At 38.9% G+C, this 288,358-nt stretch overlaps 1 protein-coding gene and 2 long non-coding RNA genes across 3 annotated transcripts in view; 1 reads left to right on the forward strand and 2 right to left on the reverse strand.

Annotated features, from left to right (window-relative positions):
- Positions 1–2,077, reverse strand: part of LOC126817370 (uncharacterized) — a 13,247-nt gene extending 11,170 nt beyond the window's left edge. Inside the window, exon 1 of the mRNA XM_050544314.2 lies at positions 896–2,077. Within this exon, the coding sequence (XP_050400271.1) occupies positions 896–2,063 (1,168 nt within the window). The 5' untranslated portion in view covers positions 2,064–2,077. The remainder of the gene's footprint in view (positions 1–895) is intronic.
- Positions 2,078–22,555: 20,478 nt separating this feature from the next.
- On the reverse strand, positions 22,556–190,264 carry LOC126817414 (uncharacterized). The gene is made up of 5 exons (XR_007679002.2): positions 190,016–190,264; positions 180,388–181,497; positions 101,825–101,958; positions 24,009–24,231; positions 22,556–22,568 (listed from the first exon to the last, which is right to left on the reverse strand). It is a non-coding gene; the product is annotated as an uncharacterized LOC126817414 (long non-coding RNA).
- A 76,565-nt stretch (positions 190,265–266,829) lies between these two features.
- LOC126817410 (uncharacterized) lies at positions 266,830–270,824 on the forward strand. Its single transcript, XR_007678999.2, has 3 exons — positions 266,830–267,188; positions 267,896–268,006; positions 270,600–270,824. It is a non-coding gene; the product is annotated as an uncharacterized LOC126817410 (long non-coding RNA).
- Positions 270,825–288,358: the final 17,534 nt, after the last annotated feature.

Consider the following 288,358-nt stretch of genomic DNA (forward strand, 5'->3'; position numbering starts at 1 on the left):
TAAGCATTAGATAACGAGCTGGCTATTCTTGCTATAATAGTTCAAAAATAGATAATGCAAAATGAATATATTGAAAATTTCATTCAAATTACTTTATTGTGAGCTAAGTTATCAATGTTTGTAGTTTTGACCAGATGTGTGCATTGATTGTTTATTATCGTAACCACCGTACTGGTTGTTCAAGACTTAGCCTCGCTTCCCCATTTTTAAATGGGGTTTAACGTCCACTCGACACAAACTAGGCCATTTCGGGACTAACATATGGTTCAATTTTATTGCAATAATTCGTTAGCGCGTGGGGGTCTTTAGCTTTGGGAGAACCCGGAGAAAACCCACGAGAATGGACAGGCGACCCTAACCTTTGTCACGTACAAGCGGGGAATCGGAACCAGACCTTATGATCAAACACGTGTGCGTTAAACCATACGTCCACCCACCCCACAGATAAAGTTGAATAAAGTTTAGTTTTAAAATCAGAGACAGTTCTTGGCTTCTAATTTGCTTTCAATTTGTTTTCTCGAAACATTAATTTTGTAGGAGCCTCTTTGAAAGCTTCTCAAAGTTCGGCCCCCATTGTGCAGTGAAAAATACGTGGCAATTTGTTCCTGGAATTTAGTCTATTGTCATTATATCTATCAAAGGATGCGAAGAATTTTATTAATTATGAAATGTCAAATCGGGTCTTTTGGGCCCGTGACCGCTCTAAGCCGAGGCACAACCCACCCATGGTTGCGTGGAATCTGGCCTTAGCAAAGTTGTAGTAACCATCTATTTATAGGGAAGTCACCGCGGCTCAGTGCCGAAATCATATAACGAGATACCCCCCCCCCCCAAAAAAAAAAAAAAAATACAAAACAAAAGGCTAAACTAGTATGATCGAGGTTAGGAAAATTACCTGGGGCACGACTTGTCCATATATTTCCTTCTCCAGGTGACGAACGTGTCATTGCAGCTACAGCAGCAACAGGTTTCGAATGACCTCGTGGTGGGAGTAATGGTGCTCGAGGTGTTTCTTCGCAATTATCCGAATCGTCATGTACTTCTGCAAAGCGTAACTGTGCCTTTTTAGTGAACTCCACGTAGAGGGCCCTGTCCATCACCTTGGGACCCGTCGGGGTCTGAGTAAAATTCTTAGCCACAAAAAACTCATAATCTGAAGAATCCAAGTACATGGGATATTGGACAGAAATTTCACTCAAATCAGGATTACTCAAAGGAAGAACGAAAACAGTCCTTTTAACAAATTTACCTTCGTTCATATTCGTGTCCAAACGTTTATAGTGTCCTACCAATATCCGTTCTGTGTGAATACTCTTCAACATCATTTTACCCTCATATGAATCCAGATTGCCGAAAGCTTCCACAATATCATGCGATACGACCTCCTTAGAAAGTGTTTCTGTAAACTGCACAATTTGTGGTAATGGAAACCTTTTAAAAACTTCTTGTAAAGTGTATTCCTCATCATCTCTCAAGACTTGAAAACTTCCCGAAACAGTTGACGGAATATAAATGATATCTTTTCCATGATGTAAACATTTTAAATATTCCATCAAACTTGAATCCCGTTTTTGTTTTTTTGGTTTACGCCAACCGATAGTTTCCAAGACATCTCCTTTGGCTAATATAACCATTTTGGAACTCTCCTCGTCGCGGTATTTTACTGTTTCCAAAACTTCTAAATATCTTGGAAAGTCTGTCAATGCATCTGCTATGCTTTTGTATGTATAGTAAGTCCCATGTTTTGGCATAACTCTCACCAAACCTTTGTATGTAACGGGTATACTCAACGAATCGTAGCAGTTAGCCAAAGTGTATCTCCCCATTAATCCACTTCCTGGTTTGTCCCAACCCGTCCATTTCACAAATTGACACGCAACCTTCCCTATATGTTCACAGGAGTCGATTTTCATCAGATCCCCGAGTGAAAAAGAACTGATGTCATCCCCACTGTCGAATCCCTCGCAGACACGCACCACACATGGAAGGCTGACCTTATCGGCTACTTCTTGTAACGATGTCGTTTCCTCGGACCAGTCTATGTCGTCTAGACTCGCGGCCATTATTGTTTAGTTGTGTTATGATATGCAACATGTAAAATACACTATATAAATATTTCGTCACGTGATTATTATTCATGATAGCATTTATATATTGTAACGTGGTGAAAACGTCGCGTGCAATTGTTACGGTACAATGTTCACCGGTTATAATTAGCTAACGGAATTTAAAATTTTATCCCCGTTAAAATGAAATGAAATGAAATGGGGTTTAACGTCCTAATGTTCTGCTCCTAACCTGGGCTAATGAAGACGGGAATACGCCATACAGTGTGCTATGAGGGAAATTTTGCCCGGGCAGCGGCGCTACTGCCTACTCTTATATCGAGATCCAACTGCCAAGGGATCTTTTACGTGCACGCCAATGTGTACACGGGAATTCCCCGTTAAAGGTCTTATTTTGACTAAATGATGTAACAACGATTAATTTCCGCTTCTTAATATTCGTCTCTCAGTAGATTTACTTACTGAATTTAATTTCAGTTTTCACCTAAACTAAACTTTTGTGTGAAATAATATTTTTTGATGTAGATGGAATTCACAAAGCAGAAGGGGCGATGGGGTGGGGTGGGGCAATAACGGGTGTGCGATATTGTAAGGTCGGTTTTGATTCCTGGGCCCTGTTTCTCAAAATTTTAACTAAAGATAAAATCCAGATTTTAGTAGATACTTCAAATTTGATTGGCTAAGCACTAAAATCAATCATATATTAACCAATCAAATCACTAAAATTTGGATTTTATCTTTGTTAAAATTTCGTGAAACAGGCCCCAGGACTGTTTATGTCTATCGCCCCCGAATAAGTAATAAACAACCACGATGTTTTTCCTTTTCTGTTTTATTATTCAAGTAACTTTCAATGTTCCTATTTTATTAAATTAGTTTATGTCAATATTCTAACCGCCACTTATTAAACTACATGAGGGGGGGGGGGGAGGATGGCTGAATGGTTAGCGTGTGCGCGCTGTATCATAAGGTCTGTCATTGAGTTAACTGGCGTGGTTTCGAATCCCCGGTTGTATGTGACAAGGAGTAGGGTCGCCTGTCCAACCTCGTGGGTTTTCTCCGGGTCCTCCCACTGCTAAAGACCCCTACGCGCAAGCGAATTATTGAAATAAAATTAAACCATATGTTAGTCCCGAAATGACCTAGTTTGTGTCGAATGGACGTTAAACCCCATCTCTCTCTCTCTCTCTCTCTTAAACTACAGGAGCCACGGTGGCTAAGTGAGTAACACGCGGGTTCGATCCCGGTGTTGGCCGAGAAAGTTCATATGATTTTCCGGCATGGTACACCCTTGTTAGTGGTGCAGGACGGAGGGCCCGGAATAGACAGCTGTCTAGTCGTTCGGATGGGACTAAAACCCAAGATCCCGTGTACACATTGGCGTGCACGTAAAAAATACTGGCAGTTGGAATTCAATATAAGAGTAGGCCGTAGCACCGCTGTCCAGGCAAAATTCCCCTCATAGCATACTGTTTGGCGTATGCCCGTCTTGATAAGCCCATAGTCGGACTCGGAGCAGAACAGTAGGACGTAAAACCCCATTTATTAAGCTACATTTAGAGCTACAATTCCCCAACCTCACGACGAAATCAATCAAAGTGTATGACAATTATAATAAGTTATTGTAGTCACGTTATAAAATTTGATATAACTTAACCTACCTACAAAGGTTATATATATATATATAGTCAACATATAAAATGTCATGTCAAATCGAAGGTGTTACATTGTATTGTAGCTAATTTATACTGACAGATATGTACAGCTAGTTTATATTCATTATTTAGATATATATTGACATATATTCTCACGGCGGGGGGGGGGGGGTATTCAATGTCGTATTCTTGTTTTATTGTTACAGGTATTAACGAGAGAGAGAGAGAGAGAGAGAGAGAGAGAGAAAGGATTTAACGTCCACTCGACACAAACTAGGTATTAACGAACTAGGTTATTTCGGGATTAACACATGGTTTAATTTTATTTCAATAATTCGCTTGCGCGTAGGGGTCTTTAGCAATGGGGGGAAATCGGAAGACCCGGAGAAAACCCACGAGGTTGGGCAGGCGACCCTACTCCTTGTCACGTAAAACCGGGGAATCGAAACCAGGCCAATTGACTCAATGATAGACCTCCAGGAAGCACGATTGGGATAGACTAAATAAAAATCCAAAGGGGAAGACCTATACTGCACGTGAACTTAAAGGTCACATTGGGATAGACTGAATAAAAATCCAAAGGGGTAGACCTATACTGCACGTGGACATAAAGGTCAGATTGGTATAGACAGAATAAAAGTCCAAAGGAGTATAATGTAATTTAATAATGAAAAGGTTTAGATAAACGAAATTATACACAATTACAAATAATACCATGTATAAATAAACAAATATAACCTACTCACATTATGTACAAATAATTATAACATAAATATATACAGTCTTAAAACAAATAATTTATCTCACGGTTTTATTACAAAAATAGTTTCAATATACAGAAAATAAACAATATGTAAATACGATGAAATAATTAATTAAGTGATTAATTAATTACCTAGTAAAAAAAAAAGTTTTGAAAACTTATTTAATTTTCATTGGATATCCAATGACTATATATATAAAAAAAACAAAAAAAAAAACACTTTTGAAAACTTATTTTATTTTCGTTGGATATCCAATGACTATAAATAGTTACTGGGTTATTCCCTTTCGTACTAGATTCTTTGTTGGGGATACCCGATTGAACGTTCCGGGATTAAATTCTCTCAACTCCAAAAATAATGTCAGTCGAGTGGAAAATGGGAATTTCAGAGTACAACGCGTGTGCCGACTGCGTGAAAAATATCTCAACCAATCATGACAGCTGAAACATAATTGTTACTTAAAATACGTCACGATTCTACTCACACCACCTCAGCTGTTGGGACTGTCACATGGCTGAATTCACTTGATTACAATTCTGTCAATTCGGGACGTTCCGGGCTGACAATCGAGCATCACCGATGAGTATTTTTACTCTCACGCCCTATATAGAAATTTTATGTTCTTCATAATTGGTTTCCTGGTGGCATAATAAAGTGTTGAATTCGGTTGATCTAGTATGTTAGTTCAATTACTAATGGCGGGAGACGTATACAATTAAACGTTAGCTCCTAAATATCAAGTGAAGTATGTTTGCTTACTTATTACTGACCAAAGTTTCCATCAGCAATATCTTAAAATTAGTTCTACCTATGGATTTAAAACTGTTTTCACATAGATGTCAGATTTAATTAAATCTATACAAATGCTATACAAAATGCATATTTAGAAACATAATTATTTAAATACCAAAACTGTTGAACATTCAAGTTAATAGCGCCGTGCAAATAACAAAATACAAATGATAAAGTAGGCTAATTTATACTATGGTCTCTAACCATCCAATGCTATACTTTAAAGGGACAATAACACTCTTGCTGGCTTGACAGCTCCAGAAAATAAATTATTGCCTTATTCTAAGTATTAGAGGTTTATGTCTCCTACCTGTTGTGTAAATTATCCATTACATCCTATTTTACTTGTCCAGAGGGTTCGAAAATATTTTTAAATCCAAGTCACATTTGAAAAGGTTTACGTTAGGCTTTTTAAATCATTTAGTTGAATTCTTCCAATTTTTTTAAATTAGGTGTATTAATTGAAATATTGTAAAATAGTACAATTTGTTGACTAGAATAAAGCTTGGGACATATTATTCAGTTACAACAAGAGTGGTATTGAGCCTTTAAGAACGTTGTGTACGGCTTTGTACAAACAAATTTATGTGTCCGGACGTTTCGGCTATAGGTTAGGGTTATTCTGTGACCGAAACGTACTACATGCATTCCAATCTGTTTCAAAGAGAATTACGAGTCTTCTCTAATATCTCTGTAAAAGATGACTGCCTTTAACACGTGCCGTCACCGCACGCGGCGTCAATCATTGGCTGAATGACGCGTGCATTGTTTACATAAGACGTTACTGCTTCGGGCAGAATGCTGCCTTTTAGTCATTTTAATACCCATTTACATTAAATTGGTAATAATTTTTACCTACAAATACGTCAAACATCTTTATTTATTTTTCTAATACATCAAAAAATGTTTTAGAATTTAATTTGTGGGTGGAAAAAAGTTAATATTTGAGACTCATTAAGTCGCATTGATGTCATCCTTATCAGTGATTGTAGCGGCCTAGCGAATATTCACTGCTGATCAGTGTGTATTCATTCATCCATATATAAGTGAAACATCTATAGAGCTATATAGTTTTAAAGGATACAATATTTGTGACCGATTTTTAATTTTAATGACACCCCAGTGGCGTACTGGCGATAATTGTATCTTTATTTCATTACCTGGCTAAAGTTAAATAAATACAAAATAATATATTCCAAAGCAACTAACAAATCTGACTATCCATCACTGAAGTTATAACTTTTAGGGGATACTCGATGAACGTTCCGGAATTAAATTCTCTCAATTCCAAGAATAGTGTCAATTGAGTGAAAAGGAGAATTTCTGAGTACAACGCGTGTGTCGACTGCATAAAAATATCTCAACCAATCATGACAACTAAAACATTTGTTACCTAAAATACGTCACGATTCTACTCAAACCATCTCAGCTGTTGGGAACTGGCAGAACTGTGACATGGCTGAATTCATATCACAAGATTGCAATTCTGTCAATTCGGAACGTTCCGGACTGACTATCGAGCTGCCCCCATAAACTACGAGATGCACATAATTAAAATTGATGTTTTCAAGGAATTAAACAAACATCGTACACACATTGTACTCTTAGTGAATTCATTCTTAGCTATTAAATGATTTCTAAGGTAAAGGCTAAAAGCCAAGAACCATTGCAGATTTCGTCATAGGTCACGAGATGTAAAGATGGTTAGAGCGCGTGAATGTTGACGAGATTGACGGTTAACCCTAATTACGTCTGGTGACCTTTGACGAAATCTGCAATGGTTCTTGTCTTTTAGACCTAACCTAATTTCTATAGTTATCTGGAATATGGTATTGTTGAAAATCGAAAATATTTATTTTCTTAAAGGACAATATTGGTGTCAGTCATTGTTACATATGTAATAGGACTGGTTAAACACGTTCCAAATATAATTTTTTATACAGAGATCATTGCTACTGTAGATGTGTAAAGAACATTTGAAGAAACGGGAAGTGACGTCAAAAATGACAAACAGTTATATAGAATGATAACTCGTGTTTGTCTATCGTAGCAATGATCTCTGTGTTAAACTTATATTTGGAACGTGTTTAACCATATGTACCACATATGTAATACTGACTGACACCAATATTGTCCTTTAATGAATAGAATCCGTTGATTTATTGGGAATAAGGCCCCTACGATTACAGGTCACCTGTACATTGACATAGATATTTACATGAAATATAAAATTTACAACATTGATACCATATTAAGATGTGTCTGTGTTTTGCATATAATGATTTAACATAAAGATAGGTTGCCAGACTACCAGCGCAAGATTAACCATGTTGTGGGCCCTAGGGCCACGTGACAAGAACATAATTTGAAGTCAGTCAGTAATAAGTAACGGGGAGATCTTGATACAGAGAGTCATATTCACGAAGGCCGAAGCGTTACAACATAGTAACCGACCGGAGTCGATTTTTGATGAACGTCTAACACTGCAAGGACCATACGAGATTCAATGAGAGAGAGAAGAGAGAGAGAGGGAGAGAGAGAGAGATGGGGTTTAACGTCCACTCGACACAACTAGGTCATTTCGGGACTAACATATGGTTTAATTTTATCTCAATAATTCGCTTGCGCATAGGGGTCTTTAGCAGTGGGAGGAAACCGGAGGACCCGGAGAAAACCCACGAGGTTGGACAGGCGACCCTACTCCTTGTCACGTACAACCGGGGATGAGATTCAATGAAGAAATCAGACTATTTCATGCGATCATGTTGCATGGAGTAATTATACAGCTAACTACAATTTACGTACGTCAATCTAAGCGAAATTTCCCTATAACACTGCAGGCAACGAACATACACCGACAGCAGCTAAATCGCCCCGGTAATCCACAAAAAAAAGGTTATGGCTTTGTAATTCGAAAGCAAAATATTTATAATGTATAATGTCAATGACGCTTTGACAATGTTTTATGTTATAATGCAGGGCAATAACTCATTAAGGTACTTTTGTAATATTTGAAAAGATCATATAAATTTCGAGCAGATGTAATCAGTTCAAGTTGCCACATAAACTCTTATCATAACTTTTGTTGATTCTTGGTTGTTATTGTTAAAACCCAATTAATGTGGCAATTTGAACCCACATGTTCGGAAATTTGATTTTATTTTGTGTAGTTAATACATTTAAAGAGCCACGTTATTAATGCGCTACGTTATATTGCTGGCTTTTATTGGCTAGCAATTCTTCCACCTAAGCAGCAGTTAAAACAAAAATAAGCGATATACTCTAGGTGGAAGCGGACGATATCCTCCATTGAAAAGAAGAAGAGTTTACTGCATAAGCTACACTTAGTACGAATTGTGACTGCATGATCGAGACTAAACACGTGTAGTAACACGTGTAGAACTTCCATTATGGGGTTATGCCCCACTCGGTATCCCCAGTGGTATCATTCTACTCAAAATTATCTGCCCTTGAAAATTGTGCTATTTTCATCGACCAATCAAAAAATTCGCGAGTGGTCTAAGGGAAATAACTCGTATTTTATTGTACCTAACATCGCCGAATCGGTGTTGCAAATTTGTCAAAATATTTTAGGCCATCGTTTTGTGGGCATGTCACTTCTTAGACATTAAATTTCTTGCAACCCTTCTCATTGCGTACAAACTGCTTTATTGTGGTGAACGTAAACCACATATATCTTTGACGTAAACAGTGACGCTAAGACTTGCATGTAAACTGTTTTTTGGTTGGTTTGTAGAAAGAACCTATGATCAAGGGGAGATAATTTGAAATTATATCATATGTAATATAACCATAATACAAATATTTAATGAAAATGCAAAATATACACTTAAGAACTTTGGGAATAAAACTAAATGTATCCTTAATAAGAAAATCTATGCCTGGATAAACATATATACTATTCATCAAGTCCAGATTATCACTGAGTATTTACAACACGAACAAATATTATTCGTCTATTTTAAGTTAAACGAGTCACAGAAATCCTTTCACAGCCTTTTTGTATCGACAAACTGACAAACCCGAACGGACACCTCGTCCTAACTCCCAAAACTCTTCCTGTCAGAAAAATCGTTCGTATAAGAAAACACGTCATTTCCTTCCCACTGTTATCTTCATTCTCGTCGCTCAGCCAAGAAGGCACGTAATACAGCACCAGATCGTGTCACCATAGAGACACTAATGACGTAACGTTACTAGGAAACCATTATTAACAACATGACGTATGCAGTAACTAAGAACCGACACTTGTGAGGAAAGGTGTCATAGTTAATAGAAGTAGTAGTATACAGTCAATGTTGTAAATATTTACACCACTAGAGGCCGCCGTCTGTTTACCATTATCACCTGTACCTGAAACAAGGTACATATTAGTCCTATATATTACCATCCAATAATCTTCGCTTGGCAGTTTATAAATATATATTTTGTATAACAGATTTTAAAACAAGGCCTTTAATAGTATAAAAATAATCATCTTCAATAGAACTTAGAAGGCTTATTCTAGCTTTAAATCCGTACATCTTATCAAGGCCTTCATGTAATTCCCTGGATATTTCAGCACTAATTTCGATTGGATACTGACCCAGTCTGAGAGCCTATCAGATTCCTCGATCATCGCGAATACCAAGTCTCGAGTTTTCCAGCTAAAATGTCTACCTGTGATAATCGAGTTGCAAAGTTCAAGGTTTGTTCAATGTCAGGATTTCCGTGGAGGTCACTATATTTGATTTGAGCCTGTTTGTGTCCCAATCTCTGATTGGACGCTACTGTTCACGTGTGTGCAGTAAATGAAAATAACGTAACCATAAGTTCGGGAAGTGTAAAGTAATCCAGTAACGTCCAGGTGTTGCAAAACTCGCAGTCGCTGCTTCAGGAACATGGAAAATAATATAGGCTACTTGGTAACATTAGTAGTCCAAAATATTATGACCCAATAATTTTCGCTTGGCGGTTTATAAATATATTTTATGTATAATTTCAATAATAAAATGGATTAAGCCTTAAAACGATTTTAAAACATGGCCTTTAGTATAAAAATAATATACTTTGTATTTTTTTCTCAGGATAATGAACGAAAATGTCAATCTCGATCCTAGATAGATACCTTTACCCTTCGTTTATGTCTGGTAAAACTCGCCGGCCATTAATCAGCGTGAAATCCGTTCCTAAGCTCTGCCCAATGTCTTCCGATTGGTAGGATTTGTTAGAATGAAATGCTGCCGATTTTTCAACAATTAGGCATCGTTTCGTCGCATGAGTTACATATTAATGATCCTTGGAACGTTTTCCACATCTTGACATCAAAAGATCATTCGAAAACCGCCGATTTGGTGATTTACCGGGAACTATTATTAGCGCACAATGTGAGTGATTCGGGTAAATATGTGAAATGTCTAAAGAAACGCGAGTTTGAGCCGCCATCTTGGATCTTTGTGAAGCAACCGACGGAAGGATACATCACGTGACATTCAAAATGGCCGGCGAGTTTTACTAGCGATAAACAAGGGGTAAACTTATCTCTGAGTTCGAGAGGGTGAGGTTGGCAACATGCTGAGAAAAAAATCAGCCTGAAATATTATTAAACATTTCCGTTTAGTTTAAATTCTAAAAAAACAAAAAAACAAATTTCCTTACCACGTTTCCTAGGATCTGTTTCAGCTGCAAATAAAATAAATAACAAACGGATATTAATATAAATTGTAAAAGATGTCCGAAACGGATCCGCCATGTAACATAAGCAACTATTATACAAAGATAGGTTGCCAGGATATGACGCATATAACAGATAAGTCATGCGAGCAGTCCATGCAGGTTATCACCTGTCTGCGATACCACCTGGATGGATGCGAACGTTAAAAAAACCTGTTCCACACAAATCTTCAGCTGATTAAGGAAATGAAGTGAAAATGAAATGGGGTTTAACGTCCTACTGTTCTGCTCCTAAACTGGGCTAATGAAGACGGGCATACGCCATACAGTGTGCTATGAGGCAAATTTTGCCCGGGCATTGGCACTACGGCCTACTCTTATATCGAATTCCAACTGCCAAGGGATCTTTTACGTACACGGGACCTCGGTTTTTCGTCCCATCCGAACGACTAGACAGCTGTCCTTGTCAGACCCACCGTCCTGCATCCCTGACAAGGGGAAACCACGCCGGAAAATCTGGATGAACTTTCTCGGCCAATGCATGGATCGAACACCCGACCTCCAGGCTAGCAAACCACTTTGCCACGTGATCCCCAGCTGATCAAGGAAATGAACTATTCTGCTCTGACTGGGCTAATGAAGGCAGCATACACCATAGTGTGCTATGAGGGAAATTTTGCCTGGGCAGCGACACTATGACCTACTCTTATATCGAATTCCAACTGCCAAGGGATCTTTGACGTGCACGCCAATGTGTACACGGGACCTCGGCTTTCGTCCCATCCGAACGACTAGACAGCTGTCCTTGTCAAGCTCTACGTCTTGCACCACTGACAAGGGAAAACCACCGTGGCTCCCGGCTGATTAAGGAAAATAACAGAAATTCATTAACATTCTTCGGTTCAGCAGATCGGATGATAACAGATGTCACGAGAAAGTTACCAAAATTCTACAAAGTGAACAAGGGCAATAACGCTGAAAGTAAATAATGGAATTGTTCAAATTCAATATGCTTCTTTGTTTCACTAATGTACACTGGAGCATAAACAGAGATAGATAGAAATGGGGCTTAACGTCCACTCGACACAAACTAGGTCGTTTCGTGACTAACATATGGTTCAATTTTATTTTAATAATTCGCTTGTGCGTAGAGGTCGTTAGCAATGGTGGGGGTGGGGGCGCTGGGGACCCGGAGAAAACCCACAAGGTTCGACAGGTGACCTTACTCCTTGTCACGTACAACCGGGGAATCGAAACCACGCCTGCTGACCCAATCACAGAGCATAAAGAAACCAAGGGCTTTAATTATAAAAATTCAATAGATTTCTTCATCTCAATAATACGAGCACTGGCAGACAACAAGGACGTTTGTGTATATACTAAAGTAAACGGGGAATTCACATTTCAATAAAGATTAATTAGTAGCGTCCCATGCCGCTATAATCAATGTATCACAAACTAGATCTCTCAATTGCAAATTGCTTAGAAAATCGTTTCACGAATCATTCATAATTTCTTTGTCTATATACAAACCAGACTGTATTAAAAGCACCTGTTTAGTATACATCGAATCAATGTAAAACTAATGGACTAGTTAAAACGATATATTATATAACTACAATAGGATATAATCGATGAATACAATTGAAAGAGACGTACCAACTAAGACAGAGACAGGTAATTTGTCTATTTTATTCTGAGACGATCGACAGATGTATGTCCCGGCATGTCTGATATCGCTATGATCCACAATAAGCTCACTGATAAGCGACCGATCGGGTAAATGTCTATATTTAGTTATTACAATGTCTTTATATTTATGAGCTTCTATAATTTCCCCTTCTAAAAACCAGTCAATCTCCTCGGGGATATGGTGACCGCCTGTAGCATTGCAGATCAGATGAATTTTCTGTCCCTGTTCCACGAATTCACTTCCGTATAAATGTACATCTGAAATATAGTTGAAAATAAGAATTATACAGTAGAATATTTCGGAGTGCTCTTTATATCAAAAAGGAAAAGCTCATTTTGGGCCACCAAATTGTACAATATTTTTTTCAAAGCCAAAGCATACAATACTTATTATGATCCTCAGCTATAATCGTTGCCAAATGACTTCCGGTCATTCATTAAAATCAAATAAATCTGGACATTTTAAACTATAATACACGTTTATAAACACATATTAAAATAGTTACCACGTTGCCGTGTCAGAACTTCAAAAGTTCTAGAACGAAATGAAATAAAATGAAATTGAGTTTAACGTCCCACTGTTCTGCTCCTACTGGGCTAATGAAGACGGGCATACGCCATACAGTGTGCTATGAGGGAAATTTTACCCGGAGAGCAGCACTATGCAGAGGGCCTGACAAGGACAGCTGTGTAGTCGTTCGGATGGGACGAACACCGAGGTCCCGTGTACACATTGGTATTCATGTATAAGATCCCTTGACAGTTAATATTCGAAATAAAAATAGGCTGTAGTGCCGCTGTCCGGGCAACAATTCCCTCATAGCACACTGTATGGCGTATGCCCGTCTTCATTAACTCAGTTAGGAGAATAACAGTAGGACGTTAATCCCTATTTCATTTCATTTCTATATCGAATTGCAACTGTCAAGGGATCAATATAAACACGGCACCTCGGTTTGTTGTACCAGCCGAACGACTAGACAGCTGTCCTTGTCAGGCCCTTGGTTTGTCGTGCCATCCGAACGACTAGACAGCTATCATTGTTAGACCCTTCATCTCCTGTACCACTGACAAGGGGGTCTTAGAACGAGTTTCGGTCATTGATTTCAAATGGTACAGAGACTGAGTAGGATGCATTAATACCTTCAAATTTATCTGCACATTTTAAACTATAGAACACTATTTTACAACCAGTGAAAAGCGATTTGAATTACATGTAGGTCTACTGATACTAACGTACTAAACAGTCAAGCGCGCTCAAACATATATTGCCAGGGGGTTAGGCGCCATAAAAAAAAATCAGCAATTACCCCCAGTTAGGTCGCAAAGTAGTTAATAAGTATAGCATTATGTACTTTTAAAATGTCTCAGTTGAATAATGATTTGTAGGCCTCATTTTGGTTTGATTGAATGTGTAGGAGACTCCAGAAAACCGGCCAATTTTCGCGGAAAAAAATCGGCCCATTTGCCTATCTGGGCTACCCCCCCCCCCAGTACCCAAGAATATCACAGGGACAATTGACAAGAAGCTTGGCATACTAAAACAGACATATCAATCGGTCTGTAAATATGTCAATCTATTAAAACATACTACTTGTGCTTATTAAATGTATAATACATCTAATTTTTAAAAAAAAATAGAACATGTACATGCATTTGTATCTTATTGCCATTTGCTATAAAAAATGCTACATCTCCATAGCAAACTCATCTTTGTTAAGTCTTACATCAAAGTGATGCACTGTGTGAAATATGGCTAATAGTTCAAACTCAATTAATTTAATTATCCTTTTGTAAAAATGTAGATTAACACGAACAGCAACAACACAAATAAATAATTTTAATAAAAGTGCTACACTTTATTAAAGATACTTTCCCAGAAAAGTATTTATCGGGTGGTTCTTTCCACTATATGAAACGTATAGACACCCAATCTTACTAGAAAAATACTGGATTACCCGAAAAACGCCCATGGGGCAAGCACTGGCGGAATTGTCAAATTATCACTAACTGGTAACCCGACTGTTATCTGCCAGCTTATTGTGTGCCAGCTTAAGTGAGGGAGCGGTTGTCTTTTCTTGATCAAATGGTTAGGCGGTTTTGGGAACACTGAGGAGTGTAAACGTACAAAAGACTCTGCAAATAAACGGCGGAAAAATAAGTTGACAGAAATAATTAAGAAATTACTTAGGCCTCAATATGTATGGTAATTGTACAGTAAGTAATGATAAATACATTCAGAAAAATGGACCCCTCCCCCCACAATGAAGCTAAGTTGACAGACATTGCGTCTAACAACAGATTACTTATAGCTATAGCTATCCCCGGCGAATACAAAGTTTTGAGAGGGCAGTGAAGCAACTTTTTGATAGAGTGGTTACTTTGAATATGTTTTTAGTCCAAATATATCATCAAATCACAAAGTTTGTACGCGGGAATGTATCTTTAAACCAATATTATTTATGTCTATTCGTTTGTACGGGGGAATGTGTCTTTAACTTATTTCTAACACAGTTTGATTTTAATCCGGAGGTTTTAAATGGGCGCACTAACGTGATGCACTGTGTGATATACGGTTTAGGGTTCAATTTAAATTAAATTGTGTCTAATTGCATGTTGTCACGTGAACTAGGAATAAAATGAGGTCAGTGACATGATGCACTGTATAAAATACGGTTTATTAATCACATATCTAGGCAACAATAAATGTAACACGAGGAGAGAGAGAGAGAGGGAGACTAGTCCTTGTCACGTACAAGAGGGGAATCGAAACCACGCCACTAGACTCAATGAGAGAAAGAGAGAGGAGCGAGAGAGAGAGAGAGAGAGAGAGAGAGAGAGAGAGAGAGGGGGGGGGCTTTAACGTCCAATCGACACAAACTAGGTCATTTCGGGACTAACATATGGTTCAATTTTATTTCTATAATTCGCTTGCGTGTAGGGCTCTTTAGCAGTGGGAGGAAACCGGAGAAAATCCACAAGATTGGACAGGCGACCCCACTGTTTGTCACGTACAACCGTGGAATCAAAATCACGCCAGTTGACTCAATGCCAGAGCTTAAGATACAAAGCGCACGGGCTAACCATTCGGCTATCCAACCCCGCACACAGTGGATTGTAATCTCAGTCTTTAATAAGACTATACCAGCGTAATGACCTGTCTAAAATAGGTTTATGGTTCAGTTTTCATTGATCTAAATGGCCTTTGACTAAAATACATTAATTTGATACCTCTACAGTGAGTAAGCGGTGCTTTTAAAGACATTAAACGGTACATCGTGAACTAAATAGTGACGTGTAATAGTGATATCACGTGATAAGACTTACTGGAAGATGAAGAATATGTATGAAGATGGCCAAAGTCAGTTTTTCCTGTAATAACTGTAATGAAAAAAAAAACTAATTTTCGACACAGTTCGACATTAAGACACTTGACCAATCAAGTAATTAGTAGCCCAGAGACATCCACGCTTGGGGTATATCAGGCTTTAAAAGAGAGGGCACGCTCGAGTTCCTGTTTTAACTTGTTTTTATTATGACAGAGGGAGAAGATGACCCACCGTTTTTATTATGACAAAGGGAGAAGATGACCCGCCCTATCTGTTCACGACAGCGATAATTATAAGGGTGTTTTAAGGTGACTTTTTGATATACAAGGACTTTCTTTTTTATTTTGTGTTTTTGCCAATTTTCTTCCTTTTAAGTGTAAATAATTTAATTAAAGATACATTATGTAAGATTTACATAAAGAGCTAGCCATTCTTGCTATAATAGTTCGAAAATAGATAATGTAAAATTAATGAAAATTTCATTCAAATTACTCTATTGCGAGCGAAGATATTAGCCTTTGAAGGTTTGACAAGACGTTTGCAATAATTTGAACCACCGTACTGGTTGTTCGAAGCTAAATCTCGCTCCTCCGTTTTTAGCTTGAATCAAAATATGGCTGAACTGTTCTATTTAATATCGGAGAAATCCGATGCCATCGGGAGTTGATTATGGCCTGGATAAGTTAATTAATGTCTAATTAATAATTTAGAAAACATTTCTGACCTAAAGAACGACCCGCAATAGGCAGATTTAGCTCTTGCATAATGTATCAACCTGTCCATATTATCATATTTGTTGTATTGGACAACAAACAACAAACAACAACAGCAGGGCACGTTTATTTTTGTCAGACGTCTTTCCGAGACCATGTGGAGATTTGGTTTGTTCCCATGCCAGTCGGGTTTTGAGAGAGAGAGAGAGAAAGAGAGAGAGAGAGAGAGATACACCATGTAGAGTTCATAGAGACTATAGCTTATATTATGTAATATAATAGTTGTTGTTAACTTTGTATTCGTGATGTATTCTGCTATGTAAGCACGTATTTGGAACAGCAAGGTTTTCATGAGTTTTAGAATTAAAAGAATTAACACAACGTAAAGTCAACGATTTTAAAAGCTGTGACACAGGATCAGTTGTGTTACACGTTTTCGTTGGTGCCGTATCGCAAGATAGTTCTACAAGACCCATACGTTCAAGCGTAGTATTATCATAAAGTTGTACCATGTAATATTCCTGAAATGACCAAGTTTGTGTCGAGAAGACGTTTTTTTTTGCAAAAACGTTTAGTTATCTCTTGTTATATGGATAATGGACACAGGCAGAATTAATGTAATTGAAGTTTTCCTCTGCATAACTATTTGTGTTGACTGTGTGTGTAAAATCTAAGACGATTGTATCAAATTATGTTAGTTGCAAGACTTTTGTTAATATTCATGATTTTGAGGCGGAAGAAACAGGAAGTTAACAAATATGAATTATGTAAATCACCTAGAAGATTGATGTCACGGCCCATAAACACCTTAAATAAATCGAAACGCTCAACCCCCTTCACTATTGTTATCAGATGGTTGCGACATCTTGGACTGCAACTTGTTGTTGTGATAGGCTAATAAAAGTCAAGGATTTAAACGGGGGCGAGACTAGTCTCATTCGAGGCAACACTAAACACCTTAAATCGAAACGCTCAACTCCCTTCACTATTGTTATCAGATGGTGGCGACATCTTGGACCGTGACTCGTTGTTGTCATGGATTTAACAGGGGCGAGACTAGTCTGGACACAGATCACCAAATATTCCTACGCCAAAGGGCCAAAGCTATTTTTAGTCTTCCTCTCCCTTTTCCTTTTTCCCCCTTTTGCATGGCGATTTTTGTTGACTTTTTGGTGTAGAATCGAGGAAAAGGGTTTGAAAATACATTTTCTGCCAGGTTTTGGTGAATATTCATAATTTTGATGCGGAAGGATACAAGAGTTGAGAGGTTGGTTAGGTTGAAATGTAGGGCCTGAAATTGCATGTTTACTTGTCTCTACTTCCAGCTTGTGTATCTCAAGTTTTTCATGAAGAACCTCATACGTGCTTTTGGGCAAGTGGTTGCCACATGTTGCTCCATCTGTGGTAGAAAGCGTTCTACCCAACGAAAATTTGGGAAAAAGTTAGAGCCGGTCTAAGATACGAGAATTAACATTGGAATCAATGGGGAAATCTTTAGTGATCTGTGTCCGTCTCATTCGAGACAATAATTCAGAGTTATCTCCCGTTCTATAGATATTGTTTAGAAATAACATAATTATTTCGTACAACGAGAAGATTCATCTTTTTGTATAGGAGAAAGCTAGAATCAGTCGCTAAGCTGAGACAAGATAAACCCAAATGGCAGAAACAAAAGGTGAAGGAATGCACACGAATGTAAGAATCAAGGTCATGTCTTTCACTCAGGGTTTCATTTTCGTCATGGCGAGGACTTTTCAGGAGAAAGATATTATTATATATATAAGCCACAATATAAAGTTCATAATTCCACCCTAAAGCAATCGGATTAAAACACAGATCCTATTTCGTTTCGTTTTTTATGGTTCAAAATTTCGTTTTATTTGTCTTTACTACACTAGGATCCGGAAAAGTTGTTATATAACCTGTGTTCTGGGTGATGTGAGGGATTAGCCAATGAAACCGTCTGTTGCGGCCACTTCGTGGCGTGGGATGCACGGAACGGGATAAACCACTAGAAACGTCAACGCTAAACAATGCCTGACGTCATGGGGTCGAAAGCCGCTGGTATGACCTGACGGGTCCTTCCACTACAACCGTCAGATCTTCATGTAGTGTAGGCCATCGGAAGTATAAAAAAACCCAATCTAATTAAAATATAGATCTATATTTCGTTTCGTTTTTTATAATTTCGATGGCCTACACTACAGGTAGATCTAACAAGTTATAGTGGAAGTTCACGTTCTATGACGTCAGGTACCAAGCAAGCGACATTTGACCCGATTACGTCAGTCATTCGAGTAACCAATAAGCGACCGCCATGTATTTTTTATCTACTTTTGCTTTGTTTTGATTTCTATTGCCGCTAATGTCTACCCACAGTTCCGCGCAAAAAGGGTCAAACGCTCGATTCGACGGACCATTTGATTGGCTGACCCCTCATTTCAAGCAGGACACGAGTTAAATAACAACTCTTCCAGATCCTAGTGTAGTAAAGACAAGTAAAACGAAATTTTGAACTATAAAATCGAAACGAAATATTATCTGTGTTTGAATCAGATTGAAAAAAAAACGAAACGAAATATAGATCTGTATTTGAATCAGATTGTATGTAAAGTTATTTGATGAGTTCACACAGCTAAAAATACTGTTGTATCCTTTCAGAAAAGGTCTCTCATCCCCATGAGCAGATGTTTCTACATGCAGACTACCACCATCAATTGAAATTACTGTCATGGCTTTAAATAATAAGGAATGCACGCGTTAAAGGAATTTCTGATTTTGTTCAACCGTATTTCACCAAGAAACAAAGCAAATCGATGTAGTGCTCCGTTTGTGAAGCAGATTTAATTAGCAAGACAAAACACAGCATCGCCTAGAGAATTAACTTATTAACCTAAAATTATACGTCTGGATGTCTGTCCTCGCGGAACAACACAAATTAGCGATGAAAATGGATGAACTGAGCTACTAGAATAAAAAGGGAAAACGTCCACAGTAAACTGATAATTAGTGGTACAAACGCTAGATCGGGGGATGTCAAACCATGGTTTATAGCTAATATACACTGTGCATTTTGTCCTGCTTCAAACAAAGTCGTTTTTCCATTGTATACGGTATTTGGGTACAATGTCCATTTGTTTTGCCTTTTATTTGCTTAGAAATATTGAGTTTGGACGCACGCGATCAGTGTAGTTTTATCACATTTTTTTTTGATTTAAACAAAACTAAGTCATATTTTTAGTGTGTATACTTTCTTTTGGACATTAGTATATTATTGAAATACATCATTCGATCACAGCGCCGTAACTAGGCCAGAGCAACGAGGGGTGTGGGAAGTGTTCTTAAATTGACGGACAATGTATAGGCTATCAATTGTTTCTATGGTCACGGGGGGTGGGGGGACCTTTTGCAGGGCCTCTTCGACCATCTTTCTAAATTCGACTGAATTGGGTTTAAATGGATCTGCTTACTTATGTCACCCGGAAATATGTTCCGTCGCGAGAATATTAGACGAATACGATTGTAATGGGTTGGTTTTAAATACGTATAATGCCAGGGTTGCCACTATCACGATTCGAGCTATGATTGAAATTGGTTTTAATTGTGGGGTAATCCTATCAGGTCTTATCATTGAGGCCAGTCGTAGCAATCGTGTTGATCGTTTCCAAACGTATCTGCACGTACCAGATCGTGATACTTTTTTTCGAAAAAAATAAATACAAGTTCCAGTCAGTTGTTCATAACGAAATGTAATGAAATGGGGTTTAACGTCCTACTGTTCTGCGCCAACAGGGCTAATGAAGACGGGCATTATTAGGTACAATCCTATCGTAACTTATCACACGACAGTGGGAACCTGGCATACGTACGTCTTTAAAACCAGAAATATACTGGCAAATTGCAGGAAAATCCGGGCCCCGAATTCACAAAGCATTCCCAGACTTAAGTTAAGAATTTACCCAACTTTCTTTCACTATTTATGAGAAATATCTTTGATCCAGAAGCACAAAAATTTGCACATAGTTTCTTATTGATGTATTTGATACATTAAAACAACAAAGGTTTTATAAAGGGCTATGTTTTAGTTAAAATAAGGCGAACAATTTTGAGTAAATTCTTAACTTAAGTCTGAGAATGTTTTGTGAACTTGGGGCCAGAATCTCTCAATGTCACACAACATGCACTGTGATCAAGAGTTTTTCAAGTTTAGATACGATATAGCTATTAGGAAAACAACTGGCCAGATACTGAAATCACCGCTTCAATTTAATTTGTATCCTTATTCATTGTATGTGAGGGGGGGGGGGGGGCTGAGTGGGTAAGACGCTGGCTCGGTAGTCTGGGCGACTTTCGGATGTAGACTATTGTTGCGACTACAGTGTGAACTATCCCGACCATGCTCTATCGTATGGTATGGCTGGTCACGACCACAGGTTGAACTATAGTACGAAAATCCGTCCAACCGAAGGTCGCCCTGAAGGTCGGGTGTTCGATCCCTGCATTGACCGAGAAAGTTCTTCCAGATTTTCCGGCGTGGTTCCTCCTTGTTAAGTGATGCAGAACGGGGGTCCTGACAAGGACAGCTGTCTAGTCGTTCGGATGGAACGAAAAACCGAGGTCCCGAGTGCACATTGGCGTGCACGTAAAAGACCCCTTGACAGGTGAACTTCAATATAAGAGTAGGCCGTAGTGCCGCTGTCCGGCAAAATTGCCCTCATAGCACACCGTATGGCGTATGCCCGTCTTCATTTAGTCCAGTTGGGAGCAGAACAGTTGGACTTTAAACCCCATTTCATTTCATTTCGTTGTATGTGGCACAAAATTACAGATTTTCTGTCCAAGTCTTTGGGTTTTCCAATCTAATCGTTCACCAATTCTACTACTCTAGTCAACTGAAAGAAAACCCACTCACAATACGTGGACCTTTGCTGGTTGCCAAGTATGCAGTTAAGGGGAGAGAGAGATAGATGGGTTTTAACGTCCACTCGACACAAACTAGGTCATTTCGGGACTAACATGGTTTAATTTTATTTCAATAATTCGCATGCGCGTAGATGTCTTTAGCAATGGGAGGAAACCGGAGGACCCGAAGAAGAAGACCCACGAGGTTACTCCTTGTCACGCACAACCGGGGATTCAAACTGCGGCAGTTGACTCAACGAAAGGCCTTATGATACAGCGCGAACGTGCTAACCATTCGGTCATCCAACCTCCCATGCAGTTGAGGATTAAGTTCTAAATTTGTTCCGCGGAAGCACCACAAAGCACCAAAGTTAAAAAATGAAACAGCTTTCGTTATCTCTGGGTTTAACGTGGGTATAAAAGAGTGAATCTGTTTCATGTTCACACTTCCTTCCTGACTAATTTGTCTCTTTGAAGCAGTAAAGAAAGGTTATGTGAGTAAAAGAGAGTCTAGGGAATTTGTATATTTGATATATTCGGAGCAATACTGATCTCTAGATTTAACTTCCCATGGGTAACGAACTTATCAAAAATTAAATCAAATGAAATGGGGTTTAACGTCCTACTGTTCTGTGCCAACTGGGCTAATGAAGACGGGCATACGCCATACAGTGTGCTATGAGGAAAATTTTTCCTGGGCAGCGGCGCCATGGCCTACTCGTAAATCGAATTCCAACTGCCAAGGGATCTTTTTCGTTCACGCCAATGTATACACTGGACCCAAGCCTTTTCGTCCCATCCGAACGACTAGACAGCTGCCCTTGTCAGGCCTTCCATCCTGCACCACTGACAAGGGGAAACCACTTCGGGAAATCCCGATGAACACACGACCACCTGGCTAGCGAACCAGCGTCCTACCCATTCAGCCACCGTGGCTCCCAAAGAAGTTATCATTACTTACCCGGTTCCGTTATCGGTGAACCTGAAACCACAAAACAAAGAAAAGAAATGTATTAAAGATACATTATGGGAGATTAGATAAAAGAGCTGCCAGTTCTCGCTATAATAGTTAAAAGCTAGATAATGTAAATGGAATTTGCTGAAAATTTCAGTCAAATTGATCCAATCTGAACCGAGAATTTCGCGATTGAATTTTCGGCCTAGCCTCGATCATCATTACTAAAGTCGGTACGATAAAAACATAGTCTCGATTATCCATTTCATGATTTAATCATGAATGGAAGTTGAGCAGCAAATCGGATCCTAAATCCAGTAAATATCGCAGACTAGCGATGACATCGAGGTTTGATTATGGTCTGGATAAGTTAATTAATGTCTAATTAATCATTTAGATAACATTTCAGGCCTAACCAAAGACCTCCAATAGGCAGATGTAGCACTTGCATAACAATGACATCATTATTAATGTGACGTCATAATGTATGTTTAAATTACAATGACATCATTATTAATGTGACGTCATAATGTATGTTTAAGGAAATATCAATATAATTCACTGGTGCTGACACGATGGAGGACGAACTAGATGAAATACGGGGGGAGTAAATTGTCCTGGCGTTGTTTCGAAAGAAAATAAGAGGTAGGTGGATGAAGTTTATTTTTAAAAAAAAGAGACTTATTTAATGCTTTACGTCAGTGGTTCGTCTAGGGGTGGTAAAATATAGCATTTTGTCCACATGCCTTCCAAGTAATTTCGATTTGGGATGTTCGAATCCATTAACTCAACCATGGAACTAAATTGGTCCACGGTACAATAGGTTTGTTGAGACCGGGGGCTTAACGTCCGGTTTCACCTTGGATGATATCGGAAACAAAGTGCAACGAGTTCGTTAGTTCTCGGAGCTTAACGTCTGCTTTAATCGAGGGCGATATCGCAGTTGGGATCGGGTTGGCCAATTATACTGATTTTCCAAGCAGTTTATATAGACACATCGTACCTTGAAGAGAGAGATAGAGAGAGAGATGATGGGGTTTAACGTCCACTTGACACACACTAGGCCATTTCGGGACTAACATATGGTTTATTTTGTTTTTATTTCAATAATTCGCTTGCGCGTAGGGTCTTTACCAGTGGGAGGAAACCGGAGTACCCACAAGGTTAGACAGTCGACCTTACTCCTTGTCGCATACAACCGGGAAATTGAAACCACGCCAGTTGACTCAATGACAGACCTCATGATACACTGCGCACGTGCTAACCATTCGGCCATCCAATCCCCTTTCATACCTTGAAAATGAAACTCTAGCATACTGAGAATTAGAAAATGCATATAATAAAGTTATCTTGTCATTCGTTGTTGTGGGTTCTGTCTTCCAATCAATGTTGTCGGCCAAAATGGATTAAGTTTCCTGATGTATGTGTATGGAAATGTCTTTAATAAAAAAAACAAAACACGCTTACCAACAACCTGTAAGTAGACTCGTCTAGAATGACCTGCAATAGCAGTAGTTTGACATTCATACTCCCCAGCTAAATCTTGTGTGACTCGTTTGATATAAAGATTCCACACGGTGATGTCCATGTCCAATTTCTCCTCGTGTTGCACAACAAAATTATCACTCTGTACCCAAGTCTGTGTTCCAATTGTTAAAAACTTTTCCCTTTCAACTTGTCGCCAAACAACCTGAAACAAAAAGCAGAAAAGTCATCTTTAAACTGAATTCGATTTACCAAAACAATCTCATATTGTCAACTCGACACAAACCAGGTCATATCGGGACTAACATATGGTTCAATTTTATTTCAATAATTCGCTTGCGCGTAGGGGTCTTTACCAGTGGGAGGAAACCGGAGTACCCACAAGGTTAGACAGTCGACCTTACTCCTTGTCGCGTACAACCGGGAAATCGAAACCACGCCAGTTGACGATTCGACGACATTCCTTATGATACATCGCGCACGCGCTAACTATTCGACCACCTCCGACCCCCACCCTGAACGTCAATAAAACGACAAAATGTTCAAACATGTTTCCGGATGTTTCAGTTCAAAGTATAGAGACGTTCGGACATGGTGGACAGAATTGTTTAAAAAGATGCATTCCCACGAAAGTATTTATAAAGTTGTTATTTCCAATGAAAGTATATAATGACCACTTTGGTATTATATGGAAAGTATTAATACTCAATCTTAGTAGAAAAATATTGGATTCCCTGTAAGCACCCATGGGTCGAGCACAGGACAAAATGTAAGGATATCACTAACTAACAAACTGTTGACTTGTTGTCATTTCGAATGACGTAAGAAGCACCTCGTATGTGCTGATCAAATAGCTAGCTGCAACTTAATGTAGGCAGGCCCTGTGATTAAACGGTGGAAAAGGAAGTTGGCAGAGGATAATTCAAGAATTTACTTAGAATTCGATATATTTTTGGTAAATGGAAAGCGATTAATAACAAATAAAAGCCGGAAATGGACCCCCCCCCCCTAAATCAAGTCCCGTGGCAAGAAATGTTGCTTAAAATAGATTTGTACAACTCGATATATTCCCTGGTGATTAAAATGTTTTGAGAGTAGATTTGAGGCCAAATTGTGATAGATGAATTAGTTTGAATATGTTTTTAATCCAAGTATATTATCAAATCACATAGTTTGTTCGTGGAAAGGCATCTTTAACATAGGAAGAAGTCGATCAAATACATGTACCTAGTTCTTTCTTCATTGTGTGACTGTCTCGTGTATGTTATGAACAACTTGCTGGACGGAGGGCCTGACAAGGACAGTTGTCTAGTCATTCGGATATGACGAAAAACCAATATCCCGTGTATACTTTGTAAAGGATCCCTTGGCAGTTGAAATTCGATATAAGATAAGGCCATAGTTCCGCTGCCCGAGCAAATTGGCCCTCATAGCACACTGTATGGCGTATACCCGTCTTCATTAACCCAGTATAGGAGCAGAACAGTAGGACGTTAAACCCCATTTCATTACATTTCGTTATGAACAACTGACTGGAACTTGTATTTATTTTTTTCGAAAAAACAGTATCACAGCTGGGCATCAAATAATGTGCACGAGGTTGAGATAAAGATCTCCACGTATAATTATCCAGGTTGTTTTGGAGGCTAAAATAGAAACGTAGAAACGATTTTAATGAAGTTGACTCACGATACCACAAAATATGAATGAATCTATTGTCTCTAGCTTAATTGTTTATAGCACAAATGTGTTCAATAATACATTTACAAAAAATACAGGTTTTTATTTTATGATCAGTAGTGGAATACCGCGTTTTATCAGTGAAATAAAAGTGTTATTCCACTGGCTAATTGTTTTTACCTAAAATGATTGTAAAATCATGAAATAAATAGAAAATTTGTCGTTTTAGAGTGAATAACATATTTTATTTCATCTCTAAGCAAGAAAACGTTTATATTTTCATTCATGCTTCGCATTCGTGAAAATATAAGTTTTCTTGCTTCTCGATGAAATAAAATATGTTATTCACTCTAAAACGACAAATATCCTCTATTTATGGAATATCGAATAGGTTTAACGTAGTGGACGGTCAACATTTGATGGTATCAGTACTTGGCAATACTGTATAAAATCATAAATATTTGCTGAAAGAAGTTAGTATACTGAATCGATCTGATTAAAATACAGATCTATATTTCGTTTCCTTTTTTTTTACTTTCGATGGCCTACACTACATGAAGATCTGACCGTTTGTAGCGATAGGTCGCGTCAGAGGTCATACGAGTGGCTTTTGACCCTATGACGTCAGACATTTGATTACCCACAGTTCCGTGCAAAACACGCCTAAAGCTCACCGTAACAGACCGTTTCATTGGCTAATTTCTCACACCATTCAGAACACGTCAATGATAAGAATTCTTCCAGATCCTAGTGTAGTAAAGACAAGTAAAACGACATTTTGAACTATAAAAAACGAAACGAAATAGGACCTGTGTTTGAATCAGATTGTGTACTGAATGTGTTAGGTAACACAACATTATGTGAAAATATACCATTTCATTCAATCCTGTATATAATACATTCAATCCTGCGAAGATTACATTTGAAATGTCTCCATAATTTGGACAAAGGACATTCTTATGTTGTTTATCAAAATTAAACTATGTCTAAATTTTGTGCAACATCACACCACATACAGTAAAGTAGAACTAGGAGCTGCAAGACATCCGCCTACCAAATACGTAAACCTTAAAAGACGAACTTCGGTCTGAATAGATTATTCAATGATGGTCGACACGGAGATACCAAACCATTTACTGTGTCCTGGTGACTAATGATCGCGGAATTTCCATTGAACTCCTATATCCGTTTAACCCATCTTGTGTCAACGATAAATAAATGGAAAAATATATGTTAAAAGTTAAGATTTATTACCAATATCCAGAACCATTTTATTTTATATAAAGCGAACTGTTTATCCTAGTACTACAGATGGCTAGATTAATTTATAAACATAGATTGCTCGTTAAGACAGATGACGAATAATCTCATGGGAAAAACTTCAGTTTGTTTACAACCCATCTGCCTATAAAAGTTGATGGTCACATCACTATCAGGCTATCTTTGACATTCCGGAGCCACGATGGCGAAGTGGGTAAGACGCTGGCTCGCTACCAGCCGGGAGACCGGTGGTCGTTCCCTCGATAGGCCGAGAAAGTCCATCGGGTTTTCCGACGTGGTTCCCCTTGTCAGTGGTGCAGGACGGAAAACCGAGAATGGTAATATCGTATTTTGAGACATAAGGATGGTAATAAGAATGATAATATCGTATTCTAGGGCATATTATAAGAATAATAATATTGTATTTTGAGACATAAGCATGATATAATATCGTATTCTGGGACATATTATAAGAATGATAATACAATATTTTGAGACACAACAGTATCCAAATATCTAGTCTTTGCAATATAAAGTTTTCTACACCATAACAATACGGCCATTAGAAATAAAATAACTTCGCCAGCTTGTACTGATTATCTGTGCTGTAAATCAGCGAGCAGCGAAACAAAAGAAGAAGGATAAAAAACACAAGTCTAGGTATTTCTTGAATGCATAAAGTTGCAGCAATGTGTATTCTTGATCCGTTGCCAAGCTCTTAAAGGCGAGATCTGTCTTAATCTTGACGCGAGTAATTCACGTCACCTCCAAGTAAAATATGTTGGAGTGATGAAGAGCGTAATGATTGAAGGCGATGAAAGAAAGGGGAGGGAACCATTATAGAAGCTATTATGAAAAATTATTTTCTGATGGTGAAAAATCAACACACGTGTCAAGGCTTCTGGCTGTAATAATAGTGTACGCTATAAAGGGGGCGTCCTTTGCACTTTTAGTAATTAAAAAATTCGTATTCTTATTTACTTTTCTTTATTCTATTCAAACTTTAATATCTTGCTGGTTTTATTTTTGTTTATATTTTCTTGATCTCTTGATGTGACGGGTTGGATGGCCGAATGGTTAGCAGGTGCACACTGTATCATACGGCATGTCATTGAGGCAACTGGCGGGGTTTCGATTCCCCGGTTGTACGTGACAAAGAGTAAGGTCGCCTGTCCAACCTCGTGGGTTTCTTCCGGTTTCCTCCCACTGCTAAAGACCCCTACGCGTAAGCGAATTAGTGAAATAAAATTGAACCATGTGTTAGTCCCGAAATGACCTAGTTTGTGTCGAGTGGACGTTAAACCCCATTTCTCTCTCTCTTGATGTGTGTGCTTTTTGTATTATCCTTTATTTCATTACTCTCTTCTCCCTCCTTGGTTTCTTTTGATTTTTCGATCACTTTCCATTCAGTGCAAACCCCATTTTAATTCATTTCTATTTAGACCAGGGACGTCAAACATGCGGCCCGCGGCCAGATCCGGCCCGCCAAGGGTTTTAATTAGGCCCGTGGCAATAGTTTCAACAAACTGACATGTCGATAATTTTTAGAAAAAAGCGGGGGAAATCATTTATTATTGTTTTCCGGTTTCAGTAAGACTCTGACTTCTGTACTGTATGTCATAGATATCTAGGGTTGTATGTAATACAAAATAACGTTGTGTTCAATATTATATCATGGCAATTTGAAAACCAGTCTAAAAATTGTAAAATGTAAAGATTTTAGTCAAATAAATCAATTAAAAAAAATTAACTTGATATTTTTGTATATTTCCGGCCCACTTGCTGTAAAATTTTAGTTGATGTGGCCCTTGAATCGAAATGAGTTTGACACCCATGAATCGAAATGAGTTTGACACCCTGATTTAAACGTTTCTGTAGTCTGAGTCTAAAGCTTGTTTTCCACTAGGCGAATTTTTTCGCCGCGAGCAATCGCGCTTGTATTTCCCACTACACAAGCGATTGTTTCGATCATTCCTTGTTTCATAGCAGAATTGGCGCGAAAGGTTTCCTTCCTGAACTTCCACAATGGCTGCTGCTTTTAATCTGAGATATTTACTCTCATTTCCTGTTCATCATTAAGGGTTGCTATGCTAGCCAGATCAGAAAGATTCAAATTTCCATTCTTCATCATTTGGTTTAGGAGAAAAATGTTCAGTTCAATTTTATTTCAATAAATTGCTTGCAAGTAGGGGCCTTTAGTAGTGGGAATGATCCGGAGGACTCAGAGAAAACCCACGAGATTGGAGACAGACGACCCTACTCGTTGGCTCAATGACAGACCTTCTGATCCAACGCGCACCCGTTAACTATTCGGCCATCAAATACAGAACTACAGAAAGATCTCATACAGTAGGACGTTAAACGCCATTTCATCTCATTTCATTTCTTTCATCGGTGAAGTCTATACGAAGGTTACGCTTCGGTAATTGCCCAATTACATTAATACCAACACAGTAGTACATCGTTATATTTTCGATTGATTACCAAACTCCGTTTACATCTGGTGCTATATCTGTATAAGGCGTGTTCAGTACTGCGTGTAATATGATTAGTTGATTCCAGGTTAACATTTCATCAAAACGTTTAAAGTAGGAAGTTAAACTCCATCTCATTTCACCTGATTGCATTTCAAAACGCTTCATACAGAAAAGTCCATCAAATCGTCTGAATGCTTTCATTATCCAGCGACGATTGACACATTAAAAATCCAACAACACCATTTGAAAGCTTTGATTATCAAGCCAAAAAGAACGCGGAAAATAGATGTGTAACATAAACACTTGTGTTTTTGTAAATGGCCAGTGGTTCGCAACCTGTTTTAGCCAACGGCACACATTGGAACACATGAAAAAATAGCGACACACCTGGCTAAATATATATGAAATATATTTGAATTTTGCAAAAAAAAAACCAAGGCAAGTCATAGGAGACATACAACCGTAGACACAGACTAGTCATAGACACATAGAATGACTGAAACTAAATAAAGAAAAACACAGCTATGAACTAACTTTATTGCAGTGTTTCGAATTTCATCAGTCAAATAGCTAGCTTCTTTAGTGAGGGATTTTCTGGCGTTCAAAATTTTGCGGCACACTTAGGAAGATCTCGTGTACCGCGGCACATTGGTTGAGAACACTATTGTAAGCCATTAATATTTCTCGGCACTTCGGTGTTTTCAACAAAATGCTAGGGTGACATTATCACGATTCGAGCTACGATTGAAATCGTGGAGTAATCGTGGTGATCCTATCAGGTCTTATCATATATTGATGTCGGTTGTAGCACAATCATGTTGATCGTATCGAAACGTATCTGAACGTATCTCCACGTACTAGATCGTGGACTCCTATCGTAACGCATCGCACGACAATGGGAACCTAGCCTCACGTAAGAACAATCCTAGCCCAGGAGTACAGACGGGCTATCGGCTGGTGTATGTCTTAAATGCCTTCAAACGTAAACCACAAAATAAGCCAGTACACCCCCTGGAGCTCACAACCTCCCGTACGGGCAGTCTAAGGACATTTTTTGTTTAGAAAACCCGGCCACCGGAGGTCGAGAAATTCTGTAAAATAGAAAACATTTTGGTGCATTCTGACATATCCTCCACTCCCCTCCAGGCCGGTTTAATCTGAGGGCCGGGGGCCTAATTCGATACTCAGCAAAGAAATGATCGCACCGCCAAGCCAGGCCGCACTGGGCGGCCTAGCCATCTCTTTCCTGAATAGCTTATTAGTAGGTTTTCAGAAAAGGTGATTTCTTGATTGATGATTTTCATGCCAATGCAATGACTGCATTCTCGTTCAGTAGTGGATTCGACAGTAACAGTGTATAGAAAACGATTGACTCGGACTCGGGGCCCTTTCCCTTGGCCAGAAGGGCCCTTTTGTTAGACGTGGGACCCTTTGGTCTGCCTTTAGGGCCCTCCCTAACTAGGGTATATTTTCATTTTTCTCATCAGTTTTAGTATTTTTCTCTCGTTTTATTTTTTCAACTTCTTTGATTTTTTTCGCGAGGAGGCTGGCGCCTCCAGCGCCTCCGCTATAAAACACTTTTGCTCTAATGAAGGTCAAGGACACTACTATTGTGCCGTCAACTGGTCCATTAATATGACCTTTGAGTGTTAATTTGCCGAAACCTCGAATAAACCGAATACAAATATTTTAATTAGCTCGTGCCTATATGTGATTGTGCTTATATGTGATTGTCTATATGCGGAAGGGGATGTAAAATATTTGTTGGTTTTTTTTACCGATGAGCTCAGTAACATTGAATCCCCTGTCGAGAAACAAGGTAATTAAATAGTAATCACGAATATTAACACAATCACACAATACACAAACATCTTTATAATTTCACGCATCTTTTCGAAAAGTACCTAAACACCTTTTATCCATGGTAAATTCACCATTCTGTATTACATAAATACTTTACCACACATGGGTAGAGTGTGCTAAACCGCAATCTTCAAATGAACATCTTTTCTCATTAACATAGTAATTATGTCGGTAAATTACAGAATTAAAATCCATCTGTATGTAATGTACGTGCATTTATCACCGTTTAAATATTTCGTCATCCACTTGAAGACTCCCCTCTTTACTCGAGATGTTTTAAGTTCAAAACACTTCACTATAAAAATATATTACAAAGCTGAAGATACAATCATACATTAAAGGAGGTAGGTCTCTAACTCAATATCATCCAAAGTATTCGACACTGAAACACGATTTATTTGTCAATTTAAATCAACATTTATGTTGTGATCTTACCAGGAAAAGATGGACTTCTGGTATCCATTATTGAAGACGAAATAAACATTTTACCATTGGTACACGAATCGTGTACCATAATGCGTTTCAATGCCATTTGTAACAAGGGACTCGACATATTCCACAAGTCATGTCAAACGCTTCCACCGAAGGTGATATCGCAGACAAGTTGTCTTATTTTTCATTTTTATCATCTTAGCGCGCACACAGAGTTCTTTCCTGTGGGAGGAAACCGGAGTACCCAGAGAAAACCCACGAGGTTGAGAGGGCGCCCCTATCTCCAAGCCACAACCGCAAGCCAGAGGTGACCGGCCAGTTAGACACTCTAGACCACTAGGACATCCCTCTAGTAGGAGTCTCCACCACCCCGCCCCTTGGACCCCCTTTGCTTATATTTTTTTATTCGCCCACAGATAGTATTATAACTGCTCAAACGTCGAACGTTTGCTTTGCTATTCTCAGAGGTTGTTTCCTAATGGATTTTATAATTTGTTTGTGGTGTCTGACCATTTGTGTGGAATATTGATCTTATTCTTCCCAAAAAAACAAAAATAACCCATTGTAGAGTGCATAATGGATGACGTCGCAAATAATGACGTATCGATTGATGATCAACTTTCGCGCTCTTTTTAATCTAGGGGACAATAATCGATTCTACCATACTCTCTGTCTTCCAGTCAACCTGATTTTTCAAACAATGCATTCCTGTAGGATATTTGAAGCTTTGTATGACATAATGACATCAACGTGTCAAATCGAACACTTAAGATATTCCGTGACATTTCGTTCTTTTCTCTTGCTATCAGCACACAGTGAATAACAACAAATTTCGTGTTAAGTCTCAAATGCCAAGATGGCGCGGTCACTGGCATTTTTAACTTCTGCACAATCCAATTAACTTTCTAACTTCTGCACAATCCAATTAACCTTTTTGTCATCGAATATATTAAATTAATAAAACTAATTAACTCCATTTATGTCACCCCCCCAGGCCTTATATACAAAACCTAAAACATTTTTAGAATTGTGACCTTTTATTGGTCAAGAGCTGAGATTTGAAGTTTCAACCAATGCAATGTCTACATCATTAAAATATTTTAGCTTTTAAGTTTTTGTGAATTACGTCCCTGGTATTAAGCCCCACAGGGATCAATAGTGGATTAAAATAAGTCCGTCATCACCGCCATCTTGGAATTAACTTTCCGCAATTGTCCAAGGAATAAGCATGCCAAGTTTCATGTCGATTGTACATGGATAAGCGTAGTCGTAGGTTTGTTTCTCCGACGTCATAGGGTCAAAAGCCGCCCCAATGACCTCTTACGCGACCTATCGCTACATCCGGTCAGATCTTCATGTGGTGTAGGCCATCGAAAGTATAAAAAAAGGAAACGAAATATAGATCTGTATTTTAATCTGATTGTAGATCCAAGAGCAACAACACGATGAACAGGGGTTGGGGAACAATTCCTGGTCCAGAGATGTATTTCATAATATCCTTGAACTATCACTGATGTAGAGTTTGTCATGGCTATGTGTAGTTCGGTAACAAAAAATACAGACCCGTAAAATAAACAAGATGGCTACATAACTATATATAAGGACCCACGGTGGCTAAGTGGGTAAGACGCTGGTTCGCTGGCCTGGAGGTCGATTGTTCGATCCCTGCATTGACCTAGAAAGTTCATCGGGAATTTCCGACGTGGTTTCCCCTTTTCAGTGGTACAGGACGAAGGGCCTGACAAGAACTGTCTAGTCGTTCGGATGGGACGAAAAAGCCAAGCCCGTGTATACATTGGCATGTATGTAAAAGATCCCTTGGCAGTTGGAATTCGATATAAGAGTAGACCATACACGGGCAAAATTTCCCTCATATCACACTGTATGGCGTATGCCCGTCTCAATTAGTCCATTCGGAACAGAACAGTAGGACGTCAAATCCCATTCATTTCATCTTTATCTGAAAACAACTTTTATGTAATTTTTTCTCCATGCCCACTTCCTCCCATTTTAATGAAACATACTTATAATTAATAATGAAAGGATAAATTTAAACTTTTAGACTAGATCTTTTTCTCAAATTTAGCTACATGCTGGAGAAAGCTGATATTTACAGACAAAACCCCATAGAGTGATTACTTATCTTTTTGTCTAATTATAAACATTAATTCTAAACACATTTATCACAGCCAGTCGGAAAATATCAATCTGCCAATCTCTCCTGATGAGATAAATACCATATTTATGACGAAACATGGAATATTCAATATTTATTTGGCAGCTTCCATACAATCGTATTCTTTAACGAAAAACTGTGAACAGTGATTTTACGCTCACGCAAATATTTTAGAGAGAGAGAGAGAGAGAGAGAGAGAGAGAGAGGGGGGCTTTAACGTCCACTCGACACAAACTAGGTCATTTCGGATCTAACATATGGTTCAATTTGATTTCAATATTTCGCTTGCGCCTAGGGTTTTTTAGCAGTGGAAGGAAACCGGAGAACCCGGAGAAAACCCACGAGGTTGGACAGCCGACCCTACTCCTTGTCACGTGCAACCGGGGAATCGAAACAACGCCAGTTGACTCAATGACTGACCTTATGATACTGCGCACACGTGTAACTATTCGGCCATCCACATCCCCCCACCCCATAATTATTTTAGCGTTTGACAAAAAACAACAATTATTATGAAATATGTGAAATATTTAACTTTCTGACGTTTTTCCATATAAGCACGGGAGGGGTGTTTGTGTGTGTGTGTGTGGGGGGGGGGGGGGGTAGCGCGTTTGCGTTGTATCATTAGGTCTGTCATTGAATCAACTGACGGGGTTTCGATTTCCCGGTTGTACGTGACAAGAAATTACTGTCGCCTGTCCAACCTCTTGGGTTTTCTCCCACTGCTTAAGACTTCATTTTATTTGCGTACATAAATACAGAAAGGGCGATAATCGACAACGAGAAATCAGTATGGCGCATTGTTGACAAATTGTTGGTCATGATAAATCAGGTTGCAATCTGATTCAAATACAGATCTATATTTCGTTTCGTTTTTTTTTTACTTTTGATGGCCTACACTACATGAAGATCTGACAAGTTGTAGCGATAGGTCACGTCAGGGGTCATATGCGACTGGCTTTTGACCATATGACGTCAGACATTTGATTAACCAATCAGCATCGATGTTTCTAATGCATTACCCACAGTTCCGTGCAAAACACGCCTAATGTTCGCCGTAACAGACCGTTTCATTGTCTAATCCCTAACACCATCCAGAACACGTCAATGATAACAACTCTTCCAGATATTATTGTTGTAAAAACAAGTAAAGCGAAGTTTTTAACTATAAAAAAACGAAACGAAATAGGATCTGTGTTTTAATCAGATTGAATCAGGCTGCTGACGACGAATAATCGTTGATATAAGCAGATATTTAACTTATCAGCATTTCCTTCTGATCAGCCTTTAAAAATAAATAGTCTATTATAATATATAATCGTTTACCAGACGGGTTGGATGGCCAAGTGGTCAGGAAAAACCTTTTTTGTTCAGTTCTAAAGTTCTAAGAATGTCTTGTTTGAAAATATATTTCATCATGCTATGATAATTAGTGTTTATAACACAGCCATTTAATCTGTATGTTTGGGTCATGGTTTCAATCAGTCGTCGTTTCATGATACGTAAGATATGCCAGTTACTGATATTATCACGGAAAGAAAATGTGGCTTCTGCAGACAACGGGATTAAACTAGAGACCACAGTGGCCCATTATATCATTACGAATTTCTGCCTGGTGTTGGTCTTTCTTTAGGATTGAAATGTTATCTAAATTATTAATTAGATATCTATTAACATGAAAATACCTTAATCAACTCTCGATGGCATCGCTAGCCTGTGATATTTACTGGATTAGAACCCAGTCTGCTGCTTGTGATTAAATTAAAAAATGGATAATCGAGACTGTTTTATATCGTATCGAGTTTAGTAATGATGACCGAGGCTAGGTCCAAAATTCAGTCGTAAATACACGGTTCAGGATGGATCAATTTGACTAATTCCCTTTACATTATCTAGGTTTTAACTATAATAGTGAGAACTACCAGCTCTTTATCTAATCTTCCATAATGTATCTTTAAAGGAGTTAGGCGGGCAAAGACGCTGTTTTGGAAAAATGTTTTGACGTAGGCCCATCTTCATTAACCGGGTTAGTTCAGAAAAGTGGGACCTAGAAATGAACACATGTAGGTCGCAACCTATAAAGCAATGTAATGTAAATATATATAAATTGATTCACATTCAATCGTTTCTGTCTTTACTCTAATTTTTAATCAGTTCGGCGAAATACGCGAATAGTGTAAATTGAGTGGCAGTCTTTGGCGTCTGGTCATTCCAGTCTACACCAGTATTATTCTCCTACATGAAATATGTTTAGCCTCGTCCATCGAGTGGCTACAATACAAATGGCGCTCGAAAGCATTCTGGCAGACGATTCGTGGGCAATTATAAAATATTCACTTTGTCTTAAATATTGGATGTCTGAAGCCCGACGTTTTACGGTAAGATAAGAACATCAATGTTGATTTAAACTGACCAATAAGTCGTGGTTTCAATAAAACTTGCCTTGTAAATCGGATCATGGCAGCTCCGCGAGTGGAGCGATAACTCAACGGGGCGGGGGAATAACTCCTACCGCAATGGTTGAAAAGCTCCGAACTCTTGAGTCTTGTAAACATACACACTGTGTGCGCATGTCAAGTCAATCGCATGCTAACTTTTGACCCTAGACCGTTCGAAAGTAATTATGGACTGTTGCACGACAATATATGACCATATTTCAATACGTTAATAATCCAGTGACAGTTGAAAATCGAAATAAGACACAAACTTTCCCCCATAGCACAATGAATGGGTAATGTCAGTCTTCATTAACGCGGATTGTAGGGAAATGTAAGGCGTTATACTCCATTTCATTTCACTTATTGTGAATTAAGAAACAAAATATATTCTGTCAGTTTGATTAGCAAATTACCGAAGTAGAATTACTTAAACATTAACAAATATGAGTAAAGTAACATCGTTCAATTTAAAATAAATCTAGACATTTAATACCGACTAATTACAGACGAATGGTTTGTAATAACTAGATTTGTAAAAGATTACTTTGTGGTTCTGGAACAGCCAGTTCTAAAATGCCGCCCAATAAAGGATGAAAATGCCACTAAAAGCAAATTAATGTAGTTATATAAAAAGTGTTCTTTTTGTAATTCAAGCTTTTTATTGAATTGTAACTTCCTTCTCGACAGTTTGTTCTTTTTGCGTGTTGTCTGTTTAGGTGAGATGTTTTGTTGATTGCTCGGGGCAGGAGAATCATTGGACGGTTTCAGCGCGGAGATTCATTGTAAACGGTATAACACCCAGAGTTAAGAAAACTAGGTTTTGTTGATTAATGATGAAATATTTGAAAAGGTTAAATATGTTTATATTGTAGTTGGTATTTACATAAACTGTCATGGCTACCTGTACATCATTTCTTACTTAGCGATACTAAAAGGGTAGACCCAGGGCTATATATAGGTAAAAGTCCCGTTTTATGACTGGGTACAAAGAATGGCCATTTCGTACTAAGCGGTAGAACCAGAGACATATATAGATATATTATATGACCGGAGACAAAGAATCGCCATTTTGTCAAATCTTAGAGCCATGCAATTACGGATTATGACCCAGTTCTTCTGACTCACTATATCTTCCGTTTGTTGCACAACTATCATTCCGTTTGCACAACTATCATTCCGTTTGCACAACTATCATTACGTTTCATTACGTTTTCACAACTATCATTCCGTCTGCAGAACTATCATTCCGTTTGTAGAACTATCATTCCGTTTGCAAGACTTATCATTCCATCTCTCCCCCCCCCCCCTCCTCTCCCCCCCCCCCCTCTCTCGATAACTTAGAGGTCCCGTGTACAATCGCTACAAAGTCTTCATCGGGATTTTCAGGGGCGGTTTCCCATTGTCAGTCGTGCAGGACAGAGGCCCTGGCAGGGGCAGATTTCCAGTTGTTCGAATGGGACGAAAACCTAAGTCACGTGTACATATTGGCGTGCACGTAAAAAAGATCCCTTGACAGTTGGAATTCGATATAAGAGTAGGCCATAGTGCTGCTGTCCGGGAAAAATTTCCCTCATAGCACACTGTATGGCGTATACCCGTCTTTATTATCCAAGTCGGAGCAGAACAGTAGGACGTTAACCCCATTTCATTTCCTTTACAAATACAGAGATTAGATATTCGTGAATACTGCCCTGGTATGTAACAGTCATGTTGATAATTATCATATAATTTACTAATGAATCCACACCGGAGTTAATAAGTGTTTACTGCTCTTACCAAATTACAGGCTACTATCTACAGAACATCAGATTAAGTTGTACACATCTAGACGAGCTTTACTAATCAGAGAAGACGTGGAAATCTAGAAATGCTAGCTATTTCTTGTAACATTTTACCGCACCGACGAATTAATAGGTGCAAATTTGTAAGTTTTTTTTAGAGTGCATGTGTACATAATCTCTAACAATTGCAGCACAGTTCAGATCGGTGCATACCAATTTAGAAACATCAGTTTGTTAACAGTGTAGGGTATTGTTCTTGTAAAAAAACTGCTTTATAGTAAGTTATTTAGTTTGGCACAAGGTTAGTTTATAAAAGTGTAATTAGCGACATTTGGGTTTGCAATAGTATTATAGCATATAAAAATATTCCATAGAATTGACATTTGTTAATTCGGGAGCAAATAGCAATAGTCAGTTACAAAACGTTTGAATATAATAGTTTTGAATAAAAGTATATTTGATGTGTGAATGGTTACAGCGTGTGATAAAGAGTATAAATAATTTGATAAAGAGTATAAAGAACTTGATAAAGAGTATAAAGAATTTGACTCTAAAGAATTTAACTATAAAGAGTATAAAGAATTTGACTATAAAGAGTATAAAGAATTTGACTATAAAAATTTGACTATAAAGAGTATAAAGAATTTGACTATAAAGAGTATAAAGAATTGGACTATAAAGAGTATAAAGAATTTGAGATTATAAAGAATTTGACGTTTCTGGTCAATACCAAATGTTTCGATCATCAATCAAAATTGTGAAAGTTTTAGAGATTCAATATCTCCAATTTATATAACGTATAATATTCTATTTAAACAAGGTCAGCTGTCTAGTCGTTCGATTGGGACAAAAAACACGTCCCGTTTATATATTGGCGTGCACGTAAAAAATCCCTTGGCAGTTGGAATTCGATATAAGAGTAGGCCATAGTGCGGCTGTCCGGGCAAAATATCCCCTATAGCACACTGTATGGCTTCTGCCCGTCTTCATTAGCCCAGTCAGAGCCGAACAGTAGGACGTCAAACCCCATTTTATTTTATTGTGGACATCTGTCTTAAACAGATGTTTAATTAATTGATTGACTTTCAGTTTATATTGATCACTGAATATTATCTATTATCGAAACATGGCGAAGTAAGATTTTTTTCAGAATGAAAAAAGAGGAATATGTAACTTGTCTATCCAACACTATATATGATACTAAACTACGTTACCATAGAAACATGAACATATAGCATTGATTTATACATATAGATATTTCAACAAAAAAAATTAAAATAATAATAATAATAATAATAATAATAACTAGATCTGCATAGCAGATATCAAAGCTTTCATATAAACTTCAAAAGGGGTTATTAGAATCTATGAATCAACAACCACTCTGACGGAAGATATTCTCTGGGCTAAAAAATCTTTTTTCTCTCAGCTACGAGAGATACGTAGAATTAAACCGGCCCAGAGCCGACCGTGTTGATACGAAGTCGCTTATTTGACATTGACACATAACTGAAGGTGAATAGGCCTACCCGTCCAGTTAATACAATGGGCAATCTCACATCGGTCCACTAAAGAGAGGCACATGCTAGTCGCCCCCTACTTCCCCAAGACATTTAGTCCAAACCTTGACTCTCATACATATAAACCATTTGGTACTACATGTACATGTATTTCGTACTTATATCATATTAAACCCCTCGGCCGCCATGTTGAATCACACAGTATTTAACGTTCTATATCCTAACATCTTTATGAAATCAACGACAAATCTAAACTTGGGCACTCCAACCATTTTTATTTTTACATCATTCAGTTTTTTTTAAATAAGTAATTCTATCACAAATTATAGTGAAGACTGGACCACTAAACTAGTTACCCATCAGTTTTTCTTTGTGTTAATGCGTTCTACATTTTCAAAGCAATGATTCTTATGATGTGCGAGCCGCCATGACACCGGCGGATATTATAACTTCGATAGGCGAGAAACTTCAGGTAGCAGTTGGGTTTCATCAAATCATATAATTATGCGGTACGGCTTCACCTTTATTTCAATGGGAATTGGTTTATTATATGTGCAGTGCAGTTTTAGGTCAGTTTATGTGTAAATTAAGGGAGCTATACATAGGCCAGTAACCTTTTTGTAGTCATTTGACTAAAAAAGACTTGCGGAAAGGAACTCCGTAGGACAAGCCACTACTGTGGCAGGAGTAAGGCGGAAGACATCAGTAGTGGAACCATTTCTAAGTTAATCCCGAAGTGCGTTGCTATTGTAAGAATATATAAAATCGGGTTTCCGTTCCGCTTTTTTTTTGCTGTAGTTTGAGTAATGAGTTAGAGCGTATATTTTGTAGTCAAAAAATCATTGCAAATAGAAGACCTCATCCCCACCACCACCAACCTGTAATACACTAGCTAGCTTGTGTATTTCCATATTCCATTTCCGAGAGATAGATAGAGAACACGCGAAATATAAAGTGATTTTTCTTACAATCAGGGACAATAATTCATGAAGTTATGCGCAAATATCGAAAGGAACCATATCTTTGGGTTATAAACATGCATGTCAAGTTTCATCAAAATCTTTCACTGTGAAAAACCGGGGCTAAGTCATCTGAAATCAAACAAATTTTACAATGTAGGTAGTGAAAACAAAATGTTATGTTAAGCGTTGTTCGAGGGTGGGGTGGGTGCATAAAATTCCAAATGCAAAAGGTTATTTTTCGTGCACGCCAATATGCACACAGGATTTCGATTTTTCGTCCTACCTAAAAAACTGCACGCAAAGTTAGTTGTCGGGCCTTCGGTCAAGAACCACAGACAAAGGGAGAGAACGGGGACCTCTGTTTTGCATACCATCCAAGCGACTAGGCACTAATCCTTGTACCATGGACGAGGGGACGGGCGTTTTTCGTCCCATCGAAACGACTAGACACAGATCCTTGCTAGGCCTTCCATACTTCACCACTGCCAACGGGGAACCACTTTGACCTCGGGTTTTCGTACCATCCAAACGACTAGACACTAATCCTTGCAAGGCCTTCCGTTCTGCAGCAAATGAGCCACGCTGGCCTCGTTTTGTCGTAACATACAAACGACTAGACAATGTTTCATAATTTAGTCATGTTCGCGTGGGTGGGTTGGCAGCAGAATTGATATGTACATGATAGTGACACGAGGAGGGGGGGGGGGAGCGGGGTGTACACAAATCACACAAATCAGAGCTTTGTAATACACGCATATACTTGATATACTAAATACACAAATGGCTGAATTTCGAGACATTTCTGGCACTCTTTTATCACATAATGAGAACACTGCATTAATTTCTATATATCAATAAAATATGCCTCAGACCCATTGTTTATTTTTAAATTTGAATTAGACTCGTAACAAAATATATTTTCTGGCAACAAATAGCATATAAATAAAACTAGATTTACTTTCTGATTATTTTTTTTAAATGAAATCATTCCAGGGCTTTTATTGACATTTCAGAAAATGTAGAGTTGGTCCCATGCACTTGAGGCCAAGGTCCTTGAAGTTGTACAGCTGCACCCGGTGACCGATATTTATTTAACGGGGAATAAGTGATAATTCATATTATAACAGTAAATAATTAAAATATCCCATAGGGATTATAATAATATGTATATCATGTAGGTGTGCATGTAGGTTAAAATTGTGACCTCTGTAAATAGGCCCGTTCCTTGCATTAGTGCTAAAATTGAGAGAGCGAAATGGGGTTGATCGACCACTCGACACAAACTAGGTCATTTCGGGACTAACGTATGGTTCAATTTTATTTCAATAATTCGCTTGCGCGTAGGGGTCTAGCAGTGGGGGGAAACCGGGTGATCCTGAAAAAATACACAGGTTGGACGGGCGACCTACTCCTTGTCACGTACGGAAAGATACCCCAGCAGTCAAAATAGGTCAAAATAGGCGATTTCGGTTTCTAGTGTCGATGCATCGTTACGGTCAGTTTAAAAAATTGTCTTTTAAGGATAATGTGTATAGTACCAATACCTATCACATACGGAAGAGGCGATAAAATCTCTTTGCATTTCCAATTTCAAAATTAATTAAAACCAATATTAAATTCCGAAAATCGTTTTTTTGCTAAAACTCTTTTCTTTTTAATGTGATCAAAATGGGGGTAAAGCACAGAGTCAGGGGTGGTAATGGGCGTATTGTGTCCTAATTTCATGGTTTTCGGACAATCGGTGCCGGTGTCACGGCGAAATTCCACTTTTTTCCCCTCATGGAAGCCGTAAATTGACGCAAGGAGTAGGGTCGCCTGTCCAACCTTGTGGGTTTTCTCCGGGTCCTCCGGTTTCCTCCCACTGCTAAAGACCCCTACGCGCAAGCGAATTATTGAAATAAAATTAAACCATATGTTGGTCCCGAAATGACCTAGTTTGTGTCGAGTGGACGTTAAACCCCATTTCTCTCTCTCTCTCTCTCTCTCTCTCTCTCTCTCTCCGTAAATTGACTTGAGGCCAGTGTCCTTTAAGTTGTACAGCGGCACCAGGTGACCGATATTTATTTAACGGGGAATAAGTGATAATTCAGATTATAGCAGTAAATAATTAAAATATTTCATAGGGATTATAATAATATATCATGTCTGGGTATTACAGGGTTAAAACCAATATTAAATTCCGAAAATCGTTTTTTTGCTAAAACTCTTTTTTTTTAATGGGATCAAAATGGGGGTAAAGCACAGAGTCCGGGGTGGTAATGGGCGTATTGTGTCCAAATTTCATGGTTTTCGGACAATCGGTGCCGGTGTCACGGCGAAATTCCACTTTTTTCCCCTCATGGAAGCCGTAAATTGACGCAAGGAGTAGGGTCGCCTGTCCAACCTTGTGGGTTTTCTCCGGGTCCTCCGGTTTCCTCCCACTGCTAAAGACCCCTACGCGCAAGCGAATTATTGAAATAAAATTAAACCATATGTTGGTCCCGAAATGACCTAGTTTGTGTCGAGTGGACGTTAAACCCCATTTCTCTCTCTCTCTCTCTCTCTCTCTCTCTCTCTCTCCGTAAATTGACTTGAGGCCAGTGTCCTTTAAGTTGTACAGCGGCACCAGGTGACCGATATTTATTTAACGGGGAATAAGTGATAATTCAGATTATAGCAGTAAATAATTAAAATATTTCATAGGGATTATAATAATATATCATGTCTGGGTATTACAGGGTTAAAACCAATATTAAATTCCGAAAATCGTTTTTTTGCTAAAACTCTTTTTTTTTAATGGGATCAAAATGGGGGTAAAGCACAGAGTCCGGGGTGGTAATGGGCGTATTGTGTCCAAATTTCATGGTTTTCGGACAATCGGTGCCGGTGTCACGGCGAAATTCCACTTTTTTCCCCTCATGGAAGCCGTAAATTGACGCAAGGAGTAGGGTCGCCTGTCCAACCTTGTGGGTTTTCTCCGGGTCCTCCGGTTTCCTCCCACTGCTAAAGACCCCTACGCGCAAGCGAATTATTGAAATAAAATTAAACCATATGTTGGTCCCGAAATGACCTAGTTTGTGTCGAGTGGACGTTAAACCCCATTTCTCTCTCTCTCTCTCTCTCTCTCTCTCTCTCCGTAAATTGACTTGAGGCCAGTGTCCTTTAAGTTGTACAGCGGCACCAGGTGACCGATATTTATTTAACGGGGAATAAGTGATAATTCAGATTATAGCAGTAAATAATTAAAATATTTCATAGGGATTATAATAATATATCATGTCTGGGTATTACAGGGTTAAAACCAATATTAAATTCCGAAAATCGTTTTTTTGCTAAAACTCTTTTTTTTTAATGGGATCAAAATGGGGGTAAAGCACAGAGTCCGGGGTGGTAATGGGCGTATTGTGTCCAAATTTCATGGTTTTCGGACAATCGGTGCCGGTGTCACGGCGAAATTCCACTTTTTTCCCCTCATGGAAGCCGTAAATTGACTTAGAAAAAAAACGACGAAAGGCAGGTGACAAGAACAAACGACTTGAACGAATGCAGGTATCACCTTGAAATTTTCAGGGTACCTAGGTACCAACGTGAAAAGTTGCTCGCCGGAATTTAGTACTCATGGTACCTTTGGTTTCAGCGTAGCGCATGCGCGAAGTCAAATCCAGCTAAACTCGAAAACAACCTTGTCGGCACGGAAAACATCAAAGGAGAAATTCGAATAAAAAATGATACAATGATTTCACACAACAGGCCAGCTATTAGCCTCTCGATTGACAAGAGTTTCATCGCCCTCCATTCATTATAACCAATGTCATCGTGCCCTAAAGAATCAACAAATCAGCTTGCGTATCTCTGCTTACCCTAGGCAAAAAATGCTCATCTTTGAACTCAATCATGACATTGACCTAGTGAACGCCTACACCAAGTTTGAACATTCTAGCTTAATTAGAAGGAGAGTTCTTGTGTTCCAAAGTCCCGGCCCTTCAAATTGCTTCTATTTTTCATTTTCAATTCAAAATGGTGACCATCACGTGACCGAAATCAAAATTCTGATCCGATAGATTTTTAGGTATTCCTTCCAGGATTCCGAAAATATGACGCCCGAGTCTGTAAGTAAAATAGCAAAAAAGCCTTTTTGATTTTTCACGTTTAAAGATGGTGGCACTTCCGGTTCGATCGACAAACTCCATATTTTGTGTACGAATCAGTAATTACTTGTCTAGTATCAAATTTTTTTTTTAGGTCATTCTGACCTATATTTCGACGATTTTTTTGAAAACTTTGATCCTTAATTTCACCAAGGGGAGATAATTTAGAAAATTTCCAAGGACATCATTGAAGTCGCATTGGCAAGATCTACTAACATTCTAAATTTCACGAAAATCGCACAACTATTAAAGAAGTTGTCAAATTGGTAATAACTTCCAGTTCGAAATGACAGCGACGAATTTTCGAAATGAAAAAATCCGAAATTGCAGATTTGAAGTAAATGTTTCAAGATACTCAAAGAAAAAAGAATTAGTAAAATAGGTCAAATAGTCACAGAGTTACAGCATTGTAGGTCAAATGCATTCCTTCGTAAAATTCGGTGATTTCGGATTCGTAAAACGTTTTGAAAATATATTTAATCAACAGCCACCACCAATTTTTGGGGGGATAGGTAAAAGTTTCAGAACGATCCTATGGTTAGATTCTGAGAAATCCGATTTGTGGACAAAACACAAAAAAAAAATAACAATAATAATCTTAACAGAAACAATAAGCTTTCATATGTAATATGAAAGCTTAAAAATACAAATTATGGATAACAATTACTATGATTTATTACACTGTGACGTTTAACAAGATTTCAAGCATATTTATTTATAGTATTTGTGTGTATATGCTTGATAACGACCTGTGAAATCTTGTTAAAACGTCGCAGTGAAATAAACCATAGTAATTGTTATCCATAAATAGTGTGTTATTTGATTGTGCCCCTATCCCTAAACCCCATTTCAAAGAATATGTTTCAATCATCAGTATGGCCACCCAATTCACCGGGAACACAGACAGATCGAATTATAATATTTTACATGGACTAGATCTCTTTTATTTGGGTGAAAAATATAATTGTCGATTTTTTTGATTTTATGGGTTGATTTGTCTTGTGGGACTGGGATGACATCTGATTTTGTACGTGACAAAGAATAAGTTAGTTCCGAAATGACCTAGTCTGTGTCGAGTTATGAGCGTTAACACACATACACGCACTCTCTCTCTCTCTTTCTCTCTCTTAGCTTTAAGCAAGATATTATCCTTCTCATTAATTAGTTTGGTTTAACCATTAATGGGATTGATCAGTTTGTTTTAACCAGCTATCAATTTATATTTACATATACCGTCTATTGACCAACCCAAATAATCACAGCCAATAGATAAGAAACGCTCCAATTTATTCCACTAGGTGACCACTGACCTTCAGGCGATAGAATAACCAACTGACCAATTTGTTTATTGACCAATTGTCTGTCTCTGGTAGATAAATCGGTGTGATATTGTTGAAGATGTGGTGAATAGTTTTGATTTGATTTAGATCAAGTTGTCAATGTTTACAATCAAACAAACCAGTAATAGTCCTGGTAACTCAAGTCTGATTACAGAAGATGGCTCCGTTATTTTGATTGGGTGAGAAGAAGTACGAGCAAGGTTGTCGGGTAATATTTAACTACTCTACTGGTATCATTTATCGGATTACAAAACCAGATTTAATAAAAGTACGGGAGTGGCTTATATTAATGAAGTCCGTGGTGGCTGAGTATTTAAAGTACTGACCCGGTAAACTGGAGGTCCCGGGTTTGATCCTGGTGTTGGCCACGAAATTTCCTCGGGATTTTTCTAGGCGGTTTCCCCTTGCCAGTGGTGCAAGATGGGGGTCTGGTGGCAAGAACAACGTCTCGTCGTTTGTCAGGGCAAAATTTCCCCCATTTTATTCATTCTGTTCGTTTCGTTTGTTATTTTTTACTTCAACCATAGTGACGTCATATTGTTCAATCTCCACTAGCAGTAGGTTTTATTAACGTCAAGAGTGTGGTTAGATTTTCTCATTGCTTGCGTTTTATCATTAGGTGGTGCAAAAAAGTAGGACGCTAAGCCCCATTTCATTCATTCCCTTCGTTTCGTTTTAGTTTTAGTTCGTTTTGCTTCAACCATAGTGACGCCATTGGTTGAATTTGTATGGCCACAGATCACTAAACATTTGCCCATTGACTTTAATGTTAATTCTCGTCTCTTAGACCGGCTCTTACTTTTACCCAAATTTTCGTTGGGTAGAACGCTTTCTACCACAGATGGAGCAACATGTGGCAGTCTCTTGCCCAAAAGCACGTATGAGGTTCACCATGGAAATCTTGTGATACACAAGCTGGAAGTAGAGACAAGAAAACATGCAATTTTGGACCCTACATTTCAACCTAACCAACCTCTCAACTCTTGTATCCTTCCGCCTCAAAATCATGAATATTCACCAAAACCTGGTAGAAAATGTATTTTCAAACCCTTTTCTACACCAAAAAGTCAACAAAAATCGCCATGCAAAAGGGGAAAAAGGGAAAGGGAGGGAAAGACTAAAAATAACTTTTGCCCTACATTCGTGGGTGACGGCGTAGAAATATTTGGTGAGCTGTGTCCGTATGGTTGTCAACCGCACCAAGACTTTAGTGGAAGTAGCTACAGATGACCAGTCCAGTGATATAAGTACGGCATGACTTCACTAGCAGCCGTAGTCCCGAAATGACCTAGTTTGTGTCGAGTGGACGTTAAACCCCATTTCTCTCTCTCTCTCACTAGCAGCCGTACAGTGAAATGTTATACTTATAAGTTAATTATTAACCCAACAACTTCACCCCTCAACGTTGATCATGATTGCATGAAAAAAAGCCATTAATCTTTTATAGAAACTCGTCTGAACAATTTGACCTGTCTTCTAATTTCAACATTTCCCCTTAATGAATTGTCTGGAACAAATATAGCTGATACAATATTGTAGTCCTACCATCAGTACCATTGGTTAAACCAAGACATGGTAGATGATAATTCATTTTATTACCGAAGGAGAGGGCTAACGTCGTGGGCATCAATGATACAGGTTATTTGTGACGTAAAAGGAGGGGGGGGGGGTCCACCCAATACAAACTAGATCATTTCGGTAGTAAGATATGGTTCAATTGTATTTCAATAATTCGCTTCCGCGTAGGGTTCTACCCCCATAGCACACCGTATGGCGTATGCCTGTCTTCATTATCCAAGTCGGCGGAGCAGAACAGTAGGGCGTTAAACTTCATTTCATCCAGAGAAGCTTTGTGATGCTGTTAATTAGAACTCATGTAGAGATCGTGTGAACACTAAGTAAGAAAGGTTGTTAAGCTGAGTGAAATTAGTTCATCTAAATATCATATTATAATTATAAACATATTTTACTTCAATAAATATTTAATCAACAGAAAATTTGTTTTTACAGTTTTTTTTTCATTTTTTAACGAATACCTAATCACAAAGAACTATGAGTAAAGAAATGGCTGATTGGAACCATTGGGGGTTATCATGCCTTAGGCTATAACAGGATACAACGAGATATACAAAAAAGCGCGACCGATGTTAGCAGAGGCGAAATTCAATAAAAGTTTGTAATAAAAATATCTTTCTTTTTTTTTTAAAAAGAGCTGTTTTGACACTGGTTTGCTCTTAGCGGTTCGGTTTATCTTTAATTACTTTTTTTTTACATAAAGGGAAGCTTAATTTTAGTAATCATAACAAGAATATCATTTTGCCATCCCATTGTTATTCGACCTTGAAGGTAATTGGGAATCACGGAGTATGCCGTTGGCTTACTAACCAGGATATCACGGGTTCGATCCCAGTGTTGGTCGAGAAAGTTTCTCGCGATCTTCTGGTACAGTGCCCTTATTCACGTGATCCCCCGGTGATCCTATCTGGGCCCTTATTCACGAAAACTTAAACTAAGTTACAACCGAAATTTTAAGAAATATTGCAACTTCATTGGATATATGCAAATTGATTTTACTGGTCAGGCAATCGAATTGCAGTATTTCTTAAAATTTCGATTGTATCATAGTTTAAATTTTCGTGAATAAGGGCCCAGAAAGGCCGTTTAGTCGGATTTGACAAAAACATTGCGTACGTGGGCGTTCACGTAAAATAATCCTCTCTTGACTGCTGCAGTCGGATGAAGGGTAAATACATTACATGGCGTATGCCCTTCTACATTGGACCCTTTGGTGAAGAAAAGTTGGTGGTTAATCTCGATTTGATAATTAATGCGAGAGAGAGAGAGAGAGAGAGAGAGAGAGAGAGAGTAACGTCCACTCGACACAAACTAGGTCATTTCGTGATTGATTTCAATAACCCACGAGGTTGGACAGGCGACCCTAATCCTTGTCACGTACAAGCAGATAATCGAAACCACGCCACTTACCTCAATGACAGATCGTATGATCCAAATGCCCACGCGTTATTCCCCCCCCCCATGTGATTGGTACCAAGAGTCTTAAACTTAAAGATACATTATGGGAGATTTTTATAGAGAGTTGGCCATTCTTGCTATAACAGTTCAAAAGTAGATGACGAAAGAAGAATATATTGAAAAATTCAGTCAAATTACTTTATTCTGAACATAGTTATCATCGTTGTAATATTTGCCTAGAAATGGTAGCGAATTGTGTCTACACCTTCGGTGATCGTTTGATTGACAGGCGTTAACTCCACCTACATATCTCGATTATCAAGTAAAGTTTTCAATGGCATACGGAAACGCTTTACAGCGGCCTCGCTAAGTACACTCTATCATTTAGCCTCGATCTAACAGACGTATTTTCATCAGGTTACCCCTTATCTGATTTAATCAATTAGTGAAATCCTATTTAAATCCGAGCTGTAGCCGAGCCATCCGTGGGTCTACAGAGTTGATTTTGGTCTTGTTGTTTAAATAAAGATCTAATTTATAATTTCTATAACATCTGAAGCCTAAATTAAGACTTGCAATAATCAGATTTAGCTCTTGCATAATGCATGTTTAACCGAGAAATTTTACTTTTGGCCGGATAATCCCATGTGGAATTGGTTTATCCTTAAAAAGGTCATATTAATGAAATAAGTGCTAATCCCATTTCATAAAGGCACTGAATGTGATTGCTCTCAAGGTTCTTAAACTTAACCGATAAATTTAACTTTTGGCCTGATAAACCCCACGTGGAATTGGTTTATCCTTAAAAACGTCATAATAATAAAAATGGGACGTTAATCCCCATTTCATAAAGACAATAAATGCGATTGTTACCACGGTTACGCCCAACAATCCCATGTGGAATTGGTTTATCCTAAAAAAAACCAAAAAACATTTACAATAACCAGACATCAATGATTAATTTGATCATATCTTTTTTTGAAATCCTATAAATACAAGACACTGAGAGCAATTATCCCTGGAATTAAACGGATCTATACCAAGACAATAAAAGTTAATTCGGATCAATCCAAATGTAACGAGTTTATAATCTTATTCTAAAAAACAGTAAAACATCTTAAAGAACAAACCATTAATACTTAAAGATACATTATGTAAGATTTAGATAAAAAGCTAGCCATTCTTGCTATAATAGTTCGAATATAGATAATGTAAAATCAATAATTTGAAAATTTCATTCCAATTACTCTATTCGTAGCTAAGTCTCGCTCCTCCATTTTTAGCTTAAATCAAAATATGACTGAACTGTTCTAATCTATTTAATATTGGAGAAATCCGATGCCATCGAGAGTTGATTATGACCTAGATAAGTTAATAAATGTCTAATTAATAATTTAGAAAACATTTCAGGCCTAAAGAAAGACCTGCAATAGGTAGATTTAGCTCTTGCATAATGTATGTTTAATTAAATTTTAATGAATCAATTTGTATACATTTATCGTGGAATATGCCGTGAATAATTGGATATTGTTTTGTTTGGAAATTACGTTTGCTCTATTTATTACACGTAATAAACCACGATGACCGAGTTCGGTTATACTATTTTTATTAATTGAATCAGGCTGTTTATATATTTCATATTTATCTCTACATGACAAATGTCCAACACACCCTGCCATTATTGACGAAGTTATCACACACGAGTCAAAAACATTTGGTATCGATGTCGTTAATGTCTTCAAATTCGCTGTGTTAACGCAAATTGCTTGTTATGTTGAAACAAACAAAGTTTCAGCAACGTTGAATGATTATTTTAATAGTTATCGGCCTTGTGTCAAAACCACGTGATAAGATAAATGACGTGTAGTTAAATGATACAGCTGTATCACCCATTCGGCAAACCTCGACAGATTCTACGCATCTAATCTCGGCTGTATGACGAATTCCGCCATATTGGAACTATTTTAAAGGTCCCGGATGAAAAATGGCTGCGCCCATGGAGATTTCTGTGGAGAGTGTATTATATCAACAAACGTCAAGCTTGCCATTGGGTTTGGGGAATTACCAGGAAATTATATCAAACCAGCAGCCTTGAGACAATATCTCTGCTCGTTTAGTTATATACACTCGACAAAAGACGCCATTTTGGGACTTTTTTGTAAAAGCGGCACGTTTTCCTGTTAAAGTAAACCGGTAGCCGCATCGCAAATGTATGGGCGTAGGTACATATCAATTACTATCATACATCCGAGGTTAGATGTAGGGTACCGGAATCTGCCGAGGTTTGCCGAGTGCTGTATCACCCTATTTATGAAAGGGAATCAGATCTTATACAAAGACTGTATTGTGAAATATTTTAATCAATCTGAATAAATCACAGATCCTATTTCCTTTCGTTTTTTATAGTTCAAAATTTCATTTCACTTGTCTTTACTACACTAGGATCTGTTATATAACCCGAGTTCTAGATGATGTGAGGGATTAGCCAATGAAACGGTCTGTTAAGGCGAAAGCTGCTCGTATGATCTCTGACACAACCTTCCACTACAGCCGGCGAGATCTTCATGTAGTGTAGGCCATCAAAAGTATACCCCCCCCCCCAAAAAAAAAAACAACAAAAAACAACAAAAGAAAAAACCTCCAAAAAACGCGAAACGACATATAGATCTGTATTATAATCAGATTGGATTTTAATAGGCTCGTAAGGTAAAATATAAAAAAAAATTAGATTGTCAAACCTCGTGGGTTTTCTTCGAGTCTTCCAGTTTCCCCCCCAACTGCTAAAGATCCCTACGCGCAAGCGAATTATTGAAATAAACATTGAACCCTATATGAGTCCCGAAATGATCTAGTTTGTGTCGAGTGGACTTAACCCCCCCCCCCCTCTCTCTCTCTCTCTTTGACTCACTAATGCAGTGATTCTCAACCAGTGTGCCGCTAAATCTTCATAAGTGTGCCGCGAAATTTTGAACGGCACACCAAGAAAATTTCTCACTAAAGAAGCTAGCTATTTGACTGATGAAATTCGAAACACTGCAATAAAGTAAGTTCATAGCCGTGTTTTTCTTTATTTAGTTGGAGTGATTTTATGTGTCTATGACTAGTCTGTGCCTACGGTTGTTTGCCGTCTATGACTTGACATGTTTTTATTTTGCAAAATTCAAATATTTTTCACATATATTTAGCCAGGTGTGTCGCTTTTTTTTCACGTGTTCCAAGGTGTGCCGTTGGCAAAAAAAGGTTAAGAACCACTGCACTAATGTAATGGATTATAAATGTACAGTATTCATGAGATATTGTGGACGACGGACGGACAGGCACAAAGGTAATAAACGACCAAAATTACAATGTGTATACATAAATTCAAATAATGAACAAAGCCCATAGAAGCATTAAACAAAGATAACCCCGTGTTATTCACAGAATTCTGTAAACTAGACAGACACACGTGGAATTAACGAACGTGGATTTATTTATGGTAGTCGACTAGGAATAGACATTAAGACTTTATTTATAAAGTGGTGACGGATATAAAGCAGAGTATGGCTATGGTTTATATTACTGTGTGTTATTGGCGGTTTAATCTTCCCCTGAACAAATTTACATGTAAAATATGTTAGTTATTTGCACCAAGCACAACTAGCACTGATGTAACCACTACGTCAGTGCAATAGATCAAACATACATTATGCAAGAGCTAAATCTGCCTATTGCTGGTCTTTCTTTGGGCCTGAAATGTTATCTAAATTATTAATTATACATTTATTAACAAAACAAGACCATAATTGACCCTCGATGGCATCGCTAGCCTGCGATGTTTATTGGATTAGGTGTCGATTTGCTGTTCGACTTCCATTCATAATTTAATTATTAAATGTTTTATATCCTACCGACTTTAGTAATGATGATCGAGGCTAGGCGGAAAATTCAATCGATAAAATCTCGGTTCATAGTGGATCAATTTGACCGAAATTTTCAGCAAATTTCCTTTACATTATCTAGTTTTTAACTATTATAGTGAGAATTGCCAGCTCTTTAACTAATCTCCCATAATGTATCTTTAAAGGAGCTAAGTCTCTTAATTCAATATTGTCCATAATATTCGAAATTAAAAACACAAATTAGAATTCAATATTGGTCCATTTCTATCCATATTGGTGTTGTTATGTTGCCGTGACAGTTGCCGTGACAATGTGGGACCCTAATATCCAATATGGTACACGAGTCGTGTAACATATTGTTTCGGGCGCAAAATCAATGAACAAAGAAAAACATACCCTAAATTACAATGCGACAGTAAATAGTGATGGCTGATTCACAAATGATGAAATAATAATATTTTTTAAAAAAAAAAACGTTTAGAACGGACAAAGAAAGTCGTAAACGACCGTCGTTCAGTTTGGACTGTTCACGTATTTCACCGAACATAATTGATTAGAAATTACAATTTAAAAGAAAATGAATATAAATCACTTTATTTATACTTTAATTACATTAGTGTGTGTTTTTAGACCCATTTTTGTACCCCCACCTCCCCCCAAAAAAAGAGCCACGCGCCCTTTAAATAAAATGAAATGGGGGTTTAACGTTCAACTTTTCTGCACCGACTGCGAGAGAGAGAGATAGAGATAGAGAGAGAGAGAGAGAGAGAGAGAGAGAGAGAGAGAGAGCGAAATGGGGTTTACATCCACTCGACACAAACTAGGTCATTTCGGGACTAACATATGTTTTTTTTTAAATTTTATTTCAATAATTCGCTTGCGCGTAGGCGTCTTTAGAAGTGGGAGGAAACCGGAGTACCCGGAGAAAACCCACGAGGTTGGACAAGCGACCCTTCTCCTTGTCACGTACAACCGGGGATTCGAAACCACGCGAGTTGACTCAATGACAGGCCGTATGATACAGCATGCACGTGATAACCATTCGGCCATCCAACCATCCTGCACCGACTGCAATATATATAACTAAGGCTGAACCTGGAAACACTAATGAAAATTTAAGTATGCCACTGAAGTCGTGGTGGAAGCTGTTTTTGACATATAAATATTATATATTACAATATTAGCTGTCTTCTCCTGGTAGCCATCATTAAAGCATGTTATTCCCTTAGTTCCTAAAGGGTATTAAATTATATAGAGAATCTCCTACGAGTCTTTTGTGATATATATATAAAAAAAAATCAACACAGGTCGATAAAGTTAAAAAAAACCCAAGGCTTTGACGAGATTTCTTTTACTTTATCGACGAGTGTTGATATTTTTTGATATCAAAAAAGACGAGTAGGAGATTTTATTTATCACCCAATCCTTTCTTACATGCACAAATAAATAAGTATAATTCTTTGCTGTATATTTCACTTTTACTGAACCTGATTACATTACGGCGTAGTGATACATCATTTTTTGTCAGCAATTCAACCATTACAAAGTCCTTTATATTAACCCAGTTTTTCCATCAAGGTCAATTAAATAAAAATAATTCATTTTTAATAAAAAAAAAGAAGTTATTTTTAATAAAACATGAACTGTTCTTTGAAAATACAAAAAAGTAGTTCCTTTTTAACTGAACAATCGAATTCATTTGAGTAGATTATGAAATTATCACACAAGCGATATCTCCTGTAGAATGTATTATTGGGCGATAAAAACATTAGTTTTATTGTGATGATGGTTTTGATGGGTTTTAAAGTGACTACATTTTTAAAACTTTCCTGGAGAATTAGTTTGGTACAAAACAATTTAAAGGGCAAGCCCCCCCCCCCCCCCGCCCCCGTCCCCGGAAAAAAGAAAGATGAATTATCCTAAACCTAATTAATGATAAAAAGGAGATGATGTAAATGGAATATGCTGAAAATTTCAGTCAAATTGCTCCAATCGTAACCGAGAAAACCTTATTTTAAAGTATCTGTAGCCTCGAATGTCATTGTTAGAGCTGTCGGGATAATTATCAAAGTCTCGATTATCAATTTGTTGCGTTTAATCATCAACGGACGTTGAACAGCAGTTCGGATCAAATCCAATGAAAATCGGAGAGTTGATTACGGTCTGGATAAGTTAATTAATGTCTAATTAATAATTTAGAAAAAACATTTCAGGCCTAAAGAAAGTCCTGCAATTGGTAGATTTACCTGTTGCATAATGTATGTTTAATACGCATGACAAATAATACACGAATACAGACATGGATAGATGTGCCAGAAAATGATCTATACTTCATATTACATAAGAGTAGGCCATGCCATAGTGCCGCTGCCTGGGCAAAATTGCCCTCATAGCACACTGTATGGCGTATGCCCGTCTTCATTAACCCAGTCGGAGCAGAACAGTGGGACGTTAAACCCCATTTCATTTAATTTCATTTCATATATGCCGAATAAATTGTTTCAATGGCATTTAGTAATTGAACTGGAATATACAGGTCACAATACTATGGACTACCATTACTGCGACGTTTCGACTAGGCTTCTCTAGTCATTAGGGGATCACGGTGGCTAAGTGGGTAAGACGCTGGCTCGCATTGACCGAGAAACAGTTCGTCAAGGTTTTCCGGCGTGGTTCTCCCTTGTCAGTGATGCGGACGGAGGGCCTGACAAGGACAGCTGTCTAGTCGTTCGGATGGGACGAAAAACCGAGGTCCCGTGTACACATTGGCATGCACGTTAAAAACCCCTGGACAGTTGGAATTCGATATAAGAATAGTCCGTAGTGCCGCTGCCTGAGCAAATTGTCCCTCATAGCACACTGTATGCCTGTCTTCATTAGCACATTTCGGAGCAAAACAGTAGCACGTGAAACCCCATTTCATTTCATTTCATTTTTCTAGTCATTAAGTAATTGTATTCTATAGAATTGTGACCTGGCCCCGAGATCACAAAACATTCTCAGACTTACGTTAAGAATTTACTCAAAATTGTTCGTCTTATTTTAACTAAAATATAGGTCTTTATAAAACTTTGGTTGCTTTAATAATGCATCAAATACGTCAATAAGAAACTATGTGCAGTGACTGAAAGTTGGGTAAATTCTTAACTTAAGTCTGAGAATGCTTTGTGAACTACGGCGTGATTTCAGATAATAAAAGATTCCTCTCTGAAACATAGTTTAGATTAATGCATTGTGCATTTGTCAAGGGTACATCCAACACGCCACATGGTTCAGTTAATTTTTTATTACCTCACCACATTGCGTGCCTTCATGCATCTAAGTTACATATATGGATTAACATCAAAGACTTTATTTGATTACCTGTCAGGTAAATTACCTGGAGTGTATAGCCATCCTCTATGTACTGGTTTATTTATCTTTACGTAAATTAATCGAGGGAAGAGGAGGATCATCAATTTTCTAAGGTTGACTGGTCGACTCCATATCAACGTACTCATCAAATCTCGTGCCATTGAAAATTCCGCGGAATCTTTTTAGTAGCTTTGGTTATCCAGAAACTGGATTGACTGTCCAGTCAAAGTCAGTAATGCGCTTGTGATTGGTCGACTCTATATCAATCTACCAACCAAAGCCCTGTTTACTTAACATTCCGCGGAATCATTTCAGTAGCCGTTATTATCCAGAACTTAGATTGGCTGTCCAGTCAAAGTCAAAGGTACTATTATGTAGTAATCATAGGCATTGCGCGCGCGTCCTCGGGAGTCTTTAGAGATTGAAATGTGAAGGGGAGCGGGGATTGTTGTCAGTTCCTCGGGAGTCTTTGGGGACTGAAATGTGAAGGGGAGTGGGGGGGGGGGAGGGGAGGGGGTTGTCAATTTCTCGGGAGTCTTAAATGATAACCTATTTGAACGGTGTTAAAATTACATTATGTAAGATTTAGATACAGAGCTGGACGTTCTTGCTACTATAGTTTAAAAAAAAAAAGATAATGTATAAGGAATATATTGAAAATTGTATTCAAATTCCTTTATTCGGAGCCGAGCTACGACTGTTTGAAGATGTACAGTAGCCTAGATCTTTAATTATCGTAGCAACGCTACTTGCCAATCACGGATGTCTCGATTATCCATTTTATCGTAAAATTTAAATCTCGCGCCTTTTTAATCCATTTAAATCCCAGCCATCCGATTTCTAGCGAGTAGATTGTAGGCTTGTCAATTGAATAAATGTCTAAATAAAGATTTATAACATTTGGAGCCAAAATAAAAAAAACCTGCAATAGGCAGATTTAACTCTTGCATAATGCATCTTCAGGCTTGCCATATTACTAAATGTCTAAATAATAGTCTATATAACATTGAATCCCCGGTTGTACGTGACAAGGAGTAGGGTCGCCTGTCCAACCTCGTGGGTTTTCTCCGGGTCCTCCGGTTTCCTCCCAATAAAATTGAAATAAAAATAAACCATATGTTAGTCCCGAAATGACCTAGTTTGTGTCGAGTGGACGTGAAACTCCATCTCTCTCTCTCTCTCTCTCTCTCTCTCTCTCTCTCTCTCTCTGTATATATATATATAGAAAAAAATAATAAAGTTTAAAAATGCCTAAAGAAAGTATATACTATCGTTTAATTGTATAGGCAATTCTTTAGGCATTTATAACCTTTATTATTTTTTTTTCTATATTAACACTACTACGGGTTAACTTCATACATCTATTGATATATATATATATATATATATATATATATATATATAACATTTGAAGCCAAACTAAAGACCTGCAATGGATAGAATTATCTCTTACATAATACATCTTTAAGTTGTGGACAGCTGTATAGTCCTTCGGATGAGACGAAAAACCGAGGTCCCGTGTATACATTAGAATACACGTAAAAGATCCCTTGGCAGTTGGAATTCGATATAAGAGTAGGCGATAGTGCCGCTGCCCGGGCAAAATTTCCCTCATAGCTCACTGTATGGCGTATGCCCGTCTTCATTAGCCCAGCATAGGAGCAGAACAGTAGGACGTTAAACCCCATTTCATTTCATATAACTTTAATAATGATGGTCTAACTTCGATATTTTATTAAATCAAATCCATATTGTATTTTCGTCAGATATTTATCTTGCTCAAAATTGATGTTGGTGACATTTTCTCTCAAGATATAAAACAGCAGATGAAGCACCACGAACCCACAAAAAAACCTTTAATATAAATATTGGTGCAGACTGGATATAAATGAAGGGTAATATCACTCTCCGGCTTTGTAATTTATCTCGAACATCAAGTGTATGTAGACAATCCAACGCCGACTTTTCATATTAAGATATTTTTCAAGTGTTATTAATCCTTTCAAATTTAATATGGGAAGGCGACTAACAGACCTAAGCGAATCTAAAAAGTTTAATAAATAAATATGGTGTTACAGCCGTTTTGTAAATGATCAGTTATACAGAGTCTTCGTATATAGATTAGACTTTCTATTGCATTTATACCAGATGTTACAGAGGACATTCGAGATGTACCTTTACACTTGGGTATCACGGTGGCTAAGTGGGTAAGTCGCTGGCTCGCTAGCCTGAATGTCAGGTGTTCGATTCCTGCATTGGCCGAGAAAATTCATCCCGATGTTCCGGCAAAGTTCCCCCTTGTCAGTGATGCAGGACAGCTTTATAGTCGTTCGGATGGGACGAAAAACCGAAGCCCCGTGTTCACATTGGCGTGCACATAAAAGATCAATTGACAGTTGAAATTCGATATAAGAGTAGGTCTTAGCGCCGCTATCCGGGCAAAATTTCCCTCATAGCACACTGTATATGGCGTATGCCCGTCTTCATTAGCACAGTTTGGAGCAGAACAGTAGAACGTTAAACCCCATTTCCTTTCACATTTACACTTTTAATTTAAGTGACCTCTATTTTACTGAGTGAGTTCAATGAAAAGGGAATACCACATGTTTGGTTTCATATACCTTTGACATCGTACAGTACCAGGGAGACGAATTGTTTGGTCCAGACGGCAGCGATGTCGCCGAGTCTTCTCTCAACTCCCAGATGTGTGTTTTTGGCTAATCTGATCTCCCTATACCATGCCTGAGAAAGTAGGGTCGTGCATGCATAGTCTCGAAGAATCCTCTCGAATGATCAGAAGCCTGCACACAGTCATAGACTACCTGGAAACTGTTATAGACATGTAATCTGCGAAATACCGTACATTTAAAACCAGGGTAAGAAAATATCAACCGTAATACGTCCATTTTATCTTAGTTTAACACCCCATTATCCAAACAAAATTAAGATTTAATCAATATATTATAAACCCCTATCGGGTGTTGGATGGCCGAATGGTTAGCACATGCGCGTTGTGTCATAAGGTTTGTCATTGAGTCAACTGGCGTGGTTTCGATTCCCCGGTTGTACGTGACAAGGAGTAGGGTCGCCTGTCCACCCTTGTGGGTTTTCTCCGAGCCCTCCTGTTTCCCCACACTGCTAAAGACCCCTACGCGTAAGCGAATTATTGAAATAAAATCGAAGCATATGTTTGTCCCGAAATTACCTAGTTAAACCCCGTCTCTCTCTCTCTCTCTCTCTCTCTCTAAAGCCCTACCCCTATTAAGTGTGCCAGTATATATGCCATTCGTGGGTTTGAGCAAATAACACTTTGCTTTAAGTACATTTTTATATCCCGCATTCTATATGTGACTAAAATATTTTTAATCTCGATCTTCTAGGTCTCGGGTCTTTCAGACGTGTCCGTTTCATATGAATAATTCGCAGAACTTTCTTTATGTTCATTTTTATATCCCAGATTCTATATGTGACTACAGTGCCTTAGAAACGGTTTTCTTCATTATTAACGCGCTTTATAAATGACGATATTATTATTATTACAATATTTTTAATCTTAATATTCTAGGATTCGGGTCATCCAGACGTGTCCGTTTCATATAAATAAATAAAGAATGCCGTAAAATCTGACACGGACTGTTAGTCTGGAATGTAATTGTGGGCAATATCAGGATTTTATTGGAAGGATTAAGACGAATCTTAAAGTTCTTGTCGCCGTTCCATATGATTAGACACTTTCCGTCATACATCATAAAGTCTGACAGTTTGATTCTCTGTTCTAGTTTTAACAGGAGTAGAAACGCCGAAGAAGGATCTGAATGAAAACTGGCCGTTCAGAGGCAAATTGTGAATGTCGGTAAAGAATCAATAATTGGCGAACCGGATAAACCCTTTATAGTATATCTGGATTAAAATACAGATCTATATTTCCTTTCGTTATTTTATACTTTCAATAGCCTACACTATATGAAGGTCGCGTCAGAGGTGATACAACGTCAGATGTTTTTTTTAACCAATCAGCGTTACTGTTTCTAGTTCCGTGCACCTCACGCTATAAACTCGCCGTAACAGACTGTTACATTGGCTTATCCCTCACGTGGGTTATACAACAATTCTTCCAGATCCCAGTGTAGTAAAAGACAAATAAAACGAAATTTTGAACTATTAAAAAAGAAACGAAATAGGATCTGTGTTTGAATCCGTCTGTATTAGTGGCGGTGTGAAATGTATAAATTATGAGAGAGATTGTTGGTTTTGTTATAAATAGTGTAAGACAATTTTCTCGACCGTTGGTCATTCTTTCTTTAAAATCTAATCTTACTCTCTCACCAACAGCCAAAACAATTAACTGACAGCCGGTCTTTAAAATCTAATCTTACTCGATCACCAACAGCCAAAACAATTAATTGAACAGCCGGTCAGCCAAAACAATTAACTGAACAGCCGGTCTTTAAAATCTAATCATACTCGATCACCAACAGCCAAAACAATTAATTGAACAGCCGGTCTTTGCTTAAAAAATCAGGTCTGTCTCAGATGTTGATTTTAAGACAAGACTTCCTGACACCAATCAGACGAAATAGCTGGATATTCTGGGGGAGCCGCGATAACTCAGTAAATATGGCCCTGGCTCACTCAACAAGAAATGAAATGAAATCGGGTTTAAGGTCCTACTGTTCTGCCCCGATTGGGCTAATGAAGACGGACATACACCATAGTGGGCTTACTCTTATATCGAATGGATCTTTTACGTGCACGCCAATGTGTACACGGGACCTCGGTTTTTCGTACCATCAAAACGACTAGACAGTTGTCCTTGTTGGGCCCTCTGTTCTGCACCACCGACAAGGGGAAACCACACCGGAAAATCACGATGAGCTTTATCGGACAACACCGGGAACGAGTGCAGCGTCTTACTCACTTAGCCGCAGTGGCTCCAACTAAACAGGAGGTCAATGATTCGATCCCTATTTTGGCCGAGATAGCGCATCTGAGTTGCGCTTGTCGCAGGTACAAGACGAAGGACCTGACGAGTAAAAGTGTCTTAATTGTTCGTGTGGGCCAAAGAACCGGAATCAACTGCCGTTTGTGTCGTATCCATAACAGTTGTAATTCAATTCTAGAATCCATTATTAGTTGTAATTCATTTCTAGAATCCATTATTAGTTGTAATTCATTTCTAGAATCCATTATTAGTTGTAATTCATTAGTCATCATTATTTCTAGAATACATTATTAGTTGTAATTTATTAGTCATCACCATTTCTCGAATCCATTATTAGTTGTAATTTATTAGTCGTTATTATTTCTCGAAAACATTATAAGTTGTAATTCATTAGTCATCATTTTTTCTAGAATCCATTATTAGTTGAAAACCATTGATCATTATCATTTTGTATCTTTGTATTTATGCGTGATCGTTTATCAACTATATTCAAACTTTCTTCTCAAGTCAGCATTGATGAAGATTGCAAGACAACAAGCCATTAAACATTTATAGACTGTTGTCTGAACAATTTCTCATATCAATTCATATCAACCCTTCTCCATAATGAATTGTCTGAGATAAATATAGCTGAGACTATACGGTAGCTACGATATATAATGGCATCACTGGCGGGTGTTATACCCAAAGGATTAAGGTACATCGCAAGACATCAAAGATAGAAGTAATGAACTTATTAAAAATTAATTTGACAAGAGTGTTTTATTAAGAGCTTTCATAGAACTGTCTTTCAACACCGGATTCATAAAATAGAATCAAGGTAATGCAACAACTAATGACGCTTGCATTTCATCATTAGCCCAGTAGGAGCAAAACAGTAGGACGCAAAACCCAATTTCGTTTTATTTCTATTCAGACCCGGACACCCGGTTTTTATTAGACCAGTCGGAGCAAAACAGAAGACGCTAAACCCCATTTCATTTTATTTCATTACCGGTTGTTACAAAAAAGTTGGGGGTTGGGTGGCCGAACGGTTAGCACGTACGTGCTGTATCATACGGCCTGTCATTGAGTCAACTGGCGTGGTTTCGAATCCCCGGTTGTACGTGACAAGGAGTAGGGTCGCTTGTCCAACCTCGTGGGTTTTCTCTGGGTCCTCCGGTTTCCTCCCACTGCTAAAGACCCCTACGCGCAAGCGAATTAATGAAATAAAATGAAACCATATTATTATGTTAGTCCAGAAATGACCTAGTTTGTGTCCAGTGGACGTTAAACCCCATTTCTCTCTCTCGTTACAAAAAAGTAAGACGCTAAACGTATGTGACATCGAAACCAAGCCACTTTACTCCAAGACAGACCTTGTGTTCAAAAGCGCAAGTGATAGAACATCCCACTCTGTCCTCGCACTTCCTGTATTCCCTACAAACAATTAGGAATCGTAAATCGTAATTGGACTATAATAATCAGGCGTATATCCAGCAAGTTGAGCGGCGGGGTGTCCAAAAGTTAAGACAACGTCAAGATTGGCGTGTTAGGTCGGGGGGGGGGGGTAACTATTGACAAATACAAAAGCTTTGAGACAATATTTCTGCCCAATAAGGTGCATACCTGAATATTGCCATGAATGTAGGATACAGGCTAGCGTCTAATAATATTTCGAAGAGAGTAATAATACAGTGTTTGAACAAGAAACTTGTCCCAAAGCGTCACTTTTCCAAATGACGGCATATCATAATTCCAAGATGGCTGCAATGACGTCATATCACAATTCCCAGATGGTTGCGTTGACGTCATGCTCGGTTGCTAGGTCCAATGGTACTATTTGATTTATCAATAATATCATACGTGTGTATACTGCTATTGTTCAAGTTGTCAGTAAAATGGGTTTTAAACGACCTCGTTATATAAACATAAATTTATTCTAGATGGATTAAAACTCACAGGCTAATTACATTTCAAAATATAAAAAGAAAAATTATTTATTTGGCCATGTAGAGACGAAATAAGAAGATCATTTAGGCTTTTAAAAAAAAAAGGTTGTTCTTTAAATATCTGTCGATCTGTCGTTTTTTGTCTGTTCGGGATTTCCGGCTTCACCAATTTCTATCCGGGCAATGACATAAACCGAGTAAATAGACGTACGTAACTAACGTACGAAAATTAAATGGTAGCTGGCTTTTTTTTTCGCACGTATACAGTGAATGGCCATTTTGCTCAGTAATCCCAGCCAGAATTTGGCTATTTTTTTAAAATTGCGTTAAAGTTTTAAATTTTTGTTTAGAACTGAAATAAATTAACTTTTAGTCAATCCCCACGCTAAAACCATTAACAGAATTGATTGTGTATATCTGAAATAGACACGACCGAAGCACAAAATAGTGCCAATATGCCGACGTCAAATCTAGAGTTGTAGCTGATATTATTTTTGTGAAAAATCATTGGAAGAAGCGATAAGACTTCTGTACGGATTATACAGTCCTAAAGGCTGCAAGAAGGCTATAGTTTACAATGTAACAATGTGTCTTGTAATGTTGATAATGATCATAAATGACGTAATGATGGTGTCTACATTTGTTTGTTGATGTGACCTCATGACCTGTGACGTTTAGATAACGTCATATGGATATCATGGCTATTCACTGTGTCAGAGTCACTTCTCTGCAGGTAGGGTGAGTCTGTCGTTCAGATTGGTAAATAGATAGTGCATTGTATTATAAACGTATTAGAGAAACGAGAAAGCAGGCCTGCTCCAGAGTTCATACAGCATTTTCAGACTTAAAAATACATTATGGAAGATTAGATAAAGCGCAGGCAGTTCTCACTATTATAGACAAAAACTAGATAATGTAAATGGAATATGCTGAAAATTTCAGTCAAATTGCTTTACTCTAAGCCGGGAAAACATTATTTTAAAATCTCTGTGGCCTCGATTATCATCGTTAACGCTGTCACGATAATTAACAAAGTCTTGATAATTCATTTTTTCGTTTAATCATCAACGTTCGTTGAACAGCAGATCGGATTCAAATCCAAAGAAATTCGGACACATACGATGGTATCAAGAGTCCATTATGTTAATAAATGTGTAATTAATAGTTTATATAACATTTCTGGTCTGAAGAAAGACGACCTTCAGTCTTTTCTGTTTTTACAGTAATTTCTAATCAGTTATGTTCGGCGAAATACGCGAAGAGTGGCAATTTGGATGGCAGTCTTTGGCGTCTGGTTATTCCAGTCTACTCAGGTAGTCTTCCCATGTGGGGTATTTTTAGCCTCGTTCATTCAGTCACTTCATTACAAATGGCACTCGAACGCATTCTGGCATGCGATTCGTGTACTAAGTTTAAAGTGTTCATTGTGTCTTAAATATTGCAAACCAGTAGCCCATCTTTTCACGGTGAGATCAATGTTGATTTAAGTTGAACAATGAGAGAGAGAGAGAGAGAGAGAGAGGAGACGAGGTTTAACGTCCCCTCGACACAAACTACGTCATTTCTGGACCAACCTGGTTCTTTTTTTTTTAATAATTCGCTTGGTGTCTTTAACAGTGGGAGGAAACCGGAGGAACCAGAGAAAACCCTCGAGGTTGGATAGGCGACCCTACTCTTTGTCACGTACAACCGGGGAATCGAAACCACGCCAGTGCACGTGCACGCGCTAATCATTCGGCCATCCCCTCCCCCCACCCCCCCCCCCCCCCCAAAAAAAAGGTTGACCAATAAGACGTGTTTGCAATGTCGTAGATTGTGGATGATAACGAATTAAAGACTTCGCTACTTTAAAATCAAAATTTCAGATCAATTTTCCCAAAATAACCATCCCAGTGATAGAACTTTGACAAATCGAACTTTCCATCAAGATGAAAAAAAAAAAATGGCCTTTTCAAGATTCAATGTTTATTTTGGGGAATCTTAAACAAATTCGTCCGATTCATGTCAGAAGCTTCTATGTGAAAGTCAAGTCTAGATATCAAACAAGATCTTAGAATTCCACTGATATTTATCAAACGCTTTCTCGTCAATTACCTTATTGAAGATTTTGATTAAGTAAAATCAGAAATCGCAGGCAAATTGACCAAAAATGTCAAGATGGTTTCTAAATCTGTAAGGAAGCCAACAAGTGTTCTCAAATGAAATGAAATGAAATGAAATGGGGTTTAACGTCCTACTGTTCTACTCCGAAATGGGCTAAGGAAGACGGACATACGCCATACAGTGTGCTATGAGGGACATTTGGCCCGGACAGCGGTACTACGGCCTACTCTTATATCGAATTCCAACTGTCAAGGGATTTTTTACGTGCACGCCAATGTGTACACGGTACCTCGTTTTATCGTCCCACCCGAACGACTAGACAGCTGTTATTGTCAGGTCCTCCGTCCTGCATCACTGACAAGGGGGGACCACGCCGGAAAATCTGGATGAACTTTCTCGGCCAATGCAGGGATTGAACACCCGACCTCCAGGCTAGCGAGCCAGCGTCTTAGCCACCGTGATATTGACACGATGGTAAATTTATAATACATATTCAGGTCAAAGATATATCGATCTTTCCTAAAAAATTGATAAAAATCCAATTTAAGTCTGGACGCACCGTCTTTATTATGATTCGTCATCTGCGAATATAAAACATTTTCTCATCTTAAATCTATAGCATAGAATCAGACTGTCAAACTTCACGATGTGTAATGAGACCTCCATCAGTGTCTAATCATATGGAAAGGCGACAAGCATTTTAAGTTGAGCATTAATCCTTTCACTAACCTCGCCACATTCACCCAAATAATATCCCACATTGAAAAAAAAACTAAGGGTATAATTTCTACCTCGAGTGTTAGTTTTTACGGCTAAGTTCCGTTGTGTTATTACGGAATGTTCCACGATTTAATCATATGAAACGGATTGGTCTGAAAGGACTGGGGAACTAGACGATCATGATTAAAAATATTGATGTTACAGAATATGGAAAATAAAAATGACATTTGTATGCTGGTTACATGGCATTGCCACAACCCGTAATAGATTCCTTCAAACCAACCAGCGAATGTAATAAATATTGGCATACTTAGGCGATCGGCAAGTATGGTATAATTAGAAATGAACTGAAATGGGGTTTAACGTCCTACTGTTCTGCTCCTAATGAAAACGAACATACAATGTGCAATGAGGGGAATTTTGCCCGGGCCTCCTCTTATATCGAATTCATACTGCCAAGGGATCTTTTACGTGTATGCCAATGTATACACGGGACCTCGGGTTTTCGAACGATTAGACATCTGTCCTTGTCAGGCCCTCCGTCCTACAATCAGGATGAACTTTCTCAGCCAATGCAGGGATCGAACACGCGATCTCCAGGCTAGCGAGCCAGCATCTTACCCACTTAGCCACCGTGGCTCCCTGGTATAATTAGGCCCGGGTCCCTAGAGAATTGGTGTCCTCACATAATTTGGGGCCCATTGTAGTCTTGATTGATGGTCCTGAATTTGTAAGCAAAATAGTCTCTGAAGGATTGGTACCCAGGATATACTCTAGAAAGCACCATTTACAGTTAGGTTTTCAATGTTTCATACGTCCGTTTAGGGAATGGGTGGGGGTAGGGTAATCGCCCCTTGATCAACCCTAGAGTGGCGGCCTGCGCTAGTCCATCGCTGGCACACGTCGAAACACAATGCGATGAAAGATTCGTGATATCCAATAATATATGTACGTTATACTGAATCAATTGCTCGGTCACTCTTCAGTCAAGTAGCAAAATAATCGAGATCGACATTAGCTTTCTTTGGAAGTCAATTAGTATTTTCTTTTATTCATTTGTCATTCTCCCATGACACCCGGTGGATCACGGTGGCTAAGTGGGTAAGACGCTGGCTCGCTAGCCTGGAGGTCGCGTGTTCGATCCCTGCATTGGCCGAGAAAGTTCATCCAGATTTTCCGGCGTGGTTCCCCCTTGTCAGTGATGCAGGACGGAGGAGCTGACAAGGAAAGCTGTCTAGTCGTTCGGATGGGACGAAATACCGAGGGTCCCGTGTACACACTGGCGTGCACGTAAAAGATCCCTTGACAGTTGGAATTCGATATAAGAGTAGGCCGTAGTGCCGCTGTCCGGGCAAAATTTCCCTCATAGCACCCTGTATGGCGTATACCCGTCTTCATTAGCCAAGTCGGTGCAGAACAGTAGGACGTTAAACCCCATTTCATTTCATTTCATTCTCCAATGACAACCATTTGCACCGCGATACTTGTTGCCTTCTACTTTTCTTTTCTATCAGTGAGTCGATATGAAATGGTTAAAATAAATAGGTGGATTATTTTGTCTTACACAGATTTAGGGTTACATAAAACAGACGCCACAAATGGATCTACAAATTATCAACCTATGTGATGAAGACTTGAACATACAGCATGGATTTACTTAAACAATTCCAGAAATTGTACATGGCACAGGCTCACGGAACCAGGGCCGTAACTAGCTCAGAGCAACGAGGGGGTGGGAAGTGTTCTCAGGGGTGCTGTAAAATTGACGGACAATGTATATCTATTGTTTTTATGGTCGACAATTTTTTCGCGGGGGGTGGGTGGGGCTGCACGGAACTTATTTAATTGCAGTACGACTGACCTTTCTTAGTTATAAACTTTAAATGACATTGATGCAATATTACGAAAGTCGTCTAATATCTCTTCAAAAGGTGATTTGGGTTCATTTCATACATCAGTTCCTCAAGCGCCCAACTTTACATTATTCACCAACTTAATGAGTAATGCAGTGTGCAGATCGGTGAAGCGACATTACACAACTTGTCAATGTATTATTTAACTTGTTCATTACGTAACAAAGAACTTCTATTTTTGATGTCTAGGAATTCCTTGGCGTATAAAATGCTTCATTTAGTAGCTTAACCAATGCTACTGATGGTGGGCTACAATATTGTATCAGTTATTTTTCTTCCAGACAATTCATTAACGGGAAGTGTTGATATGAGAAGACAGGTCAAATTGTTCAGACGAGTTTCTATAAAAGATTAATGGCTTTTTTCATGCAATCATGATCAACGATGACTGGTGAAGAACGTCTGAATATGTTAGGTAAATAATTACTTATAGGAACAAACAAACGGTTGCCATGCAAGATAGGCTGACATTTTGCAGTAGATGGACAGAGAATTGGGAATAGGGCTCATCCTCTCCTTGTCCCAATGCTCCACATCGTTATATTAAAGGGACAATAACACTCTTGCTGGCTTTACAGCTCCGGAAAATAAAAAATAGCCTTATTCTAAGTACTAGATATGTTAGTGTCCTACCTGTTGTGTAAATTATCCATTAAATCCTAATTTACTTGTCCAAAGGGTTCAAAAATATTTTAAAATCCAAGTCACAGTTGAAAAGGTTTACGTTAGGCTTTTCAAATCATGTAGCTGAATTTTTCCAATTTTTTAAATTAGGTGTGTTAAGATGAAATTTGTATCGTCAATTAATTGGAATATTGTAAAATAGTACAATTTGTTTACCAGAATAAAGATTGGGACATATTATTCAGTTACAACAGCCGAAACATTTTAATAACGTCACGATTCTACTCACACCACCTCCGTTGTTGGGACTGACAGAACTGTGACAGAACTAAATTCCGCGTTACTCGATTGCAATTCTGTCAATTCGGGACGTTCTAGACTGTGAATCGAGCATCCCCTATGTTGTTTATATTCGGTTAGTGCTAAATGATAAGGCCAGTTTAATTTGTCGCCATAGGTCACGAGATGTAAACGTAAACAGGGCTAGCGCTAATCCCAACCCTAACCCTAGCCCCAATGCTTACCCTAACCTATACAATCTCGCCAACAATCACGTGCCCTAACCTTACTTACATCTCAAAGACCTTGACAAAAATTGAGCTGGCCTTAACAAATAGATCTAGCCTTTCTATTACTTTAACCATTCTACTCAATGAAGAAACGAAACACCAGGGCCCGATTCCTAGAAAATTCTTAAGCACGTTCTTGTGCTTAGATCTTAAGTAGACTTTGCATTTAAGTAAACTTATCTTATTTTGTGTTCCCAGAAAATACTTAAGAACGTTCTTGTACCTAGATTTTAAGTAGACTTCAGTGTAAGCACAAGGACGTCATTATGTGTTCCAAGAAGAAACTTAATCGTTCTTAAACATTGTCAATCTAAGTCCCAAGCAAGGTTGGGGGTTGGATGGCTGAATTGAGTCGACTGGCGTGGTTTCGAATCCCCGGTTGTACGTGACAAGGAGTAGGGTCGCCTGTCCAACCTCGTGGAGTCTCTACGGGTCCTCCGGTTTCCTCCCACTGCTAAAGACCCCTATGCGCAAGCGAATTATTGAAATAAAATAAAACAATATGTTAGTCCCGAAATGACCTAGTTTGTGTGGACGTTAAACATCATTTCTCTCTCTCCCAAGCAAGGTATACGGCTTGCTTACTAACCTTAAGTCTGTTTCTGCCTCAAAAAAGATGACTGACCGTAGAGTTATTCGATGGCATTTCCTACATCTTTTGATACCAAAGAGACAATTAAAAAATAGAGAAAATCTTTTAGAAACATATTCTCGAGAAGAATGCTATAGTAAATTTCGCTTCTACTCTGAAACCATTTTATTTATTGACAAATTTGTAAACAACACAAACACACGGGCTACTTTAAGATCAGGCGTTCTCACAATTATTCCGTCTGTTTTTTTTTTTTTTAGCTTACGGCACATTTTATATGTGTATAGGGGACATGTCAAATTCATATAAATCGACCAATTGCCGGGAAGTTAATGTCATTGATCTACATGTATTTATAACTCTATGCAGTCGACCAATTTATGACGTAATTCGCATACCAAAATTGTTATTATGACGTAAGATAAGAGGGCATCGTGGTCTCAGTTTACCAGTCACAATGTGCTTAGACTCGTACTTCACTTGTGCTTACGTAAAAACGGTCTTGAGAATTTTCTAGAGACGGTATTTTATAAAGTTTTTTTTAACTGTGTGCTTACTTTAAGAATGTTCTAGGAACCGGCAACAGGTTGTAGTTTCAGGAATTTAATGGGGATTGTATAAATATAAGTACACAGATAAAATTCCTATAAAATAGGAGTTTATAATAAAACTGATTATTTTAATATGGATTAAATATAAACACAGCAATACAAGACGAGTGATCTGAATGTGCTGTTCTTTGTCAAAAGCTTAGATTGTATGTGAGGTTTGACAGAGAAGCTGAAGTTATGATTAGTTTAGTGAGTTTAAAGTGAGTACAGATTAGACTTGCTATTGAAAAGAGATCTCTGACCAGCTTAAAGGTATAACTTTAAAGTAACAATCCCACAAAGTTTTTAAAGGGGAAATACCATATATAACAATACATACTAATATACACTACTATATTTATTTTAGATATTCAACTTTCACGATATTGTAGTTTGCTAGGGAATCCCCCCCCCCGTCTTCATCAGCCCAGTCGGAGTAGAGCAACATAACGTTAAACCCCATTTTATTTCATTTGCAAGCGCCGTTATCAGGGAAACTTTTCGCTCATATTGATTCCCAGGTTGTACATGACATGGAGTAGGATTGTCTGTCCACCCTCGTGGGTTTTCTCCGGGTCCTCCGGTTTCCTCCCACTGCTAAAGACCCCTACGCGCAAGCGAATTATGTAAATAAAATTAAACCATATGTTAGTCCCGAAATGACCTAGTTTGTGTCGAGTGGAAGTTAAACCCCATTTCTCTCTCTATCCCTCTTATCATTCAAGATAAGTGAAGACACAATCCCCGACCCATTCTCACAAAAGAAGAATTTTGTCCGCCATACTTGAAACAAATCAGTCTTCTACTAATTCTACCGGGATTTTGTGATGTGTTCAGCATGGAACCCGTTCTGGAGTGGGAACCCAGGGGATTATTTGTTCTGAAGTTGTATTTTATTTACCTTTGGGACCACACCATATCAGCTGAAAAAGGAATTTAACGTTGTCCGTCATATTTGAAATAATGTACTAAAACCAGAAGCCAGGGGATATTTTTGTTCTGAAGGGCACTTTAAAGTTTGACATAGCAACGTGAACATATGTAGCGAAGATTAACTTTGTCCGCAAAAATTTAAAATAAATCGACCTTTTCCGAGATTTCGGGGGCATACAGCCTCTAAACCCAGGGGATGTGCAACTTAAGAATTCCCATTCTAATCATCGGCCATCATGGTGCCTCCGTTAGTGCCAATGTTGTCCGCGAGTTTAGGAACAACGGTCAGCTAGCTCCCCTACTTCATTGTTAGAACAGTATGATAATATGTGTACTTGTTTTCCATCAAGAAATAACCGGAATATATCATACTAGCAGGATACCCGGCTTCGCTCGGGGGTCATAACTCCGAAACCGGAAGTGGTAGACTAACGCCACCTGGCCTATGTTACTTCCCGGTCCGAGCTACCCCTATACCCCAAATTTCAGACTCGGGGCAGACCTAGTGTAGCCGCCGACCCCGAACAGACAGACAGACAAACAGACAAACGACAGTCACAAATATTAGTATAGATTTTCTATTCATAACAAAACACAACACCAGGTATATATGGATATATCTACTTCTCTATTATTTAATAACCACGTTTGGTAACACCTATAGGTCACGTTTTCAAGTTAATGATAAATATCCATCTAGTCAGCCTATTTATACATATTTTAGCTTACACCAACTTAATTAATAATCAGAAGAAACCATAATATTTTCTGACTATTCTCTACACGCATTTCCTTGTCTCTAGATAGATTTTCTCATCTAAGTAGACCTCTATCCCCACCTTATCGAATCAGGCTAGATGACCAGATTATTGTGGTACCTTATCTACAAAAAACACTGTGATTAAAGATAGAATTATTGAAGTCTCTCATGCAATATACTAATCTTACGTTTTATGTAAGCAGTATATACATTAAAGTACTACTGGATATAAGTATATACGAAGAAAGGACTGATTTTCTCGCGTGGCAGTTGAACATCGGTTCGCCACCCCATTAATGTGTTTGGTAGAACATGCGGAGTAACTGCGGCCGGCGAGTATGGTACTGGTTCATAAAGCAGTGGACACATTAGCCGAATCGTTCGGCCGAATCAAACGGCGCCGAATTTTATTCGGCCGAATGGGTGGACACACTAGCCGAATGCTTCGCCCGATTCAACCTGTCGATTGCATCACCTTTCACGTCACATGATTAAACATGGCGGCGTCTATGTCTTCAATCTATCACGTGATTGGCTAATGAATTCTATATTCGGCCGAATGCTTCGGCGAAGCGGACACACCAGGCGAATATTATTCGGCCGAATATATCAAACCTGTTTGATTCGGGCGAATAAATTCGGCCGAATGACAGTGGACACACTAGGCGAATTTCGACTCCGATTGATTCGGCCGAACGATTCGGCAGAATTATTCGGCTAGTGTGTCCAAGAAGACCCTTGTCTACAAACATAGTGATGTGCCGTATATTTGAAACGTGATTACGAAATTCTCTGAATGGTATGTCTGATTTAATCACTCAAATCTGATTGGTCAGTTCGATTTAACTACTTTCGATTTACCGACCCAAATAATTCTAACAAATAATCTCACTTATTCCATTATTTAACCAGCTATCAATTTATATTTACATATACCGTCTATTAACCAACCCAAATAAGGTCATCGGGAATTATCAGACAATTTTTCCTTTGTCAGTGTTGCAGACCAAACAGCATGGCGAGAACAGACGTCGGGTGAAATAAAAACCCGATGTAGTAGGGCGTTCCAAGTTCACCGACAATTAGAAATCGACGAATCGTGATAGTGGGAACCTAGCATTAGCGCCGATGCTCAATGCGTCTACTAAGGCTCTGGTAGTTTGATTATCTTGAACTCACCATAATGGCCTTGGTCATGCGATGACGCTACATGTTGGTTTATTTAACTTTATGCAAGAGCAAAATCTGCCAATTGCAGGACTTTCTTTAGGCCTTAAATGTTATATAAATTATTAATTAGACATTAATTAACTTATCCAGACCATAATCAACTCTCTATGCCATTGCTAGCCTGTGATATTTACTTGATAAGGATCCGATTTGCTGCTCAACTTTCATTCATGATTAAATTAGTAATGATGACCCAGACTAGGCCGAAATTCAATCGCTAAATTCTCGATTCAGAGTGGATCAATTTCACTGAAATTTTCGGTAAATTCCCTTTACATTATCTAGTTTTTAACTATAGTAGCTCTTTACCTAATCTCCCATAATGTATCTTTAATAAAATAAAATAGCTCTGTTCCACACTTGTTAGACAACATTTTGCTCATTATAACTGACAGTCTCTATACAAAAAAGGTACCAACAACCTTAACACATAGACAGGACAAACCGTCGTTTCGTATAGCGTTGGGGCCACAGCTCAGTCTGTTTTCAAATTTGTCATGGAACTGTGGCCTTACTTCAATGTATCTTTCACGGATTTAACCGAGCTTTATAAAAACGGGTTTTAATCAGTGTCATTGATCTTCGATGATTACTTGGAATAAAACAAGATTGACCTTTGCGTGTTTAATTATTGTTTGCCAACACCAATGTCGTATTTTTGCACGCTGCTACGGTTATTATGTACTTATAGCACTTTTTCTGTCCTTTTGTTTTCCTTTTTATTTCTGATAACAGGGGACTGGATGGCTGAATGGTTAGCGCGTGCGGGTTGTATGCTAAGGTCTGTCATTGAGTCAACTGGCGTGGTTTCGATTCCCCGGTTGTACGTGAAAAAGAGTAGGCTCGCCTGTCCAACATCGTGGGTTTTCTCCGGGCCCTCCGGTTTCCTCCCACTACTAAAGACCCCTGCGCGCAAGCGAATTATTGAAATAAAATGAAACCATATGTTAGTCTCGAAATGACCTAGTTTGGGTCGAGTGACGAAACGAAGAGAATGAATGAAATGGATTTAACGACCTACCTTTCTGCACCGGCTAATAATAAAACGCAACCAATGAGAAAAGGTAACCACAATTTTGGCGGTAAAACCCACTGCTAGTGGAGAGTGGCGGTATGACGTCACTATACTAAGGTCGAAACAAAACAACCAAAACGAAACGAAGAGAATAAATGAAATGGGGTTTAACGTCCTGTTTTTCTGCACCGGCTATTGATAAAACGCAATCAATGAGAAAAAGTAACCACACTCTTGACGTTAAAACCCACTACTAGTGGAGAGTGGCGGTATGACGTCAGTATGGTTGAAGCAAAACCACCAAAACGAAACGAAGAGAATGCATGAAATGGGGTTTAACGCCCTACTTTTCTGCTAATGATAAAACGCAACCAATGAGAAAATCTAACCACAATCTTGACAGTAAAACCCACTACTAGTGGAGATTGACAATATGACGTCACTATGGTTCAAGTAAAAAATAACAAACGAAACGAACAGGATGAATAAATTGGGGGAAATTTTGCCCTGACAGCAATGGAATTCCAGCTGTCTTTTACGTGCACGTCAATGTGTACAAGGGACCTCAGTCTTTCGCCCCATCCGAACGACGAAACGCTGTCCTTGCCACCAGACACCCCGTCTTGCACCACTGACAAGGGGAAACCGCGTCGGATAATCCCGAGAAAATTTCGTGGTCAACACAACGATCGAACCCAGCACCTCCAGGTTACCGGGTCAGTATTTTAATCACTGAGCCACCACGCCCCTCATAAATATAAGCCACCCCCGTACTTTTATTAAATCTGGTTTTGTAATACGATAAATGATACCCGAAAAGTAGTTAAATATTACCCGACAACCTTACTCGTACGTCTTCTCATCCAATCAAAATAACGCAGCCATCTTCTGTAATCAGACTTGAGTTACCAAGACTATTACTGGTATGTTTGATTGTAAACATTGACAACTTGATCTAAATCAAATCAAAACTATTGACCACATTTTCAACAATATCACAGCGATTTATCTACTAGAGACAGACAATTGGTCAATAAACTAATTGGTCAGTTGGTTATTCTATCGCCTGAAGGTCAGTGGTCACCTAGTGAGATTGTTTCTTATCTGTTGGCTGTGATTATTTGGGTTGGTCAATACGCGGTATATGTAAATATACATTGATAGCTGGTTAAATAATGGAATAAGTGAGATTATTTGTTATAATTATTTGGGTCGGTAAATCGAAAGTAGTTTAATCGAACTGACCAATCAGATTTGAGTGATTAAATCAGACGTACCATTCAGAGAATTTCGTAATCACATTTCAAATATACGGCACGTCACTGTGTTTGTAGACAATGGTCTTCTTGATGTTAAGCTTATACCGAGCTTACGACTGGCAAGTACCAAGAACACAACCGGGTCAATATGAGTGCGTCTAAATTAGTATTTAGTCGCAGATAAATTTACCTTGTGAATCGGAAATGGTAGCAGACAGTTCATCCAGTCTGATTAAAACACAGATCCTATTTCGTTTCGTTTTTATAGTTCAAAATTTCGTTTTACTCGTCTTTACTACACTAGGATCTGGAAGAGTTGTTATCATTGACGTGTTTTGGGTGGTGTGAGGGATTGGCCAATGAAACGGTCTGTTACGGCGAGCTTTGGGCGTGTTTTGCACGGAACTGTGGGTAATCCACTAGTAACATCAATGCTGATTGGTTAATCAAATGTCTGACGTCATAGGGTCAAAAGCCGCTCGTATGACCTCTGCCGCGACCTATTGCTACAACCGGTCAGGTCTTCATTTAGAGTAGGCCATCGAAAGTATAAAAAAAACCGAAACGAAATATAGATACAGTTCATCTGAATTCAGACAGGAGTTCATGTATAACATTCAGGTTTTAGCACAGGCCGAGCGAGCCAATGAGAACTGGTTTACAGGTCACGTGATGCAAATTCGCAACGGGTGAAAAGATTACAATTTTGAAGGATCATGTGATTTTCATGTGGCTTCAGTCGACGATATTCGTCGGCCGTACAACTGGCAATGCCAGCGGGCTCAAGATTCACGCCAATTAATTGTTTCTTCAGTTTGAGCAGTTTTTACATATCTCTGACACACTTGGCAAACCTCGGCCGATTCCAGTACTCTACATCTAGCCTCGGCTGTATGACGGTAAGTGATATGTACCTACACCTATACAACTGCGATACGGTACCGGTTTCCTTATTATGTAAACTTGCCGCTTTTAGAGAGAAGTTCTCACAATTGCGTCGTTCGAAGCGTGTGTAGAATTTTCAGTGCAAACTTGTCCTTGTCTAAAGAAAGGAGAACAGCTTCAGACTTTGAAATCTTTGTACAAATCGGATGGCCGAATGGTTAGCACGTGCGCGCTGTATCATAAGGCCTGTCATCGAGTCAACTGGCGTGGTTTCGAATCCCCGGTTTCCTCCCATGGCTAAAGACCCCTACGCGCAAACGTATTATTGAAATAAAATTAAACCATATGTTAGTCCCGAAATGAAATAATTTGTGTCGAATGGACGTTAAATCCCATTTCTCTCGCGCTCCCGTCTTCATTCGCCCCTTCGGAGCAAAACAGTTGGACGCAAAACCCCATTTCATTTTATTTCTATTCAGACCCCGTCTTCATTGTCCCAGTCGGAGCAAACCCCCCTCTCTCTCTCTCTCTCTCTCTCTCTCTCTCTTCAATAGCCCATAGCCCAGGTTGGAGCAAACCAGTAGGACCTTAAACCCCATTTCATTTCATCTCTCTCTCTCTCTCAATTCGAGACGTTCTCTATCCAGCATCTCTATAATGACGGCTTTCGAATGATAAAGTATATCGACTTAGACTGTTGAACTTTACATTTAATATATCCAATCAGCTTATTTAAACCACAGTATTATTATATATACTATAAGATTAACTGGTCAGATAAATAATAATAGTTCAATAAATTCACATAAAATAATGGTAGATATCACAGGGTCTCGTGTAATAAAAATAGTTAACATCGCACCACGAGACAGCCATGGTTTACAGGCCCATAATAGATAACTTCATTTCACATTTAGATAACTTTATCGGTTATTTTCTGGGTCATTGGTGTGTAATACTAACGTTGGTTATTGGTATTAACTACATAAAAAAATAAATTTCACGCCATCTGGGATATAAATATTGGTCGATAATCTAATCGCGGAGAAATCAGCGGTGCTGCTGCCGTAACTGGATTTCTAAAATTGGTTTCTTTGGGCACGTGATTGTCTTATTAACTAGATAGATTACTTAAAAGTACAATCGAGTTCTTAACTGAAAGAGCTCAGGGGAAGAACGGTCAAAGTCACTTTTTTTCAACGAACCCCAATTAATGGCGCCATCTGGTAGCAAATTGTATAATTTTTTTGTGGAACAATCAATTTCAGGTAAAAACGAGCGGAGTCCCATCGAACCAAGGCCCTTCTGAAATAGCCTCCCGGACAAATACGTCCATAGTACCCTTAATTTGGCTGAAATGTGGAAGTCAGTTGGTGTACTGGTAATTATGATACGTATTAAACATCATTTTGAAGTTGTAATTAAACCTACTCGTTGTTCTGTTCGTGTCAAGCATTCTCGTCCAAAACGTGACTTAGATCGTTCTTCCCCTGGACTCTTCAACTGTTAGTCGGAAACATCAATCCTACCAGTGGATTACTTTAAAGTACAGTCCATTTCAAAACTGTTAGTCTGCAATCTAATTAAAATACAGATGTATATTTCGTTTCGTTTTTTTATACTTTCGATAGCCTACACTACAAGTAAAACGAAATTTTAAACTATAAAAACGAAACGAAATAGGATCTGTGTTTTAATCAGATTGGTTAGTCTGAACGGGGAAAAAATGTACTTATTGCAAAGAAATCATATATTTCCAGACACGTCTACGGAAGCTTTTATCATGGAGAAGGGGTACGTAACCCCTAAAGAAGCTAATGTTCTCTCGTTGTTACGAGGCCATTTATAGTCTCTAATTCCAGTCTTTTTTATGGTTTGGTACACGGCGTTCTCTAGAGATTTGGTACTGATATACTTCAGAAAGCACTATTTGCAGGGACCTCTAGCGGTCAGTCTGTACCTGCACCCCCCCCCCCTTTTTTGAAAATCTACAAATTTTATTAAAGCCGCCACAAATGTAGTTCCTGTTAGTTATAGCCTCCCCCCTCCCTCCTGACCAGAATTGACGAATAGGGGATTAATGAACATTTCCTACATATTTGTTTATGTATTAATGTAATATCATTTGGTAGGGGGTCATGGTGGCTAAGTAGGTAAGACGCTGGTTCGCTAGCCTGGAGGTCGGGTGTTTGATCCCTGCATTGGCCGAGAAAGTTCATCCAGTTTTTCCGGCCTTGTCCCCCCTTATCAGTGATGCAGGACGGAGGACATGACAAGGCAAGCTGTCTAGTCATTCGGATGAGACGAAAAACCGAGGTCGCGTGTACACATTGGCGTACACGTAAAGGATCCCTTGACAGTTGGAATTCGATATAAGAGTAGGCCGTAGTGCCAATGTCAGGACAAAATTTCCCTCATAGCACACTGTATGGCGTATGCCTGTCTTCATTAGCCCAGTCGGAGCAGAAAAGTAGGACGTTAAACATCATTTCATTTCATTTTCATTTTGATATCATTTGGTTTTCTATAGACATCACACTAGTCGATTTAATGAAAAACCGAGGTCCCTTATACATCATTGGCAGCATGTTAAAGATTCCCCGACAGAAATCGAATTAAGACTAGGCCGTAGCGTCGTTGTCTTCATTAGCCCGGTTGGTCCGAAAATAAAACGTTAAATCCCATTTCATTTTCAAAAATGGAATCGTCTTTTGACCAAGATAGGAAAAAAATCCACAATATGGCACAAATAAAGTGAAATACATCGCCAATCTCATTAAAACACAGACCCTATTTCGTTTCGTTTTTTTTTTTAAATTCAATATTTTGGTTTTACTTGTCTTTACTACACTATGATCTGGAAGAGTTGTTACATTACCCGCGTTTTGGATGATGTGAGAGATTAGCCAATATAACGGTTTGTTTCGACGAATTTTTAGCATGAGTTACACGGAACTGTGGGTAACCCACTCGAAACATCAACGCTGATTGGTTAATCAAATGTCTGACGTCACAGGGCAAAAATCCGCTGGTATGACTCCTGACGCGACCGTCCACGACAACTGGTCAAATGTATGTAGTAAAGTATAAAAATAATAAAATTTGATAGATTGTCTGTTAAAACTGTAATCACCACCATGTGGTGAACATACTTGTGTGTTGAATCATATAAGAATCATATAAATCCCATAAACTCGGTTATTCACCAACCCATCCATTTATGTCAGACATAGTTTACGAGGGTTTATGACCATAAAACTAGATTCTAATCTCTTGTTAGTTTGATCTTTAACTTTAATTAATAATAACCAGAGTCTTCTCTAATAAATTTTTGATTGTTCCAATAACTTATACCATTGATCTTTAATTGATAATTACCAGCCTCCTCTCGGGCAAATTGATGGGGGGGGGGGCTAGTAATCTAGAGTGTCACGCGTCGACCTCTAGCGTATAGCTGGCCGGTCACCTCTGACTTGCGGTTGTGGTTTCGATCTCTGGTGTGAGCGTATGCTAGTTCGTAGACCAGCCGCAAGAAACCGGATGAAAACTTTGTATATGCTGGAGCAAATGTCGCCCCGGTCAGTCTGTGATCTTCTACGGTGCACGGGTTTACTAATATTTACCGAGTAGACTGTCCGTAACAACACTTTAAACCACTAGGCCATCCCAACCCCAACGGCCCAAGGAGGGTGTGAAATAGCTTTATTTAACGCCCGCTTCCACCGAAGTGATATCGCAGACAAGGGCTCAAGGAGGTTTCTTGGGGTTAATATAAATACTAACCGGAAATGCGTTTGCTCAGCCTACTCCATTTTGTCGTTTTATAAGTGATGGATAATAATCATTTCTTATCTTGACCATAAATATGTATGTTCGTGTTCTTTTTGATATTGAGATTTTTATGACATCCATGGGACGATCTGATATATATACCTTAAACCATTTTGATTGGTCAATAATCGTGAATGTTCTTATGTTAGACGAGGCTTCCATAGTCATTTATTGTCCGAGGTTACTACATTCGGCTTGGGGGGAGGGGGGCGAATGGTTACCGCATGCGCGCTGTATCATAAGGTCTCTCATTGAGACAACTTGTTTGGTTTCGATTCCCGTGACAAGTAGCAGGGTCGCCTGTCCATTCTTGTGGGTTTTCTCCACTTAAAGATACATTATGGGAGATAAGATAAAGAGATGGCAGTTCTCGCTATAATAGTTAAAAACTAGATAGTGTAAAGGTAATTTGCTGAAAATTTCAGTCAAATTGATCCACTATGAGCCGAGAAAGAAGCCGGTGAAATGTTTGCATAGTCTCGGTTATCATTACTAAAATCATTAATATAAACAGCATAGTCTCGATTATCCACTTTTTCTGATTTAATTATCTTTGCCCGTTAGCGGCATATAGGAATCTAATCCAGACTACATCGAAGGCTAGCCTTGACATCGAGAGTTTATTATGGTCTGGATAAGTTAATTAATGTCTAATTGATAATTTAGATAACATTTCAGGCCTAAAGAAAGACTTGTAATAAGCAGATTTTGCTCTTGCATAATGCATGTTTAAATAAAATTGAACCATATGTTACTAACGAAATGACCTGGTTTGTGTCGAGTGAACGTTCAATCTCATTTCTATCTCTTACTCTACATTCGGCATTTTGAATGATGATGTCATAGCATCGTCAAGGACATGGATGACGATGTATATATACATTGTAATGCCCATGATTGGCTAAAGTAGGTTTTCTATCACTGGAGGTGGTTTTTCATAGCATAGTCCTAAAATGGCGACCTACGATAGCCTTGAATAGTTGGCATAACTTTGCTATCAATGAAGATGGTTTGTTGCTAGACCTTTAAGAATTATCTCGTACTTGATGAACTATAAAAACATACAAACATACTTCCGGCATATTAAATATAAAGATGCTATTTAAAAGTTTATAATTGTTCTGATAAATATGCAACTTTAATCGCTGTTATTTCAAGACAGGAATTTCAAATCAAGCAGAAAAAAAAATATCCAAGTAGCTGAACTTGAAAGCCAGTAAAGCCAGGCGGAAAATTGAATCCATTTCTGTCAAAGAAAAACCGACGAGCCAATTATATTCCAGAAAGGAAAATCATGTTTTATAAGAGGTATGGAAGAAATACTAGAATAAATCGACATTAATTCTTTGTTTTATTGGATTGGGTCATGTTTTTTCTCTTGTAGCTGCACCAAAGATGAATGTAAAACGTCAGGACAGTGGAGAATAACACGACATCCCATAAACTAGAGGAGACAGAATCTATTCGTTTTTTGTTTCTAGTTTCCTGATTGGCCTTGTTTTTTTGTGGATCAATCGAAGACTTTGTTTTACTGACACCGATGAATTTTAAGCAATATATTTGTTCACTGGAATTAAATCTAATAATACAAATCTGATATTGGAAGTATATGGCATGTATTTGATTGAAAATCACTCCAGGAAATGTTTATCACCATGACATGTAAATGACCCCCTAATCAAAGGTGTTGAGTTTGGTATTTGAATGTTATTTTGCTGCATATTCTGTATATATTTGCCTACTATTCACATATTCTGTATATATTTGCCTACTATTCACATATTCCTGTATATATTTGCCCACAATTCACATATTTGTATCATTTGCTTGATAAAGATGAGAGTATGCTCGTCGAAACGTCGCTTAGTAATAAATCCAGTAATTGTGTATCCGTGAAATTGTACTTTGTGTAAATATGTTTAATTACTAAATGCCAATCAAAGAAGAAGATACCACCCCTTGCTAGGACGGAATTCGTATTGGGGGACGAGAAGGGGGAAGTGGGGGGAGGGGCAGAATAACGTGTCAAAATGTAAATTTGCTAATTATTGGAAACGTCCTCACTCATGCTCGGTGCTAACTTATACGGTGGGGCGGAAAACGGCTGCTTGGTGTACTACACCGATAACAAGTAGTTCGAAAATACTACTTTCATAACGTGTTCACGTTTTGATTAACAGCTTAGGTATGTGGGGAAGCAAAGACCACTCAGGACGGCATTAGCTCTAGCTACGTCACTAGAGCTTGTATTTTTACCATCTAAAATAAATTTCAATGAAATATGTTTGATGCGATAGAACAATAATGTACGTAATAAATCACCAGGGGTAAAACAGATGATGAAATGAAATGGGATTTAAGTTCTTACTTTTCTGCACCGACTGGGATAATAAAGACGAATGTACGCCATACAGTCAAATTTCTGACGTCATAGGGTCAAAAGCCGTTCGCACGACCCCTGACGCGACCTTCCAGTACAACCGGTCAGATCTTCAGGTAGTGTAGGCCATCGGTAGTATAAAAAAACGAAACGAAATATAGACCCGGGGCCTGTTTCACGAAATATTAACTAAAGATAAAATTCAAATTTTAGTACATACACTTCAATTTTGATTGGCTAAGCACTAAAATCAATCTAATATTATCCAATCAAATTACTAAAATTTGGATTTTATCCTAATTAAAATTTCGTAAAACAGGCCCCTGTATTTTAATCAGAATGCCATTCAGTGTACTATACTGGGAATGTTTCCGGGACAGCGGTGGTCTACGGTTGTATCGAATTCCAACTGTTTCGTTACATGTACACCTCTACGTGTACAGGGATCTCGGGTTTTCGTCCCCAGACCACCCGCCCTGCACTTCTCACAAGGTGAAACTATGTTGAAAAATCCAGGGAAGAACTTTCTAGACCAACATCGGGATCGAACCCCGGACCAACAGGTTAGTGAGCCACCGCGGATCCCAACGAGATGATGAACCAAAAGTCCAAATTTAGTAAATAGTAACTTTCTAAAAAGGGAACTATGGAGACAATAGTAGCCTACATATATCATAGTGAAATAGTATAATGTGTTTGGGGTTGGGATGGCCTAGTGGTCTAGAATATCGCGCTTCGACCTCTAGCTGACTGGTCACCTCTGGCTTGCGGTTGCAGTTGTGGTTTTAATGCTTGGTGTCATTGTATGTGGCTTGGAGATAGGGGCGCCTTCCCGAACCTCGTGGGTTTACTCCGGGCAAGCTGCTTTCATCTCACACCAGTAACCGCACCAAAATCACATTAACAGAACAAGCGAATTAACAGAAAATAAAACGAAATGAAATGAAATGAAATGAAATGGGGTTTAACGTCCTACTGTTCTGCTCCTATACTCCGCTAATGAAGAGGGACATACGCCATACAGTGTGCTATGAGGGAAATTTTGCCCGGGCAGCGGTACTATGGCCTAATCTTATATCGAATTCTAACTGCCAAGGGATCTTTTAAGTGCACGCAAATGTATACAAGAGCCCTCGGTCTTTCGTCCCATCCGAACGACTAGACAGCAGCTCTTGTCAGGCCCTCCGTCCTGCACCACTGACAAGGGGAAACCACGTCGGAAAATCCCGATGAACTTCCTCGGCCAACGCAGATAGAAAGTAAAACGACAGGAGATGAAATTAGTTTCATACATAGCCTATACAACGCGATAATCGTGACAAGAAAGTCTTTTAAGTGCATATTTAAAGATACATTATGGGGGATTCGATAACGAGTTAGCAGTTATCACTATAATAGTTAAAACTAGATAATGTAAAGGCAATTTGCTGAAACTTTCATTCAAATTGATCCACTAAGAACCGCGAACTAAGCGATTGAAACTTCCGCCTAGCCGCGATCATCTTTACTAAAGTCAGTACGCACGATAAACAGCATAGTCTCGATTATCCATTTAATCGTTAAATCGTGAAGGAAAGTTATGCAGTGAATCGGCTCATAATCCCCTAAAGATCGCAGGCTAGCGATGTCATCTAATCGTTAAATCGGCTTACAATCCACTAAAGTTGGCAGGCTACCGATGCCATCTAGAGTTGATTATGGTCTGGATAGGTTAATTAATGTCTAATGAATAATTTAGATAACATTTCAGACCTAAAGAAAGACCTGCAATAGGCAGATTTAGCTCTTGCATAATGTATGTTTAAGTTCCGACGGTCTCAGTAATTTGGATATTAATAATTTACCTCTAGCATGTAAGGATTATAACGCTCTGAGTAATATATATCCAATAAGCTAGAACCGTTGGGGATATCATGTTCGTCATAAGACTCAACATACAATTTCGGTTTGGGTCAACATTACGTAACAAATCCACTTAGTATGGCTGTGTTTGTCAGTATCGGTAGTTTCTTTAATTTCTATCTGTCAGAGCAGATGGAAACTAAATATTTATCATAACTACAGTCAAATGGCAGTTTGACCAGTCATACGATACGGGGAATATGTCGCAATAACATTCAATCCTTCACCAAAACGATCTCAAAACGCCTTGATCAGTGGATGGATTCCTGAAATGAAATGGGGTTTAACGTAGTACTGTTTTGCCCTGGCTGGGCTAATGAAGACGGGCATACGCCATACAGTGTGCTATGAGGGAAATTTTGCCCGGGCAGCGGCACAATGGCCTACTCATATATCGAATATCGAATTCCAACTGCCAAGGGATCATTTACGTGCACGCCAATGTATACACGAATCCTCGGTTTTTCATACCATCCGAACGACTAGACACCTGTACTTGTCCTGCACCACTGAACTTTCTCGGCCGAAGCAGGAATCGAACACGCGACCTCCAGGTTAGCGAGCCAGTGTTTCACCCACTTTGCCACCGTGGCCCCCCGATGGATTCCTGGTAAGCTCTAGGGCGATTGGCGGTGTAAAATGTAACAACTATTAACCCTAGATTAGTAAGTCCGGCTTAACTAGGTGTTTGGTCATTATTAACATGTTATTGAGTTACATATCCCTAGACTGTGAGCTCATATGATCCAGTGAGTGGTATAGTCCAATATAATGAACGTATAGGTAAACCTTATACCTCTAGGGGAATATATAGTACCAAATAGCCGATACGAACGGCGTAATCTCTACTCTAGGTAGTTCACAATGCAATCAAGTCATTCTATCGCGTTAATTATTAAAGATCACCATCTCCTGGGACTGACACTGCTTCTTCGTCAATGTGGTACATTTGTATCTTATCTGATTAAGAAATCGAGACTATGACATTTAGCTTTGGATATTCAATACAAATATTGTCTATCTATAATTGATAGACTCGATCGAAATGTGCCTTCAAGCCCTATTAGGGTAATGAGTATTTGGCTAATATAATAAGTTTATGGTGTGATGCTCTCTTTCGCATATATACTATTCAAAAAAAGTAGGGGATATTTGATTTTTAAGTGTTATTAAAGTCACCTAATGAAACTGACGAAGAAACAAATGACAAAATGAAATGAAGTTCACATTCATCGATTTATTCCAAATGATCGTTAGACTAAGTAAGGCACAGACTGACCATTATAAGGGTACAATGATACCCGGGGTCAAACAGCAAAGTTACCACAGCATCACAACCAAGTCAGTAACGGGTAAATCCTCCTCTGTTTGCCAAACAAGCATTGATCCGACGTGGCATATTCCTAATGAGACGTCTAAGGTCATTTTGGTCCAGATTGTCCCATTCCTGTTGCAACGCAGCAGCAAGTTCTTGGACATTGGCAGGACGTTGTTGACGTTGACGTAACCTCTGTCCAAGCATGTCCCAGACATGCTCGATGGGGGAGAGGTCGGGACTCAGTGCTGGCCAAGGTAATGTGGTGATGCTCTGTTGTTGGAGGTAACCTGTAACGATCCTGGCCCTGTGACATCTTGCGTTGTCATCCTGGAAGATGAAACGGCGGCCATGACGTCGTGCAAACCGCACAACATGGACTGCCAAGATGTTGTCCCGGTAGTACTGGCCTGTAACACGCCCTGCAACAACATGTAAAGCCGTTCTTCCAGCAACAGTGATGCCCCCCCACACCATAACAGAACCACCCCCAAATCGATCATGTCTGATGACGTTAACGTCTTGGAAGCGCTCGTTTCGACGACGCCACACCCTCCTACGTCTGTCCAAAAAATCAACAGTGAACCTTGACTCATCTGAAAACATCACATTGCTCCAGCGTCGATTATCCCAGTGTTGACGATCCCTACACCAACGACGTCTTGCCTGAATGTGATGATCTCTCAAACAAGGGATCACGCGAGGACGTCGGGCGCGAAGGTGACCCCTATGCAGTCGATTCCGAATCGTCTGGCCACTCACTCTCACACCAGTGTCTGTTTGAAGACGAGCGCTGATCTGATTTGCTGTGATGACACGATTTCTCAAGGCCAAGGTACGGATAAATCGATCCTGGGCTTGAGTTGTCGCCCTTGGTCGACCTGAGCGTGGTCTGTCCTGAACAGATTGTGTATCACGGTATTTGGACCATAGCCTGCTTATGACAGACTGAGAAACATTCATCGTCCGCGCCACAACCGCCTGTGTTGTGCCGATCTGTAGCATGCCAAGGGCACGTAACCTTTCATTTTGGGTAAGCCGACGCATATCAAAATTTGTTTTCTGGTCACTAAAACAATTAAACTGATGTTTCCACCCTGGAATTCAATGCCACAATGACTGTAACATTCAAAGTCAGAGTCGTGCAAATCTTGGGTTGGACCCCCATGATGATCCCAAGCATCACCTGCATTCCATGCGGTAGCTATTGGTGCGTTTGGGCGTCACATGTAACTGGAAATGTTTCTTCTGTTAGGTTCTATAATGACTTTTTTCGTAGTCATTTGCATATTTTAGTATTATGCCCCCAAAATCAAATATCCCCTACTTTTTTTGAATAGTATAGAATAGAATATGATAGATTTAACTGAACGGGGACAATAATGGTGACTAAAGGCATCTATACGGTTGCACTCGGCAAACCTCGGCAGGCTCCGGTACACTACCATATTCCTGAAGCAATGTCCTGAGATATCCCTCTCTGGCTATTGCTGGATTGACTTATGATACTTGAGATTTTGAGCGAGTGTGTCTATTCTTCCTGTTCCCCTAAGTACAGCAACATGACAGCCCTTCGTTTAATGTCGGATCTTCCCTAAAACTTTGGACAGTGATTTAAGGTATTAAAAACGGCGAATGTATTGTTCGTCTCCAAGCAGTATTGTTTACATTGTAGCCGTTTTGATAGCCTCGTTTGTCACACAATTAGTCTTTATACCATATTCTGCTATGTACTGGTGAATTGGGCGTAATAAATTTCGTGAGTCATGACGTAACGTTATGTAAACATATCTGGAACTCTATTTAAACCCGAATGATATTGTAACGCAGTTAGGTATTGGTTGTTAATCGGACTATTGACCCGTCATAATTTGGAACAGAAATTTGCTTTCATTACAGCAATGTTTGAGTGGGATTAGGTCTAATCAAACGAAACACTACGAGGAGTATGGTACCCTACATCTAACCTCGGCTGTATGACGGTAAGTGATATGTGGCTACATCCATACAACTGTGATACGGCTACCGGTTTACTTATTAGGACAACTTGCCCTTTTAGTATGAAGTTCTCAAAATGGCGTCATTGGAACTTTGTCCTTTGTTTAAAGAAAATCGGATAAACTTGAAAGTACAAACAAACAATATATAGTTTCTTTAGAACACCCTTCACGTGCGTCTTCATGGGTGCTGCCATTTTTAATTTAGTTACTTAAAAACCACGTAAGATCAAAAATCTAAATTACATGTATGTATAGCCCATGGTTACTATATCAACTTTACGGCAACTTCTCACCAATCTGATTAAAATTAAGTCGGCTGTTAACGTTTAAGTGTCCGACACGCCAAAACGCTTTTCAATTTTTCAATTACGACCTTAATCCGGTTGATTGGCTGGTGACGTCACAGGCACTACACATAGGATATACATTATCTATACAATATCTCACCGTCTGTACAATATAGCACTATCAATACACACGGCAAGTTGACAAGCGTCTGTTGACGGTCCAATTACCACGTGACTGGCCTAATCATAATCACCGAATTATCGTCTTTCATTTGTGATTGGGGGGATCACGTGGCTAAGTGGGTAAGGCGCTGGCTCGCTAGTCTGGAGGTCTGGTGTTCGATCCCTGCATTGGCCGAGAAAGTTCATCTCGATTTTCCGGCGTGGTTTCCCCTTGTCAGTGATGCAGAACGGAGGGCCTGACAAGGACAGCTGCCTAGTCGTTCGGATGGGACGAAAAACCGAGGCCCCGTGTACACATTGGCGTGCACGTAAAAGATCCCTTGGCAGTTGGAATTCGATATAAGAGTAGGCCGTAGCGCCGCTGCCCGGGCAAAATTTCCCTCATAGCACACTGTATGGCGTATGCCCGTCTTCAATTAGCACAGGTTAGGTGCAGAAGAGTAGGACGTTAAACCCCATTTCATTTCATTTGTGATTGGAATATTTTAGAGTGAATTTCAAATGCCGTAGATCCATTTAAGCTGCCTTTGTTTCAATAGGCCACGTGTCAAATGAAGATGACTCAAGAAATTAGCACATTTAAAGGTAATTTGGATAACCCCGTAGTACTTGATATACCAAACGTACAGAAATACAAATGGCGCCAGTCATTTGTCGATATATTCATTATTAGCTATATATAATAATAATAACCATTTCTATACATAAAGAACAAATTTTATCGTAACTCAATTTGAAATTTACAGTGAATATGCATAACATGTACAATAGATCGCCCTCATTTCTCAGCCAATCAACGCTGGGAATCTTATTACCATTTACGGTTACATGTACTACGGGTGGAGCAAATGAGGTTAAACTTCGGCACGAAAATTGCACGGGATCATACGTGGAGTTCCTGGTGCCGTTTGGTGAGCGATTAAACTGTCAATGCAATTGTAAAATACTTTTATTAAAAAGAAGATAAACGATTGTTGTTTAAACGCCAATCAACAAATAATACGAGGCTACTTGATTACAAAAACACTGGTGAGCAATAATTATTGGGTAAATAATAATTTTAAACAACTGATGAGTAAAATCTAATCTTTAAGTGGCATTTAGCGATTGGAAAACACATTAATAGAACACAATTTTTATGGGAAACAATCACTGGTTTATTCTAAAAGCACCTATGGCCTTTTTCTGGACTGTTTAATTTATTAGGCTATTAACTTCATTTGTCATTTCCTTTTTGAGCGTTCACATACTATTAGTATGTATGTAATAGTAAGTTAAATGGTCCCCCCCCCCTTTATCACCCCATTTATTACAATATGTTTCCAACCTATGGCTTTTTTCTGGACTGTTTAACTTATTAGGCTATTAACTTCATTTGTCATTTCTTTTTTGAGCTTTCACACTCTTAATTTTTTCATTGTCATAACCACTTGCTCATCTACCATACATATTATCACCTATCTTGTTTATTTAGCCTTCTGTTAATGGACTATGCAATGCCTACATTAATTTATTATAAGTGTTATCCATATCTTAGTAAATGGTTTCATCCCTATTACCTCATTGAAACAACATAACAGCATCCAACGGCTCCCTTTGATGGTCTTCATAATTAGCTAAATGTTTTCCATGTGTTGTTGATTGTCTAATTAACTACCCTACTTATCCTATGTCTAATTTGTTTATTCCTTTATCTTTATTGTTATTGTTATTTTATCTTATTATATGGTTTCACCATGTCCACTCTTATATATTCATCTGAAGTTTATGAAATGTCATTGTGCTTGATAACGATAAGAGGATACTTGTCGAAACGTCGTGCTTTTAGAATAAACCAGTGATTGTTTCCCATAAAAATTGTGTTCTATTAATGTGTTTTCCAATCGCTAAATGCCACTTAAAGATTATGTACAACGTCAATATGGGGATGTGGCAGTTAAGTGTGTTCGTCAGATCAGTAAACTTGAAGATAAATATATAAGAGTGAGTCATTATTTAACTTTTCTCATGAGATGCAGAGACGGTGACATTGTGCCACAAGGGTTAAAACTAAAGGGTCCAGTAAATTCCAATGCAGCCGATAAAATACTTCTACAAGCCAGTAAATCCCTAATACGTGAAAGAATACAGCATCATAGGAACACCAAATACCGACTATTGGGACAAATAGAAGAGTTACACCAGGAACTCAACAACCTAGTTACAAACGAAGACTTTATCTCCATCCGCAAGGCGCAGACCTCCGCCAACCAGGCCATTGAAGGGAGTATTAAACAACGTCATCAGAAAAAGTTTGATGAGCTCATAAAGAGTAAACCTACTACCAAGAAATTAGACACAACCCAACTCAAGACAGATTTTCTTACCAAGACAGTAGTTAATCTTAGCAGCAAAGAACTGACAGATGATCAAATCAACTTACTTTCAAAGGGTTTAAAGTTTGCACCATCCTGGGCACCCAGTAAACATGATGTTTTCATCGCCAACATAGAGAAAGGTTTATGTCAACTAGCCCCAGGCGGTAAAGTAGAGTTCCTTCGCCACCAGATAGCTAACCTAATAATGAAATCAACTACTAAGAAGAACTGCTACAACATTTCCAAAGGTGAAACCAGGGCTATACAAGAACTGAAGGAAGACAAGTCCATAGTAATTATACCAGCCGATAAAGGAAAATCCACTGTAATCATGAACTCTGATGACTACAACTCCACTGTTGACCAACTACTTAAAGACACTACTACCTATAGAAAGATACGAAAACATCCAACAACAACATTAGAAAAACATTTAAATGACAAATTAAAAGAACTGTGCAACTCTCTACAGATAACCAAAGATCTTTCCTACCAATTAAAACCTAACCACCCACGTCCTCCATACGCCCGAGCCACTATCAAAACGCATAAGAACCCAATTAAGGCTAGATTATTAGTTTGTTCTAGGGACTCTGTTTTTTACAATGTTGCCAAACACCTATCTAAGCTTCTCGCCCACTTAGGAACATCCTCTACCTCCTTCATCCAAGACTCTGGTAGATTTTGCAGGATAATAAGAGAAATAAGCCGCCCTGGAAGAATAGTGTCATACGATGTAGTAGATCTTTTCACCAATGTACCTCGTCAAGAAGCTATTGAAGCTCTCCGCTCCAGAATCAACGACCTCGAAGTCCCCCTGGAAACAAAATTATCCACAGATAGCATCCTTGAATTGACCACCATGTGCCTTGATTCCACATAATTTACCTGGGGAGATGACCTTTACAAGCAAGTCAGGGGCTTACCGATGGGCAGCCCCCTTTCACCTTTCTGAAATTTTTATGACTCAATTTGAAGAACGTGCCCTTAGTACCTCACCCGTTACTCCTATTACATGGCTGCGCAAGGTTGATGATACTTTTGTGGTTCTGGATGAAAATGATGAACAAATGTCTCTTTTAGATCACCTCAATAAACAGCACCCCAGTATCAAATTCACCATTGAGACCGAGATAGATGACACTCTACCATTTTTAGATGTACAAGTTGTTAAGGTAAATAATCAATTAAAAACCAAAATATATCGAAAACCAACTCACACTGATCAGTACATTAATTTCAACTCAAGCCACCCCCACTACATCAAAAGAGCTCTGATATCCACCCTAGCACGAAGAGCCATTAGCATTTGTGAACCTGAATACCTGCAGGGAGAATTGGAACATCTACGCCATGTATTTTGCAACTTGAACCATTACCCTCCATCACTAGTCAATAAGCAAATTAATGAAATATCCAAAAACATCAACAGAAGTCAACAAAAGACACCAAAAGAGATGATTAGAGTAACCTTGCCATTTCACGGCAACCTAACATATCAAGTGAGTAATTTACTTAAGAAGTACAACATCGACACTACTTTCTCTGTTCCCACAACCTTGAAACAGATACTTAAAGCTAATGGCAAACAAAAACCAACCCTACCTGTTCAGCCTAAAGGAGTTGTATACAAAGTCCACTTGATAAGCGAATATCAGAACACCGGTCCAAAACTGCCACCAACAACTCGGCCGTAGCGGAGCACTTACAGAACCACCCGCAGCACAAAGTCGATTGGAATGGGGTGCAGATATTAACAACCAACCAACTGAATAGAAAAACAAGGAAAATCCTAGAAGCGATTAACATTAGGCGCTATTCACCCCAACTAAACAGGGACGCGGGGCTGCATATTTCAAGGGCATACGATCAGGTCATCAAAATGAACAATTCAACTTAAGTTACAACCCATTAATCACAAACTTTAACTGTTTAGTTAGTCTGAGAGAATTGGCAGTGTGTACTTGCTTTCTTACTATTAGTATGTATGTATTAGTAAGTTAAATGGTCCCCCCCCCCTTTATCACCCCATTTATTACAATATGTTTCCAACCTATGGCCTTTTTCTGGACTGTTTAATTTATTAGGCTATTAACTTCATTTGTCATTTCCTTTTTGAGCGTTCACATACTATTAGTATGTATGTAATAGTAAGTTAAATGCCCCCCCCTCCCTTTATCACCCCATTTATTACAATATGTTTCCAACCTATGGCTTTTTTCTGGACTGTTTAACTTATTAGGCTATTAACTTCATTTGTCATTTCTTTTTTGAGCTTTCACACTCTTAATTTTTTCATTGTCATAACCACTTGCTCATCTACCATACATATTATCACCTATCTTGTTTATTTAGCCTTCTGTTAATGGACTATGCAATGCCTACATTAATTTATTATAAGTGTTATCCATATCTTAGTAAATGGTTTCATCCCTATTACCTCATTGAAACAACATAACAGCATCCGACGGCTCCCTTTGATGGTCTTCATAATTAGCTAAATGTTTTCCATTTGTTGTTGATTGTCTAATTAACTACCCTACTTATCCTATGTCTAATTTGTTTATTCCTTTATCTTTATTGTTATTTTATCTTATTATATGGTTTCACCATGTCCACTCTTATATATTCATCTGAAGTTTATGAAATGTCATTGTGCTTGTTAGAATAAACCAGTGATTGTTTCCCATAAAAATTGTGTTCGATTAATGAGTAAAACTTAATGGTTTTATACAATTAATGTGTGGGTGTACGATTCTACCATTAGTTCGTTCATGAGGTATTATGCACACGTTCCACTTAGAGTGATGTCTTTGATCTGGCCGGCGTAAAAAAAGATAATTACCTAATCAACATTCTTAATCCAACTAACACTCACTGCTAACACCGACGTGTCAATTAATTTATAACCCATGCCTGTATAACTTTTATAGTCGGATTGATTAATTAATGACAAATATTAACGACACTACACTTTATGTGGAAAAGCGAAGTGCTCGCAGTAAAAAACACATAGCTGGACCGGTTTATTATTTACATATTAAAAGTATTCGTCCAATAAGTTCCATATTGTAACAAATTAATTAAGAGTTCAAGACTTCAAAGTTTAAAAGTTGAAGGCAATCTAAATTGGATCTTAAATTAAAATGAATTACAAAACGAATTATTCCGTAGTCAATTGTTTTATTTAATTAAGAACTAAGGGAGATTAAGGATTTAGTCAGGCGTTAATGAGTATACACGCCGGCTGTATATAGGTAATTAAGGAATAAATATTCCGAATATGCATTCGGTCACTGTGACGTCACTGGCGTCTGAGGGGATTAAGAGTGTTTTCGATAATTGGCAAAGTCGTTTTCACGGGAGGTCCATTTTTACGACTTTGAGTGAAGATAACTGAATTAATTTCAATCAGATTGGTGTGAACTTGCCGTAAAGTTGATATAGTAACCATTGGCTACACATATCCAAAAGTTCCCAAACCCATCTTATGTGCACTTTAAAAGTAGTTCCAGTGTCTGCCGAGGATTGCCGAATGACACGGTTGGTGTTTACACATTTTCCTGTTGTAGTAATTAATCCAGACAAGACCTTAGAAGTATATTTGTTTCAGTATTTCAAACCCACCCAGTTAATCTCTCTCTCTCCCTCTCTCTCTCCCTCTCTTTAAGACCCTGCACAACTTTCAAAAATGAATTAGAAAACCAAAACCATAAAAAACCCACCATCGGGGTACAAATAGATAAGAAACATTTAGAAGATGAAATAACTGAAAGAACACAGACTCAAAATACAAACATGTTTTATAAAAACAAAGTTCATCTATGATTAACAAAAACTGGACAGATTCCCAAATACCATCATCTCAAAACCCAAATACTCTACAAAAGCTTTAAAAAAGCTCAATTATGTAAACAAACTCGACGAAAAAGACACCGAATTTAAATAGAAACACTGATAGGGCGGGTTACAGAAGTAAAACAGAATTTCCTGAAAATTATTGATCTTTTCAACTCGGTGTCTAACTTATTAAAAAATGCGCTCTACATTCATTAAAACTTTGTATGTTTACCATTTACCATTTAGTTTGTCCCTTTAAAGGGACTGTCCCAATTTAAACATAGTCTCAAAACTAAAGGTCCGAGTACGTATACAATTTTAGCGCCAAAATATAGAGGAATGGTGTATTTACCTTGTCTTAAAATTCAAGCTTCAAATATTGGGTCGTTTGGACGTGAACGTCAAAAATGGTTATCCGGACACGTAACCCTTTTAAGATTTCGGATCAATTTTTTTCGTTGGGTGACCTAATAAACGATTCCCGTTCCTTTACAGGACTATACAGTGACTAACCCATGTGCTGTATTTGACAACGAAAGGAACATTTCACCTACACATTATTTTAATAAAATAAAAGTCTGGTTTTATCTAGACACCGCATAATACAGCGGTCTCCATTTCCAGATGAAAACTGACGGGTTTAAATTGTTTGAAAACAAAGTTCATCTATGATTAACAAAAACTGGACAGATTCCCAAATACCATCATCTCAAAACCCAAATACTCTACAAAAGCTTTAAAAAAGCTCAATTATGTAAACAAACTCGACGAAAAAGACACCGAATTTAAATAGAAACACTGATAGGGCGGGTTAGAGAAGTGTAAAAACAGGATTTCCTGAAAATTATTGATCTTTTCAAGTCGGTGTCTAACTTATTAAACAATGCGGTCTACATTCATTAAAACTTTGTGTGTTTACCATTTACCATTTAGTTTGTCCCTTTAAAGGGACTATCCCAATTTAAACATAGTCTCAAAACTAAAGGTCCGAGTACGTACAAAATTTAAGCGCCACAATATAGAGGAATGGTGTATTTACCTTTTCTTAAAATTTCAGCTTCAAATATTGAGTTGTTTGGACGTGAACGTCAAAAATGGTTATCCGGACACGTAACCCTTTTAAGATTTCGGGTCAATTTCTTTCGTTGGGTGACCTAATAAACGATTCCCGTTCCTTTACAGGTCTATACAGTGACTAACCCATGTGCTGTATTGGACAACGAAAGGAACATTTCACCTACACATTATTTTAATAAAATAAAAGTCTGGTTTTATCTAGACACCGCATAATACAGCTTTTGACACCGGTCTCCATTTCCAGATGAAAACTGACCGGTTTAAATTGTTTGAAAACGTATCACAAATATTGAGTTAGTTGCTCGGCCCTTAGGTAGAGGCTTTTAAGGGATTTTAACAGAAAATTAAGCAGTTTTATTCTCCAACATATTATCGGGATTGGCCCTTTAAAAAGGTTAGGACAACGCCAGATCCAATATTTGTTTTCAAACGTCGACATCCGGCCATCACGCAACCAATAGTGAAAATCTATAGACAAATTAAAACAAATTGTAGACGGAAAGATGTTTTGAAATCATCTAAATTGGAGCTGAGCTCCTTTGCCAAATTTCCGTATCTAGTATTCTTAAACGATTATGCTTCTTTTTGTTTTGACCAGATCGTAAAGCTAAAGGAAAATCTGTGATTTTTGACAAATAGGATAGACCGGATCAACTGAAGTAATTGGTTATAATATAAGACGATGTAGCTGTCTAGTGGGAAATATGACAAGAGAAGCTCCATAATTGTTTCAATCTATCAAAACGATTCCATCAAATTTATATACACAAAAAAGAGAGAGAGAAATGGGTTTAACGTCCACTCGACACAAACTAGGTCATTTCGGGACTAACATATGGTTTAATTTTATTTACATTATTCGCTTGCGCGTAGGGGTCTTTAGCAGTGGGAGGAAACCGGAGGACCCGGAGAAAACCCACGAGGTTGGACAGGCGACCCTACTCCTTGCCACGTACAACCGGGGATTCGAAACCACGCCAGTCGACTCAATGACAGACTTTATGATACAGCGCGCGCACGCTAACCATTCAGCCATCCAACCCCCCTTATATACACAATGTTTTGTGTTCTTTCTACAATTTTATAGATTACTTTGGATATGTGAGTAAGACGCTGGCTTGCTCCAGTTATTCGCCGAGTTGGGTCACGGTGGGTAAGTGGGTAAGACGCTGGCCCGCTAGCCTGGAGGTCGGGTGTTCGATCCCTGCATTGGCCGAGAAAGTCCATCCAGATTTTCCGGCGTGGTTCCCCCTTGTCAGTGATGCAGCTGTCTAAACGTTCGGATGGGACGAAATACCGAGGTCCCGTGTACACATTGGCGTGCACGTAAAAGATGCCTTGACAGTTGGAATTCGATATAAGAGTAGGTCGTAGTGTCGTAGTGCCGCTGTCCGGGCAAAATTTCCCTCATAGCACACTGTATGTAAGCCCGTCTTCATTAGCCCAGTTCGGAACAGAACAGTAGGATGTTAAACCCCATTTCATTTCATTTCATTTCTGTTCGTCGAGTAAGTTTATCGGAATATTCCGGTGTTGTTCCCACTGTCAGTGGTGCATGACGGGGGGTCTGACAAGGATAACTGTCTAGTCGTTCGGATTGGACGAAAAACTGACGTCCCACATACACTTTGACAGATGGAATGCGATATAAGAGTAGGCCGATACACCGCTGTCCGGGGACGTTAAACCCCATTTCATTTCATTACATTTGAGGAATTAATTACTACGACATCGGCTTCTGTCTATCCACACAAGCAAACTGAGATAGCCACTTAATCAGCCATTTTATGGTTGATATAGTTGTTTTAGATTTCATCTTCCAGTCCTTTGCTTTATAAATTGAATTATTCTCACCGATCCCCTTTAAAGGAGCTAAATCGCTAATATTTGGGACCTAGAAATTGACAAAAATGGGTCGCGACGCATATAATAATGTAATATGAATGTATATAAACTGATTTACATTCAATCGTTTCTGTTTTTACTGTAATTTCTAATCAGTTATATTCGGCAAAACACGCCAGAAGTCTCAATTGAATGCCAATCTTTAGCGTCTGGTTATGCCAGTCTACACTGATGATATTTATTACGCATGCTCTCCAGATAAGGATATAGCGTCACCATTTGACATGACTTGTGGGTCTAGCCGCGTTCTTTGAGTCCCTTGTTCCAAATGGCGCTGAAACGCATTATGGTACACGATTCGTGTACCAATGGTAAAATGTTTATTTTGTCTTAAATATTGGATATCAGAAGCCCATCTTTTCCCTGTAAGATCACAGGACCAATGTTGATTTAAATTGACAAATGATTCGTGTTTTCAATGTCGAAGATTTTTGATGATATTGAGTTAGAGACTTAGCTACTTTAAATTGCAATGACAATGAAACTCGACTTCTAGTATAATCAGATTAAACGAAACTTCATAAATCAATAATTGCCAAGAACTCAATTTTATCTCAAATAAATCACAACCTTTAAACGGTTTTAACTGGCAGTTTTACATTTTCTACCCTTCTTGTTTTTCTTGTTTTTTTAAAGGTTATCTGCTTCATTCCCTCTATATCTAGCAAACGTCAATCCAAGAGTCGCCGGATAAAAAAAAACCCATAATAACCAAACAAACATCTCTTCCAAAACAACTTTGATTTCATATTGAAATAAAATGAACTCGTTAAAAAAGTTGGATCTGCTTCCCGATTCTGGTTCAATATAATAAAACATGCCACTGCATTTAAAAGTTTTGACAAAAAAAAATATTACAGAAAAAGTAATAAAACTTGAATAATATTTAGAGAATAAAGGAGATTTAAATCGTCTTCAACATAATGTATAAATGAAATCGATTTTTTTAAAGCACTTTAAAGTTTAAATTATAGATTTTTTCTAGAAGACATCTTTAAGGTTGTCAGTCAGAGTTTAGTATTACCCGTGACGAATCCACTTCGGAAATATCATATTTCACAAAGGAATTGGTAAAAACATATTTCTATGTTTTCGAGCTGTTATAAAGTTTGGACTAGGTATGTGGATACTTGCTTAATGGCGTAGTACGTAACTGGCTTCCCCCATAGGCTAGGTCTGATACTAAACGTACCGTTCCAAGCTGACCTTGTGAAATAGATTTGTTTGGCGAAAACATGATACATGAAAGAGAGAGAGAGAACATGATACAAAAGAGATAGAGAGAGGGGGGGGGGCGTTTAACGTCCTCTCGTCACAAACTAGGTCATTTCGGGACTAACATATTATGGTTATTAACATATTATTTTATTTCAATAATTCGCTTACGTGTGGGGGGTTGGATGGCTGAATAGTTAGCGTGCGCGCTGTATCATAAAGTCTGTCATTGAGTCGACTGTCGTGGTTTCTAATCCCCGGTTGTACGTGACAAGGAGTAGGGTCGCCTGTCCAGCCTCGTGGGTTTTCCCCGGGTCCTCCGGTTTCCTCCCACTGCTAAAGACCCTATGCGCAAGTGAATTATTGAAATAAAAAATTAAACCATATGTTAGTCCCGAAATGATCTAGTTTGTGTCGAGTGGACGTTAAACCCCATTTCTCTCTCTCGCTTACGCGTAGGGGTCTTTAGCAGTGGGAGGAAACCAGAGGCAACCCACGAGGTTGGACAGGCGACCCTACTCCTTGTGACGTACAACCGATGAATGGAAACCACGTCCACTCGTCACAAACTAGGTCATTTCGAGACTAACATATTTCAATTTTATTTCAATAATTCGCTTAAGTGTAGGGGTCTTTAGCAGTGGGAGGAAACCGGAGACAACCCACGAGGTTGGACAGACAAAATAACAAAAGTTAAGCAATAACAATTAACTCTGGTAAATCATAGGTATGTTTAATAGCACGGGAGACCACACCACACACAATTACACAAGACAAACCTACGGACAGGCGACATAACAAAAGTTAAACAATAACAATTAACTCTGGTAAGTAATAGGTATGTTTAATAGCACGGGAGACCACACCACACACAATTACACAAGACAAACCTACGGACAGGACACACAATATACATACACATCACAAACAACAAACGCACAATCAGATCAAGTTAATTAATCTGGAGACTAGCCAACCTCATGGGTTTTCTCCGGGCCCTCTTGTTTCCTCCCACTGTTAAAGACCCAAACGCGCAAGCGAATTATTGAAATAAAGTTGAACGGTGTGTTAGTCTCTCTCTCTCTCTCTCTCTCCCTCGCTCTGTCTCTCACTCTCTCTCTCTCTCTCTCTCTCCGGAGTCTAGCCGTAAGCATTCACTGCCCTGTACTATCCAAGGCCTATAGTGATACAGGCTTCATTCAAAATACAGGTAAACAAATAGTGAAAAATGTGTAGTGAGTAAACAGGAGCGAAACCCGAAACACCAGAACATTCTACAGTACGGAGGGCTAAAAACTCCACTCTAATACTAAGTGCAGGGGGGCTGCACCACTCACAATTACACAAAACAAAACTACGGGCAAGACACAATACGCAGACATCACAAACAAACGTACATATCAGATAGAGTGAATAGTACAGTGCGCGGTACAATCCATGGCCTGTAGTGATTCAGACTTCACGGACAAGACACAATACGCAGATTTTACTCAAAATGAAAAACAAACCAACAATATGAGAGAATAGTCAGCCTTGTTTATTTTTTTATCTACGAAGGCTAGGTTTCCAAAATGTCTAACAGTAATCTTATATTTCAGACTGACTTCTTGGTGATCCAGACCTGTTTCACAAACGGGCAATCCAGTGCAAAAGGTAAAAAAAAACAAAAAAAAAAACCCCAATGAACTTTGTGGAATATAGAGTGGATTTTTTTAAACTAGAAGCGCTGGCCTTGTGTATTTTCAGATCTATGAAGGCAATGGGAATGTTCGATTGAATGTTCTGGAATTGAATGCTGTCAAAACCAAAAATTGTGCGGATGCTCGATTGAACGTTCCGGAATTGAATTCTGTCAAATCCAAAATAGTGACAATCGAGAGAAAATGGGATTTGGTGGTAGAACGCATGCGCTGACTGCATGAGAAAATGGGGGTGCTCGATTGTCAGACCGGAACGTTCCGAATTCCACGCCACTCGATCGCAATTCCGTCAATTCGGAACGATCCGGCATGATAATGTGTTAATGGGGGTACTCGATTGAACGTTCCGGAATTGAATTCCTTCAATCCCAAAGATAGTGACAATCGAGTGAAAAGGTGGATTTCGGGCTACAACGCATGCGTCGACAGAATAGGTTAATATCTTAACCAACAATGCAGCCGAAACCTTTTAATTACGTCACGATTCTACTCACACCACCTCCGTTGTCGGGACTGACAGAACTGTGACAGAACTAAATTCCGCGTTACTAGATTGCAATTCTGTCAATTCGGGACATTCTGGACTGTGAATCGAGCATCCCCATAGTAACCCCATATGTCAGACAGACGTCTTGTTGACCGCGACTTGTTTGACAAATACACCATAAAATGCTAAATGTAAACAATAATAAACAACTTTATGGAACATAGTGGGTATGTTTAAGACAGAAGCGTGTGTCGTGTATATTTGTCTGACCTGTGCTTGATTGTTATTTTGTTTGGTGCGATCGTTCTGCATGCACTTTTTCTGGTGCAACTCTTCTGCACCCCTTCACTTATTATTGTATTAATGTAAATGGGGTTTAACGCCTCGTCGACACGTGATTTAGTGCATAGGCTAGTTCTAAACGAGTGTCTCCACCTAGCGAGAGAGATAGAGATGGGGTTTAACATCAACTCGACAAAAACTAGGTTATTTCGGGACTAACATATGATTCAGTTTTATTTTAATAATTCGCTTGCGTTTAGGGGCCTGTAGCAGTGGGGGGGGGGACCAGAGGACCCGGAGAAAACCCACGAGGTTGGACAGGCGACCCTACTCCTTGTCACGTACGTACTACCGGGGATTCGAAACCACGCCAGTTGACTCAATGACAGGCCTTACGATACAACACGCGCGCGAGAAATAAGAGGGATATAAATCTGTTTAAAATCGTACCCATCAGATGACATCGAGAGTTGTCATGTTAATTAATGTCTAATTAATAATTTAGATAACATATCAGGCCTACAGAAAGACCTGCAATAGGCAGATTTAGCTCTTGCAAAATGCATGTTTAATAGCTCGGTAGGTGCAAAAATGTCGGACGTTAAACCCCACTTCATGTCATGTGTTTGTAAAATGTAAAACTTGTCTTACCCGTTTAGTACCCAGATGTTTTTTTAGAGCAGGGTAAAATATAAAAGGTGTCTTACCCGTTTAGTGCCCAGATGTTGTATAGAGCAGGGTAAGATGACACTGTCACCTGGCCGTACTGTAAAGTTGGTTGGTGTACTGACGAAACGTGGCGGGGGAACGTTAGAGTAAGGCGAGTCAGGATCACTGCTTTCTGTAACAAAACCAAAAACAACGTTATAACAACAAAATAAGCTGCTGGATCTAGCCTATAAACAGCCATTACAGATATTGATATTTCGTTTCAAAGTATTTTCAATTCGGTTTTATGATCTGGGGCCTATTTCACGCATTTTTTAACAAAGATAAAATCCAAATTTTAGTAATTTGATTGGATAATATTAGATTGATTTTAGTGCTTAGCCAATCAGAATTGAACTATTTACTAAAATTTAGATTTTATCTTTAGTTAAGATTTCGAGAAACTGGGCCCTGACTTTTATTACAGGAATTTTATTGATCACGTTATCACGACAAGGAATTTGCCTTTGGGGCAATTGTGTGATTTTCCGACCAGATATAGGCGACTCTGTACCGATGATTGTGTATGTGTTACTAACACAGACAATAGCTCAATCTGGTTAAAACACAGATCTTATTTCGTTTCGCTTTTTTATAGTTCAAAATTTCGTTTTACTTGTCTTTACTACACTAGGATCTGAAAGAGTTGTTATATAGCACGCGTTCTGGATGATGTGACGGATTAGCCAATGAAACGATCTGTTACGGCGAATGTATGACCTCATAGGGTCAAAACCGATCGTATGACCTCTGACGCGACCTCCCACTGCAACTGGTCAGATGTAGTAGAGGCCATCGATAGTATAAAAAGACGAAACGAATTATAGACCTGTATTATAATCAGTGGCTGATAAGGACGACAAAAAACCCAATCAATTTAACAGGTATCAATTTAACAGGTATTTTATAGACTGGGTGCCATGTCTCCACTGTACCGGTTTTATTACAGCTGACGAGAAGTGGGGTATCGTACAGTGAACAGGGTGTGCATACTATTTCCATACCCCCTGATACCATGTACAATATATTTAATAGACAACGCTATCATCTACATAATACATCAGGTCCGTAGCTACCGGAGGGGGGGGGGCACTGTCTCGTGACTTTATAGGGCGCCCATACTGATATGGGGTCGTTGGCTAGCTATGGGCCTGTACATGGAGTATAAACAGATACGAATTATAAAGTTAATGTAAACAAATTGTCCTTAAAATTAATCTGTCTATTGAAAGTCTTTCTTTTGGTCTCAAACTATTAATTAGACATTTATTAACATGGCAAGACCATATTCAACGTTCTTCATCATCGAATGGATGTGATTTTCAGAGGGTTGAAACGCGATCTTCATTGAATAATTCAGTTTACAAAAAGACAATCGAGACTTTGTTGATTATCGTAACAATGCTAGTTGTCAATCGAGACTATATTGTGCAACCTATAAACTATAAAGACTAATAACTACAGCACGAACAACCAACTGTTTGTATAAATATTACAGAATGCATCTTTAAATAGCACGTTACCTTAGTAACTGTGTTTATTATCGTAACAACAATGGCAATGACTACACTGTTCTTGAAACGACCATGCTCCGCCCCTAATGAAGTAATAGCGAGAACTGTTAGCTCTTTATCTAAATCTTACATAATGTACCTTTAAATATACATTATCCAAGAGCTAAATCTGCCTATTGCAGATCTTTCTTTAGGCCTAAAATGTTATCTAAATTATTAATTAGACATTAATTAACTCTCGATGGAATCGGATTTCTCCGATATTAAATAGGTTAGAACAGTTCAGCCATATTTTGATTTAAGCTAAAAATGGAGGAGCGAGACTTAGATTCGAACAACCAGTACGGTGGTTGAAATTATTGCACACGTCTTGTCAAACCTTCAAAGGTTAATATCTTCGCTTGCAATAAAGTAATTTGAATGAAATTTTCAAATTATTCATTTTACATTATCTATTTTCGAACTATTATAGCAAGAATGGCAATCTCTTTATCTAAATCTTACATAATGTATCTTTAAGTCTACCGTTTAGTGCTTTATTCGTTATGGTATTCTAATTAGAAATAAAGAGCAGAAAACTTTAGGTCATTAAGAAAAAGTAGGCCTATTTATTGTCGTTATATAACATTCAATGAATGAGTACTCATTGTTGTTATCCTATTATAAAACAATCGTCAAATAATCAATTTTCATGAGACATTTCATTTTAGATATGGAGGAAATATAGTGATCATTACACTCTGCCTTGTGTACAACATTAACCGAGTGGTCTATGGTATTTAAGTGTAGTTTAATGGTCGAGTACGAAACATTAAGTAATATATTGGATAGCACGAGGGCTATATCTATATATTACGCACAAGATCATTAAAGCTCAATACCACTCTTATTGTAACTGAAGAATATGTCCCAATCTTTATTCTGGTCAACAAATTGTACTATTTTACAATATCCCAATTAATTCATCTTAACACACCTAATTTAAAAAATTGGAAAAATTCAACTAAATGATTTAAAAAGCCTAACGTAAAGCTTTTCAAATGTGACTTGGATTTAAAAATATTTTTGAACCCTCTGGACAAGTAAAATAGGATTTAATGGATAATTTACACAACAGGTAGGACACTAACACATTTAGTACTTAGAATAAGGCTATTATTTATTTTCTGGAGCTGTCAAGCTAGCAAGAGTGTTATTGTCCCTTTAAACAACTTAAAATACAGACACTATCCAGCAAGTGCATTTCAATGAAATACGCCACACGGGTCCTATATTTTAACTAGTATAAATAATGTACGCTTGGCACATTGCCCGTACATTATTTGAAATAATGGTACGCCAACATCAAAGGATGACGTCACATATAATTCGGGTTATATCTGAACCACAGACACAAGTTCATTCTCTAGCTGAAAGGGGCATTATGAGACATTAGATAAAGAATTGACTGTTGTCGCTTTAATAGTTTAAAAATAGATAACGTAAATAGAATATGCTGAAAATGTCAGTCAAATTGCTCCACTCGGAGCCGAGGTATTAGTAACAGGGAATGCTTACCCCCTAATGGGGGGTTGGATGGCTGAATGGTTAGCGCGCTGTATCATAAAGTCGGTCACTGAGTCGACTGGCGTGGTTTCGAATCCCCGGTTGTACGTGACAAGGAGTAGGGTCGCCTGTTCAACCTCGTGGGTTTTCTCCGGGTCCTCCGATTTCCTCCCACTGCTAAAGACCGCTACGCGCAAGCGAATTATGTAAATAAAATCAAACCATATGTTAGTCCCGAAATGACCTAGTTTGTGTCGAGTGGACGTTAAACCCCATTTCTCTCTCCCTCTCTATTTAGTCGCTTACCCCTAATAGTCTCATAGGGCGTGACAGGTGAAAGAGAGAGAGAGAGAGAGAGAGAGAGAGAGAGAGAGATGGGGTTTAACCTCCCCTTGTTAGTGGTACAGGACGGAGGGGCTGGCAAAGACAGCTGTCTAGTCGTTCGGATGGGACGAAAAACCGAGGTCCCGTTTACAAATTGCGTGCACGCAAAAGATCACTTGGCCATAGTATCGCTGCCCGAGTACAATTTCCCTCATAGCACAATGTATGGCGTATGCCCGTCTTCATTAGCCCATTCGGGGCAGAACAGTAGGAAGTTAAAATCAATTTCATTTCACTATTGGGGGGTTGGATGGCCGAATGGTTAGCATGCGTGCGCTGTATCATACGGTCTGTCATTGAGTCAACTGGCGGGGTTTCGATTCCCCGGTTGTACGTGACAAGGAGTAGGGTCACCTGTCCAACCTCGTGGGTTTTCTCCGGGTCCTCCGGTTTCCTCCCACAGCTAAAGACCCCTACGCGCAAGTGAAATATAGAAATAAAATTAAACCATGTGTTAGTCCCGAAATGACCTAGTTTGTGTCGTGTGGACGTGAAACCCAATTTCATTTCACTATTTATTCTGTTCAGCGTAATGTCCCTTTACGGTTTGTATATGAAAATGGTGGGCATATGACACCAAATATATTATTATAAATCCATTTGACGCTATTAAAAGGCGTTTACTGCTTCATGATTAATGGCATGATTAGCAGAATAATCGACATTTAGACATGGAATTAATTCAAACATAACGCCATTTTACCACATTAAGATGAAACAAACCATTCTAGGTTTACAATAAAAATATTAAATGAACTGAAACTAGGTGTAATTAGCACCCTACATTCCTGCACGGTTAATGACGGCGGCCATACATCATACAGTGTGGGCGGGGGGGGGGGGGGCGGAGGGGTAGAAATAGACCTGAATATATAATCTAAGATTCATAGGAATTGGGTGATGTAAATGACCACACATTGAGGAGAGAGAGAGAGAGAGAGAGAGAGAGAGAGAGAGAGAGGATGTTTAACGTCCACTCGATACAAACATCTATGGTTCAATTTTATTTCAATAATTTGCTTGCGCGTGGGGGTCTTTGGCAGCGGGAGTGAACTGGGGGACACGGAGAAAACCCACGAGGTTGGACAGACAACCCCTCCCTCTGTCACGACAGTTGACTCAATGACGGGCCTTATGATACAATACGCACGCGCTAACCATTCGCCCCCCCCCCCTTGTAATTCGAACTGATGCGTTGTTACAGTCATTTGGACAAGCGTATACGATTACACCCATGTGAATTTCTGTTCAAAACTAATTTTAAAACAAATAGCACTTAGTTCCTCTGCGTCAAAATGACATTTTTCAGATCTTATAATGTACATGCAGTGCCGGATTACGATCGGCTGCTGTTAATTATCGGGGGCGTGTCCAGGGATTTGAGCAGCTGGTGGGGGGTGGGGCAAGGTGGAGACAACGTCTGCTGCTTATTATCAGGGACGTGTCCAGGAATTTGAACAGCGGGGGAGTCCAAGCTAGAGACAACGTCTGCTGTTTATTATCAGGGGCGTGTCCAGGAATTTGAACAGCGGGGGAGTCCAAGGTGGAGACAACGTCTGCGGTTTATTATCAGGGGCGTGTCCAGGAATTTGAACAGCGGGGGAATCCAAGTTGTAGACAGCGTCAAGTTGTAGACAGCGTTAGGCTGGGCAGGCGGGGGGAGGGGGGAGCTTTGAGACAACATATCTGCTTATTTAGGTGCATACATGTATAGAATTACAGTGGAGTGAGCCCACCCATCCTTATCTATCTAGTCTATGTAGGCTTCCACACAAACAGGTTTAAAACCACAGAATTGGCAATTGGTTAAAACCAGTCGATATCCTGTCTACGTCAATTCAGCTAATTGTCACGAAAGTCACAAGTATGGTTTCTCTTTTTACCCGACTAATCAGCTTCTTGGTCAACAAAAATGTTAAAGTTGTAAAAACATGGTGTACCATTTTTTTTAGACGGTTAACAAATTTATGAAATTAGACTCGCTGTGTGACTAGTTGTCAGGAGATAAACAAACGTAATTGTCTGGTATATTGATTTGACTAGAAAACATTTAATAACTAAAAAGAAATATGACCCGTAGCGACGGCGTTCATAGCGCGCTGTTAAAGGCGGTGATAGCGCGATGAAAAGTGCGTCGATAGCGCGATGTACAAGTCAGCCATAGCGCGATGTAAAAGGCAGCCATAGCGCATTGTACAAGGCAGTCATAGAGCGATGTAAAACGCAGTCATGGCGCGATAAAAAGAACGATCATAGCCCGATGTAAACGGCGGCCATAGCGCGATGAAAAGGGCGGTCATACCGCGACGTAAACGGCGGTCATAGCGCGATGAAAAAGGAAAAATAGACAAAGTGTCCATAGCGCAATACAAAAACAAAAACAGAAAGCTAGGACCCATAACGCACAATACTAGATCTTTGTACGATCTGAGAAATATCTTTTTCTAGGGTTAGGTTTAGGGTTCGGGTTAAACGTACAAATTGAAGCTGTAACAGTGCATGATCAGGCGTTCTAGAAAGCGTAAGTTTATCCAATTGTGTAAGTTTCTAACAAAAGATTTGTATATTTAATGACTCTACTTATCTTGTTGGACACAAAGGAAATTAGTATTTGTGGTTACATAAACGTTACTCCGTAACACTAAAAAAAGAAAATACACGGTATTAGTTCCTTTGCTTTTTAAAAAAATCGCAAATGTTCTCTTGTGCCACCATTATAACGTTATAGCAGGATTAAAGGATATTTGTTAATGGTGAAATTGATATAAAGCTCAAAGAAACGAAATACACAATTATCTAATTAAAGCCAGATGTATCAACTAGACTACAAACAGTTAAATCCTGTATAGGTTTCATATACCAGCTAATCACACGTAAAATTATCTCCCTTTAATGCTAATTATCAAATGGTGGCGCTGTTCCTCCATGTTTTTATAAGGATGGGATTTCAATGAGAACTTTTTGTATTTAGATAAATACATAGCATGAATTCTCTGAAGTTTTTCAGCTGCTCTCGGCGACAAGCATTGCTACATTCTTTGGAATTGAAAATAGACCCGTTCATTAAATCTGGAATACAATAAATTCTTATTGACAAAAAAACATAGCATAACTACAGTAAGACCCCTTTATTAAGACCGACAGTGGGACTGTTATAAATTGGTCTTATGAGTGGGACTAGTATAGATTTTATATATTTATTAAGGCGATTAGAAAATTATATCCAGGAATCTGTACCTACACATTGAATATATCGACGTATACATTAAACATACATTATGCAAGAGCTAAATCTGTCTATTGCAGGTCTTTCTTTAGGCATGAAATGTTATCTAAATTATTAATTAGACATTTATTAACATGACAAAACCATAATCAGCTCTCGATGCCATCTCTAGCCAGTGATATTTAACGTATTGGAATATATTTTGGGAAGGATTATTAAACAATATTAAATGGATAATCGAGACTTTGTTTTTATCGTACCGACTTTTGTATTGATGATCGAGGCTAGGCCTGAAATTAAAAAGCAAAAACAGAGCTAGCGCTAATCCCAATCCTAACTCTAACGTATAATCTCGTCAGCAACCACGTGCCCTAACCTTATTTACAGAGAGAGAGAAATGGAGTTTAACGTCCACTCGACACAAACTAGGTCATTTCGGGACTAACATATGTTTTTTAATTTTATTTCAATAATTCGCTTGCGCGTAGGGGTCTTTAGCAGTGGGAGGAAACCGGAGGACCCGGAGAAAACCCACGAGGTTGGACAGGCGACCCTTCTCCTTGTCACGTACAACCGGTGATTCGAAACAACGCCCGTTGACTCAATGACGATCTTCTGATACAGCACGCACGTGCTAACCATTCGACCATCCAACCCCCACCTTATTTACATCTCAGCGACGAAAATTGAGCTGGCTTTAACAAATAGATTTAGCCCGTCATACAGCTGATGCTGGATGTAGAGTACCGGAATATGCCGAGGATTGCCGAGTGGGTTTGTCCCCTGGGTTTCTGGTTGTTCACGTGTCGTGCTGTTCTGCTACAAATACTATAAGAATCTATTGATTTTTCTAGAATTTTTATGATCTTTATTTAATAACTTCCCAGTACGCTATGGTGCATGATATGTCATAAAAAAAACTTCAAAATATGGTCTGACCTGACAAACAGAAATGAATTTACTGGTCTCGAGCGGAAGACCGGATGAAGCCAGGATGAGAAAGCAGAAATAAATAACACAGCCCAATAATTCCAAGTGTAAATTCATTGCTTGGTTTTATAGTGTTGTGTATTGCCGTATAAATCTAGCTACCGTGAAATAAACACAGTTCGCTTGTTAATATATTTCCCTTTTTACAGACGATCCACGATAAATGAAGAGAGTTTAGACCTACATCTATCAGGTCGGGACGAATAAAACAAGATATTTAGCAATATTTTAGTCCGAAACGTCCTGAATTCCAGACACGTGTTTGTTCAATTGATTGCCTGTAATTTAAATTTTAAAATGTCTAAAATCACCCTCATTATTTATTCTTTACTATTAAATATGGGGATCACGGTGGCTAAGTGAGTAAGACGCTGGCTCGATAGCCTGGAGGTCGGGTGTTCGATCCCTGCATTGGCCGAAAAAGTTCATCCAGATTATCGTGCAAGTAAAAGATCCCTTGACAGTTGGAATTCGATATAAGAGTAGGCCGTAGTGCCGCTGTCCGGACAAAATTCCCCTTATAGGACACTCTCATCCCTCTCTCTCTTATAGCGCGCAGGGTCTTTGATTCACAGGATGAAGTTTGGTTTTACAGCGAGTATGTTCCTTATGTTATAAGGTATGTGCTGAACTGTTCTATAGCTAAGGTCTTTCGCCCTACTTTATGTCCCCAGGAAATACTCAATCAATATTTATGTTATGGCTGCTCGATTTCAGGTTTTTTTTTTAAATCAATAGTCATATAATAAATTCTCCCCATTTCATGCAGGCCAATAAACACATATAGATGTTAATAAAAACGCAGTCTTTTCTAAGAAAACAATTGGTTCAAAAACTATTTCAACGGAGAAAGAGAAAGAGAGAGAGAGAGAGAGAGAGAGAGAGAGAGAGGGAGAGATGGGGTTTAACGTCCACTCGACACAGACTAGGTCATTTCGGGACTAACATATGAATAATGGCCGAATGGTTCGCATGCGCGCGCTGTATCATTAAGTCTGTCATTGAGTCGACTGGCGTGGTTTCGAATCCCCGGTTGTACGTGACAAGGAGTAGGGTCGCCTGTCCAACCTCATGGGTTTTCTCCGGGTCCTCCGGTTTCCCCCCACTGCTAAAGACCCCTACGCGCAAGCGAATTATTGAAATAAAATTAAATCATATGTTAGTCCCGAAATGACCTAGTCTGTGTCGAGTGGACGTTAAATCCCATTTCTCTCTCGCTCTCTCTCTTCCTGACAGGTTTTTTGTCCGCTTTTATGTAGGGTGATATCGCAGACCAGCATTTAATTCCTGGTTATTTTGTCAGTGATACAGGACAGAGGGTCTGACATGTACACATTGACGGACACGTAAAAGATCCCTTGGCAGTTGGAATTCAATATAAGAGTATCCCGTAGCGCCGCTGTCAGGGCAAAATTTCCCTCATAGCACACTGTATGGCCTATGTCAGTCTTAGGGGATAGGGTGGCCGAATGGTTAGGGCGTGCGCGTTGGATTATAATGCCTTTCATTGGGTCAAGTGGCCTGTCTAATCTCGTGGGTTAACTCCTGGTTCTCCTGTTTTCTCCCACAGCTAAAGACCCCTACGCGCAAGTCAATTATTGAAATAAAATGAAACCATATGTTAGTCCTGAAATGACCTAGTTTGTGCCGAGTGGACGTTAAACCCCATTTCTCTCTCTCTATCTCTCTCATTTCTCTTTGTCTATTGCCAACAACGTTTAACTTTTATTTGTTAGTATTTTAGAACGAATCCACGGCACCCGTGACTTTAACACACACACTCTCTCTCTCTCTCTCTCTCCCTCTCTCTCGCCCTCTCTCATTTCTCTTTGTCTATTGCCAACAACATTTAACTTTTATTTGTTAGTATTTTAGAACGAATCCACGGCACCCGTGACTTTATCACACACACTCTCTCTCTCTCTCTCTCTCTCTCTCTGTCTCTCCCCTCTCTCTCTCTCTCTCTCTCTCTCTCTCTCTCGTCTTACTGAATAAAACCATTATGAATTTGTCAGAGTAAACAAACCATGAATGTGAGGTATGAATATTATGAATATGTTAAAACATTTCTGTTAAATATATGAAATGTGTTAAGGTAATATGCAATTAGTTTATTGCATTATTTAAAGTGTTTGGCAGTAGGTATATTATTATAACATGTTGACGAGGTTAACAGATTCCCCGAGTATAATTTTACCAATGCCACCTTAATTTGAATTGTTACTGGTTGTAATATATTTAGATAAACAAAATTACACATAATGTTTAGCTAGGTGTGGATTTTGAAATACGTAATGGTAATTCCACATAATATTTAGCCAACTAGCTGTAGATATTCAAATACGTAATGGTAATTCCACATAATATTTAACCAACTAACTATGGATTTTGAAATACGTAATGGTATTTCCACATAATATTTAACCAACTAACTATGGATTTTGAAATACGTAATGGTTAATCCACATAATATTTAACCAACTAACTATGGATTTTGAAATACGTAATGGTAATTCCACATAATATTTAGCTAGCTGTGGATTTTGAAATACGTAATGGTAATTCCACATAATATTTAGCTAGCTGTGGATATTGAAATAAGTGGGTAATTCCACATAATATTTAGCTAGCTGTGAATTTTGAAATACGTAATGGTAATTCCACATAATGTTTAACCAACTATGGATTTTGAAATACGTAATGGTATGTTTACTGTTTTAGAACATCGGATATCACTTCTCGTTCTTTTGTTCTTGTTTTGCAACCCAAACACTCGATAGTCAAATAACTGACATAAGTAATGTTGCTTTGGGAGTATTTAAACTTTCCTTGTCTAGTCGTTCGGATGGGACGGAAAACCGAGTCTCTTGTACACATTGGCATGCACGTAAAAGATCCCTTGGCAGTTGGAATTCTATATAAGAGTAGGCCGTAGCGCCGCTGTTGGGGCAAAATTTCCATCATAGCACACTGTATGGCGTATGCATGTTTTCATTTGACCAGCTGGAGCAGAACAGTAGAACGTTAAACTCTATTTTATTTCATTTCGCTTTCCTTGTCAACACCGCAGGCGCCATCCATGACAACTGCGAAACAACTTTAAAGTGGAAGTCTAACGATTTTCAACAAGATTCCCATAAATCTTTAATATTTCCCCTCTGTAACACAAACAAAAACGTTTTTGTAGGCGAGAAATTAATTTTTTTTATATTTAAACTGGAAGTGATGTAATTGGTTCAACACGCCCGCTGGTGTTTATAGTAAGCTTACAGAATTGGCCGATGTTTAGCGCTGTATTATGTTAACACATCGTCGTTTGGATGCAAGTCAGATCAATGGGACTGTTTATTGGGTTATTATAAATATGACATCCTACTCCAGGGGTCAATCCCCTATATTTCAACCCCACCCCACCCCTCCAGTGTCCTACAATCAACCATCCCCCATGTAACGATAATCAAAAATGTCCATACGGTTCTAAAGGTTAAAGCGAATATCAAGATAATGTTTAAAGCGGTATATCAATGTCCATCAATCAATCAGTCTTTAGCCCGTCAATTTATCTTTTAATACAAGTCAAATATGGTTTGTACATAAATGATATTAACCTATCACTTACTCAATATAAAAACACTGTCGTCACAGAAGCACTGGTCTGTTCGAATCTACATCATTTCGGTTATCCAGCCATTACATATTCTGGCTTAATTTGTGAGACAGTATTCCCGCGGATTAAAGATGGATCAACAACAAATAGAATATAATTAACTGGAACAAATTGAAAGTAGCCTGAAACACTTTGACATTTTATACAGAATTTATAAACAAGCCGCGTATCCATTAGCTCATTAGCGTGGGACAAGAAAGCGCCAACCAGTGGATTAAATACCAGATCCTCCTGGAATACTCCAAGTCCCTTAACTCATTTACCAAATAACCTATAATAACATTTGGTTTTTTGGCTGGTTACTATCTTATTTCACAAATTAAACAGCGAAAAAATCCCCTAAAGATAGGTTGCCAGGCAACGAAACACACGCCCACAGCAGCTAAATCGTCCGGGCAGTCAACAAGTGGTGTTGCATATTTTTACTTTTTTCGATAATGAAAGAGAAAGAGAGAGAAATGGGGTTTAACGTCCACTCGACACAAACTAGGTCATTTCGGGACTAATATATGGTTCAATTTTATTTCCATAATTCGCTTGCGCGTAGGGGTCTTTAGCAGTGGGAGGAAACCGGAGGACCCGGAGAAAACCCACGAGGTTGGACAGGCGACCCTACTCCTTGTCACGTACAACCGGGGAATCGAAACCCCGCCAGTTGACTCAATGACAAACCGTATGATACAGCGCGCGCGTGCTAACTATTCAGCCATCCAACCCCCCTCGATAATGAAACATTTATATAATACACTAAAATCTGATTAAGAGCAACAACTCATGAAGTAATTATCAGAAAACCATTAGAATTTGTTTGGTTTTTATAAATTTCTGCCCCATGCTAACGTTTAGTATACGAAATATTTAATATCATGGATTTAGCTGTTCAAGACATAAAAATTCATTGAAAATCAATATATGTACTTGTTTGTTTCATGACCTTAAACTCTGTGTATCAATCTGAAGTCAATCAGATGATAACTTTAGCCTTTAGAGCGTCACAAGATTTTTTAAAATGATCAAGGGCCATAACTTTGGCAGTAATTATCGTAAATCGCTGAAAATCAATAGGCCTTTTCGTCTCATGGTAAAACACTGTATACAAATTTATCGGATATTAACTTTAGCCGCTAGAGCGTACACAAGCATATGTGGACGCCGGACAGACAGACCGACGGATGGGGCGACGACAATATACGACCTCATTTCAATGTGGGCGTATAAAAACTGAAGTACAGCAGGAAAAAGTGCAATTTATTTTATCAACTATTTCTGTTTTGTAGCCTCCAGGTTGTTTTTTTTTATTTCATCTGTTGATTCCCCAGGCGAATAAAATGGTTTATCACTAGATGGATTTGTAATGGAATGGGCGAAAAATTTGTCCATCCTGTTAATCGTTAGGGTTTAATGAAAAGCTGATTCAGGAGTTTTCATAGACCACAACAAATGACTCGTTAGCTTCTTGAAATATAATTTAACCTGGTAATGGTCGATGCATTCTCGCTCCCCACTTCAATTTCGCGTTATACTCAGGAAAATTACTATCCAAGGAACAAACAACCAACGCCATTAAAAGCGATTTGGTGGCCTGTTAAAAGTGAATTCGATTGAAGGTTAGAGTTTTATTGTATTTTGATTAGGCATTCTATTTGATAAAATGCATTTAAATGGCTTAATGCCGTGCATCACAGCCATTGTTATGAATAATGAATCCCAACATTGGTTTTAAATTGTTTTTACGACAACAATGTGTAAAACGTTCAAAGAACTGATGGGTACATTCATGAGAAAATAAATGTATTGAAAAAAGAGAAAAGCTTTTTATTTCACACGTGATAATTCTGATTGTTATTAAACTAATCAGTCATCAATGCACTAACCCATTGCAATTTACCAACTTTTACGTAAACCTATTATGCAAATGGGTGGGCTGAATCCTGAATATGTTAACTCTTGCTTGAATTAAAGAGACCACAAGGACCATACTCGCTGTAAAACCAACCTTCATCCCGTGAATCAAAGACCCGGTATGCTATAAAAGAGAGAGAGAGAGCGAGAGGGAGAAAAAAAGAGGGAGAGATAGAGAGAGAGAGAGAGAGTTAAAACAAGTTTAGTTGAAGTCACAGGTGCCGTGGATTCGTTCTAAAATACTAACAAATAAAAGTTAAACGTTGTTGGCAATAGTCAAAGAGAAATTTTGGAGAGTTGAGAGAGAGAGAGAGAGAGAGAGAGAGAGATGGTTTAACGTCCACTCGACACAAACTAGGTCATTTCGAGACTAACATCGTTCAATTTTATTTCAATAATTCGACCAGGAGAAAAGCAACGAGGTTGGACAAGCGACCCTACTCCTCGTCATGTACAACCGGGGATTCGAAACCACGCCAGTTGACTAAATGACAGGCCTTGTGATACAGCGCGCACGTGCTAACGATTCGACCATCCAACCCCCGAGAGACGAAGAGAGAGAGAGAGAGAGAGAGAGAGAGACACACACACACACACACACACACAAACTAGGTCATTTTCGAGACTAACATCGTTCAATTTTATTTCAATAATTCGCTTACGCTTAGGCGTCTTTAGCAGTGGGAGGAAATCGGAGGAACCGGAGAAACCCATCGAGGTTGTACAGGCCTCATGATACAGCGCGCACGTGCTAACCATTCGGCCATCCACCACCCTAAAGCGATTACCGATTCTTTCTTTCCTAAAGTGTCTTACAATATAATCGACACGAGTAACGTTATCCATGCTAAAAAACAAAACTGCAGGCATTAATTCTTTTGGTTGGCATCGCCAGTAATTACTTAACCCTACCGAATGATATCTGGATATACACATTTAAACCTACTACAGAGAGAACGTCATCCATGCCTGGATAGAAATAAGGATTTTACTGCAGGTTGGTTGCTTGCTTTGAAGTCTGATCAAAAGCGGTTTATTTTCTATAACTAAATGTACGGGTTGTGGTTAGTATCAGAAGTTAGCCGACATCACAAGAAATGGATAAGAGGGATTCAATACACAATTTTATCAAGAAACAAACGTCGGCATGCAACCATTAAGATTTAACAACTTTGTAGCTGTAAAAATCTTACAGCAATAATGACGAGAAAATGGGTTTTAAAATCAGCAGAGAATAATCCTATTACACGCCGTAGTTTCGTCAATTTGCTGTCTGTGAGCTTAGCACCATTGATTAAAGAGGTACGGGTGTTTTTATAATTAAATGTAACGTATTAAACGTAAATGTGATGATAGACTAATTTAAAATCTATTTTTCAAACAGGATTTAAAAAGTGAAAGCGAAAGTCCAACTAAATCTGTGAACGAAATTACCATTTGCGAGTATAAAAGTTCAACAGAGAGAGAGAGAGAGATATAGAGAGAGGGAGAGAGAGAGAGAAATGGGGTTTAACGTCCACTCGATACAGACTAGACCATTTAGGGACTAACATATGGTTTAATTTTATTTTTTAATAATTCGCTTGCGCGTAGGAATCTTTAGCTGTGGGAGGACCCGGGGAAAACCCACGAGGTAGGACAGGCGAGCCTACTCCTTGTCACGTACAACCGGGGATTCGAAACCACACCCGTTGACTCAATGACAGGCCTTATGATACAACGCACACGTGCTAACTATTCGGCCATCCAACCCCCCGTTTAGCTAAAGTGCCCCGTGCGTCATACCACAGCTAGTAGTCTGTGGTGACGGTGTCTCTACGTTAATAACTGATCCATTAAAACCATAATGAACTGAAATTTCGTAATATTATTAAGTTACAAGTATATTATATAGTGTCTGTTTTCCAAGTTTTAAGTTCTAAACACGTCCATAATCAGCTGTAGATATAATAAAGATGTCTGTCTTTAAGCTCGTGTGAGTAATATATCAACTCTAATTGTATTTATCATCGATTCCACCCATCCTGGTCTTCCGATCTTAGTAACTTCTATAGGTTCCGTGTAGCCTAATCCTCCAGACAATATCAACAATTATTATTTGAACTCTTAACTTCATTATTACATATATCACCTGGCTCAAGTGCAGCATCGCCCACTAACCGATTATCTTATGTAAATCACCCAGACAAGATAATAAATGGACGGACTTTCCTTTGATTGGTATGTGCTCAAGACAAAACTTAGAGAAACATTATCACTCTCCCTAACAAGTCAAGTAAAATGAAAATGTGTTCAAAGGAGCTAAATCTCTATTCTTTGGCATCTAGAAATTGATACAAATGCGTCGCAACGCATATAATAATGTAATATGAATGTAGGTAAACTGATTTACATTCAGTCGTTACTGTTTTTACTGTAATTTATAATCAGTTAAGTCGCTTCATTAAAAATGGCGCTCGAAAGCATTCTGGTACGCGATTCGTGTGCCAATTTTAAAATGTTGATTTTGTCTTAAATATTGAATATCAGAAGCCCATATTTTTACGGTAACATAACAACAGAAGTCGACCAATAAGGCTTGTTTGCAATGTCGAAGACTGTGGATGATATTGAGTTAAAGACTTGTCTTCATTAACGCCCACCTTTTCGTACCGACTTGAGTACTGATGACCGGGGCTAGGATGAAAAATCAATCGCTAATATCTCGGTTTAGAGTGGAGCAGTTTTCAGGAAATTACCTTTACATCATCTATATTTTAAGTGTCGGAGCAGAACAGTAGGACGTTAAACCCCATTTCATTTCATGTCTTTATCAGAATCTTCCATAATGTGTCTTTAATAAAGAGTAAATAATCTTATTGAAGTTTTGTTTGCGATATTACCACTGTGGAAGCCGCGGTTACACCACCAGTTAATATATATACTGTACTCGACACAAACTAGGTCATTTCGGGACTAACATAGGGTTCAATTTTATTTCAATAATTCGCTTGCGCGTAGTAGGGGTCTTTAGCAGTAGGAAGAAACCAGAGGACCCAGAGAAACCCACGAGGTTGGACAGGCGACCCTACTTCCTTGTCACGTATAACCAGGGAACAGAAACTACACCACGTGATTCAATGACAGATCTTGTGATTTCATGCGCACGCGTTAAACCACTAGTCCACACCCAAACCCCGTTATATGTAATGGCCATATTTAATGTGTATACGAAGCAACAAAAATGTATTTTTAGCGTATGTGACTCATCCTTTAAACCGTTTAACACAAAATTTTAAAATAGTTTTCATTTTCATGAATGAAAAATTTCCTCGTTTAATCATTAGCTGTCATTTGTAACTAATTGGTGTATAACTTTCACTGGAATGTAATTATCGCAATTTGCATAAAATTATATTACACACAGCCGGGAATTCTTGGAATCTTTTCAAAAGTTTATTTAATTTACAAGAAATAAAGGAAGTAAATGAAGCTTCTTTAAAAGTTATAAACACGTATACAAAGTCGGTTCAAATTGCGAACTCTAAGTACCAACTATCGTTGGAATTAGCTGTGGTAAGTTCATCTATCAAAACACAATTTAATTTTACATACGAACATATTTTCAAGTACTTAAACAAGGATTATGTAAGAGCTAAATTCCCCTCATAGCATATGTATGGTGTAATCCCGTCTTTATTCGTCCAGTTCGGAGCAGAACGTCAAACCTCATTTCATTTATATAGTGAAGTATTTTATACGCTATATGTTTTAGTATTTATCTAGTGCCCTTACCATGACATGACGTCCATTAACGAAGACAAATCCTGATGTAAAAATATTGACTCATGTACATCATATTTGAGCAAGAAGAATAATAGCTGTCTATATGTTGATAATTAAATAAGTAAGAGATCGTATTCCATGTATGGATGTAGGAGACCTTGGGGAAAAAACTGAGTTATCGCATGAACAAAATGGTAAGCCAGCTGGAACTGTTAATTATGGAAGACCAGACAGATCTTTATTCGGTGTTCTTAGTCCTTAAGAGCTGTTTGGTCTTCCATAGTTAATTGCCGGACTATTTTTGTACTGTGAGTCCATAAAGCTGTTATGAAACGGCGAAGATAATGTTTAGTCTTTCTCATCCAGTCATACGAAAAGCAAAACCGAATATTTTGTATAGCCTTTAAATGTGTTCGAAATTTGCAATCAGAAATTTTTGTTGTTCCTTTTGATACATTTGAAAACAAACGTCTGTCAAGAACTATGACGGAGCAACTGACAACGTGTGTAGGTGGCGACAATATAGTCGGCGTATATAGAGGTGCTGTGTATTTTATTTGTCTAATGGGGAGAGAGAGAGAGAGAGAGAGAGAGAGAGAGATGGGACCAAAAACCGAGGTCCCGTGTACACATTGGCGTGCCGTAAAAGAACCCTTGACAGTTGGAATTCGATATAAGAGTAGACCGTAGTGCCGTTGTCCTGGCAAAATTTCCCTCATAGCAAACTGTATGGCGTATGCCCGTCTTCTTTAGCTCAGTAGGAGCAGAACAGTAGGACGTTAAACCCCATTTCATTTCATTTATATACATTTGATTGCTCTTTAAAACAAAACGACACGGGTTATATTAATTACTTCTGGTACGTCCTGATAGAGCTTTTGGTAATCGACAAGATGGCGTCACCGTTTCACATGACTTGTGGAATGTGTCTAGCCTCGTCCGTCGAGTCTCTTGTTACAAATGGCACTGAAACGCATTATGGTACACGCTTCGTCTACCAATGGTAAAAAATTTTTTTGTCTTAAATATTGGATATTAGAAGCCCATCGTTTTCCGGTAGGATCACAACATCAATGTTGACTTAAATTGACAAATAAATCGTGTTTTCAATGTCGAAGACTTTGGATGATATTGGGTTAGAGACTTAGCTACTTTAATGTGACCAGCAGACCTTTCAACGGTTATTGTGCAGGACGCACGTGTTATAATACCACATTTAAATGTCGGTGTTTAAAACTAAACGATATCGCTCTCGATATAAGTGGGGCTAAATCTATTTGTTAAGGCCAGCTCAATTTTTGTCAAGGTTGCGAAGATGTAAATAAGGTTAAGGCACGTGATTGTGTTGGCGAGATTGTAGGTTAGGGTTGGGGTAAGCATTGGGTCTAGTTCCAGGGTTATGGTTCGGATTAATGCTATCCCTGTTTACATCTCGTAACATATGGCGAAAAATTGAGCTGGCCTTACAATTTGGCACTAACCATATAATTGGACGTAAGACCCCACGAATGAACGAATAAGTAAGTCATAACTACTAAAACAAATTAACTTGTCTGGTTTCCAAACACACGTTGCCAAAATGCACTAATATTGTATTTATCCAACATTGGATAGTCTGAGATTGGTGAGGTGAGAAGGATTTAATCCTCAATGGCTGCTGGTACCTGATGTTTACATCACTGAACGCAGCTGGTAAGTGCGATAACTCTTGTTGGAAGCTTAATTATCTGTACACGACATAAAACAGCACGTGAGATGGGTGTCGCCACAGAATTCACGCAATTATTTCTAGTAATTGGATAAACAATTGTATCTGTCATTTTTGACAATGTATCGTGCATCTGGTCTCATCAAAATACCAATTTGACCTTTGGTGTGATTATGTTAACACATTCTTACGTAAATACTTGTTGTAGAATAGCGTTTAAAGAGAAACGGGCTACACGACCAGGCCACCCTGAGACTGTCGTGTGGTATTTACACATCTGGGTCCTGTTTCACGAAATTTTAACTAAGATAAAATCCAAATTTTAGTAATTTGATTGGATAATATTAGATTGATTTTAGTGCTTAGCCAATCAAAATCGAAGTATCTGCTAAAATTTGGATTTTATCTTTAGTTAAAATTTCGAGAAACAGGGTCCTGGACGCCACGATGACTGAGTGATTGTGACGTTGGCTCACTAATCAGGAGTGCCATGGATTCGAGCCCTCAGAGCCGCATGCCAATCAACTTCAATAGAAGGCTTGATCCGCACATCTTATCAAGGCCTTCACGTAATACCCTGCATATTTCGGCACGAATTTCGATTGCGTATTCACTCAGGTTATCAGCCTGTCATCGCGAATATCAGGTCTCGCGCTTTACAGCTAATATGTCTACCTGTGATAATCGAGTTGCAAAGTTCAAATTTCGTTCAATGTCAAGGTTTCCGTGGAGGTCGCTAAAGTTGATTTGATCGTCTTAGTGTCAAAACTTCTGATTGGACGCTACTGTTCACGTGTCTGTAGATAACATAGTTATAAGTTCGGGAATTGTGAAGTAATCTAGCAACGTCCAGATGTTGTAAAACTCGCAGTCGTTGCTTCAGGAACATGCACATATATGATTTGGACAGGAAATTAAGGCGTTAAATCCGAGGTAAATATTATTGTGTAAATACCAGCTATATAAAAGTTTTTAAAAGGAATTGCTTTGACTGACCACTGTAACTAAAAGACAATATTTACATTGACAACCAGACTATGCTGACCAATAACAATCAGTGCAATGCCTTGTCTAGGTTGGTAGTAATTGTTACAATGCTCCTGGGAGTTTACTGCACTTGGACCAATTAAAATATCTGAGACACAAGACAGGTTAAATGAAATGAAATGAAATGGGGTTTAACGTCCTACTGTTCTGCTCCTACTGAGCTAAAGAAGAGGGCATACGCCATACAGTGTGCTATGAGGGAAATTTCGCCCGGACGTATGAAATTTAAGCGCCAAAATATCGAGGAATGGTGTATTTACCTTCTTGTCTCAAAATGTCAACTCAAAATATTGAGTCGTTTGGACGTAAACCCCAAAAAAGGTTTTCCGGACATTTCGGGTCCATGTTTTCGTTGGGTGACCTGATAATCTATTGCCGTTTGTTTAGAAGTCTATACAGTGCATGAACCACGTGCTGTACTTGATACGAAAGGTAAATTTCACCTTTATTCTCCAAAATATAATCGACATCTTCCCTTTAACTAAATTAACTAACATATTCTTTATCTAAATTAGTTCAACACCCATTTTATCGTTTCTATGTGACACCGGAAGTTCATTGTTTAACATTTGCACACAGAACGTGCCGTATAATATGTTATTGGTTGCGACTATGTGTAGGAGATTCCTATTAATTTCTAAACACGGTCTGTAATATCTGAAATCATTATATTATTGACTGGAACATATGTCCTGGCAAAATAGCCGAGTCAGAGGAAAGGGAACTGGCACAAAATTGGTCTGGATAAAAAGGATAAATCTAATAATTCTGCACATGGCTACAGCTACCGGCAGCTACCGACTTGTACCTATCCTTTATCATTGCTTTCGGGGGGGTTGGATGGCCGAATGGTTAGCACGTGCGCGCTGTCATTGAGTCAACTGGCGTGGTTTCGAATCCCCGGTTGTACGTGACAAGGAGTGGGGTCGCCTGTCCAACCTCGTGGGTTTTCTCCGGGTCCTCCGGTTTCCTCCACTGCTAAAGGCCCCTACGCGCAAGCGAAGTATGACTAACACATGGTTCAACTTTATTACAATAATCATTTCGTCTTAAAATGAGATAATTATAATGCTGTTATAGTATACAGATATTACGTTCAGATCTTTAGTCATACATGTCTTGTCACATCGCTCCGAAAAGACTTTTTCCTGCACAGTTCATTCATATTATAATTATTTAAATATTTAATGGTTTTCAAGATCTCTTATTCAACTTTTATATAGTTAGAGTCGAAACATTAATTGTGGTTTCCTGCAATGTTATGTTCAGACCAAGTTTAGAAACTAAGAGGATTAAAAGTTAATCCGTTAGGGTATATATGGGAGTGAGTCCCGACTCTCTTTACTCACTCACACTGTATATACCAGCACCCGAAATAAACGTCAGTTGTTCTTAAAAGTATTATTTTCCTCTAGGTAAGTCTTAACTACACTATGTCTATTTTGATATTTTAATTGTCTTATTGTAATATTTTAATTGTCTTATATTTTATGTATATTACTTTATATTGAGGAGCAAATAGAATAGCCTCTAATACTGAGCATACAATGTTGGTACATTTGAAAGACCACATAATTAGAGTATGCGTTAATAATGAAATCTTTGTTTCGTTAATAATATCCACGAGCGTATTGGGTGACATATAAACGATGTATAATGTTCCAAGTAGAACTCTACATCTCACCCAGCTCTAATGGATTATATAGATTACAATCAATAATTAATTATGTAAATATTCTGCAAGTATTACACGCACGCATGCATGCTTCATATAAAGGACATTGCATGCACATGCGCTACGTATGGTATCCTTAACGTTCACTTTTTTACATAAAGTACGTTAGCTTTATTACATAAAGCATATATATATATAATGATATATCAGTCGACATTTTATATTTCTTATTGTTATGTATTTTGTATTTTCTTTATTCATTATTATGCATTTAATATTATTATAACACTCACTCACATTGTATATACCAGCACCCGAAATAAACGTCAGTGTTCTTAATAGTATTATTTTCCTCTAGTTTGTAGACGCTCCAGTACCACGGTCACCCCCTAACGACAAAGCCTCGTCGTATATTTAGTATTGCTGTGGGACAAGGGTTTCCAGTTGCGCATTATCGGAAGACGCCCCTAGGCTATATAATCTTCCCGAGGCGCATTATTTCCAACGGATTATCACGGTATCCTCGAGTAAGGACGAAAGATAATCGGAGATAAGGAAAGAACCCGTTCCCAATGCAACTAGCAACAAGCAAAATTATGATTAACATCAGATGTCCTCTTCGTTTCGTGTTATGTTTAATTTATTAGGACTAAGACTAATAATTGATTCCCCTCACTACGAATGTGGTGCCTCTACGTCTACGCAATTCCCCCTTTCTGACTCCATTAATACACGGTAGTTTAAAAATGAGATACACAAACGAAACGAAACGAAATTACAATGTAATTTCAATTAGTTTGACATGCAGTAAACATCAGAAACAGTGTCAAATTTTGACACTTTGTACACTATTTATTATTTTTTATAATAATTGTTTTCTTTTTCTTGATTACTCGCAAGTTTTCTTCGTGATTGCAAACATATATTTACGTATATAAAAGCTGTTTTTTTCCAAAGATAAACGAAAAATAAACTTTATTCTAAAGTTTGATACTTTGTTTATTAATAAAAACAGTTTTCTTGTTCTTAATAACTCGCAGCATTATATTATTTTTTTATTTCTTTTAAAGCTGAATTAAAGATACATTATGGGAGATTCGATAACGAGTTGGCAGTTCTCACTATAATAGTTTAAAAACTAGATAATGTAAAGGCAATTTGCTGAAAATTTCAGTCAAATTGATCCTCTCTCAACCGAGAATTAAGCGATTGAAATATCGTCCTAGCCTCGATCATCATTACCAAAGTCGGGACAACAAAAATCATAGTCTCGATTATCTATTTAATCGTTAAATCGAGAAGGAAAGTCATGCAGCAAATCGGATCATAATCCAACAATTATCGCAGGATAGCGCTGACATCGAGAGCTGATTATGTTCTGGATACGTTAATTAATATCTAATTAATAGTTTATTTATTTAATCAGGCTTTTAACTGACTCTGTATAAAATCGTTAACATGTCCATAATCTTGTTTATGTATGATTTACATTGCCACTTTGTAAAGTGCTCCTGAACATGTTATATGAAAGGGTGCACTATAAATATGCTGTAATAATAATAATAATAATAATTTCAGGCCTAAAGAAAGACCTGCAATAGGCAGATGTAGCTCTTGTATAATGCATGTTTAAGTAAGAAATAAATCTGTCTATTGCAGGTCTTCTTGCTATAGCTTTAAATGTTATATACAGAGTGACACCCCCCCCCCCCCCCACACACACACACACACAAATTAAAAAAGAAACAGAATCCATAACATTTTTATTAAATCCCACAATTTACTGGACTTAATATTAGTCTGTGTACGATCATTCCCCAAAGTTTCATTTATCTTGGTGGCTTTGCATAAAACTCATGTTCTTTCCAAAATATGCTCCAATTGGAGACAAACTTGCATAAGTCGCGCAAAATTCTCAATTACTCGAACACATTATTCTTTGGGGATTTCCCAGACTTTTGCCGTGATTTTTCGCCTTCTATTAACCAATCGTTTGAGGGTTGTTCTGATACACATTACCCTTGAGATAATCAGGGAAATCCCCAAAGAGGAATGTGTTCGGGTAAATGACAATTTTGTGCGACGTATGCAAGTTTGGCTACAACTCCGCGGAGGTCATTTCGAGTATATTTTGGATAGAAAATGACTTTTATACAAAACCACCAAGATAACTGAAACTTTATGGAATGATCGTACACAGACTTAAGTTTAAACCCAGCACATACTGGACCTTTGTAGGATTTAATAAAACTTTTATGGGTTCTGATTTTTCTTTCTATTTTGGGGGGTGTGGGGGAGGGGGTCCCCCATTACATGGTAATTTAAACACTTATCCACATGCCAAGTCTATAATTTAACTATCTAGGTCATCGTATTGTAAATTTGGATATTTTGATTTTAATCCATTCAATTTTCATGAACTATTATAACAAGAACGACCAGTTCTTTATCTAAATTTTACATAATGCATCTTTAATTATACTCGAGCAACATTAAATTATATTTCTCTTAAGGGCATTCTTCAACTGATATGTACTCTAACTGAGTGTGTGTGTGTGTTTATGTGTATTGGGATGGGGTGGGGTGGATGGCCGAATGGTTAGCGCGTGCTTGCTGTATCGTTAGGTCTGTCATTGAGTCAACTGGCCTGGTTTCGAGTCCCCGTTTGTCGCTTGTCCAACCTCGTGGGTTTCCCCCGGGTCCTTTGGTTTACTCCCACTGCTAACGATCCTTACGCGCAAGAGAATTATTGAAATAAAATTGAGCCATACGTTAGTCCCGAAATGTCCTAGTTTGTGTCGATTAGACGTTATACCCCATATCTCTCCCCCTCTCTCTATCTCCCCCCCCCCGCCTTTCTCTCTCTAACTGAATGCAGTTATTATGTAAGTATTTTGTACAATGCACAAGCATATATAATTTATTACCTGAAGTTAAATGTAATTAAGACATATGTTGTTTGTTTATTGTAGGTAAGAGATAAGTTAACATCGAGTCTGTTATTAAATGCATGAACAATATTCTAAATAACAGTTTGGGTGGTAATATAATATGGCATGGAAGCGTTTTTTCTGGATTTGTATTTAGTTATGTCAGAGAGAGAGAGAAAAAAACACGTAACTGTAGATGACGCCTACATGTAAGCAATCACACGTGCGTGTAGGTTTTCTTCTAAGATAAATTCTTTAACTGACACACTTTCATTCATTCATGACAAAACGTTTTTAAAGCCACAGGGAGATGATTTAAAAGTAAATTAAATTACGCGGGTGTCTCGGCAACCGCGATTAAAAATGACAGTATGATGTATGACTTACATTAAAATGCAGGTATGATTTACACTGACTAAGATAAATTTAATTACCTTGCCAGACGTTCTGACTGTGTTTACATTTGTCTTGAATCTTTTAGTAGTCAGTATTTTCACATTTTAAATCCAATAATACCATATTGTTTTCAGAATTATAATAATCATAATATTGAACAGATGTGAGATAAATACGCCTAGGGTAAATTTTCCAAATGTTTCAATTACCACATATTCCTGAAGCAATGGCCCGAGAAATCCCCCTCTGGCCATTGCTGGATTGACTTCTGATACTTGAGCTTTTGAGGGAGTGTGTCTATTCTTCCCGTTCAATCAAATCTATCCCAAGTACAGCAACACGACAGCCCTTCGTTTAATCTGGGTCTTCTCTAAAACTATGGACAGTGATTTAAGGTATTAAAAACGGTGAAAGTATGTTCATCTGCAAACAGTATTGTTTACATTGGTTTCGATTTGATAGCCTCGTTTGTCACGCAATAGTTTTCCTGCAATATTCTGCTATGCACTAGTTAATTAGGCATAATAAAATCGTGAGTCATGACGTAACGTTATGTAAACATATCTGGTCCAATTTGGAGCTCTGGGGCCTGTTTCACGAAATTTTAACAAAGATAAAATCCAAATTTTAGTAATTTGATTGGATAATATTAGATTGATTTTAGTGCTTAGCCAATCAAAATTGAAGTATCTACTAAAATTTGGATTTTATCTTTAGTTAAGATTCCGTGAAACAAGCCCCAGTTTTAAGCGTAATGCTTTTGTAACGCAGTTAGCTATTGGTTGTTCAGCGGACCATTGACTAGTGATACTTTGGAACAGAAATTTGCTTTCGTTAAAGCAGTGTTTAGTGGGATTAGGTATAATCAAATGAAACACTGCGAGGAGTATGCAATTACCAATGCCCTGTCATGGCGGCTTTGTGTGTATGACCGTGTTGCCCTAACCAGTAGTCGTTCAGATGGGACGAAAAACCGAAGGCCCGTGTAAACATTAGCGTGCACATAAAAGATCCCTTGACAGTTAGAATTCGATATAAGAGTAGACCATAGTGCCGCTGTCCGGGCAAAATTTCCCTCATAGCACACTGTATGACATATGCTCGTCTTCATTAGCCCAGTCGGAGCAGAACAGTGAGAAGTTAAACCTCATTTCATTTTCAATTGCCTTCATTGGTGCCATTTCATTTCATTTGTAACGGAAAGTAAAGTGAAAGTAGATAAATAAAGTATTATGTTGCATTCCATTATTTTTTCACGAACTCACCAAATGAATATAATCCTAAGGTCTAAGCTCTAGGATCAAGCTATGTTGTGTTAATGTAATCAATGAACTAGATAATATAACCATTTTTTCTTATATTTTGCATGGATGCCGGTTACTAACCTTGGCCTTAAAGTGTCTCTCGAGGCCCTCTCGTCTTCATCATCAAATTATTGAAGTCTCAAAGGAGATATCAATTTCCCAATAAATTCAGTTTCAGCTCACTGCCATTAAAGAATATTGAATTTAAAGTTGTGTTTTATCATCGGCTGTATCATACAGTTTCTTGTTAAACTGAGACATCAGATCCGACGGTTGTTTATTGATATTTACCGGTATATTTTTTTATACTAGGTACACATAGATGAGATGAAATGAAATGGGGTTTAACGTTCTATCTTTCTTAACCTACTAAGCTAATGAAGACGGGGGGAGTTGGATGGCTGAATGGTTAGCACGTGCGCGCACTATCATAAAGCCTGTCATTGAGTCAACTGGCGTGGTTTCGAATCCCCGGTTGTACGTGACAAGGAGTAGGGTCGCTTGTCCAACCTCGTGGGTTTTCTCCAGGTCCTCCGGTTTCCTCCCACTGCTAAAGACCCCTACGGACAAGCGAATTATTGAAATAAAATTAAACCATATGTTAATCCCGAAATGACCTAGTTTGTGTCCAGTGGGCGTTAAACCCCGTCTCTCTCTCTCTCTCCCTCTCTCCCTCTCTCTCTCTCTCTTATGAAGATGGCATGGCATACGCCATATAGTGTGCTATGAGGGAAATTTTGCCGGGACAGCGGCGCTACGGCCTACATGTATGTCGAATTTCAACTGTCAAGGGTTCTTTTACATGCACACCTCGGTTTTTCGTCCCATCCGAACGACTGTACGTTATCACTTGCCATTTCAATCTTAACGCGAGTCGTGATAGTGGGCACCTAGAATAAGCATAGTAATATTCAATACTCAACAAACCAATCGGATTAAAATACACATCTATATTTCCTTTCGTTATTTTTTTATGCTTTCGATGGCCTACACTACATGAAGATCTGACAGGTTGTAGCAATAGGTCACGTCAGAGGTCATACGAGCGGCTTTTGACCTATGACGTCAGACATTTGATTAACCAATCAGCATTGATGTTACTAGTGGATTACTCACAGTTCTGTACAAAACACACCTAAAGCTCGCCGTTACAGACCGTTTCATTGGCTAATTCCCTACACCATTCAGAACACGTCAATGATAACAACTCTTCCAGATCCTAGTGTAGTAAAGACAAGTAAACTTAATTTTGAACTATAAAAACGAAACGAAATGGGATCTGTGTTTTAATCAGATTGTCAACAAACAAGAAAAATATACCCCCCCCCCCTCCTCCCTAAAAAAAAACAAAAAAAAACCCCTACATCATATCGAAGGTTTAAGCTAATAATAATAATAATAAGGTTGCTGAGAAGGTGTTCTATAGTTGAGTTACAAAAAAACTGCAAAATTAATTTTTGGCTAACATAAACAGTAGATCTATACGTCGTAACTTGTGATTTTGTTACAAGTTAACCAAGAAACCAAGTTAAAATATCACACCTGGTGTTCTGTATGTAGGTGAGATGGGGGCTACAGGGGCAACATTTGTAACATAACGATTTACTTTATACTTAAAGCCGTGTTTGACATGCCAAGCTGTTGTACCGCCACTGCTTCTGTGATTGACAGGCGACCAATTTAGAATCCTTTGGGTACAGAGGAAGTTCAGTAAAAGGTCAATATATATATTTACGAGAGCTTTATATCCCCAGATAATTTATAATACAAGTCAGTTATTATAACATGTAAAACACGATAAGTTGGTGTCTATTTGCCCCGAGGTTACTTCCAGTGATCGTTTTGGCAGCAATCTGAACAGGCCCGCAGGCCTGTGAAAATTTTTTCGACCATATAAATAAATAGATATACATTGTCCGTTAATATGTCAGCACCCCTGAGAACACTTCCCGCCCCGCCCCCTTTGTTGCTCTGAGCTAGTTACACCCTGAATCTGAGTGGTTCATTCTACTAGGAGTTAACCCATTACATTTGGGAATAAATCTTAAACCCTCCCAGAGATGTTGGTCGGGAGGAATCAGGAACAGTATAGTCAAGTCTCATTACCGTGCGACTATTACGACCCCGGGGTTACAAAAGGGCCATGATTCTTACTAAAGATACACGCTTGGTGATTGTAGTAGACATCGTATTGTAGTTCTATAAGCATTAATGCTGTCCAGCCAAGGCGAATAACTCATCCTTTTTACACATGGCCGCTTCCCACAGCAATAAACTACTGAGCGGTCAAGGTAAAGCCGCCTAAAGACGAGATAAACACCAAGATGTATAGATATCATAGATTATGGAACGTGACAGTAGGTCAGATATAGGCTGCCATTTCTCATCTGCTGGAATATGGCGGATCAAAAGGGTTGCAACAACAACTATAGGTTCAGTGGTAGGACCAAAGGGTTAAAACCGATTGAATGCTTCTAGACGAGAGAATCAGTTGACCTCGAGGTCATTATCTACATGCAACGGATAATAAATAGAGCCCGTCTGATGACGTTGACGGTGTCTTAATTAATAAATTATTACGACCCGATGACTTCATACAGCGAATTATTGAATGAATAAACTAGATTTTCAATAGACAATATATGGCCGACTCTCGACCTTATATCACTTAATTTTCAACCTAAGCTGATCAGTTCGTCCCATTTATCATATTTCTCTTCCGTTATTGGCATCTTATTGGGATTTCATGGCTCGGTTTCAGCCATCTATTTCCCCCTGTGTTAATCAAAACGACATCCATTCCAGTTTGTTAAAGGGATCGTCTTGGTATCATTTTCTAATCACCATTAAATAAAAGCATACCCACAGTTGTGTCAACAGTTCCATGTGTAAATATCTAAATGACGTCAGTAAAGAGAGAGAGAGAGAGAGAAATGGGGTTTAACGTCCACTCGACACAAACTAGGTCATTTCGGGACTAACATATGGTTTAATTTTATTTCAATAATTCGCTTGCGCGTAGGGGTCTTTAGCAGTGGGAGGAAACCGGAGGCCCTGGAGAAAACCCACGAGGTTGGATAGGCGACCCTACTCCTTGTCACGTACAACTGGGGATTCAATACCACGCCAGTTGACTCAATGACAGGCCGTATGATACAGCACGCACGTGCTAACCATTCGGCCATCCACCCCCCCCCCCCCCATAACGTCAGTAAAAGATAACACTAGCAAAGTCGCTGGTCAAGTCGAGTTTTAAATATAAAAGAACAATATTTTTTTTTTAGATATTTAACTTTCAAAACATTTCTAACAAAACAACCGGAAGTTGTTTCGGTATATGATAATATGTTTTTTCCTGGAAACTAAGAATAGCCTGTCTCAAAAACTACATTTGTTTTAAATTTATATTTTCCCTAGACCGGGTGCCTAAATACGTAATCATTGATTGTTAAAAATGTTTCAAGCTACCGAAAGAAATGTATTTGGTTTATTGGCATCTTTGCAGCTAAAAATATTAGTTTTACATCTTAAAATATTAGTTTTACACCTACAAATATATGTTTTACACCTTCAAATATTAGTTATCTTATAATAACGCCATTGCGAATACGGCCGTCATAAGAAATGCTATAATCAAATTAAATACCACTTAGCACTTAGGTAGGTTTAATCAATATTACAAGTGGCATGACCTGCCTCGTGTAATAACATGTTAAAGCGACGGTGGTAAGGTAGTGTTTTCACTTTCAATATGGAATTACGGGGTTTAGTTATTTTTTTGTCTGGAGGTATATAACCCATCAACAGCTTTAACGGGACATGACACAACACAAATTTTTTTAGAAACTAAGGCAGTATATGAAAAATTAAAACAATATTAAATATAATCCCTTTAAATTCAGCCTTCATCGGTTGAGTTAAATTAAATATAAACCCTTTAAATTCAGCATCCATCCGTTTAGTTAAATATAATCCCTTTAAATTCAGAACTCATCGGCTGAGTTAAATTACATATAAACCCTTTTAAATTTAGCCTTCATATGTTAAGTTAAGATAAATATAATCCCTTTAAGTTTAGCACTCATCGGTTGAGTTAAATTAAATATAAACCCTTTAAATTCAACCCTCATCGATTGAGTTAAATTAAATATAAACCCTTTAAATTCAGCACTTGTCGGTTGAGTTAAATTAAATATAATCCCTTTAAATTTGAGTTAAATTAAATATAATCCCTTTAAAGTTGAGTTAAATTAAATATAATCCCTTTAAATTTGAGTTAAATTAAATATAATCCCTTTAAATTCAACACTTATTGGTTGGGTTAAATTAAATATAAGCCTTTAATTTCAGCACTCGTCGGTTGAGTTAAATTAAATATAATCTCTTTTAATTCAACCCTCATAGGTTGAGTTAAATTAAATATAACCCCTTTAAATTCAGTCCACATCTGTTGAGTTAAATATAACCCATTTAAATTCAGCACTCGTCGGTTGAGTTAAATTAAATATAATCCCTTTAAATTTGAGTTAAATTAAATATAATCCCTTTAAATCCAGCACTCGTCGGTTGAGTTAAATTAAATATAATCCCTTTAAATTCAACCCCCATCTGTTGAGTTAAATTAAATATAATCCCTTTAAATTCAGTACACATTGGTTGAGTTAAATTTAATCTATATTAAAACTGTCATTAGGTCTGGTATCGACTCAATGTTGATGAATAGCATCATTTATCAATTTCTTCAGTTCAAATCGTTCCGTCGTTTGTCAACCTGAAATATGTGAATTATGTAGAAATGTGCATACGGGATAAATAAATACACGAATTCTCCTAGGCGTTAAATTTAAATTCTATTTAATATGGAAGTATGGCCAATTGATTTATTAGTTTTCTTCTTATTGGTATTTTTTTTCATCAAAAAGTAATATCTTGCTCGGCTTTATAAACACATAAAATAATATTAACGGAAATTGCATAAAAGACAAACACCTCTTCGATTTTTAGTTGGAGACGTGGACTGGGACTCAAAGAGAAACTTTTAAATTTCGAAATATTGTAAATACTGATCACCGTTTTGGGTAGAATCCCCGGTTGCAAGGAGTAGGGTCGTCTGTCTAACCTTGTGGGTTTCCTCCCACTACTAAAGACCCCTACGCGCAAGCGAATTATTGAAATAAAATTAAACCATATGTTAGTCCCGAAATGACCTAGTTTGTGTCGAGTGAACGTTAAACCCCATCTCTCTCTCTCTCTCTCTCTCTCTCTCTCTCTCTCTCTCCGTTTTGGGTAAGATACAGGGTATGATCTATTTCATCAAGATTTGGTCAAAGGTCACGAGATGTAAAAAGGGCTAGCGCTAACCCCAACCCTAACTCTAACCCAAAGTCTCGTCAACAATCACGTGTCCTGACCTTATTTACATCTCAGCGACCTTGGTTAAATTTGGAGGCGACCTTAACAAATAGATCTACCCAAGATACAGTCGACTAGTTATAAGAATCCCTAGTCCTAACCACGGTATAGTGAAAAAACTCATTTTTAGAAAATCCAATCCTTAGTAGGAAACACCCTAATGTGGTTCTCACCCGAGAGCCTCAAATTTATTATTTTTTCTTCAGAAACCAAAATACCAGAATACCACAAGTGCCATGGAAGGAAGACCATCAGCGCCACTAACACCAATTTTGTATATTAATCTAATGTATTGCTTGTATTTCTTAATAAAACCAGGAAATATCACGAACCAAATTTACATCATCCTAGGTCAGTGCTTATATGGAGACTTGGCCTCTCCCCTAAATTCTTAAACCTAACCTACAATCAGAGACCTTGATTATATCTGGAGGTAGCCTTAAGATACAGATCTTCCCAAGATACAGTCGTGTAATCTAGACTGGGTTAAAGTGGAGCCACTCTCTATCGTCTCGTGTATTTTGCCTCTTGAGGTCAATCAATGGTTGTTGTTGTAGCTCCCTAGCTCCTGAAATTAGCTACGCCACTGGTAACATAAAATCATAGTTATTGCTTTGGAGTGAAGAAGCTATTGAACAAAAATCACTTGCTTCAAAAACTGAGAAACTAGATTATAAATGGACAAGAAAAAAATTGCAATTAGTACTGCACTAAAAATCTTTTATAAATGAGCCGACAGGGGCACGATCTGTGAGAAGATGCCTGGAGCAGTAAGTTCTGATTGAACATTTAAATGGAACAAAATAGTTGATTAGATCAATTTTCAGTGTCTGGTGAATGTAATTAGACAAAAAATATAAATTATGGTGAAATCTCACCAAATACTGAAGTCAATAAGATCTGAAGTGTCTGATTACACGGTCGTCTAACATCATTTCGTTTTCTCTCTCTTTTTCTGGAAATTCTATAAAACGTTCTTAGTAGCACTGTACCGTTTATTCTATAGTTCTTTTAACTTCTCTATAATACATTCAACGGAGCCACGGTAGCTATAGGGGGGTGGGGGTAGATGACCGAATGGTTAGCACGTGCGTGCTGTATCACACGGCCTGTCATTGAGTCAACTGGTGTGGTTTCGAATCCCCGGTTGTACGTGACAAGGAGTAGGGTCGCCTGTCCAACCTCTTGGGTTTTTTCCGGGACCTCCGGTTTCCTCCCACTGCTAAAGACCCCTACGCGCAAGCGAATTATTGAAATAAAAATTAAACCATATGTTAGTCCCAAGATGACTTAGTTTGTGTCGAGTGGACGTTAATTTCTATCTCTCTCGCCTAAGTGGGTAAGACGCTGGCTCGCTAGTCTGGAGATCACGGGTTCGCTGCCGGCGTTGGCCGAGAAAGTTCATCGGGATATTCCGGCGTATTTCCCCTTGTCAGTGGTGCAGGACAGAGGGCTTGACAAGGACAGCTGTCTAGTCGTTAGGATGGGACGAAACACGAGGTCCTGTGTACACATTGACGTGCACGTTAAAGATCCTTGGCAGTTGTAATTCGATATAAGAGTATTTCTCACATAGCAAATTGTATGGTGTATACAGTAGGACATCAAACCTCATTTCATTTCATTTCATCAAAATATCCCCAATAGCACACTGTATGACGTATGCCCGTCTTCATATATTTATATATACAACATAGATCAAAAGTGCACGATAGAGTTACAAGATCTGAATAATATACTAGTGAAAGCGTCAATGTGGTATCTCAGGGGTGGGTTGTGGACGCGTATACGCAGTAATTAACGTCGTTATACGTCTTTGAAACAACAGGGGGTTGGAAAGCCGAATGGTAAACCCGCCCACGTTGTATCATAATGTCTGTCATTGAGTCAATTGGCGTAGTTCCGATTCCCCGATTGTACGTGACAAGGTGTAGGGTCGCCTGTCCAACCTCGTGGGTTTTCTCTGGATCCTCCGGTTTCCTTGCACTGCTAAAGACCCCTACGCGAAGGCGAATTATTGAAATAAATTTGAACCATGTGTAAGTCGCGAAATGACCTAGTTTATGTCGAGTGGACGTTAAACCCCATCTCTCTCTCTCTCTCTCTCTCTCTCTCTCTCTCTCTCTCTCTCAGAATTTTTGAGTACACAACATAAAGGGCGATCATCGCCTATTACAGGTGAGGTGCAATCGGATTAAAACACAGATCCTATTTCGTTTCGTTTTTTATAGTTCAAAATTTCGTTTTACTTGTCTTTACTACACTTGGATCTGGAAGAGTTGTTATATAACAGGCGTTTTACTTGATGTGAGGAATTAGCCAATGAAACAGTCTGTTACGGCGAGTTCTTGGCCTTTTTAAGCACGGAACTGTGGGTAAACCACTAGAAACGACAACGCTGATTGATTAATCAATATCTGACGTCATAGGGTCAAAAGCCGCTCGTTTGAACCCTGACGTGAACCCACACTATAACTTGTAAGATCTTCATGTAGTGTAGGCCATCGACAGTATAAAAACCGAAACGAAATATGGACGAAATGGGGTTTAACGCCCACTCGACACAAACTAGGTCATTTCGGGACTAACACATGGTTCAATTTTAATTCAATATTTCGCATGCGCGTGGCTTTCTTTAGCAGTGGGAGGAAATCGGGGCACCCGGAGAAAACCTACAAGGTTGGATAGGCGACCCTACTCCTTGTCTCGTACAACCGGGGAATCGAAATGATGCCAGTTAATCACTCAATGACAGACATTATGATACAACGCACACTTGCTAACTATTCGGCCATCCAAATTTGATTAGTATATATAGTCTTTGGATAAAGCAGTTGTTCTACAACTTTTATTTACTTAAAATACGTCACGCCACCTAAGCTATCGGGACTGGCAGAACTGTCACAGGACTGAATTCCGTATCACTTGATTGCAATTCTGTTAATTCGGGACGTTCCGGAAGGCAATCGAGCAACCCCCCCCCCCCCCATGGCTCTCTGACATCTACATTTACTATGTTCAGTCAGATTCTCATTCGGCCACCCACCCCCCTACCTTATTTTAACACACGCCAGAGGTTTATCATCAGCGCTTTAATAGCAGTTGCAAATGTGGTGTTTTAAAAGAATTTATTAAACGTACAACTAAATCTGTTGATTCTCGACAAAACTACAGCAGTTGTTGCTGAGATCGGATTTCTTTTTACAGCCGGCTTAACAAGTTATATTTTAAAACAAACCCAGGAAAATCAACATCTAAATGTCTCTATCAAAACTTTTCAATCTTGTAACATTTGTCTAAAGGCAGAATATCGTGTACGGTCTGTTATCATGCGAGGAAGTATTTAAAGGAATTCTGCTTTGATTGAGAATTTTTGTCATTCCTGCTTAATTGCTGTGTTTAACATATACAATGTTTATATAAAGAAAATGAGGGGAAGGTCTTATTTTTTTTTAAAGCAAACAACATTTTTATCTATTTTTGGGGGGTTTGATGGCTGAATGGTTAGCGTGCGCGCGCTGTATCATTAAGTCTGTCATTGAGTCGACTGGCGTGGTTTCGAATCCCCGGTTGTACGAGACAAGGAGTAGGGTGGCCTGTCCAACCTCGTGGGTTTTCTGTGGGTCCTCCGGTTTCCTCCCACTGCTAAAGACCCCTATGCGCAAGCGAATTATTGAAATAAAATTAAACCATATTATGTTAGTCCCGAAATGACCTAGTTTGTGTCGAGTGGACGTTAAACCCCATTTCTCTCTCTCTCTCTCTCTCTCTTTATCTATTTTGAAAAAGTGGCGTTTAACGATTTAAAAATACATTATGGGAGATTAGATAAAGAGTTGACTGTTCTCGCTATAATAGTTAAAAACTAGATAACGTAAATAGAATATGTTGTAAAAATTTCAATCAAATCCCTCGACTCTGAATCGAAATATTAGCCTTTGAATTAAATTTTTAAATGGCGAACCGTTTTAATGTAGTTAAAATCTCGAGTATCCGATGCCATCTAGAGTTGATTATGGTCTTGTTTTGTTAATAAATGTCTAATTAATAATTTATATAACATTTCAGGCCTAAAGAAAGACCTGCAATAGGCAGATTTAGCTCTTGCATAATGTATGTTTAACAGTTTATATAACATTTCAGGCCTAAAGAAAGACCCGCAATTGGCAGATTTAGCTCTAGCATAATGTATGTTTAAGGAATTACTGGTGTAAAAGTGTCGTCAACTGGGCAGTGTATGCATTTTGGTTCTAGAAAGCAAAAGTTGTCGTGTATTATGTGTGTTTCTAATTAACAGAAATACACCAAATTAACCGAAATACAACTAATTAACAAAAGTACAACCAATTAACCGAAATACAACCAATTAACAGAAATACAACATCCTAACTATCTGCCATACTGACAGGAATTCCGCCAACAACAGTTCAATCTAATTACTAAGTTTAATTGCCAGGAAACGAAATATAGGCCGTTAGTTAAGTCGTTCGAGCAGTCAACAAATCTTACCGCGTTGTCAATCTTGTGGTAAAAAAAGGCAAATTTGTTATACTGTATTATCATCTTTGATAATAACTCTATTATAAGTAATTATCTAAAATTACTTCTATTTTTATTAATCGGAATATGGCGATTATATCAATAAATCTGCCAAAGGGAAGAACAAATGATCCTTTTCCGGTAAGTGTCTGATTTGAGATATATTTAAAAATATATTTCCTTTCAAACAGAAAAAAGACATACATCTAACCTAATTTTTATTGAGCCCTGTGCTATATCATCTGAGTGTTCTCGATAGATGAATATACCAATTTTTATTGAGCCCTGTGCTATATCATCTGAGTGTTCTCTATAGATGAATATACCAATTTTTATTGAGCCCTGTGCTATATCATCTGAGTGTTCTGGATAGATGAATATACCAATTTTTATTGAGCTCTGTTCTATATCATCTGAGTGTTCTCGATAGATAAGTATACCAATTATTATGTCAGACCAATTTGTTCACATCTTTATCATTCATAGTTTAAAAATAGGAAATTAAAAGTAATAAAGCGAACCTGTCGTTTTAAACAGAGGAGCAGGTCCGTCAGTTTTATATAATAAAGTAAACAATTTCTCGGGTTCATCATTCAGTGTTTAAATATAAGAAATTAAAGTGAATCTGTCATTTTTAAAAAGAGAAGCACGTCCGTCAGTTTTATATAATATAGTACGCAATTTCTCGAGTTCCCGACGTTATAGATACATCAATTATCTTTCTATGATATAATATCATCTGTTTCTAATCTTATATACATGGGTTAATGAAGGCGGGCATACAGTGTGCTATAAGGGCTTTTTTGCCCGGGCAGCGACAATATGGCCTACTCTTATTTCGAATTCCAACTGCCATGGGATCTTTTACGTGCACGCCAATGTATACACGGTACCTCACGACGAGACATCTGTCCTTGTCAGGCCTCCGTCCTACATCAGTGACAAGGGGGGGAACCACGCCGGAAAATACCGATGAACATTCTCGGCCAATGCAGGCATCGAACACGCGACTTCCAAACTAGCGAGCCAGCGTTTTACCCATGGTTGCAATTGGATGATAAGTAGACGGCAAAATAACTGTCTAGGTTTAACGTCATTTCGGGACTAACATATGGTTAAATTGTATTTCAATACTTCGCTTACGCGTAGGGGACTTTGGCAGTGGGAGGAAACCGGAGGACTCGGGAGGAACCCACGTGGTTTGACAGGCGACCCTACTCCTTGTCACGTACAAGCGGGGAATCGAAACCACTCCACTTGACTATAACAGTCAACAGACCTTATGAACAACGCGCACGCGTTAACCATTCGGCCACTCAGCCCCTCCAAAGAATAGTAGTACGCTACATTCAATTTCTTTGTATGCCCATAGATGTGTAGACTTTGATAACGTCTGTTGCAAGAATAACGGCGAATAGGTTCAGTCAGAATCGACCGTCTTCCAAAATCATCCATTCCTATTGTTTGTTATAAATATGTGTGCGGGGGTACTAATGTTTGTTTTATTGTCAACTAGATTATGTAGATTCGTAGATTAATATACAATAACTGTTATAGTCGCTTTAGATGTAGACTATTTTATGGTAGTCGTGGGGTAGAACCATAAAAAAACACAAGAGTCGATGGGAGCTGGAGATTAAAACAATAAAAGGTTTTCATTGTAGTGTTTACATTACAGACAACCATAATTATAGGTTACAAAGAGATTTGTGTTGTTTTATATCATGGGTGTGCGATCAGATGACTAATAGCACTCCAATAAAATCTTGTGATTTTGTTTCTGAAGCCGAAATGAAATTGTGTTTAACGTCCTACTTTTCTACTGGGCTAATGAAGACGGGCATACGCCGTACAGTGTGCTATGATGGAGAATTTACCCAGACAGCGAAGTTTACGCCCACTCTTCGGCGAATTCCAACTGTCAAGGGTTCTTTTACGTGCACACCAACGTATACACAGGACCTAGATTTGTCTGGGACCAACGCCCCGCACAACAGACAATAAGAAACCGCACTGATAAATCTCCAACACGCACCTTTCTCGGCCAATCCCTTTCACAGAACTCTGGAACCGCATGGTCAGTGTACTCACTGATGCACCGTGGCTCCAATTCATCCAAACAAACCGTCACACAATTAAACATTGTATGTGATTACATAAATATTGGGGGGTGATGTGACTAACTTTATGTCCACTCGACACGAACTAGGTCATTTCGGGACTAACACATGGTTCATTTTTATTTCAATAATGGATCACGTACTAAGTGGGTAAGACGCTGGCTCGCTAGCCTGGAGGTCGGGTGTTCGATCCCTGCATTGGCCGAGAAAATTCATCCAGATTTTCCGGCGTGGTTCTCCCTTGTCAGTAATGCAAGACGGAGGGGCTGACAAGGAAAGCTGTCTAGTCGTTCGGATGGGCCGAAAAACCGAGGTACCGTGTACACATTGGCGTGCACGTAAAAGATCCCTTGGCAGTTGGAATTCGATATAAGAGTAGGCCGTAGTGCCGCTGTCCGGGCAAAATTTCCCTCATAGCACACTGTATGGCGTATGCCCGTCTTCATTAGCCCAGTTCGGAGCAGAACAGTAGGACGTTAAACCCCATTTCATTTCATTTACTTCAAAAACGAGGTTGGACAGGCGACTCTACTCCTTGTCACGTACAACCGGGGAATCGAAACCGCGCCAGTTGACTCAATGGCAGACCGTATGATACAGCGCGCGCACGCTAACCATTCAGCCATCCACCCCCACCCCCCACCCCCCAGCAAGTTGGGGGCGGGGTTGGATGGCCGAATCCCCGGTTGTACGTGACAAGGAGTAGGGTCGCCTGTCCAACCTCATGGGTTTTCTCCGGGTCCTCCGATTTCCTCCAACTGCTAAAGACCCCTACGCGCAAGCGAATTATGTAAATAAAATTAAACCATATGTTAGTCCCGAAATGACCTAGTTTGTGTCGAGTGGACGTTAAACCCCATTTCTCTCTCTCTCCCCCAACTTGCTGAGAAGAAGCTAGTGTGGTATTGTATATAGTACACGGAAATGTCTGCGTAGACTAGGGTATCAACACAGAATATGTTAACTAGTTTTTAAGACCCTGGATATTAGTATACGTATACTTGTGTAATTAGAGTTACAAATCGAATTCGTTGGAAATCAAGGCAATTACCTTGCTTCTATCATGTCCCTCTTGTTTTCAAAATATTGATGTTTTATCGATTGGTCTTGTCTGTTTAATTACGTCTCGAATTAAAAGGCTGAACTAGTCGAGCAATCAATGTCCCAAGTGTAAGCCTCTTATCAACAAAAAGTCAATCAAATCACCTCCTTTTTTATTTTGTCTGGACTCAACGTTGGTTTAATCCGGCAAATTATTCTGGCTTTTAATTCCTGGCTCTCCTTACCGATTCTTAACCTAACCGCCAGCTATTATTCCGTACTCTTATTAACACCCGACTAAACCCATATATATGTTTTCGCCCTAAGATTATTCAACCGTTTTAGCTGATGACGAGCCACTTGAATTTTACGGCGACTAGCTGAACAGAAAGACGAGTTTCTGTTGTGGGTTTTTATTAAAGATTTTACGTCGGCTTACTCAATGGAATGATAGGCCACAAGGTCCGAGTTTTATGGTGTTTAATTTAACGGAGTGGCAATCTATTGACATGTCTAAGATCTTGGTTAGTCAAGGATTACTTTGTTCAATGAATATTGTTGTCATAAACGCCGAGAAAGGTATACCCATGCCTTCGCTAGCTGGCATCATGTCCTCTCTGACATCATCCAGCTCAGTCGTCCGGCAGTCCACAAACGTTATCGCATATTTATTATTTTGAACAAGAGTAATAATCCGAATTAATCAAAATCTTGTTGGCATCTCGCTCATCATTTGTAAACATTTCTATCAATCAGGTGAGAGCTCGCACCCCTAGAGTGTTCACAATATTTTAAAAAGTGAGATCAAGGGCCATAACTCTGATAGTAATTAACGGACGTTAGTGATACTTAAGAGATTTCTGTTCTGCGTCCCATTAACACACACGCACACACTGTCTATAGAGAGAGAATTGGGGTTCCACGTCCACTCGACACAACTAGGTCATTTTAGGACTAACATATGGTTCAATTTTATTTCAATTATTCGCTTGCGCGTAAGAATCTTTAGCAATGGGAGGAAACCGGAGGACTCGGAGAAAAACCACGAGGTTGGACAGACGACCCTACTCCTTGTCACGTACAACCGGGGAATTGAAACCACACACTGTGTATACATTTTAAGTGAATCTAGAGCCTTTTGTTGCACTTTTGTATTCGTAAAAAAAACCTGTTAATACTTTGATATGGGTTCGATTCCTTTGACAATGTTCTTTGGTATAGTCGGGGGGGGGGGGGCGAATGGTTAGCGCATGTGCGTTGTATCATAAGGTCTGTCAATGAGAGATCTAACGTGGTTTCGATTCCCCGGTTGTACTTGACAAGGAGTAGGATCGCCTGTCTAACCTCGTGGGTTTTCTCCGGGTCCTCTGGTTTCCCCCCACCGCTAAACACCCCAACGCGCAAGCGAATTATTGAAATACAATTGAACCGAACCATCTGTTAGTCCCGAAATAACATAATTTGTGTCGAGTGGACGTTAAACCCCATTTCTCTCTCTCTATCTCTTTGGTATAGTCAACATGTTTTAAGACCAGTAGGTAATTTTAGTCTTTAAGTGGGGGGAAATCTGTCGTGATAGAAGGAATTAAGCAGTCGGTTTATACTCCCGGTTCCGTGATGATAGGAATCAATGAACTGGCCGAAGATTTGACCGCCGGCTTTATCCAAAATCAGTTAATAAATTCCATGAATACCGTCTCGGGACTACAAAATGGAAAGTGTGTCTCCATTGTCTGCGATATCACCCTAGGTGGAAGTGGCCATTAACGAACCAGTGTCCTCAAACATCAGACGTCCGGACACCAATAAGTGAAATGAAAAGTGGTCACTCGGTAAACCGCGGCAGATTCGGGTACCCTGCATCTAGCCTCGGCTGTATGACAGTAAGTGATATGAACCTACGCCCAGACAACTGTGATGCGGCTATCGGTTTACTTATTAGAAAAACTGTAGCTTTTAGAAAGAAGTTCTAAAAAAATGGCATCGTTCGTAGAGTGTGTTTTTAATGCAAAGTTCTTCTTTGTTTAAAGAAAATTGGATAAACTTGAAAGAAAAACAGCTCCAGACATTGACAAATTTGTATGATAAAACCCTCTTCACTTTTCGTCTTTATGGGGGCTTCTATTTTGAGAACTTGAAAGTAGTTCCAATGGCGGAATTCGTCCGGCAGCCGAGGCTAGATGTAAGGTACTGGAGTCTGCTGAGGTTTGCCGAGTGGAAAAGTGGTTTGATGTCCTACTTTATGTAATGCCTCAATCGGACACAAATTAGTTTTTCCACCACGTGCAGTGAGCTGACTAGCCGTCCTTCAGTACGCATTACGGATAAGGAAATTTGCTGTGACGCCACAAGAACACGCAGATTGATGATGTATCCGCCCCACTAACTGTATACGTACTGGTGCGAAACCTCTCTATTATGTACAGGCGTGGATCTCAGTATTTCGTACCATACGAACGACTAAACGATTGTGCTTGGTAGTATTTTCGTCATTTTTGAACAAGAAGACACTTGACCGGACAAGGAACTTTGTCGGCCAATACTGCGGTAGAAGAAATTAGAGATCTAGCGTCATATACACTGAACCACCTTGGCCCCATACCAATAAATATTATATACAAACGTAACGGGTTCCGAGTTCACAAAGCATTCTCAAACTTAAGGCAGGACACTACCTAAGAATTTTACATTGATAACAGAAACTTGCCATTTAGTGTAATATTAGTATATGATGTCCAAAATCAGATTTGATAATTTGAGCGCAAAATGTTTATTTGTTGTCATGGAAATGGTGGCCATATTGGATTTTTTTATATATTCACGGTGGCTAGGTTAGGAAATCAAAATCTTCAACAATTTTATTGAAACAAACTATTTGTGATTTGGAATAACATATATAGGCATTAAAGAGTGCAATAAGGCATAAATGTTACTATTTGAATGTTAATAAAGAACATTATGCATCCCACATAAAACAAGTGGGTGTGGCCGAACACACCACTAAAAGGATTTTGTACAATAAAATGTCCAAATGTATAACAAACACTTTGAAAATCACCTTATTGCAAACAGAAGCTATAGCACTAATCGTATTCCAAAGATGAGACCATTATCTCTCATAGATTTTGAGAATTTGATTTTCTAAGACCTGATATGGGTGAAAAATTGAGTACGGAAAAAAGCAAGTTAAAAGTTAAAAATTTGATTTACCTATACAAATGACTAAATATTTAACACTATATAATATAAAGGCTGGACACGACTTGAAAAATCAACAAATTTTAACTATTTTGGCCAATTTTAGCTGATATCAAAATTTGACAGATCAATCTATACAGAGTGTTTTATAAGGTAGTGTCCTGCCTTAAGTTAAGAATTTACTCAACTTTCAATCACTATTTAAGAGAACTATCTTTGATCCAGAAACACAAAACTTTGCACATAGTTTCTTAGTGATGTATTTGATATAAGCCTTTGCCTGTTGTTCAATCCATTTCAGTTTATTGAATAAAATATTGTTTAAACTAATTGATACATTAAAACAACAAAAGTTGTATAAAGGCCTATATTTTAGCTAAAATAAGGCGAACAATTTTGAGTAATTTCTTAACTTAAGTCTGAGAATTCTTTGTGAAGTCGGGGTCAGGACTCTTGAAATCTGAGCTGTGAACGCAGAAACACCAATGTCTAGGCTCATTTTTTTGTCATCGCACGTGCAACAATAGGCAGTTTACCAGAAGCTATTTTCAAAATGGTCTAACCAATCTGGCCTAAACGTTACCTTATTCGTTTCATATTCAAATCAGTGCATCAAGATATAAGAGAGAGAGAGAGAGAGATGGGGTTTAACGTCCACTCGACACAAACTAGGTCATTTCGGGACTAACATATGGTTTAATTTTATTTACATAATTCGCTTGCGCGTAGGGGTCTTTAGCAGTGGGACAAAACCGGAGGACCCGGAGAAAACCTACGAGGTTGGACAGGCGACCCTACTCCTTGCCACGTACAACCGGGGATTCGAAACTACACCAGTTGACTCAATGACAGACTTTATGATACGCTAACCATTCAGCCATCCAACTCCCCCGCATCAAGATATGGTTACCGTTTTAAGGTTAATGGTAATGATAACGACACCCGTAACGGAAATAGCTTACTGTTCCGTTTATTGGAGCTAATCGGGCGTTACACCTTTGGATATTGTTACCATTGGCGTGGGCACGCGCGCCACGTGATGAATTTGAATTGACAAACAATTTGTAATACTGCCGATAAAAATGCTACATTGTTCAAAGGTTTACAGATTTTAGCTAAGCCGAATCTTTGTATTTCTTCTTGTTTTAAAACTTAGAATACCAGTTGATATCAGAGCCACGGTGGCTCGGTGCTTTAGGCGCTGGTTAGCCAACATGGAGATGAAGGTGTTTGCCGAGAAAGATATTTGCCATGATACGGAAAAGTAAGGTCCATCCGTCTACTTCCGACGTGGTTTCCCCTTGTCAGTGGTGCAGAACTGAGGGCCTGAGAAGGACAGCCGTCTAGTCCTTCGGATGAGACGAAAAACCGAAGTCCCGTGTATACATTGAAATGCACGTAAAAGATCTCTTGGCAGTTGGAATTCGATATAAGAGTAGGCGATAGTGCCGCTGCCCGGGCAAAATTTCCCTCATAGCACACTGTATGGCGTATGCCCGTCTTCATTAGCCCAGTATAGGAGCAGAACAGTAGGACGTTAAACCCCATTTCATTTCATTTCATTTCCATCCGTCTACTCATTGTCATGCAAGTAAAAGAACACGTAAGATGCAATGGTGGTTGGCGGAAAATACGTTAAATTGACCCCATAGCACAATGCGGAGGGTTGGATGACCGAATGGTTAGCACGTGCGCGCTGTATCATAAGGTCTTTCATTGTGTAAAATGGCGTGGTTTCGATTCCCCGGTTGTACGTGACAAGGAGTAGGGTCGCCTGTCCAACCTCGTGGGTTTTCTCCGGGTCCTCCGGTTTCTTCCCACTGCTAAAAACCCCTACGCACAAGCGAATTATTGAAATAAAATTGAATCATATGTAAGTCCTGAAATGACCTAGTTTGTGTCGAATGAACATTCCCCCCCCCCCTCTCTCTCTCTCTCTCTCTCCATAGCACAATGCATAACATACTACATTTATTTTCTTAATTGGCGCAGAAACAAATGGGACTTTAAAAACCGTTCATTTGGAAACAAATAAGGCGTCAACACACCTACCACATTAAACCCATCTCTCTCTCTCTCTCGCTCTCTCTCTCTCTCTCCATAGCACAATGCATGACATAATAAATTTATTTTCTTAACTAGTGCAGAAACAAATGACACTTTAAAAACCATTCATTTGGAAACAAATAAGACGCCAACACACCTACCACTGTTGGCAGCGATCATTCGAGAAAGCAATCCCATGGACAATGTGTAACGGTAAGTACTTGTGTGCGTGTTTAAAGTTAAGCGATGTCTGTCAACATCGATAGAGAAAGTGAAAACAAACGACTCAAATTTAATTCTACGGTTAGGGAAATAGGATTGCTTTTTATATTATGCAAAGTAGTATAAATCAATTCATCAAATCACATGAATGTTCGGGTCGATTCGTAACTTGGGTCTGTAAAGTAGAAGATGACTACAAGCTATGACATGGCGAGATTTAAATAAATATTGTTAAAAGCCTTAAAGACTGGGATGAATCGTGACTGAAATAGTAAATAGTTCTCGAGTGAAGTTGTCTATACAGACGATAAGCGATTGTGGAAGAGTCTTACAGAAGATCGCTTGGTTATGCAATATGGTTAAAGAGGCGGTCTATATGGCTAAATCTATTTGTTAAGGCCGGGTCAGTGTTTGTCAAGGTCGGTGAGATTTAAATGATGGTTAGGGCATGTAATTGTTGGCGAGATTGTAGGTTATGTTTAAGAATTTGGGGGAGAGGTTAAGTCTCCACATAAGCACTGACCTAGGGTGATGTAAATTTGGTTCGTGATATTTCCTAGTTTTATAAACAAGCTTTACAAAGGTGATTGACTGGCTTTTTGGTGTTGATGGCGCTGATGGTCTTCCTTGGATGGTGCTTCTGGTATATTTGTTTCTGACGAAAAATTAAGCTGGCCTTATCATTTAGCACTAACCGTCATACATTTCCACTATATCGTGCACCGAGCTTCTGCTCGGAGATTACCTGATAGCTTCGTCAGACTGTGAATCCGCTGTGGCCCTTTGTGTCCGGTACAACTTCGACTGCACACCCTGTGTTTATATTGACAGATTCATTTCAATTCGATCGTTTTGTTATAAGATGAAGATTATATTGGTTACAAAGTGCTCACTATAATGAAATGAAATGAATGGGGTTTAACGTCCTAATGTTCTGCTCTGACTGGGCTAATGAAGACGGCAATACGCCATACAGTGTGCTATGGGGGAAAATGTGCCCGGGCAGCTGCACTATGTCCTACTCTTATATCGAATTCCAACTGCCAAGGGATATTTTACTTGCACGACAATGTATACACGGGAACTCGTTCTCTTTATGCCATCCGAACGACTAGACAGCTGTCCGGACGATCCGCTGACAGTTGGAAATCGAATTAGCCTCGTTGCTGGAAAAAGTAAGGCATTATAAAATCTTATTTTCTACAACGCATGTTTCATTTCCTAAAACTATCTGTGGACACCCTGCGTTTGTGTGTGAGTTAGTTGTATTTTACGTCGGCTTCCACCGAGGTTATATCGCAGACAAAGGGGCTCCCTGTTTTTAGTATTCCTTTAAATACTGGTCGTTTATAGGACGTATTTCACCTCTAAATAATACTCGCTTATCGGATGTATTTTACCTTTAAGACAAGACCATACGTGAAGTAGTTAGCAATAAGATCAGTGTGTCCATCATGTTAATAATACAAGTGGGAGAATGGCCAGACATGGGTAATATTTCATTATCAACAATGGCTTCATTTCCTAATCAAAGATTATATATTTACATCAACACTGTACACCACAAAGACCGTAATTACAGATAAATATAGGGAAACCTAGAATCAACCTTCCTTAATCTCTTTATTGTCAAGTTATGAAACATTTGGAAGTATTCCCGAGAACATGATGACTCAGTAACTACATATTCCTGAAGCAATGGCCCGAGAAATCCCTCTCTGGCTATTGCTGGATTGGCTTCTGATACTTGAGCTTTTGAGGGAGTGTGTCTATCCTTCCCGTTCAATCAAATCTATCCCAAGTACAACAACATGACAGTCCTTCGTTTAATATGGGTCTTCCCTAAAACTTTGGACAGTGATTTTAGGCTATTAAAAACGGTGAAAGTATTGTTCGCCTCCAAACAGTATTGTGTACAGTGTATTCGTTTTGATAGCCTCGTTTGTCACACAATTAGTTTTTCGTCAATATTCTGCTATGCACTGGTTAATTGGGCATAATAAAATCGTGAGTCATGACGTAACGTTATGTAAACATATTTGGTCAACTTTGGAACTCTGTTTAAAGCGTAATGATATTGTTACGCAGTTAGCTATTGGTTGTTAATCGGATTATTGACCAGTTATAATTTGGAACAGATATTTGCTTCCTTTACAGCAGTGTTAAGTGGGATTAGGTATAATCAAAATGAAACACTGCGAGGCGTATGCAGTAACTATGGCGTTCACACACTAACTAGGGAATTACAGATTAGAACCTGAATTCTCCGAGAAAGTTCCTCGGAATATGCCTGCTTGTCTCCTTGTCAGTGGTGCAGAACGGAGGGTCATAGTTTGGTCTTAGCACGTAAAAGAATCTTTGACAGTTTGAATTCGATGTAAGGTAGGTAGAAAGGCCATTGTCCGGTGAAACATTATGTCAAAGCAGACTTCATTCCGCATGTCCTCCATTAGCCCGTGAAACGTTTGGTGTTAAACCACAATCCACTCTCGAAGACTATGCAGAGATATTCGTTACCGAGGTATTATCTGGCTTTGGAATGAACCAACACATTTTATTGTTTAGATCAGTGATTTTCAACTAGTGGGCTGCGGCACACAGGTGTACCGCGAGATCTTCCTAAGTGTGCCGTGACACTAAGAAAATGTGAAAAACCAATGATCCTAATTGAGTATTCACTGGTGTCTACTGAAAAAGCTGTGTTTTTCTTTATTTAGTTTAGTTTGGGCTATTCTATGTGTGTATGACTAGTCTCTGTCTACGGTTGTATGCCGTCTGATTTATCATGTTTTTATTTTGCAAAATTCAAATACTTTCATATATATTTAACCAGGTGTGCGCATGTCTTCCAAGATGTGCTGTTGGCAGGTAAAGGTTGAGAACCACTGGTTTAGATCTATTTGATAAGGCCAACTTCAAATTTGGTCAAAGGTCACTACATGAAAACAGTGCTAGCGCTAATTCCAACTCTAACCCTGAAGCTGGCCTACCTTTACCCTATCCCTAATCTACAATCTTTCTAACAATCACGCGCCCTTACCTTATTTAAATCTTAGCGACCTTGACGAAAATTGAGCTGGCCTTAACAAATAGATTTAGCCCATTTTACTCACTATTTGTTCGTACTCCGCGGTTAATTGTGGAATCACGTGCATGAAAAGAATGTTTATTGGTCAATAATTAATGTCAGTATTTGTTAAGACTGTCCACTGTAAGGTTTATTCACTGTTTAGTAAAAAGTTTTACAATTTTCATACAATCAAAGCCTTGTTTACCTTAAAGGACCTAAGTCCGTAACTCAAAATCCTCCAAAATCTTCGACATCGAAAACACGAATTATTGGTCAATTTAAATCAACATTGATGATGTAAACTTACCGGGAAAAGATGAGCTTCTGATATCCGATATTTAAGATAAAATAATTTTTTTAACAATGGTACACGAATCGTGTATCATAATGCGCTTCAGCCCCAGTTGTATTGAGAGACTCGAGGGACGAGGCTAGACACATTGCACCAAATCAAATGGAGTTATGTAGACTAGAATAACTAGACGCTAGAAATTTGCACTCGATTGAGATTGCTGACTTATTTCGCCGAACATAACTGATTTGAAATTGGAGTAAAGACGGAAACCATTAAATGTAAATGTACATTCATATTACAGTATTATATGCGTTGCGACCCACTTTTGTGAATTTCTAGGTCCCAGATGTTAGCGATTTAGCTCCTTTAAAACCGACGAGCGTGGCATGGGGAATTCATTCAACAACATTGTATTGAGATCCCATTATTCGATTGAAATTAAACATACATTATGACGTCATACTAATAATGACGTCATTGTAATAATCATATTAAACATACATTATGCAAGAGCTAAATCTGCATATTGCAGGTCTTTCTTTAGGCCTGAAATGTTATCTAAATTATTAATTAGACATTTATTAACATGACAAGACCATATTCAACTCTCGATATTTAGTAGATTGGAACACTTCAGCCATATTTTAATTTAATTTTAAGCTGGTGAAGCGAGGCTAAGCTCCGAACAACCAGTACGCTGGTGTAATTAGATGCACACTTCGTGTTAAACCTTGAAAAGCTAATATCTTCGCTCACAATAGAGTAATTTGAATGAAATTTTCAAATTATTCATTTTACAATATCTTTTTTCGAACTATTATAATGTATAATCTTATATAATGTATCTTTAAATCACGCATGATTTAACTGGCGTGGTTTCGAATCCCCGGTTGTACGTGACAAGGAGTAGGATCGCCTGTCTAACCTCGTGGGTTTTCTCCGGGTCCTCCGGTTTCCTCCCACTGCTAAAGACCCCTACGCGCAAGCGAATTATTGAAATAAAATTAAACCATATGTTAGTCCCGAAATGACCTAGTTTGTGTCGAGTGGACGTTAAACCCCATTTCTCTCTCTCTCTCTCTCTCTCTCTCTCTCACACACACGTGATCTATCGTGAGAAATATTTCAAGTAAATGTAATATTTATCGTTCGGTTATCTTATATTTTTCACCACTATTTTTACGCTGCATGAGATATTTAAAGAAGCGAGTAATATGATATTAGTTTATGTACTCTGATGTCTGTAAAATTAGCCTCAAGCTAATATTCTACTTGATGCCTCCTTTGATAAAAATTGACCTTGTCTGGTCATTCAATTTTATTATCAGTTGCGATATGGAATTGATTAAGTCGAAACCAATCAATACGATGTTTACTATTAATTTCATCTAGAACACGCGATACCACACCACGGTGGCTAAGTGGGTAAGACGCTGGCTCGCTAGCCTGGAGGTCGGAGGTTCGATCCCGAGAAAGTTCATCCAGATTTTCCGGCGTGGTTCCCCCTTGTCAGTGATGCAGGATGGGGGGTCTGACAAGGACAGCTGTCTAGTAGTTCGGATTTGGCGAAAAACCGAGGTACCGTGTACACATTGACGTGCACGTAAAAGATCCCTCGTCAGTTGGAATTCGATATAAGAGTAGGCCGTAGTGCCGCTGTCCGGGCAAAATTTCTCTCATAGCACACTGTTTTCATTAGCCCAGTTCGGAGCAGAACAATAGGACGTTAAACCTCACTTCATTTCGTTTCATTTCACCACTTTATCAATAGGATGTGTACTACTAATATCATCTAGAACACGCGGTACCACTTTATCAATACGATGTGTACGATGTGGATCACCTGATGCTATTTTCTTTTTGGAGTTTATATATTGTTATATATTTGTGTAATTATATACGTTGACAGGTGTGAGCTACGGTGTCTCAATGAATAAGACGCTGGCTCACTACACAGGACCAGGAGCGGGTCCTGGAATTGTTGCAGCAGAGTGTTTGTCAGGTTCCCGGTAAGGAAATTTAACAGTTGACAAGTTTCCAAAGTACGTAGGTATACATACAACACACTGAACGTTTTAAAGAGGGGAATCCAACACCCCATTTGACGTCAATTTAAATGCCCATCCCACCCCTCAATCTGATGATAAAGGACAAAACACACGACTCATAGACAGTGATCTTTTACATTTTTTATGTAGCTGAGCGGAGGGGGTGGGGGCGTACAATTCCGGTCTCGAGATCAGCGATGCCTGGAAATTGATTGGCTTCGAAAAGGTACACATAGGCGTTATTTCGACAGCATCGCTGGTTGCATAAACATTGCCGGCTGAAATTTTGCCCGGACAGCGGCACTACGGTTGTAAGTGACAAGGAATAGAGTTGCCTGTCCAACCTCGTGGGTTTTCTCTGGGTCCCCCGGTTTCCTCCCACGGCTAAAGACCCCTACGCGCAAGCGAAGTATTGAAAGAAATTTGAACCATATGTTAGTCCCGAAATGACCTGGTTTGTGTCCAATGAACGTTAAACACCATTTCTCTCTCCTTCTCTCTGCATTTCTAGTCTGTGAAATAAGTATGGGATTCGCGGTTTTGTCGACGATGACCTGACCAGCTTACATGGGAAAGCATTAATCGATTATCGATTTGATATACATTCCAATTAGAGTCAATCCTATTTGAGAAATTAGCCGAATATCAAATGATACTAAATAACTTCAATCCATAATTACTCGCCTAGTTCTAATCTTCTCATCATGGCTGACCAAATCTCCACCAGTAATCAGAAATCAAATAGCAAGTGGACAAAACAGTCGCTAGAATTTTCCAATCAAGGATAATTATACCTCATCTTGGAATCTATATCAAATTTTACTTTATTGCTATAATTGCTGTATGGTTTGTTCATTTGTTGGTTATAACCTGTGTCTATTCACTCTGGTTCGAGTTTATCTGGAGAGTAATAAGAGATATTGCCTATTGCATCTTGTAATTTCTAATTAAGGTTATACGTGTCTAATTCATTTATTCCAGCTCAAAACACGTAACGTTTCTGAGATGTCCAACTCCAAAAAAAACTATTTATTCTCATTTAATTTTCTCCTGGTAATAGCTCATGTCAGAGATTTCCAATGCCTTGTCTAAGTTGTCTTACTGTTTCTAATTAAGCTGGGGGGGGGGGGGCGAATGGTTAGCACGTCCGCGCTGTATCATAAGGCCTGTCATTGAGTCAACTGGCGTGGTGTTTGATTCCCTGGTTGTACGTGACAAGTATTAGGTCGCCTGTCCAACCTCGTGGGTTTTCTCTGGGTCCTCCGGTTTCCTAACACTGCTAAAGACCCCTTGAAATAAAATTAGACCATGTTAGTCCCGAAATGACCTAGTTTGTGTCGAGTGGACGTTAAACCCATCTCTCTCTCTCTCTCTCATTAAGCTTATTCTAATGAAATGGGGTTTAACGCCTTACTTTTCAGCACCAACCGGGATATTGAAGACAGACATGTGCCATGCAGTGTGCTATGAAGGAATTTTGGCGTTTCCTCTCGTAATTCATCGAATTATCGAATTACAACTTTTATCAAAGGTTATTTGACGTGCACGCCAATGAATATACGGGTAGACCCCGGTTTTACGTGCCATCCGCAAAACTAGGCGTAGTCGTGTTTCCTCCCTTAATACTTCAAATTACAACTTTTATTCAGGGTTCTTTTACGTGCAACGCCATCGAGCATACGGGTAGATGCCGGTTTTACATACCATCCACAAAACTAGACACTGTCGTGTTTCCTCCCACAATTCTTCAAATTACAACTTTTATCCAACGCCATCTAGTATCCACAAAACTAGACGCCCGTTCTTGCCATACCTTCTATCCTATTCTACAAGGTGGAAAATCCCAAAATCGTCCTCGGCTGGTTAATGACCTAGCACCACAATCGCTGAACCACTTTGACTCCGTTATCCTAATACTAAGCTGCATGTGACAATGAGTCCTATCCGTGCAAGTCACCAATCAGCCTTTCATTATACTAATAAAGATTGAACAAGCAGGGGATCACGTGGCTAAGTGGGTAAGACGCTGGCTCGCTAGCCTGGAGGTCGGGTGTTCGATCCCTGCATTGGCCGAGAAAGTTCATCAAGATTTTCCAGCGTGGTTTACCCTTGTCAGTGGTGCAGGACGGAGGGCCTGACAAGGACAGCTGTCTAGTCATTCAGATGGGACAAAAAACCGAGGTCCCGTGTACACATTGGCGTGCACGTAAAAGATCCCTTGGCAGATGGAATTCGATATAAGAGTAGACCGTAGTGCCGCTGCCCGGGCAAAATTTCCCTCATAGCACACTGTATGGCGTATGCCCGTCTTCATTAGCCCAGTTTAGGAGCAGAACAGTAGGACGTTAAACCCCATTTCATTTCATTTCATGTCCGATCTATCACAAAACAAATAACAAGTTCCCAGTAATTTATGTTTTTATATCGAACCATTTGTTTTACGTAATTGAGATATATGTGCTTGCCAAACCTTTGGTGTCTAATTTGAGATAAATCGTATCTACAAATAACTTTAAGACAGTTCGTGTTCTTGAAAGTCTGAATACCTGCATCACTCTTTGAAGTTTGGTAGCGGTGGGGTGGATGGCCGAATGGTAAGCGTGTTGAATCATAAGATCTGGCGTGATTTCGATTCCCCGGTTGTACGTGACAAGGAGTAAGGTTTCCTCCCACTGCTAAAGATCACAACGGTGGCTGAGTGGGCAAGCCGTTATCATATAATAATGTTGTTTATAACTGCGCATTTAGTATATATAAATGGCCGGGAAAGTTCATCGGGATTTTCCGGTGTGGTTTCCCCTTGTCAGTGATGCAGGACGGAAAGGATCTCTTGGCAGATGGAATTCGATATAAGAGTAGGCCATAGTGCCGCTGCCCGGGCAAGACTTCACTCATAGCCTTTTGTATGGCGTAGTCCCGTCTTTATTAGTCCAGTCTGAGCAGAACAGTAGGACGTTAAACCCCATTACATTTCATTTCATTTTCATATCAAAGCCTAATATCTACTAACTGGTCTATATTTCAATATATTCTCTAAAATATATTATTTGATTACATCACTTTACGCCTTTTAATGTGATATTTACTCCATTTGTGGCGTCCATTATACAATATTATACAAACTGATATCAACACCTACCATCAATTTTACAGTCTAGGTATTATAAAAAACATGTTTTACGTGAAACAGATGATATAATTTAATCAATAACGTACTGTTGAATGTGGATAGGCTGATACAGCGTATTTTAAACATATAGCTGCCATAGTCATATAACTTACAAATGATACGCTTCGAACAGTCAGTGCAATAACGTACTGCTGAATGTGGACAAGCTGATACAGCGTATTTTAAACGTATAGCTACCATAGTCATAACTTACAAATCAACACTTCAAATAGTCGGGGGTGGGAGAACGGCTAAATGTATCATAAGGTCTGTCATTGAGTCAACTGGCATAGTTTCCATTGCTCGGTTGTATGTGACAATACGTAGGATCGCCTGTCCAACCTCGTGGGATTTCTCCGGGTCGTCCGATTTCCTCCAACTGCTAAAGACCACTATACACGCTGGCGAATTATTGAAATAGAATTCAACCATAAGTTAGTCCCGAAATGACCTAGTTTGTGTGGAGTAGACGTTAAACCCCAAATCACACACACACACACACACTCTCTCTCTCTCTCTCTCTCTCTCTCTCAAATCGTCAGTGATATGAAGAAGACATTAGGATGAAGCCAAATATGCAAATTACTTCAGTAATCTTTCTAAGGAAGTGACTTGGAAGTGTAACACTTCAACAACATGTTATCCGCACTTCTATGCTCACTTCAACCGAGTGTTTATAGGGTGTTCTTTGCTCATTTCAACCGTGTACTTATAGGGTGTTCTTGCTCACTTTAACCAAGTGCTTATAGGGTGTTTATGCACACTTTAACCGAAATCACTTAATTTCTCACTTCAACCGAGTGTTTACAGGGCGTTTTTACCACTTCTTGCACACTTCACGAGTGTTTTTATCATTTCTTGCACAGGAGTTATGCACACCCCTTTTCTCACATCCACCGAGTTCTTCTACGCGCACACCAACGACTGCACGGGGCTAGACGTCGTTCCTACTTCATATACGACCGCCAAGGGGAAACCACTCTGAAAACCTTCATCGCTATGGCTGGAACCTGCTGGTTAGTGGTCCAGCGCCTGGCTCCCTAGGCATGATTAGAAGATATTTCAACGTGGGCGTAGTCGTTTATACAGTTGTCGCAAGTACTGTCCAATTAGATTAGACGAACAAGATGTAAATGTATTTTATTTATTTATGGAAAAAAAATGACATAATCATCTGAAGAAAAAAAACACCCTTAGAGAGACTCGAGTTAAAAATAATGAAATTATCCACTCTGGATACCTAAACGAAAATACAATAATGGCTTTTACTTTCTCCTCCATGGCTATAACATCCATCGTCTTGTTTCACCAACAGATTGTTCTGGATAATAAGAATTTATGTTTTGCCGTTCTTCTCGGGGAACACATTTCGTTTATATTTACACGAATTGGTCATAAATTGAATTACTGAGTCTTAGTCACGACAAACAGCCCGAAACCTTGCTATCAATATCTCTCTTCACAGATTTGATTATTTAATAACATTTTCGACCAGGAACTGAACCACCGCATATTTTCTTGGGGGAAAAAAATAAAAACATTATACTGTTCAATATCCTTTTACATGTGGCGTTGTAGTGTTCTAGATTGCTTAATGTAAACTAGATTTATTTAAAGAACATTAATTTCCTCATTAACATTCAGATCTCAGAATAAATCGATCAATTAAAACATATAAACTTAATTTAAATGTCGTTTAAGGGAAAATGTTATCTGCTAAGTTAGATTTGTAAATCATTGCTGAATGCTGGTAAGGCGATTAACCGGTAATGGCTTGTAGTCTTTAGTTTGAATCTAAAGGCATGTAGATGCGCATTTACGATAAATTGATTGGAAATTAATGATTTAAATTGTTCCTCATATATATATACATAGACATATATCGGTCAAAAATTCAAATCCCATCGAGAGCAAGGGGATTTAACGTCCACTCGACACGAACTAGGTCATTTCGGGACTAACACATGGTTCAATTTTTATTTCAATAATTCGCTTGCGCGTAGGGGTCTTTAGCAGTGGGAGGAAACCGAAAGACCCGGAGATAACCCACGAGGTTGGACAGGTGACCATACTTCTTGTCACGTACAACCGGGGGATCGAAACCCCGCCGGTTGACTCAATGACAGACCATATGATACAGCGCGCACGTGCTAACCAATTGCCCCCACCCCACATCGATGGCAAACTGAATACATCTTAGTGTGGATTGCCAAAAATGGAAATGAACATCAGCACTCACGATTACCCTAAATACGAAATGATTAATAGCTCGTTTGTTTAAGAAGATCTTCGATGCCTCCCTCTGCCCCCCCCCACCTCTCTCTCTCTCTCTCTCTCCCTCAGAAAAACGGAAGCGGTATCCCAACTCTTAATTTTCTGATAACGGTATAAGGAAAGTCCACCTGTTCCGATGACGACGATTGATTATGAGATAGAAGAGAAAGAACTGAATGACCACAATATGAACTCTGTGTCTCATGGTGTCTAAATACTGGTGTTGACACTTTCATCATCTTTGATCATAGTGGTCAAGCTGAACATGACGTGTACTTGAGGCACTCCGATTACCATCATTCATCTTCTATATACTGAGATATTTATTATTTTGGTAAAGGGAGAGAGAGAAATGGGGTTTAACGTCCACTCGACACAAACTAGGTCATTTCGGGACTAACATTTGGTTTAATTTTATTTCAATAATTCGCTTGCGCGTACGGGTCTTTAGCAGTGGGGGAAACCAGAGAACCCGGCGACAACCCACGAGGTTGGGCAGGCGACCCTACTCCTTTTCACGTACAACCGGGGATTCGAAACTACACCAGTTGACTCAATGACAGGCCTTATCATACAGCGCGCACGTGTTAACCATTCGGCCATCCAATCCCCCTATTATGGTAAATATTTATTATATTATTATAGGCGGGTTGGATAACCGAATGGTTAGCGCGTGCGCGTTGTATCACAAGCTATGCCATCGAGTCAACTGCCGAGGTTTTGATTCCCCGGTTGTACGTGACAATGAGTAGGGTCGTCTGTTCAACCTCGTGGGTATTCTCCGGGTCCTCCGGTTTCCTTCGCAGTGCTAAACACCCCTATGTGCACACGAGTTATTGAGATAAAATTGAACCATATGTTAGTTCCGAAATGACATAGTTTGTGTGGAGTGAACGTTACCCCCTCTCGCCCTCCCCCCTCTCTCTCTCTCCCTCTCTCTATCTCCCCTCTCTCTCTCTCTCTCTCCCTCTCTCTCTCTCTCTCCCTCCATCTCTCACTTATGGTCTTTATTATTGTTTGTGAGTTATTGAAATAAAATTGAAACATATGTTAGTCATGAAATGACATAGTTTGTGTGGAGTGGACGTTACCCCCCCCCCCCCCCCGCCCCTCCCCCCCACCCCTCTCTCTCTCTCTGGTCTTTATTATGGTTTGTGAGTTACCTTTAAAGGGACAATAACACTCTTGCTGGCTTGAAAGCTCCAGAAAATGAATAATATCTCTCTCTAAGTACTAGATGTTTAAGTGTCCTACCTGTTGTGTAAATTATCCATTACATCCTATTTTACTTGTGCCGAGGGTTCGAAAATATTTTTAAATCGAAGTTTCATTTGAAAAGGTTTACGTTAGACGTTTCAAACCATTATGTTGAATTTTTGAAAAATTTTAAATAAGGTGTGTTAAGATGAAATTTGTATCATCAATTAATTGAAATATTGTAAAAAAGTACAATTTGTTGACCAGAATAAAGATTGGGACATATTATTCAGTTACAAGAAGAGTGGTATTGAGCCTTTAAACCGTCCTATGAGAGAAATGGAGTTTAATGCCCACTCGACACAAACTAGATCATTTTGGGACTATTGTTGTTGTTGTTGTTAGTGTTTAACGTCCGCTTCCACCCAAGGTGATATCGCAGACAAGTTGTCTTATTGTCATTTTTATTATATTAGCGCATGCGCAGGGATGAGAAGGCGACCCTATCTCCAAGCCACATACGCTCACACAAGGGATCAAAACCACAACCCAGAGGGGACCGGCTAGCTAGAGGTCGAGGTGCGACTCTCTAGACCACTAGGACATCACAACCCCCTTTTTGGACTAACATATAGTTGAATTTTATATCTGTAATTCGCTATCGCGTGTGAGTCTTTAGCAGTGGCGGGGAGACTCGCAGGACCCGGAGAAACCCAACGAGGTTGGACAGGTACCCCCCACTACTCCTTGCCACGTACACCCGGGGAAACAAGGCCACTTGACTCAATGCCGGGCCTTATGATCCAAAGCGCACGCGTTAAACCATTCGGCCACCCAACTCTGAAGAACATGTTGGTTAGATCGCTTTAAATATGATCCGATATACTGGTCTGGTAACAAATATGAGTTTAAACAACTAACCAAGCTTACGGGGAGCTTTGTGACGCGCCAAAAAACTACAAACGTGTTCACACGCAATCATTCAATTATATCAATCGACCCATGCTGCCACAATGGATGTATTGAGTGCAAAGCCGTGGGTTACCCGACCACAGTCGCAGTCGGTTTGCAGTTACAAATAAACGAAATATCTACGATATGTTGACAAACTTTCATAAAAAATATATTTAAAGGTTTATGAGTAATGAAATGAAATGAAATGGGGTTTAACGTCCTACTGTTTTGCTCCGAACTGGGCTAATGAAGACGGGCATACACCATACAGGGAAATTTTGCCCGAACAGCGGCACTAAGGCCTACTCTTATATCAAATTCCAACTCTCAAGGGATCTTTTACGTGCACGCGAATGTGTACACGGGACCTCGGTTTTTCGTCCCACCAGAACGACTAGACAGCTACCATTGTGTCAGGCCCCTCCTGCATCACTGACAAGGGAGAACCACGCCAGAAAATCTGTATGAACAGGGATCGAACACGCGACCTCCAGGCGAATGGAATGGAATGAAGTGGGGTTTAACGTCCTATGTTTCTCTGTACCAAACCTGAGTAACGAGGACACTGTGAACACATTGGCGTGCACGTAAAAGATCCCTTGACAGTTGGAATTCGATATAAGATTAGGCCGTAGTGCCGCTGTCCGGGCAAAATTTCCCTCATAGCACACTGTATGGCGTATGCCCGTCTTCACTAGCCCAGTATAGGAGCAGAACAGTAGGACATTAAAACCCATTTCATTTCATTTCATTTCATTTCACCATTTTGATAATCTCGAATTAGCCTAATTGTAATGACCGACATTAAAATCCCCTATTTTCTTTCTGATACTAACAGGGAATGGTCCAACTGCAGCTGTGTGAGTGCACTGAGAACAAAGTTGAACTCCATTGAAAACAATAGATATTAATGTATAATGACCTATTTCTCTCTGTTATCAGTTGATTACAGATCTATGGTGTTTAGTATTTATGTGCACCTGGTGAAGCGTGAATAATAATTTATTCGTTACTTATCTTATTATATTCAATGAATTTAATGGTGTATAGCTATAGATAAACTGCACATAGCAGTCAGCCAGGATTAAACGTCCGCTTACACCTACAGACAAGAGAGAGAGAGAGAGGGAGAGAGAGAGAGAGATGGGGTTTAACGTCCACTCGACACAAACTAAGTCATTTCCGTACTAGACTAACATATGGTTTTAATTTTCTTTCAATAATTCGCTTGTGCGTAGGGGTCTTTAGCAGTGGGGGGAAACCGGATGACCCGGAGAAAACCCACGAGGTTGGACAGGCGACCCTACTCCTTGTCACGTACAACCGGGATTCGAAACCACGCCAGTCGACTCAATGACAGACTTTATGATACAGCGCGCACATGCTAACCATTCGGCCATCCATCCCCCCACCCCCAACAGACAAGAATATGGAATCAATAGAGATTTATGTTTTGTAGTTAGACATATGGTGTGGTTGGAGTCGCGTTGGCCAAGTGAATATGAACAGCAATATACACTCAACACAAACTAGGTCATTTCGGGACTAACACACGGTTCAATTTTATTCCAATAATTCGCTTGCGCGGAGGGGTCTTTAGCAGTGGGAGGAAACCGTAGTACCCGGAGAAAACACACGAGGTTGGACAGGCGACCACACTCACGTACAACCGGGAAATCGAATGACAGAACTTCTGATCAAATTATTAATTCTGTGTCACGTACAATCGGGTAGTCGAAACCACGCCACTTGACTGAATTACAGACTCTCTAATTCAACGCGCAGTGTGTGGTTCTGGCCATACTCCTCGCAGTGTGTTGTTTGATTATGCCTAATCACACTAAACACTGCTTTAACGAAGGCAAATTTCTGTTCCAAATTATAACTGGTCAATAGTATAATAACGAGTTACAGTAATCAAAAGATGAAATAACAAAAATCAGTAATTTTGTGGTATTAAGGTCTATTAAAATACATATGTGACGTCATCCTTTGATGTTGGCGTACCATTATTTCAAATTATGGTACGGACAATGTGCCAAGTGTACATTATTTATACTAGTTGAAATATTAGACCCTCGTGACGTATTTCATTGAAATGCACGACGTGCCTGATAGTGTCTGTATTTTAAGCTGTTTAATAGTGAAATTACGTAATATATAAATATAGCACTTGGTCCAATAACAATATACTACTTAATGTCTTGCACTCGGCCATTAAACTACACGTAATGGTCGAATCTTTCCAATATTGTACAGATCAAAGTTTGCCTTGTTGCTGATGTAGGACACAATCTTATTAAAACACAGATCCTATTTCGTTTCGTTTTTTATAGTTCAAAATTTCGTTTTACTTGTCTTTACTATACTTCATGTAGTGTAGGCCATCGAAAGTATAAAAAAAAAACGAAACGCTATATAGATAAGTATTTTAACCAGATTGATGTAGGACACATATATTTTCATATTTAGTACCGAGTCATAAATATACACCAATGTTTCTAACACAGTTGTGTTTCCAGTGGTTCCAGGAATTAAATTAATGTTGTTCTTGTTGCCAATGGTTATGTTCTCTGTTTCATCATCATTTAATTTTAAATAGCTACATATATACGAAACTATGGCTTGATGTTGAATAGCGTGACTGTGAACATTATTAAAGATGTATATTAAGTCTCGATCAATACGGGTCACAGCTTGTTGGCACAAAATACACACTTCATAATACGCTACTCAAAAACACATTTCTACAACAGTTCAAAACACTCTAGCAAATAAATAGAATAAAAATACACAATACAAATATTGACAATTGTTTCCAATTATATCTTTTTATTCGTATTAATTCTCTTGGCGACGACATAATCAGCTGCCGATCGAGTTATAAGGTCGTTCCAATCCAACAGCTGATTGTTGAGCTTGGTGTGGTGGTACTATTGGTTCAGCGTGAGTAACCACGGGCTTTGGTAACCAATGCATGAATTTAATTAGAGTAACGCATAATTTCATTAAGGTTTTTTTTTGCGAGAGAAGGAAACGAGGGAATTACATGATGTTACAAGAAAAAGAAACTATTGGGACCATCGTGGAATTGCTACTAGAGTCAGGGTGAAAAGATGGTTATGATGAATTTAGATTGGACGCGTCCCCAAGGATGACTTGAAATGAAACATCGTTATTGTCCGCACCATGGCAATCGTTGATATATAAGTATAGGTGATACATTTTGCACATGCCAAAAAGGGTTTACATGTAGAAATGATCAAAACGATGGATAATAGAGACAAATGGGGTTTAACGTCCACTCGACACAAACTAGGTCATTTCGAGACCAACTTATGGTTCAATTTTATTTCAATAATTTGCTTGCGCGTTGGGGACTTTGGCAGTGGGAAGAAACCACAAGGTTGGACAGTTGACCAAATCCTTGTCACGTCAACCGAGGAATCGAAACCACGTCAGTTGACTCAATGACAGACCTTATGAAAAAAAATAGTGGATACACATGCGGGTCAAAGATCAATGGCCAGGCAACCGACAAAAGAATCTCGAACTGTCAGGCAACCGACAAGGGAATCTCGAACTGTCAGGCAACCGACAAGGTTAATCTTGAACTGTCAGGCAACCGACCAGGGAATCTCGATCTATAAGTCAACTGACCAAGGATTTCTTTTTGTTGTGAAACTATTTAGATAAGATCACTTCACATGTCATAGTTCATAGATCATGATGACTAATTGTGCTAAAACTGTAACCAACAAACAAATTCACGTGAGACAACTGATCCGAGATTTCATATCTGTCAAAATAACCTTATTAGGGCCTTCAGGGCTTACAATTCCGGCGAATAATGCTAATTCAGTTTCATAAAAGCGATCAAGCATCGGATAACCAACCTTGGAGGTGTGCATCACTTATCAAAGAGAAGGTTTTTGTTCTAAATATTTTATAATAAAATAGATCTAAGATATGGGTCCAATTATAATCATGAAGATAGGAACCAAATGGAACCACAATTCAAAGGTTACTGATGACTAATAAAGCTGAAATGACTCAAACAAGGGCTAGCAAAGCCACAACAAAGACAACAAACAAGTTGCAATCGCAAACCACACAAAATCCAAAGTTCCAAGTGAATCCAAATGCATTTCCCCATTTCATTTTTCGTGGTCGTGGTCGTGGTATACTCGCGTCTTAGAACAGACAGTAAAGCGCATTTGCCCAGAAACACGTAACACTGCGACAAAAGCACAAACTACCAAACTTGTCCGAATGTCCAGATGAATACTATGTGAACCGGTCACATTATATCTGTCTCTCCCAGTAATATCATTGTATTAGATGTGACGGAAGGAGTAAGCCTACACTGCATCGTGAACGATACTCGTCATAGCTTGAATATCTGTCTCTCCCAGTAATAGCATTGTATTGGATGTGACGGAAGAAGTAAGCCTGCACTGCATCGTGAACGATACTCGTCATAGCTTGAATATCTGTCTCTCTCAGTAATATCATTGTATTAGATGTGACGGAAGGAGAAAGCCTACACTGCATCGTGAACGATACTCGTCATAGCTTGAATGTAGTCCATACTAGTCTGACTGTTTGGCTATCATGTGGATGAATATTCTGGAGAAAGTCGCCCCTTCACCGAATTAACAAATACTAATCTCTTCCTTGAGCAATTGGTCATATCACAATAAATTTAGGCCAGTCGTTGGAGTACCTCTGGGCGATAATCATTAGACGTGTATTCACTGTTCATTATACATCTTCAATTGATAAAGCCAAGTAACTAACAGCTTTGAATGCAACAATATGTCATGTATGTTCACCATTGCGTAATGTTTGTAATTTGAGGATCCACGGTGGCCAAGTGGGTAAAACGCTGGCTTGCTAGCCTGGAGGTCGGATGTTCGATCCCTGCATTGGCCGAGAAAGGTCACCCAGATTTTCCGGTGTGGTTCTTCCTTGTCAGTGATGCAGGACGGAGAGCCTGACAAGGACAGCTGTCTAGTCATTCGGATGAGTCGAAAAACCGAGGTCCCGTGTAAAAGATCCCTTGACAGTTGGAATTCGATATAAGAGTAGGCCGCTGTGCCGCTGTCCGGGCAAAATTTCCCTCATAGCTCTCTGTATGGCGTATACCCGTCTTCATTAGCCCAGTTCGGAGCAAAACAGTAGGACGTTAAACCCCATTTCATATCATTTCGTTTGTAATTCGAAGATTAAAATCTACCCCAGTTTTAAATCCGTCAAATTTCTTGGTTTACGACATGTTTAGATCATTCCGATTATACTCATCTTTATTATAACCTCCAAAGAGCTCGACTTGTCAAAATTATCTGATAAAAATATTGAAAGGGGTTAACCTTTCCGTATTTCTTCTATATAGGCTGTTGCGTCATGTTCATGGCTGATTTCCAATTCCTGGACCCGAGTTCACAAAGCATTTTCAGACTTAAGTTAAGAATTCACTCAACTATCAATCACTGTTTATGAGAAATATCTTTGATCCAGAAACACAAAACTTTCCACATACTGTAATTTCTTATTGATGTATTTGATACATTAAAACAACAAAAGTTTCATAAGGGGCTATATCTTAACTTAAGTCTGAGAATGCTTTGTGAACTCGGTAATTGGAAATCAGAAATGAACATGACGCAACAGCCTATATAGAAGAAATACAGTCCTCCTGCCGCCTGAATATTCACCCAAACCCGACACATCTTTGTTACTAGACTTGAATAATCACCATGGAATGACATAGACCAGCTCAATTTTACGTCATAGGTCACGAGATGTAAACAGGGCTAGCGCTAATCCCAAGCCTAACCCTAATTTTCATCATCCTAGGTCAGCGCTCATGTGGAGACTTAACCTCTCCACCAGATTCTAAAACCTAACCCGAATGCTTATCCTAACCCTAATCTACAATCTCGCCAACAATCACGTGTCCTAACCTTATTTACATCTCAACGACTTTGACAAAAATTGAGCTGGCCTTAACAAATAGATTTAGCTAGTGGCAGAGTTGTCTAAATGGTAGAATATACTAGTAGATGATATGACCTGCTATCTATGGAACATAGATCCCGGACACGACTTGTAAATGGAGAGAGAGAGAGAGTTTAACGTCCACTCGACACAAACTAGGTCATTTCGGGACTAACATAGGGTTCAATTTTATTTCATGAATTCGCTTACGCGTATAGGGATCTTTAGCAGTGGGAGGAAATCGGAGGAACCGTAGAAAACCCACGAGGTTGGACAGGCGACCCTACTCCTTGTCACGTACAACCGGCGAATGGACACCACGCCAATTGTTTCAATGACAGACCTTATGATGCAGCGCGCACGCGCTAACCATTCGGCCATCCAACTCTCCATGTAAATCCCCTGTGCGCAAGTAAATAGCTAAAATACAAATATATGTATATAAGTTCGGCGTAGACTTGGTTACAGTGGTGTGCCGCTGTTTTTGTTGTTAATGCAGTAGATTGAGGCTGCCAGCCCCTAAAACGTGTCCCGTCGGGCATACCTCCTCCCCTACGCTTCCCACCCTACCCCTCTCCTGATTAGTATAGAGGGAACGTTACACACATACACGCTCTCTCTCTCCCTCTCTCCCCCCCTCTATCTCTCCATGGAGTTGACATGCTACTACAGGATCTGTTTCAGGAAATGTATCTTAATCAATTACAATATTTGCTTTCAAACATAATATACAGACAAATTTGAAACCTCCCGAGAATAACATTTTCTAGACAGCATGCGAACAGTTAATTTCTCTGGGGCAATATTATGTCTATAAGCCGGATCAACGGACGTGAAACCTACGGTGCTAGGTCACTGTATACTAACATATGCTAGGGCAGTTTAAAGTAGCTAAGTCTCTAACTCAATATCATCCAAAGTCTTCCACATTGACGACATGAATTATTTGTCAATTTAAAGATACATTATGTAAGATTTAGATAAAGAGCTAGACATTCTTGCTATAATAGTTCGAAAATAGATAAAGTAAAATGAATAATTTGACAATTTCATTCAAATTACTCTATTGCGAGCGAAGATATTAGCCTTTGAAGGCTTGACAAGACATGTGCAATAATTTCACCCACCGTACTGGTTGTTCGGAGCTAAGTCTCGCCTCTCCATTTTTAGCTTAAATCAAAATATGGCTGAACTGTTCTAATCTATTTAATATCGGAGAAATCCGATGCCATCGAGAGTTGATTATGGCCTGGATAAGTTAATTAATGCCTAATTAATAATTTCGAAATCATTTCAAGCCTAAAGAAAGACCTGGAATATGCAGATTTAGCTCTTGCATAATGTATGTTTAAATCAACATTGATGTTGTGTTCTGACCGGGAAAAGATGGGCCTGTGATTTCCAATATTTAAGACAAAATAAACATGTTATGGTTAAGACAAATGTTCAGAAGAAATGTCATCGATTTAACATTGAAGTCAATGAGGAAGGAATTAGTAGTCTGAGCCCAGCTGACATTCATTTTAAGGGATGATCATTTGTTATGTGGACTAACGAAGAGTAAATAGGTCCTAATTGATGTATATATTTATACGGGATGAAAACTTGTTTTACCGTGAACTCAGGGACGTGGTGACCCATGATTTTGCTTGACGAAAAAGATCCGTCCGAGCCCCCCAAAAAGCAATATTTAAAGTTTTCATCCCGAATATATATATCAATTAGGACATTTCTTCGGAACATTTGTCTTAACCACGACATGTCACAATAATCTGATACCAATATTGAAGAGCGTTGACCGTTTCGATTTTCTTTTCTTGGCCTGGTCAAAGGAATATACAGGCAGTGGCGTCATGTTAGTGAGTAATTTCCCAAATTCGTATCGGATCCTTCCGCTTCAAAATCATTAAAAACCGGGCAGAAAACGGAAAATCAAACATTTTTCTTCGATTCTAGAGCAAGGATTCAATATGAAAAAATGAGGGTGGGGTGGAAATAGAAAGAATTTCTAGAAATACTATCTTGAAATCAAAGGAAACCATTACTGGTCTTAGCTCACCTGTAGCTCAATTAAACATACATTATATGGGAGATTAGATACAGAGTTAACAGTTCGTTCTCGCTGTAATAGTTAAAAACAGCGTGTGCGCTGTATCATAAGGTCTGTCATTGAGTCAACTGGCGTGGTTTCGATTCCCCGATTGTACATGACAAGGAGTAGGGTCGCCGGTCCAACCTCGTGGGTTTTCTCGGCTAAATACCCCTACATGGAAGCGAATTATTGAAATAAAATTGAACCATGCGTTAGTCCCAAAATGACCTATTTTGTGTCGAGTGGACGTTAAACCCCATTCCCTCTCTCTTGGGTTAAAAATATGTCTACAGAAATTTTTATTGACCAAAATTACGTTTCCTTTTTACATTTACTTTAGCATTAGCCGATTAATAAATGTATTCAGATCACTCAAGTATGTAATATACAGTTTCTTTCAATTTCACGGAATTTGAAAGGAATTCTAATGTCATTTTCCTTCCACCAGGATGTCTCGTATAAAGGAGATCGTTATAAAATTAGAGTCGATTGAATGATTCGAGATTAGAACCAGCCACCTAGAGTCGCGGTTTCAATATGTCCTGATGGTCACAAGTGGAGGATTTTAGCCCGTAATTTGTCGATTTTGTCTACCATGGTGTGGGAAGTTATGTTAAGGGTAGACGAATATAGATCTAGTACGGAACTAGACGTATCATACACCATTAGGCTCATTAACAAGTTCAGATGATGGAACGGTTAGTTTCTGGGATGGGGTCTTAGTTTCCTAAAGCACTTTTATGTGGAGATGGCGTAAAGAGAGAGAGAGAAATGGGGTTTAACGTCCACTCGACACAAACTAGGTCATTTCGGGACTAACACATGGTTCAATTTACAGGTTCAGATGATGGAACGGTTCGTTTACCGCAGCTGGTATGGGGTCTTGGTTTCCTAATGTACTTTTATGGCGTAAAAAATTGAACATTAGATATTCGAAGATGGGGGAATCGGGTTCAACGTCTGCTCAACAGTAACTAGTTCAACATGTTGTGGCACAGGGTGTGGCACAGGGAGCCGCCCCCCCACCCACCCTCACGCCATAATATTTAGTCTTGTTTTATTTCGGTTTATTTTCACAAAAATACCGCTTCTATATTTTTAGAACGATGGGAACCGCTGTCAGGATCAGTGGGAAATATAGAGTGCGGGGCGGGGGCGGGTATGAGTCCCCTCTCCCCCTACTGCCATTTTCTTACACAATAAACAAAGTTCTTGAGTTCTTGTACTTTTTCACCGATCAAATATCAGTTCTCAGAACACTGTGGCACCGCTAAGGCTCAATTTGCTTCTTATAATGTCTAAAGTCCCATGCTTAACCCAATTCAATATGTTGTAACCTCAAAAATTGGGGGGGTTGGGTGGCCGAATGGTTAGCACGTGCGTGCTGTATCATAAGGCCTGTCATTGAGTCAATTGGCGTGGTTTCGAATCCCCAGTTGTACGTGACAAGGAGGAGGGTCGCCTGTCCAACCTCGTTGGTTTTCTACGGGTCCTCCGGTTTCCTCCCACTGCTAAAGACCCCTACGCGCAAGCGAATTATTGAAATAAAATTAAACCACATGTTAGTCCCGAAATGACCTAGTTTGTGTCGAGTGGACGTTAAACCCCATTTTCTCTCTCTCTCTCTGTAACCCCGAAATAGTTTCTAAAATCTAAAAAAAAAACTCGGAACATATTCATACAATTTTCTCATTCCCACTGGTGTGGAAGCTTTAATATTTTTACGGGGATCACGTGGCTAAGTGGGTAAGACGCTGGCTCGCTAGCCTGGAGGTCGGGTGTTCGATCCCTGCATTGGTCGAGAAAGTTCATCCTGATTTTCCGGCGTGGTTCCCCCTTGTCAGTGATGCAGGACGGAGGGCCTGACAAGGACAACCGTCTAGTCATTCGGATGAGACGTGTATACATTGGAATGCACGTAAAAGATCCCTTGGCAGTTGGAATTCGATATAAGAGTAGGCGATAGTGCCGCTGCCCGGGCACAATTGCCCTCATAGCACACTGTATGGCGTATGCCCGTCTTCATTAGCCGAGGTTAGGAGCAGAACAGTAGGACGTTAAACCCCATTTCATTTCATTTAATATTTTTACGCAGTGACAAATTAATCTTATCGACGTCTTCACTGATTAGAAAAGACTCGAGTTCAGACGACTAGATTAACTCGTGGCCACGTTTAGTCGTTCTAGACACACCGATCAACCACAGTTTAAAACTAAAAAAAATTGAAAGGCAGCTTTCCATTTATTCATTACCAGCTTGAAATCCCTAGAACTGAAGGTTACATCATGGCGGTGAAACATACGCCATATTCTTAAATCGCCATCTCACGGGAAATTAAACTGAGTCTCCTTTCACTGTCTTTATAACACCTTTTAGTATTCTCAACTAATACACATTGGCTTCATCATAACAACGTGTAGCACATCCTAATGGACAAATTTGTTACTAAAATAAAAACAAACACAATAGCTTGAAGAATGTGGAGATTCTTTTCTACTTTTGTTTTCAGTCAAGGCCAGTGACATTTTCAGTTTAAACCAAACCCGATGAGACTCAACGGAACAGAAAATAACTACGCAAATGATTTTAAGAAAGACTGGTGTCAGGATTATCCCAATTTACACCTATGTCACTGAAGACAATCACGCCTCAAAACGACTGACTATCCCAATTTACACCTATGTCACTGAAGACAATCACGCCTCCAAAAGAATGATTAACCCAATTGAAGAAAACACGCCTCAAAGAGAAAGATTAACCCAATTGAAGAAAAACACGCCCCAGAAAGAATGATTAACCCAATTGAAGAAAAGCCCACCTCAAAAAGAATGATTAACCCAATTAAAGAATGATTAACCCAATTGAAGACAAACCCGCCCCAAAAAGAATGATTAACCAAACTGAATACAAACTCATCTCAAACAGACTCATTATCCTAAATACACCTATGTCATTAAAGACAAAACATACCTCAAATAGACTAGTTACTCAATTCTCAGCTCGCGTTATTGAAGACAAACATGGGCTTAAAACGAGTAAATTTCCATTATTTTTAAAAAACATTATAGACAAATATTTATTGAAGGATATCTGAAAAATATTTTCTGTCATAATTTAATTACTAAAGATCAGAGATTCAAATATTATGCTCAAATATACAAGAAAGTGACGACGGCCTATATAAGTAGAGAATGTGTATTGAAAGGTGAATCAGGGCACGAAGAGTTAATCATGGCTTTTTATGAATGGGTGTAAAAATCTTTCTTAAATCGTTCCTGGGGGGGGGGGGGGAAGGGCCAAATGGCTAGCGCTTGCGCGTTGCATCATAAGGTATGTCACTGAGTCAAGTGGCGTGGTTTCGATTCCCAGATTGAACGTGACAAGGACAAGCAATACGGTCGCCTGTCCATCCTCATGGGTTTTCTTCGGGTCCTCCGGTTTCCCCCACTACTAAAGACCCCCACGCGCAAGCAAATGATTGAAATAAAATTAAAACCATATGTTAGTCCCGAAATGACCTAGTTTGTGTCGAGTGGACGTTAAACCCCATCTCTCTCTCTCTCTCTCTCTCTCTCTCTCTCTTGCATACTGTATGTTTAATCATGGCTGTTTATAAATGGCTGTAAAAATGTATCTTAAATCCTTCCTAGGACAAACATTAATCATTTGGGTCACAACGCGTTCCTTTTCGAATTTATCGACGGTTTATTGTCTATTTGTCAATGTTAGAATTACCATTATAACAACCAACTTGAAGACTGACATGTCTGGTATTCTAATAATTCAAGCCTGGTTAAATGGACAACAAAGCCATTCTAAATACGAACAAGGAATTGTTTATCTCCTAAATAGATCCGACAGTTTAAGATAAGTGAATATTTTTATGTCATTGACGTCAGTACATCAAGAATAATGTAGCCATTGGCCCGAAAGGTACGTCCAACGCTGGACGTTCGGTCATTGCTGACGTACAAATCGAAATATCTATCTCGATAAATATTGACTTTTGTACTGACTTGTGTGTATCACAATATATTGGGTTTTGTACTCACTTGTGCATCTCGGGGGGTTGGAAGGCCGAATGGTTAGCATGTGCACGCTGTATCACAAGGCCTGTCACTAAGTCAACTGGCGTGGTTTCGAATCCGCGGTTGTACGCGACAAGGAGTAGGGTCACCTGTCCAACTTCGTGGGTTTTTTCCGGGTCCTCCGGTTTCTTCCCACAGATAAAGACCCCTGTATCCAATTTACACGTGTCCATAGTTTGTATTACCGTTGCGAATCATTATTGGAGATTTTAATTCAGATATCCCTACTTATTTATGTATTTGTTGCTTTGAATTAAAAAGATATGAGGAGATTGTGTTACACCACGCTGTGAATGTAGTCGTAATCTTGTGTAAGAATGCATGAATCTATAGGTAATAGGATTATAAGGGTACAATATTATATGGGGGCTATAATACGGTATTCACACTTAATGCGATTATCAGAGGCGAAAAAACACGATTGTTGAATCACTGTTTTCAAATTGTATTACACACAAAAAAATCAAAACAATCTTGAGTTTAGCAACGTACATTTAAGGCAATCTCTCTCTTTCTAGAACATCTTGAAAGTTCAAATAGTGAACATTTTTTGATAGTGTAAGCTCTACGGCCACAATAGAGCCTGAGGCTAAAACATTTTTCATACTTAAATTGGACGATAGAAACAAAACCCCTATTAGATACCATCTTCAGCTTGAAACATCATTGCTTGGTAAAGAATAAGAATGCCTGAAAGTCGCTCAGGAATAGAGAGAAGTGTGGTTTAACGTCCACTCGACACAAACTAGATCATTTCGGGACTAAAATATGATTCAATTTTATTTCAATAATTCGCTTGCGCGTAGGAGTCTATATCAGTAGGAGGAAACCGGAGGACCCGGAGAAAACAAACAAAAATTGGACAGGCAACCCTACTCCTTGTCTCTTACAACCGGGGAATCGAAATCACGTCAGTTGATCCAGTAATAAGCATTCCATAGAATATTGACCTGTATATAGCTTAAAACGTATGGACAGACACGAATTATCCGTCATAAAATTAATATAAAGAGATATGATCCTTGGATGGCCATAATTTTGAAATTCAATAGGCTTCTTCATTTCGCTAATATGAACAATGCATATCGATATCATACAGATTGGATGGTGACACAAGGGCGATAACTGTAGATGTATTGAATGGAAATTGATGACGTTCTCTAAGCTCCCTCGCTTCACAAATCGTAAACGACATAATGCGATATCACTTCGGTGGAAGCGGACGTTAAATAAAGCTATTTCACACACTGATAATAGAAGTAGATTGTAGACTGTTTTTATTGTAGACTCTAGGTTGTACGAAACTGTGAACAAATGACGGACGGAGGCGACGGCAATATACGACATTTCACCAAACCAGACTAAGTAAAAATAAATAAATAAATTAATTGTCTGATTTGAAATCATTGTTATTCTTTATATTTTCATGCAACAACAGATTTCTATGTCAATGTGATATGTTTTTTATCCTTTTATTCGTCAAACACATGTGACCATCATACAGTCGATACTATGAACATAATTTTGACGGGTGTATGTTATATAGAACAGTTATACAAGGCGATCAATTTCATTACCATTTCAAGATGTGTATTTGTGTAAGGCTTATTGCATGAACAAAGCAATAAAATATTAGATTTCAAAACGGGGGTCGCTAGCCTGGAGGTCGGGTGTTCGATCCCTGCATTGGCCGAGAAAGTTCATCCAGATCTTCCGGCGTGGTTCCCTCTTGTCAGTAATGCAGGACGGAGGGCCTGACAAGGACAGCTGTCTAGTCGTTCGGATGGAACGAAAACCGATGTCCCGTGTACACATTGGCGTGCACGTTAAATATCCCTTGACAGTTGGAATTCGATATAAGAGTAGGCCGTAGTGCCGCTTCCCGGGCAAAATTCAAACAAGTATGGCGTTGGTCCGCTAACCATGAGTGGGGGGGGGGGGGTAGGATGGCCGAATGGTTAGCACGTGCGTGCTGCGCTGTATCATACAGTCTGTCATTGAGTCAACTGCCAAGGGATCTTTAACGTACACAACCCTACGTTGCCCCTTGCCAGGCCCTCTACACCACTAATATTTCCAACTGCCAAGGGCTCGTTTACGCCAATGTGTATACTGGACCTCGATTTTCCGTCCCATCCGAACGACTACACGTCGCCCGTTACCTCTATCGGAAACCAAGCTGAAAATGTCCCGGTCAATGCAGGGATCGAACATGGGTCATTCTGAATAGCGAGAGAAGTACTTTATGTTGAAACCCATTTTATTTCTGGTAGGTGATGATCTTCAAAGTGTTGCTTTAAATAAAGAAAGAGAGAGAGAGAGAGAGAGAAATGGGGTTTAACGTCCACTCGTCACAAACTAGGTCATTTCGGGACTAACATATGGTTTAATTTTATTTCAATAATTCGCTTGCGCGTAGGGGTCTTTAGCAGTGGGATGAAACCGGAGGACCCGGAGAAAACCCACGAGGTTGGACAGGCGACCCTACTCCTTGTCACGTACAACCGGGGATTCGAAACCACGCCAGTCGACTCAATGACAGACATTATGATACAGCGCACGCACGCTAACCATTCAGCCATCCACACCCCCACACCCCTGCTTTAAATAAAAATGCCAATATACCGTTTAAGTTTTGTCATAATTCATTCTAACGAAGCCCGCGTTTCATTGTTAACTGTTTGATTAAGGCATGTTGAACATTCAAACTCACTGATTATGAGCGAAGTGCAATGTATTAATTCTAACAAGATCATTAATGGCCACCATACTTCAAAAATACAAAGTGTCGACGCATCACTTGTGACGTCATGGAGATAGTCTAATATAGTTTAATTAAGTATACATGCGCGAGAGCAGAATAAACAAAACAAATGAAGACATTAATTAGCGAGAAGGTTTTTTTCTGAGCTTTAGATCAACATGTTCTATTTAGAACGGAATTCTCTGATACATCGCCGACATAACTTCTTATACTAGGAATAACATACATGCATAGTCTTGATTAACAAGTGATTTGTTTGAGACTCAGAGACGATCATGTACGACGTATTAGAACAGGTTATCCAGTCCCTCTATACAACCATACTCATCCGCGAATAATATGGTATAATATGTATACACAATTCGCGATGTTGGACAGGCGATAAAAATGAACGCGCCTATATTAAGGCGTAACCATTGGACTGCACATAGGCTTAATGAGAATAAGCATTTAACATCGAACTTTGTAGATTGTTTAGTAATTGGTCTGGAAATATGCCTAATTAAGCGGGCATTATCCAGTCCTAAATCTGTTATCGTGAACTGTTCGGCCCGCATAATGTCCGAAATAAATTCACCCACGTGTAATATTACCGGAATTTACCGAAGAATGCCGATTTCTTGGTAAACTCCTGAGACATCCTGGGAACCTGGATCATTTAAATATATTAGAAGAACGGTCCAAGGGGTATAATTATGTTCGAATGCTATCTGGGGTCTTAGTGACCAAGACCACGGAACTCCATTACACAGAATACAAAGTTTGTATTTACACGGTACGTTTGGTTAACTGAGCGACCCGGCCTACCTTAATATAAAATAACTGTAAATCGTGTATCTTGTTTCAATGGCAATTAGTAATTGAACAGGGGCCTGTTTCCCGACATTTTAACTAAGAAAAAATCAAAATTTTAGTAATTTGATTGGATAATATTAAATTGATTTTAGTCCTTAGCCAATCAAAATTGAAGTATCTACTAAAATTTGGATTTTATCTTTAGTTAAAATTTCGTGAAACAGGCCCCTGGATTATACAGGCCACATTTCTATGGAATACAATTACTGCTTATTACTGAGCGACGTTTTGACTAGGCTTCTCTATAAAGAAGATAGTCATTATCAAGCAATGATAAAATATGAAAATATATCAAGACAATATATACATGTACACAACAATACTTAGTTAATGCTGACCAACTAGAGATACCCTTTGGTCAGCAATAACTAAGTAATATATAAGCATTAATTCTATTCCATAGAATTGTGACCTGTATAATCCCGGTATTATTATAGCCATTTATATTTATGGGGATATGTGGGATATATAATCCCCACATACATTTATTTTTTAATATTTCAATTAATTTTTGAATAATTCAATTTATTTTAATGATCTTAAAGTATGTAACTGAAACTAAATGAAGAGGGTAATAGGTTTAACTATCACTCGACAATAACCATTTCGAGACAATTACTGGCAAACGATAGTGCACAAAAAATACATTATTTATATAATGCAAAACAATTTATTTTTTTTTAATTTAAAATTTGTAAACAAAATTCGTACAAAATGATATTAATTTTTTTTTTTGCAGTGGTAAGGCGTATGTTTTCCACATTATTGCATTCTAAGATTGTTGACAGACCGCATCAGTGATTGAATGAATGAAAGAAATGGTGTTTAGCGTCCTACTGTTCTACCCCGAGTGTGCTATGAAGGACATTATCCCCGGACAGCGGCGCTATGGACTATTTTTATATCGAATTCCAACTGCCAAGGCTTCTCTTACGTGAACAACTCTACGTTGTCTCTTGCCAGGCCCTCTGTCCTGCACTACCGGGATCGAACATCCGACCTCCCGGCTAGCGAGCCAACGTCTTACTCACTGAGTCACCGTACCCCCCTCCCTGCCCCCCAAATATAAATACAAACATCACAGAAGGATCAAGCACTCTCTCATCGCCCGAATCCCCTTAGACAATAATATTTTGCCCTTTATATTTAAAGATGTTAAAAACAAAAACAACTAAACAAAGAGATTTGTCGATTATAACGTTAGATGTGGCCGAATTTTCGTCGAATTGTTTTTTTTTATCCACGCTTGAGTGGTTAGCGACTTAATGATATTTTAAACTTATTATACTGTAAATTATAAATACATACATATGTGACAGTACATGTTTTCTATAGAAATATGTAATAAAACTTAAGTCACCGTAAACATCGGGGCTAAAATTGGATATTAAAATCACAATAAAAATTTTTTTTTAGTAATCTCCGTACAGTTTGTAACATGTGTTTGTTTATCTATTGTGAGTCACATTCTCTATTCATACATGTAGAAAACATGTCGACGGAGAATATCGTATTATTCTATTTCATTAAACTCTTATATAGAATAAACAATTTCAAACATATTATGTGCAATTGCGGAAATAAAGGATGTTGTATTTGTTATGTTTTTGGCAAGAAATTTTATTGTAAAAAAATGAATATAATAATAGATATCCTTTTAAATGACTATTTTAAAGCTAAAATTTCATATTTTTAAGTTATATTTTTAAAATTTATTAAAATAAAGCCTTAAAATAGATGGTATCCATAAACCGCCCTACCTTGTTAAAGAATAATCCTATTAATCCTATAATTCACTATTGCCAGTTGAGAAATTTTTAAGGGTGGGAAATAATGCCCATGATCGTATAATAGTGAGTTGATAACCTACTGAGCAAAAGACATAGAAATAATTATGTTTTGACTTTCTTAGAAAATATGAAATTCTCGCTTTAAAACACAATAAAACATTGATAATACCTATGTAAAAAAAGAACAAAATTATTTACTATACACATTTAAAGCTGAAACGCAATTTCGTCATTAGCAATGACATTAAAAAATACCATTTGAAAGATAGATGCTAATCTAATTTAAAGGGAAAATGGTGATGCTTCTCATGGCTTATGTAAAGCTATACAGAGAGTCTCGTTCATTACAAATGGCGCTCGAAAGCATTCGGGCACACGATTCGTGTGTCAATTTTAAAATGTTGATTTGGTCTTAAATATTGGATATCAGAAATCCATCTTTTCACGGTAAGATAATAAGATCAATGTTGATTTAAAGAGACCAATAAGTCATGTTTACAATGTTGAAGACTGTGGATGATATTGAGTTAGAGACTTGCCTCCTTTAAACCCCATTTCATTTCATTTCATTTCCACACACATCGTTTCAAATTATTTGGACAGTTCTCTTACCTTACTAATTATGTTGTCTTTTTGTGACATTGAGCTTAGCTCCCACTTCAATTATTGCTAGAGGCATTATATCGCGCTCTCATCAAGAAAATGTAATTAAATTTAAATAGTGCCACATTCTAAATAATCATTGACTCATCGGCCAATTATCGACAACCCAAGCATTAGATTAACAGCAGTGGGGGTTTTTTTTGGGTTTTTTTAAAAAAAAAAAAAGTTCGTTGTACTTGTAAACCACTTGTAAATTAATCGTTAAACTGTCAGAAAAGTTCAGAAGTTGATTGGCGTAAAAACGAAGTCCTCCAAAGTACAAATTAAACGCCTCTTTAGATCAAATTAATGACGGATAACTAGCACCATGAGTGTTGCGTCGGTGTTTAGGTTCACACCTCGATTATTGAAATCTTTTTAATGACGGTATTTTGGACAAATACAATCTGCACGAATTACTGTTTAATATAGAAAGAGGGATGGGAATAATAAGTTTGTATTAAACTCTATTGCTAATTGCGTTAGTAGATAAAGTGGAGCTTTTAGTGCCACATTAAAGGCATCGATTATCGATTTATAAATTATGGAAAATCGATAATTGCTTGATCTATCTATCTTCTATATATATATATTTGTGACTGTCGTTTGTCTGTCTGTCTGTCTGTCTGTTCGGGGTTGGCGACAACACTAGGTCTGCCCCGAGTCTGAAATTTGGGGTATAGGGGTAGCTCGGACCGGGGAGTAACATAGGCCAGGTGGCGTTAGTCTACCACTTCCGGTTTCGGAGTTATGACCCCCCGAGCGAAGCCGGGTATATGATAGATATTCACAATTTATACAATCATAGCACTCATGCTTTAGAACACTGATTCTCAACCAGTGTGCCGCGAGAACTTCCTAAGGGTGCCGTGAGAACTTCCTAAGTGTGCCGCGAAATTTTGAACGGCACACTAAATGCGAAAAACCAATGATCCTAATTGAGTATTCACTGGTGTCTACTGATAAAGTTTATAGCTTTGTTTTTCTTTATTTAGTTTGAGTCATTCTATGTGTCTATGACTAGTCTCCGTCTACGGTTGTATGTCGTCTGACTTACCATGTTTTTATTTTGCAATATTCAAATATTTTTCATATATATTTAGCCAGGTATGCCGCTATGTGTTCCAAGGTGTTCCGTTGGCAAAAAAATGTTGAGAACCACTGCTCTAGAACAATGCACGGGCTTTTTGTTCGTTCCATAAAAGGGGGCGGGGGCGGGGGCGAATGGTCAACGCGTACGCTTTTGATCATAAGGTCTGTCAACGAGGCTAAAGACCTACGCGCCCGCGAATTATTGAAATAAAATTGAACCATAAGTTAGTCCTGAAATGACCTAGTCTGTGTCCAGAGGACGTTAATATAATAGTTCAACCATAGATAATGGAAAATGAATTACTTTATTCTGGGCGTTATTTGAAGATGTAGCAATGCACTGAAATGAACATGAAATTGGGTTTTACGTCCTACTGGTCTGCCCCAACTGGGCTAATGAAGATAGGCACACAGTGTGCTATGAGGGAAATTTTGACCGGGCAGTGGCACTATAACTTTTTTTTATATCGAAATCCAACTGCCAATGAAAATATGAGACCTCGGTTTTTCGCACCATCCGAAGGACTATTAAAGATGTAGCATAGATCGTTAATTATAGTAACAACGGTAAATGTCAGCCGAAACTAAGTCTCTTTTATCCATTGGTTCGTTAAATGTTTAAATCTTGCTAGTGTTCAAATCTATTTAAATATTGGTCATCCGATGATCTAGAGAGTAGATTATATGTTTGCCATGTGAATAAATGTATAAATAATAATTTAAATAACATTTGAAGTCAAACAAAAGACTTGCAATAGGCGGATTGAGCTCTTACATAACGTATTTGTAATATCCATTCTTTAAATTTGCCTATTGCAGGTCTTTCTTTGGACCTGAAATGTTCGCTAGCCTGCGATATTTAGCGAATCGGAATACATTGTGGGAAGGATACTTTAACGTAAAAAAGAATAATCGAGACTTTGTTTTTTATCGTACCGACTTTAGTAATGATGATCGAGGCTAGCCTAAAATTCAAAAGCTAATATCTCGGTTCAGAGTGGAGCAAATTAGACTGAAATGTTCAGCATGTTCTACTGTATTTACGTTATGTATATTTAAACTATTATAGCGAGAACTGTCAACTCTTTATCTAATCTCCCATAATGTCCCTTTATATCAAAGAAAAATTAAATTAAATTTCTATGTAGTAAAGACGACTTAACTGAATGAGGTCGAATGGTTAGCACGTGTGCGCTGTATCATAAGGTCTGTCATTGAGTCAACTGGCGCGGTTTTGATTCTCCGGTTGTACGTGACAAGGCGTAGGGTCACCTGTTTAACCTCGTGGGTTTTCTCCGGTCTCCCGGTTTCCTCTCACTGCTAAAGAACCCTACGCGCAAGCGAATTATTGAAATAAAATTGGACCATATGTTAGTCCCGAAATGACCTAATTTGTGTCGAGTGAACGTTAAACCCCATCTCTCTCTCTCTCTCTCTCTCTCTCTCTCTCTCTCTCTCTCTCTCATTTCTCAACATCAGGTATGGTTAGGAAATGGATTGCAATATCTCGGGGCGATGAACACCACCACCCGTGTCATCCCCCCCCCTCTCTCTCTCTCTCTCTCACCTGTATAGTTTGTATGTAATAAAGACAACTTACCTGTAAAGTACATTATGTGTAGTAGGATATATGTATATAGAACAATACGGATCATATTACAGCCTTACATCAGGGGAGATTCATATATAAAATATCCAACAAAATTAAACACATTATCCCATCCTCATAGAAAATAATCCAATACTTGATTTACATAAAACAAACGTCAATTCCACAGCCAAAAACTATCATAGTCTCATTCTACTACACCACTGAATTGATTTTAATGGATTTTATTAATAAATAAATTATTTGTTAATATGAAGGCGGTTCAGAAAAAATCGACAGTTGAACAGACTTCCACTTTAGAAGTGTGATCGGAATTGGTGTGACGTAAACGGTATCTAACTTGCGTCAACGAACACAGTCATTTCCTCTATGTAGAAAATAATCCAAACGTTAGCGATCACAAAACGTATATTGTTAATAATAAGCACAATGTACCATTATCTATAAGCTAGCAATTGACTATATAGCAGTCGTTGGGTAAAATTGACTATCAATCGTTCGGTAAAATTGGAACTTATTATCACCACCCCGAGTCTGATACAGTTCTGGACCCTCTCTTTTCTACGATTTTTATTCAACTGTTGCAATTCCCTTATTTTTATTCTGTACACAGAACACCGTATTATAGACTGATTTCACTTGTCGGAATCACACGGAGAACAAACCACAGTTTCAATAGAACACAAGTGTCTTATAGTAATTAAAACGTCTATTACACTTCCAGAAACCAGTGCGAGACTATTCAGAACTGATAGAAGCAATCCGGTGGAATTGACCACATGTAGTAAACAGTTGGTCAACACGAACTAACAAACGATATTTAATCAATTTCATCGTAATCTCGTCTCACGGACATTTCTTACTCATGTGTGGTGCCTTTACTGATATTAGCCTCCTGGGTCCAGTCACAAACAGCCCACAATTATCAGATTGACAAAACCCTTTTAAAAACTAAACTTCCATCAACTACACGTTACAAGATTAAAGTGACACGAATATGTAAGTGAATTGTCGATTAGGATTCCAGCTTTTGTCTGGTATGGTGAGTTGTAGCTTCTGTATTCACATCTGACTATACCAGTATTAAGACTGTTCGTTCAACTGAAATATAAAATACACCAGTTGTTAAAGAGACATTATGCGGGTATTTAAAGGAGCTAAATCGCTAATATTTTGGACCTAGAAATTGACACAAATGGGTCGCAACGCATATAATAATGTAATATGAATGTATATAAAATGATTTACATTCAATAGTATCCGTTTTTACTCTAATTTCAAAGCAGGTATGTTCGGCGACATACGCCAAAAGTCTCAGTCGAATGACAATCTCTAGCGTCAGGGTTATTCCAGTCTACACAGATAGTATTTACTGCGATTGCTCTCTAGATAAGAATATGACTTCACCGTTTGACATGACTTATATAATTTGTCTAGCCTCGTTCTGCAAGTCCCTTGTTACAAATGGCGTTGAAACGCATTATGGTCTACGATTCGTGTACCAATGGTAAAATGTTTATTTTATCTTGAAAATTGGATATCAGAAGGCCATCTTTTCCCAGCAAGATCACAACATCATTGTTGATTTAAATTGACAAATAACTCGTGTTTTCAATGTCGAAATCTTTGGATGATATTGAGTTAGGGACTTATAATTATTCACTTATTTTTAATTGTTTGTGTTTTTCTGAGTATGATGTCTTGTCCGTGTATTTGTTTTTGTGTAAAGTGTGTGTGGTGCAGTCCCCTTGCACTTACTATTTAAATAAAAATAATACCAACAGAAATTTTAAATAACAATTTTTTTCCTAATCAAGTTTATTTTGTGGGGGAAAATAAAAATCTCCACAATAATGTCGCTTCAAGCGTTGTCAACAGAAATTTTAAGTATCAAAATATTTGTTAACCATTGTTTGTAGTTTTGACAAGATGCGTGCATTGTTGTAACCAGGGCACTGGTATAATCGGGACTTAGCCTCGCTTTCCCATTTTTAGATTAAATTTTTAAATGGCCGGCGAACCGTTCTAAACTAGTTAAAATCTCGAGTATCCGATGCCATCGAGAGTCGATTATGGTCTTGTTTTGTTAATAAATGTCTAATTAATAGTTTATATAACATTTCAGGCCTAAAGAAAAACCTGCAATAGGCAGATTTAGCTCTTACATAATGTTTCAGGGCGCTAAACCTGTAATTCAAATATTTTCCATAATATTTGAAATTAAAAACACAAATTAGAATTCAATATTGGTCCATTTCAATCAACAGTGATGTTGTTATCTTGCTGTGAAACTATTGCATCCTAATATCCAATATTTAAGACACTATTAATATTTTATAATCAATACACGAGTCGTGTATACTATAGTTTCGGGTGGCAATTTGTAATGAACAAAGAAAAAAATATCCTACAAGGCAATGCGGAAGTAATTAGTAATGGGTGGTTCAAAAACGACAAAATAATAATTTAAAGAAAAACGTTTAGAATGCACTAAGCAGGCGGAAACGACTGCCGTTCAATTTGAACTGTTCACGTATTTCACCCAACATAATCGATTATGAATTACAATAAGAATTTAACTTGAATATAAATCAGTAATTTACATTGATAAACATTACTATTAAAGTAGCTAAGTCTCTAACTCAATATCACCTAAAGAATTCGACATTGAAAGCACGAATTATTTGTCAATTTAAATCAGCATTGATGTTGTAATCTTACCGGGAAAAGATGGGCTTCTGATACCCAATATTTAAAACAAAATAAACATTTTACCATTGGTACACGAATCTTGTACCATAAGTCGTTTCAGCGCAATTTGTAACAAGAGACTTGAACAACGAGGTTAGACATATTCCACAAGTCATGTCAAACGGTGACGTCATATTCTTATCTGGAGAGCATGCACAATAATACTATCGATGTAGACTGGAATATACAGAAGCTAGAGATTGCCATTCGATTGAGACTGCTGGCGTTTTTCGCCGAATATAAATGATTTGAAATTAGAGTAAAAACTGAAACGATTGAATGTAAATCAGTTTATACACATTCATTATTATATGCGTTGCCACCCAATTGTGTCAATTTCTAGGTCCCAATTATGTGCTTCTAGTACCATTTTCAACTATTTTAAGATTTCCAAACAATCGAGTCACACGCCCTTTAACATGTGTACAACAACCTTAAAAAAGGTAGATAACACACAACCTGTCCTTTATTTAAAATCTCAGAGATATCAGAAAAAACTCTTCGATTTGTCTCTTGTGAATTTCATGGTTCCATGGTTTCATGATTTTTACGGGTACTTGATTTTGTGTCTATAGAAAAGAAGAAAATATCAATATGCGAGTTTAAAAATACATTTACTATTGTTGGTTGTTAGATACGCTGGAATGACGAGATGCATTAGAACTGAATAATTACATAATTCCAATAAAATAATATGACACTCATTCAATATCACCTATGGTAGCGACTTATCGTATAAATTTTACAGGGTATATTTAACAAACATTATGCAAGAGGTAAATCTGCCTATTGCAGGTCTTTCTTTAGGCCTAAAATGTTATATAAATTATTAATTAGACATTTATTAACAAAACATAAGCATAATCGACTCTCGATGGCATCGGATACTCGAGATTTTAACTAGATTAAAACGGTTCGCCATTTAAAAATTTAATTTAAAAATGGGAAATCGAAGCTAAGTCCCGATTATACCAGTGCCCTTGTTACCACTGTGCACACATCTTGTCAAAACTACAAACAATGATAACTTGGCTGAGAATGAAGTAATTTGAATGAAATTTTCAATATTTTCTTTTTTTTTTATCATCTATTTTTGAATTATTATAGCAAGAATGACCAACTCTTTTTTAATAGTAAGCTTACCCTGCCTGGCGCCACACCCATACATTCAACTTATGTATCTTTAATTACAATTGTATAATTACAATTTGCCTCGTGTCGAAGAGGGAAATTTTTGTATTAACGGAAGTCGATGGCCGAATGGTTAGCGTCTGCGCGCTGCATCATAAGGTCTGTCATTGAGTCAAGTGGCTTAGTTTCGATTCCCCTGTTGTACGTGACAAGGAATAGGGTCGTCTGTCCAACCTCGTTTGTTTTCTTCGCGCTAACCATTCGCCCCCCACCCAGTTTTATAAAGGGACTTTTATTACATAAGACTGCACACATTCTAAATTAGGAAAGAAATTTAAATATAATTTTGTATTATTTCCAGAAGAAGAAACCCGATACAATTATAGGACCACGGAATCTCGTTTAATTTCCAAACACAAATAAAACTCGGATACTAATGAGATCTTTATGACTTCCGTGTTGGAATTATATCCTTATACACACGTGTTGCCAATGAACGTATTGTTTAAATTCATAGAATTATGGCACAGCGAGTGGTCGATTTTTCTTTATGCATGTTAAAGAGTTCACTTAGTGCGCGTATTTGAGATAATCCATACGGATTTAAAAACTGAAAAAGGCATAGAATAGTTAATAAAAAAGAGACGTGAATGATGTATTATACAGACGTTCCGATGGATTGCTCAGTGCGTATTTTATCCTTAATATTAATCAATACGGATAAACACATTCAAGCATGAAAAAGCTGATTTCAATATTCAGAGAAGATTTAATGACGGTCCCTTTAATGTCGCAGGGGGGGGGGGGTCTTGATGCGTGCGCGTTGGATCAGAAGGTCTGTCATTGCGTCAAGTGGCGTGGTTTCGATCCCACGGTTGTAAGTGGCAAGGAGTACGGTGGCCTGTCCAACTTCTTGGATTTTCTCCGTGGGCTCCTTTTTCCTTTCACTGCTAAAGGCCCCTACGCGCATCCAGTTTGTGTTGAGGAGACGTTAAACCCATCTCTCTCTCTCTTCAATGTCGAATCTTTAAGTTTCATTTCGTTATCGTTATGTTAGTACCTTTTATTTATTTTTATCTTTTTTTCATGTAGATGCCTTTATATATTTCTTTGTATAAATATTTTAAACTAACAATGGTAGCTCAGTTGGAACAACGCATTTAAACAAGAAACAGCGAAAAGTTGGACTTCTCATTATTTGGATTGTAATTTCAAACAGACTGGATAATTGGGTAATCAAACGCAGCGATTGTCAAGTGATACCAGACTTAGAAAGGAAGTTAATTGATGGCCATGAATGAGAACCGGATTAGCTGGGGAATAAAAACGATTAATAAAGTTAATGCTGTAATTAGGATTTCAAAACGAAACCCAGTTAGTTTAACATAAAAGTCGTTGTTCGGCTTGTTTGGGTTTTGTTCCAACCTCGTGTGTTTTCTCCGGGTCCTCCGGTTTCCTCCTACTGCTAAAGACCCATACCCGCAAGCGAATTGTTGAAATAAAATTACAGTATTCTGGCATTTTATTGGGTTTTTTTTTTACAGAAAATCTGCAACACGAGGCCAAGTTATGGTGCAATAAGATGTCAATATCAATCTTTCAAAAATCTGCAACATCGAGGCCAAGTTAAGGAATGGTGCAGTAAGATGTCAATATCAATTTTTCGTCCAATATTTTCTCGATTAGTTTGACCTTTTACATTGGCGAAACCTAGTGTTATCTTGTCGGTGTTAAATTTTGGTCTGTCAATGTGAATTAAAGTCGTTGTGATGCGCTGGCGAAATAAAAATTTATAATTGAAATTGTCATAAATCCTCAACAATCTCGAATGTCAGGGCAAATATATTGTTCACCATAAATATGATATCTTTCGGGATATCCCAAGAGCAACCTTTTAAAGGGACAATAACATTCTTGCTGGCGGCTTGACAGCTCCAGAAAATAAAAAAAATAGCCTTATTCTAAGTCCTAGATGTGTTTGTGTCCTACCTGTTGTGTAAATTATCCATTAAATCCTATTTTACTTGTCCAGAGGGTTCAAAAATATTTTTACATCCAAGTCACATTTGAAAAGCTTTACGTCAGGCTTTTCAGAACATTTAGTTGAATTTTTCTAATTTTTTAAATTAGATGTGTTAAGATCATCAATGACTTTTCAGAACATTTAGTTGAATTTTTCTAATTTTTTAAATTAGATGTGTTAAGATCATCAATGAATTGGAATATTGTAAAATAGTACAATTTGTTGACCAGAATAAAAATTGGGACATATTATTCAGTTACAACAAGAGTGGTATTGAGCCTTTAAAGTACATACATTTGTCTATCTGGTCTTCCTTTGGGCATGGAATGTTATATAAACTATTAATTATACATTTATTAACACGAAAAGACCTTAATCAACTCTCGATGCCATTTTATCTGTCAGATATTAATTGGATTTGAATCCGATTTGCTGCTCAACGCTCATTGATGGTTTAGTCCAAACGTGGATAACCGAGACTATGTGTTTTATCGTACCGACTTTAGTAATGATGGTCGAGGCTAGGCCTAAAATTCAAGCGCTAATATCTTGGCTCAGAGTAGAGCAATTTGATTGAAATGTTCAGCATATTCCCTTTAAATTATCTATTTTTTTACTATTATAGTGAGAACTGTCATCTCTTTTATCTTATCTTTAATAATTCGTCTTTAATTGTTACACGTGTAGGCCGATGAATTGACGAGCTCTGTCGATACTTATTAATGTGTAAGTACTGCACGCGGTAATATAGCAACGTCAGTCCCAATGATCGACGCTCTGTAAAAATATATTGCACGGATTTCAAGCAATTTGAGTTTATAATTTAATGTTTACTATTCCATTACAAATTTCTTAAAGATACATTATGGGAGATTAGATAAAGAGCTGGTAGTTCTCACTATAATAGTTAAAAACTAGATAATGTAAAGGGAATTTGCTGAAAAATTAAGTCAAATTGATCCACCCTGAACCGAGTAGTTAGCGATTGAATTTTGGGTGTAGCTTGGATCATCATTACTAAAGTCTATACAATAAATAACATAGTCTCGATTATCCACATTTTGATTTAATCACGGGTTCTAATCCAGTAAATATCTCAGGCTAGCGATGACATCGAGAAGTTGATTATGGTCTAGATCAGTTAATTAAAATCTAATTAATAATTTAGATAACATGTCAGGCCCACAGAAAGACCTACAATTGACAGATATAGCTCTTGCATCATGTATGTTTATTATATAAAATAAATCGGTAGGTTGAGCGAGATTTTGTCTGAGGAGATAAAATCATTAAATTGAAAATGTCCGATACCAAATGTAAAATTTGTCAGATAAATGAAATGAAATGGGATATAACGTCCTACTGTTATGCTACGACTGGGCTAATGAAGACGGGCATACACCATACAGTGTGCTATTTGAGAAATTTTGACCGGGCAGCGGCACTATGGCCTACTTGTATATCGAATTTCCAACTGCCTAGGGATCTTTTACGTGCACGCCCATCCGAACGACTAGACAGCTGCCTTTGTCAGGCTTGTCTAGAAAGAGTAAGTATATCTTGATTGTTTACGCATTGATTTTTATTGCAGATGGTAACTTGGGGGTTGGAGTCCACTAGAGTGGGAAGGATGGCCGAATGGTTAGCACGTGTGCGCTGTATCATAAGGTCTGTAATTGAGTCAACTGACGTGGTTGAGACTCCCCGGTTATACGTGACAAGGAGTACGGTCGCCTGTCCAACCTCGTGGGTTTTCTCCGGGTCCTCCGGTTTCCTCCCACTGCTAAAGACCCTACGCGCAATCGAATTATTGAAATAAAAATTAAATCATATGTTAGTCCCGAAATGACTTAGTTTGTGTCGAGTGGACGTTAAACCCCTAATTAGGATTTAAGAAAGAAAATACGAAAAATTTCATCTTTGCGCTTCCGTACTTTTAATGCCTACGACTGTCTGCCGAAAACAAAACTTTATTCCATTAAAGTTAATTGAGTGGGCGAAAAGTTACAAATATTACGTAAGTTTACTCTTCGCCGATGATGGGATTAGATCTCGTCAGGAATTCCCTGTACAAGTGGAAGAACATGAAATTTTAATGGTGGCTTCTTGTCATTAAGTTTGATTCGGATCCAGTAGTCTGTCTGGGTTATATCCAGACAGTCCGAGATAACAAAACAAGGCAAGGATAAATGTTGATTTTTTTTTTAACTTATTGAAAATATCGAGAAAGAGGATGGAGGCGGGTAGAGAGATGGGAGACGAGGATGAACACAGTTCACAAACAACATACTTAAACAAATTACAATAAGAAGGCGCAGGTTCGATACCCATAGGAAGTCAATCGGCACAGTACTAGATCTTCGTACGATCTCGAAAATATCTTTCTCTTGGGTTAGAGTTAGGGTTCGGGTTAGGTTTACAAATTACATGTCAAACGTACAAAATGAAGTTCTTATATCGGTGGATTGTGGGTAAAACTATTCTGAAGGGTTAGGGTTATAATTGTTGGTATAAACACGGAAAGATATTTTCCAGATCGTACAAAGATCTAGTATTGTGTCCAATTGTCTAGTGAATGACTTAATTATACAAATATACGGAAAATGGTTGCATTCCGGAATACCCCCTCTCTAATTTAGATTCACATTCTCTCCTTATTTTTATTTTGCTCACCAAATTTAGAAAAATTCAAGCCTGAAGAGCGATGGGGGCATCGTCAGAGCATCTGTATTGTGAAAATGTTACTTAAAGTAAAAGCCTTGCAATGGTACCAAATTTTATAGTAAAGATAGCATGACAAGTCTACCGTGTTCTTTTAGGGGATCTTCTAGAATATCTGACATTAATTCTCATAAAACGAAACGAAATTTGTAATATATTAATTACCCGTCTTCATTAGCTCTGTCTTCGGAGCAGATAGGTTGGACGTTAAACCGTATTTCATTTTATTTATATTAATTAAATTGGTATATATAATTATGTTAAAAGATCATCGGCAAAACTAAATTCTGACACATATTTAATTAAAATTAAATTGATGTATATAATTATGTTAAAAGGTCATCGGTAAAACTAAATTCTGACACATATTTTTTTTGTGCTGCACCGCTTCTGTCTCACTCGGTTGCTCCGAATCCTCATGAAAAGAAACGAATTTTTATGTGATATTAATTAAATTGGTGTATATAATTAATGTTAAAAGGTCACCTAATTATTATATATCTTCAAAACAAAATTTCGAGATCTGTCTTTTTTTTCTTCACAGCCCAACTGGGGATCATGGTGGCTAAGTGGGTAAGACGCTGGCTCGCTTGTCTGGAGGTCGGGTGTTCGATCCTTGCATTGGCCGAGAAAGTTCATCCAGATTTTCCGGCGTGGTTCTCCCTTGTCAGTGATGCAGGATGGGACAAAAAACCGAGGTCCCGTGTACACAATAGCGTGCACGTAAAAGATCCCTTGACAGTTGGGATTCGATAAAAGAGTAGGCCGTAGTGCCCCTACCCGGGCAAAATTTCCCTCAAAGCACACAGTATGGCGTATGCCAGTCTTCATTAGCCCGGTTCGGAGCAGAACAGTAGGACGTTAAACTCCATTTCATTTCATTTCAATTACAGCCCAACTATCCGCCATTTCTCTTGTCCCACGAATTTCAATTACTTACTTTGTCTCAAGTTTAGTTGATACATTAATATATCCATTATATATTTTACTTACATGTATATACATTGAACACCACATTGAATAATCCAACACTATATATCCCAATTCACGAACTTTTACTAGCGACAATAACTTAAATTTCACTGTTATGTTTTTTTTTGTTACTTTTTCATTCAGACAGTATGAGAAGTAGTAGTAGTGCTATGTCACTCCTTTATACAAGAATATAATATCGACTGCTGTAGTCAAGACACGGCTAGAGAGAGCACACACTTGACGGCTGAAATCCCAACTGAACAACTAACTCAGTATGTTGAACTAGTGAAAGCGAGTGTTCAATCTATGTGCTATACTTTACGAGAGAAACTGACATTGAAACGACCATACCAATCGTTCTAAGCTTTCCCTTGGCTACCGATTCTGTAGCTTTAAGTGATAAAAAGTCTGATTATGTCCGTATTCGTGACCTGACACCGATGGTTTGATACGGCCTGTGTCATAAGTAAAAAAAATGGTGTAATTCTTATCTCAAAAACATCACGGATTAATACATATTATAATTAATTTCGCTCAAATACAAAGTACGCCTACAAACGATGGATAGTCCGCTTACGAATTGGCGAATTCTGTGATATCAAGGGACTGAATTTTTACTTCTCTTTATATTGGGAATATATTTTATAAGAATTATGTCCTGTATTTAAATATACATCAGTTAAACATACATTACGCAAGAGCTAAATCTGTTTTCTAAATTATTAATTAGACATTAATTAACTTATCCAGGCCATAATCAAATCTCGATGGCATCGGATTTTTCCGATATTAAATAGATTAGAACAGTTCAGTCATATTTTGATTTAAGCTAACAATGGAGGAACGAGACTTAGCTTCGAACAACCAGTACGCTGGTTGAAATTATTGCACACATCCTGTCAAACCTTCAAAGGCTAAGATCTTCGCTCGCAATAGAGTAATTTGAATGAAATATTGAAATTATTCATTTTACATTATCTATTTTCGAACTATTATAGCAAGAATGGCTACCTCTTTATTTAAATCTTACATAATGTATCTTTAATCTATTATAGCAAGAACATCCAGCCTTTTATTTAAATCTTACATAATGTACCTTTAAATGTTTAATAAAGAGTTGGTCATTCTTGCTTTAATGATTTATAAATAGATGATAAAAAATGAAAATATTGAAAATTTCATTCAAATTACTTTATTCAGGCCAAATTATCACTGTTTGCATTTTTGACACTATGTGTCCTATAGTGGTAACCAGAACACTGTTATATTCGAGACTTTCCCATTTTTAAATTAAATTTTTAAATGGTGAACCTCTCTAATCTAGTTAAAATTTCGAGTATCCGATGACATCGAGAGTTGGTTATGTTCTGGATAAGTTAATTTATGCATAATTAATAATTTATATAACATTTTAGGCTTAAAGAAGGACCTGCAATAGGCAGATTTAGCTCTTACATAATGTTTATCATTTGAAAGATTTTGCTCGCAAACTATAATATTGTCAAATAGAGAGAGAGAGAGAAATAGGGTTTAACGTCCACTCGACACAAACTTGGTCATTTTGGGACTAACATAATATGGTTTAATTTTATTCCAATAATTTCGCTTGCGCGTAGGGGTCTTTAGCAGTGGGAGGAAACCGGAGGACCCGGAGAAAACTCACGAGGTTGGACAGTCGACCCTACTCCTTGTCACGTACAACCGGGAAGTCGAAACCACGCCAATTGACTCAATGACAGACCTTATAATACAGCACGCACCCGCTAACCATTCGGCCATCCAACCCCCCATGACGAGTAGGACATTTTATTTATCGCCCAACCCTTTTTTGTCCCATCAGAACGACTATACACCTCCCGCCCCAGTCCCTCCGTCATACACCACTGACAAGGGAAAACCACGCCGATGAACTTTCTCGGCCAACACAGGGATCGAAGCCGCGATCTCCAGGCTAGCGAGCCAGCGTCTTACCCACTTAGCCACCATGACTCCCCCCCCCCGGTTTATATAAATGTATGCAAATAAGTACACGAATGAAACTTGATTTTTCGTTCAGACCGAACAACTGGACACTTTTCAATAATGCCCCATTCTCAAGGAGCCAGGTCTCCTGGTTATGGTCCCGGCGCATGCTCACCGAGCCAACGTGGTTCTTCGCTTTAAATGACATGCTATCCCCACCCCCAAAATAAATGTCCACCCTGCGATCTTGAAAAAAAAAATAACTTTCGCGGGTAGATAAATATTTGTGACACCCCAGTCTAACGTCAATAATTATATATAATTGCGATTGATGAGTAACTTCAAACACCAGTCTTAGTTAAAGACTTCCAGACATTTAGGATTACCGACAAGTCATCATAAAATATTTATTCCAATCTTTCCATTAGGCTAATAATGATATAACATAAGACTGAAAATGTACGACGTGATCTCGAATCACAGAATTTCCCGAATACAACATTCATGTTTTTATATTCGGCTTGCGGTTATTCAAGGCTAACAAGAGAAGAAGAGGGGAATAGGGTTTAACGTCCACTCGACACAAACTAGGTCATTTAGGGACTAACATATGGTTCAATTATATTTTAATAATTCGCTTGCGCGTACTGGTCTTTAGCAGTGGGGGAAAACCGGAAGTCCCGGAGGAAACCCACGAGGTTGGATAGGCGACCCTACTCCTTGTCACGTACAACCGAGGATTCCAATCAGATTGAATTCTCGACTGTTTTGTTTCAAGATTAAGCTACTGACTATAAAGCAAATTTTATTTGGGTTTTTTAGATGAGGATAATTAGAGGCCTTGCCAAAATTTGACTTTTTCCAGATTACTGGAGAATGAAAGACAGTAACCGAACGATTGAATTGTCTAAAAATAGTCCCGAAGATTAAAAGACAAAGGAAGCAGACAAATGAAAACAAACGAAACTGAGAATTAATTATAGATAGTTTGATAAATGACAATTTAACTTTGATCTTTAATAATAAAAGACGTTTTGTTTGGGAGGAGAGGAGTGTGGAGGGGTATTAATAAAGATAAAAGTTCGAGGGTGTATGGAACGCTAAAGATGCTAATTAACTAAGAGAAACTAAAATAGTAATGAGAATATTCACGAAGATATAATTTGATCGTTAAGAGCGGGAAGACTGGGATACTTTCCTTGAAAACCAATGTAAAACTAAATGCTTGAGATTATGCCATGGTTTTTATTTAAACAGAATTCCAGACAGAATCAACACGTGCTGAGCTTAATGACATTATATTTGGCTTTCTTCTCGGATTATGATGAAAGAGTCACAAGTGTTTTAGAACAAATTCCTGCTGATCAAGGAACCAAAGTATTGGAATTGAGAAGCTAACAATCCAATTTTCCTATTTTAAACCCAGTAGATGGCGCTTTAGACACGTGGTAACGTTATTCAATAACTTGGTAATAATCCATGAACGGAGTAACCTGCCTACTTCACAGTTCTTTAAGCACGTCTAAATGACATTGAGTATTGTTTTCAGATATTCCATTAAGCTACAAGAACAAGTCCTTAAGAACAAGACTATTATATACTCAAGCAAACATGTAATAAAAACTTAAAATGCACACAAATTGTCAATCTGTGGAACTGAGAGTTCTATAATTGACACTTGATGTCGAAAACAGGACTCTGACATTCTTAGAAATGAAATCAAGAACCGGTCGATCAATTGGTTTTGTTCTGAGCATTCAGGATTAAAATCCACCGCGTTATGTGAAATAAGCTAGAATCGTACTTAACCTGTCAACTGCATATAACGCTCTCGATTTTCTTAATTGTTTTTAAGGGAGAGAGAGAGATGGGGTTTAACGTCCACTCGACACAGACTAGGTCATTTGGGGAACAACATATGGTTTAATTTTATTCCAGTAATTCGCTTGCGCGTAGGGGTCTGTAGCAGTGGGAGGAAACCGGAGGACCCGAAGAAAACCCACGAGGTTGGACAGGCGACCCTACTCCTTGCCACGTACAACCGGGCCGGGATTCTGTTTTTGATGGATTTATTTGAATGAATATAACATTCGAAAAGTTTTGCCATGTAAGTTTATTTTTACAAAAGGGACATTATAACGATCTCGATTGTCTTGGTTGTTTTTATAGATTTATTTGAATGGAATCGTTTCAATATATGCAGAGGAGAATTTTCGTCGCTACTATATATATGTCATATATATTAATTGACAGGGGACGCGGTGGTTAGTGCTAAATAATAAGGCCAGCTCAATTTTTAGTCAACCCTTACCTACAATCTCGCCAACAATCACGTGCCCTAACCTTGTTTACATCTCATCGACCTTGATCAAAATTGAGCTGGCCTTAACAAATAGATTTAGTCGATACGTTGTGGCTCAGGGGTGAGAACGCTAGTTCGCTAATCTGGAGGTGTTGGCCGAGGAAGTTCATCGGATGGGCCAAAAAAACCAAAACAAACAAGGTCCCATGTACAAGGAGAGAGAGAGAGAGAGAGAGAGAGAGAGAGGAATGGGGTTTAACGTCCACTCGACACAATCTAGGTCATTTCGGGACTAACATATTATGGTTTAATTTTATTTCTATAATTCGATTGCGCGTAGGGGTCTTTAGCAGTGGGAGGAAAACGGAGGACCCGTAGAAATCCCACGAGGTTGCACATGTACACATTTTCGTACCTTGGCAGTTGGAATTAGACATAAGTGTATGTCGTAGCACACTGAATGGCGTATGCCCGTCGTTATTAGGACGTTAAACCCCGTTTCATTTCATTCACATTATTTGAAGTGGTGGCATCGCGCTGAAACAATAATCCACGTGAACTTTACTTTGCCAGGAAATGACGTTGACAGCTCTTCGACATGACAGTTCTTGTCCGGAACGAAAGACTTTCAGTAATTGTTGACGCAGAGTTGTCTTTGGTGACATTCTATGTTCTAGAGTGACGCTAAGTTAGCCACTCTGCTACTGGCGAACAGTTTTAACTATGAAAACTATAGATGGTTTATCGCTATGGACCTTACTTGCTTATGACAGCCATGCTGTAGACAACATCCCACAAACGCATGCGTTAAAGGAAACGGTATATATAAAGCGCACATATAGACAGGCCACAGATCCCTATTGACTTTAATGTTAATTTTCGTCTCTTAGACTGGCTCTAACTTTTTCTCAAATTTTTGTTGGGTAGAACGGTGTCTACCACAGATGGAACAACATGTGGCAACCTCTGGCTCAAAAGCACGTATGAGGTTCCAGGGGCGCCGGAACCCGGGTACCAGGGTATACAAATGGTATCCTGCCCTTTTCTGGGGTATACATGTATACCCATGCCCTAATGATAAAAGTTTTCAACCTTTTTACTAGTCCATTCATTTTTAAATGATAGATATGCAATTGCTCTCTGGTCGGTCGCGAACCGGCTCTCGCTCTCTCATTATCAACTTTTCTCTCTTTCATTATCATGTATTTTAAAGGGTTTTATGTTGGAATTTGGAATGCTACAGGCGCGCTAAACAGCTTTCTCGGAATTGACAAATTTCAAAATTTTCTAGAGGCCGGACCCCCTATCTTTTGTTACCCTGGCCCTCGCGCCGTTCCGCCGCCCCTGTTCATCATGAAAACCTGGAGGTACACAAATTGGAAATAGATGTAAACATGCAATTTTCGGTCATACATTTCAACCTAACCAACCTCCTTCCGCCTCAAAATCATGAATATTCACCAAAACCTGGCAGAAAATGTATATTCAAACCCTTTTCTTCAATTCTACACCAAAATGTCAGATTGCCATGCAAATGGTGGAAACAGAGAAGGGGGGGGGGAACTAAAAATAACTTTGGCCCTTGTTACAACTGTTACTACTGGAATTCGGAAGCGCCAACTCCCGCCGCGGAATATTGGATTATCTTTGTGATCAATAGCAGATGACGGAGCAGCAGATGACTCATGTACAAATGAAATAAAATGAAATGGGGTTTAACGTCCTACTGTTCTGCTCCTATACTGGGCTAATGAAGACGGGCATACGCCATACAGTGTGCTATGAGGGAAATTGTGTCTGGACATCGGCACTACTCTTATATAAAATTCCAACTGTCAAGGGATCTTTTACGTGCATGCCAATGTGTACACGGAACCTCGGTTTTTCGTCCCCTCCGAACGACTGGGCAGCTGTCCTCGTCAGGCCCTCCGTCCTGCATCACTGCCAAGGGGGAATCACGCCGGAAAATCTGTATGAACTCTCTCGGCCATTCCAGGGATCGAACACCCGACCTCCAGGCTAGCGAGCCAGCGTCTTACCCACTTAGCCACCGTGATCCCCACGCATGTACAAGCTTATGCACTTCCAGAATGTTTAAGACTTCAATGAACCGATTGTACACTTAAAGATACATTATGGGAGATTTAGCTCTTTCATAATGCATGTTTAATCCGAACCACCTTTCTCACACATCAGAGATACGTTCAACATTAAATATCGACCAATTAACAATTATGGCCGTGTTTGTGCATAATTAACAAAACACGCTTGATTACACATTTATTTATTGCATGATGTATTCAGTTTACTTGCATAATAAACAATGTAATGAAACCAGTGTATAATAATACTAGGAATATTTATAGTTTATTTTATGGATAATCGATATTCATAATATGAATTCGATAAATTGCCAGTATAAACGAAGGGAGTAGTTTGTCATTTTTGTCTTATAATAAAATAAAACCAAGTACGAACAATCCAGACCATTAGACAAAATTCGAAGTACTAAAAAAAACGGTATAGGCAAAATAGTGTAATCAGGCAAAATGTGTAATCAGCAAATGGACTGTTCACCGTGTACAAAATGCACGACAAACAGTGGTAACAGGTGTCCGGAAGAGTAAGCTTACCATGCCTGGCGCCACACCCGCCATAGCTGCATCCAAACTATTAGGCGAAATCTCGGCAAAAAGCGTCATTGGCCAATGGACTATCGGTATGCAAAATGCACGTGATAAACAGTGTTAACGATGAGTTATATCTCTTAGGGCGGGGGGGGGGGTAGTTGTTTAACGCGTGCGCATGAAATCACGATTCCCCACTGGAACGTGACAAGGAATAGGGTCACCTGCCCAACCTCGTGGGTTTTCTTTCCGTCCTCCCGTTTCCTCCCACTGCTAAAGACTTCAACACGCAAGCAAATTATTGCGACCGATATGAAACATGGCATGCTTGTTTTTTGGACAATTGGGATTGGATGACTTCGATTTTCCAAGATGGCTGCGATGATGTCATGTTCGGTTCCTGATTCATACTTGTATAATCTCCAAGCTGTATATATTAAAGGGAGCCAAATTACTTCGGCCTCAATATGTATGATAAATGGATAGTAATGAGAAACACATTCTGAAAAATGGACCCTCCCACAAAAAAGTAAGTTGACAGACATGGCGTCTAACAACAGTTTATTTATAGCTATAGGTATATCCGGCGAATACAAAGTTTTGAGATGAAATTGAAGCAAATTTTTGATAGATTAATAGGTTTGAATATGTTTTTTTTTTAGCCCAAATCACACAGTTTGTGCGCGAGAAAGTATCTTTAAATTCAATTGTGAACATTACATAATGGTGTACTGTGTCTCTACCTTCGCTTTCCGGTGCCCTTCCATGATATAGTATTGAAATATTAAATACATTTAAAGTTGCAATTTCATATTTTTAAGTTATATTTTTAAAATTTATTAAAATAAAGCCTTTAAATAGATGGTATCTATAAACAGTTCTACCTTGTTAAAGACTAATCATATTAATCCTATAATTCACTATTGCCAGTTGAGAAATTGCAAAAATATCATTTTCAACTTCAAATTCAAACGTTTGAAGATAGCTATTCCATGGGGGGGGGGTAGAAAAACAAGGGAGGTAATTGTGTTATTATTGCCGGGGTCAAAGGATTTTTAAGTGGGAGAATAATACCTATGATCGTATAATAGTGAGTTGACAACCTAATGAGCAAAAGACTTGAATCAGTCGTATAATCGATAATCGATAAAAGATAGATATTCGCATGTCCTCTCCCGGTCATCATTATTCAAAGTATGCACTTATTGTTCTAGAATTTTATAATTCCCTTGTGATCGTCTAGTCACGGAAATAGAAGAAATTCAATTTAGTTTAGGAATTGTTCTAATAAAAGAATATAATTAATCATATAGTCATAATGAATAATATCGTCTATGGTCTTTTTATGGAAATTCTGAGTTCGGTTTATCTCAATCTATCTTGTTAGATTAGCCAGATGTCCCATAAGAATAATTTACTGTTCATGAGCGAGGCAGAGCAGCTAGGTATCTATGTGATAAAATAAAATGTTCTGCTCCGAATGAGCTATGGGTGAAATATTGCCAGGACTGCGGCGCTATGTCCTATACTCTTACATTAATTCAAACGTCGAATGGATCTTTTACGTGCACACCAATGTATACGCGGAATCGCGGGTGTTTGTGCTATCCGGATCGACGGTACGTTGTTCCTTAAGCCAGGCCCTCTGTCCTAGTGCACAATTGACCAGAGGGAACCACACCGAAAAATCCAGATGAACTTTCTCGACCAACATAGGGATCGACCACGGGACCTCAAGGTTAGCGAGCCATCGTCTTACTCACTTCATCACCAGGCAGCTATAAAGCTGCGGGAGGATGCGTGCCAGTGCGTGGCAGTGCGCGCCATGCCACGACTGTCACGAACTGCCACGAATAGTTCACGACTAGTTCACGACTACTGCGCGACAATGGTTTCATCATCCAGGTTCGGAGAGCAAAGGCGTCATCCCTTACGAAGTGATAGGGCACTGGTTGAGGCACTCCAGCTCTGTTCTCTTCAACAGCATCATGCAGGAAACAGTTACTCCATGTTCCTCCATCCGACGCACCACCCTCTGCCCCAACATCCACATAGAGGAACTTGTAGGTAGCATCTGCCACTGGCATCAGAACAATGCTGTGGAAGCCCTTGTAGTTGTAGTAGTAAGAGCCAGCATTGGGTGGCTTCTTCGTGGCGATGTGCTTGCCGTCCACAGCCCCCAGACAGTTGTGGTAGTTCCATCTGGAGCTGAACCTGGCAGTAACTTCCTTCCACTCCTCTTCAGTTTTGGGGCAGCGCAGCCCTTCGTTCTTGTAGACCGCGATGATGGCTTTACACACCTGGGGCATGAACTTGCAGATGGTACTTGCTTCAACCCTGAAGCTGTACTGCAGACTTGGATAGGAATTTCCAGTGGCTAGGAAGCGGAGGGTGACAGCTAGCTTGAGTCCAACTTGAAGCGGTTCCCTCATGAAGGTGGACTGCTTCTGGAGGCGAGGGGTTAACTTCTCAACCATCTCCTGGAACAGGTCAGGTGTGATTCTGGGGTAATTTTTGTACCCCCTTTGATCTTCCTTGTGGAGTTCAGTCAGTAAACTGTCATACTGTCCAAACTCTTGCCTTCTGGTCAACCATTCCCTGACCCACACTTTCCTTTGTGTCTTTCTTCGAGGTGGGGTTGCCTTTTCTTGCTCTTCTGCCTCTTCCAGCCTTTTCTGCTGCTCTTGAACAATGGCTAGAGCAGCTGCCAGGTATAGGCATCTTCTCTTCCCTGCAATGATTGTGTCTCTGACATTCAGCATGTTGTCTCTTCCACAGCCAATCCAAAAATGACCAGGGGTTGGGGAGGCTACTTTTTATATGGCGTGCTCAAGTCGGCACGACACCGTCCGAATTGCGCAAACTCGTCCTGCCAATGCGGAAAGCGCGTAAACAATGCGTAAACTATGCGTGAACTCCTCGTGCCAGTTCGTGTCAATGTGGACACTGATGGGCACGCATTCGTGAACTAGTCGTGAACAGTGCGAGAGCCTCCCAGTTCGTGCTCCAAAATGGCACGACTTGCCACGACAAAATCGTGGCCAAAAGTCGTGCAAGTATCAGCCTGGCTTAAGTGATCTGAAGGCAAGGCAACACCACGATTCATTTTTCACCCGATTTTCATACCTGTAACTATCCACACCGACTTTCTGACACAGACGATTCGTCAGCGATTATATGTCATTCACGAGAGTTCGCGACGTTTAATCAAATGTTTATCCAAACAATGTGTACGGGGATCAACGAAGGCTTATCGGTGCTTTCAGCAAATCCTACTCGATCAAGTTATACGTGAGCTACGCTCGGAGCTGGTAAGTATCTGATTCATGACGCCAAAATGGTATGAACTGTATATTAATCGGGATATTAAACAATCTGAATAAAACACAGATCCTACTTCGGTTCGTTTCTTATAGTTCAATATTTTGTTTTACTTGTCTTTACTACACCTGGATCTAGGATCGTCCGATTTCCATTCTTTGTACACGTATTCTGTAAATAGGCACATACCCTGTTATAATAAAATCATCGATCGTAAAACGGCATTATTATCTGATTAAAACACAGATCCTATACTCTTAAAAAAAAGTAGGGGATATTCAGAAACAATCCAAAACTGCGACAATGCACTGCTGTTTTTATAAAAGGTAACTAGTGTATTCAGGCCAATTGTATTGCCTACACATGAACATAAACAGTTCATATGGGCGGCTTATCTCACGGCCCCATTGCACTCGCAAAGAGATACACTGTCAAAAGTGAAAATGGACGTTTTTGATTTTTTATCTTAATAATAAGTAATTGCTCCACCAAACCTCAGACATTCAGCAATTCGTCGCGGCATGCTCCTAATCAACCGTCCAATCACGATTTGGGGCAATCTGACCCACTCCTCTTGCGGTGCCACGGCCAATTCTTGCAGTGTTGTCGGTTGAAGTTGACGTCGACGAACACGTCTGCCATCAAATTAAACGTAACACACTAAAACAAAAATACGCTAAACAGTAAATCTTATGCAAGAAACGATAGAAAGCAAACATGGATAGATAAACCAGCAAGCGGCAGTTTTCATTAACCCTTCCTTGAAGTGTCAAATTTGACAATGAACCCCTCCTACGTGTACGGCGCTATTGCGGGTCGCGCACATGCAGCTCAGTGGTTCTGTTTGGGCGATAAGTTCTTCATCTGTGAACATACTTTCAAAGCATGTCAAGTGTCCATGACTATTTATTATATCACAACCAGCATAGGCATTTGCATTTCAATATTCCCTACTTGTTTTGAAGAGTATATTACAGGCGTTCTGGATAAAGTGAGTGATTAGCCAACGAAATCACCCGTTAAGGCGACTTCTTGGCGTGCCATGCGCGGAACTTTAGGTAAACCACTAGAAACGTCAACGCTGATTGATTAATCAATGTCTGACGTCATAGGGTCAAAAGCCACTCGTACGACCCCTGACGCTACCTCCCAGTACAACTGGCCAGATCTTCATGTAGGCCATCGAAAGTATATAAAAAAACGAAACGAAATATAGATCTGTATTTTAATCAGATTGGATACAAATTAACTTCATCATCCTTTGCAGAAGACCTTAATACATCCATCACCCCCCCCCCTCTCTCTCTCTCTCTCTCTCCATGCTATAACAGCTATTGCCCCTTTGGTTTGGATCACAGAAAGTTGTCTTTAATGATTATTTGAACACCTTAAAGATTGTGTAAAACGTCACCCTGGCTGCCATGACGCATTAAGCTACTTGACGCCAACACCCTGACGTTTAAAATGATCTGCTGCGCATGACTAACCGTCTTTAATAAACCAGCGCGAGTAGTAAGCTATGTTATAGCAATCAAGCACACCATCACATCTACAAGCAAGGCGGTAATTCAAAAGGAAAAATATAATAATGACTCCAGTCATGCAACGTTTGACCAACTTGTTGAAGGTGAATGATAACCTGCCATTAACGATCACAGTAGATGTCAATTATGTCAAAGTGTTGGCTTCTATTAGATACAAACTTGAAATATCGCAAACCTGTATAGGCAGGAACCAAGAGGGAGAGAGAGAGAGAGAGAGAGAGGGGGAGGGTTAAACGTCCACTCGACACAAACTAGGTCATTTCGGGACTAACATATGGTTTAGTTTTATTTCAATAATTCGCTATTTCAATAATTCGCTTGCGCGTAGGGGTCTTTAGCATTGGGAGGAAACCAGAGGACCCGAAGAAAACCCACGAGGTTGGACAGGCGACCCTATTCCTTGTCACGTACAACCGGTGATTCGAAACCACACCAGTTGACTCAATGACAGACCTGATACAGCGCGCACGTGCTAACCATTCAGTCCCCCTCCCCCCACACCCGCCAGAAACCAAGCAGACCATTTATACGAGACTTGAACACGCCTACAATGGAACACCATTTCAGGGTTATATCAATGCATAACATCATGCTGGCTAGTCGGCCGGATGGGACGAAAACCCGAGGTGTACACATTGGCGTGCACGTAAACGATCCCTTGACAGTTGGAATTCGATATAAGAGTAGGCCGTAGCGCCGCTGCCCGGGCACAATTTCCCTCATAGCACACTGTATGGCGTATTCCCGTCTTCATTAGCCCAGTTCAGAGCAGAACAGTAGGACATTTAACCCCATTTCATTTCATTTCATTTTCTTTAACAACTAGATCTGTGTGTGTTGCCTTCCGAAGATCTGACAAGAAATGGAACATTAAAACCCATTTCATTTCATTTGCATAACATCATTAACACACCCACGCCCACATACCATATTTGAGCAAAGTCTATGCTGAGACTTTCTGAATTGATGTTTGTAAAATCGAAGTAAAGTATGGGTTACAACAACTGACTTATGACTTGGATGCCAGTAAGGTCATTTTGCCGGAAATGGACTTTAACGACCTGTTTTTCTGCACGAACTGGGAAATGAAAACATGATGTTTCTGGAAGTTTCAATTACACCATATATGGCATACGATTAATATGGATTCCTAATCATCCACTGCCAAACTTGAGGTGTTTCTTGAGACATAATTACAACAGATCCGTACTGATCTCAGGAAATCAGACGCGGTATAGGCTATTCTGGAACGTAAGCATGACCCACAGGAGCAATGGTTTTGACCGGGATTTCAGAAGCCGAATGTTAAACAGAAGTCACCAGCAGAGGTTCTAACCTGTGCTTCAAAGACAGGTGTACCTATGTATTGTAATTTCGTACGAAACAAACGCGTCCGTAGTAGCTATAATTCAAAAACGCGAAACTTCCAATGTTTGTATCATGTATAATCTTTGAAAGCGAGAGAGAGGGAGAAATGGGGTTTAACGTCCACTCGACACAAACTAGGTCATTCCGGGACTAACATATGGTTCAATTTTATTTCCATAATTCGCTTGCGCGTAGGTGGTCTTTAGCTGTGAGAGGAAACCGGAGGACCCGGAGAAAACCCACGAGGTTGGCTTTGAAAGCCAAGACACTAACAATGATATTCCACCGAGACTTACACCCGAGAAACTCTGAATTTTACAACCAATCCATACAAAAAGCTGATCATCCGACCATTCTATTAAATGGTTGGATGGGCAGCTTGTTGTAGGGATAGGATCAGTTCGATTCTCATCCGACCAACTGATGCAATGGCCAATCAAACTGGGTCATATTAGATAGCTTCATATGGTATATGATGCCATAGCTGACTTGGCAACCTGCATTTCTGATAAAGATCTCTTCTTCTGTCGCTTCGAATATTTTGACGTCCTCTAAAATGGATTTTACATACGAAAAATTATAATTTTTGACAGTATCAGGTCAAATACGTTTGTCCCGTAGGCTACTTTTAACAAGGCACTATGGGCGAATGACGAACGCAGGTAAAAACCATATTCAAGTACGTCGATATTGTAGTTACGCTGCGCATTTGGTTATAAGAACGACATTTTTCGCTCGCAAATTTCAATCATCTCCCCATTTACCTTCGGATTAAACTTGTGAACGACGGGGTTGGATGGTCGAATGGTAAGCGCGTGGACGTTGTATCATAATGTCTGTTATTGAGTCAACTGGTGTGGTTTCGATTCCCCGGTTGTACATGACAAGGAGTAAGGTCGCCTGTCCAACCTAGTGGGTTTTCTCCTTGCCCTCCGGTTTCCTCCCACTGCTAAAGACTCCTACGCGCAAGCGAATTACTGAAATAAATTGAACGATGTGTTAGTCTCGAAATGATCTAGTTTGTGTCGAATGGGCGTTAAACCCCATCGTCCCCCCCCCCTCCTCGCTCTAAAATTGTGAACGCAATACAGCACAACATTCGGTGGGGTTGTTCATTAGGATTTAGGGCAATTTTAAGGAAGAAATAACACTTAGTAGCCTACTGCAATCCTTCAATGCACTTGCTTTATCATGTAAATTATATTGCGTCTATTTGTGCATCGGAATTCTATATTTAATTATCTGTGTTTAATTATCTTGTAAGATCGACTATGTGCAGATTTTATTTTCATCGATGGACAGTGTACCAGATCGCCCCGTCAATAACAAAGGAAGAAAACAGAAGTAATATGAATATTTCATAGTACGGGTGAAAAACAAGATGGGTGAAATCAATATCAAATTGATTGGTTGCCGGGTAATCGATAATTTAATCTCTATGTAAATAATGTATATGTTTATATCAATCGAATGTTGAATGAATTAGAATGGAAGTTAGTCTCCCGTGAATGAAACGCTGACAGCAACAAAAGAATACCCAGTTTAGATCTATTTGATAAGGCTAACTTCAAGTTTGGTTAAAGGTCACGAGATGTAAACAGGGCTATCGCTAATCCAAACCCTAATTATGAACCCTAACCCTGGGCATGCTTACACTAACCCTAACCTACAATCTCGCAAACAATCACGTGCCCTAACCTTATTTACATCTCAGCGACCTTGACGAAAATTAAGCTGGCCTTAAAAATAGGTTTAGCCAGGAATACCCCCTTTCCATACCTACTTCTTATTCTGAACAATTTCTTTTTTTTTTTTCAAACCAAAATAAAATAACAGTATTTAGTAACAGCACAAACGCAATATTGTTTTAAATCATTCATAAATATTTTTTTTAATTTTGCCTTGTTATCACAGGCTAATCTGTTGAACATCGATACTGATGTCGACGACGCTAAACACGAAAATGAAATGAAATGAAATGGGGTTTAACGTCCTATTCCTATACTGGGCTAATGAAGACGGGCATACACCATACAGTGTGCTATGAGGGAAATTTAGCCCGGGCAGCGGGCACTATCGCCTACTCTTATATCGAATACCAACTACCAGAGGATCTTTTACGTGCAATCCAATATATACACGGGACCTCGGTTTTTCGTCTCATCCGAAGGACTAGATAGCTGTCCTTGTCAGTCCCTCCGTTCTGCACCACTGACAAAGGGAAACCACGTCGGAAAATCCTGATGAACTTTCTCGGCCAATGCAGGGATCGAACCCACGACCTCCAGGTTTGCGAGCCAGCGCCTTAACCAACAAGCCACCGTGGCTCCCTCGCTAAACACCAAGATAAGGAACACATATTTTGACAATATGTCGTTTCTCTGCACTGTAATACAGCAATATTTGAATCCAGAATGTAGAACTCTTCCAGGATTTGTTCAAATACACGTAGTTGTTCGAGAAACCAAAGATTATATTATATCTGTAAAAAAAGACTCACTTTCGGTCATGCTTTCAATTAAAATGTAGAGGACTCGATTATTGTCTAGGGAACATATTTTTGTGCAATAATTTCGTTGTAGTCTGGATCGTTAAACACAAATTATTATAGATATGTAACTGCTGTGTAGTGCATGGCCTACTCGTTTCTGAGGCGCAAGATACAAATGGTACAAGCAGCTTGTATCAAGCTTATTATAAACAACTAATCGAGCATGACCTCATCACCGCCATCTTGGAAATATGACGTGATGTCAGAAATCTACGTCCATGTTGATCGTACTTGACTTAGTGGTGCCCTTATCTTTTTTTCAGGAGGGCCCACCCCAGACGAAGACAAATATTAATAGCAAGGTGAGGAGCGCCTGAATCCAAGTTCTTGGTCTTAATATGGCAAATAATATCTGCCATCGAAACAAATTGTTCTTACTATAATTATTATTTTATTATTTAAAATGGAGCCTCTAATTGTCTTGGACTAACCATTATATGTTATTGCATTATTTCCTTATTTTTCATCGGGATTTTCCAACGTGGTTCCTTTACAACTGTCTAGTCGTTCGGATGGGACGAAAAACCGAGGCCCCGTATATACATTGGCGTGCACGTTAAAGATCCCTTGGCTGTTGGAATTCGATATAAAAGTAGGCCACGGCGCCACTGTCCGGGCAAAATTTTCCTCATAGCACACTGTATGCCGTATGCCCGTCTTCATTAGCCCAGTCGGGACAGAACAGTAGAACGTTAAACCCCATTTCATTTCATTTATCGGAAATGAAATTAGTTTATGAAATGAATGAAATGGGGTTTAACGTCGTACTGTTCTGCTCCTAACCTGGGCTAATGAAGACGGGCATACGCCATACAGTGTGCTATGAGGGAAATTTTGCCCGGGCAGCGGCGCTACGGCCTACTCTTATATCGAATTCCAACTGCCAAGGGATCTTTTACGTGCACGCCAATGTGTACAAGGGACCTCGGTCTTTCGTCCCATCCGAACGACTAGACAGCTGTCCTTGTCAGGCCCTCCAACCTGAATCACTGACAAGGGGAAACCACGCCGGAAAATCTGGATGAACTTTCTCGGCAAATGCAAAATTAGTTTATAAACGTTATTTCAAGTATCGCCACTCTAACGTATGAATACCCACTTGCATTGTTTTACGTTTATGGATTAAACATTTATAATTTTGTCGAGACAGAGACCTATTATTTTAATGAATAAACTGGCGCCATGACACTTCTATTCACCGAGTTAACGAAACCAGTCAACCGCAAGAGAATTGTGTACTACGGTATACATCAATACTGTGTCATTGTTTATGCGCATGCACGATGACAAGGTTGGAAAAACTCATTAAAAACGTATAGGTCAAAATAAAACCCAATCTGTTTCACAGAGGATAACGAAAGTCTTCTAATATCTCTGTAAGATGACTACCTTCATCACGCGGCGTCAATCATTGGCTCAATGGCGCGTGCATTGTTTACATAAGACCTTTCTGGTTCGGGTGGAATGGAGCCTTCTACTTATTTTTATAAACAATTAATCTAAATAGGAAATAAATTTTACCTACAAATACATCAAACGTCTTTATTTATTTTTCTAAGACATAAAAAAAAAAATGTTTTAGAATTTAACTTGTCGAAGGAAAAAAGTTAATATTTGTGGCTCATTAAGTTGCATCGATGTCATCCTTATCAGTGATTGTCGCGGCCTAGCGAATATTCACTGCTGATCAATGTGACGTCATGCATTAGACATGAACTAGGCAAGTCTTTTACTGAATTCTAAACCTGTTAAACATATATCTTGCAAGAGCTAAATCTGCCAATTGCAGGTCTTTCTTTAGGCCTGGAATGTTTTCTAAATTATTAATAAAATTAGACATTAATTAATTTATCCAGGCCATAATCAACTCTTGATGGTATCGGTTTTCTCCGATATTAAATAGACTGGAACAGTTCAGCCATATTTTGATTTAAGCTAAAAATGGAGAAACGAGACTTGGCTTCGAACCACCAGTACGGTGATTGAAATTATTGCACTTGTCTTGTCAAACCTTCTAAGGCTAATATCTTCGCTCGCAATAGAAATAATTTGAATGAAATTTTCAAATTATTCATTTTACATCATCTATTTTCGAACTATTATAGCAAGAATGGCTAGCATTTTATCTAAATCTTACATAATGTATCTTTAAAAGTGCATATATTTACGTTTTGGAGAGAGGGAGAGAGAGAGAGAGAGACACTGTTTCTTTGTTGTGTTCCTTCGCCAATAAGTCAACGACCGAGAATCATAGTAGATCAACCCCATTCCATGAATATTTAAATTATATCTTCTCAAAACTTTTTAGTAAAAGAATTAATGAATGACGTTAGTGATAATTGCTTTTATTGAATTAGATGTAGGACCATTGTGTGTTTAGAAAGGGGAGAAATAATGATGTAACGGAATGTATAATAGATGTACTGTATTTTTGTATAGATCAGCATTTTCTGATAAAAATGTTAACTAATGGTATTTTAATGTTTCATACACATCACAATCAAATAATGAAAATGTCCAGATAAGATTATAGTTTTTTTATATTTGTATAGACAAGAGAGAGAGAGAGAAATGGGGTTTAACGTCCACTCGACACAAACAAGGTCATTTCGGGACTAGCATATGGTTTAATTTTATTTCAATAATTCGCTTGCGCGTAGGGGTCTTTAGCAGTGGGAGGAAACCGGAGGACCCGGAGAAAACCCACGAGGTTGGACAGGCGACCCTACTCCTTGTCACGTACAACCGGGGATTCGAAACCACGCCAGTCGACTAAATGACAGACTTTATGATACAGCGCGCGCACGCTAACCATTCAGCCATCCAACCCACCTTGTATAGACACGAGTACAACGTCAGGGTTTAATTTTATGAACTTATAAATTAGTGCTTTTAGCTGATCGAGAAAAAAAAGGCATACGCTGACTCATACACGACACCTAACATCAAAGAGAGAGAGAGAGAGAGAGAAATGGGGTTTAACGTCCACTCGACACAAACTAGGTCATTCGGGACTAACATATGGTTTAATTTTATTTACATAATTCGCTTTAGCAGTGGGAGGAAACCGGAGGACCCGGAGAAAACCCTACTCCTTGCCACGTACAACCGGGGATTCGAAACCACGCCAGTCGACTCAATGACAGACTTTATGATACAGCGCGCGCACGCTAACCATTCAGCCATCCAACCCCCACCTAACATAAAATAAAACTGAAATGAAATATAAACGCCTTCTATTGTAAGAAATGTTCCATCTGTTATAGAGTTGGAATTGTTTGGTTGACTTTGGTTGCGTTCGTAGACAATGTAGAACAGCTGCTCCAGAAAATATAGACACAACAAATGTTACATCAAAGACAGGCTACGTAAGCCTCGTTTCCTCCACAAAATGGTGGAAAGCCAAGCGCCACATTACAGTTAGTGCTAAATGATAAGGCCAGCTCAATTTTTCGTCGTAGGTCATGAGATGTAAACAGGGTTATCGCCAATCCCAACTCTAAGCCTAATCCTGGACTTAGTCCTAATTCTTACTCTAACCCTAACCCACAATCTTGCCAACAATCACGTGCCCCTAACCTTATTTACATCTCAACGACCTTGACAAAAATTGAGCTGGCCTTATCAAATAGATTTAACCCCGCATCACCATATTTTAAAAAAGTTAAATTAATTCCAAGTCAGCTGTTATGCGTTTATGGTAAAGACAAATGAAATGTGGTTTAACGTCCACTGTTCTGCTCCAACTGGACTAATGAAGATGGAACCAGGTAAGGATATTTCCCACTGAAACAGAACTTTGATTTAAATAATTCACGTGTTATTGTAAAATGGCTGTGTCGTCTATGACTTGATTGGTTTAACCTAGTGTCACGGTATTTAACAAAGTTATAAAAGTGACGTATGCTTACTCTTTCGGATGCATCGATACTAATAGTCATAGATGGGAACACCGGTAGCTTTGGTATGCACCGTAATTAATCTGATATTAAAATACAGATATATATTTCGTTTCGGTTTTCCCTGGATGTACGTGACAAGGAGTAGGGTTGCCTGTCCAACCTCGTGAGTTTTCTCCGGGTCCTTCGGTTTCCTCCCACTGCTAAAGACCCCTACGCGCATGCGAATTATTGAAATAAAATTAAACCATATGCTAGTCCCGAAATGACCTAGTTTGTGTCGACCGGACGTTAAACCCCATCTCTCTCTCTCTCTCTCTCTCTCGTTTCGTTTTTTTTCTTTCGATGGCCTACACTACATGATGATCAGACCGCGGGGGGGGGGGGGGGTGACCCTATGACGTCAGACATTTGATTAACCAATCAGCATTGATGTTTCTAGTGGATTACCCACAGTTCCGTGCAGCTCACGTCAAAAGCTCGCCGTTTTATTGGCTAATCCCTCACAACACCCAGAACACGTCAATGATAGCAATTCTTCCAGATCCTAGTGTAGTAAAGACAAGTAAAACGAAATTCTGAACTATAAAAAACGAAACGAAATAGGATCTGTGTTATCAGATCGCCCCGTAATACTACATTGTCACTTCGTATTTAAGGAGAGAGGGGGGCCACGGTGGCTTATTGAGTAAGGTGTTAACTCGCTAACCTCGAGATCCCGAGTTCGATCCCTGTGTTGACCGAGACAATTGATCGGGATTTTCCGGTGTGGTTCTACCTGGTGTAGGTAGGGCGAAGAACCTGACATGGGACAACGTATAGTCGTTCGAGTGGGACGAAAAACCGAGGTCCCGTGTAAGTATTGGCGTGCACGTAAAATAACCCTTTACAGTTGGACTTCGAAATAAGAGTAGACAAAATTTCCTGCATAGCACACTGCATGGCGTTTGCCCGTCTCCATTAGCCCAGTGTTTTGGATATGAATGCCGTTTTAGGATCGATGTTTTTATTATACTTATATCGATATAACAGTAACAAGGTATGTGCCTATTTACAGCATACGTGTACAAAGAATGGACATCTGACGATTATGGATGTGTTTATATAGGGGTTGATTGACAGATATAAAATATAGTAATCTAATGTAACACATCATTCACAGTAAATAATGGTGTTTATTTCCAGTAATTAGGATTGTATTGTGAAATAGATTGTTGATAGATATATAAATATTTACTGGTGTATAATTATGGTGAATATTAAGGTTCACCATGAACGGTCGATACAGTATATAGAAATATTCTACAGAAGATTTAGTCTCAACACGTCCTTAGCTGCTACTTGTCTTCTGTATTCTACAGACACTGTATATTGAGAGAGAGAGAGGGGGGGTAACGTCCACTCGACACAAACTAGGTCATTTGGGGACTAACATAAGGTTCTATTATATTTCAGTAATTGGCTTGCGCGTAGGGGTCTGTAGCAGTGGGAGAAAACCGGAGGACCCGGAGAAAACCCACGAGGTTGGACAGGCAATCCTACTCCTTATCACATACAACCTGGGAATTCATATGAGGGAAAGGTTTCCCCGATAGCGGCGCTACGTCTTTACGAATTTCAACAGTTAAAGTTGATCGGGGAAGGGGGGGGGGGTACGTGTACGCCAAAGTTTACACGGTCCCTCCGTGTGTATGGCTTTAATGCCATTTGGGGGATCTGGTCTCCCTTGCAAATGAAATAAAATTGGGCTGAACGTCCTATTGCTCTGCTCCGACTGGGCTAATGAAGACGGGCGATTCCCTAGCAAACAACAATATCGTGAAAGTTGAATGTCTAAAATAAAATTGAACCATGTGTTAGTACCGAAATGATCTAGTTTGTGTCGAGTGGACGTTAAACCCATCTTTCTCTCTCTCTCTCTCTCTCTCTCTCTCTCCCTCTCATTTGTCGGTTATACAACATCAGCTATGGTTAGGAAATGAATTGTAATATCTCGGGGTAATGACCACCACCACCGGTGTCATCCTCATCTAAGCAGATCTTCTAACAAAATATTTCATCTTCACATTAAAATGTATAGGTAAAACACCGTCTCTCTCGCGTTGATCAAAAGCTAAAAAAAAAAAAAAAAAAAATAAACGGAAGAAAACGTCTTGATAGGAACTTGTGAAATAATTACAGATATGTTATTAAAGGACAATATTGGTGTATGTTATTAAAGGACAATGTTGGTGTCAGTCATAATCACATATGTGATGTGACTGGTTAAACATTTTCCAAATATAATTTTAATACAGAGATCATTGTTACGATAGATGCGTTATGAAGCGTTCAAGAAAGGGAAGTTAGGCTCAATACCACTCTTTTTGTAACTGAATAATATGTTCCAATCTTTATTCTGGTTAACAAATTGTACTATTTTACAATATTCAAATTAATTGATGATACAAATTTCATCTTAACACACCTAATTTAAAAAACTAGAAAAATTCAACTAAATGATTTGAAAAGCCTGACGTAAAGCTTTTCAAATGTAAATTGGATTTAAATATTTTTGAACCCTTTGGACAAGTAAAATAGGATGTAATGGATAATTTACACAACAGGTAGGACACTTAAACATCTAAAACTTAGAATAAGGCTATTATTTATGTTCTGGAGCTATCAAGCCAGCAAGAGTGTTATTGTCCTTTAAGTACAACGAGAGGCAAGTGGGCAATATATCGAGTCTTTGCGATTCACAAATTGTGCTATGTTTACATCATACATACGGGTGGTAATTGCATCGGTGGAGATGCCTGAGGTTGACAGGCATGTTCTAGGACAAGCTATCGCACAGCTGGGGAGTAATTGACTTTAATCACTGCAGCTGATGAAGATTGTTACATGTTATTATAGTCCAACAACTGGTTCATCATTAAGCATCAACACAGCTTGATCGTCCCAGTTATAAGTTTCTTCGTTAGGGATCACGCGGTTAAGTGGATAAGACGCTGGCTCGCTAGCCTGGAGGTCGGGTGTTCAATCCCTGCATTTGCCGAGAAAGTTCATCCTTGTCAGTGATACAGGACCAAGGGCCTGACAAGGACAGCTGTCTAGTCGTTCGGATGGGACAAAAAACCGAGGTCCCGGGTACACATTGGCGTGCACGTAAAAGATCCCTTGGTAGTTGGAATTCGATATAAGAGTAGGCCGTAGCGCCGCTGTCCGGGCAAAATTCCCCTCATAGCACACAATATGGCGTATGCCCGTCTTCATTAGCCCAGGTTAGGAGCAGAACAGTAGGACGTTAAACCCCATTTCATTTCATTTATATGTTTCTTCCTAGAACTTCCGATAGTTTTTCCCATTTCCGTGGACCATGCGGATACGGTTCTTTATGCGGCGTCCGGTACGTTTTTTCGAAACGGACCATGTAGCGTTCGGTACGGAAACGCATCCGGAACCGTGTCCGTAAACGCACATAAGGAAACACAGTTTGGGTAGTCCGCACGGGAAAAAGCCAATATTATTAATGTTTTTTCTCCTTTTACGAACCTTGACAATGCCGGTGCCATGTTGAAAAGAGGGCCGGATCCGCACTAAAGGAATTGCAGGTTTATAGAGCTAAAACCGCTAACTGTCAGGTGGAGCCATGGTGGCTAAGAGAGTAAGACGCTAGCCTGGAGGTCGCGGTTTCGCTCCCGGTGTTGGCCGAGAAAGTTCATCTGTCGTGGTTTGCCATTGACAGTATTACAGGATGGAGGGCCTGACAAGGACAGCTGTCTAGTCTTTCAGATGGGACGGAAAACCGAGGTCGCGTGTACACATTGGCGTATACGTAAAAGATCCCTTGACAGTTGGTATTTTACCGCTGTCCGGGCACAATTCCCCTCATAGTACACTATATGACGTATCCCCATCTTCATTAGCCTAGTCGGACCAAAACAGTAGGGCGTTAAACCCCATTCCATTTCATTTAATATTAGTTAATATCACTAACCCAGCACTGTATGAGCGCTGTATCATACGGTCTATCATTGAGTCAACTGGCTGGGTTTCGATTCCCCGGTTGTACGTGACAAGGAATAGGGTCGCCTGTCCAACCTCGTTGGTTTTCTCCGGGCCCACCGGTTTCCCCCCACTGTTAAAGACCCCTACGCGCAAGCGAATTATTGAAATAAAATTGAACCATGTGTTAGTCCCGAAATAACCTAGCTTGTGTCGAGTGGACGTTAAACCTCATCTCTCTCTCTCTCTCTCTCTCTCTCTCTAACCCAGCTGCTGATGCTATGAGGAAATAACTAGTTGCGTCAACACTTCATATTATCCTTAGTTAACTTCTCTTCTAAGAAAACAATATGAAATATATATTTTATTCTCAAGCGATAATTACATCAGTGTTCTGAATTACTATGCATCCATTGTCCTTTAGTTCTTACTGATGTCAGCTGAATAAATACAAACGTTATAATGAACTAATGAACAATAATAGCGTGCTAATAATATCAAGGGAATACATCGTATATCTGCATATTTCATATCTATTATAATTGTACACGTAACGTGAAATTTAATAAGCTTACATAATCGCTTCATTTCACTAGATGCAAGAAGGGATTAAGTTCGAATTGGGTTAACAAAAACATTCATTCAATATGTTTGCTATTCATTTTTAATGAAGCCACACTCGCCATAGCCCTTTAATTAATCCGGACAATTGATATGGATTTTCTGTCAACACCATATTCAATGGAATAATTCTTGGGCTTGTTGTGGCAGGTCTTGATACTGGAATTGGTTAGGAAGTGCGCCATTCTCCAGAGAATTCCATCAATCAAGCCTGGGAATAGATATCTGCCAGGAATGAAAGAAAGAAGTTGATTAAACAAGAGTCTATAAATAGATCGGTTCAGGTATATAAATACATACATATTAATCAGTTGAACCGTGAGTCGATCAATCAATTCTGAGCGGCCATAGCAGGTGTCATTCTGTTTATTGTAAAGTACAAACTACAAAAGGGGGTGATGTTGACCCTTTTTTTTATGCTGGCGGCGATATCACTTCGGTGCAAGCGGACGTCAAATAAAGCTATTTCATACATACACACCTTGTTTTACGACTTGATTATACGACAACATGAGGGATGTATTTTATGAAATGAAAATGAAATAGTGTTTAACTTCACACTGGTCTGCTCCTATTGGGCTAATGAAGACGGGCTAACGCCATGCAGTGTGCTATGGGGAAACTTTTGCCCGGACAGCGGCGCCATAGCCTACTCTTATTTTGGAATTCCAACTGTCAAAGGTTCTTTTTTACATGCACGCGACCTCGGTATTCGTCCCACACGAACGACTATACGTTGTCCCTTGCCAGACCACCTGTCCTACACCCCTGACAAGGGGGAACCAAGCCGGAAAATCCTGTCAACGCAGCGAACGAGAGAGAGAGAGAGAGAGAGAGAGAGAGAGAGAGAGAGAGAAAAAATGGGGTTTAACGCCCACTCGACACAAACTAGGTCATTTCGGGACTAACACATGGTTCAATTTTATTTCAATAATTCGCTTGCGCGTAGGGGTCTTGGCCATCCAGCGTCTTACTCACAAAAACTTAAATCTCCTTAAAATCGTCTTAAACTAAAATTCCATCCTAACTTAAGATAGATGCGTTTCACTAAACGATTTCAAACATTTTAGATAAAATCTATTAAGTTTTTTGTGAAACAGGGCCCAGCTTTCATACGGAAAAGATCCGTATAACATTGTCGTGACTTTTTGTCGTATTTTCTGCTACTTTTTAAGCTGAAATGTTGTGCCGTAGCGTTTTTAGGAATCTATGTGTATTCTAGAACACGAGGGTGTATATTTGATGCGATTTTAACCATGATAAAGAGTGGAATTTAATAATTATTTTTAATGGGTTTTTCTCAGAATGTTCATACTTTTCCTATCTGTCTGTCTGCATGCTAGATGATCTATATGCTAAATTTAGTGGGGTGGGACATCGCAATCTGTAAATGATTGTATTCTATGGTAAAGGGGTATAAACTTTCTGATATGATACATTAGTGAAAGCAAAAAGTGCTGTCCAGTCAAAGTCGAAGATTTTTAATATTTTAATAAGATTCGACATTAATATTTTTTAATAGCTCAGCAACTGTCGAGCGACTTCACTCCCTCCTGGAAATTGTAGGCTAGGCACTTGACTAGTATAGTACTGATGGTGATCTTGGAATATATCTGCCATCATGCTTTAATAGAACTATGCTCAGATGATCTGTTAAAACTCTAAAACTACATTGATGCAACGTATCACGTATACGATACGGGCACGTGCTACGGATGGGACAATTCCGCTTGCCAAAAGTATCTAATATATTCAACGCATTGGTTTATTTTCTTAAAAATTAAACAATTATGCGAAGTTTGACTCTGGGGTAATGATAACGAGTAAATGAATCTACTCGTTACAGATTTTGAAGTAAAGGAAGATTTCAAAAGTAATGAGTAATGGAAATGTAATTAAACTTACATTAAACTAAAAGCATGTAAATGCTGACATATCATGTGCAATCCGGGTATTGTAGTGATGCCAATGATACCATGATCTTGTAGAACAAAGCGAACCGGGTGATACATATGCGAGATCTTAGATCAAATATCTCTAATATCAATTTGATTTTGGTGTCTGTGTATGGTGTGAATAACAATGACAGTGTGAATTTGTAGAATATTTGCTACGTGATAAATTCAACGAAAGATCAAACCCTATTTCATTTAGCATATCATCGAGTCGATATCCGGAACAAGATGAACTTCGTGTAGACTGACTACAACACTGGTGTCAGCAGTTGCATAAAACTGTTTTTCTACGGACCTCGAGATATCGACAATCTTCACAATCTTTAAAATTAATGACTTGGTGAAGCGTAAATCAAATAGACTCCATCCACGTGGTTTGGATAAATATTGGAATCCCCATCTACAAATATCTAAGCTAGCACCATGTTTGTTTGCATACGGCCTTGTAACATCTTATTCGTACGGTGAAGGACTGACTCAAGAGATTTGAAGTACACACATATCATAAAGGGAAGCACCCATTAATTATGGAGATTTCCTATAGAATTAAATCCGTGAAAATCTTTTAACTTATTTTGTTTTCCTATGGTTCTATACAGTAACGTGTCCAATAGTTTTATACGGTAACGTGTCCAATGGTTCTATATGTCATATGGTTCTATATGGTAACGTGTCCTATGGTTCTATATGGTAACGTGTCCTATGGTTCTATATGGTAACGTGTCCTATGGTTCTATATGGTAACGTGTTCTATGGTTCTATATGGTAAGGTGTCCTATGGTTCTATATGGTAGCGTGTCCTATGGTTCTATATGGTAACTTGTCCTATGGTTCTATATGGTAACGTGTCCTATGGTTCTATATGGTAACGTGTCCTATGGTTTTAGATTATAGCGTGTCCTATAAATCTATATGGTAACGTGTCCAATGATTCTATATGGTAACGTGTCCAATGGTTCTATATGGTAGCGTACCATATGTTTCTATATGGTAGCGTGTCATATGGTTCTATATGATAACGTGTCCTATGGTTCTATATGGTAGCGTGTCCTATCTTTCTATATGGTAGCGTGTCTTATGGTTTTATATGGTAGCGTGACCTATGTTTCTATATGGTGGCGTGTCCTATGTTTCTATATGGTAGGGTGTCCTATGGTTCTATATGGTAACGTCCCCGATGTATATGGTGTAACGTGTCCCATGTTTCTATATGGTAACGTATCCTATGGTTCTATATGGTAGCGTGTCCTATGTTTCTACATGGTAACGTGTCCTATGGCTCTATATGGTAACGTGTCCTATGGTTCTATATGGTAACGTGTCCTATGGTTGTGTATGGTAACGTGTCATATGGTTCTATATGGTAGCATGTCCTATGTTTCTATATGGTAACGTATCCTATGGTTCTATATGGTAGCGTGTCATATGGTTCTATATGGTAACGTGTCCTATGGTTCTATATGGTAGCGTATCATATGGTTCTATATGGTAGCGTGTCCTATGGTTCTATATGGTAGCATGTCCTATGTTTCTATATGGTAACGTGTCCTATGGTTTTAGATTATAGCGTGTCTTATGTTTCTATATGGTAACGTGTCCTATGGTTATATATGGTAACGTGTCCTATGGTTCTATATGATAACGTGTCCTATGGTTCTATATGGTAACGTGTCCTATGGTAACGTATCCTATGGATCTATATGGTAGCGTGTCCTATGTTTCTACATGGTAACGTGTCCTATGGCTCTATATGGTAACGTGTCCTATGGTTCTATATGGTAACGTGTCCTATGGTTGTGTATGGTAACGTGTCATATGGTTCTATATGGTAGTATGTCCTATGTTTCTATATGGTAACGTGTCCTATGGTTCTATATGGTAACGTGTCCTATGGTTTTAGATTATAGCGTGTCCTATAAATCTATATGGTCACGTGTCCTATATGGTAACGTGTTCTATGGTTTTAGATTATAGCGTGTCCTATGTTTCTATATGGTAACGTGTCCTATGGTTCTATATGGTAGCGTGTCCTATGGTTCTAGATGGTAGCGTATCCTATGTTTCTATAATTTTTATGGTAACGTGTGAAGCGTGCCTGTTTAGTGTGTGTGTAGTTCATTCAGGGTTTTAACTGTAACATGATTTGTTTGCTAGGCGAACACACATTACTCACTGAAAAGTATAAGACGTGGGAAATTAACAACCTCCCGTGTATTACATTTCGTTAAAGGAAATATATATTAAGTAGACGAAACTGCAATATTGACACGTGTTTCAGGTCCCAACACACACAATAATATAAAATATAAATTCTTAATTAAAATGTAATAATCTGAACCTAGGCTATTAATGTATGATTAAGCTCACTTTAGTTGCATCACTAATTCCCTCTGTGAAACCACTTTAGTTGAATCACTTATTTCCTCTATGGGGGTTTGATGGTCGAATGGTTAGCACGTGCGTGCTGTATCATACGGCCTTTCATTGAGTCTACTGGCGTGGTTTCGAATTCCCGGTTGTACGTGACAAGGAGTGGGGTTGCCTGTCCAACCTCGTGGGTTTTCTCTGGGTACTCCGGTTTCCTCCCACTGCTAAAGACCCCTACGCGCAAGCGAATTATTGAACTAAAATTAAACCATATGTTAGTCCCGAAATGACCTAGTTTGTGTCTCTTATTTCCTCTGTGAAACAGCAAACAGTCGTAATAAACATTGTTTAAATCCCTAATCACAGTTTAACTAATCAGAAGTTGCAGAACGTGGGTTATGCCTTTACCGTAATGACTGACTAATTTGAGACTGACACGCGGGTGTTTTTCTATGCTACGTGTGCAATGCTAGAAATGAAATGAAATGGGGTTTAACGTCCTACTGTTCTACTCCGACTGGGCTAATGAAGACGGACATACGCTATGCTACGTGTGCAATGTTAGAAATGAAATGAAATGGGGTTTAACTTCCTACTGTTATACACCGACTGGGCTAATGAAGACGGGCATACGCTATGCTACGTGTGCAATACTAGAAATGAAATGAAATGGGGTTTAACGTCCTACTGTTCTACTCCGACTGGGATAATGAAGACGGGCATGCGCTATGCTACGTTTACAATGTTAGAAATGAAATAAAATGGGGTTTAACGTTCTACTGTTCTACTCCGACTGGGCTAATGAAGACGGGCATACGCTATGCTACGTGTGCAATGCTAGAAATGAAATGAAATGGGGTTTAACGTCCTACTGTTCTACTCCGACTGGGATAATGAAGACGGGCATGCGCTATGCTACGTTTACAATGTTAGAAATGAAATAAAATGGGGTTTAACGTCCTACTGTTCTACTCCGACTGGGCTAATGAAGACGGGCATACGCCATACAACTGCCAAGGGATCTTTTACATGCACGACAGTGTGTGCACGGGACCTCGGGTTTCCGTTCCATCCGAACGACTAGACAGGTGTCCTTGACAAGCCCTCTGCCCTGAACCATTGCCAAGGGAATGACACACCGAAAATTCCGGAGGAACTTTCTCGGTCAACACCGGGAGCAAAACCGTGACCAGGCTAGCGAGCCAGCGTCTTACTGCTAGAAAGGAGGATGCTGCCCATATAGCTGCGTTTCTCCATACTCGTCGTTGAACTGACAGAGGTGTATACTTTTACGCTTACGCCAATGTATGCATGACAGCGGGTAGGCATAAGTTTGTCGTCCATCCGAACGCCTAGACAACACTTTCCTTGCACAGCAGCCACTATCCTTGACAGCTGGAAATATAGCTTGAAAAATCACGAGCAGGACGGAGGACCTGACAGGGACAGCTGTCTAGTCGTTCGGATGAGACGAAAACCGAGGTCCCGTGTATACATTGGAATGCACATAAAAGATCCCTTGGCAGTTGGAATTCGATATAGGAGTAGGCGATAGTGCCGCTGCCCGGGCAAAATTTCCCTCATAGCACACTGTATTGCGTATGCCCGTCTTCATTAGCCCAGCATAGGAGCAGAACAGTAGGACGTTAAACCCCATTTCATTTCATTTCATTTTGAAAAATCACGAAATTATTTTTCTACCCAGGCCTAGGATTCTAGCTCGTGTTTAATGCTTTACTTCATGGTTCATCTATGTGTGGCCCCTCTCCCGTACGTAACTAACGTACGAAAATTAAATGGTAGCTGGCTTTTTTTTCGCACGTATACAGTGAATGCCCATTTTGCTCAGTAATCCCAGCCAGAATTTGGCTATTTTTTTAAAATTGCGTTAAAGTTTCAAATTTTTGTTTATAATTGAAATAAATTAACTTTTAGTCAATCCCCACGCTAAAAACATTAACAGAATTGATTGTGTATATCTGAAATAGACACGGCCGAAGCACAAAATAGTGCCAATATGCCGACGTCAAATCTAGAGTTGTAGATGATGTTATTTTTGTGAAAAATCATTGGAAGAAGCTATAAGACGTTCTGTACGGATTATACAGTCCCAAAGGCTGCAAGAAGGCTATTGTTTACAATGTAACATTCTGTCTTGTAATGTTGATAATGATCATAATGATGGTGTTTACATTTGTTTGTTGATGTGACCTCATGACCTGTGACGTTTAGATAACGTCATATGGATATCATGGCTATTCACTGTGTCTGAGTCACTTCTCTGCAGGTAGGGTGAGTTTGTCGTTCAGATTGGCCCCTCTCCCTGTGCACTTCTGGCCTTCCATCTAAAATCGAACTTCAGTTCCTTCCGCCATTGATTTCAGTTTTGAATTCAAATTCTTAAAATCCCAAATGCCATTGAATATATGGTGGGTAATGAAGTAATTTCTTAAATTCAGCGTCTTTATAATAGTAATATAAAGGTGTAACATGATTGTGTAATAGTTTCTAAAGCAACTGTATGATATCCACATAAGAGTTTCTTTTTGGCGAATAAATTCCTGCGCTTAACAATAGCTAGGCGAACAGTGGATAATATGATGTTTAAAATTGCATTAGTTTTCTTACATGCAGAAATTTACCCACTTAGCCACAGTGACCCCTAACCGCCAGACCATGGCGAAGTAGGTTAATGTAAGGAAAGCTCATGTTTTATTTAACCCAAAAGATGATCTGTAAAATATGTAATGAAGTCAAACAACAAATATAGCAGAAACAAAATCTATATTTATGAATAAATTATTAATACAAAAGAAGTAACTATCCCAAGGGTTTGATATTCACATCGCCTGCAAACATTGGACGAGACATCAACACCGAACAATTAAAATACAATTGAACCATATGTTAGTCCCGAAATGACCTAGTTTGTGTCGAGTGTACTTTCACTGCTAAAGGCCCCTACCCGCATCCAGTTTGTGTTGAGTGGGCGTTAAACCTCTCTCTCTCTCTCTCTAACTCTCTATTCCGTGTAAAAGTTTCAGAGGATTTACCTTCAGGTCCATTGCACTTTTTATATCATGGTGTTTGAATGTAGGGCAGAGTATTGACTATAATCTGCATCTAAATGGGCTGGTGACCTTTAGCACCATATCTAACGTCTACCCCTTAGCGTCCAGTTTCATACCATTATGGAAGTATACTGTTAATATTGGTACATTATCTTTCCCAGAAATTCCAAGTAGTGACATGCTTTAGGCAGGGTAAGTTTATCCGCCAATCTTTCGGGTTTATGTCCTTTTCCATGGACGCCATAGATCATAAAATTAATGGTCATATACAATTTTTATGATTAGGGTTCTACTGTCAGTTTTGAATGAATTTTAAACATCTCTAGCGCTAGCAAAAAAAAACCCACCCGCAAAAAAAAAGGAAAACAAAAAGAAAAAATCTTGAGACACACAAATTGGAAACATAGCATGTATCTGTCCGCCATACATCTTAACTATGTTATCTTTCCGCCTCAAAATGATGAATTTAGAGCAAAATCTGCCTATTGCAGGAGAAATGAAATGAAATGAAATGGGGTTTAACGTCCTTCTTTTCTGCTCCTAAACTGGGCTAATGAAGACGGGCATACGCCATACAGTGTGCTATCTATGAGGAAAATTTTGCCCGGACCGCGGCGCTACGGCCTACTCTCATATCGAATTCCAACTGCCAAGGGATCTTTTACGTGCACGCCAATGTGTACACGGGACCTCGGTTTTTCATCTCATCCGAATGACTAGACAACTGTCCTTGTCTGGCCCTCCGCCCTGCATCACTGACAAAGGGGAAACCACGCCGGAAAATCTGGATGAACTTTCTCGGCCAATGCAGGGATCGAACACCCGACCTCCAGGCCAGCGTCTTACCCACTTAGCCAGTCTATTGCAGGTCTTTGTTTAGGCCGGAAATGTTATATAAACTGTTAATTAGACATTAATTAACAAAACAAGACCATAATCGACTCTCGATGGCATCGGATACTCGAGATTTTAACTAGATTAAAACGGTTCGCCATTTAAAAATTTAATTTAAAAATGGGAAAGCGAGGCTAAGTCTTGGTTATACCAGTGCCCTGGTTACCACTGTGCACACATCTTGTCAGTTCTACAAACAATGATAAATTGGTTTAGAATGAAGTAATTTGAATGAAATTTTTAATATTTTCCTTTTTTATCATCTATTTTTGAATTATTATAGCAAGAATGACCAACTCTTTATTAAACTCTTAACTAATGTATCTTTAAACTAATCCATTAAAATTGCTAAAGTAAAATCACCTAATTAACGAACAAAGTTTATCTTCTTTTCTTTTGATGTATTCATCATATAGACGGACAAGACCATCAATCCCACGCGACAAGTCTATTATTCTCATGCCTAACTGTGACAATGTTATTGCCATGTTGTCGCGTGTCATTGTTCTTTTGTCACCTTGGTAAGTCCCCAAGTACTTCTTCGTATTGATTAATCATTTATATTCAATGTGCATTGTCTTTTTTTTACATTGTCACTTTTCCATTGATGGTTGTCATGTTATGATAAACATTGATGCATAATTCATGGGATTTTTAAAACTGTCTTGTGCAATGCTTTTACATGTCAAATTTTGATTGCTAATCCGCTGTGGCATGATGAAAATATGTAATGGTAATGATAAGTAAGCATTACAACGTACTTAAAGTGGCTAAATCTCTAACTCAATATCATCCAAAATCTTCGACATTGAAAACACGAATTATTGTCAATTTAAATCAACATTGATGTTGTGATTGTACGGGGGAAAGGTGGACTTCTGATATCCAATAATTACGGCAAAATAAATACGTTATCATTGGTACACGAATATTGTACCATAATGCGTTTCAGCGTCATTTGTAACAAGGGACTCGTAGAAAGAGGTTAGATATATTCCACAAGTTATGTCAAACGGTGACGTTGTTTTCTTATCTGTAGAGCATGAGCAAAAAATACTATCGGTATAGAGTGGAAAAACCAGACGCTAAAGATTGCCATTGGATTGAGAATTCTGGCTATTTCGCCGAATGTAACTGATTAGAAATTGCAGTACAAACAAAAACGATTGAATGTAAATCAGTTTATATACATTCACATTACATTATTATATACGTTGCGACCCATTTGTGTCAATTTCTAGATCCAAAATATTAGCGATTTAGCTCCTTTAAACATACATTATGCCAGAGCTAAATTTGTCTATTGCAGTTCTTTCTTCTGGCCTGAAGTGTTATATAAATTATTAATTAGACATTAATTAACCTATCCAGATTATAATCAACTCTAGATGGCATTGCTAGCCTGCGATCTTTAGTGGATTATGAGCCGATTTACTGCATAACTTTCCTTCACGATTTAACGATTAAATGGATAATCGAGACTGCTGTTTATCGTACTGACTTTAGTAATGATGATCGAGGCTAGGCGGAAATTTCAATCACTTAGTTCTCGGTTCATAGTGGATCAATTTGAATGAAATTTTCAATAAATTGCCTTTACATTATCTAGTTGTTAACTATTATAATGTGAACTGCCAACTCATTATCGAATCACCCATAATGTATCTTTAAGAGAGACTCCTGATAACCTCTGCAAATTAATTCAACGGTATATTCCAAAACGACAGTTGCGTTCAAACAATCTCAATCAGCTTGTGGTACCAAAGTGGGAACTTGCTACCCTTGGACAAAGAGCGTTTGCTGTTGCAGCCGCTGAAAGACGGAATGCACTTCCAGTTGAACTCCGTTTTGTGACTTCTTTATCAATCTTCAAATCTCGATTAAAAACTCATCTTTTCAAAACTCACTACAGAAATTGACAAAAACATTAGAGCTAAAAGACTTGTGTATAGTTGTAATCAAAGATTAGTACTAATTAGTAGTTAATCAATCAATCAAATGGATTTAAAAGACAACAAGATAATTTGTGTTTTTAACAATTTTTTCAAGTGTAAATAATTTAATTAAATCAACCTGTCCATAATATCATATTTATTGTATTGGACGTTAAATCTGTAATAAACAACAACAGCATCGTATTAAATATTCTGACCCATTAACCATGTGCGAAACCAAACAAGCAAGTATTCCAGAATAATTACCAGTAATATACAATGTCTACATGTGCAGATTCAAAAGCCTCTACGGTCAGTCTGCGACCGTCTACGGTGCTGAACACAAGAAAGTGACGCATGGCCGTAACTAGCTCAGAGCAACGAGGGGGGCGGGTAGTGTTCTCGGGGGGGGGGGGGGTAAGTCGCTGGAATATTGACGGAAAATGTATATCTATTTTTTTATGGTCAAAAATTTTTCACAGGAGGGTGGGGGGGGCGAAACTTTTTGCAGGGGGCTTCGCCCACCCCCTGCGCCCACCCCCCTAGTTACGAGCCTGAAGTGAAATCTCACGCACAGGTTTACTACCCCCCCACCCGTAGCCTACTTTGCCTACCTCACAACCCAGCGTACGTGTTTTGGCATGAAGTTTGGTAGCTCGGAGAACAGTCGAAAGACACGGGGTGAAAATTTTGTTTGTGCAGTCCCAAAAGTCTCTACGGCCAGTCCGCGATCTTCTACGATGCCGAAAACACGCAGATAATTCCTTCGAAGGCCACAAGCTGATATGTCCGTGACTGTGGGAGGATATCTGACGTTAAACCACATCTCTCTCTCTCTCTCTCCCCCTCTCTCTCTCTCTTTCTCTCTCTCTCACACACACACACACCCTCTCTCATTCTCTCTCCTAACGTGGGGAATAAAAGAAACGTAGGATTGAACATATCTCTCTCTCTCTCTCTCTCTCCCTATCTCTCTATCCTTTTAACGTGGGGAATAAAAGAAACGTCGGACGGAACACATCTCTCTCTCTCTCTCTCTCTCTCTCTCTCTCCTTTTAACGTGGGGAATAAAACTTTTATTAAAAGAAACGTAGGATTGAACACAACAGTTTAAGAATAGCCACCTGTGTATTAACTGATGTATCAACGTTCCTAGTGTGGGCCAATGTAGGTATAAACTATATTATTATAACCCTTTACATAAATATATCATGATTATTCACCGTTTGTTCAGTGTAAAGTAGCGTCTATCAATGAGTTGTTTATACCCTAGAGATGTCGACATTTAACGTATTACAGCATAGAATTAACATTCTTATAATGGCTGCCACCTTCCATTTGAGCCGTACCATCTGTTCTGGAAAGCTTTATATGTTTAGAATAGCTAGTAGGCGGTCCGTTTACAAATGCTAACATCAAAACCAATGACACTTTTAACGTTTATATGAATTTTATTAAGTTATCATTTTCAAACGATTTGCGTTGTGATAATATAATATGTTGTGCGATATTTAAACGTAGGTCTTGAGATAAACCCTTTGTAAATACAGCAAATTATAAAACTGTTATCAAATACAAAACAAACAAGAATACCGAATACAAAAACACAGGATTGTGAGATAAAAGTAACTTGGATCTCTGCTATTTGGTTTTTTGTTTCTTTTGTCTAAATTCTCTATCTTCCATCTTGCTTTTTTGTGTGTATTTCTTATATAGGAGGAACGTGGAGATCTTTGAATTGATACTAATGAGCATAAAGATATCCCCAATCCCATTTAAATCATCTGCACTAATTTGCAGAATTTTCGATTAGCAGCTGAAACGAAAACGGGTTTGTAAAGTTGAATTCAACAAATGTATGAATAAATATTGACTGAACAGTTTACCGCAATGTACAATGAAATTATGGACAGTCTAGAAAACTCAATAACGCGATATGCAGCATCGTGTAATTTTGCCCCGTATTGCCATCGTATACAAAGATATTAATTAAATCATGATTAAAAATCCACTTCTGAAACACGACAAAATAAGATTTTTTCTAATCCACTCCTAAACCACTTCAAATAGAGTTTTTCTTCCCCACTCCTAAGCCACGTCAAATATAGTCTCTCTAATCCACTCCTAAACCATGTCAAATAAAGTTTTTCTAACCCACTCCTAAACCACGTCAAATAGCGGGGTTTTTTTTCTAAGTATAATTTCGTCTATTAAGTAGTTTACTCCGGTATTCGCTCAATTTAGATATTCAAAGCTCGTCAAATTATATAGAAGAACGGGCTGGTTGAAACCTAATCGTCCAGGCATAATAAGAGAAAAGAAGCTGTTAAGATTTTAAGCGTTTTGCCAAATGTCTGAATGAATATATGAGAATCGGTATAGAAGGCAGAAATGGTGTTTTTTACATTTACAATAATTTTCGGCAACTTAAAACGAATTATTCTCTTCATTAAATACGTGAATTATATTTCAACAAGCTAACTAACATTCCCCGGTGAATAGATATAGAAGTCGATCGAGGTGAGGTATAAAAATATCACAAAGATGATGATGAAATCTAAGATAATATGTTGTTGGTATGTAACATGTTAAAGAACTCCCAACATCATTCGAATAACAATAAGGGGGGATTGGATTGTCGCGTGGTTAGCACGTGCGCGCTGTATAATAAGGCCTGTCATTGAGTTAACTAGCGGGGTTTCGATTCCTCGGTTGTACGTGACAAGGAGCAGGGTCGCCTGCCCAAACTCGTGGGTTTTCTCCGGGTCCTTCGGTTTCTCCCACTGGTATACTATAGACCCCTACGCGCATTGAAAACATGACTGATTGGTCAATTAAAATCTACATTGATGTTGTTATTTTACCGTGAACAGACGGGCTTCTGATATCCAATAATTAAATTTGCTTTTGAGCGCTATTGGTAATGAAGCGACTCGATGAACGAGGCTAGGCATACCCCACAGGAGAATACCACCGTGTAGACTGGAATAACCAGACTGCCATTCAATTTGGACTCTTCATGTATTTCGCCGAATATTACTGATTAGACAAAAACGATTGAATGTAAATCAGTTTATATACATTCCTATTACATTATTATATGCTTTGCGACCCATTTGTGTCAATTTCTAGGTGCAAAAAGAATAGAGATGTAGATCCTTTAATCCTTTTTTGTTGCAGTTTATTGTCAACTGCAAAGAAATCTACTAGATTGCAGCCTACTAGATTGTTTTGATACTGGATGATCAAATCTCTAGCCCTGACCCTTGTTTTGATACTGGATGATCAAATCTCTAGCCCTAACCCTAACGCTGCAGGTTCGTCGGTTTGCGACAAAGAAGTCGGCGGAAAGCAACCGAGGGCAAAAATAAAAGTCGATTTATACCAAAATTCAGCCCACAATATAATGAAAACTGTTAGCTCGGCAATTAATGTCATAAATAAAGGAGATACAGTTGACAGCAGATGAATCATTCTTGAACACTGACCAAACATTAATTCATAATATCTATTTTCATTCGTCATATTACAATTTTAATCCATCTTCACGTATTCCAGTGTTTTATCGATTTGGCGAATGAAGTTAAATGAAATATAGTTTAACGTCCTACTGTTCTGCTCCGAAACTGGGCTAATGAAGACGGGCATACAGTGTACTACGAAGGAAATCTTGCCCGGGCAGCGGCACTACGGCCTACTCTTATATCGAATTCCAACTTTCAAGGAATCTTTTACGTGCACGCCAATGTGTACACGGGACCTCGGCTTTTTCGTCCCATCCGAACGACTAGACAGCTGTCCTTGTCAGGCCCTCCATCCTGCATCACTGACAAGGGCAATCCACGACGGAAAATCTGAATGAACTTTCTCGGCCAATGCAGGGATCGAACACCCGACCTCCAGGCTAGCGAGCCAGCGTCTTACCCACTTAGCCACGTGATCCCCAGGGAAAGGGAGAAGAAGGCGATGAGAGTTCAAAGAGTGCAATTTTTTTTCTTACGGTTATAATGATAGCTGATGAGTCCATTTATTTAATAAAAATAATATAAGATCAGATTTCTCTGTTTAAATACACAAACTTGTAGTAAAATGACAACAGTTTCATTAAAATTATAAATAATGAGTGAACAAACTTTCGGTTCAATTATGCCATGATCTTCTTTTGTTCAACTTATAATAGAAAAATATCTGTAAAAAAATCAACAGCATCGCAAGGTAAATGACATAAATTGAGCATGTTGTTGAAAGATATGACAAGAAAATTGTTTCATTCTGTTTTTTAGAGTTTGCACTCATACTTTTTTACATCAAAATGGAAATTGAACAAGACGTAATCTTAAATTCCCGCTTTACGACATAACACACACGTGTGTACAGTTTATCAAAAATTACAATATATAAACTTTTTTTATTTTCGTTGATGCTTTGTTTACTTCAGACAGACAAAAAGGAAACTTTTATTCGATGGAAAGGCTTTAAAGAGGATTATCCACTTTCATCAAGAACATAAATGTTAATAATTTTGGAAAATATCATCTTTGAAATGATATCAAAAGCCCCTGGAAAGAACGATCTAAGTCATGTTTTCAACGAACCACATTTAATGGCGTCACCTGGTAGCAAATTGTATAAGATTTCTGTGGAACAATCAATTTCAGGTAAAAACGACCGGAGTCACATCGAACCAAGGCCCTTCTGAAATGGCCTCACGGACAAATACGTCCATCGTACCCTTTATTTGACCTTAATTTGGCTGAAAAGTGAAAGTCAGTTGTTGTACTGGTAATTATGATTCGTATTAAACATCATTTTGAAGTTGTAATTAAACCCACTCGTTGTTCTGTTCGCGTCAAGCATTCTCGTCCAAAATTCTGTTTTGCCTTTTATACGAAAATACAAAAATGTGACATAGATCGTTCTTCCCCGGACTCTTCATCTTAGAATCGTCTACATCAGATGTGTCGCGAGCCTTTATTGCATTATATACATGTTTTCTGGCGTGGTTTCCTCTTGTCAGTGGTGCAGGACGAAGGACCTGACAAGGACAGCTGTCTAGTCATTCGGATGGGACGAAAAACTGAGAACCGGTGTATACATTGGCGTGCACATAAAAGATCCCTTGGCAGTTGGAATTCGATATAAGAGTAGGCCGTAGTGCCGCTGTCCGGGCAAAATTTCTCTCATAGCACACTGTATGGCATATGCCTGTCTTCATTAGCCCAATCGGAGCAGAACAGTAGGACGTTAATCCCCATTTTATTTCACACTACATTTCCATCCCCCGACATCTTGGCTTGGAAATTCATTATTGATGATCACTCTGCTTCGTTAGGCAAGCTGTGGCGAACAGGAAGTTGGTACATCTTATATTATATATACTAGCCAATCAACGGCGCCGTTTCACACCAGCCCTACATTTGATTCAATTATCTAGCGTACGGAATGACAAAGATGACCTAAAAGACTAGACATTCGTGGTTATTGCTACCTTAGCCATGATGCCAGGGGTCGAAAATGTGGAACGTCCTATATAACTTGTTTTGCGTGTCGTGTGGTCCTCGTGCACTTACTATAAGAACATTGGAATAACACAAAAACATCAAATTATCACAGTTACCAAACAGCAATCATGGTAGCCGTGATGTTCGTTACAGAAAGCTGTCACATTACTATTTAAAAATAGTCTGGCCGTCACGGCATATTTCGATTAACCCATTTCATAATAATATTTCTATATGTGCCTACTCACTTTAAAATATTTATTCCCGTTTAAACTTATACTTTGAAATGCGGTTTAACATGAAATGAAATGAACGTCCTACTGTTCTGCTCCGAACCTGGCTTATGAAGACGGGGCCATACAGTGTGCTATGAGGGAAATTTTGCCCGGACAGCGGCACTACGGCCTACTCTAATATGGAATTCCAACTGTCAAGGGATCTTTTACGTACACGTCAATGTGTACACGGGACCTCGGTTGTTCGCCCCATCCGAACTACTAGACAGCTGTCCTTGTCAGACCCTCCATCCTGCACCACTGACAAGAGAAAACCACGCCAAAACATGTATATAATGCATTAAAGACTCGCGACACATCTGATGGAATACTGCCCCGGACAAATTCCCCCAAATAACCCACTGTGCTCGTTTTGAACAGAAAAGAAAGACGCTAAACCCCATTTTATTTGTTCCTAGTTTTAAAGGAGCTAAATCGGTAATATCTGGGACCTAGAAATTAATATAAATTGGTCGCAACACATATAATAATGTAATATGAATGTATATAAACTGATTTACATTCATACTTTTTTTTTACTGTAATTTCTAATCAGTTATGTTCGGCGAAATACGCCAGAAGTCTCAATCGAATGACAATCTCTGGCGTCTGGTTATTCCAGTCTACACCGATAGTATTTATTGAGCATGCTCTCCAGATAAGAATATGGCGTCACCGTTTGGCACACTGATCTATCAGTGGTTTGACATGGCTTGTGGAATATGTCTAGCCTCGTTCTTCGAGTCCCGTGTTACAAATGGCGCTGAAACTCATTATGGTACACGATTCGTGTACTACTCGTAAAATGTTGGGGGGGGGGGGGATTGTCTTAAATATTGGATATCAGAAGCAGGAAGCCCATCTTTTCCCGGTGATGTTAATTTGAATTGACAAATAATTCGTGTTTTCAGTGTCTTAGAGACTTAGCTACTTTAAATCATTGGTTCCTAAATATCCTGTAGCATCTCATTTTAATTTATTTATTCCCTATCTAAACTTACATTCTTTCTCTGTGACTATTCACTTTAAATCATTCGTTCCTAAATATCCTGTAGCAGCTCATTTTAATTTATTTATTCCCTATCTAAACTTACATTCTTTCTCTGTGACTATTCACTTTAAATCATTCGTTCCTAAATATCCTGTAGCAGCTCATTTTAATTTATTTATTCCCTATCTAAACTTACATTCTTTCTCTGTGACTATTCACTTTAAATCATTCGTTCCTAAATATCCTGTAGCAGCTCATTTTAATTTATTTATTCCCTATCTAAACTTACATTCTTTCTCTGTGACTATTCACTTAAAAAATAATTCTTTCAATATCTAATCATATCATACTCCCCTGTTACTAATCGCCTTAAATTACGTGTTCATCATCTAATCTTACCTCCCTTTGGTAAAACAGTTCCTTAAAGGACAATATTGGTATCGAAATGAAATGAAATTGGGTTTAACGTCTTACTGTTCTGCTCCTATACTGGGCTAATGAAGACGGGCATACGCCATACAATGTGCCCGGGCAGCAGGACTATCGCCTACTCTTATATCGAATTTCAACTGCCGTGGGATCTTTTACGTGCATTCCAATATATACACGGGACCTCGGTTTGTCGTCTCATCCGAAGTATTAGACAGCTGTCCTTGTTAGGCCCTCCGTCCTGCATCACTGACAAGGGGGAACCACCCCGGAAAATATGGATGAACTTTCTCGGCCAATGCAGGGATCGAACACCCGACCTCCCGGCTAGTGAGCGATGGAATTATTAGTGAGCAGAAATTCGTCCGTGTATCTGTTATCACTCGTCACTTCAGTCAGTTTTTCCTTTTGCGTTCGTCACTTCCGATTGTTGAAACCTTTATTACGCATCTACCGTAGCAATGATCCCTGTGTTAAAATTATATTTGGGATATATTTAACCAGTTCTATCACATATGTGATAATGACTGACACTAATAGTGTCCTTTAATGTAGTTGAAGTTGTACATTATTAAAATATGTGAACTTAATCCATTTCAGGAACAACTATAGAAACATACATAATGTAATATACTGTACTAATGTAAAATTCGTTGGTAATAATTGTATGAAACAAGATTATATAGATAAATACTAATATAATATAATGTACTAATGTAAGATTCGTTAGTAATATTTGTATGAAACAAGATCGCAAAGATAAATACTAATGTAATATAATATACTAATGTAAGGCTCAGTGGTGCTATTTGTATGAAGTTAGCGCGTGTGCGTTCAATTATAAGATCTGTTATTGAGTCAACTGGCTTGGTTTCGAATCCCCGGTTGTACGTGACAAGGAGTAGGATCGCCTGGCCAACCTCGTGAGTTTTCTCCGGGTCCTCCGGTTTCCTTCAACTGCTAAAGACCCCTACGCACAAGCGAATTATTGAAATACAATTAAACCATACGTTAGTCCCGAAATAACCTAATTTCTGCCGAGTTGACGTTAACACCCCCCCCTCTCCCTCTCTCTCCCCCTCTCTCTCTCTATTTATATGAAACACGTATCCTTTCGTAGAAAACCTTATATCAGGAGGACCGCACCACAGAGAAACAAACCCCACAAGGCAAGAACTACACGGACATTGCAAGCAATAAACAAGATACGTATATCAAATCACGCGCATGGGTTCCGCGGATCACCCTAAGAGGAGGAATGCACCTAATGGAAACGTTATTATTATTTACAACAACCCAGATTATTCAAAATTGAGAAAAGAAACGACTTTATGCGAAGAAAACATTTCCCTTTAAATTATGTGTTTCCTGTCTAATCTGCAAGTGTTACGTATCTGTATTTCCTGACTTTAGATACAGCAGCTGTGGTTTTAAATACATATCAGACATTTGAAAGCCTACATTTCTAAAATATCACTTTCTAATTTGCGGATGGTGTGCAAACATGGGTAAAAGAAAAACCCGAAGGGCATGTTCATTTTCAGACTACATTTCTTAGTTCACGATAAGGGGGGTTGGATGGCTGAATGGTTAGTACGTGCGTGCTGTATCATAAAGTATGTCACTGAGTCAACTGGCGTGGTTTCGAATCCCCGGTTGTACGTGACAAGGAGTAGGGTCGCCTGTCCAAATTCGTGGGTTTTCCCCGGGTCCTCCGGTTTCCTCTCACTGCTAAAGACCCCTACGCGCAAGCGAATTATTGAAATAACATTGAACCATATGTTAGTCCCGAAATGACCTGATTTGTGTCGAGTGGACGTTAAACCCCATCTCTCTCTCCCCCTCTCTCTGTCTCTCGCTCTCTCTTCTCTCTCTCTCTCTCTCTCTCTCTCTGCGCGTAGGCGAATTTTTGAAATAAAATAGAACTATATGTTAGTCCCGAAATGACCTAGTTTGTGTCGATCGAGTGGATGTTAACCCACCCCACCTCTCCCTCTTCCCTTTTCATTAACTATTATAGCGAGAACCACTAGCTCTTTATCTAATCTTCCATAATGACTCTTTAAACATACATCATGACGTCACATTAATAATGATGTCATTGTAATAATATTATTAAACATACATTATGCAAGAGCTAAATCTGTCTATTGCAGGGCTTTCTTTAGGACTGGACTGTTATCTAAATTATTAATTAGACATTAATTAACCTATCTAGACCAGACTCAACTCTAGATGGCATCGCGCTAGCCTGCGTTCCTTAGTGGATTATGAGCCGATTTACTGCATAACTTTCCTTCACGATTTAACGATTAAATGGATAATCGAGACTATGCTGACTTTACTGACTTTAGTATTGATGATCGAGGCTAGACGAAAAGTTCAATCGCTTAGTTCTCGGTTTATAGTGGATCAATCTGAATGAAATTTTCAGCAAATTGCCTTTACATTATCTAGTTTTTAAGTATTATAGTGAGGACTGCCAACTCGTTATCGAATCTCCCATAATGTATCTTTAAGGGATATTTTTTTAATAGAACTTCAAACATTAATCTTTTTCACAGTAAATTACTGAAGTAACTCCCATCAATATATTTGCTGTGTTTTTACCAACTAATATGTTACGTGTAAATCATGTCTATAAGATTGTTTATATAAATTAACTCGAAATATCGGCTAATATTTCATACGATTTGCGTTTTCAATTTGGAACCTGAGAAACGCATGTTCTCTAGGGTTTTATGGTTTTTATTAATAAATGGAAAGCCATAACCATATTTCATTAAGTAGATTTAGAAGTATTTAAAATCTTTGAAATCATTTTAGTTGATTTATATAAATTGGCCACACACCTTATCGTATTCACAGCTGCAATATGTGAAACTTATATTAAAATAAGTTGGGGTAGAAAAGTAGGACTTTAAACCCTAGATCATTCAGGTGGTTAAAGAGAGAGAGAGAGCGAGAGAGAGAGAGAGAGAGAGAGGGGAGGGAGAGAGATTTGGTTTAACGTGCACTATATAGGTCATTTAAGGACTAACATGGTTTAATTTTATTTCAATAATTCGATTGCGCCAGTGGGAGGAAACTGGAGCAACCGGAGACATAACAAGAGGTTGGACAGGTGACCTTACTCCTTGTCACGTACAACTGGGGAATCGAAACCACGCCAGTTGACTCAATGACAGACCTTTTGATACAACGCGCGCTCTAACCATTTGGCCATCCAACTCCCCAGGTTTAAATAAGAAAGTTCGGATAAGACGAAAAACCGAGGCCCCGTGTATTCATTGGCGTGTACGTAAAAGATCCCTTGGCCATAGTGCTGCTGCCCGGACAACATTTCCTTAATAGCACGCTGTATAGCGTATGCCCGTCTTCATTAGCCCAGTCGGAGCAGCGGAGCAGAACAGTGGGCGTTAAGCCCCATTTCATTTCATTCCATTTCTTTCATTTTGAGGGGGGTTGGATGGCTGAATGGTTAGCGTGCGCGCGCTGTACCATAAAGTCTGTCATTGAGTCGACTGGCGTGGTTTCAAATCCCCGGTTGTACGTGGCAAGGAGTAGGGTCGCCTGTCCAACCACGTGGGTTTTCTCCGGGTCCTCCGGTTTCCTCCCACTGCTAAAAGACCCCTACGCGCAAGCGAATTATGTAAATAAAATTAAACCATATGTTAGTCCCGAAATGACCTAGTTTGTGTCGAGTGGACGTTAAACCCCATTTCTCTCTCTCTCTTTCATTTTGAATATAGGCGTGGGACATATAGAATTTTGTTTATCCTTTCTACTTTTCAGTGTTGACATCTTTTGGCGTAGGAAGGGAGTGTGTTTTAAAACTGTTGCCATGTATTTCACACATGAGTAATAAAATAAGTTTAAAGCCAGCTTAACGGTGTATAATAATTCTGTTTTTTTACTGAGTGTTAATAGATGTTTATTGGTTGGTAATGGGATGGTGATGATGGATAAACTTATAAATAATAAACCGTATTGAAATGTATGATACCATCATAAATGATGTATAGGTCTATCATATCGTCTTTCCAAGTTTCAAGATAGATTGTATGAACGTTTCTAATATATATTCTTCATGGAGAGAGAGAGAGAGAGAGAGAGAGAGAGATGGGGTTTAACATCTACTCGACACAAATTTGGTCATTTCGGGACTGACACATGGTCCATTTTTATTTCAACCATTCGCTTGCGCGTAGGGGTCTTTAGCAGTGGGAGGAAACCGGTATTCTTCATGGAAATATGGTCATTTCCAGCAATAGAAATGAAATGAAATGAAATGGGGTTTCACGTCCTTATACTGTTCTGCTCCTAAACTGGGCTAATGGAGACGGACATACGCTATACAGTGTGCTATGAGGGAAATGTTGCCCGGGCAGCGGCGCTACGACCTTCTCTTATATCGAATTCCAACTGCCAATGGATCTTTTACGTGCACGCCAATGTGTACACGGGACCTCGGTTTTTCGTTTTCGTCCCATTCGAACGACTAGACAGCTGTCCTTGTCATGCCCTCCGTCCTGCAACACTGACAAGTTGAAACCACGCCGAAAAATCTGGACGAACCTTCTCGGCCAATGCAGGGATCGATCCAGCAATAGAGGAGGTGGCATCACAATATTATATACACTACACTGTGAGTAAGTTAAGCGTTCTAGTGGCTTGCTTATGCAATGCTTTACAAAATTTAACTGCTAATTTATAATAGAAAAGTGGTATTATGATGAAAAAAAATAACACTATATCTTCCTACAATTTTATTGTATTATTATTAGTCTTTTAGTTTTGAGCGAAAAATAATAAGCTTATTTGTAAGAGCAAAGATAGTCCGCCGCATGCAGGACACCCATTCATCAGTGCTTAGATCGTTTTTGAGCAATAGTCTGGATTTGCTACTGGCATGGGGAAACCAACCAAGCTGAACAAATCCATAGAAATCGTCTTAACAAAAACCAGGATCGAACCGTGAGCCAAGGTTATACCCACGAACTCACAACTACAACGAGAATTGTTAGGTTTGTGGAATTTCCGAATGAAAAGTCCTTTGTCCATGCTTCACAAAAATTTATTCTGTAAATTGTTTGGAAGAGTAGCCTAAGGAAATAGACGATCCGAAAGACTAATCAGAAACGCGGCGAGAGCTCTGTCATATACATGTAAATAAACGATCGATATCTGTTAAAGATCGGTTATGTGTGCATGCGATAGCGGTAAAAGAGTTATAGTATTTTAAAACCACCAATAATTTATTTATTTATTCCTGTGCCTAATCTTTTTATCGTTGTCTTTATATAACTGGAGGGGGGGGGGGGGGTGACTCATAAAGTCTGTCAATGAGTCAACTGGCGTGGTTTCCATTCCCCAGTTGAACGTGACAAGGAATAGGTTTGCCTATCGAATCTCGTGGGGTTTCTCCGGGTCCTCCGGTTTCCTCCCAGTGCTAAAAACCCTTACGCGCAAGCGAATTACTGAAATAAAATTGAATCATATGTTAGTCCCGAAATGACCTAGTTTGTGTCGAGTGGACGTTACCCTCCCCCCCCCTCTATTTTTCTCTCATTTCTCTTTGTCTATTGCCAACAACGTTTAACTTTTATTTGTTAGTATTTTAGAACGAATCCACGGCACCCGTGACTTTAACACACACACTCTCTCTCTCTCTCTCTCTCTCTCCCTCTCTCTCTCTCTCTTTGTAACTTCCCCATGCTGCTTTTCAACACCCACAGCTGTGTTTTATGCTTGTCACTTCTGTACCTGTATATCGTCTTCCTTTTACGTATTATAATTGGTACTACTAGTACTGGGGCCTGTTTCACGAAATTCTAACTAAGATAAAATTCAAATTTTAGTAAATTGATTGGATAATATTAGGCATCGAGCTAAATATTGGCACTGAAAATAAAGGCTATCCCCATACAGTCCCAAATCTAAATCGATAATCCCTGGGGGTGGGGGGAATGGTCGAATGTTTAACGCATGCGCACTGTATCATAAGGTCTGTCATTGAGTTAACTGGTTTCGATTCTCGATTCCCCGGTTGTACGGGACAAGGAATAGGGTCGCCTGTCCAACCTCCGGTTTTCTCCCACTGCTAAAGACCCCCCCCCCTCTCTCTCTCTCTCTCTCGATAATTCCTACACCCACCCAGACACTAATAGTATAGCTTTCCATTTCGTAAAACGACGAATAATGGCTGTTCTACGTTTCTCTAAGTTATGATTTAAGTCTATGCACCATTTAACTTATGGAATATAAATTAACTTTTCACCTATTAAATATTACCTGTGCGTCAACATTCTGACAAATAGCTCGGTTAAAGGCCGATAAATCACCCATCTCCCATTAAATTCGTGAAATTTGGCGAACATTTGTCGAAGATTTCATCAATGTCGAAGACAAGTGGAATTCCGTTTATTTGTGCCCGTCATAAATATCGAATCGTTTAAATAATGTAAACAATGTAATAGATATCAAAGGGCAAGATACGACCTAATAATTGCTTAAAGAGTTTCTTGGTTAGATTGTAATAGACTAGCTTATAAACAAATAAAAATATTTGTATTCTGGCCGAGAGATACTGACGTGGACCGAGAAAATGTTTTGGGGGAACTGACCATGGAAGTTTGTCTAGTCGTTCGAAATCTATGTGTATAAATTGATAGTGCACGTAAAAGAGTCATTGACAGTTTAATTTCGAAGAATAGTAGGCGGGTAAGCGCTGTCCTGTCTAAATTATGTTCGTACATTGTACACGCATTCATATCAATTAACATTAAAGAGTGTTAGCCTATAAATGACCGTAATGTTGAGTTTCTGTACATTCTTTATCGAATTCCAAGTGACAAGGATTCCCTTACGTGTACGCTGATGTGTACTCGGGCCAGAGGCTGTTCCATTCCAGGCCTGACAAAGGGAAACCACCCTGGAAGATCCCGTGAAACATTTCCGACCAACAGCTGGATCGAACCTGGGACCTAATGTTTAACTGGGTCGCGTCTTTTTTTTCTTGTAAATATGTTTATTCAAACATTAAAGCTACATTAGTTAAGAGCTAAATATGCCTATTGTAAATCTTTCTATAGGCTTCAAATGTTATAGAAATTATTAATTAGACCTTTATTTACACAACAATCCCAAAATCAACTCTGTAAATCCTTGGATGGTTTGGATACAGCTTGGATTTAAATAATCATTAAATGGCTGACCAAGCTAACATTTACCGTTAATCACAGACGTCACTATCGGAGACTACCGATGGAAAGGGCTGGCAATTGAGTTTACTGTAGGCATTGAGAATGTTACTTGATAATCGAGGTTAATGTAGGCATTGAGAATGTTACTTGATAATCGAGAATATGTGGGCGGAGTTGTCATTTGTCAATCAAACGACGGCAATTCCCTGAGACGATGTGGAGACAGTTGATGTCTATTTCTAGTCCAAACTTCCAGCAGTGATAATTTCGTTCCGAGTAAAGTAATTTGACTGAAATTTTCAATATTTTCCTTTTTTTATCATGTATTTGTGAACTGCTATATCAAGAATGGCTATCTCTATATTAAAATCTTAACTAATGTATCTTTAAGTATATGAACAGTTTAAGATAACTACTCTTAGGTATTAAATGCACAAAAATATAAAAGTTTTTTTTAAAAAAAAAAGAACTACCTGGTTTGTTGATTACTAGCACTTTCGTTTATTTTATTAAGTTCTTCAGTTAAATGCTGTTCTTTTTTCAAAAAACTTTTATATTTTTGTGCATCTTTAAGTATATACAGACATATATGAACAAACAACAATATATTATTGATATACTAAACATATTTAAACTTATATGAAAGAGTTAATAGGCAAGATTTAAAATCATATTTTTGTAGGTTCTGTAGCTATACACAGTATAAATATTTACAGTGTTTACATTAAAAGTAATTAAACGGGTAATTTACAAAATAAAAGTCAGGGGTATTTACCAGATCTTTCAAAAATCTAATTATTTAATATTTCCATAATGAAATTTGACTTATTTTTAAGGCCAAAGAAAGACCTACAATAGGAAGATTAAATAAAAGGGTTTATATAGAATAGGATGACCTAATTTGCACCATAAGGAACCTATCTATAAGTGTAAAGTGATAAAGCCGGAATAAGAACAGGAAGAAAAAAACAAAGACTAAAAGTTATCATTACTATAATTTCTAAATATCAAACACCATAGAAACACGAGCTGGAGAACTCGGCCCATAATACAAACAATACTTGCTTAAAATGCAGTTAAGCATCTAAAAACTCAGTCCCGATTCACTTGTAGCTATCAACAGAATTTGTGTTGTGTTTTATGTAAGCTCGAGTCTGTCAGTGATGTAGATCGGGTTACAATATACAAAGCATTCCTGGAAGAGAGATGATAAATGGTGGAGATTCGAGCCGTACCAATGATTGACGTAAACCTCCTTTGTTATAACACTCTGGCACTTGAAATCTCTTTATTCACGTCTCTAGATGACCATCCCAAGATAAATATTCTGTTATAAGCCGATATTCTTAGATGTTTTATTATAATAAGCCCAACAATAATAATACTGTCACTCATATTTAATAATTATGCAGTTAATATACTTGAATAAAAATGAAGTCATTACACTTTAATAAAAATTCAGTTATGATACGCGGAAATTAAAAATGCGATCATTATACACTGAAATCAAAAGACTTATGCCCGTCTTCATTAGCCCAGTTCGGACCAAAACAGTAGAACGTTTAACCCCATTTCATTTTATTTCGACATCAAAATATGTCTGACATGAAAAATACTGTTCAATCATTATACCATGCCAATATTAAAATGTTCAGTAATTATACACTGACAGTAACACATATGTTAGGCCATTATACACCCAACGGCATTTAACAAAACGTCAAACATCATTTCATATTTTCATAACTCACTTGTCTATTCCTGTGCATACCAAGAGAGTGAGAGAGAGAGAGAGTGAGAGAGAGAGAGAGAGTGTGTTAAAACAGGTTTAGTTGAAGTTACAGGTGGCGTGGATTCGTTCTAAGAGAGAGAGAGAGAGAGGGGGGGGGAGAGAGAGAGAGGGGGTAACATCCACTCACATATAGTTTTATTTTATTTCAATAATTCGCCTGTGCGCAGGAGTCTTAATAAGTGGGAGGAAAGCCGGGGATCCGGAGAAGACCCAGGAGGTTGGACAAGCCACCCTACTCCTTGTCACGTACAACCGGGGAATCGAAACCACGCCAGTTGACTCAATGACAGACCTCCGATCTTATGATGCATCCATTCTCCCCCACCTAAAGTAAACCGTTACAATCACGTGAATGCATGGACGATTTAAAGTCAACGGAATTATATAGATACTTTTAATACGTTTTATATTTCCGTAATGAACTTATCTTACCCACATCTTCAATAGAAGGCTTGATCTCGCTTTAACTACGTACATCTTTATAATCAAGGCCTTCACGTTATACGCTACATATTTCGGCACTAATTTCGATTGATTACAAGCCCTTAGTCGTCGCGAATACCAAGTCTCGCGCTTTCAAGCTAAAATGTCTACCTGTGATAATCGAGTTGCAAAGTTCAAGGTTCGTTCAATGTCAAGGTTCCCGTGGAGGTCGCTATGTCACAACCGCTGATCGGGCGCTACTGTTCACGTGTCTGTAGATAACGTAGCTATAAGTTCGGGAATTGTGAAGTAATCTAGCAACGTCCAGATGTTGTAAAACTCGCAGCCGTTGCTTCAGGAACATATCTTACTCAAGGAAAGTATTATTATTTTGTTACATGTCAGTACATTGAAATATTAATCTGAATCAGTTGTGTAGGCAATGCACTTGTTGCGCCCCCCCCCCCCCTTATCCGTGGTCCAGGTCATGACGAGCTCGTAAACGAACACTTGGCCGTTGGAATAAGAGTAAGGTCATAGCGCCGCTGTCGGGGCAAAGGTTCCCCTCACAGCACATTCTATGACGTATTCTCGTGGGTTAGACGCTGGCGCGCTAGTTTGGAGGTCGGGTGTTCCATCCCTGCATTGGCCGAGAAAATTCGTTCAGATTTTCCGACGTGACTCTCCCTTGTCAGTGATGCAGGACGGAGGGTCTGACAAGAACAGCTGTCTAGTCGTTCGGATGGGACGAGAAAACGAGGTCCCGTGTACACATTGGCGTGCACGTAAAAGATCCTTTGACAGTTGGAATTCGATATAAGAGTAGGCAGTAGTGCCGCTGTCCGGACAAAATTTCCCTCATAGCACACTGTATGACGTATACCCGTCTTCATTAGCCCAGTCGGAGCAAAACAGTAGGACGTTAAACTCCATTTCATTTCATTTCACACTTGTTATATAATAAACATTGAATGATTCGATATTTTAAGAGATAAATAATTTAAGGCTGGGATCCATATTTCAACAAGTGACTGCGTATAAATTTATCCAATATTTATTCTAGAATGTCTAGATTTAGGCACGTCAAACCCAACGATTATATGTCTGTCGACAATAAGACCGTTATTCGTTTCAGTTAAAACACATAATGACTACACCCCTTATCTATCAACCATATTGTATCAGGAATGAATAAAAATATCAAGCTGTGAAAATTAATTATAGAAAGTCAACAAAAAACATAAACATATTTTAACCAAGTCCCAAAATTAGATTTACGAACGTGTTTTGGCGATTAAAAGGTGTGTTATCTACTCAAGTCATGGCCTCCATTCGGGGTGTGTACGTGACCGGAAGTGCCTAACCACGTGGATTTTATTCTAAAATTTCTGCAAAATAGATTTAACATGTTAGTCCCAAAATTATATGGTTAGTCTATCGGTGGTGTGAACACACACACTCTCTCTCTCCCTCTCTCGCTTTCTCTCTCTCTCTCTCTCTCTCTCACAGTAGGCAATATTGTCATTTGAACAAATTAGATGTCGCATACTTTGGAATGACGGGGAGGGAAGGGGAGAGGTGGATGGCCGAATGGTTAGCACGTACGTGCTGTATAATAAAGTCTGTCATTGAATCAACTGGCGTGGTTTCAATTCCCCGGTTGTACGTGACAAAGAGTAGGGTCGCCTGTCCAACCTCGTGGGTTTCCTTCGGGTTCCCCATGTTTCCTCCCACTGCTAAAGACCCCTAAGGTTTGGTCAAAAGCCACGCGATGTATTGTAAACAGGGCTTGCGGTAATCCCATCCTAACCCTAACCCTAACTCTGGACCTAGCCCTAACGCAAATCCTAACCCTAACCTACAATCTCGCCAACAATCCCGTGATTGAGCTGGCCTTAACAAACAGTTTTAGCCATTCTGCGTACAGACAACGGAGAAAAATCAACAAATAATAATTCAAGCAATGAATCATCACCCGAGCCTTCAATTCGTATTATTTTTTCATTTCTACACTCATCGTATCGTGAAATTTCCCTGCTATCTTTGTTAGTCCAGAAAATAACATCACCAATATAATGAGTAGTTTTGTACATTAAGTACGGGTGAAATGCTATTAGTGAGGGAGCGTAGTTATAAAAAATGGATATATAATATACAATTATTGATATACATGGTAATATACTCCGTGTTTTTATTGCCTCTACAACATTTTATGGTTGATAAATAAATATATATTCTATTGTCTTTACGTGAAGGTCGGAATAAGTGCAATTATTTGCTGCTGTTAACAGATGAAGAGTCCAGGGGAAGAATGATCTAAGTCACATTTTTGTCTTTTCGCCTAAAAGGCAAAACAGACTTTTGGACGAGAATGTTTGACGCGAACAGAACAACGAGTGGGAGTGGGTTTAATTACAACTTCAAATGATGTTTCATATGAATCATAATTACCAGTACAACAACTTACTTCCACTTTCCAGCCAAATTAAGGTCAAATAAAGGGTACGATGGACTTATATTTGTCCGGGAGGCCATTTCAAATGATTGTTCCACAGAAAGCTTATGCAATTTGCTACCAGATGGCGCCATTAACTGGGGTTCTTTGAAAAACTGACTTAGATAGTTCTTCCCCGGGGCTCTTCAGATATATTACTAGAAATGCATGATAACAGCTACTGTCAACGAAAACACAGTGAACAATATTGAGCTTATCCATGCTTAATTACGAAATGAAATGGAGTTTAAGTCCTAGTGTTCTGCTCCTACTGGGCTAATGAAATGAAATGGGGTTTAACGTCCTACTGTTCTGCTCTGACTGGGCTAATGAAGATGGGCATACTTTGCCCTGGCATACTGGAACCATGATGAAGGACCATCTTAATACAACATAAGAGAAAGCAAAGGATAGGGTAGGTTTTAATGTCGCTTTAAAACTATTTTTTTGTCATTTTGAAACTAACATATTAGTGTGCGCGTTGTATCATAAGGTCTGTCATTGAATCAGCTGACATGGTTTCGATTTCCCGGTTGTACGTGAAAAGGAGTAGGGTTGCCTGTCCAACCTCGTGGGTTTTCTCCGGTTTCCTCCCACTGGTATAGAGTTATAGAACCCTACGCGCAGGCGAATTATTGAAATAAAATTGAACCATATGTTAGTCCCGAAATGTATCAGGTATACATGTCGTGCACCTCACGCCAAAAACTCGCCGTAACACACCGTTTCATTGGCTAATCCATGACATCATCGAGAATGCGGGTTATATAACAACTCTTCCTGATCCTAGTGTAGTAAAGACAAGTAAAACGAAATTTTGAAATATAAAATACGAAACGAAATAAGATCTGTGATGTAATCAGATTGTGTTCAGCTAATCCCTGAAAAATATGATATTTTCCGGCTTGGAGTAATATTATAACATTTTTTACTAGGTAGCCTGGAGGTCGGGTGTTTGATCCCTGCGTTGGCCGAGAAAGTTCATCCAGATTTTCCGGCGTGGTTCCCCCTTGTCAGTGATGCAGAACGGAGGGCTTGACAAGGACAGCTGTCTAGTGGTTCGGATGGGACGAAAAACAGAGGTCCCGTGTACATATCGGCATGCACGTAAAAGATTCCTTGACAGTTGGAATTCGATATAAGAGTAGGCAGTAGTGCTGCTATCCCGGCAAAATTTTCCTCATAGCACACTGTGTGGCGTAAGCCCGTTTTCATTAGCCAGTCGGTGCAAAACATTAGGACGTTAAACCCCATTTCATTTCATTTCAGGTATACATGACAGAAGCTGGCTGTAGGTTATTAAACAAAACCCTGAAAACAACTACTTTATCAAATTTGATGACATTTACAAAACATAAACCCACTTGATAAAACTTTCAAAAAATGGGCCAACCCAAAGCAAAGAAGGATTTTGAGAGTTTTTTTGTGTTATCGTATATAATTATTCTAAAATACCTGAGAAACAAAATTGTTACATGTTTTTTTTAACATAATATTTTGGCCGATAACATATTCCAGCTGGTGGGTAAAGAAATATGGACAGCTTTTTAGATAAAAATTATGTTCTACTTTGGCGGAAAAAATTAAAACCAAGTGTTAGCCCTGTTGACATTTCAATAAAATATTTCATCCGAATTGTTCGTGCTTTTTTTTCGATAAATTTGTCATCACTAGTTATTTGTGATTATTAGTTTCACACGCAAGTTAATCTTGCTGGTTCTTAAAATGTTACGACCGCTTTGATTGGAATACATAATACATGAAATAAAATTTCGTTTAACGCCTTACTTACCTGCATTCTCCTTGTCAGTGGTACAGGACAAGGACAGCTGTCTATTGGGGACAATTGTAGAAATATTGTCGTTGCGACATTGTTTTCAAATTTATAGACAAGGAACAGAGAAAAATGATGCCATTATATTTCATTAATTAATATCTTTGGCAAAATATTAGATTCACATATATGTACTTAAATCAAGTTAGCGAATGAGTGGCATATTGTTACATAAAAAAGAGTTATAAATTGGTAAACATTAGCTGGTTCTGTGGGAATATTACGATTGCATCATTTGGCTTGTTTATGTCCTCGTCAGACCGGAGTGGCGTCCTTACTGCGCTGCTGCGAACGTGAACATCGCACAAGACAATGTTCTAAAAGGTTACAAACTTGAAAAAAATCGCGTTCTCACAGCTGTCCAGGTCAGATCGCAGAACCTTGGCGTTTGTATTCAAGATGCTCAAAAAAAACAAACGCCGTGACTCGGCGATCATTGGCGATCATGGAGACCACAGCACGATATCTGGCGTTTCCACCACGCTTATGGCGATCTTGACCATTTTCCGTCGCCGTAGCATTGCAGTAAGGACGCAACCCGATCTGACGGGGAGTATTATTAAACTACATTTTATTTCATTTCGGTTTTCCTAAAGGTAAGCTACAATTACCACAGGGCATTAACAGAAGGCGGAAGAAAAGAAAAAGTAAAATGATATCCCGTGTAATGGCTATGATGATAAGTAATATTACTATCTTTAAAACATCATATACATTGCTAATCGACCGAACACTAACCTTTTATTTCTTTATCTTATATTATATGGAAATGTGATGATCATCTAATTCGTTCATCTCAAGAACTTGATATACACACTTTAGATTAACATCAAAATACCTTTTTTGTTTTTTCTATCTTGCCATTATCGTTAACTATATATAATGTCCGCGAGATCGTAGAGTTTTATAAATAATTTTATCTCCAGGAAATGTTATGATGTTTAATTTGATCATCCAAGATTGAAAAGACTCACAACTGTAGAACTGGAGATATGAATCTAGTCCCGGTGGTCAGCGTTGTTATCGGGATATCTTTGTTATGATGTTTCAAACATTTGCTGTCTTCCAGACAGAAGTTTTCTCTCTCCCTGATTGGCATCGACACTAGGTGTTTATATTACAGAGCAGCGTGGTGGATAACGCCCATTTATTACAAATTATTATAGGTTAAAAATAATTAAAGGGACAATACCACTCTTGCTGGCTTGACAGCTCCATAAAATAAAAAATTATAGCCTTATTCTAAGTACTAGATGTGTTAGTGTCCTACCTGTTGTGTAAATTATCCATTAAATCCTATTTTACTTGTCCAGAGGGTTCAAAAATATTTTTAAATCCAAGTCACATTTGAGAAGCTTTACGTCAGGCTTTTCAAATCATTTAGTTGAATTTTTCCAATTTTTTAAATTAGGTGTGTTAAGATGAAATTTGTATCATCAATTAATTGGAATATTGTAAAATAGTACAATTTCTTGACCAGAATAAAGATTGGGACATATTATTCAGTTACAACAAGAGTGGTATTGAGCCTTTAAAACCGCTAATCGCCATTTACATTTTCTCTTAGGCTGTACCACAGAAAGAGAGAGAGAGAGAGAGAGAGAGAGAGAGAGAGAGAGGGAGGGAGAGAGAGAGAGAAATGGGGTTTAACGTCCACTCGACACAAACTAGGTCATTTCGGGACTAACATATGGTTTAATTTTATTTTAATATTTCGCTTGAGCGTATGGGTCTTTAGTAGTGGGAGGAAACCGGAGGACCCGGAGAAAACCTACAAGGTTGGACAGGCGACCCTTCTCCTTGTCACGTACAACCGGGGATTCGAAAACACGCCAGTTGACTCAATCACAAGACTGTACCACGCTACTGGGCTGGTTGACCGAGTGGTTAAACCGTGCGCGTTGGATCATAAAGTCTGTCATTGAGTCAAATGGCGTAGTTTCGATTCCCCGCTTGTACGTGACAAGGAGTAGGGTCGCATGTCCAACCTCGTGGGTTTTCTCCTGGTCCTCTGCTTTCCACCCACTGTTGAAGATAACATTTTATTATAAATACCGATTTGTACATTTATATAGCATTCTGGCTTTCATCCCGCTTCCAGGACAGTTATTCTGCTTGTCGGACATGTTGTTCTACGTATATGTTATTTAATGTTTTCCCGTAATAAATAGTTTCACGAATAGTTCCAGTCTCTAGTTATAACCAATCTGATAAAAATACAGATCTATATTTCGTTTCGTTTTTTTTATACTTCCAATGGCTTACACTACATGAAGATATGACCGGTTGTACTGGAAGGTCTCGTCAGGGGTCGAACGAGTGACTTTTGACCCTATGACGTCAGACATTGATTAATCATTCAGCGTTGACGTTTCTAGTGAGTTCCGTGCATCGCACGCAAAGAAGTCGCCGTAACAGACCGTTTCTTTGGCTTATCCCTCACTTCAACCAGAAAGCCAGTAATATAACAACTCTTCCAGATCATAATGTAGTAAAGTCAAGTAAAACGAATTTTTTTAACTATAAAAGGGGAAAGGAAATAGGATCTGTGTTTTAATCAGATTGTAATTGGTAAAAGATGTGAGATTTGGGTGTTAGGTAAAATTTAATGAGTTTACCGAGTACACATGCTACAGGCATAAATGTAGTATTGCATTGCATTATGAAAATTTTAACACAATTATGCTTCGTAACATGGTGGGCGTTTCATATTATCAATATTCAAGACACACAAAAAAGTCGAAGCCCACGCTAATGGAATTTTGACAGTTACAAAATGTCAATTTAAAGGAGCCAAATCTCTATTCTTTGGGGGCTAGAAATCAACACAAATGGGTCCAATGCATATAATAATGTAATATAAATGTATATAAACAGATTTACATTCAATCGTTTCTGTTTTTACTCCAATTTCTAATCAGTCTTTCAATTACAGTCTTTGGCGTCTGGTTATTCCAGTCTACACCGAGTCGATTCATTACAAATGGCGCTCGAAAGCATATAAACATGTCTTTGATATTGAATATCCGAAGTCCATCTTTTCAGGGTAAGCTAACAACATCAATGTTGATTTAAATTGACCAATATGTCGTGTTTGCAATGTCGAAGACTGTGGATGATATTGAGTTACAGACTGGCCTCCATTAATATTCCTTTAGCTGTAGCAAAAACGACGAACGGATCTTGACAATTGGGAAGATATTACACGATAAAATTACCGTTTATTTGGTTATGGAATATCAAACCTTAATGTGATATGAATGTAAACAGTGACGGGTGTTGTGTACAGGGCAGGATGTTAATTCCATTTTACAAACCACATTAAGTCTCGATCAGTAGGTCGAGGTAATAATGCCCAATAGACACACTCTCCCACGTACAGTCATGATTTGATCCCACGTGTGTAGATAACGCCTCATACGTCTAAAGACCCATGCAAGCAATCGAAATTGAAATAAAAATATGGCTTTTATGTTAATCTCAAATAACTCCTCCCACTTTTATGTTACCACCCCACACTTATATGTTAATCTCAAGGACCCCCCCCCACCCACCCACCCACACACACACACACACACACACACACACACACTTTTATGTTAATCTCAAAGAAATCCTCCCACTTTTATGTTAATCGCAAAGAACTCCTCCCACCTTTATGTTAATCTCAAAGGACTCCTCTCACTTTTATATTAATCTCAAATAACTCCTCCCACTTTTATGTTAATCTCATAGAACTCCTCCCACTTTTATGTTAATCTAAAACGAACTCCTCTCACTTTTATGTTAATCTCAAATAACTTGTAACAAAGTAGGACGTAAAACGCGATATCGGTTCATTTGTAAACAAATCTGTACTTTTATTTTCAAAAGAATGAAAAGATTTTATCTACTTATAATATTTTATCCCGCAGAGCAGTAAATGGTTTGTGGGAGTGCAATTTGTTTGCAAAAATGTCAATGGCTTTGTTAATAGATTTTGTAGAGTTTTAAAAAAAATAAAAAAAAACATTTGTTATTATGATCTAAAATAACTAAGGTAATTTCCTATCATTAGTAAGAGAAAACAGAAATAAATTTGTAGCCAAAGTAAAAATATAATTAACGTTTTTGTTTCATATCCAATTAAATAGACGTAAATATTCAAAGTGTAAAGAAAATGTTAAAACGAGAGTTAGCTGAAGTTACAGGTGCCGTGGATTGAACTTTGTTGGCAATAAAGAGAAATGAGAGAGAAAGAGAGAGAGAGAGAGAGAAAGAGAGAGAGAGAGAGAGATGGGGTTTAACGTCCACTCGACACAAACTAGGTCACCTCAGGACTAACATATGGTTCAATTTTATTTCAATAATTCGATTTCGCGTATGGATCTTTAGCAGTGGTAGGAAACCGGACGACCCGGAAAAAACCCACGACGTCGGACAGGCGATCCTACTCCTTGTCACGTACAACCGGGGAATTGAAACCACGCTAGATGAGTCAATGATAGACCTTTTGAGACAACGCGCACGCGCTAACCATTCGGCCATCCCATCCAATGAAGTTGGGTTTAAAGATCTGATTTTATGCACCATCCACATTCTTAAAATTCCTGCAATTTTGCAATAATATAATTTATGACGTGGATAAAAAAAAAATAAAAATTAATTACTAGTTATCAGAACTTCCAAAATAAATGAAAGGTGTTATTACGTGTTCTAAAAATCTGCACACCCTTCCTCTTGGACGGGAGTCAGGGTGGGTAAGTGAGTAAGACTCTGGCTTGCTAGCCTGGAGGTCGCGGGTTCGCTCCTGGGGTTGGCCAAGAAAGTTCATCGAGATTTTCCGGCTTGGGTTCCCCGTCAGTGGTGCAGGGCGGGAGGGGGGGGGGCTGACAAAGACAGCTGTCTAGTCGTTCGGATGGGACGAAAAACCGAGGGCTCGTGCACTTAAAAGATCCCTTGGCAGTTAAAATTCGATGTGGGAGTAGGACGTAGCGCCGCTGTCCGGGCAAAATTCCCCTCATAGCATACTGTATGGTGTACGCCCGTCTTCATTAGCAAGACTTTAAACCCCATTTCGGACGACACATGACACATTTCATATATCAACTTCAATTACAATAGCGAAATAGTATCAGGAACACGTTTAATCTGCCTCACGCACGACACCCACCACAAAAAATATTATTATACTGAGAATATGGAATAATATTCCTTTCTTTGTTATGTATGTTGTGTAGATCCCTTTCAAAGATTGGAGCCAAAGCGGCTAAGTGGGTAAGACGCTGGTTCGCTAGCCTGGAGGTCGCGTGATGGATCCCTCCATTGGCCGTGAAAGTTCATCGGAATTTTCCGACGTGGTTTCCCCTTGTCAGTGGTGCAGGATGGAGGGACTGGCAATTGACAATGCATAATTGTTCGGAGGGTACGAAAAACCGTGATCCCGTGTACACATTGGCACTTTGAATTCAATATGAGAGTAGGCCATAGTGCCACTGCTCGGGTAAAATTTCCCTCATAGCACACTAGCATGGCTTATGCCCGTCTTCATTAGACCAGTCGGAGCAAAACAGTAGGACGTTAAACGCCATTTCAGTTATTTTTGCTTTCAAATATAGTATAGAAAATGTCTATAAACAGTTGAAGGGCCAACAAGAAGACGGTATTATAATGGATGGTATGGTACTAATAATATACATCCATTTGTGTTGATGAGTTTAACGCCATGATTGTACTGACAGCGAATCCAACATTTAGTATAATGGAAGTGAAAATAGAGAGGAACACGAAGAAAGAAGTAAATTGACCGGAAACATCAAGTAAAACGCCATCTGGTGGTGATTTATAACATAACGGCTGCTGTACTAGAGGAAGCTGATATTTCAATCAGAATCACGGTGAATTGAAATCATCCATGCTGAAAGGAATTATTTCCTAAATACAATTACCCTTCTCATTTTGAAACTAGTGATTATCACTTTACTCTGAAAATACAACTTCTATCAGTCTGTCAGTTCATGCTACGCTGGCTGATATTCACTGACATAGCAGCAGAACTGACAGGAAGGAGGTTTCAGTCAAATATTATTATATCAGGTTTGTTCATTATAATGGAAGGGTCCATGGTGAGGGTCGGGGGAAGCGGAGTTAATAGAGAGAGAGAGAGAGAGAGAGAGAGAGAGAGAGAGAGAGAGAAATGGGGTTTAAAGTCCACTCGACACAAACTAGGTCATTTCGGGACTAACATATGATTCAATTTTATTTCAGTAATTCGCTTGCGCGTAGGGGTCTTTAGCAGTGGGAGGAAACCGGAGGACCTGGAGAAAACCCACGAGGCTGCACGGGCAACCCTACTCCTTGTCACGTACGTAAAACCGGTGATTTGAAACCACGCCAGTTGACTCAATGACAGGCCTTATGATACCATTCGGATATCCGGGGGTAATAAGGTTTGACGTTCATTCTACGCAAACTATGTTATTTTTAGACTAACACATGGTACAATTTTATTTTACTGGTTCGCTTACGGAGACCCTGGGAAAACCCACGAAGTTAGGAGGACTACCCTACTCCTTGTCACGTACAAGCATGGATTCGAGACCACAGTATGTCATTTTGAGACTAACAAATGGTACAATTTTATGTTACTGATCCGCTTTTACACGTAGGACTATATCAAAAGACCCGGAGAAAACTCACGAAGTTAGGCAGACTACTCGACTCCGTGTCACGTACAAGCCGTGTCTCGATGGATTAAATCGAAGTACCAGGAGAAAACTCACGAAGTTAGGCATACTACCCTACTCCTTGTCACGTACAAGCCGGGATTCGTTGTTGTTCTTAGAGTTTAACGTCCGCTTCCACCGAAGGTGATATCGCCTTGTCTTATGTTTCATTTTTATAAAACCGGAGTACACGGTGTAAACCCACAAGGTTGAGAAGGCGGCCCTATCTCCAAACCACATACGCTCTCACCGGGGATCAAACAACAACCGCAAGCCAGAGGTGACCGGCCAGCTGGAGGCCGAAGCGTGACACGCTAGACCAATAGGCCATCCAACCCCCAGCCGGGAATCGAATCGATGGACCCCACTACTTGAATCTATGATAAACCGTATGATCTCAACCTCCTGAATCACGGGAGAAGTTCAAAGTCCTTATATTTCTTAGTTTCGTGTTATATTAGACCTATTTATATTTCAAGAAAAAATAAGCTAGTTAGCCCAGAGTTCTGGTCTCTTTTCACGGGTATTTATACCAAGCAGTGGCATCGATTACAGCTTGACAGTTGTTACTCCCCCCCCCCCCCCCCGTCGATTGGTTTGTGGATTGGTATGCATGTCATACAAGAAAAGGGCTTAGATAGGTATTGTGGAAAAGTAATCTTGTTATGCTTTGAAAACAGAACGGGAAGGGTTGGTGGTGTGTGTGGGTGTGTGTGGGGGGGTGCGCGGGGGGGGGGGTGTCTAGTGGTTTAACGCGTGCGCGTTAAATCATAAGTTCTGTCATTGAGTCAAGTGGCGTGGTTTTGATTCCCCACATGTACGTGTCCATGCTCGTAGGTTTTTCTCCGGGTTCTCCTGTACCCACCCACTGTTAAAGACCTCTTCGCGCAAGCGAATTATTGAAATAAAATTGAACCATGTGTTAGTTCCGAAATGACCTAGTTTGTGTCGAGTGGACGTTACCCCCCCCCCCCCCTCTCTCTCTTTCTCTCATTATATACCACCTTTACCAGAACCTCAAATTTACACGTTTCGTAGAAGCAGAATAATACATGACTTTTAATAGTGTTATTTATGGGGTCTCGAGCAACAAGTAACCCCTACCTATTATATCCAGGACCCGCGACAGGGTCACGCTACTCGGCGAGGGATGGACAGGCGGGGGGTGGGGGGAGCTCTCCCCCGGACTCGAAAATGTTTGAAAGACACATAGTCCCTAGCCTCATTTGGCGTATCTGGGGTAATCGGAGGTCACTTTGTTATAACACATAGGTCGGAAAAAGGTCCGCAATTAGCAAAATGTTGACAAACATCTCGATTTTTAGCACCTAATGAAACGAAGACGGAAGTAAAAGTCTAGTGTTCAGTTTCGATTTTAATGATCGGATACCAGTCAGTTTACCTAGAACGATCATTACATCTAGGACCGGATACTCTTATGACGAGGTTAGCCCCAAACAGCGCTAAGGCCTGGGCAGATTTTAATGTACCATTTTTTCCAAAAACAATGAAATGAGAGAATGCATTTCTAATCTTACACATACCACTAGGTACCCACATTGATTCAGAAAAGACACCGGTTTCTTCTACTTTACGATCAAGTAACAACTTTATACCAACAGTTTTTTAAAACATTACTCGACATACCTCCGGGCACCTTTAGGCTCCGGGCCCCTTCGTTCGTTCCTAAAAATTTTTTACGTCCACTTCCATCTAGGGTGATATCGTAGACAAACCGGGTCCCTGCAAGTGTCCAATTTATACGTTAACACGCTATCGTTGTGCCATGGGAGATAACTCTTTTGAATAAAGCCGTTTTGACGTAGACCTGATCACCGTATAAAGAAATACTCTTACTAATACAGAGTCAAGAGAATCACTACATCGAATATCTTGGCATAGAATGTACAACGTAATTAGCTGTGTGAACTTCCGAAATTATTCTGTTTTGGTCAAATGAGAAGCGAGGGACCACGTTGGCATCGGGATTTTGTAACCTGGTTTCCGTGGTGCAGGACGGAAGGCCTGGCAATGAAAATGAAATGGGGTTTAACGTCCTACTGTCTGCCCCCGACTGGGCTAATGAAGATGGGCATTCGCTATACAGTGTGCTATAAGGGAATTTTTTCCCGAGCAGCGGCACTATGGTCAACTCTTATATCGAATTCCAACTGTCAAGGCATCTTTTACGTGCACGCCAATGTATACACGGGACCTCAGATTTTCGTCCCATCCGAATGACTAGAAACTTTCCTTGTAAGGCCCCCCGCCTTGCATCACTGACAAGGGGAAACCACGTCGGAAAATCCCGATGACCTTTCTCTGTCAATGCAGGGATGGAACACGGCCTGGTCCCCTAACAGATATAAATAGAAATAAGAGCTAACCCCGAGTTCAAAAAACATTCTCAGACTTAAGTTAAGAATTTACTGAAAATTATTCGCCTTATTTTAACTAAAATATAGTCATTTATAAATCTTTTTTTGTTTTAATGTATCAAATACATTAATAAGAAACTATGTGCAACGTATTGGGTTTCTGGATCAAAAGACATTTCTCATAATCAGTGATTGAGTAAATTCTTATTGTAAGTCGGAGAATGCTTTGTAAACTCGGATCCCTACGCGCAAGCGAACTATTGAAATAAAATTGAACCTTATGTTAGTCCCGAAATGACCTAGTTTGTGTCGAGTGGACGCTAAACCCCATCTCTCTCTCTCTCGCTCTCTCTCTCTCTCTCTCTCTCTCTCTAAGACCGCTACGCGCAAGCGAATTATTGAAATACAAATTTTAAAAAACATATGTTAGTCCCGAAATGACCTAATTTGTGTCGAGTGGACGTTAAACCCCACTTCTCGCTCTCTCTCTCTCTCTCTCTCTGTTCATTGACTAACAATCTAATTGTACTTTTTATAAAAAATAAAATAAACAACTGCACCACGCCCAGTGTCTGCAATATCACCAACACCACACCTAATTTACTTATATAACACTTATTAAACGGTATTCTACATAACCGATTTATTGAGATCAAAATAATAATATTCACGCTCTGTTAAATATAATATTTTTATTACTTGATATTATTACGTGGGTAAATACTTTATCTATTAGCATAAATATATATAGAGAGAGAGAGAAATGGGGTTTAACGTCCACTCGACACAAACTAGATCATTTCGGGACTAACATATGGTTTAATTTTTATTTACATAATTCGCTTGCGCGTAGGGGTCTTTAGCAGTGGGAGGAAACCGGAGGCCCCGGAGAAAACCCACGAGGTTGGACAGGCGACCCTACTCCTTGCCACGTACAACCGGGGATTCGATACCACGCCAGTCGACTCAATGACAGACTTTATGATACAGCGCGCGCACGCTAACCATTCAGCCATCCAACCCCCCTAGCATAAATATAGGTTTTATCCCGACTAAACCGGCCAGAAACTGGTCTAATACGGCTAAATCTATTTGTTAAGGCCAGCTCAATTTTTGTCAAGGTCGTTGAGATGTAAATAAGGTTAGGGCACGTGGCGTGACTGTTGGCGAGATTGTAGGTTATGTTTAAGAATTTGGGGGAGAGGTCAAGTCTCCACATAAGCACTGACCTAGGATGATGTAAATTTGGTTCGTGATATTTCCTAGTTTTTAAAAAAAAATACATGCAATACATTAGATTTATATACAAAAGCGATTTCACTCTTTTTTGGTGTTGGTTGCGCTGATGGCCTTCCTTGGATGGTTCTTCTGGTATTCTGGTATTTTTGTTTCTGAAGAAGAAAAAGAATAAATTTGAGGCTCTCGGGGGAGAGCCGCATTAGTGTGTTTCCTACTACGGATTGGATTTTCTAAAAAAAAATCGTGTTTGTTCCACATCACCGGGTTAGGGCTAGGGATTCTTATATCTAGGTGATTTTATTTACTAAGTACGATTATTTGGTAACAATACTAACGGATTAAGACCCCCGGTTACGCCGTAATAAGGTTCCTTCTAAGCCAATGGTTTGTCAATCCATTGGGAACTGTGCTCTCGACTTATTATTCGTTTCTTACTTTCTAAGTTTTGTTAAGAAATGTAAATTGTAGTGTGAATAGCATTCAAGACGGGAGTTTCTCAGTACTTATTATCCAAATGTGCAGGTAACATTTTTTTTTTTAGAAATTTGTTCAAGTAAATAAAAACTTAATCCGGTGATATATTTAATGTAAAAATACAGCATAAAGTTGTTAATCCACAGATGGGATGTGGTATCGAGTGTTCTATAATATGTAAGCATATACTGACTCGTGCACGATACACATATATGGCCAATTAGAACGGGTTCTGTTAGATTTTTATTACTCCATTTAGCTAAGTTAAATCCACAGATGGGAGGTGGTATCGTGTGTTCTATAATAGGTAAGCATATACTGACTCGTGCACGATACCTATATATGGCCAATTAGAACTGGTTTAGTAACATTTGTATTACTCCATTTAGTTGAATTTAATAAGAGGATGCATAGGACTAGAATAGTAACCATAATAATCCTCCGCATATTGTCCCGCTTACTCCATCAAGATGGGTGACGTTTTCAAGATGGCTTGACATCGAAGCACGTTCAGCGGTGGGGAATTATGTCTTCTATAGAAACAGTTTTTATTTTACTGAACTGCAAATGTATCTGTTTGGGTATCACAACATCGTTTAACAAAGAGAGAGATAGGGTGCTTAAAGTACACTTGACACAAACATATGTCGTTTCGGTGCTCACATATGGTTCAATTTTATTTCAATAATTTGTTTGCGCGTGGGGATCTTTAGCAATTGGAGGAAAACGGGGGACCCTAAGAAAACCCACGAGGTTGGACAGGCGACACTACTCCTTGTCACGTTCAACCGAGGAACCGAAACCACGCCTGTTGACTCAATGACAGACAATATCATACAACGCTCACGCGCTATCCAATCGCCGCCATCCACCCCCTCTCACTTATACGCCCCCACCCACCCTGCCCTAATAAAATAGAAGAAAATATATTTCAACGTGTAATTAGTTCCCCTTGTAGTACAATATGGATATAGTTTGATGTTAACTTAAACATACATTATGCAAGAATTAAATCTGCCTATTGCAGGTATTTCTTTAGGCTTGAAATGTTATATAAACTATTACTTAGACATTAATTAACTGATCCAGGTCATAATCAACTCTCGATGGCATCGGATTTCTCCGATATTAAATATATTAAAACATTTCAGTCATATTTTGATTTAAGCTAAAAATGGAGGAGGTAGACTTAGCTTCGAACAACCAGTACCGTTTTTCGAACTGTTATAGCAAGAATGGCTAGCTCTTTATCTAAATCTTACATAATGTATCTTTAATGTTGAGATCGTCGCTATCTTTGCATGCGCACGCGGCGAAGCGTATCTTTCACTTGTTTCGATTTATTGTTCATTGTTTATGGTTTAAATAATGCAAGATTATTACGTCACGGCTTGTGTAGTGGCGGAAAGTTACGACTACTCACGGAGAACGGAGGAAATTACTAATGTTGAAATTTACCTGTGGCAGGTGTTATTGCCATTCGGGGTCGTTTTATACTTATGGAAAGCACATAAAATGAAATGAAATGCAATAGGGTTTAACGTCCTACTGTTCTGCTCCTAAACTGGGCTAATGAAGACGGGCATACGCCATACAGTGTCCAATGAGGGAAATTTTGCCCGAGCAGCGGCGCTACGGCCTACTCTTATATCGAATTCCAACTGCCAAGTGATCTTTTACGTGCACGCCAATGTGTACACGGGACCTAGGTTTTTCGTCCCATCCGAACGACTAGACAGCTTTCCGGATATGTTAACATAATTACTTGCATGATTTAAACGATTTATAAAGCTTTTCCGGTGAGCTTTAATGTTGAAAATGAAATGGGGTTTAACGTCCTACTGTTCTGCTCCTATACTGGGCTAATGAAGACGGGCATACGCCATACAGTGTACTCTTATATCGAATTCCAAATACCAGGGGATCATTTTCGTGCATTCCAACATGTACACGGGACCTCGGTTTTTCGTCTCATTCGAAGGACTAAACAGCTGTCCTTGTCAGGCCCTCCGTTCTGCACCAATGACAAGGGGAAACCACGCCGGAAAATCTGGATGAACTTTCTCGGCCAATGCAGGGATCGAACACCCGACCTCCAGGCTAGCGCGCCAGCGTCTTACCCACTTAGCCACCGTGGCTCCCTTTTAATGTTGATCAGATGTGTATATTTTGATATTTTTATTATCTTTTTTTAAAAAATTTTTAGCCAATAAAATGTCTTCATTATCAACTGCTCCCATTGGTTGGGCGTCTAGCCGCCAAATTCAACATCTGAGAAGAGTGAAGCCTGTGCGCAATCAGGGTACGCACGAGACGATTTATAAAAACATCAACAAGAAATTTCTACCCATTGGCTACACACAGGGAAAGAAAAGTTTAAGTCAGAGTCACACTGAAGCCGAAAATATTGTATACAGACAAAAAGTTCGAGGACGAATGGGTGGACTTCCGCTACCTGAAAAAGAGTTTTATTTAGTAAAAGTGACGTATTCTGATTCTGAATCCGATGACGACGAGGATGAGTCAGATGAAGAATGGGACGAAGATGTTTCTGATGATGATGATTCCGATTGCGGTACGGCAAGCGACGTGACTGAATCAGAACCACCTCTTCCGGCTGTTCCAGGATGTCGCTATACTAAGCGTGATATAGAAAATGTTGTTGAGCGTTTATCTACGTATGATCCGGCTAACGTCCCCGAATCACGTGGATATGATAAATCGACAACATCAATCTACAGACCACAGAACAATTGTCAATATAACCAACAACATATCAACAGTATGGTTCAAAGGTTAAGCAAACCAAAATATAGTTGAATCTTTAATCTGTAAAGCTAAATCTGCCTATTGCTGGGCTCTGTTTCTCGAAATCTTTACTAAGGATAAAATCCAAATTTTAGTAGATACTTCAATTTTGATTGGCTAAGCACTAAAATCTACCCAATATTATCCAATCAAATTACTAAAATTTGGATTTTATCTTAGTTAAAAATATATCGTGAAACCGACCCCGGGTCTTTTGTTTCGCCTCATATGTTAAATAGATTATTAATTCGACATTTATTCACAGAGCAAACCCATATACAATCCTCTAGCTCATCTGGTGCTCGCCAGTTTTAATGGATTAAAACATGATCGCCATTAAATAATTTAGTTTAAAATTGGATAATCGAGACTTTGTTTATTATCGTAACAATGGTAGAAATGAAAATCGAGACTACGTTATTGAAATGAAATGGAGTTTAACCTCTACTGTTTTGCTCCAAACTTGGCTAACGAAGACGGGCATATGCCATACAGTGTGCTATGATGGAAATTTTGCCCGGACAGCGGCACTACGGACTACTCTTATATTGAATTCCAACTGTCAAGGGATCTTTTACGTGCACGCCAAAGTGTACACGGGACCTCGGTTTTCCGTCCCATCCGAATGACTAGACAGCTGTCCTTGTCAGACCCTCCGTCCTGCATCACTGACAAGGGGGAAACCACGACGGAAAATCTTGATGAAATTTCTCGGCCAATGCAGGGGTCGAACAAAAGAAATATTGAAGAAACATTTATCGTGTCTATGCAATGCATTGTAAAGGCTATTGCTTGTTTTTTCGTATCGAAATTAAATATAGGTATATATTTTTTTTGCAATGTATGAAAATTCAAACGATCTGTATTTTAATAAAATTGGTGGTTTTTGCAATGTATGAAAATTCTACATTATTTTACCAGTTTAAAGATTGCAATGACGCCACAGGGTATCATATATTTTGAAAGCCGTTGATCATTTATAGTTAATATTATAAAAATAAAACATTGACATTAAAATGAAACAATTCTATTTGAGTTATATATTTGTCTTGAAGCAATAACCATAAACTAATTTTAGTAACCATAGTTAACAACAAGTAGGCGACGAGACACTTTTGGGATTATGCATCAATAGTTATTATGTCATTTGAAAATAAAATGGCTTACCATTCGTATGACGCTGACTCGATAGTCTGGAGGTCGCGTGTTCGATCCTAGTGTTGGCCGAGAAATTTCATCGGGAAGAACAGTTGTCTAGTAGATCGGATGGGACGAAACACAGAGGTCCCGTGTACACATTGGCGTGCACGTAACAGATCCATTGACAGCATCCCGGGCTATTTTTCCCTCATAGCACACTGTGTGGTGTTTGTCTGTCTTCATTAGCCCAGTAGGAGCAGAACAGTCTTACTATTCAGTATTAACCGGCATAATGAAGTCGGACACACATAAAGTCTGTGATTGAGTCGACTGGCGTGGTTTCGACGAATCCCCGGTTGTACGTGACAAAGAGTAGGGTCGCCTGTCCAACCTCTTGGGTTTACTCCGGGTCCTCCGGTTTCCTCCCACTGCTAAAGACCCCTATGCGCAAGCGAATTATTGAAATAAAATTAAACCATATGTTAGTCCCGAAATGACCTAGTTTGTGTCGAGTGGACGTTAAACCCCATTTCTGTCTCTCTTTCTCGGACACACATTGTGCTGTGGTCACAATTGACGGGGGGGGGGGCAAGCTGCAATTGCTCGAGGAACTGTGGGGAGGTTGGGTGGTCGATTGGTTAACGCGTGCGCATTGTATCATAAGGTCTGTCATTGAGTCGAGTGGCGGGGTTTTCTATTCCACACTTGTACGTAACACGAAGTAGGGTCGCCTGTCCAACCTCGCAGATTTTTTCCGAGTCTTTCGGGCTCCTCCCACTGCTAAAGACCCCTACGCTCAAGCGAATTATTAAAATAAAATTGAACTATTTATTATTATTATTATTATTATTATGTTAGTCTCGAAATGACCTAGTTTGTGTCGAGTGAACGTTAAACCCCATTTCTCTCTCGGAGAAAACCCGGGAGGCTGAACAGGCGACCCTACTCCTTGTCACGTACAAGCTAGGAGTCGAATCTTTACTCAATGGAAGACATTATGACGTTAAACCACTAGTCTATTCACCCACCTATTTATAATAGGTCTTACTCAATATCAACATATTAGCCGACTTTATTAGCCGACTTTAGTGTAACCTGAAATATCTGAGGTATATGTCATTGGTAAGATAACATCGAAATACCTTCGCTTAATAGTTTGCCCAGGAGGTTTAAATTATAAACAAGTCGTTCAATTGGTGCGATTAATAATCACGTGTTCGGAAGACTTTCGGTTAATAGTTTGCCCAGGAGCTTTAAATTATAAACGAGTCCTTTAATTAGTGCGATTAGTAATCACGTGTTCGGAAGACTTCCGTTGTGCAGCTAGTTCACGTAACAGACGTAATTATAGGATACTATCGATATAAAAAGTTTTAAAAACGTGGCAGTGTAAATTTCAGTATTGGCGTCAGTAGAGAGAGAGAGAGAGAGAGGGAAATGGGGTTTAACGTACACTCGACACAAACTAGGTCATTTCGGGACTAATATATGGATTAATTTTATTTCCATAATTCGCTTGCGCGTAGGGGTCTTTAGCAGTGGGAGGAAACCGGAGGACCCGGAGAAAATCCACGAGGCTGGGCAGGCGACCCTACTCCTTGCCACGTACAACCGGGGATTCGAAACCACGCCAGTCGACTCAATGACAGACTTTATGATACAGCGCGCGTACGCTAACCATTCAGCCATCCACCCCTCCACCCCCCACCCCCCCCCCAACCCGCGTCAGTAGAGACCTTAGATGAAAAGTTGATAAAACGTGTTTAAAGTGCTGCTCCAATCTGATTACAATACAGATCTATATTTCGTTTCGTTTTTTTATACTTTCGATGACCTCTACTACATGAAGATCTGACCGGTTGTAGTGGAAGGTCGCGTCAGAGGTCATGCGTATGACATTTGACTCTATGACGTCAGATACTTGATTAACCAATCAGCGTTGATGTTTCTAGTGGGTTACCTACCTTTCCGTGCACCCCACGTCAAAAACTCGCCGTAACAGACCGTTTCATTGGCTAATCCCGCACATCATCCAGAATTCGGGTTATATAACAACTCTTCCAGATCCTAGTGTAGTAAATACAAGTAAAACGAAATTTTGAACTATAAAAATGAAACGAAATAGGAACTGTGTTTCAATCAGATTGGTGCTTCTCTCATTGGCATTTTTCGAACGATATAATTTACCCAATTAATAAAAGAATAAAAATATCAACGTTAAATAATTTCCCGGCTTGGATTCAATCCAAAGAGATATATCCAAACTGTGTAACACTAATCAAGTGGGTGAAGAAATCCACTTCACGATATAATCTCCATTCTTGAGAGATCTAAGCTATAATTTCTTACAATCATGGTTTATTAGATCCCCAACAGTAAGTAATCTAGTGCCACTATTTAATTCGACTGATCACATTGTACACGGTGACCAAAAGAAAACAGAACACATAAATTGTTTATCAAATTTCAAGAAATGTCTTTTCCTTGATTGAGAGAGAGAGAGAGAGAGAGAGAGGGGGGGGGGGTAACGTCCAATCGACACAAGGAGTCTTTAGCAGTGGGGGGGAACCGGAGGACACGGAGAAACCCCACGAGGTTGGACGGGCGACCCTACTCCCTGTCACGTAGAACCGTGGATTCGAAACCACGCCAGTTGACTCCTCAATGACAGGCCTTACGATACAGAGCACACGTGCTAACCATTCGGCCATTTGGCCATCCAACCCCCTTCCTTGATTGACCAATATATGTTGGCGAAGATTTATTCCAATATTTCATGCACAAAGTCAACTTGTATATCCTGAGAAATACAAGAAGAAAAATTAAAATTAACAATTTTATTCAAAGATTTGTGTGTGTGTGTGTGGGGGGGGGGGGGTTCGGAGTGGGGGGGGGGGGGGCGGTCACCCTGTAGTAAGGAATTTATCCATGTTTATATCAAAATGTATAGAAATAAGACAAATAATTCTCCACTATTAAATTAGTGAATAACGCCCTGATATCATATATTACGTTTATTGATCATTTGTTTGTTTTTTTTAGGTAAACTCTAACTTTATTGACTTTATTTATTGTGAATATTTTTAACTATAATAGTAAGATTTAAATAGTTAATATCGTCTTCCATAAAAATATTTTATATTTAAAATTTGTTATTGAGATACGTCTCACTTTCGTTAAGGCCCGCGGCAGACCGGTGTAGCGTCCTTACGGCGCTGCTGCGACCGTACGGCGACCTGAAAATGCATAAGGTCGCCGGCAAACGTGAATACAATGCGAGAAAAATGTCCCCAAAAATTACAAAATTGAAAATAGCCGCCTTCTCACAGCTTTGTAGGTCAGATCGGCGATAATTGTCGACCATGGAGACCACAGCACGATATCTGGCGTTTCCAACCAGCTTTTACCACGGCTATGACCATCTTGACGCGCTCTGAGACCATTTAACTTCGCCGTAGCAGCGCAGTAAGGACGCCAATCCGGTCTGACGGGGGTATTACCACCATCCTCGGTATCGCCAGTGGTCCCATTCGGTTCTATTCCACTAATCCCTGGGTTAATAGGGGATTTGGATGGCTTAGTGGTTAGCACGTGCGCGCTGTATCATGAAGTATGCCATTGAGTCAACTGGCGTGGTTTCGAATCCCCGGTTGTACGTGACAAGGAGTAGGGTCGCCTGTCTAACCTCGTGGGTTTTCTCTGGGTCCTCCGGTTTCCTCCCACTGCTAAAGACCCCTACGCGCAAACGAATTCTGGAAATACAATTGAACCATATGTTAGGCCCGAAATGACCTAGTTTGTGTTGAGTGGACGTTAAACCCCATTTCTCTCTCTCCCTCTCTCTCTCTCTCTCCGGGTTAATCGATGGGGTGGGGGGGTCAAGTTATTCGCCCTTGGTGATTGAGCTATTTTTATTGACGATCCTATAAATCGATAATTGCAAAGGAAGTTGGCAAAGGGAAGTAACTATCATCGGGTAAAGTAAGCAAAACACAAAGGCTCCCCTTCAAGAGACAAGGTTAGGACTTAGCCAGATGGTATGCTAAATGAGAAAAGTCCATATTATACTAAATGCATATATATAAGCAACAAATATCAATTATTTAGGAGATAAACACAGCCTGGATCATTAGGAATGTTCTAATGTAAAATCTCAGGACATGGCTATTGGACAATAACACCTCTCTAAATGCGAAACAGGAGGTGTTTATCGACATTGTAACATGCTATTTTAGCATTTAAAAAGAAATGACTAAAACAGACGGTTGTTATTGTCCAATCGACAGTGTCTAATTGACCAATCAAAACGCAAGATTCACCCTTAAGCATGCTACAACCTTAAATTGTAGCGCAAATCATGATAGTGGGAACCTAGCAGAAAAATTCCGCAGTTGATGTCGAATGTTGACAAATGTTTAGTTCTTCATATCTTTATAAATACTGAATGAGATGAAATAAAATGAAATGGGTTTAACCATGCATATTGAATATTAAACATACATTATGACGTCATATTAATAATGATGTCATTGTATTAATCTTATTAAACATATTATGCACGAGCTAAATCTGCTTATTGCAGGTCTTAGGCCTGAAATGTTAACTTATCCAGATCACAATCAACTCTAGATGGCATCGCTAGCCGGCGATCCTAAGTGGATTGTGAGCCGATTTACTGCATAACTTTCCTTCTCGATTAAACGATTAAGTGGATAATCGAGACTATGCTGTTTATCGTACTAATTTTTGTAATGATCACCGAGGCTAGGCAAAAATTTCATTCGCTTAGTTCTCAGTTCATAGTGGATCAATTTGAATGAAATTTTTAGCAAATTGCCTTTACGTTATCTAGTATTTTATTATTATCGTGAGAACTGTCAACTCGTTATCGAATCTCCCATAATGTATCGTTAAGTAAATTCTTGGATGACATTTTCTGGCAACTTGTTGTTCCCGCCGTTTAATGGCAGAGTCTATTGTACGTTTAAACCAACCAATGTTCCCGAAACCGCTTAACCATTCGATCAAGAAACAAGCCAACAGTGAGGCTGATGTCCCCCGCCGAAATAGGAAAATAATTAGAGGACACATATAAATTTATCTGCTTACCATAAGCGGAACGGACAGACAGACAAACAGACAGACGGACGAACCCATTTTAATAGTTCCCTGCTTTCTTCGAAAGGCGGGGGACAATCAAAGTAGGAGAGTTATTGTTTTCCAAAGTCTCGACCAATCAAATTGCGTATCGCTCTGCTTACCCTGAGCAGAAAATGCTTATTATCAAACTTAGTCAAGGTATTACTGTAATGAAACTATACACCAAGTTTCATCAATCTCACTTAATTAGAACTAAAGTTATCGTGTCCCAAAGCATCAACCAATCAAATTGCTTATCTCTGCTTACCCTAAGCGGAAAATGCTCATCTTCGAACTCCATCAAGGCATTGACCTAATCAACACATACACCAAGTTTGAACATTCTAGCTCAATTAGGAAGAGAGTTATCGTGCCCCAAAGTATCAACCAATCAAATTGCTTATCTCTGCTTACCCTAAGCGGAAAATGCTCATCTTCGAACTCCATCAAGGCATTGACCTAATAAACACATACACCAAGTTTGAACATTCTAGCTCAATTAAAAGTTATCGTGTCCCAAAGTATCAACCAATCAAATTGCTTATCTCTGCTTACCCTAAGCGGAAAATGCTCATCTTCGAACTCCATCAAGGCATTGACCTAATCAACACATACACCAAGTTTGAACATTCTAGCCCAATTAGGAAGAGAGTTATCGTGTCCCAAAGCATCAACCAATCAAATTGCTTATCTCTGCTTACCCTAAGCGGAAAATGCTCATCTTCGAACTCCATCAAGGCATTGACCTAATAAACACATACACCAAGTTTGAACATTCTAGCTCAATTAGGAAGAGAGTTATTGTGTCCCAAAAAGTGTGACGGACAGACAGACGGACGGACAGACAGACGGACGAACCCATTTTAATAGTCCCCTGCTTTCTTCGAAAGGCGGGGGACAATAACAACCGCTCCCAAAGTCAAGCTGCCAGACAATATGCCGTCATGTAGTTTTCATGCCTTTGATCTTGCATGGTTTGTGATTTGTTGTTATTGCTTGTCTAAATATAATTGCCCTACACATTTGTTACTGTAATTGCTTGAAAACATTGAGAGGATACTCTTCGAAACATCGCCTAAATAAATCAGTAATTGTTTTTCGATAAGTATGTGTTATAGTTTATTGCTTTACCACTTACTAAATGCCTCTAAAAGATCATTAGTGATACCCTGATATTTTTGCCCAGTGCTTGCTCCATGGGGGTCCATTATTTTTCTAGTAAGATTGGTTGTCTCTAGTTTCCATACACCAAATTTGCCATACTTTTAAATGTGGAATTAAGTACCCTATAAATACTTTTGTGGGAATGTATCTTTAAACCCCCTTGCTTGAAAACATAGAAAATTAGGATATCTAAATATATCTTTATTATACATTAAACCAAGTATATAATGCTAATATGACTGTGTCCTGGAGCGTGAATACAATGACAAGATCGGATAGGTTGAATCGCTTCAATAAACTTATAAAAAGTAATCTATAGTTGGTGATAATAGGCGAATAAATCCATTTTATTGGTTAAATACCACTGTCGTCATTTCATCCAACTTCTTTAAATTCTGTTCGTGTAATAAATAATAAACAGAAACGGATACGGACATACCGGAGTAGAACGCATTTGTTGGTCGCATCTTCCAGATTTATAACCGACGTGTGTTTTTATCAAGTCATTATGCTATACCCTCATGTACTAGCCGTGTTTGTTCTGGTCTGTATGGTGGATCCAACTTGTGGCAGAAGAGTCAGTGGAAGGAAGCCTGTTCTGTTAAGAGACATGGGAGAAACAAGCGATTTCAGCTTCAAGACACTTTTACCAGGGTTATTTGCATCCAAAAGGGAAATAATGGCGATAAAGAATCACGACAGCCCCACATTTCGACTGATGAGTCAAAAGGTGATATCATCATATAGTGCGTCAGAGTTACCCGTAGGTTCAGAAATTGCACCATGTTGTGAAACGTAAGTATGTTTAAAAGTAAACGAAATGAGGTTTTGCCTCTTTCAACGGGTGGGGGGGGGGGGGTTGCCGAATGGTTAGCACGTGCCTGCTGTACCAAAAATCAAAACCACGCCAGTTGACTCAATGACAGGTCTTATGAGAGAGAGAGAGAGAGAGAGAGAGATTTGGGGTTTAACGTCCACTCGACACAAACTAGGTCATTTCGGGACTAACACGTGGTTCAATTTTAGTGGGTGGAAACCGGAGGACCCTGAGGAAACCCACGAGGTTGGACAGGCGATCCTACTCCTTGTCACGTACAACCGGGGAATCGAAACCACGCCAGTTGACTCAATGACAGACTTTGTGCTAACCATTCAGCCATCCAACTCCCCAGTGAGGATAGGACTGGCTTACTGTTCAATAAAGTCCCTCGGATTTTGCGGCCAAGCACGCAACATGCCTCTCTAGCTCTTCGGGTGAGAAAAACAATCGAGAGACCAGTGAATACTGAATTACGCATGTCTGTGTTTTCTATCCCGGTGAAGATGTCAAGTGATTCTATTTTTTTGTGTAAATATTTATGTCCACAATTACCATTTAAGCACATAATTATCAGTTTATTGTGGTGTGTTTGGGTGGTGGTGAATGTGGTGGGGTGGGGGGGGGGGCGCTGGCTGGTGATTCAATAATACTTTTATTAATTTTGACTGATTGATTTATTTAGGAAACAGGAGATAATTATACCCCTGAAGGTATCAGCAACAAACGGAAGTGTTTATTCTATTAAACACTTGGACAGTTGTTTCCAGTTACTTCATATAGGAACGTGTCAGGGGTAAATTACATTTTTATTCCATTTCTTTTCCCCAATAGTGGGTCACGGTGGCTGAGTGGGTAAGACGCTGGCTCGCTAGCCTGGAGGTCGGGTGTTCGATCCCTGCATTGGCCGAGAAAGTTCACCCAGATTTTCCGGCGTGGTTTCCCCTTGTCAGTGATGCAGGGTGGAGGGCCTGGCAAGAACAGCTGTCTAGTCATTCGGATGAGACGAAAAACCGAGGCCCCGTGTACAGCAGATTCCATTACCCTACATCTAGCCTCGGCTGTATGACGAATTCCGCCATTGGAACTACTTTCAAGTTCGCGGATTACCAACGGCGTTGCCCTTGACGACACCTTTGAAGAATGTTTTATCATACAAATATTTCAAAGTCTAAAGCTGTTTTTCTTTCAAGTTTATCCGATTTTCTTCAAACAAGGACAACTTTTGCACTGAAAATTCTACGCACGCTTCGATAACTTCTTTTTAAAAGCGGCAAGTTTTCCTAAAAAGTAAACCGGTGCCTCATCGCAATTGTATAGTCGTAAGTATATATCACTTACCGTCATACAGCCGAGGCTAGATGTAAGTAACGGAATCTGCCGAGGTTTGCCGAGTGCAATAACCTTACTTCTTAAAGGGCGTGTGGCTTTATTGTTTTTAACCTTGAAAAAGACAAAAATGAACCTAAAAGCACATATTAAACATACATTATGCAAGGGCTAAATCTGCCTATTGCAAGTCTTTTTTGGGGCCTAAAATGTTATCTAAATTATTCATTAGACATTAATTAACTTATCCAGACCATTATCAACTCTCGATGTCAACGCTAGCTTGCGATATTTATTAGATTATGATCCGATTTCCTGCTCCACATTTTCTCATGATTAAATTTTAATCATGAAATGGATAATCGACACTATGTTTTTTTTTATTGTACCGACGTTAGTAATGATGATCAAGGCTAAGCCGAAATTTCAGTCGCTTAATTCTTGACTGAATTTTTCAGCAAATTACCTACATTATCTAGTTTTTATCTATTATAGTGAGAATTGCCAACTCTTTATCTAATCTCCCATAATATGTCTTTAATATAATATAAATGTATGTAAAGTGATTTGTATTCAATTTTTGAAGAAAAAAAAGACTGGAATTTCTAATCAATTATGTTGGTTGAAATATGTGAACAGTTCAAATTGAACATCAGTCATTTACGCCAATATTGATTCTACACGTTTTTTAAATGATTAGTTTGTCGTTTGTGAGTTAGCCTTTACTAATTACTTCCACATTGTGTTGTATGATATGTTTTTATTTGTTCATTACAAAATGGCAACCGAAAAAACAGAGTACACGACTCGTGTACTGATTATTATGTTAATTGTGTCTTAAATATTGGATATGAAGGTCCCATAGTTTCACGGCAAGATAACAACATCCAATATTGATTGAAACTGATCAATATTGAATTCTTATTCGTGTTTTTAATTTCGAATATTCTGGAAGATATTGAGTTAGATACTTTGCTCCTTCAATTTCCCTTTTCCGTCTTCATTAGCGGTCTAGAGGCCGAAGCTACCCCCCTCCCGGCTAATCGATTGTCGCCAAAATGTATGAGCAACAGTAACTGGACGTCCCGTGTCCGATTCATGCGTTGGCCTAGACAGGCAATGGACAATGTATAGTTGTTCGGATGGGACAAAAACCGAGGTCACATGTACGAATTGGCGTACACGTAAAAGATCCCTCGACAGTCGCAATTCGATATAAGGGTAGGCTGCCCGGGAAAAATTTCCCTCATCATAAAACACACTACTGTATGGCGTATGTTCGTCTTCATTAGCCCAGTCGGAGCAGAACAGTAGGGCGTTAAATGCCATTTAATTTTATATCATTTCATTCATTCGCAAACGTGCGTACACATAGAGAATCTCCTACGAGTCACTTTTTAATATCAAAAAATGTCAACACAAGTCGATAAAGTAAACAAAAAAACGAGCCTCTGTCGAATTTTTTATTTTTATTTTATCGACCTCGTTTTTTTTTTTACTTTATCAACGAGTGTTGATATTTTTTTATATCACAAAAAGACGAGTAAGAGATTTTATTTATCACCCAATCCTTTCTTACATGCACAAATAAATAAATATAATTCTTTACTATAGACATCACTTTTACTGAACCTGATTACATTACAGCGTAGTGATACACCATTTTTTGACAGCAATTCAACCATTGCACAGTCCTTTATATTGACCCAGTGTTCCCATCAAGGTCAATTAAATAAAAATAATTCATTTTTAATAAAAAAAAAAAAAAAAAGAAGTTACTTTTAATAAAAAAAGAAGTTACCTTTAATCAAAAATGAACTGTCCTTTGAAAAAAGTTCCTTTTTAACTGGCAAATCAAATTCATGTAACGCGATATCTCCTTAGCAGTAGATTATGAAATGTATCACACAAGCGATATCTACCGTAGAATGTATTATTGGGTGATAACTAAGTTTAACAGTGGCTGTACAGTAAAGTTTGATTTGTATTTAAATGTTACGTATGTTTTGTCCAGTATTTGATGCTACCATAATAATGACTATGATGATTTTTTTTTACAGTACTGGTAAATGTCAGAATGGAGAAGGTTCCTGTATACAACGTTATTTCTTACAATGGTTGCTAGTAGAGACGGGACCGGATTCGGTGAATTTCTTACCGGTTGAATATCCCAGCTATTGTGAATGTATTTATATTGGGATACAACAAAAATAAATTCTTACCGGTTGAATATCCCAGCTATTGCGAATGTATTTATATTGGGGACACAACAAAAATAAATTCTTCTTAATATTGTGAGTTGTATTTGGTGGCTGGGTGGTCTACAAGTGACATTTTCCTCAGACAGCGACGTAACGGTCTACTCTGGTACATGGCACATGTTAAATGTATATTTCAGTAATTTTATTGTACGCGGAGATATTTAAAATAAAATCGAAGCCAAGACTTAAATAGATAACTAGCCAGCACATGTTCGTGAGAGAGAGAGAGAGAGAGAGAGAGAGATATGGGGTTTAACGTCCACTCGACACAAACTAGGTCATTTCGGGACTAACGGATGGTTTAATTCTATTTCAATAATTCGCTTGCGCGTGGGGATCTTTAGCGGTGAGAGGAAACCGGAGAAAACCCACGAGGTTGGAAGGGAGACCTTACTCCTTGTCACGTACAACCCTTTAATCGAAACCACGCCAGTTGACTCAATGACAGACTTTAAAATAAAGCGGGCACGTGCTAACCATTCGGCCATCCAACCCCCGCACACGATCCGGAAAATGGTTGAACCCAAAAATATGTTTATGTTTTTTGTTGACTTTCTATAATTAATTTTCACAGTTTGATATTTTTATTCATTTCTAACACTCAGCCACCGTGGCTCCCCGTAGAAGAATCCCCCCCCCCCCTCTAGCACACTGCGTGACGTACACCCATATTCATTAGTCCAGAGGGTTCAGACCAGTATGGCGATAAACCACGTGATATTTCGTTTCTTGAATGTCTGGATTTGTCAATAGTCGTATAAGTTCGTGTATTGCCCGAAATAATCAAATCTGGCTAAATATATTTGTTAAGGCCAGCCCAATTTTCGTCAAGGTCGTTGAGATGTTAGGATTAGCGCTAGCCCGGTTTACACCCCGTGATCAGGCCCGTAATTAGTTGGGTAGGGGGGTGCGCAGGCTGGGGGGGGGGGGCAAACCCCCTTGCAAATAGTGTCGCACCCCCCCCCCCCACCCTGTGAAAAAATTGTTGACCATAAAAACAATAGATATACATTATCCGTCAATTTTACAGCACCTCCTGAGAACACTTCCCGCCCTCTCGTTGCTCTGACCTAGTGAGGATATGTTCGTGACCTTTGACCAAACTTATCAAATAGATCTAACCATCAAATCTACAATCCACGAGAAAAAAATATTTTTAGTAAAGGGAGGCAACTCTATTGTAAGCACCCCTTACAAGGATGCAGACCACCATTAATTTCCCCACTGACTTCAATGTTAATTCTGGTCTCTTTGCCCACCTCCAACTTTTCCCCAAATTTTCGTTGGGCTGAATGCTTTTCACTACAGACAGAGGAAAAAATGGTCATGTCTTTGCACTAAAATTTGTATGAGGTTGACCACCAAAATTTTGAGATACACAAACTTGAAGAAGCATACTAAAACATTAACTAGTTGCCGTACATATCACCGTAGCCAACCTGATAACCCCGTTTTCCGTCCGCCTCAAAATCTAGAATATTTACCAAAACCTGGCAGAAAATGTTAATTCAAACCGTCTTCATCCATTCTAGAGAAAAGAAACAGTGAGAGAATTGCTATAAATAGACGAACTACACAAAGTGCTAATTTTGGTATATTTTCGTTGGACCGAACGCTGTCTACCACAGACGGATCAACATCTGGCAATATCTTGGTATAAATCGGTGTGTGGACGATAAGGAAGAGCATCACTATGACAACACAAGGGGAATTATGGCCACGATACAGGTTCTTAATAGAAATGAAATGAAATGAAATGGGGTTTAACGTCCTACAGGTCTGCTCCGCTCTGAAGACCAGCATACGCCATACAGTGTGCTATGAGGGAAATTTTGCCCGGACAGCGGCACTACGGTCTACTCTTATATATTGAATTCCAACTGCCAAAGGATATTTTACATGCAGCGAGCCAGCGTCTTACCCACTTAGCGACTGTGATCCCCTCTTAATAGAAGGTGGTAGAATAAGGTAAAAGGAGGAATAGCTCTGAATTTTGAAATATAACTATACGGATACTGTAATACAAAATAGACACGAGCCCTTCCCTTCCCCTCGAACAAAGAGAGAGAGAGAGAGAGAGAGAGAGGGGGAGAGGGATGGGGTGTGTTAACGTCCACTCGACACAAACTGGGTACTTTCGGAACTAACAAATGATTCAATTTCATTTCAATAATTCGCTTACGCGTAGGGGTCTTTAGCAGTGGGAGGAAACCGGAGGACCCCACGAGGTTGGATAGGCGACCCTACTACCATTCCAAACTTAGGCTGCCTGTCTACAGCTATCTCCGCCTGAGAACAGGCCCTAACCTGATCAACCGACATTTCAACTCCTACATCGACGATTTTAGTCGAAAACACTGAGTATGCCTTAAGAAATTTTTAAAAGTATTTATTTCTCTTCTATTTTCATATTGAATGAAATTAAATATGTTTATTTAGCCGCTGTGTGTATGAAAGATGTCAAACTGATCAGAGCCGAATCACAAAATAGTCCTCTAATTATTCAATATGGCGGCGCCCATGAAAAATAATTTCACAGAAGCGGTTTTGTTTGCGAAGACAAATTTAGGAGTATTTATCCTTGTTTTGAAAGATAAACAGATTGAAACTCTTAAGACAGTTTACAATGGCAAAGTCTGTATTGCAATATTACCCACTAGCACATATTATATATCGCTTTTACCGGAGTGGCAGAAGTCGACATTTTGCTAACTTGGCATTTGTTTACATAAACCACGTGCTTCGGATGTACAAAGCAGGAGGCCAGTCGATAAGTCCCGCCCAAAATGATCACGTTAGCGTTTTAAATGGACGCCATTTGGGGCAGTGATGTATTCTGGAAGTATGACGTAGAGGAATGCCCTACTCCTTGCCACGTACAACCAGCGAATCGAAACCAAGCCAGCTTACTGAATGACAGACCTTATGATACAACGCGCACGCGCTAACCATTCGGCCATCCAATTCCCCAATATTTAAAAAAAAAAGAAATATATACTATGTCAATTTCAAAAATAAATAAATGGAATTGAAATTAATTATTATATTATATTTCAAATCTATACTGTAATTATATTTAAGATCTATGTTGTAATTATATTTAATATCTGGGTTGTAATTACATGAAAGATCTGTGTTGTAATTATATTTAAGATCTAGGTTGTAATTATATTTAAATCTGTGTTGTAATTATATTTAAGAGCTGTGTTGTAATTATATTTAAAAGCTGTGTCGTAATTTTTGCAGTTGTAATTATATTTTAGATGTATGTTGTAATTATATTTCTGATCCAAGTCTCTTTACTCAGTATTTGTAAAATCAGTTTTATCAAAATCGTCTGAGCTTCTTTTGCCTACAGCTGACAGAACATTTATAACTGTCCTCCAAGATACTCGATTCCTCCAGGCATCTATTGAAGCTAACATAAGAATCGCCACCAAAACTAAGGCAAATATAATTCTGTTATAGAGGTTCATCTGAAGAGAGAAAAAATAAAGATTTCCATTCTGAATAAATTTCTAACCTTACTTTCACTTTCGAACTTATACCAATCCTAACATATTTAAGTTAAAGCGACATTAGGTCGTATTTTTTTGCGTCGAGTGTTACATAAATTATTATTCAGTGTTACATAAATTATAATGCCAAGCTGATAATAAACTCTCGGGACCATCGGATGGCTTAGCTATGGAATAGATTAGACATTGATCGCCAAAATGACTGATATTCACAGTCGTTCTGATGGTATGAAAAACGTAAGTTCAGTCCAAAAGAACCCTTGACAGTTGCAATTCGAAATAAGGCTGTAGAGAGGGAGACAGAAATGGGGTTTAACGTCCTACTGTTCTGCACCGGCTGGGCCAATGAAGACGGGCATACGTCATACAGTTTGCTATGATGTTTTTCGTATCATCAATAATTATGAAATGAAATGTAAAGGGGTTTAACGTCCTACTGTTCTGCTTCGACTGGGCTAATGAAGACGGGCATACGCCATACAGTGTGCTGGGGAAATTTTGCCCGGAGAGCGGCACCACGGCCTACTCTTATATCGAATTCCAACTGCCATAGGATCTTTTACGTGCACGCCAATATACACACGGGACCTCGGTTTTTGGTCCCACCCGAACGACTAGACAAAATCACATTAAGGTTTAAGTAGATTGAATACAAATCTAGACGTACATTTGTTATCTCAAAATTATGACATACATTACCTCGTAATTACCCCATAATTGGGGGATCGGATGGCCGAATGGTTCGCACGTGCGAGCTGTGTCATAATGTCTGTCATTAAGTCAACTGGCGCGGTTTCGATTCCCCGGTTGTACGTGGGTTTTCTCCGGGTCCCCCGGTTTCCTCCGACTGCTAAAGACCCCTACGCGCAAGCGAATTATTGAAATAAAATTAAACCATGTGTTAGTCCCGAAATGACATAGTTTGTGTCGAATGGACGTTAAACCCATCTCTCTCTCTCCCCGTAATTAGGATATAGTAAAATCGTACTAACTCCTAAGTAACCCGTGGTGAGCAGAAATTATAAGAGAGTAGAAATACTTACAAAACACGATGATAGAGTTTAAATAGGAATGTGGCACGTTTCTGACACTGTACAAAGTTCATACTTCAACTGTCTTAAAAACAATTCATGAAGTGTTCCATTTCCTACTGTTCTGTGCCAATCAGGCAGCGTACTATGAGGGAATTTCGGCCGAACAGCGGCGCCACACCCTAGTCTTAGTTCGGGTTCTAGCTATCAAGGGTTCTTTTATGTGCATTTGTTTAATTGTAAGAATTAAACTATGACCCTGACAAGGGGAAACCACGCTGGAGACATTCGAGAAAGTTTCCCGACCATTGACCCCCAGGTTTAGAAGAGATACCGTTGTCCCCCACTGCATGAAGGTTTCTAACATGATCTTGATAACGTTATAATGATACAAATCTTCTTATATTGGTTAAAATCTACACCATTTGATTACCTGAAAGAGGGGAATGAAAGGGTCCTCTGGCGAGAACGATATACACTCAAATCAAATTGTATTCAAGTTTTCTACTCCCATAATTTAACATTCCCAGCTGTACACAAAATAATTGTTTTAGGTAATTGAGACCTTATGTTACCGGTAGCTAGTGGTTGATTGTTGCGCTGCTAATTTAGTCGTTATGCTACGAAAATGAAATGAAATGGAGTTTAACGTCCTACTGTTCTGCTCCTAACCTGGGCTAATGAAGACGGGCATACGCCATACAGTGTGCTATGAGGGAAATTTTGCCCGGACAGCGGCACTACGGCCTACTCTTATATCGAATTCCAACTGCCAAGGGATCTTTTACGTGCACGCCAATGTGTACACGGGACCTCGGTTTTTCGTCCCATCCGAACGACTAGACAGCTTTCCTTGTCAGCCCCTCCGTCCTGCATCACTGACAAGGGAGAACCACGCCGGAAAATCGTTATGCTACGATATATCAAATTGTATTCAAGGGTTCTACTCCCATAATTCAATATTCCCAGCATTACACAAAATAATTGTTTTTGTTAATTGAAACCTTATGTTACCGGTAACTAGCGGTGTATTTTATGCGTTGTTTATTTACGGTAATTAAATGAAACACCTAAATAATTGTTTTTCTCTGGTTTGATCGATTACCATGAACTCGTCGCTCTTCAGTGTCAACAAAAACAATGTGTGACCCTTTTTCAATTAATAAACAATTTGTTTTCTGTCTCCAAATTTAGCATGTGTACAATCTTGGTGAGTAATTAAAAGTCGCCATCATCTTTAAAAAGGGGCTAGGATGGCCAAATTGTTAGCACGTGCGCGCTGTATCATAAGGTCTGTTATTCAGTCAATTGACGTGGTTTCGACTCCCCGGTTGTACGTGATAAGGAGTCCTCCGGTTTCCTCCCACTGCTAGTTTGTGTCGAGTGAACGTTAACCCTCTCCTCTCTCTCCCTCTCTCTCATCAATAAAATGATTTTAAGGTAAAAATCATTGTATCTTTTACCATCGATCTAATTTACTTTCACAGATCCCAGAATTCTTATTTCACAGATGTTGTTTTGTAGAATGTGACATAGGATATGTTAGGAGTTCTTTCCCCTTATTATTAAAAATACATTATGCAAGAGCTAAATCTGACTATAGCAGGTCTTTTTTTAGGCCTTATTAAATGTTATATAAACTATTAATAACACATTTATTAACATGAAAAAAACATAATCAACTCTCCATGCCATCTTCTGTGTCGGATTTTCACTGCATTTGAATCCGATCTGATGTTCAACGCTCATCGGTGATTAAATCCAAAAGTGGACAATCGAGACTATGTTTTTTATCGTACCGACTTTAGTAATGATGACCGAGGCTAGGCCTAATATTCAATCTCTTATATCTCGGTTCAGAGTGGAGCAATGTTACCGAACTTTTCAGTATATCCCCTTTACATTATAACTGTAATAGTGCAAACTACCAGTCTTTTTCTAATCTGATACGGTCAACACTCTTCAATATATTTAAGGGGGGGGGGGGGCGGTGGATGGCCGAATGGTTAGCACTCGCGCGCTCTATGTGTCATTGAGTCAACTGGCGGGGTTTCGATTCCCCGGTTGACGTGACAAGGAGTAGGGTCGCCTGTCCAACCTCGTGGATTTTCTCCGGGTCCTCCGGTTTCCTCCCACTGCTAAAGACACCTACGCGCAAGCGAATGATTGAAATAAAGTTGAACCATGTGTTAGTCCCGAAATGACCTAGTTTTTGTCGAGTGGACGTTAAACCCCATTTCTCTCTCTCTCAATATATTTATCAGATTGAAACATTTGGGACTCTTTGTAGTTATAAAGGGTCGATATCAGATATCACCTCTGATGACGTCGTAACTGGTTGATACGTTTGATAACATGCATGGGAGATCAATGGAAATAACATACGAAGGTATGTATCGTTATACTATCGTTTAACAATTCATTTCATTGGTAATCAAATGCATATTATTAATAATAATGACCTCATATATAAGTATATTGTACAATACAAGGAGCAAAGGTTATTAATTATATAATTCACACAGTACAATAACACAGCCTTCAATACATTGTATTTATTATTTACCGTATATCTTATAATTATATTTAAGATATGTTGTAATTATATTTAATTTTGAAACAATACAGAAGTGGGATTACATCTCTTTAATCCGTAATTATATTTAAGATATCTTGTAATTATATTTTTAAATATCTTGTAATTATATTTTTAAATATCTTGTAATTATATTTAAGATATCTTGTAATTATATTTAATATATCTTGTATCTGTTTTTGTAATTATATTTAAGATCTGTTTTTGTAATTATATTTAAGATCTGTTTTTGTAATTATATTTAAGATCTGTTTTTATAAGTGTGCTAACGGCTCTTTAGTCCGTATTTGTAAAATCAGTTTCATCAAATTCATCTAAGCTTCGTTCGCCCATTTGACTTTGTACCATATTTGTAACAATTCTCTGCCACCATCCGGCATCTGTTGGGGCTAACATAAGCATCACCACCAAACATAAGGCAAATATAATTCTGTTATAGAGATTCATCTGAAGAGAGAAAAATAACATAACATAAGAATCGCCAACAAAATTAAGGCAAATATAGAGGTTCATCTGAAGAGAGATAAATACAGATTTCCATCACGAAAAAATTGCGAATCCTACTTTCATTTTCGAACTTGAATCAATTGGATCATATTTCAGTTAAAGCGACATTATGTGCGAGCAAGGCCTGTCTATGGCCGGTCGTTTCTTGCATCAACTGTTATATAAACTATTATTAGGACATCAGTATAAATGACAAGCACGTAATCAACTCTCTGGAACAACGGGCGGCTTAGATATTAAATGGAGTAAATAATAATCGCCGTATAATAAACATAGCTGGATATTTCTTTCATACAATGTATATTACATCAGCAGTTAAATTATTGTGGCCGAGAATGTTCTCCCCTTGTCATTGATGCAGGACGGAGGGCCTGACAAGGAAAGTTGTCTAGTCGTTCGGATGGGACTAAAAACCGAGGTCCCGTGTACACATAGGCGTGCACGTAAAAGATCCCTTGACAGTTGGAATTCGAAATAAGAGTAGGCCGTGGTGCCGCTCTCCGGGCAAAATTTCCCTCAGTCGAAGCCCAGTCGAAGCAGAACTGTAGGACGTTAAACCCCTTTTCATTTCATTTCATAATTATTGATGATACGAAAAACATCAGTGAACGTATCATTCGTTAACAGGTTTAACCCCTCGTCCTTCGGCCTCTGGTTAAACCTGTTAACTCATGAAAGCCGTGCTATACATATAACTTATTTATATACCATGCTTTCATTGATATCATACATTCAATAATATCATTCATTAATACAATGCTCTCATTAATATCATATACTCTCAATAATATCATTTATTAAGACCATGCTCTCAATGTTCAGCATTGCTGCTCCAACATTAGAAGCGCTTAGAGCATGGAATAGGCGCTATATAAATAACTTTATTATTATTGATATCATGCTCTCAAAATTAATGGTGATCTTAAAATTGTGCCGCAATTAAGAGTTCACTATGTCGCAAATCTAAGACTATTAGATTTGTTTTTTCATTTGATTTACTTAAATGTTTAGTTTTGAAAGAAAGTAAACGTACCTTGCAAATAATATTGTCCTTGTCCCTTGGTTGACTTCAGATTTCTGTTAAAAAAAAATAGACGCCATCAGCGTTTTATCTCCTCGAGGTGTTTACATTATCTGTTATCTCAATTAACCGTCGACAGTAGTTCACTTAAACGGATTCATAGAATAAAACATTTATCTGCCAGGGTGTCTACATCACCTGTTACATTGATTAAACTTTGGCAGTATCCCCGAGTGAAAGTTCCAGATTTTAGCCATGACATTTGGCCGGATTGAAACCGTATGACGCTGGCGAATCCCGCTCGCAATAGTGTCTGTGGATAAACGTAGGCGATTATCTTACCGCCAGCTATTTATTAGAGGCAATTCAGAGCCATGGAAGTGTCAAAATCGTAAAGACCAAGCAAAAAATACATATAAGGCTGTTTACGCATTGAGAGGAGGACCGGTTGTGGAAATATGGACCCAACATTCAGGGGAATTGATCTACATTCAAAATCAGTTTTGGCCTTAGTACACTAGATTATATGCAATCAGCTTATTATACCTCAAACAATTTATTTTCTAAATTTGCCTGGAAGCGATGAATTTTCCACCACGGATGGTCTACTGTGGTCCAGTTCACCACTGAAGGTCTGTCGACCATTCGACCACTGTTGATGTATGTGTACCAATTCACCACTGATAGTCTGTGTGGACCAGTACAACACTGATGGTCTACTGTGTCATAGTACACCACTGATGATATGTTTGTCCCAGTCAACCACTGATGGTCTGCGGCCCAGTCCACCACTGTTGGTCTGTGTGGCCCATTCCACACCACAGTTGACCTGTGTGGCCCAGTTCACCACTGATTGCTTGTGGCTCAGTCCCTTGATAATCGCTTAAGTTCATCCACAGACTTTTGTGCGAGCGTGCTTCTCCAGCGTAATACGGACGTAATTTTGTCTAATATCTGAAACTTTTACTATGGTATCACAAGAGAGAGAGATAGAGAGAGAGAGAGAGAGAGAGAGAGAGAGAGAGAGAGAGTTTAACATCCACTCGACTCAAACTAGATCATTTCGGGACTAACACGTGGTTAAATTTTATTTCAATAGTTTGCTTGCTCGTAGGGATCTTTAGCAGTGGGAGGAACTGGAGAAAACTCACGAGGTTGAACAGGCGATCCTACTCCTTGTCACGTACAACCGGGGAATGGAAATCACGGCAGTTGACTCAATGACAGGCTTAAAGTTTCAAATGACACTAGTAATCTACTCACATAAGTAATGGTCGATCGTAGTTAAAAGTACAATCATCACTAAAGTCACACATCCACATGAAAAATAACTGGCCATTCGCCAGGCCGGAAGTAGGTCTTCGATATGTGCACATGCGGAATGAAACCAACGTTGCATTTATTAGAGTGGATGCAGCCCTGATCCCCTGTACACTTTTTTCAGCATGTTGGGCATGGCCTTTTACCAGAATGCTTACAACCTGCACTGAGGTGTTTTATAACTAGTTCATAATGAAAATGTCGTGCTCAATGGTGTAAACGGGAGAAATTGCCGTCTGAAAAAAACAAAACAAAAAAAAACCCTAACCCATAAGTGGCCTAGCCAAACCCATGGCCAACCTACAGTGCTACACAATTCTTATGCCGGACGTATTGCGATTCATGACCAACTCAAGAGTGTCTCACTATATTTATGTGTGGCCTAGCGTGACCCATTACCCACATACAGTGTTTACCATTTTCATGCGTGAACTAAAGTTACCACAAATTTTATGCGTGGCCTAGCCTGTTTCTTTTTCGGTATTTAGTGATTTTTATGTATGCAGATTTTTTCTGGTTTTTTTCGGTAATAAGCATTAAAGGTTTTGTCGGTACTTTTCGACTTTCTTCAGTATAAATAAAGTACAGTCGCTGTGTATTAATTGTAAAGTTGGTCACACAATGGTTTTGTTGGCGCTGAAGAGTTCATGGTTATGGTAACCGATCAAATCAGAAAAAAAAAATATTTAGGTGTTACCGTACTTGGCAAAACGACTAAATTAGCAGATCAAAAATACATCACTAGCTACCGGAAACATAAGGCCTCAATTACCTAAAACAAGTATTAAGGTGTTACATATAAAAGAAATGAAATGGGGTTTAACGTCCTACTGTTCTGCTCCTAAACTGGGCTAATGAAGACGGGCATACGCCATACAGTGTGCTATGAGGAAAATTTTGCCCGGGCAGCGGCGCTACGGCCTACTCTTATATCGAATTCCAACTACCAACGGATCTTTTACGTGCACGCCAATATGTACACGGGACCTCGGTTTTTCGTCCCATCCGAACGACTAGACAGCTGTCCTTGTGTGTTACATATAATTACCGTACTTGGCATAAGGACTAGAAAACCAACACAAAAAATACATTACTATATATAGTTACCGATAACATAAGGTCTCAATTAATAAAAACAACTATTTTGTGTACTGCTGGGAATATTAAATTATGGGAGTAGAAACCTTAAATACAATTTGATTTGAGTGTATATCGTTCTTGCCAGATGACCTTTTCATTCCCCTCTTTCAGGTAATCAAATGGTGTAGATTTTAACCAATATAAGAAGATTTGTATCATTATAACGTTATCAAGATCATGTTAGAGACCTTCAGGCAGTGGGGGACAACGGTATCTCTGATAAACCTGGGGGTCAATGGTCGGGAAAGTTCCTCTAGAATCGCCAGCGTGGTTTCCCCTTGTCAGGAACATAGTTTAATTCTTCGGGACAACCGAGGCCCCTTTTACAAGTGCACATAAAAGAACCCTTGATAGTTAGAATTCGAACTAAGACTAGGCTGTGGCGCCGCTGTTCGGGCGAAATTCCCTCATAGTACGCTGCCTGATTGGTACAGAACAGTAGGAAATGGAACACTTCATGAATTGTTTTTAAGACAATTGAAGTATGAACTTTGTACAGTGTCCGAAACTTGTTACATTCCTATTTAAAGTCTATCATCGTGTTTTGTAAGTATCAAAATGATTGGTATATATTTATACTTATAAGAATCAGGTACCTATTTAAATACCAGTATAAATTGTATTGAATGGGCAACTAAAAGGGTATTGATGGAGAAGGAAGACAATTCAATGTTACTCGAAGCTTCTACTCCCTTCATTCCACCTGGCTGTTATTTTATTAATCAGATAAGTGAAATACTGTTAAAGGTTAATCAAGGTAACAGGTAATGTAGACACCTTGGGGAGATAAAAAGCTGGGCGTGTCTATTATTTTTTAACAGAAATCAGAATTCAACTAAGGAACAAGGACAATTGTATTTGCAAGGTATGTTTACCTTCTATCAAAATTAACATTAAGAGTCTCGTTTAATCCAATGGAAGCTATCCAATGGTCCAGCGAGTTGATTATTCGCTTGTCATTTAAATAAATGTCCGAAGCAAAGAAAACGCCGGACTGTTGACAAGAATTGCCCTTGCATAATGTCGCTTTAATGTAAATATGTTATGACTGGTGTAAGTTCGAAAGGAAAACTAGGATTCGAAATTTAATCAGAATGGAAATCTTTATTTTTTCTTTCTTCAGATGAACCTCTATAACAGAATTATATTTGCCATAGTTTTGGTGGTGATGCTTATGTTAGCCTCTACCGATGCCGGATGGTGGCGGAGAGTCGTTACAAATATGGTACAAAGTCATGGTAAACGAAGCCTTGACGAATTTGATGAAACTGACTTTACTATTACGGAGTAAAGTGACGTTATTCCACTTCTGTATTATTTTAAAATTAAATATAATTACAAAATGAGATCTTAAATATAAATACAAAATATACGGTAAATATAATTAATACACTGTATTGTACATTGTGTTATTTTACTGGAGGGTTGGATGGTCGAATGGTTAGCGCGTGCGCTGTATCATATGGTCTGTCATTGAGTCAACTAGTGTGGTTTCGATTCCCCGGTTGTACGTGACAAGGAGTAGGATCGCCTGTCCAACCTCGTGGGTTTTCTCTGGGTCCTCCAGTTTCCTCTCACTGCTAAATATCCCCACGCGCAAGAGAGTTATTGAAATACAATTGAACAATATGTTAGTCCCGAAAGGACCAAGTTTGTGTCGAGTTGTACGTGACAATAAGTAGGGTCGCCTATCCAACCTCATTGGTTTTCTCCGGGTTCTCCGGTTCCTCCCACTACTAAAGACCCCTACACGCAACTTTGTGTCAAGTGGACGTCAAACCCCATTTCTCTTCCTCTCTCATCAAAATTATCTGCACTTCATTTGCCTTGTGCCAGATTAAGAACCAAGTTTCCTCCTCCAGGCATCTGTCGAGGCTAACACAGGAATCGCCACCTGAAGAGAGAAAAAATAAAGATTTCCACTCTGAATCAATTTCTAATCCTACATTCAATTTTATATTTCCGCCTTTATACCAATTTCAAGAAGGGAGACGACTCAGTTAGATACTAGTTAGATCTAGAATAAGTATAGCAACTTGAACCAATGATATGACTTAGTAAAACTCCTTTCCATGGAAACACTAATATAATGTAACTACAAAAGGCATAACGACAGATCTTTGGCCTAAATGGCCGCTATATCCAAAACTTAGTGTAATCTACTGTTTTGTAATGCGGTTCTACTCCGTTTCACATCTGTCATACACACAAAGACTATTTTCTATGTTATTAAATGGAAGAAGAATAAATACTTAACAAAGCTTTCGAGGTATACTTTGTGTTTTCGACTCGACTAAAATCGTTGATGCCGGACGTAAAATGTCGGTCAACTAGCTTAGTGTCTGTTCCCAAGCGGAGCTAACTGTAGACAGACAGCCTATTAGACCGGGAGCCCAGGGGGTCAACCTAGCTGAAAAGTGTACCAATTTTCTCCTATATGGTATCAATGTATGTATATCTGGTATCATCAGAATGTAAGTCTGCCGGGTTTCTGGTGGTGGGTGTGCGAGTCCACGCCCTAAATGCCATGACCCCCAACTAGGCTAGATTAGCTCAAAAGTGTACCAAATGAAAATCGTACAGCAGTGTACCGTACATCGTCAGGTATTACAAAAACACTCTGACAGACATTTCTAGTGGTGGGGTACCCCTGACAGAGCTATGTAATTGACAGACATTTGTAGTGGTGGATTATCCCTCACAAGAGTTATCTAATATTTAGACCAAAGCTAGGCTAGATTAGCTCAAATCTGTACCACCTAAAACAGCTTTAGAGTTGTTCAGTACTACCACAGGAGTCATGAATGACCACTGCCGAACAGTTTGTGCGGTGGGTTACCCCTAACAGACACGCCCCAAAATGGCACGCCCCCAACTAGGCTAACTTCCCAAGCACTGTTCCCGTGTTTTAAAAAATTAAATTTTTAGCCAGAATGCGTAGAATACTAATACCGAGCACGTATGGAAGATGCGATAAACTGCGGTTGCAAGAAATTGATTTTTGGGAAAAAAACGTTTTGTGGGGCTAAAAATGCGTTTTTGAAAAAAAAATAATGTTCCTGCAACCGCAGTGTATCGCCTCTTCAATACGTGCTAAGTATTAGTAATCTACGCATCCTGGGACAATTTTTTAATTTTTGGACCACGGGAACAGTGCCGGCTTATCTATCCTAGTTGGAGGGCGTGGCATTTTGGGCGTGTCTATTAGGGGTAACCCACCGCACAAACTGTTCGGCAGTGGTCATTCATGATTCCTCTCGTGGTACTGAACAACTCCAAAGCTGTTTTAGGTGGTACAGATTTGAGCTAATCTAGCCTAGCTTTGGTCTAAATATTAGATAACTCTTGTCAGGGATACTCCATCAATACAAATGTCTGGCAATTACATAGCTCTGTCAGGGGTACCCCACCACTAGAAATGTCTGTCGGAGTGTTTTTGTAATACCTGAAGATGTAAGGTACATTGCTTTGCGATTTTCATGTGGTACACTTTTGAGCTAATCTAGACTAGTTGGGGGGGTCATGGCATTTAGGGCGTGGAATACCACACCCACCACCAGAAACCCGGCAGACTTACATTCTGATGATACCAGATATACATACATTGATACCATATAGGAGAAAATTGGTACACTTTTCAGCTAGGTTAACCCCCTGGGCCCCCGCTCTATATGTTTAGTATGAACTACAATGATCTATGTGTACACATTTTGATAACGATATCTCGAATGATGGGTTATGGGATATGCTCCAGAATGAAAATTGTATACCAAAAACTGAGTTAAATTTGTTTCCATGGAAACACAAAAAATTCAAATCTGTGAAATTTCTAATTAGCAATTGACACATCTACTATAGGTCGTTAAAGTGTGTACAGAGTTTCAAAAATATATATTACAACTTATTATGAGATATGTTCCGGAAACGGAAGAGCGGACTGAGCCCTTTAATATCCACCATCCCCCGCCCATAACCTCGTCAGGCGAGGGATAACCAAGCCAGCAAACTGCAAACCAAACGTACAGTACGGTCAATACAATGTCAACATTAAGACCAAGTGTCAAAGTAAATCCAAAGCTTTAAGCTGCCACAACTGGGACACCTCGTTCACATATAAGGCAGGTGGTATCAGGTGTTCAGGTAATCAGCTTGAATTATTTCGAGGAGGATTACAGTCGTCCTATATAGGCGAGGATAAATTTGTTGCTCGCAAAGAGTAACTATTGTAGCAATAAAGATCGGGTGACAAAAAATAAGCATCTTCGGCCAATTAAATCGTCCGTTGTATGCAGGTGAAACAATTTCAAGGTTGTGACCTTTGATCCCCTAGACCCATGGAATCATTCACCATTACGTCATAATTTAGAGGAGGAAATGGTCCTGTTATAAAGTATAATAATCCCAGAAAATGGACGGGAACATATTTGTTGTCTGAACAAATTTAATATGGGGAGAAATTTAAAGTAGTCAAATGATTGTTTAATATTAGCAGAAAAAAAGCTTACCTTGAAAATACTACTATCTCTCTGATTTATGTCTGTGGGGGCGGGGTAGCTGAATGGTTAGCACGTGCGCGCGGTATCATACGATACGATCTGTCATTGAGGCAACTGGCGTGGTTTCGAATTCCCGGTTGTACGTCACAAGGTGTAGGGTCGCCTGTCCAACCACATAGGTTTTCTCCGGTTCCTCCCACTGCTAATGACCCCTACGAACAAGCAAATTATTGAAATAAAATGTAAACATGTGTTAGTCCCGAAATACCTAGTTTCTGTCGAGTGGACGTTAAGAAGTTACCCCCCCCCCTCTCTCTCTCTCTCTCTCTCTCTCTCTCCCTCTCTCTGATTTCTGTTAACAGGATGTAGACTCCCCCAGGTTTTTATCACCTCGCAAATACTGCTGTCCCTCTGATTATTGGCTAACAGGATGTAGACACCCCAAGGTGTATACATTGCATGTTGCCTCGATTAACCTTTAACAGTATTTTACTTATAAACATTACCTGTTACCTTGATTAACCATTAGCAGTATTTTACTTATCTGATTAATAAAATAACAGGTAGGTGGAATGAAGGAAGTAGTGGTATTGAATCGTCTCCATCCATCAATACTCTGTAATTGAACAATGCAGATAGTCGAATCTTACATGTCAAATAGAATATCAGTGAGAGAGAGAGAGGGAGAGGGTGGGGGGGGCAAGCTTTGCAATTTTTATTTGGATTCTTTCTTACTGGTGATCATTGCATTATTTTACATCTACGACGTATAAACACATCTAAGAACTCTACCAGCCCCGACAAAAGACGATTTTACATCTAAATGAGGAAACTGATTTGTAGATTTTGATGGTGGTTTTAGTTATGAATTGTCTTTAGAAATAGTGTTACAGTATAATTGAACTGAAACATAATGAATACATACAACAACTGATGTAGGTAAAGGGGACAGATTCGAAAACCATAACAACTTTTATAAGTTCTATCGTTTGTTTCCAGCTAAAATAATTTCACAAGGGTGTACTGGTTTATTACTCTTTCGGGTATACTTGTTCAGTTTTTTATGTAATAATATTGAAGAACCCTGTCGAAAAAGAAAGTCGCGGATTGAATGGTTTGGAAGTTATTGCCGCGGACACCAAAGCCTAGAATACCGGTACAATTCACAAGTTTCGACGCGTTTTTGTATTTTGGGTGGGATTTTTTGGCCAGTCGTAGTAAGGAAGCTTTTCGAATATCAGAATTATGTTAGATTTTCCCCTGTTGTCGATTTTTGAATTAGTCATACGAGAAATTGTATCAGCAATAAAAGAACATTTAGATCAATTTCTGTCCCCGTCATCTAATCCTTGTCACTTACGGGGGAGGCACGGTGGCTAAGTCAGTAAGACGCTTGCTCGATAACCTAGGAGGTAGCGGGTTCGATCCCGGTGCTGGCCGAAAAAATCATCGGGATTTTCCGACGTGGTTTACCCTTGTCAGTGATGCAGGACGGAAGGCCGGACAAGGACAGATGTCTAGTTGTTCGAATGGCACGAAAAACCAAGGTTTCATGTACACATTGGTGTGCACGTAAAATATCCCTTGGCAGTTGTTACTCGATATAGGAGTAGGCCGTGGCGCCGCTGTCCGGGCAAAAGTTCCCTCATTAGCCCAGTCGGAGTAGAACGTTAAACCCCATTTCATTTTATTTTCTTTTTGACACTACGGGTCAGTAGCTTTGGTTATTTATATTAAAATAAAGACAACTAATGGAATATCCGAGCCATCGATCAGTTCTAGGAGAATTGTCAGTGTCACCGAAACCTTGTAAACACTCTTAACAATCAGTCTATAGCTTTATGACTCCTTTGAAATATGGAAGACCAAATGGGACAATATTCATGATTCTTGTTTCTACATTCCAGTTTGAACATTTTAGACACGAAC

This window comes from Patella vulgata, chromosome 4, assembly GCF_932274485.2.
Source record: "Patella vulgata chromosome 4, xgPatVulg1.2, whole genome shotgun sequence".
Taxonomy (NCBI): Eukaryota; Metazoa; Mollusca; class Gastropoda; family Patellidae; genus Patella; species Patella vulgata.